The sequence below is a fragment of the Pseudophryne corroboree genome, chromosome 1 (assembly GCF_028390025.1).
Source record: "Pseudophryne corroboree isolate aPseCor3 chromosome 1, aPseCor3.hap2, whole genome shotgun sequence".
NCBI classification, from domain to species: Eukaryota; Metazoa; Chordata; class Amphibia; order Anura; family Myobatrachidae; genus Pseudophryne; species Pseudophryne corroboree.
In genome coordinates this window covers 112,310,785-112,599,142 of record NC_086444.1, presented here as the reverse complement: position 1 = coordinate 112,599,142, position 288,358 = coordinate 112,310,785, and the positions used below count along the sequence as shown (strand labels likewise).

At 44.9% G+C, this 288,358-nt stretch overlaps 1 long non-coding RNA gene and 1 pseudogene across 2 annotated transcripts; one reads left to right on the top strand and one right to left on the bottom strand.

Moving 5' to 3' along the window:
• Positions 1–460: 460 nt before the first annotated feature.
• LOC134945243 (5S ribosomal RNA) lies at positions 461–577 on the bottom strand (annotated as a pseudogene).
• Positions 578–121,831: 121,254 nt separating this feature from the next.
• On the top strand, positions 121,832–272,075 carry LOC135056608 (uncharacterized). Of its 2 annotated transcripts, none has more exons than XR_010244026.1 (6): positions 121,832–122,092; positions 189,905–189,987; positions 193,011–193,249; positions 196,802–196,856; positions 267,617–267,733; positions 270,912–272,075. It is a non-coding gene; the product is annotated as an uncharacterized LOC135056608 (long non-coding RNA). The 2 variants fall into 2 exon arrangements; XR_010244025.1 differs by having other exon boundaries at positions 196,784–196,856.
• Positions 272,076–288,358: the final 16,283 nt, after the last annotated feature.

Below are 288,358 nucleotides of genomic sequence, written 5' to 3'. Positions count from 1 at the left end.
GAAATGTAGAAAAATTCCTATGATATATGAGAAGAAATATTATAAAACATAATTTTTAATGTTTAAAGTTTAAAAACGTAATTACCCATAGAAGTGATCCATGTGAAATAAAGATATTACAGATAAAGAATTAAAATGTTCTGGTCTGTTTTTTTCACAATAAGTGATTGAAAAGGTTGTAGACACTTGATAGTCTTACCCCCATTTCCCCTGACCAGTACAGAATGTCTGTATTAATGGGACCGAGGAGTGGTCATAGCGATAATGATAGGTAAGTCCCAAAAAGGGCTGCTTACAATCGGAAATTACTGGTCACCAACATTCAAAAAACCTGACTTTGTAACATATGCCAAAATTATTGGTCGTAAGCCTTTCGTAGAAAGAAAATATGGTAAGAACCAGAATTAGTGGTGATACTGCTGTTGGCGTCGCACTTCACATAGAAAGGAAAATAATTCCTGCTCTACAACACCAGGTATTCGCAGGGGGTCTCCTCTCCCGGTACTAACCCAGCCCAACGCTGTTTGGCTTCCAAGATCGGACGAGATCGGGCATTTGCAGCGTGGTGATAGTAGAGAATTTATGTGATAAGTACACCAATGAGAGTGCACCTATATAGGAAATTAAGGAGAAGGATGGAAACAATAGAGGAGACGAAAAAGGAATGAATGAGTAAAGAGGGAAGAAATGTGTGGATCTGCTTTCCACGTTAGGCACGGCTCACAAAATCCCACATCCGTGGTATCATGCTCCGTGGATCGTGGATGAGAGTCCATGAAAAATAGTAGAACAAGAAAAAGGCACAAAATCAATGATTCCAGTACACTTATATGTTGGAAAGAGGTAAGCAAAAATGGGATATTCTGTGTCACCAAACAATTATTATTAAGCCTCTGACAGTAATTGCTGATATTGGCGCACGTTATAGTGCACCTAGGGATGAACAAGGTATAGAAATTAATTCATATTAAAGAATTTACATATCATGAGTCAAAAAAGGCTAGATCCGAGATGCAATATTATCATCAGTAAATAAAATAGCACTGGAAATCACAATGGATGAGATCATGTAGCAGTATACTGGCCTCTGCTGGTGATAAAACTAATAGTGTGAGGTATCTGCCTGGTGCTATCTTCAAGGTAATAGACATATACAAACTCAGTTTTTGGAATTAAATCAGAGTCCTAAAGCAGCAGACAATATATATACACAAAAGAGCTGGGATGTGTAATGGAATGCAAATTAAGGTATTACACAGATATTATCCTGCTGTCTGTGTGTAATTGACACAGGACAGAATTAGGCTTACGGTTACCAAAATGAAAGGTTTCAGATAGGATCAAGGCATAGTCAGGTGCAGGTGAAGGTGCCAGAAGGTCACTCCATCAGCGGTCGTCGTCCCCCCCCCCCCCCGTGGAAGACGCGTTTCGCCCGTGCGGGCTTGTTCACTTCCGGGTTTGGAGGGGTGGGTGGGGTACAGGGTTTTAATGCATCACCGCCAGCGGGTGGGCTAGGAAATCTTATCCTTTTTCTTGCAGCCCCAGTGGTGGGAGAAATTGAAGGACGAGCTGTTGACGGGTCACGTTGCGCTTGAGTTGACAATTTACTAGCCAGCAGGTCTTTGCACCTCTGCACACTTGTGTCTGCTGGAAAGAGAGATACAACGTAGGGTTTAAACCTAGGATCGATCATGGTGGCCAAAATGTACTTCTCTGATTTCAACAGATTGACCACCTTGAATCCTTGCAAAGCGAATGAAGGGCTCCATCCATAAGTCCCACATACTTTGCGGAATCGCTCCGTCTTAGCTCCTCCTTCAATTTATCCAGCTGCTTCTGCAAAAGCCTGTTGAGGGGAATGACCTGACTCAAGCTGGCAGTGTCTGAACTGACTTCATGTGTGGCAAGTTCGAAGGGTTGGAGAACCCTGCACAAGACGGAAATCATTCTCCACTGCGCTTGAGTCAGGTTCATTACCCCTCCTTTGCCTATATCGTAGGTGGATGTATAGGCTTGAATGGCCTTTTGCTTCTCCTCCATCCTCTGAAGCATATAGAGTGTTGAATTCCACCTCGTTACCACCTCTTGCTTCAGTTGATGGCAGGGCAGGATCAGGAGTGTTTGCTGGCGCTCAAGTCTTTGGCACGCAGTGGCAGAATGCCGAAAGTGGCCCACAATTTTTTGGGCCACCGACAGCATCTTCTGCAAACCCCTGTCATTTTTAAAGAAATTCTGCACCACCAAATTAAATTGTATGTGCAAAACATGGGACATGCTGGAATTTGCCCAGATGTAGTGCACGCACAATATTGGTGGCGTTGTCCGATATCACAAATCCCCAGGAGAGTCCAATTGGGCTAAGCCATTCTGCGATGATGTTCGTTAGTTTCTGTAAGAGGTTGTCAGCTGTGTGTCTCTTACGGAAAGCGGTGATACATAGCGCAGCCTGCCTAGGAACGAGTTGGCATTTGCAAGATTCTGCTACTGGTGCCACTGTTGTTGTTGCTGCGGGAGACCATACATCAACCCAGTGGGCTGTTACAGTCATATAGTCCTTAGTCTTCCCTGTTCCACTTGTACACATGTCTGTGGTTAAGTGGACACTGGATACAACCGCATTTTGTAGGACACTGGTGACTCTTTTTCTGAGGTCTGTGTACATTCTCGGTATCGCCTGTCTAGAGAAGTGGAACTTAGATGGGATTTGATACCGGGGACAGAGTACCTCAATCAATTCTCTAAGTCCCACTGAACTAATGGCGGATACCGGATGCATGTCTAACACCAACATAGCTGTCAAGGCCTCAGTTATCCGCTATGCAAAAGGATGACTGCTGTCATATTTCATCTTCCTCACAAAGGACTGTTGGACAGTCAATTGCTTACTGGAAGTAGTACAAGTGGTCTTCCAACTTCCCCTCTGGGATGACGATCGACTCCCAGCAGCAACAACAGCAGCAGCAACAGCAGGCGTACCACTCAAGGATCCTACGGAGGAATCCCGGTTAGGAGAGGACTCCTCAGTCTTGACAGTGACATGGCCTGCAGGACTACAGACGTTCCTGACTGAGGAGGAAGTTGACGTTGAGGTAGTTGGTGGTGTGGCTTGCAGGAGCTTGGGTACAGGAGGAAGAAGGGATTTAGGTGTCAGTGGACTGCTTACGCTCTTACCCAAAGTTTCACAACTTGACAATGACTTCTGATGAATGCGCTGCAGGCGACGTATAAGGGAGGATGTTCCTAGGTGGTTAACATCCTTACCCCTACTTATTACAGATTGACAGAGGCAACACACAGCTTGACACCTGTTGTCCGGATTTGTGGAGAAATAATTCCATACCGAAGAGGTGGCTTTTTTGATAGTCTGCCCAGCCATCACAATGGGCTTCTTCATCCCATGGACAACAGGTGTCTCCCCCGGTGCCTGACTTAAACAAACCACATCACCATCAGAATCCTCATCATCAACTTCCTCCTCAGTGCCAGCAACCAGAGGTGTAGCTAGGTTCCATGGAGCCCGGAGCAAGGGTATGTTTCGGCGCCCCCTCTCCTGTACTCGATTGGGTGCATGTTACATGCCTAAGACGTACAATAAAAGTATAGGGGCATGGCTTCATTGGAAAGGGGAGTGGCCACAGAATAGTACCAATTCAGATTACACCACACAGTATTGTCCATTATTCACATTACACTACACAGTAGTACCCCTTATACACGTTATGCCCTAATACACATTACACAACACAATAGAGCCATTTATACGCATTATGCCACAGTAGAGCTGTTTATACACGTCACACCACAGTAGTCGCATATATATACGTTATGCCACAGTAGAACCGCTTATACATGTTACTCTGCAGCTTCTAATGCAGAGAGAGAGGTGCTGCAGCAGCAGCTGGGGCAGGGAGAGGTGCTGCAGCATCAATGTAGAGAGAGATGCTGTAGCAGCCAGGGCAGAAAGAGGTGCTGGGGAAGAGAGGTGCTGCAGCAGTAGCTGGGACAGAAAGAGGTGCTGGAGCAGCTGGGGCAGAGAGTGGTGTAGCAGGACAGAAGTAACCCCTCTGCATAGCTACAAGCAAACAGTGAACCATATAAAGAGGACGGCAGAGCTCCGGTATGTGCTGGCTGTCCGTGTCTCCTCCTGTCGCCTCTGGCCTGCCCTGTTCCCTACCTAGTATTCGAGTTAAGTCAGTGTGCACTCCCTTGCTTCTCCTCCTCCTCCACTATGGCTGACTGTCCCTCCACCAATGGTAAAGCGGGCAGAGAGAGGGGGGGAGGCGGTGGTGCGCCCTTTAACTTTTCCGGTACCCGGAGCTCGCGCTCCACCGGAGCCACCCTCGCTACACCCCTGCCAGCAACACCAAATATCCTCATCCTGGTGTACTTCAACAGTGACATCTTCAATTTCAATATCAGGAACTGGACTGCGGGTGCTCCTTCCAGCACTTGCAGGGGGCGTGCAAATGGTGGAAGAAGCCACCTCTTCCCATCCAGTATTGGGAAGGTCAGGCATCACAACCCCCGACACTTGGACTCTCCTTGGGGATTTGTGATACCATCTTAGAACGCACAGTTCTTTTCTGTGCTCTTTCCAGATTAACTCTTTTAATTTTTCTAGCGGGAGGATGAGGGCTTCCATCGTCATGTGAATCTGAACCACTAGTCATGAACATAGGCCAGGACCTCAGCCGTTCCTTGCCACTCCGTGTCGTAAATGGCATATTGGCAAGTTTACGTTTCTCCTCAGACCATTTAAATTTCTTTTTTTGGGTCTTTTTACTGAACTTTGGCTTTTTGGACTTTGCATGCCCTCTACTATCACATTGGGCATCGGCCTTGGAAGACAACGTTGATGGCATTTCATCATCTATGTCATGAGTAGTGGCAGTAGCTTCAGCACTAGGAGAAAGTGGTTCTTGATCTTTCCCTATTTTATCCTTTAAATTTTTGTTCTCCATTATTTTTTGGGAGTTATATAAGACAATGCGAGTCATTCCGAGTTGATTGCTCGCTGACGATTTTCGCAGCGCAGCGATCAGGTGAAAAAGCTGCATTTCTGCGCATGCGTATGGGCCACAATGCGCACACGAATCGCATGGGTACAAAGCCCGTTGTGGTTGTGCACAGGTTCTAGCAAAGTTTTTCATCGCACTGACGGCCGCAAGAAGATTGACCAGAAGGGGGCATTTCTGGGTGTCAACTGACCGTTTTCAGGAGGTGTTTGCAAAAACGCAGGCGTGTCTGAAAAAACGCAGGCGTGGCTTGGTGTTCGCTGGGTGGGTGTATGACGTCAAATCCGGACACGAATAGGCTGAAGTGATCGCAAGCTCTGAGTAGGTTCAGAGCTACTCTGAAACTGCACAAACTGTTTTTGTAGAGCTCGGCTGCACAAGCGTTCGCACTTCTGCTAAGCTAAAATACACTCTCCAGTGGCCAGCGGTATAGCGTTTGCACGGCTGCTAAAACTAGCTAGCGAGCGATCAACTCGGAATGACCCCCAATATGCGTCACAGGAATGACTGCAATGACTGATGGACAGGACACTACCACTGGTCTGATGCAACACAACACAATAACACTGTAAGAGACTTGTGGTTGTTATAATTATTATAATACTGTAGCAGTGGACATTTAGGAGCAGCGTATACCTCTGTGACTGCCTGGTCACTGGAATGACTGATGGACAGGACAATACCACTTGTCTGATGCAGCACAACACAACAACACTGTAAGGGACTTGTAGTTGTTGTTATAATTATTATAATACTGTAGCAGTGGACATATAGCAGCAGCGTATACCACTGTGACTGCCTCCTCACTGGAATGACTGATGGACAGGACACTACCACTGGTCTGATGCAACACAACACAACAACACTGTAAGAGACTTGTGGTTGCTATAATTATTATAATACTGTAGCAGTGGACATATAGCAGCAGCGTATACCACTGTGACTGCCTCCTCACTGGAATGACTGATGGACAGGACACTACCACTGGTCTGATGCAGCACAACACAACAACACTGTAAGGGACTTGTGGTTGTTGTTATAATTATTATAATACTGTAGCAGTGGACATATAGCAGCAGCGTATATCGTCACTGGAATGACTGATGGACAGGACACTACCACTGGTCTGATGCAGCACAACACAACACCACTTTATACAGCTACACTGGATATATGGCAGCAGAGGACACCAACACTGTGACTGGCTGGACTGATGCAGCACAATACACTGACTAGACTGGACTGGCCAGCACAACACAGCACCACTTTATACAGCTACACTGGATATATGGCAGCAGAGGACACCAACACTGTGACTGGCTGGACTGATGCAGCACAATACACTGACTAGTGATGAGCGGGTTCGGTTCCTCGGAATCCGAACCCCCCCGAACTTCAGCCTTTTTACACGGGTCCGAGGCAGGTTCGAACCTTCCCGCCTTGCTCGGCTAACCCGAGCGCGCCCGAACGTCATCATCCCGCTGTCGGATTCTCGCGAGGCTCGAATTCTATCGCGAGACTCGGATTCTATATAAGGAGCCGCGCGTCGCCGCCATTTTCACACGTGCATTGAGATTGATAGGGAGAGGACGTGGCTGGCGTCCTCTCCGTTTATAGAGAAGAGAGTAGAGAGTTAGAGACACTATTTAGTATTTACTAATTTTGGGGAGCATATTAGGACTGGAGTACTACTACTTGCTGATAGTGTGACCATTGACCACCAGTTTAATTAATCCGTTCTCTGCCTGAAAAAAAACGATACACAGTGTGACACAGTCACATACCATATCTGTGCTCAGCCTCAGTGTGCCCTCAGTGTGCTGCATCATCTATGTAATACTGTATATCTGACTGTGCTGAGTGCTCACTGCTCACACAGCTTAATTGTGGGGGAGACTGGGGAGCAGTTAGAGCAGGAGTACATAAATAATATATTTTAAGTACAGTGCACACTTTTGCTGCCAGAGTGCCACACTGCCAGTGTGACTGACCAGTGACCACACTGACCACCAGTATATTGTGATTGTCTGCTTAGGACGGAGTACTACTTGCTGATAGTGTGACCAGTGACCAGTGACCACCACCAGTTTAATTAATCCGTTCTCTGCCTGAAAAAAAACGATACACAGTGTGACACAGTCACATACCATATCTGTGCTCAGCCCAGTGTGCTGCATCATATGTAATACTGTATATCATTATCTGACTGTGCTGAGTGCTCACTGCTCACACAGCTTAATTGTGGGGGAGACTGGGGAGCAGTTATAGCAGGAGTACATATTTTAAGTACAGTGCACACTTTTGCTGCCAGAGTGCCACTGCCAGTGTGACTGACCAGTGACCACTGACCACCAGTATATTGTGATTGTCTGCTGACCACCAGTATATTGTGATTGTCTGCCTGAAAAAGTTAAACACTCGTCGTGTGGTGTTTTTATAAACGCATTCTGCAGACAGTGTCCAGCAGGTCCGTCATTACATAATATATACCTGTCCGGCTGCAGTACTAGTGTGATATATATATATATTTTAATTTTATCTCATTATCATCCAGTCTATATTAGCAGCAGACACAGTACGGTAGTCCACGGCTGTAGCTACCTCTGTGTCGGCAGTCGCTCGTCCATCCATAATTGTATACCACCTACCCGTGGTTTTTTTTTCTATCTTCTTGATACTAGTAGCTTACTTTAGGAGTCTGCAGTGCTGACAGACAGTGTCCAGCAGGTCCGTCATTACATAATATATACCTGTCCGGCTGCAGTACTAGTGTGATATATATATATATTTTAATTTTATCTCATTATCATCCAGTCTATATTAGCAGCAGACACAGTACGGTAGTCCACGGCTGTAGCTACCTCTGTGTCGGCAGTCGCTCGTCCATCCATAATTGTATACCACCTACCCGTGGTTTTTTTTTCTATCTTCTTGATACTAGTAGCTTACTTTAGGAGTCTGCAGTGCTGACAGACAGTGTCCAGCAGGTCCGTCATTACATAATATATATACCTGTCCGGCTGCAGAACTAGTGTTATATATATATATATTTTTTATTTTTATCTCATTATCATCCAGTCTATATTAGCAGCAGACACAGTACGGTAGTCCACGGCTGTAGCTACCTCTGTGTCGGCAGTCGCTCGTCCATCCATAATTGTATACCACCTACCCGTGGTTTTTTTTTCTATCTTCTTGATACTAGTAGCTTACTTTAGGAGTCTGCAGTGCTGACAGACAGTGTCCAGCAGGTCCGTCATTACATAATATATATACCTGTCCGGCTGCAGTACTAGTGTGATATATATATATATATTTTATTTTTATCTCATTATCATCCAGTCTATATTAGCAGCAGACACAGTACGGTAGTCCACGGCTGTAGCTACCTCTGTGTCGGCAGTCGCTCGTCCATCCATAATTGTATACCACCTACCCGTGGTTTTTTTTTCTATCTTCTTGATACTAGTAGCTTACTTTAGGAGTCTGCAGTGCTGACAGACAGTGTCCAGCAGGTCCGTCATTACATAATATATATACCTGTCCGGCTGCAGTACTAGTGTGATATATATATATATTTTATTTTTATCTCATTATCATCCAGTCTATATTAGCAGCAGACACAGTACGGTAGTCCACGGCTGTAGCTACCTCTGTGTCGGCAGTCGCTCGTCCATCCATAAGTATACTAGTATCCATCCATCTCCATTGTTTACCTGAGGTGCCTTTTAGTTGTGCCTATTAAAATATGGAGAACAAAAATGTTGAGGTTCCAAAAATAGGGAAAGATCAAGATCGACTTCCACCTCGTGCTGAAGCTGCTGCCACTAGTCATGGCCGAGACGATGAAATTCCATCAACGTCGTCTGCCAAGGCCGATGCCCAATGTCATAGTACAGAGCATGTAAAATCCAAAACACCAAATATCAGTAAAAAAAGGACTCAAAAATCTAAAATAAAATTGTCGGAGGAGAAGCGTAAACTTGCCAATATGCCATTTACCACACGGAGTGGCAAGGAACGGCTGAGGCCCTGGCCTATGTTCATGGCTAGTGGTTCAGCTTCACATGAGGATGGAAGCACTCAGCCTCTCACTAGAAAAATGAAAAGACTCAAGCTGGCAAAAGCACAGCAAAGAACTGTGCGTTCTTCGAAATCCCAAATCCACAAGGAGAGTCCAATTGTGTCGGTTGCGATGCCTGACCTTCCCAACACTGGACGTGAAGAGCATGCGCCTTCCACCATTTGCACGCCCCCTGCAAGTGCTGGAAGGAGCACCCGCAGTCCAGTTCCTGATAGTCAGATTGAAGATGTCAGTGTTGAAGTACACCAGGATGAGGAGGATATGGGTGTTGCTGGCGCTGGGGAGGAAATTGACAAGGAGGATTCTGATGGTGAGGTGGTTTGTTTAAGTCAGGCACCCGGGGAGACACCTGTTGTCCGTGGGAGGAATAGGGCCATTGACATGCCTGGTGAAATTACCAAAAAAATCAGCTCTTCGGTGTGGAAGTATTTCAACATAAATGCGGACAACATTTGTCAAGCCGTGTGTTGCCTTTGTCAAGCTGTAATAAGTAGGGGTAAGGACGTTAACCACCTCGGAACATCCTCCCTTATACGTCACCTGCAGCGCATTCATAATAAGTCAGTGACAAGTTCAAAAACTTTGGGCGACAGCGGAAGCAGTCCACTGACCAGTAAATCCCTTCCTCTTGTAACCAAGCTCACGCAAACCACCCCACCAACTCCCTCAGTGTCAATTTCCTCCTTCCCCAGGAATGCCAATAGTCCTGTGTAACGCCTACTGCTGCTGGCGCTGCTGTTGTTGCTGCTGGGAGTCGATGGTCATCCCAGAGGGGAAGTCGTAAGACCACTTTTACTACTTCCACCAAGCAATTGACTGTCCAACAGTCCTTTGCGAGGAAGATGAAATATCACAGCAGTCATCCTGCTGCAAAGCGGATAACTGAGGCCTTGGCATCCTGGGTGGTGAGAAACGTGGTTCCGGTATCCATCATTACTGCAGAGCCAACTAGAGACTTGTTGGAGGTACTGTGTCCCCGGTACCAAATACCATCTAGGTTCCATTTCTCTAGGCAGGCGATACCGAAAATGTACACAGACCTCAGAAAAAGAGTCACCAGTGTCCTAAAAAATGCAGCTGTACCCAATGTCCACTTAACCACAGACATGTGGACAAGTGGAGCAGGGCAGGGTCAGGACTATATGACTGTGACAGCCCACTGGGTAGATGTATGGACTCCTGCCGCAAGAACAGCAGCGGCGGCACCAGTAGCAGCATCTCGCAAACGCCAACTCTTTCCTAGGCAGGCTACGCTTTGTATCACCGGTTTCCAGAATACGCACACAGCTGAAAACCTCTTACGGCAACTGAGGAAGATCATCGCGGAATGGCTTACCCCAATTGGACTCTCCTGTGGATTTGTGGCATCGGACAACGCCACCAATATTGTGTGTGCATTAAATATGGGCAAATTCCAGCACGTCCCATGTTTTGCACATACCTTGAATTTGGTGGTGCAGAATTATTTAAAAAACGAGAGGGGCGTGCAAGAGATGCTGTCGGTGGCCAGAAGAATTGCGGGACACTTTCGGCGTACAGGCACCACGTACAGAAGACTGGAGCACCACCAAAAACGCCTGAACCTGCCCTGTCATCATCTGAAGCAAGAAGTGGTAACGAGGTGGAATTCAACCCTATATATGCTTCAGAGGTTGGAGGAGCAGCAAAAGGCCATTCAAGCCTATAAAATTGAGCACGATATAGGAGGTGGAATGCACCTGTCTCAAGCGCAGTGGAGAATGATTTCAACGTTGTGCAAGGTTCTGCTGCCCTTTGAACTTGCCACACGTGAAGTCAGTTCAGACACTGCCAGCCTGAGTCAGGTCATTCCCCTCATCAGGCTTTTGCAGAAGAAGCTGGAGACATTGAAGGAGGAGCTAACACAGAGCGATTCCGCTAGGAATGTGGGACTTGTGGATGGAGCCCTTAATTCGCTTAACAAGGATTCACGGGTGGTCAATCTGTTGAAATCAGAGCACTACATTTTGGCCACCGTGCTCGATCCTAGATTTAAAACCTACCTTGGATCTCTCTTTCCGGCAGACACAAGTCTGCTGGGGTTCAAAGACCTGCTGGTGAGAAAATTGTCAAGTCAAGCGGAACGCGACCTGTCAACATCTCCTCCTTCACATTCTCCCGCAACTGGGGGTGCGAGGAAAAGGCTCAGAATTCCGAGCCCACCCGCTGGCGGTGATGCAGGGCAGTCTGGAGCGACTGCTGATGCTGACATCTGGTCCGGACTGAAGGACCTGCCAACGATTACGGACATGTCGTCTACTGGCACTGCATATGATTCTCTCCCCATTGAAAGAATGGTGGAGGATTATATGAGTGACCGCATCCAAGTAGGCACGTCAGACAGTCCGTACTTATACTGGCAGGAAAAAGAGGCAATTTGGAGGGCCTTGCACAAACTGGCTTTATTCTACCTAAGTTGCCCTCCCACAAGTGTGTACTCCGAAAGAGTGTTTAGTGCCGCCGCTCACCTTGTCAGCAATCGGCGTACGAGGTTACTTCCAGAAAATGTGGAGAAGATGATGTTCATTAAAATGAATTATAATCAATTCCTCCGTGGAGACATTGACCAGCAGCAATTGCCTCCACAAAGTACACAGGGAGCTGAGATGGTGGATTCCAGTGGGGACGAACTGATAATCTGTGAGGAGGGGGATGTACACGGTGATATATCGGAGGATGATGATGAGGTGGACATTTTGCCTCTGTAGAGCCAGTTTGTGCAAGGAGAGATTAATTGCTTCTTTTTTGGTGGGGGTCCAAACCAACCCGTCATTTCAGTCACAGTCGTGTGGCAGACCCTGTCACTGAAATGATGGGTTGGTTAAAGTGTGCATGTCCTGTTTATACAACATAAGGGTGGGTGGGAGGGCCCAAGGACAATTCCATCTTGCACCTCTTTTTTCTTTCAATTTTCTTTGCGTCATGTGCTGTTTGGGGAGTGTTTTTTGGAAGGGCCATCCTGCGTGACACTGCAGTGCCACTCCTAGATGGGCCAGGTGTTTGTGTCGGCCACTAGGGTCGCTTATCTTACTCACACAGCTACCTCATTGCGCCTCTTTTTTTCTTTGCGTCATGTGCTGTTTGGGGAGTGTTTTTTGGAAGGGCCATCCTGCGTGACACTGCAGTGCCACTCCTAGATGGGCCAGGTGTTTGTGTCGGCCACTAGGGTCGCTGAGCTTACTCACACAGCTACCTCATTGCGCCTCTTTTTTTCTTTGCGTCATGTGCTGTTTGGGGAGTGTTTTTTGGAAGGGCCATCCTGCGTGACACTGCAGTGCCACTCCTAGATGGGCCAGGTGTTTGTGTCGGCCACTTGGGTCGCTTAGCTTACTCACACAGCTACCTCATTGCGCCTCTTTTTTTCTTTGCGTCATGTGCTGTTTGGGGAGTGTTTTTTGGAAGGGCCATCCTGCGTGACACTGCAGTGCCACTCCTAGATGGGCCAGGTGTTTGTGTCGGCCACTTGGGTCGCTTAGCTTACTCACACAGCTACCTCATTGCGCCTCTTTTTTTCTTTGCGTCATGTGCTGTTTGGGGAGTGTTTTTTGGAAGGGCCATCCTGCGTGACACTGCAGTGCCACTCCTAGATGGGCCAGGTGTTTGTGTCGGCCACTAGGGTCGCTTAGCTTACTCACACAGCTACCTCATTGCGCCTCTTTTTTTCTTTGCGTCATGTGCTGTTTGGGGAGTGTTTTTTGGAAGGGCCATCCTGCGTGACACTGCAGTGCCACTCCTAGATGGGCCAGGTGTTTGTGTCGGCCACTTGGGTCGCTTAGCTTAGTCATCCAGCGACCTCGGTGCAAATTTTAGGACTAAAAATAATATTGTGAGGTGTGAGGTGTTCAGAATAGACTGAAAATGAGTGGAAATTATGGTTTTTGAGGTTAATAATACTTTGGGATCAAAATGACCCCCAAATTCTATGATTTAAGCTGTTTTTTAGGGTTTTTTGAAAAAAACACCCGAATCCAAAACACACCCGAATCCGACAAAAAAAATTCGGTGAGGTTTTGCCAAAACGCGGTCAAACCCAAAACACGGCCGCGGAACCGAATCCAAAACCAAAACACAAAACCCGAAAAATTTCAAGTGCACATCTCTAACACTGACTACACTGGACAGCACAACACAGCACAAGACTCGCCACACCACTTTCCCGCCCCCACACAGACACTGAACACTGAGGACACGTCCTCTCAATACACTCTCCGAGACTGGAGTGAAAATGGTCGCAACGCACGGCTCCTTATATGGTATCCAAATCCCGCGAGAATCTGACAGCAGGATGATGATGTTTTTCCGCGTTCAGGTTTCCAAGTCAGGCGGGAAAACCCGAGCCTGGCTCTGAACTGAACTCGGAAGGCAAAGTCCGGTAGGGTTTGGTTCTATGAGAACCGAACCCGCTCATCTCTAGTTTTTTATCATGTGTTTTTTTTCCTCTCTTCCACCCCACTGTGTGGTATTCCTGTAATGTGTACCTCCACTGTTTGCACACCTTGCCAGTGTGACCTACGTAGTGCACCCCAGATGGTGGTCTCGGATGGTTCCTCTGCAGGCAGGATGTTCTTCATGTGGATCTTTGAGAGTATATCATACTACTACTACCACTACTATACAAGTCTCAGTTTTCCCATGTATAATATGTGGCCCTTATATGGCTCACCTCCCACAGTGAAAGCATTGTAGTGCGCCCAACTGGCTGCCTCATCTGATATGCTTGTGGATGGGATGAAAAATGCATGGAACTGACTGTTTTGTTGGGATCCTACTCTTAGCATTAGGATGCTGAAATCACCCCCATTTTGAGTCATCTCTTCTAGGGGTAGACTATTCCACTCAGGGTAATCCTACGCAGCTCGCCCAAGACGGTTGCCTCACCTGGTACCTTGTGAGGGTGGAATACACAACCCTTGGAAGTTGTTACCCAAAATGCCTACACCAATCCTGCATTATGCTTATTGTGTGCTCAAGGTTATCTTTTTATGTCTTTGTGGCTTGTCAATTGTTGTATTACTTAAATCTTCTGTATTATGTGCATTGATTTTGATGTCTGTAAAGCACCTTGAGTCCTGTTGGAGAAAGAGCGTTATATAAATAAATTATTATTATTATTATTTCCAGGTTATATGAGACAGTGTCATACTGTAAGAAGTGTCAGACTGGGGCTTGAAGGGCCCACTGGGGGAATGCAGTGGTAGGGGACCACGCTTAGGAATGTGGCCAGCATCTATAGGGGATGTGGCTAGCTGCCACAGAGGCTTGGATGACCTTTAGAGAGTGCATGATTTGGGCCCTGTTATAAATATTTATATTGAATACTGATAGTACATGCATTATAATGTACCATATCTATAACAGCAATGAAAATATACCATAGTCCTGTGCTGTATAATGTGACATATATATAGATGGAGCCACGCTAATTGTGGCTCCATCTGTGCCTGGGCGCACCTTTCCCAGGCGCACCTATCACCGAGAGCGTCTCCATCTGGTGCGCGCGCGCTCGCATCCGTGATGGAGATGCATCCCATTCATTAGAATGGGAGAGCGTCTCTGTGCACTCCGGTGGGGCTAGGCAGACGGATCACCTAGTCACACCGGGAGTGCACCTATGCGATGGAGCAGCACTTGATGAGTACAGCTCCATCTGGATAATGTATAATTCAACTGCATAGTCTGGTACCCAATGGTGTATTTATAATAGGTGCAGTGTGTGCGGTGCACTTGGGCCCCGGAGTCCATGGGGGCCCACACCACACACTCTGCACCCATTTTTTTGAATACTCACCCCTCCGGAGTCCCACGCCGATGTCAGCAGCGCTGTTAAATCACTGTGAAAATGGTGCAGCTTCCATTTTCATGGAGTTCTGCGCATGCGCAGTAGAGAAATCACTTGAAAAATTGCTGCTGTGCCATATTCCCAGGTGATCTGTGCATGCTGGCAGAGAGGAGGAGGCTGCACACAGGCCTCCTCCTTTCCTAAAGCACATCTGCTGGTACCTGATCCCTAGAGGAGGGGGTGGGCCCTCAGGCATAGGGTCCACCGGCAGGGGCGGATTGGCCCACCAGGACACCATGACGGATTCCGATGGGCTGGTCCCATACCCCCCTCAGCCAGGCCGGTTTACACTCAGGGTGGGCTGGCTCACACTGCTTCCAGTACTTGCGGTTCATTGGAATGCAATCCGGAAGTTAGGCTACCGGGCACTTCCAGGTGCTGCTAGCTGTGAAAAGTGGTGAAGCTGGTCTACCAAAGTTAGCCAGTCCAGCAGCATCCTCTCTCTGGGGGCGGCCAAAGGTCTCTTCAACGAGTCCAGCCCAGAAGCTGCAGCATAGCGACAGTCGGAGCTAGGTTCACTACACCCGCCGCCACCCTAGCTACCGCACTCTCACTGAACTGACCAGAGCGGCAACTGAGCACTGAAGGGGACCCGGCAGAGAGGTTATTTTGAATTACATTATTTGCATTATCATGATGGTGGAAGGGTTAGGGCGTCCCCGGTCACAGTGTATGGTTTGGGGACTGGACAGGAGCAGGATGTACCTTGTACTCAGGATGCCAGCTGACCAGGCAGCACTCACAGCCAGCCCTGGGACAATCTCTAATGCAAAGTCCTTCAGCCCTATAGCTGCCCAGTGTCTGTCCATGATGATTGGCCTATTTATGTAATGCGGTGGCTATGTATCTAATGTGGTACTATTTGTGTAATGAGGTGCTATACATATAATGTGGTGCTAGTCGTATAATGCGGTGCTATACGTGTAGTGTGGTGCTATACCTAAAATGTAGTGCTATTCGTGTAATGCAGCGCTATATGTGTAATGTGGTGCTATTCGTGTAAAATTGTGCTATTCATAATGTGGTGGCTATGTATGTAATCAGGGGCGGATTGGCCACTGGGACAGATTCCGCTGTGCTGTTCCCCTGTGTCTGTTTCACTACTTGTGTGTGCTCCCTCCCTGTACTGTGTTGTATGTAGTGTGTGCTCCCTCCCTGTACTGTGCTGTATGTAGTGTGTGCTCCCTCCCTGTACTGTGCTGTATGTAGTGTGTGCTCCCTCCCTGTACTGTACTGTATGTAGTGTGTGCTCCCTCCCTGTACTGTGCTGTATGTAGTGTGTGCTCCCTCCCTGTACTGTGCTGTATGTAGTGTGTGCTCACCCTCCCTGTACTGTGCTGTATGTAGTGTGTGCTCCCTCCCTGTACTGTGCTGTATGTAGTGTGTGCTCCCTCCCTGTACTGTGCTGTATGTAGTGTGTGCTCCCTCCCTGTACTGTGCTGTATGTAGTGTGTGCTCCCCCTCCCTGTACTGTGCTGTATATAGTGTGTGCTCCCCCTCCCTGTACTGTGCTGTATGTAGTGTGTGCTCCCTCCCTGTACTGTACTGTATGTAGTGTGTGCTCCCTCCCTGTACTGTGCTGTATGTAGTGTGTGCTCCCTCCCTGTACTGTGCTGTATGTAGTGTGTGCTCACCCTCCCTGTACTGTGCTGTATGTAGTGTGTGCTCCCTCCCTGTACTGTGCTGTATGTAGTGTGTGCTCCCTCCCTGTACTGTGCTGTATTTAGTGTGTGCTCCCTCCCTGTACTGTGCTGTATGTAGTGTGTGCTCCCTCCCTGTACTGTGCTGTATGTAGTGTGTGCTCCCCCTCCCTGTACTGTGCTGTATGTAGTGTGTGCTCCCTCCCTGTACTGTGCTGTATGTAGTGTGTGCTCCCCCTCCCTGTACTGTGCTGTATGTAGTGTGTGCTCCCTCCCTGTACTGTGCTGTATGTAGTGTGTGCTCCCTCCCTGTACTGTGCTGTATGTAGTGTGTGCTCCCCCTCCCTGTACTGTGCTGTATGTAGTGTGTGCTCCCCCTCCCTGTACTGTGCTGTATGTAGTGTGCTCCCCCTCCCTGTACTGTGCTGTATGTAGTGTGTGCTCCCTCCCTGTACTGTGCTGTATGTAGTGTGTGCTCCCCCTCCCTGTACTGTGCTGTATGTAGTGTGTGCTCCCCCTCCCTGTACTGTGCTGTATGTAGTGTGTGCTCCCCCTCCCTTTACTGTACTGTATGTAGTGTGTGCTCCCCCTCCCTGTACTGTGCTGTATGTAGTGTGTGCTCCCCCTCCCTGTACTGTGCTGTATGTAGTGTGTGCTCCCTCCCTGTACTGTACTGTATGTAGTGTGTGCTCCCCCTCGATGTACTGTGCTGTATGTAGTGTGTGCTCCCTCCCTGTACTATGCTGTATGTAGTGTGTGCTCCCCCTCCCTGTACTGTGCTGTATGTAGTGTGTGCTCCCTCCCTGTACTGTGCTGTATGTAGTGTGTGCTCCCTCCCTGTACTGTGCTGTATGTAGTGTGTGTGCTCCCCCTCCCTGTACTGTGCTGTATGTAGTGTGTGCTCCCCCTCCCTGTACTGTGCTGTATGTAGTGTGCTCCCCCTCCCTGTACTGTGCTGTATGTAGTGTGTGCTCCCTCCCTGTACTGTGCTGTATGTAGTGTGTGCTCCCCCTCCCTGTACTGTGCTGTATGTAGTGTGTGCTCCCCCTCCCTGTACTGTGCTGTATGTAGTGTGTGCTCCCCCTCCCTTTACTGTACTGTATGTAGTGTGTGCTCCCCCTCCCTGTACTGTGCTGTATGTAGTGTGTGCTCCCCCTCCCTGTACTGTGCTGTATGTAGTGTGTGCTCCCTCCCTGTACTGTACTGTATGTAGTGTGTGCTCCCCCTCGATGTACTGTGCTGTATGTAGTGTGTGCTCCCTCCCTGTACTATGCTGTATGTAGTGTGTGCTCCCCCTCCCTGTACTGTGCTGTATGTAGTGTGTGCTCCCCCTCCCTGTACTGTGCTGTATGTAGTGTGTGCTCCCCCTCCCTGTACTGTACTGTATGTAGTGTGTGCTCCCTCCCTGTACTGTACTGTATGTAGTGTGTGCTCCCCCTCGATGTACTGTGCTGTATGTAGTGTGTGCTCCCTCCCTGTACTGTGCTGTATGTAGTGTGTGCTCCCCCTCCCTGTACTGTGCTGTATGTAGTGTGTGCTCCCCCTCCCTGTACTGTGCTGTATGTAGTGTGTGCTCCCCCTCCCTGTACTGTGATGTATGTAGTGTGTGCTCCCTCCCTGTACTGTGCTGTATGTAGTGTGTGCTCCCTCCCTGTACTGTGCTGTATGTAGTCTGTGCTCCCCCTCCCTGTACTGTGCTGTATGTAGTGTGTGCTCCCTCTCTGTACTGTGCTGTATATAGTGTGTACTCCCTCCCTGTACTGTGCTGTATGTAGCGTGTGCTCCCTCCCTGTACTGTGCTGTATGTAGTGTGTGCTCCCTCCCTGTACTGTGCTGTATGTAGTCTGTGCTCCCCCTCCCTGTACTGTGCTGTATGTAGTGTGTGCTCCCCCTCCCTGTACTGTGCTGTATGTAGTGTGTGCTCCCTCCCTGTACTGTGCTGTATGTAGTGTGTGCTCCCTCCCTGTACTGTGCTGTATGTAGTGTGTGCTCCCCCTCCCTGTACTGTGCTGTATGTAGTGTGTGCTCCCCCTCCCTGTACTGTGCTGTATGTAGTGTGCTCCCCCTCCCTGTACTGTGCTGTATGTAGTGTGTGCTCCCTCCCTGTACTGTGCTGTATGTAGTGTGTGCTCCCCCTCCCTGTACTGTGCTGTATGTAGTGTGTGCTCCCTCCCTGTACTGTGCTGTATGTAGTGTGTGCTCCCTCCCTATACTGTGCTGTATGTAGTGTGTGCTCCCTCCCTGTACTGTGCTGTATGTAGTGTGTGCTCTCCCTGTACTGTGCTGTATGTAGTGTGTGCTCCTCCTCCCTGTACTGTGCTGTATGTAGTGTGTGCTCCCTCTCTGTACTGTGCTGTATATAGTGTGTACTCCCTCCCTGTACTGTGCTGTATGTAGCGTGTGCTCCCTCCCTGTACTGTGCTGTATGTAGTGTGTGCTCCCTCCCTGTACTGTGCTGTATGTAGTCTGTGCTCCCCCTCCCTGTACTGTGCTGTATGTAGTGTGTGCTCCCCCTCCCTGTACTGTGCTGTATGTAGTGTGTGCTCCCTCCCTGTACTGTGCTGTATGTAGTGTGTGCTCCCTCCCTGTACTGTGCTGTATGTAGTGTGTGCTCCCTCCCTGTACTGTGCTGTATGTAGTGTGTGCTCCCCCTCCCTGTACTGTGCTGTATGTAGTGTGTGCTCCCCCTCCCTGTACTGTGCTGTATGTAGTGTGCTCCCCCTCCCTGTACTGTGCTGTATGTAGTGTGTGCTCCCTCCCTGTACTGTGCTGTATGTAGTGTGTGCTCCCCCTCCCTGTACTGTGCTGTATGTAGTGTGTGCTCCCCCTCCCTGTACTGTGCTGTATGTAGTGTGTGCTCCCCCTCCCTTTACTGTACTGTATGTAGTGTGTGCTCCCCCTCCCTGTACTGTGCTGTATGTAGTGTGTGCTCCCCCTCCCTGTACTGTGCTGTATGTAGTGTGTGCTCCCTCCCTGTACTGTACTGTATGTAGTGTGTGCTCCCCCTCGATGTACTGTGCTGTATGTAGTGTGTGCTCCCTCCCTGTACTATGCTGTATGTAGTGTGTGCTCCCCCTCCCTGTACTGTGCTGTATGTAGTGTGTGCTCCCTCCCTGTACTGTGCTGTATGTAGTGTGTGCTCCCTCCCTGTACTGTGCTGTATGTAGTGTGTGCTCCCCCTCCCTGTACTGTGCTGTATGTAGTGTGTGCTCCCCCTCCCTGTACTGTGCTGTATGTAGTGTGCTCCCCCTCCCTGTACTGTGCTGTATGTAGTGTGTGCTCCCTCCCTGTACTGTGCTGTATGTAGTGTGTGCTCCCCCTCCCTGTACTGTGCTGTATGTAGTGTGTGCTCCCCCTCCCTGTACTGTGCTGTATGTAGTGTGTGCTCCCCCTCCCTTTACTGTACTGTATGTAGTGTGTGCTCCCCCTCCCTGTACTGTGCTGTATGTAGTGTGTGCTCCCCCTCCCTGTACTGTGCTGTATGTAGTGTGTGCTCCCTCCCTGTACTGTACTGTATGTAGTGTGTGCTCCCCCTCGATGTACTGTGCTGTATGTAGTGTGTGCTCCCTCCCTGTACTATGCTGTATGTAGTGTGTGCTCCCCCTCCCTGTACTGTGCTGTATGTAGTGTGTGCTCCCCCTCCCTGTACTGTGCTGTATGTAGTGTGTGCTCCCCCTCCCTGTACTGTACTGTATGTAGTGTGTGCTCCCTCCCTGTACTGTACTGTATGTAGTGTGTGCTCCCCCTCGATGTACTGTGCTGTATGTAGTGTGTGCTCCCTCCCTGTACTGTGCTGTATGTAGTGTGTGCTCCCCCTCCCTGTACTGTGCTGTATGTAGTGTGTGCTCCCCCTCCCTGTACTGTGCTGTATGTAGTGTGCTCCCCCTCCCTGTACTGTGCTGTATGTAGTGTGTGCTCCCTCCCTGTACTGTGCTGTATGTAGTGTGTGCTCCCCCTCCCTGTACTGTGCTGTATGTAGTGTGTGCTCCCCCTCCCTGTACTGTGCTGTATGTAGTGTGTGCTCCCCCTCCCTTTACTGTACTGTATGTAGTGTGTGCTCCCCCTCCCTGTACTGTGCTGTATGTAGTGTGTGCTCCCCCTCCCTGTACTGTGCTGTATGTAGTGTGTGCTCCCTCCCTGTACTGTACTGTATGTAGTGTGTGCTCCCCCTCGATGTACTGTGCTGTATGTAGTGTGTGCTCCCTCCCTGTACTATGCTGTATGTAGTGTGTGCTCCCCCTCCCTGTACTGTGCTGTATGTAGTGTGTGCTCCCCCTCCCTGTACTGTGCTGTATGTAGTGTTTGCTCCCCCTCCCTGTACTGTACTGTATGTAGTGTGTGCTCCCTCCCTGTACTGTTCTGTATGTAGTGTGTGCTCCCCCTCGATGTACTGTGCTGTATGTAGTGTGTGCTCCCTCCCTGTACTGTGCTGTATGTAGTGTGTGCTCCCCCTCCCTGTACTGTGCTGTATGTAGTGTGTGCTCCCCCTCCCTGTACTGTGCTGTATGTAGTGTGTGCTCCCCCTCCCTGTACTGTGATGTATGTAGTGTGTGCTCCCTCCCTGTACTGTGCTGTATGTAGTGTGTGCTCCCTCCCTGTACTGTGCTGTATGTAGTCTGTGCTCCCCCTCCCTGTACTGTGCTGTATGTAGTGTGTGCTCCCTCTCTGTACTGTGCTGTATATAGTGTGTACTCCCTCCCTGTACTGTGCTGTATGTAGCGTGTGCTCCCTCCCTGTACTGTGCTGTATGTAGTGTGTGCTCCCTCCCTGTACTGTGCTGTATGTAGTCTGTGCTCCCCCTCCCTGTACTGTGCTGTATGTAGTGTGTGCTCCCCCTCCCTGTACTGTGCTGTATGTAGTGTGTGCTCCCTCTCTGTACTGTGCTGTATGTAGTGTGTGCTCCCTCCCTGTACTGTGCTGTATGTAGTGTGTGCTCCCCCTCCCTGTACTGTGCTGTATGTAGTGTGTGCTCCCCCTCCCTGTACTGTGCTGTATGTAGTGTGTGCTCCCTCCCTGTACTGTGATGTATGTAGTGTGTGCTCCCTCTCTGTACTGTGCTGTATGTAGTGTGTGCCCTCCCTGTACTGTGCTGTATGTAGTGTGTGCTCCCTCCCTATACTGTGCTGTATGTAGTGTGTGCTCCCTCCCTGTACTGTGCTGTATGTAGTGTGTGCTCTCCCTGTACTGTGCTGTATGTAGTGTGTGCTCCTCCTCCCTGTACTGTGCTGTATGTAGTGTGTGCTCCCCCTCCCTGTACTGTATGTAGTGTGTGCTCCCCCTCTCTGTACTGTACTGTATGTAGTGTGTGCTCCCTCCCTGTACTGTGCTGTATGTAGTGTGTGCTCCCCCTCCCTGTACTGTGCTGTATGTAGTGTGTGCTCCCACCCTGTACTGTGCTGTATGTAGTGTGTGCTCCCCCTCCCTGTACTGTGCTGTATGTAGTGTGTGCTCCCCCTCCCTGTACTGTACTGTATGTAGTGTGTGCTCCCTCCCTGTACTGTGCTGTATGTAGTATGTGCTCCTCCCTGTACTGTGCTGTATGTAGTGTGTGCTCCCCCTCCCTGTACTGTGCTGTATGTAGTGTGTGCTCCCCCTCCCTGTACTGTACTGTATGTAGTGTGTGCTCCCTCCCTGTACTGTACTGTATGTAGTGTGTGCTCCCCCTCGATGTACTGTGCTGTATGTAGTGTGTGCACCCTCCCTGTACTGTGCTGTATGTAGTGTGTGCTCCCCCTCCCTGTACTGTGCTGTATGTAGTGTGTGCTCCCCCTCCCTGTACTGTGCTGTATGTAGTGTGTGCACCCTCCCTGTACTGTGCTGTATGTAGTGTGTGCTCCCTCCCTGTACTGTGCTGTATGTAGTGTGTGCTCCCTCCCTGTACTGTACTGTATGTAGTATGTGCTCCCCTTCCCTATACAGTGCTGTATGTAGTGTGTGCACCCTCCCTGTACTATGCTGAATGTAGTGTGTGCTCCCTCCCTGTACTGTACTGTGCTGTATGTAGTGTGTGCTCCCTCCCTGTACTGTGCTGTATGTAGTGTGTGCTCCCTCCCTGTACTGTGCTGTATGTAGTGTGTGCTCCCCCTCCCTGTACTGTGCTGTATGTAGTGTGTGCTCCCTCCCTGTACTGTGCTGTATGTAGTGTGTGCTCCTTCCCTGTACTGTGCTGTATGTAGTGTGTGCTCCCTCCCTGTACTGTGCTGTATGTAGTGTGTGCTCCCCCTCCCTGTACTGTGCTGTATGTAGTGTGTGCTCCCTCCCTGTACTGTACTGTATGTAGTGTGTGCTCCCCTTCCCTGTACTGTGCTGTATGTAGTGTGTGCTCCCTCCCTGTACTGTGCTGTATGTAGTGTGTGCTCCCTCCCTGTACTGTGCTGTATGTAGTGTGTGCTCCCTCCCTGTACTGTACTGTATGTAGTGTGTGCTCCCTCCCTGTACTGTGCTGTATGTAGTGTGTGCTCCCTCCCTGTACTGTGCTGTATGTAGTGTGTGCTCCCTCCCTGTACTGTGCTGTATGTAGTGTGTGCTCCCTCCCTGTACTGTGCTGTATGTAGTGTGTGCTCCCTCCCTGTACTGTGCGGTATGTAGTGTGTGTGCTCCCTCCCTGTACTGTGCGGTATGTAGTGTGTGTGCTCCCTCCCTGTACTGTGCTGTATGTAGTGTGTGCTCCCTCCCTGTACTGTGCTGTATGTAGTGTGTGCTCCCTCCCTGTACTGTGCTGTATGTAGTGTGTGCTCCCCCTCCCTGTACTGTGCTGTATGTAGTGTGTGCTCCCCCTCCCTGTACTGTGATGTATGTAGTGTGTGCTCCCTCCCTGTACTGTGCTGTATGTAGTGTGTGCTCCCTCCCTGTACTGTGCTGTATGTAGTCTGTGCTCCCCCTCCCTGTACTGTGCTGTATGTAGTGTGTGCTCCCTCTCTGTACTGTGCTGTATATAGTGTGCACTCCCTCCCTGTACTGTGCTGTATGTAGCGTGTGCTCCCTCCCTGTACTGTGCTGTATGTAGTGTGTGCTCCCTCCCTGTACTGTGCTGTATGTAGTCTGTGCTCCCCCTCCCTGTACTGTGCTGTATGTAGTGTGTGCTCCCCCTCCCTGTACTGTGCTGTATGTAGTGTGTGCTCCCTCTCTGTACTGTGCTGTATGTAGTGTGTGCTCCCTCCCTGTACTGTGCTGTATGTAGTGTGTGCTCCCCCTCCCTGTACTGTGCTGTATGTAGTGTGTGCTCCCCCTCCCTGTACTGTGCTGTATGTAGTGTGTGCTCCCTCCCTGTACTGTGATGTATGTAGTGTGTGCTCCCTCTCTGTACTGTGCTGTATGTAGTGTGTGCCCTCCCTGTACTGTGCTGTATGTAGTGTGTGCTCCCTCCCTATACTGTGCTGTATGTAGTGTGTGCTCCCTCCCTGTACTGTGCTGTATGTAGTGTGTGCTCTCCCTGTACTGTGCTGTATGTAGTGTGTGCTCCTCCTCCCTGTACTGTGCTGTATGTAGTGTGTGCTCCCCCTCCCTGTACTGTATGTAGTGTGTGCTCCCCCTCTCTGTACTGTACTGTATGTAGTGTGTGCTCCCTCCCTGTACTGTGCTGTATGTAGTGTGTGCTCCCCCTCCCTGTACTGTGCTGTATGTAGTGTGTGCTCCCACCCTGTACTGTGCTGTATGTAGTGTGTGCTCCCCCTCCCTGTACTGTGCTGTATGTAGTGTGTGCTCCCCCTCCCTGTACTGTACTGTATGTAGTGTGTGCTCCCTCCCTGTACTGTGCTGTATGTAGTATGTGCTCCTCCCTGTACTGTGCTGTATGTAGTGTGTGCTCCCCCTCCCTGTACTGTGCTGTATGTAGTGTGTGCTCCCCCTCCCTGTACTGTACTGTATGTAGTGTGTGCTCCCTCCCTGTACTGTACTGTATGTAGTGTGTGCTCCCCCTCGATGTACTGTGCTGTATGTAGTGTGTGCACCCTCCCTGTACTGTGCTGTATGTAGTGTGTGCTCCCCCTCCCTGTACTGTGCTGTATGTAGTGTGTGCTCCCCCTCCCTGTACTGTGCTGTATGTAGTGTGTGCGCCCTCCCTGTACTGTGCTGTATGTAGTGTGTGCTCCCTCCCTGTACTGTGCTGTATGTAGTGTGTGCTCCCTCCCTGTACTGTACTGTATGTAGTATGTGCTCCCCTTCCCTATACAGTGCTGTATGTAGTGTGTGCACCCTCCCTGTACTATGCTGAATGCAGTGTGTGCTCCCTCCCTGTACTGTACTGTGCTGTATGTAGTGTGTGCTCCCTCCCTGTACTGTGCTGTATGTAGTGTGTGCTCCCTCCCTGTATTGTGCTGTATGTAGTGTGTGCTCCCCCTCCCTGTACTGTGCTGTATGTAGTGTGTGCTCCCTCCCTGTACTGTGCTGTATGTAGTGTGTGCTCCTTCCCTGTACTGTGCTGTATGTAGTGTGTGCTCCCTCCCTGTACTGTGCTGTATGTAGTGTGTGCTCCCCCTCCCTGTACTGTGCTGTATGTAGTGTGTGCTCCCTCCCTGTACTGTACTGTATGTAGTGTGTGCTCCCCTTCCCTGTACTGTGCTGTATGTAGTGTGTGCTCCCTCCCTGTACTGTGCTGTATGTAGTGTGTGCTCCCTCCCTGTACTGTGCTGTATGTAGTGTGTGCTCCCTCCCTGTACTGTACTGTATGTAGTGTGTGCTCCCTCCCTGTACTGTGCTGTATGTAGTGTGTGCTCCCTCCCTGTACTGTGCTGTATGTAGTGTGTGCTCCCTCCCTGTACTGTGCTGTATGTAGTGTGTGCTCCCTCCCTGTACTGTGCTGTATGTAGTGTGTGCTCCCTCCCTGTACTGTGCGGTATGTAGTGTGTGTGCTCCCTCCCTGTACTGTACTGTATGTAGTGTGTGCTCCCCCTCCCTGTACTGTACTGTATGTAGTGTGTGCTGCCTCCCTGTACTGTGCTGTATGTAGTATGTGCTCCCTCCCTGTACTGTGCTGTATGTAGTGTGTGCTCCCCCTCCCTGTACTGTGCTGTATGTAGTGTGTGCTCCCTCCCTGTACTGTGCTGTATGTAGTGTGTGCTCCCTCCCTGTACTGTGCTGTATGTAGTGTGTGCTCCCTCCCTGTACTGTGCTGTATGTAGTGTGTGCTCCCTCCCTGTACTGTGCTGTATGTAGTGTGTGCTCCCCTTCCCTGTACTGTGCTGTATGTAGTGTGTGCTCCCTCCCTGTACTGTACTGTATGTAGTGTGTGCGCCCTCCCTGTACTGTGCTGTATGTAGTGTGTGCTCCCCCTCGATGTACTTTGATACATTTAAAAAAAAAAGGAGTTTGTAGAATGAAAAATCAATAAAATCAGAAGTAGATTAAAGGCATGACAGCAGTGTCAGTAGAAACACTGAAATTGGGCAGATCAGTCCCTGTATATTCAGATGTACATCAGGGAAGGGCATTGTAGGAGCATATGCATAAAGTTGCACGTAAACATTAGCATAACGTAAAGCAAAGGAGGCCCCAACTGTGTCTGTCTCAGAATCAGGACCTCTGAGGAGTGACCCCGCCCCCTACACAGACTCCACCCCCTTTAGGGGGGCTGCTTCCATAAATTTCCCGAGCTGGTTTTCGATCCCAATCTGCCCCTGTCCACCGGGAGTTTCCCCTCTAACCCTGTGGATCAGTCCAACCCTGACTGTAAGTGCCTATGGAGTTTACTGTGCTATCTGTATCTGTAACTCCTACAGTACATACAGTAGAAATAATCTGGTGCTCTGCTGAGTTGATAGAATCAGCGCCTGCATTGCAATTGCAACATGCACCCAATTACAGGCGCAGTTATCTTAGCTTACAGAGATCGCAATATATGTAAGATCCGTCCTGCTCGGCTAGGATAGTCAGCGCAGTAGCAGGGTAAGGTTGTGCCATAGGCCTTGCCGACATTATGAAGAGGTGGCCGGGGACAGGTAACTAAGCCAGGTGTGATCTCTGGATGCACCAGTAGCTCTCAGGTAGATCTCCAGGCCAAATGCAGGAGCCAACAGGTCAGCGCTGCACCCTTGCCCATGCACTCTGGGTGGTATCACTACTTGCACATCCCTAGTTACAGCCTGGACAGTAGCACATTCACCACCTTTACTCCTGGATAACATTCAAGTACACATGCTTAATTACACATACCATCAATGTGGCCTCACATTGATAATAGTATCTTCTAAAGTTATGGTACGTAATTCATGCTCAATATAGTACATGACTAGAAAGAGTCATTACAGGTTGAGTATCCCTTATCCAAAATGCTTGGGACCAGAGGTATTTTGGATATGGGATTTTTCCGTATTTTGGAATAATTGCATACCATAATGAGATATCATGGTGATGGGACCCAAGTCTAAGCACAGAATCCATTTATGTTACATATACACCTTATACACACAGCCGGAAGGTAATTTTAGCCAATATTTTTTGTAACTTTGTGCATTGAACAAAGTGTTTCTACATTCACACAATTCATTTATGATTCATATACACCTTATACACACAGCCTGAAGGTCATTTAATACAATATTTTTAATAACTTTGTGTATTAAACAAAGTTTGTGTACATTGAGCCATCAAAAAACAAAGGTTTCACTATCTCACTCTCACTCAAAAAAGTCAGTATTTCGGAATATTCCGTATTTCGGAATATTTGGATATGGGATACTCAACCTGTAATAAATAATAAAGATACATTTACCATGTAAAAGGAAATTATAACAAGATGCAAAGACAAAACGAAAGTATTAGGTTCCAAACCATCCACACATCTGTTGCCTTCCCCTTTAAAAGATCAAATGGAACTCTGTATAATCAGTGTCGGTGAATTACTAATATCACTGTTATAATGGCAACAAATCATAGCAAGCACATTACTAGGGTATTAGCATAAATGGGAGGTATTCAGACTCATTCAGCCAATCATAAGCAGCCACTGATCATCAGTTCACTTTTTTACCACTTGTCAGTGATCCTCCTCTAAGTCTAAACAGACACATATGCCTCCTTGTCTCAGTCATTATATGATGCATTTTACATGAAAGCCCATACTGTACTTTGCCCATCCCTTACAGGCCCTTTCCACCCCCTTAGAGTAAGTCAGCTTGAGGAAGGAACATAACAATTTGGTGTGCATACACAGTTAAAATACAAATGTAATTTAGGAGGACCATCCCTGCATGAGCCTACAGTATCTTTGATGATGCAGGGATGTCACACTGCACATTCATTGGAAGACTCTAGGGATTTTTCTGAGTCTTACAGTTGCTTATAACCCATAGTATTCAGCTGTATCGCAAATCAGTTCCTGGATTCAGTTCATCCTTATCTTTACACAAAAAAACACACTTGCCTACTCTCCCGAATTGTCCGAGAGTCTCCAGAAAATTAGATGGTCCACCCAGACGCCCAAGTCTCCTGTAGTTGCCCGTGATCACTAACTTCTCAAGTCATGTGGGAGGTCCAGGCAGCTGATAATGCAATTTGTGATGAATTGTGTCATCACAGCCCACCTCCTGATTTGCAATGCCGGTAATCTCTGCACTGTATAGCGTGGGTGCGGGGTCATGATGAAATGATCATGCCACCACATTTTCCCACACCACTACTTGCCAACAACACTATCCCCACAGTGCCAACCTGGTTTCCCCCTCCCAGAGGTGGCAGCCCAAGGGTAGGAGACTATGTATACTAATACTACCTAAAATTGCTTAAGTGAAGAATTTTGGCAATGGATTAATCAGATTGTTTCATATATATTATTATTATTATTATTATTATTATTATTATTATTATTATTATTATTATTACAGAGTACATATGCACATAATCAAAACAGGAAAACAGTGACTTACAGTTGAAGACAATATAAGACAACTACAGGGTAACTAAGCATAACCACACCAGTAGATAACATAGAGATGAGTTTCAAGGTGGCCTAAAAACTGCAGGATTTGAGCTTTTGAGGATTATTAAAGTAATAAAAGGATAACCACATGAGGGAAGAGGGCCCTGCTCGTGAGAGCTTACATTCTAAAGGGGAGGGGCAGACAGACAGGGGTGACACAGATGGGGTAGACCAAGCATGGGAGACAGGGTTAGGATGAGATTTGGCTGGGTTTGGTAAAGAAGTGGGTCTTAAGAGGCCATTTGAAGTTAATAGGGAGGTGGAGAGTCTGAGGGGGGAGAGGTAAAGAATTCCAGAGAAAGGGAGCAGCTAGTGAAAAATCTTGGAGATAGGAGTCAGGGGCGTATCTACCCATTGGCCTGGATGGCACTTGCCAGGGGCGCCAGGTTAGGAGGGGGCGCCGCCTGGCGGTACCACCCGCAGCCAAAGGGTAGAAAAATAGTACTGTCAGACAGTGACTGTACCTGGTGAGAGTCTATTACCGGTGGAGCAGCAGCACCGCACTTGTAATCAGACTCAAAATAAACTACAGCTCCCAGCAGCCCTTGTTGCTAGGAGCTCCCGACAACAAGGGAGCCGCACCGGCAGTAACAGACTCTCACCAGGTACACAGCAATTGTTATATAGCACAGTGCTATAGATCTATTTGTTGTTGAAGATAATAAAAAAGTGTCAGTGTTTGGGAGAAGGGACTGTTAAAGTTAAAGTTTTTGCTTACTTACTACTTACTTACATCTAACATACATGAAAATCGTATAGTTTTCCAGGTACTACAGTCTGGAAATAGTCAGTGAGTGAATAATGGTCTTGGTGGCATCCTGGGTGAGAAAGGGTCTGATCCTGGAAATGTTTTTGAGATGAAAAAGACAGCATACTTGGGGGCTGGAGGAGATAGTCGTGCCAGCAATGGATAATGAGATTGTGGGAGGTGATGTTGTACGGGAGGGTGGGAAGATGATCAGCTCAGTCTTAGACATGTTGAGTTTAAGCATACATAAGTTTGAGCATACATTGCACTTTAATGATTAGATGTTAATTTATATATTAACAAACCCACTGTTTTAAAAAAAATGTCTTTGGTGTGTTTATTATTTCATTATCTGTTATCATTCATTCGTTTCTGCTTAGTTTTGTTATTTTATAAGACAATGGGGTTATTCAGGTTTGTTAGCAAACCAAAAAAGTTAGCAGTTGTGCAAAACCATGTTGCACTGCAGTTAGGGCAGATGTGACATGTGCAGAGAGATTTAGATTAGGGTGATCTATATTGTTTCTGTGCATGGTAAATACTGGCTGCTTAATTTTTACACTTCAATTTAAATTTCAGCTTGAACACACCGCACCCAAATCTGACTCTCTCTGCACATGTTACATTTGCACTACCTGCAGTGCAAAATGGTTTTGCCCAATTGCTGAATTTTTTGGTTTGCTAACAAACCTGAATAAGGCCCATTGGTAGAAGTAGAACCTTACATTTGGATGGGAAATACAGAAAGGGTAATAATCAAATTTGCTCCCAAAAACGACATCTTGGAGCAGATGCTTGGGCGATGCGGATTCTATATATGTCTATGATTCATGACTGTGATGACTTTACTTATAGTAGTAAGGTCTCATCTTATTACTTTACTCCTAATCTTGAAAATTTGTGAGTTAATAGCCCTAGCAGTCAACTTGGATTTTGCTTTTCAGGTGCGGCCCCCAGCCTGTATATAGCCGCTCGGCCTGTCAGAGACTACCATTTATCATTTATAGATGGGTTGCAATATCCCATATATAATAACAAACTCTCCTAGATACAAGCGTTTCCTCTTCTGCTATATAAATGATGACAAATTCAATTACTAGAACAACACATTGAAGAGTTTCCAGTTTTCCAAATTTTTGGTCATGCTGATACGATTGTTAAACAAAAGTAAAATCATATTAAATCTAAATTAAAAGCACATTACTATTCTTTCAAATAAGATTTTTTTTCCTTGGTAAGAGCCTGAACGGACAAAGTAAACAGTCACAGTATATTTATTTTCTTTCATCTTTTTATTTTTTGCCCTCTGCTCCTAGCTGTTAATTACTGAAATCTCATCCCCTTGATTTGCACCTTTAATCCTGGCCAGGGCACAAAATAGAGAGATGTTATGGATGAACTTAGGTGTCCAGTTCTCCTGAGTTGACTTGATGCTAAGAGGGAAAAGTCCAAAAGGCTGAAATAACAGACCAAACAAGCTGATTGTTTTGCCCAAGCTTATTAATCGTCAGCAGATCAGTGCTGACAAGTTATGGCTGGCAGGGTTGGCAAAAGTCAAATTACTCTTGGCTGCAAGTTTGTCACAGTTTTAAAGCTAACCAGATGTAATGCACAGAAAGGACAGGCTGGTTTTCATTTAACGCAAAGACGCACGACCTTGGAAAGGAAGTTTTCTTTCTTCCTATGTTTTGTCATTTCCAAATTCTTCAGATAAAAAACAAAACAAAACAATGTTTGGTTTACATTTTTTTATATATATTTTAAATAGTTTCCTGCAGTACAAAAAAATGTATAAAGCCATTATTTTTTTTCTATTTGTACTTAAATGCTTTATATTTTAACCACTACCTGCTCTACTTCATTTTGTCTTTTATCAATTGTGATCTCATCATTATGTGAATCTGTTTCACACCAGCTTAGTACTAGCACTATACATTTGAGTGGATTTTGTTACAAACCAATTACATACAGTTGTGAGCAGCAGGAGGTAGAAAGGGTCCTACCCAAATAAGAAAGAAGGTTCTCAAAATGAAAGTTGAAGTCACTGAAATAGATCAGATAGTTTTAAGATTCATAGTAGGTTTTGCTATCCAGGTCAAGCAAACTAAACAGGAATACTCCCCAGTAGGCCAGATAGAGGAGGTATCTTGGCAGTCATATACTACAGTATGCAGTATTGGCAAACAGGAATAGTTGGACCTAATATACCTATCTAATTTTTTTAATACATTTTGAGTTCTTGTTCTTTTTACTTAAGGCAGTCGCTAGAACACCCCCCCCCCCCCCCTCCTTTTGTTTTATACTGTATAGTCAACACAATAACATTCTTCTTTTACCACTGGAGAGCACATCCCCTCCTTTGCTCTTCTCTCTCTAGTCTGATCCTCTGTCAACCCCTCTAACCAACATACCGGCCCTCATTCCGAGTTGATCGCAAAGAGTCATCGCATCGCAAATGTCCGAAATGTAAGTATCTGCGCATGCGCAAATGCGTGATTACGCATGCGCGAAGACATACGTACGACAACTGTGCAAAATTACTTTGGACAAAAAAAGCCGTAACTGCCAAACGAAAACAAGGAGTGGCGTGGGCGTGGCGGAGGCGAGACTTCGCAATGCTCCGACATGGGCGTGAAAGTGGGCGTACTGTGTGGGAGTATGCAACTTGCAATGGGCGTGTTTTTCGCACATAAACTTTGTCGCTGTTAAAACTAACATAGGAAACCGTAGCAACATTCACGCAGCAGCAGAGTAGGTCTGCAGTTACTCTACATTTGCGAAGTACTGGTACAAGTGTGTATGCAGTAATTAGCAGTTAATTGGAGAGCACATTCATCTGATGTTCAATTACTTGTTAATTACTGAGCCCATGAAAGTTACCAACCAGCAATTGACTGAACACACATTACATGTTTATTCTACTCACATATTAATCTCACACACTGTTAAATAAGGTTGTTATTTGTGTTTAACTTGGTGTGTAAGCATTGTGCAGAAATGTTTGAATGTGTGTTAGACTACTAAATACAAACAAGTTACATTTTTATTTAAAGTTAGATAATTCTGCAACATTCTGATCAATTAACCAACACCCACATAATGCCGCATACACTATGATTTATTTTTCAAAGTCACAATAATATAGGTTTTTAACATCTGTCAATGTTTTCAATGATGTCATGTTGTCCAAAGATATTTTATCAAGTTGTCGTGTCTGTTTTATTAATATGGACATTAAAGTGTGGTGCAAAACATACCTTTTTTTTTTATTAAAAAAAAATTTGAAGGAGAATTAGCAGATTGGTCACCAAGTGTCTATATGTTGACATAATATTTTAGTAAGTAAGATTTTGCTAATGCATTACCTTCAAGAAATTGCACACATTTTGAAATTATATTTTTTATTTCAGAAATAATATGATCCAACATTTAAACATGGCTCCACATGAGTCTCACAGGCAGAGATAGACCAAGCACCAAGCAGATGGCACTGACAAATTATATTGCAGAACTCAGTACTCTGCAAATTTCTGCTTCTGACAAAAGTATCTTATAAAATCATAAATTCAACATATTTCACACCCTGCCACACAAAAATGTGACACAAACTGAGAAATAATTAGTATCCACCACACAAACACAACAATACACAGCACACTAGTGAGAGGAAGATGGCTCTGTTGTTTTTTAAAAGAAACTCACAGGCTACAATTCCTCCAAACAGAAAAAAAGACATTTCACTAAGAGGGAGTGATCCATTCTGGCCACACAAGCCAAGTCCAAAATAACATAGAGGCAACTACAAAAACATGGGTGCTGCCCATCTGGAGAGACATCACTTTCTTCTTTTTGGCCCCGCCTGAGGCTGATCTTCTTTGCTTGGTCTGCGGAGTGACCTTCGTTGGGCCTGCCCAGTGTCCTGTTCTTCCTGGGCAGGGGCAGGGGAGGGAGCCGATGTGGTTGGCTCTCTGCCACTGTGGGCAAGGGAGACAGCGATGGCCTGGAGCCCTTGCAAGATGTTAGTTGCAAGGCTTTGGTTTGAGGAGGCCAGTTGTTCTTGGGCCTGCCTGATCTCTGCCAGACTTTGGCAGAGTTGAGCAACACCTTGCTCAACACAGGTTCGGATCTCAGTGAGCCGGACAGTTATCTGGCTTACCTCCCGGATGACCCCGTCTTGAAATGTGTTTAGGCTCTCACCATACCTAGCAATTTCAAGCAGGATCTCCGGGATAGCAGAGGGTTGGGTGGGGGGGCCAGTAGGAACCTGCATAGGTGGGTTTTGTTGGCCCACACTGGCAGACCCACTAGGTCCCTCCACCTCAGCCTCAACCACATAACCGGCCTGTGACTCAAACTGTTCACCCCCCTGTGCTGTGTTTTGTGGCAAGCAAATAGAAGAATGTGTGGGGGAAAAGTTGGAGTCAAAATTAGTTTAAGATTATTAATACAGTTCAAATTTCAGACAAATACATGTGTAAACTTACCTTCCAAGTCATGTCCCGTCACAATCTCAGGCAGGTCCGTGTCCATATGAGACACCCCTTGGCCCTCCTCATAACTCACACAGGCCATCGCCATCTCCTCCAAGTCAGTATACTCCACAGCGACAGGTGGTCCCCCCCCTGTTGCCCTTGAGGCATTCCACTCCGCAGCCCTCTTTGCCTTCAGGCGGGATTTGAAGTCGGCCCACCTACATAAATATTGTGAAAGAGGGAAAAAGTTGAGTCTTCTTATTGTTCAAAGTAAATATCTAGCACACATGTTCTGCTTGTGTTTGCTAGACATAACATGACATGTAACTACATTTTTTAGGCAACTTAGCACAGAAAAAGGATTGTCAAGATGCACTTACCGTCGTCTCACTTCCTGTGATGTTCTGACGACAGAGCCAACTTCATTCACAGATTTTGTGATGTCTCTCCAGATGCGTTCTTTGGAAGCAGCCCCCATGTTTTTGGGGCCCCTATGTATTTTGGACATGGCCTGCGTGACCAAGACACGCAACTCCCTCTTAGTGAATGCAGGCTGTCTTTTTTTCCGTCTGGAGGTAGCCTGTGAGGTTTCTTCAGGTTGGTCATCTCCATCTTCCTCCTCACTAGCAGCTTCTGTCTGCTGTGTTTGTGTGGCTAAAGTCAATTCTCCCTCAGTTTGCTCACTATGTGTGTGTGGCAGGGTATCCACACTCAATTCTTGAGGTTCAGAAGCAGAAATTTGCAGAGTACTAGGTCCTGCATTAACCTCCGCAGAGGCGTATTCTAACAAGCGCCTTTGACACTCTATCCGTTGTTTCTGCAATGCCATCTGCTGCTCTGCAATGCGGTCTATCTCTGCTGCGATTTGCTCACGAGAAGCCATGTTTGTGATGACGTGTGTACGCCGAGGTGTGTGCGCTTATATACCTACGTGCGACTCGTTAATTCACACAGGTGTACACTGTTATTCTGTTGAATGATTGCACTGCTTATTTAAGGGCCTACTGTGCATGCTGTAAGTGTTGGTAGTTTGGCGTTTGAGTTGTTGGCTTGTGCGGGAAGGTGATAGTGGAATTGGCAGAGTGAGTAATTGTCAAGCATACCTTTGTCCTTTTCTTTGCGTTTTGAATATAGACAGTCATTTTTTGTGTGTATTTTCGTTTGTGAGTATTCTGTTTTTTTTATATTTTTTTTGTGTTTGCAAGTTTTTGTAATACATTTTAATGTTTTAATTTTTATAACACATATATATTTTGCAAGTCCATTTGTGAAAATATTCCCGTGCTTCTTTGTTTTGACTGTCATTAGTGTTCTCTTGTAGGAATCTACTTTTTGGTGAGCAAAACCAATTTTGACTTCATTTTTGGGTGTGGTCCACAAAAACAAGACTTTATTTCTTTAGGAGCAGGTAAGTGTCGTTGGCCTGTGTTGGAGTTTGTTTGTTGGAAGTGTCTGTATGCTGTTTTTGACTGTCATTTGTGTTCTCTTGTAGGTTTTGTTTTTTTGGTGAGAAAAACCAATTTTGTCTTTATTTTTGGGTGTGGTCCACAAAAACAAGACTTTATTTCTTTAGGAGCAGGTAAGTGTCGTTGGCCTGTGTTGGTGCTTGTTTGTGTTTTTTTTTTTTTTTTTGTGTAAAGTTTGCTAAACAAAGTGTTTGGGGTTTCCAGGATTGATCTGCAAAGTAGTGTTTGTCTTTCCTGGACTAGGTACTAAATTTCTTATTATTTTTTTTTTTTTTTTTTCAAAAGATTTTTTGCATTAATATATGTTTTTTATATCCAAATATTAAATTTAGTTTTATTTGTTTTTTTTTTTGCATTTTTGACATGAATTCAACACAGAAAAAATGTACGCTCCTGCAGTAAGTTGACACCACAATTGTAAAAACAGTTATTGTGTAAAATTTTGGAAAAATTTGTTTTTTTTTTAAATGACATTTCTTAACATTCTCTCCAAAAAGTGTGTGATGTCAATACATATTGCGGCAGAAGCCCTACCTCCCCAACCCACGCCAGCACTCCCACCCCAACCGCCAGCCCCACAACCACAGCCGGCTCCTCATCAACCAAGGCAACGGAGGCGTGCTAGGCCACCAATTTTCAGAACCCGTGTCATACTTTTTGGGATGCCAGATGATGTGGTGGTGCGTAGATACCGGCTGCCACCACATCTAATCCTAGACACTCTCTCCATAATAGAGAGTGATCTGGAGTCTGAAATTCGGTATCCTACAGCAATACCACCATTGACACAATTCCTTGCAGTGTTACATTTTTTGGCCACAGGATCATTCCAGCATGTTGTTGGAGACCTGGTTGGCATGTCGCAGGGCCAGTTCAGTAAGGTCCTGCGACGTGTCTGCCAGGCTTTCATCAAGCGTGTTAAGCAATTTATTGCTATGCCTTTGGATGTTGGTGCCCTAGATGTGGTGAAGCGGCAATTTGCGGAAGGTGGTAGTCGCTTCCCACATGTTATTGGGGTTGTGGATGGCACACATGTTGCTATTCAGCCACCAAGACATAATGAAGAAATTTATAGAAACAGGAAACTGTTTCATTCTCTGAATGTAATGGTTGTTTGTGGGCCATCCCTCCAGATCCTTTCCCTGAACGCAAAGTTTACAGGAAGTTCCCATGATGCGTATGTCATTAGACAATCAGGGATATGGCAGAGATTAAGATCAAGTCAACGACCAGACATGTGGTTATTGGGTGAGTTGTTGCTCAAATATTTTAGTTACAAACTTACAAAAATATATGAAAATTGTGAACTAAAATTTTGCTTTTATTCCAACAGGAGACCGTGGATATCCTTGCACCCCCTGGCTCATGACTCCTTACCGTAATCCCAGGCCAGGACCACAGATGGCATTTAACTCCGCGCTTACTGCCACTAGGCAGCTGGTGGAGCGCACAATTGGTGTCCTGAAAGGGCGCTTTCGTGTGCTCCACCGCACGGGTGGCGACATCATGTATTCGCCGGAGATGGCAAGTAAAATAGTGGTCCTGTGCGCAATACTCCATAATATCGCGGTAAGGAGTAGTGTCGAGCTTCCTCAGGCAGAGGAATTGCCTGATGAGGAGCCAGGGGTTGTGCCACGCTTCGGTGGGGGGAGTGTGACACGGAGGGGGAGCCAAGTGAGGGCAAGAATTGTAGCAGAACATTTCAGGTATAGTGTTTTTAACATTTATATTTGCACAAATAATACAACCCAGTATGCTTATGTATTTTTAAACATGATTGCATTTAGTATGTTCTTGTAAAGTGATTGGGTAATGCTGTTGTTGTGTTTGAATGGTTTTTTCTTTTTAAACACAAAAAACAAAAACACGTTAAGCTGACAATGTTTATGTAATAATTTAAATACTGTAATGATAATAAATAGTGTCCTTATTTATTTTATATCCTCAAATACTGATTATGTAAACAAACACACAAACAAATGATCCTCAATGTTTGACACTTTGTGACTGTCCAGCTGAATGATCACACGACCTGTGGTGAGTACACAGATATGTTTAGTAATTTTCAGTAAAGTCTGTGTCTCTGTGTGTTTATTCTAATTGTTTCTAACAAACATTTTTGCTTATGCTAATGCGAATTTCCGCTCGTGCAAAATAACACTCTGCTCTTCACAGCATTGCAAAGATCAATAAAGTTATTAGAAATGACATATTTTTGGCCAATCACATGCTAACAGACACTATAAATATATGCCCAAATAAGGAAAACGCCATTGCCATGATGCGTGCAGCACCGTTCTCCAGGCGGGAGCTCCGCGTGCTGGTAGCGGTGATGGACCGCCGCGTAGGCCGCGTTGGGCGCTTCATCCCCAATCGGGTGAAGCGCGAGGCCTACGCGGAGGTCCGCCGCCTGCTGCGGACTCGCGTCCGCAGCAGGCGGACAATCATCCAGCTCGAGAGGCGATGGAGTGATCTCCGCAGGCGGACTCCAGATTTGTTGGCGGAGATCCGCCAGCAAATCCGTGCTCTCCATACCCGAAGTAAGTTACATTACATAAGTTTTTTTGCTTAAAATGTGATAATGCTTCATCTTCCCAATTTTTAGCAAAAGGTTTTTTGTAAACCATTGTGCAAAACCATGTGCACTGCAGGGGAAGCATATGTAACATGTGCAGAGTGAGTCAGATTTGGGTGGGGTGTGTTAAAGCATCTCAATAATTTGCTGTGTTAAAATTAAACAGCCTGTATTTTCCATGGCCATAATTGAAAAAGTCCACCAAATCTAACTCTCTCTGCACATGTTATATATGCAACCCCTGCAGAGCACATGCTTTTGGACAATTGCAAACTACATTCCAGCTGTAATCCCCTTTGAATTACCTACATTTTACAGTAAGTGGTAGGCTAATTGCAACCTTCAGTCTCCTTTTTAGGAAATTAGGTCAGTGTGTGTGGTTAGGGGAAACAGTACTGACTGTAGTAAAGTGACACGAAACAAGTGCATGTTTCCAAGAAATAAGAAGCAGCCAGGAAACTGGTCCAAAATACTTGATAAGTGCTGGCTATATAATAAGGGCCCTTGAATAGTAATCTGGTGATGTTGCCTAGACAAATCACTATGACTCAATGGACTAGATTAAGGAATGAGCTTCAAAGTTAAAGTTTGGCTTCATTTTGTTTGCTATGGCCAACATGAAGAGGATCTTAACATGTTTGATTTTCTATTTTAAATTTAAAAAAAAAAAACATGTAACATAACATTTATATTTAAAAATCAATACTATGTAATTTTGCATGATTAAAAAATGTGGACAATATTTTCATTCTAGGACAACAACAACGGCACAACTCCCCACCCCCTTCCCCTTCCCACTCCCCCTCCCCTTCTCACTCCCCCTCCCCTTCTCACTCCCCCTCCCCTTCTCACTCCCCCTCCCCTTCTCACTCCCCCTCCCCTTAACACTCCCCCTCAGCTTTCCAGTCCCCCTCATCTTCACAGTCCCCCTCAGCTTCCCAGTCCCCCTCAGCTTCCCTGGCCCACTCCACTTTCCATTCCCCTTCTCACCACACCTCGCCATCTCTTTCTGGGACCCCTTCTCCTCCTTCCCATACCCCTTCTCCTTCCACTTCGACATCCCCATCTGAACCCCCCTCACCCTCTATTGCTTTAAATTTCTCTCCGCCCCCCTCGCCCTCTCAATCAGACCCCCCCTCTGAAATTGCGGCACTAATCCAGCCTCCTTCCCCCATCCAGCCTCCTGCCCCAATCCCTCCTCCTTCCCCAATCCCTCCTCCTTCCCCAATCCCTCATCCTTCCCCCATCCAGCCGCCTTCCCCCATCCAGGCAACATCCCCACCAAGTGAATGGGCAGAGGAAGCCCCTGCAGAACATTCCGGGAGTCTGGATGTTTCCGAGGAAAGTAAGTTTATTTAAATTTTATACAATAAGATTACCCACTTACACTTACAATGCCAAAACATGCAGTGTTGTACTGTTTGAATTCTTGGACCCTGGAAAAATATTTTAACATTTCATCATGGTGTACATGTTGCCTTTACATATTTGTGAGTGTCATTATATGTACAGTGTGTATGTGTGCAATGTTTTGTGTGTCCACTCTAGGTTGACACTCATTAGGTAGCCAGGGTTGGCAGGAGAACAGGGTTTATATGTGTTACTTTTTCTGGGAAACAGTTAGACCTGAGTGGAGTTTAGTATGTTTGCCTTTTACACTTGGGCCTGTGTAGTCTGAATATTTACACTTAAAAATCACATGCTTCACTTTGTTATGCAGCCTAATGACACACTGTTTTTTTGTGTGAAAGTTACATTCTCAAAATTAATAAGTGTTCGAGTCAAACATGTTTGCACTTATTTAGTAAGGGCAGCTTTCATGGAGTGTGGGAATGCTATGATATGTTGGCCTTCTGAAGATGTGGATATGCAGTGTGATGATGCAGGACCAACCCACTAAAAATAAAAAACAAATAAAACAACAAATGGGAATGAATGCCAACATGGTGTCACATTGACGAAGATGGTAGTTATCTTTAACATGGGATGTCGGACATAGCAACCAATAAGATTATACTTAAAAAATTGGGATCCACTTCTACAATATAATAATCATATTTTTGCTTGATTGCTATGGGCAACGTTCCATCTTAAATATAACTCACATAGTAGTAAATGTAACACATGGTCTGGAACACTTTAAAATCTGATAAAAAGGCTGAGCAGGCTTGTGTGTTCTGCTAATGATTGTACCATAAAACAGGCAGGATGTAGTAACTTTGACATTAAAGCAGGCCTGTCCAAACTGCGGCACTCCAACTGTTGAGAAACTACACATCCCAGCATGCCCTGACACAGCTTTGCCATTCCCTGACCACAAAACTGTGTAAAGGCATGCTGGTATATGTAGTTTCACAACAGCTGGAGTCCAGCAGTTTGGACATGCCAGCATTTAAGTGTGCTTTGCGCCTTGCTTGGCTAATAAGTAATGTAATTAAGTTATTAATGTTTGTGTTGCATCTTAATTTCAGATGTTGCAGTTGGAGATCCCACAAGTTTTTCAGGGATACTTTACACCATGCGCCAACACCTGCAAGGAATGATGGATTGCGTGGACCATTTGCAAAAATTTGCATGACTTTTATTCTTTGATTTAAAAAAAAAAAAAAATATTAACAAATACAAAAATAAAAAAGTTGATTAAAGTTAACCGGGTGTTGTGTTTATTAATGCAAAAAAGGATCAGCAGATTGGCAGGCAGAATTTGTTTTGTACAAAAAATTACACACATCTAACGTTACATTTTTACCAAAAAAAAAAGGAGATTATTGTGTTAAGAAACATGTAAACACCTTCATTCACAAACAACACCTTTAAAAATTAAAAAAGTGAAATAAAAAAAAAAAAAATTTACACTTTGACATGTTGATGGGCAATTATGGCAACAAAGTGTTAATTTTTTTTTATTCTCAGACTTAATTGTTTTGGAACATTATCAATCATTACACTAATTGGGTTCGTAATTGAAAAGGGCTTGTGGTCTTTAAAAGGAAAGGTGTCATTGCACTTAATAGGCCAAAAAAACATTTTTGTGCGTTTTACCTCAAAAGTGTGCATTTTTACTCAAAACTTTGTAAATATACTCAAACTTAGTATTTTTACGATTAAGTATGTGTTATTGCGATGATTTCGCAATGCTGCGATGGTTTCGCATTACTGCGATGTCATTTGGCGTACGCCCACTTTGTGTAATACTGCGTGCGAATTTGCAAAAATACGTTGAGGGCGGAGGTTCGCAAATTTACTAAATTAACGCAACTTTGCGAATATGTTGTGCGTCCGAAAAACTTTGCGATCAACTCGGAATGAGGGCCATACCGTCCTTTATTCCGAACATTCTTTTCTCCTGTGTCTCACTTCTGCCATTTAGCACATGGTGAGCATAAACGACCATTTCACGCACAGTAACATCAAAGTAGGCAGACTAGACCAGGAAGAGAGAATTAATATCTATAGGTTGTTCAGGGGATTGAAAGAATATATTGTTACCAGTTGCTTTTCCCCTACAAATCTGCAGCTTCAGGTTTTTAATAAAACTAGGAAGCTAAGTGCATATTTTTATGCATATGATACTGTTGAGATTCCTTGTTTCCGCAGTTAGACAAATGGATAACTTACTCAATATGTGCTGCGAGATACTTGTCTCCCTTGGAGCTTCAGAGCTGGAATCTATCAATTAACTTGGACACATGATATACAATAAGAACTATTGCAATTTTGTCTAAAGAAAAATAATTATTATTCTTATTTTTTTAGCTGAATATTCTCCCAGGGTATTTTGTTTCATAACTATTCCTCATTTTACAAAGAACAATATAAAAGCTTAATATTCTCTGACGGGGTGTGGTATATTTTGTTGACATGAGAATGCCGACCATGATCATAATGTCAACACGTGGGTCGGATGTAATGAAGTCTGAGTTGGCTGGAGGTGCGGGTTCCAGGCCGAACTCAAATGTTTTCTGGACTGGAACCCCTTACCTCCAGCCAACTTAGACTTCATTACATCTAGCCCATGGTGTGCTGGCATTAACCATGTTGTCTTTGACATAGCTGAAGGAGCCATAGGTTGCCTAGGCCTGCTGCTGACCTTCATGTATGATCCAGCTGCTTCAACCATACATACACGTTTGACCTTTAAAACTGGTAAATTTTTAAAGCTTTTATATGCAAATGGTGTAAGCTGAACATGAAATATGACATTTTAAATGCATAAAAAAATATGAAAAATGTTAATGTTTTTTTTTTAATGAAAGCAAATGGCAAGCGTACACTGTGAACCCCAGACAGGCACAGAGCAATGCAGCAAGAGTGACAAACCTCAGGCATGAATGTGACACAAGTTTGAAACTGCCAAATCATATTGAAGATTGTAGCGCAACCATTTTTTAAGGTCATCTATCCATTGAAATTCAAAGAAAATAAAGCCATGCTATCAAATATCAACCTCTCTATTGATCCTCTCAAGATACCATTGGCCGGATGTATTGGCTTGTAAGACGGCCGGAGCTCCGAGACTCTGGCCGAACTTGTACATTTTGTTTAAAGCAGCAAACGTTTGGTTTTGCCTTGTAAACGTTTGCTGCTTTATAAAAACGTACGAGTACGGCCGGAGTCTCGGAGATCCAGCTGTCTCGCAAGCCATTACATCTGGTCCCTTGGCTTAATTATAAAGTCTGGGTTTGATACAATTGGCGTGATATAGGATGTGTTTTGGGGCACAGCTAAGATCCATAATTTCAAAAATACTGTATATTAGGCATCTTTACAGAGGATCCATCATCTACATGCGATAAATGAATGCAGTTATTTCATGGGCTGACCAAATAATTCATTACGAACTAGTCACGTCACTGAGACCTTCCTACTATATGTTTGTTAGATACAATTGTTACCATCTATTGTGACTTTTAGAAAAAGTGTACAGTATTTAAGGTCCACTATTATCACAATCCATAAATATTGTAAGATAGGGATTATAGAGCTAGCAGGGCCACCAAGGCTGTATCACATGCAATTGACAGTGATATTAGCAACTACAGTATGCATTATTTGTCTCTGAGCTTAATGATGTCACTAGTGCAGGGCCGTCTTTTCGTATGGGCTCAATGGGCACTTGCCCAAGGGCCCCAAGATTATAAGGGACCTAGACTGATAGCTGAGGGTTGCCTCTTTCCAGGGGTACCAGATTTTTTAAAATCGGCCCTGGGGAACCGGAGATATTCGACTTCAAAGCAGTGGTCCCCATCCAAACCTGTTATTTGCTCTTCCTAGACAGATATCTTGGGTTCTGTCTGATTTAGAGTTTTTCTCATGGTATAATCCAAAATCTGGGACTATCCCCTTTTGGTATACACTGGCAGATTGTCTCTACTATGCCCAGAACCAGAGATATCAGCCTTCAAGCAGCTGGTCCCTGCTCCAGTTCCACATGCCTGATATGCAGTTTTATATTTCCGTTGGTGGATTGCTCTGGCTCCTGAACTCTGATCCCCAAGCTCCCAGTATCCCAGTTCCCTGAAAGGTGGGACTCTGTAGTTTTTTATCCCATTCAAAGCTAATAAATGTATTTTCAGGAACTTGAGATATCTGCAGTCAAGCAAGCTGCCCTCCCACCAGAAAATGATGAATATTAAGCCCACTCGACTATCCACCCCTCCCCTACATGTTAAACACCCCCTACCACCCTGGAAGTCATGTACCAGGGCCCCTACAATCAGCCCAATGCCCCCTTCTACAGTTAAGTGTTATCCCTCCCGCCCCATCTGTGCAGTAAAGGAGTAATTAGCAGAAATTACTGCTCCAGGTCTTAGCTGCTGAGCGGAATATAGAACACCCCCTACCACCCGCGGGACATCAAAGCTGCCGCTGTTAGCACCCCACACACCTAACGCTGTAGGATGGGTAGGGGCCCAGTGCATTGCTGTGCCCAGGGGTCTACACTGCTGTTAAGACAGCCCTGCACTAGTGAATTGATAGGCTTAACTGTAGTGAATAGGTATCCGGTAAAATGGTAGACAGTAACCATGTTGATGTTCAGAATGTCAATATGGTTCAAACTGTCGACAGCCAATAGGTTGACATCCTCAAACCTAGGGTTAGGCTGTGTGGAAGGGAGGTTAGCATTTGGCACTAAGAGGGTAGTTAGGGTTGGGGTTAGGGGGAAATATAGTCACCGGAACATGACAGCATCAGCGGTTTGCATCAGAAATGACTGTCACACCACCTGCCCGGACTTGAAAGAAGATGCTGGAGCCACCGCTGCCATCAGGAGAAGGTAAGTAGCCACTAGACCACCAGGGATGGTTTGTATAGACTTGATGAATATTGACATGGTCACTGTCAACATGGTGAGCATGCTGATGCGCTGCATGTCCAAAGTTTGACCCTCTAGAAATTCTCATGTCATCCTGATAACTGTTGATGTAGTCAATGGCGTCACCTTTGACACGCATGCTTGGAAAGGGTTGTGATTTCATGGACAGGGGGTTTAGCCTCATGGGCCCCCTGCTGATGGCACTAAAGGAGTCATGGTCTTTCTGGAAGCCGCCGACTACCTCACGGTTCCGGTATGACTATTGGTCGACATTGACATGGTCAACATGGACACATGGTCGACACATGAAAATGGTCGACACATGAAAAGGTCGACATGAGTTTTTTAACCTTTTTTTGTCGTTTTTTGCGTAAAGTGACTGGGAACCCCAATTAGTGCACCGCGTCCCCTCGCATGGCTCACTTCGCTCGCGATGCTTCGGGCATGGTGCCTTCGCTCCACTACCGATTCGCTCGGCACAGATTACCGTTCCAATCGTAGTCCACGTGGATCGTAAAGTATGGAAAAGTTCCCCAAAAGAAAAAAAAGTAAAAAACCTCATGTCGACCTTTTCATGTGTCGACCTTTCATGTGTCGACCATTTTCATGTGTCGACCATGTGTTCATGTCCACCATGTCAATGTCGACCAATAGTGGTCGACCTAATGACTGTCGACCATAACATGGTCGACCATCTGAACGGATACCATACCTCACTATGGGGGCATGCAGACTGCTCCAAAGACTCTTCCAGCACTGCCGGCTCCTTCTCAGTGACAAGAGCCAAGTGCTGCATGATAATGCTGTACTGCAGCACCCAGCTCCTGTTACCTTGCATTTTGGTGTCACCCATTTGAAGGGTGACATGCAGTATGGGTTCAGCCTGCACCCTCCTTTTGATGCCTCTGGAGATGATAACTGTCAACAAGTTTATACCCATACTCCTACTATGGGAGACTCCCAATTTTTTGAGTAGTCCCCAACACCTACAGAAGAGTGGCCAGAACATCTACGTCTCACCTGCTTCCTAGTGAAGTGAGCAGGATGAGAAGATTTTGGGTGGGATGTAATGAGGTTTGAGTTGGCTGGGGGTGCAGGTTGCAAGCCAAAATCTGACTTTTTTTAAAGCAACAATCATTTACAAGTAATGGTTTTGCCTTGTAAGAGACTGACGTTTAAAAAAAAAAAGCCCGCACCTCCGGCCAACTCGGACGGCATTACATCCCATCCCATATCTGGTCTTTGTGGCTCCATATGGAGGGGGCTGGGCTAAATGACATGAAATTGCATCATTTAGCCCCGCCACCTGCCAACGGACCCCCAATCACAGTATTTTGCCACAATGGAGCAGAGAGGAGAAATTAAAAGTAAATGTAATTATATCACACCCATGAATATTGAACAATAAACAACATTGTCATCTCCAGATGAGGGTCCACTAGATTACCTGAGAGACAATAATAACTGTGATTTGTGGATCAATCCATAACATTGTCACCTCCAGGTGAGGGTCCACTAGATTACCCGAGAAACAATAATAACTGATTTGTTGTCTATATTCCTTTTTTCCTGTCCCATGTCAGAGTTCCTCAAGATACTGTATGATCAAATTGGCATAGTATGTTCAACCTTAAGTTGGCAAAATGTAATAGCCCTTGAATGTGAAAGATGAAATTTCAAACTAAATGTTTTCTTAAATAAATACATTTGATTATATTCATTTTAATTTGAGTGTCAAGCATGAATAATGAATGTAAATGGCGATGCCAGACAGCATACCTCAGGCAGAAACAGAGAACCACAAGTGTTTCCAGTGAAACCAAGTTCTTTGAGTACAAGGCATTAAAATACATACTTAACTTCTGATAGGTTTTCAAGCAATATGTTCAATGAGCAGTGGAATCCAGGAGCCCTGTTCTTGATATGAGCTAGATAGGTCAGGATTCTGGCCAAGGGACAAGGCTACAGCTATGGTGCAGTTCCTCAGCCTATATAGCTAGAGAACAGTAGACCCAGATACCACTTACATATAAGGATATAAACGTTATCAGCAGTTTCAAACACAATCTTAACACAGGTACAGCAGCAGTGGAACAAAAACAAGTGTTTTTAGTTAAACCACAGATACTCTAGCATCATGGGATTTTCTAGTACCTTATTTGTGTCAGACAAGCAACAAACCTTTAGGCATGAATTAGCCACAAGTTTGAACAGCAAATTGTGTTATATTGAAGATTATAGGAGGTCATTCCATGTTGATCGCTAGCTGCCGTTGTTCGCAGCGCAGCGATCAGTGAAAAAAATGGCTAATCTGCACATGTGTATGCACCGCAATGCGCATGCGCGACGAACGGGTACAAAGAGCATTGTGGTTTTGCACAGGTTCTAGCGAAGCTTTCAGTCGCACGGCCGACCGCAGGAAGATTGACATGAAGTGGGCGTTTCTGAGTGGCAACTGATCGTTTTCAGGGAGTGCTTAGACAAACGCAGGCGTGTCTGGAAAACGCAGGCGTGTCTGGGCAAAAACTGTGTGTGTGTGTGACGGCAGTATCACTAGACTGGACTTATACGCCAGTACCACTGGAATTATACAGCAGGATCACTGGACTTATACGCCATTACCACTGGATTTATACGGCAGGATCACTGGATTTATACGGCAGTACCGCTGGACATATATGGCATAGTGATAGTAGAGGGCATGTAAAATCCAAAAAGCCAAAGTTCAGTAAAAAGACCCAAAAAAAGAAATTTAAATGGTCTGAGTAGAAACGTAAACTTGCCAATATGCCATTAACAACACGGAGTGGCAAGGAACGGCTAAGGCCCTGGCCTATGTTAATGACTAGTGGTTCAGCTTCACATGACGATGGAAGCTCTCATCCTCCCGTTAGAAAAATGATAAGAGTTAAGCTGGAAAAAGCATAGAAAAGAACTGTGCGTTTTAAGATGGTATCACAAATCTCCAAGGAGAGTCCAAGTGTGTCGGCGGTTGCGATGCCTGACCTTTCCAGTACTGGATGGGAAGAGGTGGCTCCTTCCACCATTTGCATGCCCCCTGCAAGTGCTGGAAGTAACACCCACAGTCCAGTTTGTGATATTCAAATTGAAGATCACTGTTGAAGTACACCAGGATGAGGATATGGGTGTTGCTGGCGCTGAGGAGGAAGTTGACGATGAGGATTCTGATGGTGATGTGGTTTGTTTAAATCAGGCACCGGGGGGGGGAGACACCTGCTGTCCGTGGGATGAAGAAGCCCATTGGGCAAAATGCCAAAAAAGCCACCTCTTCAGTGTGGAATTATTTCTCCACAAATCAGGAAAACAGGTGTCAAGCCGTGTGTTGCCTCTGTAAATCTGTAATAAGTAGGGGTAAGGATGTTAACCACCTAGGAACATCTTCCCTTATACGTCACCTGCTGTGCATTCATCAGAAGTCAGTGTCAAGTTGTGAAACTTTGAGTAAGAGCGTAAGCAGTCCACTGACACCTAAATCCCTCTTCCTCTTGTACCCAAGCTCCTGCAAGCCACATCACCAACTCCCTCAACGTCAACTTCCTCCTCAGTCAGGAACGTCAGTAGTCCTGCAGGCCATGTCACTGGCAAGACTGAGGAGTCCACTGGGTTGATGTATGGCCTCCAGCAGCAACAACAGCAGCGGCACCAGTAGCAGCATCTCGCAAACGCCAACTCATTCCTAGGCAGGCTACACTATGTATTACCGCTTTCCGTAAGAGGCACACAGCTGACAACCTCTTACAGAAATTAAGGGACATCATTGCACAATGGCTTACCCCAATTAGACTCTCCTGGGAATTTGTGATATCGGACAATGCCACCAATATTGTGCGTACATTACATCTGGGCAAATTCCAGCACGTCCCATGTTTTGCACATACAATTAATTTGGCAGTGCAGAATTTTTTAAAAAATTACAGGGGCCTGCAGGAGATGCTGTCGGTGGCCCGAAAATTTGCGGGCCATTTTGGCATTCAGCCACCGCATGCCGAAGACTGGAGCGTCATCAAACACTCCTGAACCTGCCCTGCCATCACCTGAAGCAAGAGGTGGTAACGAGGTGGAATTCAACACTATATGCTTCAGAGGATGGAGGAGCAGCAAAAGGCCATTTAAGCCTATACATCCACCTACAATATAGGCAAAGGAGGGGAAATGCACCTGACTCAAGCGCAGTGGAGAATGATTTCCGTCTTGTGCAAGGTTCTCCAACCCTTCGAACTTGCCGCACGTGAAGTCAGTTCAGACACTGCCAGCTTGAGTCAGGTCATTCCCCTCATCAGGCTTTTGCAGAAGCAGCTGGATAAATTGAAGGAGGAGCTAAGACGGAGCGATTCCGCAAAGTATTTGGGACTTGTGGATGGAGCCCTTCATTCGCTTTGCCAGGATTCAAGGAAGGTCAATCTGTTGAAATCAGAGAGCACTACATTTTGGCCACCGTACTCGATCCTACGTTTAAAGCCTACGTTGTATCTCTCTTTCCGGCAGACACAAGTCTGCAGAGGTTCAAAGACCTGCTGGTGAGAAAATTGTCAACTCAAGCGGAACGTGACCCGTCAATAGCTCCTCCTTCATTTTCTCCCGCAACTGGGGCTGCGAGGAAAAGGATAAGATTTCTTAGCCCACCCACTGGTGGTGATGCAGGGCAGTCAGGAGTGAGTGCTGACATCTGGTCCAGGCTGAAGGACCTGCCAACGATTACTGACATGTCTACTGTCACTGCATATGATTCTGTCACCATTGAAAGAATGGAGGAGGATTATATGTGACAGCATCCAAGTAGGCATGTCAGACAGTCCGTACGTATACTGGCAGGAAAAAGAGGCAATTTGGATGCCCTTGCACAAACTGGCTTTATTTAACCTAAGTTGCCGCCCCCTCCAGTGTGTACTCCGAAAGAGTGTTTAGTGCAGCCGGTAACCTTGTCAGCAATCGACATTGGAGGTTACTTCAACAAAATGTGGAGAAGATGGTGTTCATCAAAATTCATTATAAATTCCTACAGGAAGAACTAGACCAGCAATTGCCTCAAGAAAGTACACAGGGACCTGTGATGGTAGATTCCAGTGGGGACAAATTAATACTCTGTGAGGAGGAGGATGTACACAGTGAAATGGGTGAGGAATCGGAAGATGAGGATGAGGTCAACATCTTGCCTCTGTAGAGCCAGTTTGTGCAAGGAGAGATTGATTGCTTCTTTTTTGGAGGGGGCCCAAACAAACCAGTAATTTCATCCACAGTCATGTGGCAGACCCTGTCGCTGAAATTACTGGTTTGTTAAAGTGTGCATGTCCTGTTTATACAACATAAGGGTGGGTGGGAGGGCCCAATGACAATTCCATCTTGCACCTCTTTTTCTTCTTTACAACATGTGCTGTTTGGGGCCTAGTTTTTTCAAGTGCCATCCTGTCTGCCACTGCAGTGCCACTCCTAGATGGGCCAGGTGTTTGTGCCACACACTTGTGTCGCTTAGGCTACTCATATAGCTACCTCATTGCGCCTCTTTTACTTCTTTGCATGATGTGCTGTTTGGGGCCTAGTTTTTTTAAGTGCCATCCTGTCTGCCACTACAGTGCCACTCCTAGATGGGCCAGGTGTTTGTGCCGCACACTTGTGTCGCTTAGCTTAGTCATACAGCCACCTCGGTGCAACCTTTTGGCCTAAAAATAATATTGTGAAGTGTGAGGTGTTCAGAATAGACTGGACATGAGTGGAAATTAATGTTATTAATACCATAAGATCAAAATTACCCCCAAATTCTGTGATTTTAGCTGTTTATATGTTTTTTTCAAAAATCATCTGGATCCAAAACCAAAACACCAAAGGGTAGTTTTGGCAAAACCTATCCAAAACCAAAACACGAGTGGTTAATTAGAACCAAAACACAAAACACGAAAAAGTGCCCGCCGTACATGAGAATAAAAAAATCAGCCATTACAGGGCAGAAGAGGGCCATAGTAATTAAGGCATATTAAAATAATAATAATTGTGAAGTCCGATCAGCTTACTTGGAGTTCCAAAGTTGAAAAGATTTATTCACACAAAGACATACAAAGAGTACTGCCAACACAATGTGCATGCATTGTTGGCTCCAACACAATGCTTCAATCCTGAACGAACTAGCTTCCAAGGGTCAGTGTGGTATAACTTATAAACTAACATTCAAATAGTCCATGGGGACTGGAGTCATTGAGTACAGGCAGGGATCTGTGTATACTTGACGTCGGATATAGTAGGTTGGGAACTTCCCCTTTGTTTTGTGTCTGTTCTATAAGTCTTTTTAATTGCTATATGTGTGTTTAATATATGCAATAAAATGTGTGCAATTGACCATTTTAATAGGACATGTGTTTATGTATATTATTAATGGTCAATATTGACTAATTGTCCCTACAGTATATTCAGCTAACATCTCTGTGTAGGGTTGTTGCGCTTTTTTTGTCTGTATCCAATCAATTCATTAGCATTGTATGAGTAGTGAGGTGTTCGCTCCCAATTTGATACTGACACAGGCTGCCAACCCTTTGATTGCTTTAGATGTTGATAGAGCCTGAAGGTCCCGCTGAATAGTATCCCAGGCTGAATAGGTGAGGGGAGGAAGGAGTTTCAAGGGGCATAGATAGAGTAAACATTACATGGCTAAATTCCTATAAAATGTATCTAGAAACATTACATTTATAATATTACATTTATATATGTCTTAGATATGTAGTATTTACACAACACAAAACGTATAATCATATGTTGATTAAAACAAGTCTTAACTTGAGCATACAGTTATGCAAACTTATAAATATCTGATAACTACACATTGTCACAATGGTGGGATTTTGTGAACTCGCTCTGGATTCTGGGGTAACTGAAGGAGATGATACAGTATGCTGGAAACTTGCTGGCTTGATGAAGTTTCTTCACATGTAGAGGTAGAGTCTCTGGAGAGACTTACTCTCCTAAGATATAGAGAGCTGCACTGCAGAAAGTCATAAGAGATTACGAGTGGACTGAGTCCAGAGGTTTTCTGAACCAGCCTGGCCTGGAACCAGACTTAAGCTGAACTGGACTGGATCCAGATGTTCTGTACCAGGCTGGAACCGGACTTCAGCTGAATCAGAGGTATTCTGAACTTTTGTTTGCAAAATACGCCAGAGAACTGCATATACAGCAATGGTAGCTTAGTTGATTTTGTGACTTCAGAAGTTCGAAGCATCAACACTTGCTGTAAACAGATCTTGCAATATGACTGTCCCCAAGAAGCAAACTGCAAGGTAGACCAGGCAATTTGAGGGTTATGTTTCTGGAGCCAAGGGAAACTGATAACAACATCATGCAAAGCTTTAAGAATGACTAGAAAAGTTATCTCTTCAGATGGAGTGCACCAACTCAAAACTTCAGAGGCTTTGTTTGATGTATAATAATCACCCCACTAGGAATTCAACTGCCATCCACAGGAGACAGTGAAATAGTATGAGAGAGAAGCTAAGTAGGTAGTTGATATTTCTGGACATAACTGGAAGTGATGAAGTTCTCTACTGCTAACTGGACTATTCCTTGGTGGAGAATCAGTCATTACTCCCAATCTAGTTTCTCCAGGACTGGTTAGAAGCTGGAGTTTCCTGGATGATGGGTACAGAAACCGACAAGGTGGCTGCATTATCCACAATACAAGCAAAGGTTCTTATAGCGGCATCTCTGGCATTCCTCTGGTGATAGATGAAACCTATTAATTTGCATTGGTTCTTCACCTGCAGGTGATGGATTAGGATGAGTTGCTGGCTGAAAATTTGAATGTTAATTTTTGTTCTTTTCATCTAATCTTTCACTGTAGCATAGATCTACTTTGTTACATAGAGAAACAAGTTCATCCAGCTTGGTGGGCAGATCTCGGGTCACTAAATCGTCTTTAAGTCTGTCAGAGGGACTACTCCAAAAAGCGGATATTAGAGCCTCCTTATTCCACTGTAGCCTGAAATTGAACCACATATTGCCCTACAGGTCTGCTGCCTTGGATAAGATGCATGATGTCTGCCAAAGCTTAAGTATTCTTTCAGGCTCATCGAAAATATTATGGAATGTGGCCAGAAATTCAGTGTAGTTGGTGAGCAAAATCTGACCTCTCCAACAAAGATGAAACCCAGTCGAGTGCTTGACCAGTTAACAGGGACACAATGTACAGTATGCCACAAAAGTCTTAACACTAAATAAATTAGCTGGTTGTAATGTGAAATTAACCTCTCACTGGGTTAAAAATCCACGACACAATTTTGGATTCTCATCAAATTTGTTGGGTGCAGAAAGCTGAAGTCAAACAGCAGGAATGGTCATAGGAGAAGAACCTGATCAAGAGGATGACTCTTCAGAATGAAAAGAGACTCCAGGTCCTGAGAGAGTTGATTGCATAGCAACTTGTCTAACTGACATTTCTTGTAGGTATTGGGCTAACTGCCACTGTGAAGCCTCCAATCCCTTCAAGGAATTTGCAGCGCTCTGTAGTAGATTAGATCCAAGCCCCTGATCACATGCCGAATCCATGTGGTCAGTGCAAACTGTCACACTGGTAGGAGTTTGTGAACTCACTCTGGATTCTGTGGTAACTGGAGGAGATGATACTGTATGCTGGAAACTTGCTGTCTTGATGAAGTTTCTTCACATGTAGAGGTAGAGTCTCTGGAGAGACCAACTCTCCTAAGAGGTACAGAGCAGCACTGCAGAAAGTCATGAGAAGACTCACAGAACTCTTCAATGTATGAAGGTTCTAGACTTGAAAATCTTGGAAACTATATTAGTAGCTACAGTGGACAAATGTAAGAAACTTGACTTGTCCCTTAGTCCAGAAGCTAGATCAGGAAATTTCTGGATAGATTGTGAGCTGGGCATAAACTGAGCTGGAAGGGTACCAGAGATACTGTATACTGAACCGGGCTGGATCCGGACTTTAGCTGAACCAGACTGGAACTGGACTTGAGCTTAACCAGAGGTATTCTGGACTGGGCTGGAAAAGGACTTGAGCTGTACTGAACTGGATCCATAGGTATTCTGAACCAGGCTAGACCTGGACTGAGCTGAACTGGACTGATTATGGAGGTATTCTGAACTGCACTTGAGCTGAACCAGAGTTATTCTGAACTGATCTAGAACTGGCTGGACTGGAACCAGAGGTGTTCTAAACTGGACTGGAACCAGACTTGAGCTGGATTAGATAGGCACTGGACTCATGCTGAAGCAGATTGGTACTAGAACTGGAAGCACCTTCCTTGGAATTTAACTCAGAGATACAGTAAATGTCTGAAGGGCACAAGAAGTCAGGACACAGAATGGCCTGTGGAAGATGTGCTGGCAACCAGACTGTTCCTTTATAGGGACTGCTGATTTCCTATTGGTCACTGGTGCCAGGTGACCTTTTGTCTGAGACTGGCTGGAAACGGATTCCACAGAATGCCAAATTCTGCTGCTAGAACTCCGCACAGACACTTATGAGCAGGGGCATCGGAATAGGTGGGGCAAGGGGGCAGCTCGCTCCCCCCAAAACTTGAGAGAGGTGCCATCCACCTGGACCCACACACCTGTGCAGCCGCCAGCTGCAGCACTGCCCGTGCTGCTGTATTATAATGTTACCCAGCAGCAGAGGCTCTCCCCGCTCCATTGCTTGCTGCGTCTGTCACACTGCTGACAGGTTGTGGCAAGCTACAGCAGTGAAGGAGAGAGCACTTCACCGCGATCCCCTGGCTGGGTCTTCTCTCCCCCTCCCCTCAGAGGTGGACAGCACTATTTGAACTAGCGCTAGGGCTAGGTGAGGCAAGGGGGGGAGTTACTAGCATGGGGGTTGTATGCCCTTCCTCCCCCACTCTGGAGTAGCAGCCTCGCAGGGAATTTTTAGATCTCACGTCAAGCTCAACTGCCTCTCCTCCTCACTCATCTGCATGTAGCCCCACCCCCAGGTCTCCTGCTGCTCTTCCATTCTCCTCCTCCCCCTGCTTCCCCTGGCTGGACTGGATAGAACAGAGGCTCTCACAAGATTCCCAGGCGTGATTCTTTCCCCTATGTCCACATGTTAGCCTCTTTTCCCTATGTGCCTCTTTTCCTATATCCCCATGTGTGCCTTTTTCCCCTATATCCCCATGTGTGCCTCTTTCCTCTATGTCCCCATGTATGCCTCTTTCCTCTACCTCCCCATGTGTGCCTCTTTCCCCTATATCCCCATCTGTGCCTCTTTCCCCTATATCCACATGTGTGCTACTTTCCTTATATCCACATGTGTGCCTCTGTCCCCTATATCCCCATGTGTGCCTCTTTCCTCTATGTCCCCATGTGTGCCTCTTTCCTCTATCTCCCCATGTGTGCCTCTTTCCTCTATCTCCCCATGTGTGCCTCTTTCCCTATATACCCATGTGTGCCTCTTTCCCTATATCCACATATGTGCCTATTTCTCCTTTATCCCCATCTGTGCCTCTTTCCTCTATGTCCCCATATGTGCCTCTTTCCCTATATCCCCATGTCTGCCTCTTTCCCCTGTGTCTCCATGTGTACTTCTTTCCCCTGTGTCCCCATGTGTGCCTCTTTCCCCTATATCAGCTATGTTTCTGCCACCCCTCCAACTGTGCCTCTACCCCTCCCCCTTCTATGCCTCAGTCCTTTTTCCAATTAGTGCCTCTGCTCACTTTCCTATATACTGTACAGGGGTTCTACCAGACGTAATGTGTAAGGTGTAACAGGCTCTACCAGGCATAATGTGTAATGTGTAACGGGCTCCACCAGGCGTAATGTGTAATGGGATCTACCAGGCATAATGTGGAACATGTAATGGGCTCTACCAGGCGTAATGTGTATAATGGTCTCTACCAGGTATAGTGTGTACAAGCGGCTTTACCAGGTGTAAATGTGTACAAGTGGCTCAACCAGGTGTAAATGTGTACAAGCAGCTCTACCAAGCGTAATGTGTATAATGGGATCTACCTGGCATAATGTGTGTAATTGGCTCTATCTGGCATAATGTGTGAAATGGGCTCTACCTGGCATAATGTGTGAAATGAGATCTACCAGGCGTAATGTGTATAATGGGCTATATCCGGTGAAATATGTATAATGGGCTCTACCAGGCATAATGTGTACAAGCGGCTCTACCAGGCATAATGGGCTCTACCTGGCATACTGTGTGTATTTGGCTCTACCTGGCATAATGTGTGTATTGGGCTCTACCTGGCATAATGTGTATAAGGGGCTCTACCAGGTGTAATGTGTACAAGGGGCTACTCCCAGCTGCTCCATAGAGTTCCATGCAGGTGCAAGAGACCTGTCTAAGGGGGCCAGATGCTAGAGGAGCCAAACTGAGATTTTATCTTGCCCCACAACCAAAAAATGTTCTGATGCCCCTGCTTATGAGAGACTGTGCCAGCAGCTGTTTGTGAAGAGAGACTCCTGCAAGTGCCCGAGAAACCCCCAGATTAAGAGAATCTGCAGCACCGGAGATGATAAGTGCTGGGACGCCGCACCACAGCACTGGACGGTGACACACACATCATGAAAATAATCAAGATATGTTTAAGAATGTACAGAAATTGCATTTTATTCTGCTTAATTCAGTTTTAATGTTTGACTTAACAGGAGAAACAGGAGTGACAGAGGAGATAAGTGGTAACTCAGATCATGAATGAGAAAGTGTAAATATTATTAGTAGACCATGATGAAAATAGGCCCATTTTATGTTAGATTGCTCACCAGCACTTCACCTCCTGTTTAGCTCCTGCATACTCTTGTGCTACTGTATATTTCTGCATCATTAGAACACATATGACAACACTGACTACACAGCATGATGGGATCAAGTCAGGGTTCCGGCTGTCGGGTTCCCGGCAGTCAGAAAAGCTGACACTATTCGGAATGCCAACACCGGCATCCTGAATAGGTTCACCATCGCAGCATGACATAGCAATGCAGCCTAACCATGTAAGATGGTTACTTGCTACACGATGGGGTTCTTGTGCCCTGAAACTTGGAACTGTATTTAAGAAGCTGATATTTAACCTCATTACAAATGTATGAGACATATATCAGAATGCAAGGGCCTGTCCAGCTTCAGTCCCATATGTGCTAAATCTCCTTACCCCCACAGCCCAGGGTGTTAGGGAGGAGCCTCCTGGGCTCTGTGTGGGGTGGGCACTGCAGTCTCTGTGATGGCGGCACTCATGTTTTTGGTGCTTGTTTTCACAAGAGCAGTGGGACCTTCTGCTTGTGATGTCCCTGTTAAGGAAGAAACCAACTCTGTCTGTCTAGGTCTGAAACTGGTTAAGAATCTTGGTAAGCTCCCTGTTTTTATTGTGTATTTGTCTGTTATGCTCTAGTGAACAGTAAAAGTATTGGCATGCCATGAGCAGTGTAATAATAATGAGAAGCTTTAGACACACACAACACTGACACTTGTAACAAGCACACTGCCAATGTCCTCCGACACTAATGATGTATGTGGGAGAAAAAGCGAAACAGAACAGTATTTTACAACATTAAAAAGTTACCATTTCTATCCAACTTTTAGTCAGTACACTGCTTAATCATTTACTTGCCTCTCTGCACATTTGCACTTTTAGGGGTTGATGTGGAGTATGTACTATGCTGACTGCATAATAGATCTAGAATTCACACTGCATATGATTATAAAGCAAGTACACATATGTAATTACTGTATATAGACCCACACATATCAACAGGGCTGCCGAGAGTGGGCATGAGCCTGGTTACTGGGGGCGTGGTCAAATCTGGGGACTGAGGCGTGGCCACACTGCCTAAAAAATATATATACATATGTGCAGCACTGCACAGACGGACATTTGTCCTCTTCAGCTTCTCCGCAAAAGGGGACAATGTCCCACTAAACAGCTGACCCAGACGTATCAAATCTTAGGTACCAAGAAGGAAGGGGTGGTCTCACCTAAGCAAGGTTCAGAAAGGGCGTATTCACACAAATGCGGCCCATGCACATAACAAATTAAAATGTACAGCAGTGCTGGAAGAGCACCCAAATAAACTGATTCATATGAATTAATACCTACTAGCCAACTCTACTGGAAGGTCAAGGAGAGTCCTGCTATGGGGCAAATTCAGACGCAATTGCAACTTCGATGGTGTTTCAACTGATTATCAGCTGAATACACATGCGTTGCGGCTGCAGGCCATTCTGTGCAGCCATGGAGTCACTCAGGGAGTTAATGTTCCCTCTAGCTGTGTAGTGGCTGTGACAGAGCATACAGTTGCTTAGCATGTTGCGATGGCTTTGATGGATTGTTCTGTTCGTTTGTGGGCGGCTGCTTCACCTGCATTGCCTCGCAGTTCCGTCAATAAACAAGGTCGCTCCTGTGTCGGCATTGCGATTTCCACAAAATCCGGCCCCATGGTTACACGCCCTTAATTACGACCCTACACACACACACACACACACACACACACACACGCACGCACGCACGCACACACACGTGCACACGTACACACGCGTGCACACACACACACATATATATTTATATAAATATATATATTTATATTAAGTCCCTGATCCCCGGTACAGCTGCCCCTTTAAACCCCCCCATTACAGGGCCTGGTCACATCCTCTGTGATAATCTACTCATAATACCATCATTGGTGGACATGGCTTAATTATAAAGTTTGGGTGTAATGTAATTGACGGCAATGTATGATGTATTTGGGGCTCGGCTAAATGCCAAAAATACATCACATGAATGCAGCTATTTCGTGGGCTGATCAAATATACATGAGGCTGCAATATAATGATTCACTACAAATTAGTCACACCACAGACATTCCTAATTTATGCTTGTTAAATCATTACCATCTATTCCTGCACTCTAGTCTTTACAAATTAATATTTGCAGAAAGAGAGTACAGTATTTATCACAATCCACTATGATCACAATCCAAAAAAGAGCCGCTTCCAATCTCTGTAGGGGGTCCACTAAACTTCTCGAGAACAATAATAAATGTAATTTGTTGACTATATTCCTTTTTTTCTATCCCAAGTCAGATTTCATCAAGATGCTACAAGACGCCTGTAAAACATGTGTGAAGAGACAGATCACTTCCTTTCAAGAGCTCGTCTCTTCTTGGACTCACATTTGACCACCGGAAGCCCTAATTTCTCTTCTTGGAACTCCCTAGACACATGGCAGCAGATACATCTTATTATGAATAGTTTGTTATATATTGTTAGAAAGCAGAACATGTGATGTGAGAGACTATAACAAGTGACAAGAAACTGACTAGATATTATCCAACAAAAGTAACAAATTATAACTTAATTATTGGTTTCTACATTTAATGACTGAATACTTGGTTTTTCTTTTTAATTTTGAACAGGTTCTTAAAGTGGTCCCAGCTAATCCACATAGTTGCAAGTGCTGGGAAGAGCAAACTCTATTACAACACAAGTGCCCAATCTAATTTACATCTTATAAACACGCACTGTGTGGGGTTGTGTGTTTGCCTCTTTTACCCGCAGGAAACTTGCGTCATATGTTTAAAATTTACAGCAAAGACATTTCTTACTGCCAGAGATATTTAGACAAGCTCTCTTGGTTTATGTCCTTAGTTAGACAGATTATTGGTAGAGTTTTTACAATGTGTTGCATTTAAACATTTAATCAAGGACCATTATATTTTGTACTTGAAACCTGTGAAAGATAGCAAGAGTTTAAGGAAACTGGCTCTACAATAGACAGCATCAGTGAGAAGAAAGTCTTAGGTCCAGACATACGTAACTGCTGTCCAGCTTCATACACTAGGATTTACTGCTGAGACTGGGAGAGGGTGCACATCCCCTGATCAGGATAACAAATGGCACATGCATTCAGAACTGCCACAAGAACTTTTGGGTCCTTATACTAGGGAGCGTGGTCAACTGTTTAAGGCCTGATCTGGGACCAGAGTTCCCCAAACTATGAGTTCTTTACTTCTTTACTGTAAGGGTGGTTAAGCTACAGAGTTTCTCACCACATAAGGTTGTGATGACCACTACCCTACCAAATTAAAACATAGTTTGGATACATCATCCATACATTTCCAACAAACTGTCCCCTCATTGTCCCTGTTCCCACATGCCATAGCACATTCCATATAATCCACCTGCTCCAGATATTATGTCTGGCTTGGTCCAACTTTGGAGTCACCTTCATTCTGTAACATTGCCATTTAACTTTGTGCAGTACAGATGGTGAAATGGTTAGCACAACTGCCTAACAGCACTGATGTCATGGGTTCGATCCCACCATGGCCCTAACTATGTGGAGTTTGTATATTCAACCCAGTGCTTGTGTGGGTTTCCTCTGGGTCCTCTGTTTTCCTCCCACATGCCAAAAATATACTGGTAGGTTAATTGGTTCCTGACAAAAAAATTAACCCTGTGCGTGTACATGTGTTTAGGGCAGACTAGATGTGCAAGTGGTTCTTATCTACCATAAAATTCTGTTCAGTTACCTATGATCCTTATAAGGTTAATATTAGCAAGCGTTATTGCCCAATGTGGGTTCCATGTTCTACAATCATTTCCCTTTTCTCTAGTGTCGTATCTCCTTCATGTTATCCTTCTTTTTGCTCCTTCAGATCCAGGTAGACTAGTTGCATCTTTTCGTTCTCTCTCCTTTTTCAGTGATTTTTATTTTGCTATACAGTGTAAGTTCAAACACCATCACAATGGCCCTGAAGAGGCACACTATGGTTATGGGAGCTTGCAGAAGTGACAGAAGTGCAGCCGCCGGGATTCACAATGCCATCAGGGGGCGTCTAATATAAATTCCAGCAGCAGAGACATCTGCATATTTCTGTACAGCCACTGAATACACATTTGCAGCTGCAGTTGCATTAGCATACAAGCTGTAATTCTGATTACTAAATTAAAATGAAATACAACCACATTTGACCCCACTGTGAAATTTCTGACCTTATAAAACTTGCATCATATCCAGCAGTAAGACAACAGTTTTGATTCCTACCTTTGCCCAGGTCTCTCTGATAAGCAGGATATACTGTATTTTTGGATGGGAATATTCCATTTGAAGAAACCCTGGCAGCTATTAAAATACTACACTTGAAAAGGCCTTGTCAGCTGTTATTGAGATATATTTGCATATATGCCCACCTTTGGTATTCGATACTGAGAAAGGATTTGCCAAGATCTCAGGGCCCATCATGTTCAGAGTGATTTGGTGGAAGTACAACAATTGTAAGTTCCTAAACTGATTTTCAGACTTATATTATTCCCCCAAAGCAGCAGTTTTGGTGAGCAGAGTCATAACATCCCTGTTTAATATCTGTAATGGTACAAGATAGGGGTGTGTCCTATCTTCACTAATCTTGCTGTGACTAACGAACCCTTAGCTGACAAAACATGCTTGAAGCCCAATATTTGCAATTTCAGACTTGGAAAATCAGAACTCAAGACTACTCTTAATGGTGTTGATGTTCACCTTACAATAGCTGATCCATCCTCTTCTCTTGCTCACCTTCTTAAAGAAACTGATCATTTTAGCCTTCCTTCTAGTTACAAAATTAACCCCCCCAAAAAATTGAAATGATAGATCTTTGTGTGTCAGATCTGATATAGTTAACCTGAAACAGAAATTCCATTTGATAATCCTGCAGCCTCCAGACATCAAAATAACCTAGTTGCCATATTATATTAGCTGCTACATGTCAGATTGCAGTAGGGTGGAAAGGAGCACTCTGAGTCCTCGATGGAAGCATTCATTATTAGCATCTGGCACACTTACCGGATATAATACATGACAAACAGATTGTGTAACTCATCCAAGACTTTCATCAAGGAATAGTTACCCATGGACTGCATGTTTTAATGCTCACCTTGCCATCTCCTGACCCCTCACGTGTTCTATATTTCCAGACCCCACTAGCACAGATAGAGGCAATTCACTTTCATGGGACAGAAGGGTTATTTTGATTGTCTACCTTGCTCTGTCCTCTCTTTACCTTTCCAGCCTCCCTCTCTATTCAGATCACCATTCTCTATCTGTGGTTATCAGAAGTAGAGGTCAATATGGGGGTGATTGATTGTGAGTATTTATCCAGGGTTATATCGCAATGCTTTGGGTGAGTTGCAACACTGAGTGTATATCAAAGTGTTGGATAAGTCAGAACTTACCAAGAACCTTCTTGCTCACAACACCAAAGGGAGAAATGCAAAGCTGTTTCACTGGGGGCCAACAAAAAGAGCTACACATCTGATAATAGATTGTCTTTCTCCTGAGAAGATAGCTGTTTAACCTACATGCCAATGATATCAAACAAAATGGGCAAAGAAGAAGCATTGGGACTAGAACAGGTATTATTGCAGGACGCACGTTCCATGCCTTAACTCTTCCGTGTTGGAAATGTGCATACAGTTTTGTGGTTTGCCAGAGTTAATGTACACACTAGCTGAACATGAATGAAGGACCAGTCCAGTTTAGTTTAACCAGGCCAAGTGGTTCCCTGCGCAAGTGGTAGCACACCTGTACTCACTGTTACACTGGCACATGAAGCAGAGCTTGTAGCAGAGCGAAGTTCAGACAGATCACAGCCCCTGACTGTCTCTTGGATGCAGTAGTGGCCAGGTGCTGTACCAGCGGTCTATGCCAGTAATAGTGTTGTAGGTCTAAGGAGCTAAAGGGGATAAGTCCATCTCCCACTATGTCACGCATATACAGTAACAAGATGGCGCCACGCATGCGCAGTAATAGTAGTGGTGGCCATCTTAGTATGGGTATTTAGTATCATTGCTAGAGGAGCCATACTGGAGACTGCTCAGTAGCGCTCTCTCTATTATAACATTTTAGTCCCTGGCAGAATGCCACCCTCCACAGATGGTACAGACTTGAATATAATGACACGCGTTACCATGAAAACACTGCAAATTATTAAACACATAGTATTTTCCCTTGTCGTATCGACCAATTGCAAATTTCAGTGGAAACTCCTTAGGTAAAAACTTAACTAGAGCCTTACATTGCTGGTTTACCTCCAACCAACTATCCACATCTTTCATGCTGATACTGATAATATCAAGACATCATAGAGGCACCAGCCTGTACCCCTAGAATTGGAGAATATCCAATGAACATCCCTTGAACAATTGACAAAATCTCGCTATGTTCATTCGCTCCACCAGGTAAGATTCCAAGTAGCATTCCACAAAGGCTAGCCTATGAATAATAAAGTCTTATGTAGAGCGCAATAAATATACACAAGCTGCCTGTATCAGAATTTCTAAGGGTCTCTCAAATAAAACCTCTACATGGGCAAAATGGAACAGATAAATGAAATTCAATATAATGGCGTTCAGCTTTAACCATGGAGTTCTTTTTATATTGATTTCTCCAATCACAGGTCCTGAGAAAACATAAATCTGTGCCCACTCTGCCTTTTAGCTCAATGGCATTAAGGTGTAGTAAATACACAGAAGGAAAATAATAGTGCAAAACCTTTTTATGCAGAAAAAGGGTTTTAATATAATAACATCGCACTCACAATAGAAACCCTCTACATACTTCTGTAGAAGGACCCAGAGAGGGTCTGAAACATTTCAAGTGTAGTGTGAACTCGTTTGCGGCCATAAGGGTGGTGATTACTACATCTTGGAGTTCTCCAGTTGTGAGCACATTATCCTGGGTTTGTGCAATCCCCTACCATCTGTGGGAACCCAAGGGAGACTTACCTACACCTCAGATGGCCCATATGGAGTGACGTATATGCTTGTTTTTATGATTCTATTTTGAGTGCCTAGTGGGAAATCCACCACTTTGTGCCAGACCTTAGCAGAAGGTAACAGCTTCTTAAATTCCTTACTGTGTGATATTGCCAAGACTGAACCACATAAGCAAGGGGTTGGGACAGGTAAGCAGGGGACACAAGAGGGCACTGGCTTACAAAAAGAGAGAAAAATGAGGAACCAGAAGAGGGAAGAGAAAGTTAAAACCATTTTAGGTAGGGTAAGCAGAAGCAGTAAGAGGAAAAAATGCAGGAAGGAGGATTATAAATGGAAATGAAAAAAGTGAGGTAGAAAAATTGCCATAAATAAATCTTGCAGCAGGAGAGGAACTGGGGAGAGTTTGAGCCCCATGCTGCTGAATGGGTAAAGGTGTGTGGGAAGGACTGGAAGATATTGGGGGCTTTGTAGACACAAGGGAGAAGTGCAAGACATGCAAGGTTGACTGAGGAGAATATTAGGATGAGATGGACTGCATGTGAAGAGTGGAGGGTATGGAGAGCAAGATGAGAGGATGGAGCTTAGGCAGTTGATTGAGGAAGGAGTGTGGAGTAATACATGTTAACATATGGACCATCAGGTGAAGCTATTGAATGGGCATGATCAGTCAGCAGTGATGAGAGAGGCCTGACTGCCTCAGAAAGGTGGCAAAGAAAGCATTGGGCCTATGTAATAATGTCATGTTATAATGGGAGGAATAACGGATAAAAAATTTTTGGGAAAAAGTGTACATAAATGATAAATGGAAGGAAACAAATGGGAAAAAGAAAAGAAAATAGAAATAAAGAGAGCAGAGGAAAAAAATACAGAGAAGCAAAGGACAGCCAGTATTCAATTAGTCCCGTTAATTTTTCTCCTGATTTTTGACTGATAGTCATTCAGGCTCTTCAATTAAAGCCCATTTTTGAGGGGAGAAAAATGTCCTGTTATCGTGCGATTACACATGACAAGTATGCGAGCCCATGTGTTATCGCGGCTCCGAGGACTGCTGATCGGGGATTAAGCTTTGGGTGTCTGAGGCACTCGAAGGATAATCCCTGATAAGTGCTGGGTATCAGGGTTAATTGAAAGCCCCCGGTGAATCAATTAGCTGCTAACTGAAAACCCCCCAAAGAATGAAATGAAGGCTGAGAGTACAATGGAGAGAAAGATTACTGCAATACAAAATTGATCTGAAGAACAGAACAAGTAAAACAAGTTATTACATTCTCACAAATGAACAGAGTATTCAAGTATCCCAGTAAAATTCCAAACTAGACAAGAGGCTGTACTTCTTGTGTACCAAGTTCACACCACCTGTTAATTATTACCCACGGGTTCACTACGATATGCCGGCGGTCGGGCTCCTGGCGACCAGCATACCGGCGCCGGGAGCCCGACCGCCGGTTTACCAACAGTGTGGCGAGCGCAAATGAGCCCCTTGCGGGCTCGCTGCGCTTGCCACGCTACGGGCACGGTGGCGCGCTACGCGCGCCACACTATTTTATTCTCCCTCCAGGGGGGTCGTGGACCACCACGAGGGAGAATAAGTGTCGGTATGCCGGCTGTCGGTATGCCGGCTGTCGGGATCCCGGCGCCGGTATACTGTGCGCCGGGATCCCGTCAGTCGGCATACAGAAGACCACCCATTACCCACAGTCCCTACCTATCCAGAAATCTAAGGGGGCTGAACCACTGATTCAATTATTAACATTTTGTGTAAATTTGTATATTTTTAATGTCAACTTTTGTCATATTCATTTTTTAAATTTAAATAATCAAAGATAAGACAATTACCCCGTATCCCGTGATCCTGATTATAGGGATAATTTAAGGCACCAAAGTATGGATTCACTTAATCCAGCAAGGTCTTGATATATTTTGGCATCCATAAATTATTTGATTTGGAATTAACGATTAGTAAAATGAGAGAGGAGAGATCCATCAAGGAACTGATTTATCACCAGTCTTGAATATTAACTTTCTACATAGTTTAATCTTCAGTGACTCACGGAATAATTTATTACTACATCTTGTCCAAGTTCAGATTGTTTATTGGCCACTGCACCTGTTTGTGTGTTACGTATTTCTACCTATTAGGGGAATGTAGCTTTGAAGGTCGGTGCCCAGTATACACTCTCGCCCACATTTCACCATCAAAGTCAGGCATTTCATCATAGATTTCCCACAAGTTTGGCAATTCAATCTCATTGGAATCATTAGCATTCCTGCTCTTTAACAATGCATTTATTACGGGTGTTGCTAACTTTGAATATAAGAGGCTTACACAATTATTTATGCATCAAATACAAGTAAGGATATATTTAAAATGTAAAACTGTCTTTGATAACTACATATAAATACTGGAAAACTTAACTTAGAAAAATAAATTGGTGGTGATGCTCAGGTGGAATGTATTTTCCTGATCTTGGTTCCATTTTTTGTTCTTATGTTTGTGAGATATTATGTCATGTTACAGTAAAAAAGAGCGCATATCGCCAAAAATGTAGAAAGTCATCTCAAAGTACCACCTACTACCATGTAGATCGGGATGCGGTCAGGATACTGGAGGTTAGGATGTCAGCGCTCAAAATGCTGTTGACGGAATGCCGACATGCAGTCAAAATCCTGGTGCCGGAACTCCGACCGCCAACATCCCGAACCTAAGTATGCCTGGTAATCCTAGCTTTAGCCTGCAGTGGTGGGGGGAAGGGCGGGGGGCGGTTAGGGTTAGGCTGCGGGAAGGGTTGTTAGGTTTAGGCACCACCGGGGAGGATTAGGGTTAGGCTGCTGGGTGGGAAAGTTAGGGTTGGGCTGCAGAAAGGAAGGGTTAGGGCTAAGGGGAGGTTAAAACTACTCACCCGTCCCCTGTCGGGATTCTGTGCAATGGGACGCCGGTATTGGTCATATGGTCATATGATCGCCAGCATCCCATCCACCAGCATTTATAGTAATATGTATTCCTGTAGCTCCTACGGTCCTACCCAGTAATTGATTACATAGTTTTTCTCATTAATATTGCTTATTTAACCCTAATTTATGTTTTTAATAACTGAATACTATCAAGATGGGTGCACAATATAAGACGATGCCCAACAAGTAGACAGATTCAGACAAACCACAACTATTCTGAAAATGGGCGATATACGCCGTAAACACTACCCAATAATCAATTATTTCCAAACGATCCTCTCAATTCCAAATCATCTCCCCGATATAGTATGTCCGTACAATGGGCCTGAATTAGGGTTGTATGTTATGGTGATGTTCTCGCTGTTGCGCATGCATCAAGGTTCCTTAGTAATGTCACTTGCAGTGAGGATTTATTCGCGAAGTGATTGACAGTCTGGGACCATATGGGGAGGTAACAGGGAGTGGCAGCAAAACTGCAGATGGGTGGTGGCCATTTTGGGGCATGCCTGAGCATGCAACTGTGTTCCCATACTCACAAAACATTATTATTATTATTATTTTATTACCAGTTATTTATATAGCGCACACATATTCCGCAGTGCTTTAAAGAGAATATTTGGCTATTCACATCAGTCCCTGCCCCAGTGATGCTTACAATCTATGTTCCCTGCCATATGTACACACGCACACACATTCAGGCTAAGGATAAATATTATTTTTGTCGGGCACCAATTAACCAACCAGTATATTTTTGGATTGTGGGAGGAAACCAGAGCACCTGGAGGAAACACACGCAAGCATGGGGAGAATAAGCAAACTCCACAATTTTCGGGCCATATAGGGAATCAAACCCTTGACTCAGCGCTGTGAGGCAATAATGCATTGCTGACCACTGCACCGTCCGTGCTGCCAACATTGTACCTGTGTCTCAATTCCCACTGCCATTCTGCATGACAATATAGTTTCTCAAGGAGTCAATTATTGAAGGATCTGTGACTGCTGCTGTGTATTTGTACGCACTTGGGGGGTCATTCCGAGTTGTTCGCTCGGTAAATTTCTTCGCATCGCAGCGATTTTCCGCTTAATGCGCATGCGCAATGTCCGCACTGCGACTGCGCCAAGTAAATTTGCTATGCAGTTAGGAATTTTACTCACGGCTTTTTCATCGTTCTGGCGATCGTAATGTGATTGACAGGAAATGGGTGTAACTGGGCGGAAACAGGCCGTTTTATGGGCGTGTGGGAAAAAACGCTACCGTTTCCGGAAAAAACGCAGGAGTGGCCGGAGAAACGGGGGAGTGTCTGGGCGAACGCTGGGTGTGTTTGTGACGTCAAACCAGGAACGACAAGCACTGAAATGATCGCAGATGCCGAGTAAGTCTGGAGCTACTCAGAAACTGCTACGAGGTGTGTAATCGCAATATTGCGAATACATCGTTCGCAATTTTAAGATGCTAAGATTCACTCCCTGTAGGCGGCGGCTTAGCATGAGCAAATCTGCTAAAATCCGCTTGCGAGCGAACAACTCGGAATGACCCCCTTGCTTGGATCTGTGAAGCCACAAGTGGGCAATAGAAATCTATGTATCTGTGTCATTTGCATATTTTCACACATCTACTGCATATGGGATCTCAGCTGTGAATACATTAATGCACAACTCTGACTCAGGTCCTCTATATAACATATACATTGGGCTGAGGTCCATACACACTGCACTTTCTGAATGATACCAAAACAACGTGAACACCATAGTGTGTGCAGCGCTCATTGGGGGTCATTCCGAGTTGTTAGCTCGTTATTTTTTTCTCGCAACGGAGCGATTAGTCGCTAATGCGCATGCGCAATGTCCGCAGTGCGGCTGCGCCAAGTAAATTTGCTATGCAGTTAGGTTTTTTACTCACGGCATTACGAGGTTTTTTCTTCGTTCTGGTGATCGGAATGTGATTGACAGGAAGTGGGTGTTTCTGGGCGGAAACTGGCCGTTATATGGGTGTGTGTGAAAAAACGCTACCGTTTCTGGGAAAAACGCGGGAGTGGCTGGAGAAACGGAGGAGTGTCTGGGCGAACGCTGGGTGTGTTTGTGACGTCAAACCAGGAACGACAAGCACTGAACTGATCGCAGATGCCGAGTAAGTCTGGAGCTACTCAGAAACTGCTAAGAAGTGTCTATTCGCAATTCTGCTAATCTTTCGTTCGCTATTTTGATAAGCTAAGATTCACTCCCAGTAGGCGGCGGCTTAGCGTGTGCAAAGCTGCTAAAAGCAGCTTGCGAGCGAACAACTCGGAATGACCCCCATTATTTTGGACCATTTTTGACTAACATGTTGGGCACTGGTGCTGCGTACACACAAATATCGGCCCTACTGTGTCTGCTAGATATACTTAGAAACATACAAACATAGAATATGACGGCAGATAAGAACCACTTGGCCCATCTAGTCTGCCCTTTTTTTTACCATATTTTTATCTCAAACCTTATTTGATCCATCTTTCTGTGTAAGGATATCCTTATGTCTATCCCACAGGTTCTCAAACTCGGTCCTCAGGACCAGTGCCAGATTAAGGACCACATGGGCCTGGAGCTGAAATTTATGAAGGGCCTATTGTGTACCGCCGCAGGGGTTGTGACCAGCAACAGCGGGTTTGTGACTCATGCAGGGCCCGCCACACATTGGCCCTCATTACGAGTTGTTCGCTCGCTAGCAGTTTTTAGCAGCCGTGCAAATGCTAAGCCGCCGCTCTCTGGGAGTGTAACTTAGCTTAGCAGAAGTGCGAACGAAAGGATCGCAGAGCGGCAACAAAAAAAGATTGTGCAGTTTCTGAGCAGCTCCAGACCTACTCAGCGCTTGCGATCACTTCAGACTTTTTAGTTCCTGTTTTGACGTCACGAACACGTTCTGCGTATGTCCAGCCACGCCTGCATTACCCCAGGCACGCCTACGTTTGTATCTGACACGCCTGCGTTTTTCCACACACTCCCCGAAAACAGTCAGTTACCACCCAGTTACCACCCAGAAACACCCACTTCCTGTCAATCACTCTGCGGTCAGCAGTGCGACTGAAAAGCGTCGCTAGACCTTGTGTGAAACTACATCGGCTGTTGTGAAAGTACGTCGCACATGTGCATTGCGGCACTTACACATGAGCAGAAGTGCCGCTTTTTTGACTAAACGCTGCGCTGCGACCGAAAACAGCTAGCAAACAACTCGGAATGACCACCATTGTTCTTTACCTGAGTCAAAGCCATCCTGGGTCCTAGTGGTTCATTTACTAAAGGTTCTAAAAATGAAAATTGGTGATGTTGCCCATAGTAACCATTCAAATTCTGTCTATCGTTTCTCTAATGCATCCCAGATAAATGATAGTCAGAATCTGATTGGTTGCTATGGGCAACATCACCACTTTTCATTGTTAGAACCTTTAGTAAATGCCCCTAGTGTCTGCGTGCTGTAGCAGGTAAGCAGAGGCGCGGAATCACATTTGCTGATTACAGAATATGGCACGTTTTAATTTTAAAGGCAACATTTTGGTTGCGACGCATCACTGCAGCTCTGTTGTGTATAATGATTTGTGCACTAAAGTGTGGTATTGTATTTATGGGATGCAGTCAGCATGTCAACAATTCCAATGTCAGAAGTTATGATGTCAACATTTTTGAAATGTCAGCATGGACTGTGTCAGCTTCTGCAGAATATTGACATGTTCACAATGTCGGCATTAATGTTTCAGTCCCCTTCCGGACCATTTTCAAGACTGCCGATAATTAGTGCAGCCGATCTCATGCCGACAATTAATGCCGGTACTTTCTGCTTTGAGAGCGGCTTGTGTGATTGTTGGTGGTCTTGAAATTGTTCCAGAACGGCATCAAAGCATTGACACTTTAGGTGAATATATAATTCATAGCCTTCGGTATCCGGTCTGTACGTCAGCCACACTTAGGTTGACAGTAATTAGGTCGACGTGCATTCGGTCGACATGGTCACTAGGTCGACATGGATAAAGGTCGACATGAGGGTTTTTTTTTTGTTTTTTTTTAAACTTTTTCATATGTTACGATCCACGTGGACTACGACTGGGAATAGTAACCCGTGCGGTAGCGGAGCGAGGCACCTTGTCAGCCATGCGAGGGGACACGGTGCACTAACTGGGGTTCCCGGTCACTTTACGAAGAAAACGATAGCAATTTTTTAATTAAAACTCATGTCGACCTTTTTCCATGTCGACCTAATGACCGCGTCTACCTATTTCGGGTGTCGACTTAGTCGCTGTCTACTAATAGTGGTCAACCTAAGTGTGGTCGACCCTATGATCCACACCCTAGCCCATGGGTCTTCAACCTGCGGCCCTCCAGCTGCTGTGGAACTATACATCCCAGCATGCCCTGCCTCAGTTTTAGCATGCCTTAATAGCAAAACTGTGGCAGGGCATGCTGGGATGTGTAGTTTCACAGCACCCGGAGGGCCGCAGGTTGAAGACCCATGCCCTAGCCTTTACTAAAGCATGTGATGCAGGTTATACATTTTTCTGGTGGTATTACACTTCCATTCTTTCTTCTCTCTCTCTCACTCTATATCTATCTATATCTATCTATATATACACGCTGTCAGGCCTGGTGCAAGCCGCTCAGCAGGGTCTGCAAAAGCAGGGAGGCGCCGGATGGGAGAGGCGCTCTCCTTGCTCTGTTTCTGTCGGCTGCCGCTGCGCCTATCACACTATGACAAACAGCGGCGCCAGCACCTTGAAGCGTGGCATCCAACACCCGGCAAAATCAACCCCCCCCCCTCAGCGGCTGAGTGTGAGGGCAGTGACGATGAGGGGGAGTTAGAGGGAGGTTGAGGGCAGGGGCTCTGAAGGGGGACTTACAGGGAGGGTGAAGGCAGGAACGCTGAGAGAGAGTTACAAGGAGGGTGAGGGCAGGGACACTGAGGATGAGTTGGAGGGAGGGTGAGTGCAGGGACGCTGCGGGGGAGTTGGAGGGAGGGTGAGGGCAGGGACGCTGAGGGGGAGTTAGAGGGAGGCTGAGGGCAGGGGCTCTGAAGGGGGACTTACAGGGAAGGTGAGGGCAGGGACGCTGAGGGAGAGTTATAGGAAGGGTGAGGGCAGGGACGCTGAGGGGGAGTTGGAGGGAGGGTGAGGGCAGGGACGCTAAGAGGGAGGGACGCTTAGAGGGAGGGTAAATTGAAATGAAAAATTAAACAAGAACAACTATGGGTCTCACATATGCCTTGCAACAAAAGACTGTACACATTAATAACAAAACCCCATATATGTATAAACATAGTCAACATGGCACCCCACAACTGCTTACACAGTACCTAGTAAACGGCTGAGACATACCTCCAGAAGATTTACAGGATTTTCCTCCAGTTTCCCATCCCATAGCAGGAGGTGCAGAGCCGACGGCAGGTAGTAAATGTCCATCTAACGAGAGTGATCAAACAGGGGGACGGGGCCAAATGCCAAAATCTTCCCAGTGAGGAGCCTTGGCCAATCCGCACCTAGGATGTTAACTGGTCCGTGCCTATTCTCCGTCACCTTTGCTCCAGGGCAGTGGGGATTGGGAATACAGGCAGCTCCCAGGGCTGTAGTGTGCTGCTGCCGCTGTGCTGTCCGTGCGGTACGGTGCCCTGGGCCTGCTGCCCTGAGCACCGGCACTGGATGCTCATCATTTTCCGTGGGTGCTACCGGGCCCGAGCATCCACGGAATCGGCACCTATGCCCTACACACACAGCCTGTCCCCCCCCAGTCCCTACACACACACAGCCTGGCCCCCCCCCAGTCCCTACACACACACACACACACACACACAGCCTGCCCCCCCCAGTCCCTACACACACACACACATACACAGCCTGTTTCCCCCCCCATCCCTACACACACACATACACAGCCTGTCGTCCCTACACACACATACACAGCCTGTTCCTCCCAGTCCCTATACACACACAGTCCCCCCCAGTCCCTACACACACACATACACAGCCTGTTCCCCCCAGTCCATACACACACACATACACAGCCTGTTCCTCCCCCCCAGTCCCTACACACACACACACACACACACACACACATACACAGCCTGTTCCCCCCAGTCCCTATACACACACAGTCCCCCCCCAGTGCCTACACACTCACATACACAGCCTGTTCCTCCCCCCCAGTCCCTACACACACACATACACAGCCTGTTCCCCCCAGTCCCTATACACACACAGTCCCCCCCAGTCCCTACACACACACACATACACAGCCTGTTCCTCCCCCCCAGTCCCTACACACACACATACACAGCCTGTTCCCCCCAGTCCCTATACACACACAGTCCCCCCCAGTCCCTACACACTCACATACACAGCCTGTTCCTCCCCCCCAGTCCCTACACACACACATATACAGCCTGTTCCCCCAGTCCCTACACACACACACACACACACACACACACACACACACACACACACACACACACAGTCTGTTCCCCCCAGTCCCTACACACACTCGGTTCACCCCCCCCCCAGTCCCTACACATACACAGCTTGCCCCCCCCCCAGTCCCTACACACACACAGCCTGTCCCCCCCCAGTCCCTACACACACACAGCCTGCCCCCCCCCCAGTCTCTACACACACACACACACACAGCCTGTCCCCCCCCCCCAGTCCCTACACACACACACACACACACACACACACACACACACACACACAGCCTGCCTCCCCCAGTCCCTACACACACACACATACACAGCCTGTTCCCCCCCCCCATCCCTACACACACACATACACAGCCTGTCGTCCCTACACACACATACACAGCCTGTTCCTCCCAGTCCCTATACACACACAGTCCCCCCCAGTCCCTACACACACACAAACACAAACACAGCCTGTTCCCCCCCAGTCCCTATACACACACAGTCCCCCCCCCAGTGCCTACACACTCACATACACAGCCTGTTCCTCCCCCCCAGTCCCTACACACACACATACAAAGCCTGTTCCCCCCAGTCCCTATACACACACAGTCCCCCCCAGTCCCTACACACACACATACACAGCCTGTTCCTCCCCCCCAGTCCCTACACACACATACACAGCCTGTTCCCCCCAGTCCCTATACACACACAGTCCCCCCCCAGTGCCTACACACTCACATACACAGCCTGTTCCTCCCCCCCAGTCCCTACACACACACATACACAGCCTGTTCCCCCAGTCCCTACACACACACACACACACACACACACACACACACACACACACACACACACACACACACACACACAGTCTGTTCCCCCCAGTCCCTACACACACTCTGTTCACCCCCCCCAGTCCCTACACATACACAGCTTGCCCCCCCCCAGTCCCTACACACACACAGCCTGTTCCCCCCAGCACCCCCCCCCCCCATACACACAAAGCCAGCCTACCCCCTCCAGGCACCATACGTATGCACACACACTGCTCGCCCCCCACCCACCCCGTTACTGAGCGAGCGGGACACAGAAGAAGAAAGCAGGGGTGCATAAAGACAGACCAGGCACAGTCTGGGGCGTGGCCTAATCACGGGTCCGTGACCACGCCCCTTTGAGAGACAAAATCCTAACATTCAGCAAGCAGCAGGAGCCGGCCTCGGCAGAGAAAGTCACCCGACTTCCAGGCAGGCAAGTCCGCTGCTGGCTGCTGCTGTCTTGCACGCTGGCCGGCGCTTGTGCCTTATCTCAAGGGGGCGGGACATCAGATGGGTACTGAACAGGAAAACAGTAAAAAAAATGTTTTCCTGTTTCCATCTGCAGGGGATCCTGTGGGCCTATTTTGAAGAGGGGGCCTGGAGCTGCAGCTCCATCCGCCCCATTGTTAATCCGGCCCTGCTCAGGACCCCACACAGTGCATGTTTTGCAGGTCTCCTCACAGAATCACAAGTGAAATAATTATTTCCACCTGTGGACCTTTTAAAATGTGTCAGTGAGTAATTAATACACCTGTGCACCAGCTGGGTTACCTGCAAAACATGCACTGTGTGGGGTCCTGAGGACCGAGTTTGAGAACCACTGGTCTATCCCATGCATGTTTAAATTGCTCTACTGCAGGCATTCCCAACAAGGGTCCTCAAGGCACACTAACAGTGCAGGTTTTAGTGATATCCAGGCTTTAGCACAGGTGACTTAATTAGTAGCTCAGTTATTTTGATTTAACCATCTGTGCTGCAGCCTGGATATCACTAAAACCTGCAGTGTTGGTGTGCCTTGAGGACCGTGGTTGGGAATGCCTGCTCTACTGTCTTATAGGCCCTACACCAGGCCTGGCCAACCTGTGGCTCTCCAGCTGTTGTAAAACCACAAGTCCCATCATGCTTTGCCACCGTTTTGCTATTAAGGAATGCTAAAACTGTGGCAGGGCATGCTGGGATGTGTAGTTTCACAACATCTGGAGAGCCACAGGTTGGCCAGGCCTGCCCTACACACTGGCCTATTTTCTGAAAGATATGAACGAGAACGCGTTCATATCTTTCAGTGTGGAGACTCCAGCGATGAACGATGCGCGGCCCCGCGCTCGTTCATCGCTGGTCTCCCGTCGGCTGTGCATGCAGGCCAATATGGACGATCTCGTCCATATTTGCCTGCACTTCAATGCAGCCGCGTGACGGGGGGAGTGAAGAAACTTCACTCCCCCCGTCACTGCCCCCCCGCCGCCGGGTCGCTCGTCGGCCGTATCCGCCGTCGGGCAGCTCGGCGGCGGGTTGACCAGTGAGTAGGGCCCTTTAGCCTCTACCACCTCTGATGGGAGGCTATTCCACTTGTCCACTACCCTTTCTGTGAAGTAATTTTTCCTCATATTTGCCCTGAACCTCCCCCCCTCCAGTCTCAGTGCATGTCCTCGTGTCCTATTGCTTCTCTTCATTTGAAGAATGTTTCCCACCTGGACTTTGTTAAAACCCTTGATATATTTGAAAGTTCTGTCATATCCTCCCTTTCCCTTTTCTGCTCCAAACTATACATATAGAGATTGTTTAGTCTTTCTGGGTATGTTTTGTGATGTAGGCCATGCACCATTTTAGTTGCCTTTCTTTGTATAGTCTCTAATGTATTAATATAATTTTGAAGATATGGCCTCCAGCACTGAACACGGGCCCTCATTACGAGTTGATCGCTAGCTGCCGTTGTTCGCAGCGCAGCGATCAGGCTAAAAATTGGCACTTCTGCGCATGCGTATGGTGCGCACTGCGCACGCGCGACATACTTTCACAAAAGCCGATGCAGTTTCACACAAGGTCTAGTGACGCTTTTCAGTTGCACTGTTGACCGCTGAGTGATTGACAGGAATGGGGTGTTTCTGGGAGGTAACTGACCGTTTTCCGGGAGTGTGCTGAAAAGCTATTTGATTGGTAGTAAGCGCCACTGCAGCATCCCCCTCTCCTTCTGTATTGGCTGCCCGGCGCTGCTATGGATGCTGGGATGCGGTTCCTTCATCCCAGCATCCACAGCAGCACCAGGCAACCAATACGGAAGGAGAGGGGGATGCTGCAGCGGCGCTTACTACCAATCAAATAGCGCTGCTGCGGCTCCAATCCCCCTCCCTCCTCCTCCTCCTTCTCACCTCACTGCCTGCACCGAGAGGGAGATGCCAGCACGAGGAGCCTGTCAGCGGGGAGAAGGTAAGTATATCCCTCCCTCTCTCTCTCTCTCTCTCAGGGGGACACCGTCTGCCGCAATGCGTAAAAAGGGGGCCTGGCTGCCGCAATATGTAAAAAGGGGGACTGGCTGCCGCAATGTGTAAAAAGGGGGACTGGCTGCCGCAATGTGTAAAGAGGGGGCCTGGCTGCCGCAATGTGTAAAAAGGGGGACTGGCTGCCGCAATGTGTAAAAAGGGGGACTGTCTGCTGTAATGTGTAAAAAGGGGGACGCTGTCTGCTGTAATGTATAAAAGGGGCTCTACCTGGTGTAGTGGCGCTACTGTGCAGCGTAATTTGAATAATGTAGACTACTGTGCACCGTTGTATGAATTGCTATTATTTTGTGGCCACGCCCCTTCCACGTGAAGCCACGCCCATATAAATTTTTCACGCACCTACGGCGCGCACTACCCCTATCTTACATGTAGGGGGGCGCGCCACTGTCGTTTCTTGCACGCAGCGCTAAAATGCCTAGTTACGGCACTGGTTGCTGCGTCTGGTGACCCCCCCTCATACAGAAACGGGATACCAAATGGCGGGTTCCTATCAGTGCCGTTACTTGGCATCTTAGCGCTGTGTGCAAGAAACGTCATTGGCGCCCCCCCACATGCAAGATAGGGGCAGTGCATGCCGCAGGCACGCAAAAAATATATAGGGGCGTGGCTTCACGGGGAAGGGGCGTGGCCCTGAAATAATACCAATTCATACTACGGTGCACAGTAGTCTCCATTATTCAAATTACACTGCACAGTAGCGCCACTACACCAGGTAGAGCCCGTTTTACACATTACGGCAGACAGCGTCCCCTTTTTACACATTACGGCAGACAGCATACCCTTATTACACATTACAGCAGACAGCGTCCCCTTTTTACACATTACGGCAGACAGCGTCCCCTTATTACACATTACGGCAGACAGCGTCCCCCTTATTACACATTATGGCAGACAGCGTCCCCCTTATTACACATCATGGCAGACAGCGTCCCCCTTATTACACATTACGGCAGACAGCGTCCCCCTTATTACACATCATGGCAGACAGCGTCCCCCTTATTACACATTACGGTAGACAGTGTCCCCTTATTACACATTACGGCAGACAGCGTCCCCCTTATTACACATTATGGCAGACAGCGTCCCCCTTATTACACATTACGGTAGACAGTGTCCCCTTATTACACATTACGGCAGACAGCGTTCCCCTTATTACACATCATGGCAGACAGCATCCCCCTTATTACACATTACGGTAGACAGTGTCCCCTTATTACACATTACGGCAGACAGTGTCCCCCTTATTACACATTATGGCAGACAGCGTCCCCCTTATTACACATTACGGTAGACAGTGTCCCCCTTATTACACATTATGGCAGACAGCGTCCCCCTTATTACACATCATGGCAGACAGCGTCCCCCTTACAGTAGACAGTGTCCCCTTATTACACATTATTACACATTATGGCAGACAGCGTCCCCCTTATTACAGATTATGGCAGACAGCGTTCCCCTTATTACACATTACGGTAGACAGTGTCCTCCTTATTACACATTATGGTAGACAGTGTCCCCCTTATTACACATCATGGCAGACAGCGTCCCCCTTACAGTAGACAGTGTCCCCTTATTACACATTATTACACATTATGGCAGACAGCGTCCCCCTTATTACAGATTATGGCAGACAGCGTTCCCCTTATTACACATTACGGTAGACAGTGTCCTCCTTATTACACATTATGGTAGACAGTGTCCCCCTTTCACAATTGGTGATAAATAAATATACATATGTGGCACTGCAGTGCTGCTACTCACAAATCAGGGGATGGAAAACTGCAGCCTGCCGAGTGAGTTCTCCTCCTCTCAAAGTTACTGTAGGCTAGCTCCTCGCAGCGCTTGGCGGGGCGCAGGGAGACCGAGTAAGCCGGGACAGGCTCCAGAGTTGCGGGGATGGCGATCCGGCATCCAGAGCAGAGAGAGGCGGTTGACTGTGAAGGGAGAGACCCGGGAGCTGGCGGCTGCACTCCCGAGTCCTCTGCAGAGGCGGCGGTGCAGGCGGGAGACAGGCGCCGGTGGAGACCTGACAGCGTGTCGTGTGGGGGGGGGGGGAAGAAGGAGGAGGAGAGGGAGATGTGGTGCTAAGGGACCCGTTCAGAGAGGCGGCGCTGGAGGGACTCTATATCGAACGCTGCTAGTGTGGCTGCAGCCGTGCGGGCAGGAGGGGAGAGGGGGGGGTGCTGCCGATGGTGCGCCTTCAGTGCATGTGCGCTGTGGGCAAGACACCATGGGCACACACCTAGTTACAGCACTGGTTCCTATCCCTGCTGAGGAGAGTCTCGTGGCTACCCTGTGGTTCCTTGCTACTGGACAGTCATTTGAGGACCTGAAGTATGGGACCCGTATTTCTGCGCAGGCTTTGGGACACATCATACCTGAAACCTGCAAGGCTATTATCAAAGTGCTTCAGTATAAGTACTGCAAGATAAGAAAATTACACCACACATTGCTTGTCGTGTAACAAAATGTTTTATTTTGCAAACTGAGATTGCATAAAAAAAATATGTGCTTTTTATTTCAAGACATAATTGTATATGCAGCCAACATGGCTGAACTTTTTCAAACAGTATAAAGTTTTCATGATGCAGCACATCTGCATCATTACATTTTTGACATAACAAAAATGCTATATATAGCAACAAATGTGGTGCATTTTGATACTACACCATTGAGTGGCACCGCAGCCAGGGGCACAATGCACACATGCAACTTGGGGTAGGAAGATGGCTCCCCGCTTCCATCAACCTGCACCAAGTTGCATGTGTGCATTGTGCCCCTGGTAGCGGTGCCACTCAACACCGTAGTATCAAAATGCACCACATCTGTTGCTATATATGTCAAGGTCAGCATTTCCGTTTGAGAGACATAAAAAATGCCTATACCTTTTTTTTTTTAAATATGCAGCCAACATGGCTGAACTTTTTCAAACAGTATTAAAGTTTTCATGATGAAGCAAATGAAATTGCTTTGAAACAATACAGTATGTGCCTTTTATTTCAAGACATAATTGTATATGTGGCCAACATGGCTAAACATCAGCAAATAGTATAAAGTTTTCATGATGTACCACATGTGCATCATTACATGTTTAAAATGATTAAAACAAATGCTATATATAACAACTAATGTGGTGCATTTTGATACTACGGCATTGAGTGGCACCGCAGCCAGGGGCACAATGCACACATGCAAATTGGGGTAGGAAGAAGGCTCCCTGGTTCCATCTACCTGCACCAAGTTGCATGTGTGCATTGTGCCCCTGGCTGCGGTTCCACTCAGTTCCGTAGTATCAAAATGCACATCTGTTGCATATATAAGTGCAGTATGATATACGGTCCAGTATGATACAGTGCTTTTTGAGTGGCAGCGCTTTCAGGGGCACAATGCACACATGCAGGTAAGCCCGGCTTCAGGCTCCCCGGTAACATCAACCAGACCCAAGCTGCATGTGTGCATTGTCCACCTGAAAGCGGCACCACTAAAATACCGTATATCATAGTGCACCAGATCTATCGCAGTATATACCAGGGCAGCAGGAATGTTATATATACCAACAGATGTGGTGCATTCTGATACTGCAGTGTTGAGTGGCACCGCAGCCAGGGGCACAATGCACACATGCAGCTAGGGGCAGGAAGATGGGTCTCCGGTACCATCAAACTGTCCCTAGCAGCATGTGTGCATTGTCCGCCTGAAAGCGTTGACACTCACCGTAGTATCAGACTGCACCACATCTGTTGGTATGTATAACAAGGGCACCAGTAATTGAGAATCACCCTACATTTGAAAGAGACTTGTCTTCTCCTCCTCCTCCTCTTGTACCCCCTGTGACATCAAGGAGGTCAAAATTGCGGAGGAGACGGTGGATGTGTGGCTGCCTTGGGAAGGTTAGCTGGTTTGAGGAGGAGATTGGAAAGTGGGGGAAGGGTGAGTGGATGGGAGTGGGGGTTGACGAAAACGGGGAGGGTGGCTGGTTTGATGAGGAGGGGTTTGAGGAGGATGGAAAGTGGAGGAAGGGTAGTTGGATTGGGCCTGCGGTTGTGGATAACCAGAATGGTAGCTGGGATGGAGAGTAGTAGATGTAGGGTAGGTGGGCGGTGGTGAACTGAAGGTCAATGGGAGATGAGGAGCAGGTGCTTGAGGTTCTGGCCCATGAACGTTCTACTCAGGTGTCAGTTGCCCTGAGAGTGTTTGGTACAAAACTTGAGACACCAGGCGCTGGCATTCTACTTGCTGCTACGCAGAAACCTTTCGCATAGTTTTGCTCACATATGATGCAAAGTCGTCAAACTCATCCGGTTTATGTAGCAGCTGTGAACGGGCCTCCACTAGTAGAGGGTCTTCTACAAATGTTATTTTCCGTGGTTTCCTCGGTCACTGCGGAGAGGTTGGTTCCTCTGGGGAGGTGTTGATGAGGGCAGGGGTACGGCTGAGGTCTTCTTCAGGTGTCTGTAGGGTAAAGAGAAACATATTTAGTGGATAGTCAAACTTTTTTTTTTCTTTTACAGTTCCCTACAAGCGTGGCAGAATGGCAATCTATTGCAGAGGACTTTGACAGGCACTGGAATTACCCAAACAGTGGTGGTGCAATAGACGGGAAACATGTGCAAATCACCAAACCCACCAACAGCGGGTCAGACTATTTCAATTATAAAAGCTACTTTAGCATTGTTCTCATGGCGGTGATCAATGCAAACTATGAGTTTATTTTCCTGGATGTTGGGAATAATGGCCATTGCTCAGATGGTGGATCATTGAAAAATATGTGCTTCTATGATAGGCTCACCACCAACTCCATTCATCTGCCGCCTGTGGAGCAAACAAAGAATGGCCTGGGATTTGTGTTCGTGGCAGATGAGGCCTTCGCACTGCACGAACACATAAGGAAGCCCTACCCGCAAAGAGTCCTGAACTACGATAGGTGCATTTTTAACTACTACCTTTCTAGGGCCCGTAGGGTTATTAAGAATGCATTTGGCATTCTCAGCAACCGGTTCAGGATCTTCCACAAACCCATTAACATGAGGCTGGACAAAATTGACTGTGTAGTAACAGCATGTTGTATACTACACAACATGCTCTGTCGCAAGGCCACGAGGCAAATGCCTTTGCTGCCAGCAGGACCGGAAGATTCCAACCAGCCAGTGGTGACAGCGTCGATTTGCTCTGTGGGACCACCTGCAGCAACTATACGTGGCACTGCAAGGGCAAAAGAGGTCAGGGAAAAATATAATGCCTTCTTCAATGGGGAAGGAGCTGTGGCATGGCAGAAGGAATATATTAGGTAAAAACCATTTAAAAAGCAACTTACCCCTTTGGCCTCCACATCCAGACTTCCCTCCTCGAATTTGGCCATCACCACCGGGGACTCCTTAGCTGACCTTATCTCCAGGAGGAAGTTGAGATCTTTGTAGTACCACAGCTGCGGCACATACACCTTGTCTGCACCGGCCCCTGACCTCTTGGACTCCTCCACCTTGCAATTTTCTTTCACAAAGACTGTCTGTAGATTAGCGATTTTCTTTCGGACCCAGGCCGTCGAGGCAGCAGAGAAGGTGGGCTTGGAGTACTCCACCATGCTTGTTGCTGTAGTCTGGTGAGGACGTCAGCCACAGACACTTTTTCTCGCAGTACAGGCTGATGAAGCCGGAAAGAAAATCATGGTTCTCATAGGACATCTGCAGAATGCAAAAAAAGGAAAATTAAAAAACATTAAAAAAGTTCAACTATTCAACTATATTAAATAAAGTTTGTTTTCTATTTACTGGTGTGAGTTATCTGAAATATGTAGTGAGAATACATTGGTATGCAGGGCGCAGCAGCATAATGGTGGGATGTGGGTTGCAGTGGTGCAGTATAATGGCGTTTAGGGCACGGCCGCATGGGGCTTGCAGTGGCGCAGCATTTTGGGCATGGAGCCTATATAAACATGGGTAGAGCAGCATAAACGGTGGGCAGTGTTGGTAAAAAGGAATAATCATTGGTGGCCAGTGGTATAGCCTGCCTACCTTGTGCGTGTTGTCATTACAGAGTACTTTACCAGCGCAGTCAGGATCACCTCTGAGCTATCTTTGAATCATGTAGGCACACACCAGAAAGCTTTTTGTGGTATAACTTGTTTATATATTGAAACTGGAACGTATCATAATACAAACTGATAGTCAAAACAGTATATCTGTGCATGAGCTGCCATCATGCATGCTCCATCTCTCTCCTTCATGTAACCTTCAGAATACAGGAACAAACAAGTGGAAGACATACATCACAGACTGTAAAACACATAACATATATACGACAGCTCCACCTGCTATCCCTCCTGTGTAACACATCAAGTCTGAATCTATTGAATGCTATTTCTCAACATCCCTTCTCAATACGTGAGACTTGATCCACGAGACCCATCTTTCTAGATAGTCTGTGATGTCTTTCTCCAGCCAATGGCTTGGTGAGAATGTCTGCAGTCATTTCTTCTGTTGGGCAATATTCCAAGTTGAGAAGACCTTGTTCCTGTAGATCCTTCAAGAAGTGGTACTTCACATCAATGTGCTTGGTCCTTGGATTTATACGTTCTGTCAGTGCTAATGCGAGACATCCTTGATTATCTCCAAAGATTTCTGTAGGTTCTGCTTGTTGCTGTCCCAAATCAGCTAACAATTGTCTCAGCCATATTAGCTCTTGATTTGCTTGAGCTTCCGCAACATACTCTGCTTCTGTAGAAGAAAGTGTTACGCATGATTGCTTTCTACTTGTCCAACTGATTAGTCCTTCACCAAGTAGAAATAGGTAACCCCATGTGGACTTTCTGTCTTTAGAGTCTCCAGCCCAATCTGCATCTACATATCCAATCAGATTACACTTTCTGCTTGCTGGAAGTCTAAGTCCTAAACTGATGGTTCCCTTTAAGTAACGTATAACCCTTTTCACAGCATTCCAATCCATCTGACTTGGCTTGGAGACCTTTCTGCTTAGAATTGCTACTGCTGTGGTAATGTCGGGTCTGGTAATAGTGTCATTGTGCAGCAATTTTCCTATTGCCTTTCTGTACTGGTGATTGGTAATGGTGTACCTTCATTGTACATTTCCTTTATGTAGTTGGTCTCCATGGAGTACTTGCCAGTTTTGCATCTTGCATCCCAAACTTCTCAATGGCTTCCTGTATTTTTTGTCTCTGGTTTAAGGTAAAGTCGCCATTTTCTTCTCTCGCTATTTGAATACCTAAATAGTGTGTAATATTTCCTAGGTCTTTTGTTTCGAATTCCTTATTTAGAATCTTCAGTAATTCCACTTTATCCCCTTCTTGCTCGAAAGATACTACAAGGTCGTCCACATAGATTAACAGGTAGATCCACCTGTCAGCTAGTTCCTTAACATATAAGCAGGGATCTGCTTTGCTTCTCACAATGTCTTCCTGTATGAGTACTTCATTTAATTTTGTGTTCCAGGCTCTTGCTGCCTGCTTCAGTCCATATATACTCTTCTGGAGCTTGCATACCTGGTCTGGTCTTTCAGGGTCTTTGAAACCTGGTGGCTGTTCCATGTAAATATCCTCCTTTAACTCCCCGTGTAAGAACGCTTGTTATCGAAGTGTCTCACTTGCATATCCTTTGCGGCTGCTACTGAAAGTAATGTCCTTATGGTTATGTGCTTTACTACTGGAGAAAATGTCTCATCAGAGTCTTCTCCATATTTTTGCGAATATCCTTTGGCTACTAATCTGTCCTTGTATCGCTCCACTTTTCCATCTGTGTTGTATTTGACTTTGAATGTCCATTTGCTGCCTATGGTTTTCCTCCTGCTGGCAGTTCTGTTAGTGTCCATGTTTGATTGTCGCGCATAGATTTAATTTCTTCTTTTGCTGCTTCTATCCATTTTTCAGCTTCCCTTTCTGGTAAATCAGATACTTCTTCCCATGATGCGAGTTCACGTATACTGATGGTGCTAGCTTTATATGAGAGACGCACTGGTGCTTTGCCTCTGTTCTCTCTGGTCGAGTGCCTTACTTCATCTGTGGTGCACTCCTGCATACCTTTGGTATCTGGTTCGAGACTGATTTCAACCTCTTGGTCAGCATCTGTTGTGATGGTGTCACAAGAGTCAGCATTGTCTTCTTTATCCAGATCTGCTGAAATCATCATTTCATTTCTTGGTTCCTCCACGAAGGTCACACTATTGCTTATGGTTATCATATCTGTCTTTAGGTTCAGAATTCTGTATCCTTTGGAGCATTCACTGTATCCAACAAAGATTCCGTCCACTGAGCAGTTCTGCAGTTTACTGCGTCTTTCTGCTAGAATATACACAAATGCTTTACATCCAAAGGGGTAAATTTACTAAGATGGGAGTTCTATTTAAGATGGGATGTTGCCCAGAGCAACCAATCAGATTCTACTTCTTATTTATCTAGCACCTTCTAGAAGATAATACCTGGAATCTGATTGGTTGCTGTGGGCAACATCCCATCTTAAAAAGAACTCCCATCTTAGTAAATTTACCCCAAAGACTCTTATGTGTTTCACATTAGGTTTTCTGCCATGCCATAATTCATATGTGATTTTCTCCACTGTTCTTGAGAATAATCTGTTCTGTAAGTATGTGGCTGTCGTTACGGCTTCACCCCAGTATTTGTCAGGTAATCCTGTATCTTGTAACATGCATCTGATCATTTCTGTCAGAGTCCTATTCTTTCTTTCAGCTACCCCATTCTGTTCTGGTGTGTAGGGTACTGTCTTGTGGTGCTCTCTACCGAGTCGTCTCAGGAAGTGTTCTACTTTGTGACCTGTGAATTCACCTCCATTGTCGCTATGAAATACTAGTGGATTTCTTTGAAATTTATTTCTAGCCATTGTTACGTAATCATGTAACTTGTCCAGTACTTCATCCTTGCTTTTGATCAGATAAGTAACTGTATATCTGGAGTAGTCATCAGTGAAAGTCACAATATATCTGTTACCGCTTGGTGTACGTACTTGCATTGGGCCACACACGTCGCTGTGTATGAGATCTAGAGGTCTTTGGGCTCTGTTCTCACTTTGTTTTGGAACTGTCATTCTTGTGGCTTTGGCTTTTATACAGCATTCACTCCTCATGGTTTCTGAACAGTCTGATACTGTGAGGTCCTTTGTTAGGCCTCTCTTTTGTAGTTCCTTACTGCTGTGTGGGTGCCTGTCTGTTTTTCTTGTCCCATTCCTGGTTATCAACATTTGGTCTTGCTGTGTTTATAACTTCCAACAAATCATCTTTAGTCAGCAGCATTTCAACTTTAAATTTCCACAGTTGGTAGTTATCATTAGACAGCTTGGTTACTGCCAGTCTTAGATCTGTGCTGCTTGCCATCTCTTTCTGTTTGTCTGCTATTCCCCTTTAGTAATAACACTGGGTTTACTCACTGTTTAATAATACTGGGTTTACGCATAGATCTCTCAGAGATGTTTCTTGTGCCTTGATCCTTGTAATCTTTGCTTCTGGTAACTAGGATCCTCTTGTCGGGTTCAGTATGGTATGCCGGCGGTCGGGCTCCCGGCGACCAGCAACCCGGTGCCGGGAGCCCGACCGCCGGCTTACCGACAGTGTGGCAAGCGCAAATGAGCCCCTTGCGGGCTCATTGCGCTCACCACGCTACGGGCACGGTGGCGCGCATATTTTATTCTCCCTCCAGGGGGGTCGGGGTCCCCCATGAGGGAGAATAAGTGTCGGTAAGCCGGCTGTCGGGATTCCGGCGCCGGTATACTGTGCGCCGGGATCCCGTCAGTCGGCATACTGAAGACCACCCCTCTTGTCTGTGTCTGGGCCCATAACCTGTTGTCATTACAGAGTACTTTACCAGCGCAGTCAGGATTACCTCTGAGCTATCTTTGAATCATGTAGGCACACACCGGAAAGCTCTTTGTGGTATAACTTGTTTATATATTGAAACTGGAATACAAACTGCTAATCAAAACAGTATATCTGTGCATGAGCTGCCATCATGCATGCTCCATCTCTCTTCTTCATGTAACCTTCAGAATACAGGAATAAACAAGTGTAAGACATACATCACAGACTGTAAAACACATAATATATATACGACAGCTCCACCTGCTGTCCCTCCTGTGTAACACATCAAGGCCAATATTTACTAAAAACCGAGTTTGTCCGATTTGTGTTTTTTTTTCTAAGTCCCAATCCGGGAATTCACTAAGCACAAATCTCGGCAGTGTTTGGACTATTCGTAATGGTTTGAAAGACAATGTTCACAAATACGAATGAATAGACCATCGGTCAAACGCGGCTGTTATTACATAGAATATGGGAATTCACTATTCATTCGTATTTGGGTGATAGTCTCTGAGTGCTCAAATGCGGTCATATTTTTTTGCGATTCGTTAAAAAAAGCGGCAAAAAAATAGACCTGCTTTTTTCAGTCGTGTTTACATGTGTTGCAAATAAAAAAATCACTCACACCTGAATTAGGATGCCTATAAAAAGATGTTAGGCCCATTTCAATACACCTACACTCAGAAATGGCAGCAGGACTGTGGGCCAGTGATCTTTTGTGTGCTGTGGGATTCCTCAGACTCAGACATCAGCCTGTAAGTACCCAGGGCCAAGAAACTGAACATGGTCAGCAGGTTGTACAGGTTCCGCGAAGGCTGCGCAGGCCTCGTTTTTTTCGGGGGCGTTTAAACTTGAACGCATTGTCCGATGATAAGGTCATACAGATGTTCCGTCTAAATCGTAACAACATTTTCCGTCTGTATGACCTTGTCAAACTGGGCCTAGACCCTGAGACAGCACGCTCTCGCTCTGTCTCAGGCCTGCACAAACTCCTGGCTGTGTTGCACTTTCTGGCTACTGGCAGCTTTCAGGCTGTGTCTGGGGATGTCATAGGAATCTCACAGCAGGGCGCTGTATAAAAGTGACCCCCGGCTGTGGCATTATCTACCCAGCTAGTGGAGCCCGATGCTGGTGTAAAAAATACGGGGGACCCCTACACTTTTTGTCCCCCGTATTTTTTGCACCAGCACCAGGCGCAGAGCCCGGTGCTGGTTTTAAAAATACGGGGGATCCCATGTCATTTTTCCCCCCGGATTTTTAGAACCAGGACCGGCTCGAAGAGCCCGAGGCTGGTTATGCATAGGAGGGGGGACCCCACGCAATTTGTTTTTGGGTTTTTTCCCGTTTTTTCCCGTTTTTGTAACATTTTTTAAAATGTAATCAAAATCCGTCAAATCGGACGTTTTTTGATAGCGGGACTGTCGAATCCGTTTTTTATTGAATATGTTGAATTCCGGCACCCACCTGCCGGAATTCGACGGTCGAATTGTGTCGAATTAAAAAACGGGTGAAAAATTGCCGCGATTCGCTGGCAATTGCATATACCCCTGAGTGTTTCATTCAGGTTAGTGAGGGTGGCATTGAGTTCGCTTGTAGCAGCATTTTGATTGTCTACAATTCGGAATAAACTTTCATTAATCTTTTGATTGTTTTGAAAAATGTTCATATAACTTTGCTGTTGTCTGTGCTGTTCTTCCATTAGTCTGTGTTGTTCTTCCATTAGTCTGTGCTGTTCTTCCATTAGTCTGTGCTGTTCTTCCATTATGCGCTGTAAGTTGGCCATGACCTGTGTAATGTCTGTACGCATGAGTTCCATGGTATTGCCTATTCTGGTTGTTTGTTCATTTTGTCTACTCAGATTTCTTGATATTCTTCTGAGGTGAGATGGTAGGCTTGCAAACATTTGTGTCGGCCTACACAGGCAATCTTCATTAGTGGCCTGCTGTCTAGCCCAAATGGACCAAAACACCTGATCAGGGCCTTGTGTTACTGGTGTTGTTGGGCTGTGTTGTGGTGGTGGTGTGCTTTACTGTGGGGGTGTACTCACAGGTGCTGGGGGGCTCATTCCTTGCCTTAATGTCTGCATTTCTAAGATGTTTGTCTCCTCCATGTCACTGTGTTGCTGTTGTTGCGGAGGGATGCTGTTCCCAGGACTAGAAGCTGAAATGTTCAAAAAATCTCCGTTAGCTATCCATATGTTTGAGAAATGTAAACAAATCACTACACATGGAACACATGTCATTCACTGTTGCTTTCAACTATTCTGCCTAGCAACATCATCACTCATAACTTAAATACATACATATGCCTGTTTGTGGCAAATGTGTCTGGTTACTTAATTGTGAAAGCAAACACTTTTATTGTAGCTCACACATACTCCACCATAAAAACACATTGGAATCCATAATGTGTTAACTTATAGCTTTGATCAAACAAACATAGTAATGTTTTTATATGTATTTTGCAATGTTACCTCAAACACACATGTGAAATTTTGAAAAACAACCTTACTTTTTTCAATTAAAAAAACATGCTTTTTTGTTGCAGCATCTTACACACAATGTCATACTGTATGGCTCAAGTGGACATACATATCTTTACTGGATGTGGACAAGGCCATTTAGCTAGGATTCCATTTCAGATTTTACTTACTGCGGTAAGTATCTAAGTTTTTGATGTGTTTTGCCTTAATGCGGTTATGAAAAATTTTGATTACGTTCAGAAATTTTTTACATTTATTTCAGTTTGATACTCACAATCAAGATGAGGGGAGTGTGGATGACGTCTTGGAGGTGTGTCCAACATTTGGAGTGGGGGGACAGAACATACGGATGATAATCTTCGTGGCAGGGTAGCCTGCTGTGGTTGGCCCGGGACATACGACCTTGCTTTCTTTTCGGCCACAGGTTTTTTGTGGTGATGTCTTACAGAAGTGCCACTTCTGCTGCTCCATACTTCTTTTGATGGACCTTTTAATGAAAGTGCAATTTTGTTATGGCCATTCCTTTACAAACATACCCTATACTACAATGGACACTTTACGTGCTTCCGCAGCGTCATCATCATCAGATGTGATAGGAGTTACTGGCCGACGAGTAGTACTGCTTTTTTCAAACACTGTATAAAATTAAAAAAAAAAAACTGATTCATGCTATGGTGGATATATCCACCCATTATGCTTATAAACATTTATTCTTTAAGAAATGCTTGGTTTAAAAAAAAAAAAAAAAAACATAAGGACCGGAAACAAAAACAAAACAAAACAATAAACATTGTCCAATAGACATATGCACTATGGCAAAATCAACACAGAAAAACATGTACAGGACACTGACATAGGCCACAAGTAAAAAAAAAAAAAACATTACCAACCAAAAACACACACATCTTCATTTTGTATTGAAAGGATAAATATTACAGATGCAATATATAAATTGCTCTGTGATGTGGCACTCCAAACACACATTACCACTATATGAGCCAAACCAAAATGTAGCAATATTTTAAAAATTACACTGCATTGTGGTGTCACGTTACAAATACAAGCTAAACATTATCAATGAAATAGTGTTATTTTGTTTAAAAAAATTTACATTATCTAATAATGACATTACACATGTAAGTGGTTCCCAAACCACTTTCCACTACTCCAGCCTCTAACATGACAACCACTCTTTTTTAAACATTGCACAAGGATCACAAAAATATAAAACATAGTCACAATTTTTAAATAAAAAATGCACAAAAGGAAAACATTATTGCTGGACAATTCAGAGACACACCAAGTCCAAACTACACATGCAAAATATCTATCATAAAAACACATGACATACAATAAAGTAAGATGTTACATTGGCTTTGTATAAAACATTAACCAAAACAATGTATTTGCTGACACACACTTGAAGATGGGAGTAATATGCAACGTCACATGACACACATTTAACAAAAAAAAAAACATAGAATGTAAATGCAAATACACATGCTCACCATTCTTCCTGGGCCTATCTGAATCCCGGACATGGGTTGCAGAGACAACTTCAGGAGGTATTACACTCCGCATGGGCTCCTCATACTCCAGATATCTTGCAATATAGGGCTGCCCACCACCGGTTTTCCGAGCCGACTTGGCCTCCTTGGCCATTTTGGACTTGACACGTCACTTTATGTCATAGTACCGTTTGCGGCACGTGTCCTCCGTCCGCTTGACCACCCCCTCACTATTGACAGCAGCAACAACTTTCGCCCACAACACCGTCTTCCTCCATGTTGGCACCTTGGCGGACTCAGGGCCAAATAGCTGCCTCTGATACTTCATCAGCTCACGCACCAATGCCACATTTTCAGCAAAACTAAACCTTACATTCCGCCCAGTCTTAGTAGTGGTGCGTGGCTGCGGAGCACTCTGACTGTCACTATCACTTGAGGCTGCTGCAGCAACCTGTCAAAGTCAGAAAAATATCACTATGCACACTGCCATATTTGCACCTCATACATGTCCGCTCTGCGCATGCGTACGCTCTCCCGTGCGTGCGCATACACGCAGTCGCGTGCACCCGCAGGCGCACGGTATGTGCATTTACGGTAGAGTTTATGTGTTCGTAGCGTGCGACTCAATCGTTACATATTTTCACATTATAATGTATTTTATAGATCATGGTCCCTTTGATAGAATCTGAAAGTTTGGTTAATGTAGAATGTTCATGGACAGAGAGATCCCTCTTTGTTTGATACGAAGGGTCAGACAGGAGTAATACAGTGATGTTTAGTATCCATCGGAAGAGTATTTAATTAGCAATATTCCGGTGTTGGTTTGAAGCGAATTAATCGCTCGTGCGAATAGTTATGGACATAAGAAGTTTATGTCCATTTACTATTATTTGCACTTACTTATCCATGCGGCGGGAAACCTAGTTTCCCACCCACCTGAGCAGTTGGAAATTGTCACAGCCCACCTGTATGAATCAACCTATGACCTTTTGTTATAGTGCGAGGAGGAATTCCTGTGTCCAATGAACAATGAGATTGTAGGGACCATTGAATTGTATTGTGTGTGGGGCATAAATAGACAAGCCGATCACATCCAGCTCACTCTTCAACGGTTCTCATTGCTGATAATCGGGAGCTGGATGTCCAGAGGCGCATGCGATCGTTCCCCTTTGTGCGTAAGTTTTTCTCCGCAATCATATTGTCTTATTGTCATTGTGAGCCATATCTCTCTCTCTCTCTCTCTCTCTCTTCTCCTCTTACTCTCTTATTTTCCCTTAAAACGTAATTGTATTGTATTGTATTTCCTGTGTAGTTATCTGGTTAGTTAGTCTATGTTATATTGTAGTGTATAACTTGTATTGTATTAATTCTTTTGCAAGTATAACATTCATAATATATATATAAGGCGTTGGACCCTAAGCCCAGGTATCTGTGTATTTCTTATAGTGTTAAGTATTTTTCAGAGCGTCGGTGACGCTCGAACAGCTTTTAAGATAATCAGGCTACACAAGGTTGCATCTACACCCCATCTCTACACTAAGGTTTTACTGCATATTACATTGTTTATGGTTTAGATATAAAGGTTTAACATTGTGAGCGTCAGCGCCGCTGGTGATCTCCTCGTGGTCCCGAGCATCCGCTACGCTATAGCGAATCATTACGTTAGTCGGCAGCCAATAGCGTGCCTGCCTGTGATCTCTTGGCCGTGAGTGAACGTGACGCTTGAGCGTCTCGACTACGGCTAAGCGATTGTTACGCAACGTGCGTACCCTTACGGTACTTCATACGTGAATAGCGTACAGTGTTCTTAGACCTCATAAAGGGTTTTATATAAGATAAATATTTAGCTTTATCAATTGGCGGCTCGTCCTGTCCTTCACATATCTCTGCTAGGTAATTTCAGCAGACATTATCCATCAGCAAAGGGCGGGAGATCATATTCTTCGCAGTGCTGACGGGATAAGCGTCTGCTTCGCTTAGTAAAGGGTGCTGAGGGAATCCGGAACCGGAGGTAAGAACAACACGCTAGTGTCTTTTAAAACTGTTTATTTCTATCTTGCGTACGCACACACGCATATCTGCATTTCTTTTTCGTGTATTTTCATATATCACTCTCCTGTTTGCCATTTTATAAATTGATAAAACGTGCTAAGAGAGATTTGTCGCTATTTCATAGTTAAAGTGTAAAAGTAATGCATTAAGGGATAAAGTGTAAAGCACACACGCAGCTCTACCTAAAGGTACAAGGAGAGATTGGTGTGGGGTTCAGTAGAGGATCGAGGATCATCTACATTGATAAACGTGTACATTGTGTTACGGTGGACATTGGTTTTGTGTACACGTGTCTCTAACAAAGGGCTGAGACTCGCGTACGCAAAGGCCGACGCACGCAGCGTAAATTACGCAACGGAGCGTCTGGGTACGCCCACGTAACTCAAGTCACACGATAGTGTTGATTTTACAGGCGATAAATAGCGCAACAGGCGATAAATAGCGCAACAGGCGATAAATAGCGCAAGGCGATAAATAGCGCGACAGGCGATAAATAGCGCAACAGGCGATAAATAGCGCAAAACGCGATAAATAGAGCAAATCTATTTTAATATCCGAAATTTAAATTAACAGATCTTTCTCCAAATTCACAACACATCTGGTCTAAAGAAAAAAAAATTCTGCGCAGAAATAGAAATAGAAACAAAAGTGTATATGTGGTGAGTGAGTGTTTGTTTTTACAATTTTGGGGATTGAACCACAGAAATCATCGAGTTCTCGTGAAGGTACATACGTGTAAGTGACATACGTGGTGGCTAGGGAGGCATCTCTGGTTAAACATAAAATTTGAGCATTAGAGTGTAGCGGACCAGGAGGTATAGCAGACCAGGAGGTCAGACCAGGAGGTCGTGTAACAGACCAGGAGGTCTAGGTACAAAGAAGTCCGCTATAGAGACAAGGCACAACACCAAGAAGGGTTGGTGCAACACCCATATAGGCCATAAAGCTCAGGCTGAAGGAATTCGCAGCTGCTGAATGTCGATTCCACTGGTCGCTCTGTACATAAGATTAGTTGCTTATGTACTGAACGATTGTACCGCACGTAATTGTGTGCATTAGTTAGTCTGACCAGTACCATTTGTGTACGAACCCGGTCATAAACACTATTTGTACATTCTAACGTGATTTGTGTAATTTTTTATTTTTTTCAAAAAGGGAAGTTCGCTGGTCACTCAGGAATTATCCGACAACCCCACCTTTACTGGAAAAGGGTTAATGCTCTTCGGATCACACTCACATGTTCCAGTAAACGAAGGTTAATAGGGGCCCTGGGTCGAGTACGCCAGCACTATATCAGTGTGTGGGCATATTGGTCGGCATGGGCGAGTGAGTGAGATGCTCGGTAAACTTCACCGTCAACCTATCTTTGAATATTTTGGTTTTTTGTAAGGGTTCGCTGAAGACCCTGATATAAAGGTCAGAGGTAGAACAAGCAACACCTGCAAATTATGGGGGCCAGTTGTTCAGGAAGGGGGCGATCAGCCTCGGTTCGGGTTGATTCTGTAAACCGACCAGTCGGGTCGGCAAGGTATGTAATGTGTGAAAAATACGGAAGACACACAGAAATTTTATGTGATGAATGGGAGAAAATGACTGTACATGACGGGGAGAAATTCCCAAGAGTAGGCAGCTTCAGCCCAGAAGTGTTGCAAAATTTAAGGAGGAGGATATGTCTCATTAAATCAGCAAAGAGACGAAATCAAACATTATGATTATTTGCAGCTATGGCAACAGGAGGGTGAAATACAGAGAGGATTGGCTCAGGCGGCGGGATCTGGCCCTATCAGGAAACTGATAGCCACGGCCCCGCTGCCACCATACATATCAGGAGAGAAATTGGTTGCGGAGAATGACGCATCAGGGGGTAACAAACAGGCACTTAGCAACTGTATAAATGTTAAGGATAATGTTAATAAGTTAACCCATGCAAGTATTAACCCGTGCAAGTTGTACCCTGTTTTGAACTTTCCCCAGGAGTGTGATCAAGAGGACGAATCGGCAACAATATCAGCGCTCTCTCTAGCAGCCACCATATCAGAAACAACAGTAGGCACGGCCCAACCCATAAGATTAGTAACAAAGCCCCCTAGCGGAGGGACAGGTGAGGTCGTATCAACGGGTAAGTACGGCACCATACACTATGCTGAAACTATTTCACCACAGGCTGTAGAATCTACACAGAATGATGTTGTTAGAATTAATCCTGTTAAGGTAATAGTAGTGCCAAATGGGAAAACGGACACTTCAGGAGTCACTCCTGTTAGGAACATTGCCATGTACAGCCCGTTTTCCCGAATGGAATTAAGGACCATAGTGTCTGAATTCCCTGACCCCAGAAAAGACTTAGTTGCTAGCCAAAAATACATCAGAGACCTAGGAAACACTTTAGAGCCCAATAACAAAGATTGGCAGATATTGCTGAGGGCTTGTTTACCCTCCAATGTCGACGCAGCTCAATTTTTAGCTGACTGTGGACTGGATCAGGATGTACCTCTTACAGATGTGTACAACAAAGATAACGTAAAAAGAATAAGTTTACAGTTAAAAGAGTATTTTCCAGCTGTGGCCAAATGGAATAGAATTTTTTCCATTAAACAAAAAGAGACAGAAACAGCTGCTGATTATTTTCACCGGGCACTATTAGAAATGGCAAAGTACACTGGCATAGAGGACATTAGGACCAATGCAAACCATCAAGAAGTAGCAGTATCTGTGCTAATGGATGGTTTAAAAGAGGCATTAAAGACCAGGGTACAGACCACACAACCATGTTGGCGAGGTCTGTCGGTGGCTACTTTGAGAGAGGCTGCTATTGATCACGACCGGAATATCACCAGACACAGGGAGTCACAAGGTGATAAGTTAATGTCAGTAAGTATACAGGCCCTGACCACAAAACAGCCTGTGTTTATATCACCAAACCCTGTGGGTAAGTCAAATGTGGTAACATGTTATTTTTGTCATAAACAGGGACACATAGCACGAGACTGTAGAGCGAAAAATTCGCAAAGATCATACCAACCCCCTAGACAACGACATGACACACGACATTGGGATCAGGGTCCGCAGAGACGGAGTTATGAGCCACGTACAGGGGAAACAAAAAGATACCCCCCGAACAGAGACTGGCACGCCTCTGGTAGTTCCCAGCTAACTCCCTCACAAGTAGTTGCTGCCAGCGGGATTCAGGGAGGTCACCGTACCCAATAGGGGTGTGGCCATACCTGTAATCTGCAGCCAGTAAAATTGATTGCAAATCTTGGAAGCGAACCCGAGATTGCAATAAATGTAGCTGGTAAATCATTAAACTTTCTTGTAGATACGGGGGCGGCCAAATCAGTGATAAATTCGACAGTGGGCATGAGAACCACTGGTAAGACAATTCCAGCCATAGGAGTAACGGGAGTAATCCAGCACTACCCTGTTAGCAAACCAGCCGAGATTACAATAGGGCCTTTACATACCAAGCATTCCTTTTTGCTGGCTGCATCGGCACCGACTAATCTCCTGGGAAGAGATTTATTGTGTAAAATGGGGTGCGTCATTTATTGTACTCCTGAAGGTGTATTCTTGGACATACCTGAGAATCACGCTCAGGAAGTGCGAGACATATTAGACTCCCCATCAAAATTAATGTCACATACCATTATGACAAATAGGACTCCATCCCAAGTAGAAGAAATGACATCCCAGATACCAGAGTCACTTTGGACTAAAGATGGACAGGACACTGGATTAATGGCAAACGTAGCTCCGGTAGTTGTACAAGTAAAATAAGATTTTACTTACCGATAAATCTATTTCTCGTAGTCCGTAGTGGATGCTGGGGACTCCGTCAGGACCATGGGGATTAGCGGCTCCGCAGGAGACAGGGCACAAAACTAAAGCTTTAGGATCAGGTGGTGTGTACTGGCTCCTCCCCCTATGACCCTCCTCCAAGCCTCAGTTAGGATACTGTGCCCGGACGAGCGTACACAATAAGGAAGGATATTGAATCCCGGGTAAGACTCATACCAGCCACACCAATCACACCGTATAACTTGTGATCTAAACCCAGTTAACAGTATGACAAACGTAGGAGCCTCTGAACAGACGGCTCACCACAATAACAACCCGATTTTTTTGTAACAATAACTATGTACAAGTATTGCAGACAATCCGCACTTGGGATGGGCGCCCAGCATCCACTACGGACTACGAGAAATAGATTTATCGGTAAGTAAAATCTTATTTTCTCTGACGTCCTAAGTGGATGCTGGGGACTCCGTCAGGACCATGGGGATTATACCAAAGCTCCCAAACGGGCGGGAGAGTGCGGATGACTCTGCAGCACCGAGTGAGAGAACTCCAGGTCCTCCTCAGCCAGGGTGTGCCCCTGACCAAGTAGCAGCTCTGCAAAGTTGTAAAGCCGAGACCCCTCGGGCAGTCGCCCAAGATGAGCCCACCTTCCTTGTGGAATGGGCATTTATATATTTTGGCTGTGGCAGTCCTGCCACAGAATGTGCAAGCTGAATTGTACTACACATTCAACTAGCAATCGTCTGCTTAGAAGCAAGAGCACCCAGTTTTTTGGGTGCATACAGGATAACAGCAAGTCAGTTTTCCTGACTCCAGCCGTCCTGGAAATCTATATTTTCAGGGCCCTGACAACATCTAGCAACCTGGAGTCCTCCAAGTCTCTAGTAGCCGCAGGTACCACAATAAGCTGGTTCAGATGAAACGCTGACACCACCTTAGGGAGAAACTGGGGACGAGTCCGCAGCTCTGCCCTGTCCGAATGGACAATCAGATATGGACTTTTGTGAGACAAAGCCGCCAATTCTGACACTCGCCTGGCCGAGGCCAGGGCCAACATCATGGTCACTTTCCATGTGAGATATTTCAAATCCACAGATTTGAGCGGTTTAAACCCACGTGATTTGAGGAATCCCAGGACTACGTTGAGATCCCACAGTGCCACTGGAGGCACAAAAGGGGGTTGTATATGCAGTACTCCCTTGTCAAATTTCTGGACTTCAGGAACTGAAGCCAATTCTTTCTGGAAGAAAATCGACAGGGCCGAAATTTGAACCTTAATGGACCCCAATTTGAGGCCCATAGACACTCCTGTTTGCAGGAAATGCAGGAATCGACCGAGTTGAAATTTCTTCGTGGGGCCTTCCTGGCCTCACACCACGCAACATATTTTCGCCACATGTGGTGATAATGTTGTGCGGTCACCTCCTTCCTGGCTTTGACCAGGGTAGGAATGACCTCTCCCGGAATGCCTTTTTTTTTTTTTTTTTTTTTAGGATCCGGCGTTCAACCGCCATGCCGTCAAACGCACCCGCGGTAAGTCTTGGAACAGACATGGTACTTGCTGAAGCAAGTCCCTTCTTATCGGCAGAGGCCCTGAGTCCTCTGTGAGCATCTCATGAAGTTCCGGGTACCAAGTCCTTCTTGGCCCATCCGGAGCCACGAGTATAGTTCTTACTCCTCTACGTCTTATAATTCTCAGTACCTTTGGTATGAGAAGCAGAGGAGGGAACACATACACCGACTGGTACACCCATGGTGTTACCAGAACGTCCACAGCTATTGCCTGAGGGTCTCTTGACCTGGCGCAATACCTGTCCAGTTTTTTGTTCAGGCGGGACGCCATCATGTCCACCTTTGGTCTTTCCCAACGGTGCACAATCATGTGGAAAAAACTTCTCGATGAAGTCCCCACTCTCCCGGGTGGAGGTCGTGCTGAGGAAGTCTGCTTCCCAGTTGTCCACTCCCGGAATGAAAACTGCTGACAGTGCTATCACATGATTTTCCGCCCAGCGAAGAATCCTTGCAGTTTCTGCCATTGTCCTCCTGCTTCTTGTGCCGCCCTGTCTGTTTACGTGGGCGACTGCCGTGATGTTGTCCCACTGGATCAATACCGGCTGACCTTGAAGCAGAGGTCTTGCTAAGCTTAGAGCATTGTAAATTGCTCTTAGCTCCAGTATATTTATGCGGAGAGAAGTCCCCAGACTTGATCACACTCCCTGGAAATTTTTTCCCTGTGTGACTGTTCCCCAGCCTTTCAAGCTGGAATCCGTGGTCACCAGGACCCAGTCCTGAATGCATAACTGTGGCACTTTAGTAGATGAGCACTCTGCAGCCACCACAGAAGAGACACCCTTGTCCTTGGAGACAGGGTTATCCGCTGATGCATCTGAAGATGCGATCCGGACCATTTGTCCAGCAGATCCCACTGAAAAGTTCTTGCGTGAAATCTGCCGAATGGAATCGCTTCGTAAGAAGCCACCATTTTTCCCAGGACCCTTGTGCAATAATGCACTGACACTTTTCCTGGTTTTTGGAGGTTCCTGACTAGCTCGGATAACTCCCTGGCTTTCTCCTCCGGGAGAAACACCTTTTTCTGGACTGTGTCCAGAATCATCCCTAGGGACAGCCGACGTGTCGTCGGAGACAGCTGCGATTTTGGAATATTTAGAATCCACCCGTGCTGTCGTAGAACTACTTGAGATAGTGCTACTCAGACCTCCAACTGTTCTCTGGACCTTGCCCTTATCAGGAGATCGTCCAAGTAAGGGATAATTAAGACGCCTTTTCTTTGAAGAAGAATCATCATTTCGGCCATTACCTTGGTAAAGACCCGGGGTGCCGTGGACAATCCAAACGGCAGCGTCTGAAACTGATAGTGACAGTTTTGTACCACGAACCTGAGGTACCCTTTGTGAGAAGGGCAAATTTGGACATGGAGGTAAGCATCCTTGATGTCCAGGGACACCATATAGTCCCCTTCTTCCTGGTTCGCTATCACTGCTCTGAGTGACTCCATTTAGAATAGGTCTCACCGAGCCGTCTGGCTTCAGTACCACAATATAGTGTGGAATAATACCCCTTTACTTGTTGTAGGAGGGGTACTTTGATTATCACCTGCTGGGAATACAGCTTGTGAATTGTTTCCAATACTGCCTCCCTGTCGGAGGTAGACGTTGGTAAGCAAACTTCAGGAACCTGCGAGGGGGAGACGTCTCGAATCTCCAATCTGTACCCCTGGGATACTACTTGTAGGATCCAGGGGTCCACTTGCGAGTGAGCCCACTGCGTGCTGAAACTCTTGAGACGGCCCCCCACCGCACCTGTTTGTACGGCCCCAGCGTCATGCTGAGGACTTGGCAGAAGCGGTGGAAGGCTTCTGTTCCTGGGAATGGGCTGCCTGCTGCAGTCTTCTTCCCTTACCTCTATCCCTGGGCAGATATTATGGGGACGAAAGGACTGAGGCTGAAAAGACTATGTCTTTTTCTGCTGAGATGTGACTTGGGGTAAAAAAGGTGGATTTTCTAGCTGTTGCCGTGGCCACCAGGTTTGATGGACCGACCCCAAATAACTCCTCCCCTTTATACGGCAATACTTCCATGTGCCGTTTGGAATCTGCATCACCTGACCACTGTCGTGTCCATAAACATCGTCTGGCAGATATGGACATCTCACTTACTCTTGATGCCAGAGTTTCGCATATATAGAAATGCATCTTTTAAATGCTCTATAGTCAATAAAATACTGTCCCTGTCAAGGGTATCAATATTTCCAGTCAGGGAATCCGACCAAGCCACCCCAGCGCTGCCCATCCAGGCTGAGGCGATCGCTGGTCGCAGTATAACACCAGTATGTGTGTATATACTTTTTAGGATATTTTCCAACCTCCTATCAGTTGGCTCCTTGAGGGCGTCCGTATCTGGAGACGGTAACGCCACTTGTTTTTATAAGCGTGTGAGCGCCTTATCCACCCTAAGGTGTGTTTCCCAACGCGCCATAACTTCTGGCGGGAAAGGGTATACCGCCAATAATTTTCTATCGGGGGAAACCCACGCATCATCACACACTTCATTTAATTTATCTGATTCAGGAAAAACCACATGTAGTTTTTTCACACTCCACATAATACCCTTTATTGTGGTACTTGTAGTATCAGAAATATGTAACATCTCCTTCATTGCCCTTAACAAGTAACGTGTGGCCCTAAAGGAAAATACGTTTGTTTCTTCACCGTCGACACTGGAGTCAGTGTCCGTGTCTGTGTCTGTGTCGACCGACTGAGGTAAAAGGACGTTTTAACGCCCCTGACGGTGTTTTAGACGCCTGGACAGGTACTAATTGGTTTGCCGGCCGTCTCATGTCGTCAACCGACCTTGCAGCGTGTTGACATTATCACGTAATTCCTTAAATAAGCCATCCATTCCGGTGTCGACTCCCTAGAGAGTGACATCACCATTACCGGCAATTGCTCCGCCTCCTCACCAACATCGTCCTCATACATGTCGACACACAAGTACCGACACACAGCACACACACAGGGAATGCTCTGATAGAGGACAGGACCCCACTAGCCCTTTGGGGAGACAGAGGGAGAGTTTGCCAGCACACACCAAAAACGCTATATTATACAGGGACAACCTTTATATAAGTGTTTTTCCCTTATAGCATTTTAATATATATATATATACATATCGCCAAATAAGTGCCCCCCCTCTCTGTTTTAACCCTGTTTCTGTAGTGCAGTGCAGGGGAGAGCCTGGGAGCCTTCCCACCAGCCTTTCTGTGAGGGAAAATGGCGCTGTGTGCTGAGGAGAATAGGCCCCGCCCCCTTTTCGGCGGGCTTCTTCTCCCGTTTTTCTGAGACCTGGCAGGGGTTAAATACATCCATATAGCCTCCAGGGGCTATATGTGATGTATTTTTAGCCAGAATAAGGTATTATACATTGCTGCCCAGGGCGCCCCCAGCAACGCCCTGCACCCTCCGTGACCGTTGGTGTGAAGTGTGTGACAACAATGGCGCACAGCTGCAGTGCTGTGCGCTACCTTCATGAAGACTGAAAAGCCTTCTGCCGCTGGTTTCTGGACCTTCAATCTTCAGCATCTGCAAGGGGGGTCGGCGGCGCGGCTCCGGGACGAACCCTAGGGTGAGACCTGTGTTCCGACTCCCTCTGGAGCTAATGGTGTCCAGTAGCCTAAGAAGCCAATCCATCCTGCACGCAGGTGAGTTGAACTTCTCTCCCCTAAGTCCCTCGATGCAGTGAGCCTGTTGCCAGCAGGACTCACTGAAAATAAGAAACCTAAAAACTTTTTCTAAGCAGCTCCTTAAGAGAGCCACCTAGATTGCACCCTGCTCGGACGGGCACAAAAACCTAACTGAGGCTTGGAGGAGGGTCATAGGGGGAGGAGCCAGTACACACCACCTGATCCTAAAGCTTTAGTTTTGTGCCCTGTCTCCTGCGGAGCCGCTAATCCCCATGGTCCTGACGGAGTCCCCAGCATCCACTTAGGACGTCAGAGAAAAGATGGTAGGATAGCTCCAAAAATCCCACAATACCCTCTGAAGCCAGAGGTGGAGTTAGGAGTGTATCCCGTAATAGAGCGCTTGCTACAACAGGGCATTCTGGTAAGAACGTCCAGCACTGCCAATAGTCCCATCTTCCCTGTGAAAAAGAGTGGGGGGAGGGGTTACCGGCTAGTGCAGGATCTAAGGGGGATTAACAAAATAGTTGAGAGTCAGTTCCCCGTAGTGCCAAATCCAGCTGTCATCCTTATGCAAATCCCTCCCACTGCGAAATTTTTCACTGTTATTGACCTCTGCTCCGCTTTCTTTTCGGTACCTCTGCACCCTGACAGCCAATACTTGTTTGCATTCACATACAGAGGAGTCCAATACACATGGACTCGATTACCACAAGGTTTCATAGACAGTCCAAGTATATTTTCCCAGGCTTTGCATGATTGTTTACAGTCTTTCCAACCAGAGAGTGGATCAGTATTAATACAGTACGTGGATGATCTACTACTGTGTTCTGATTCAGTGGAAGCATCCCTGAAGGATACGAAACAGCTCCTGTTTCATCTTTCAGACACAGGACACAAGGTTTCCAAAGACAAGTTACAATTATGCCAAACTAAGGTAAAATATTTGGGACACTGTCTAACACAAGGACTGAGACACCTGACCGCTGATAGAATTCAAGCAATTAGAGACATGACTCTGCCACAAACCGAGCAGCAGATCAGAACATTTTTTGGAATGTGTGGGTATTGCCGTAACTGGATCCCAGGGTTTTCCATTCTAGCGTTACCTTTGCAGGAGATGGTCTCCTCAAACAAACCTGATCGGATTTCGCATACAGACGAGTCCGAGATGGCATTTGAGAGACTTAAACAGTGCCTAACGCAGGCACCAGCATTAGGTATGCCAGACTATGGGAAACCCTTTGAGCTGTACGGAATAGAAAGTGCTGGTTGCGCGGCAGGCGTCTTAACCCAAAAGCACGGTGATGCCAGCAGGCCAGTAGCATACTATAGCGCTCAGCTAGATACAGTAGCGCGATCCCTCCCCACATGCTTGCGAAGCGTTGCTGCGATAGCATTGCTAGTAACAAAAAGCGAAGATGTAGTGCTAGGTCACAACCTCACAATTCATACACCACATGCAGTGTCAGCCTTGCTAAATTCTGCCCAAACCAGGCACGTCTCATCAGCGCGGTTTACAAGATGGGAATTGGCACTAATGGCCCCCGTAAACATCACCATAAGGAGATGCAGTGCATTAAATCCTGCAACATATCTCCCAGGTGTGCCTGGACAGGCACAAAGGGTGGAGGATGAGAGTGGTGGGGAAGGAGAATTTAATACAAAGGAGGACACACATGATTGTATGGAATATTTGACCCAAAATTTTACCGCAAGGCCTGACATCAGTGACAACCCACTGGAAGATGTAGATCTAACTTTCTACACGGACGGTAGTTGTCACAGACAGTCAGACTCGGGAGACTTGTGTACTGGATACGCAGTCGTAGATGACCAAGGCACCATAGAAGCAGAACCGCTAGGCCCACCTCACTCAGCCCAGGTTGCTGAACTGGTCGCCCTAACCAGAGCATGTGAATTGGCTAAGGGCAAATCAGCCAATATCTACACCGACTCTAGATACGCATTCGGGGTAGTCCATGATTTCGGAGCCTTATGGCGCCTCAGAAATTTCATGACGGCAGCTGGTACACCGGTAGCGCATGCAGCTCACATAAAAAGGCTTCTAACAACGATACAGGAACCCGACAGAGTGGCTGTTATCAAGTGTAAAGCACACACATATAGCCAGGACCCGGTATCACTTGGTAACAGCCGAGCAGACGAAGCTGCTAAGTTAGCAGCTGGTACCCCCAGACAGACAGACACCACACAACTGATGGTATTTAATACCATCAACACACAGAAGTTGTGTGAAATGCAAAATTTGTGTTCCACACAGGAAAAGGCAGTCTGGAAGGCAAAGGGATATGGCCAGGAGTCCTCAGGACTCTGGACGGATGGACAAGGTAAACCAGTGGCCCCCAGAACATACCTTCCATGTTTGGCTGAGGCAGCTCACGGGCTGACTCATCTAGGCAATGAAGGAATGTGCAAGTTGGTAAGAGCATATTGGTGCGCCCCAGGATTCTCATCTCATGCAGGTAAGAGAGCAATGTCATGCCTTACCTGTTTGAGAAAGAACATCGGAAAGGCAATACCAACAGAACCATCTCATGTCCCACCTGCAGGCGGCCCTTTCCAGGTAATACAGATTGACTTCATTCAATTACCCCCTTGTCGAAATTTGAAATATGTACTTGTTTGTATAGATGTTTTCTCAAATTGGGTCGAAGCATTTCCTGCGGCCACAAATACCGCTATGTTTACTGCTAAGAAAATTGTGCAGGAATTTGTATGTAGATATGGTATCCCTAGAATTATCGAAAGTGATAGGGGTACCCATTTTACAGGTGATGTCTTTCAAGGAATGTGTAAGTTGATGGGAATTGATAGCAAGCTGCACACTCCATACCGTCCACAGGCGAGTGCGAAGGTGGAAAGAGTGAACAGCACTATTAAAAATAAACTGAGCAAAGTTATGGCAGAGACAGGAGTGACATGGCCAGAAGCTTTACCCATTGTACTGTACAGCATCAGAACCACTCCCAGGTCCCCTCTTAATCTGTCTCCCTTTGAAATCTTGTTTGGTCGACAACCGCATGTTATGATTAACCCTCAGGATGATTTGAAGTGTAACAATGAAGTGACTGTAAAATACCTGATTAACATGAGTAAACAGCTAAGGAATCAAAATGATAATTTGAAGTTGGTGATTCCTGATTTACCAGATAGTAATTGTCATGACATTGAACCTGGGGATTATGTAATGATACGGAATTTTCTACGCTCAGGTTGCCTTATTGACAGATGGGAAGGACCATACCAAGTCTTATTGACTAGCACTACAGCATTGAAAGTTGCCGAGAGAGAGACTTGGGTTCATTCGTCCCATTGTAAGAAGGTTGCTGATCCAGAGAGGTCCCGTGATAAGGAACAGACGGTAGAGGAAGTTGTATCACTGGAGTGTCTGTTCCAGGAGGACTGAGGCGGCACCTGAGCATTGAGAATCACAAGATCAAAAGCAGTTGTCGATCCCCTGTTCCCTTTTATTGTTTTTCTCCACTTCCCATCCCCTCTCCCTCAAATTATTTTTTTTCCCCTTCTCATTCTTCTTCGTTTCCTCCTATAAGATGGACTTGCCTCAAGAGACTGTGATCCGGATTTTCCTGTTGACCATGATGTTGACCAGAGCAGTCTGTTCCGGCGAGAGTACCATGGAGGTCGAGAGAGGTTCTGGAATGGGTTCTGATGACAAAGATGGAGGCGTAGTTTTCCAAGAACAACTTAACCAACAAGCAAAGGCGAGTATCAGAAAACGATCCGATAGCATTGACAATAGAAGGAATTGTGAAGGATTGTTAGCTGAAGAAAACTGTATCTGTAGGCTCTGTGACAACGTAGTTCAGGATGGGTGCATTAAGAAATGCCAATCCAGTTTTAATATCCACATGGACCGGCATCCATTGAGTGACTATCACTCCTTAGTGGGTAGTGTGTTAAATCAAACAGATTGTTGGGTATGCTCTCAAGTACCTCAAGGTCATAGCAAATCAGGACTAGTACCATTTCCCTTAACGATAGGGGAGGTACTTGAGCTAAAGGGTGGGAGACCGGTGGACAGGAGGTTTAATATCTCCAGTCCTCCTAGTTTGAAGCTCCACCAATATCATGTGGATAGATCCCTAATATGTTTTAACATTACCAATCCCCGAAAGCCGGGAAGTTGGAAAGTGTCATGGAGCAACCAAACCATGACCTTTTCATATAGAGCAGATAGAATGCCTACAGATACAGAGCTTATACGCCACATAGCCAGTAGAGAAAAATCTTTCCGATATAGGTATACCCTAGGAAGTAGGATTACGAGAGTTGGAGAGGTATCACCAGGATACTGCGCACATATCGTACAAACTGATACGTGTACTAGACAGATGGGAGAATTAGGGTTAGGAGATTTCACATGGAAGATGTGTAATATGGTTATGTCCTACTCCGTCCCATATGTTCTCCCCGATGATGCATATTTCATATGCGGAAGGAAGGCGTATAAGTGGCTTGCCCCAAACTCTGAAGGATTGTGTTATATTGGAAAAGTACTGCCTGAGGTAATGACTGTATCACATGCCAAAATGAAAGATATACACCGTGTTGCCCAAGCTCCTTATACTCACACCCATTACGAGCACGTAGTTAAACGGCACCTGATAGAAAGAACAGAGCATCCGGCCTCTGACATGATCCATGAATCCACCGGGATTCAGTTTCTAATCGCGTTAGATTTCACTCGCACCGCCAGAGGAGTGTTGAATTATAAATACATATCTGCCCTTGCAAATTTGTTAGATAATATCACTGAAATGTATGATGACACGTTTAGGTATACTGGAAGAGAACTTCAAGCTTATAAAACAGAACTGGTCCAGCATAGAATGGTTCTTAATTATCTCACAGCAGTGACAGGCGGATATTGCGTCACACTGGCAACGCAGTACGGCGTGAAATGCTGCACATATATAACGAATAGTACCGAGGACCCGGTCGAGGTCATAGACCAAAAGATGGACGATATTCTCCAATTGAAGTGGGAATTTCGCAGGAGACACAATCTCACTCTTGCTGCTGTAGGTAATAAGCTGACTGGTTGGGTGTCATGGTTGAACCCGCGAAATTGGTTCTCTGGTTTAGGAGAATGGGCTCAAGGAGTCATAATGGATGTTGGGAAGTTTCTTCTATGTATCTTAGGTGTTGTCATAGCCATTGGCTTGATATTTAGATGCGGTCAGGCTTTAATGAAGTGCAATCGCCGTACCAGGGTAATGAGTCTAAGGAGTGAGGAAATTATAATTCCAATGGATTTGATTTATGACCCAAATGTAGAAACAATGATGTGATGAAAATGCGATTTCTACGGTCTGTTTCTTTCACCTGTTTTCTGGTTTTTCCAAGGTAAAAAGACCCACTTTTGACGAGGAATTTGATGATCCTGTATACAGACAACTGATGGATTAAAGAAGAAGTTTTGACAACCTTATACACAGATATTTGATGAACTATGCCATAGACCCCCAGTTTCCCTAGAAATTTTAAAATTACGCTAGCCCAACACTTTTGTAAGCCTATGGACATTGACAAAGCTTTTTGCCCACACGCCTTTTGGCAAAAGCACAAAGAAGACTGCATTCAACAGACACCGAACAAGACTTCAACCGACAAAATGTTCATTAACCTGACATAGAATACCACTGCATTTACCGTAATTATGTCTTTTCTTCATCTCTACAACCTTCAGGTAATGACACACATAGTCGATAGGGAATACATGCACAGATATCAGCAATCACATATTCCCCCATTCATGTATCATCAACTAAAATGTGCTCCCCCATTTTGTTGCAACCAAAATCCGAAAAGAGCTCGGTAAAGTTTGACAGCCCATCCACAGACCCGTACCACGGGATAAGAAGGAATTCAAATGTATACTTTGCAATACCTCGAAGCTTGATTTAAAACACGTACGGCACGATGATACATGACCCCCAAACACGGATTCATACACACATGCTTCTGCTATCTCACTAGGTCATACCCTTTTTCCTACCTTCTCCTCTCCTCCCCTACCCAACCATGGAAATGTATTTACACTTGACATATATTTTTCTCTTTTTGAAATGTTTTAGGAAGTGGCAGTTATTGTTGACTGCCAAAGGGTGGACTGTCAAAGTCAGAAAAATATCACTATGCACACTGCCATATTTGCACCTCATACATGTCCGCTCTGCGCATGCGTACGCTCTCCCGTGCGTGCGCATACACGCAGTCGCGTGCACCCGCAGGCGCACGGTATGTGCATTTACGGTAGAGTTTATGTGTTCGTAGCGTGCGACTCAATCGTTACATATTTTCACTTTATAATGTATTTTATAGATCATGGTCCCTTTGATAGAATCTGAAAGTTTGGTTAATGTAGAATGTTCATGGACAGAGAGATCCCTCTTTGTTTGATACGAAGGGTCAGACAGGAGTAATACAGTGATGTTTAGTATCCATCGGAAGAGTATTTAATTAGCAATATTCCGGTGTTGGTTTGAAGCGAATTAATCGCTCGTGCGAATAGTTATGGACATAAGAAGTTTATGTCCATTTACTATTATTTGCACTTACTTATCCATGCGGCGGGAAACCTAGTTTCCCACCCACCTGAGCAGTTGGAAATTGTCACAGCCCACCTGTATGAATCAACCTATGACCTTTTGTTATAGTGCGAGGAGGAATTCCTGTGTCCAATAAACAATGAGATTGTAGGGACCATTGAATTGTATTGTGTGTGGGGCATAAATAGACAAGCCGATCACATCCAGCTCACTCTTCAACGGTTCTCATTGCTGATAATCGGGAGCTGGATGTCCAGAGGCGCATGCGATCGTTCCCCTTGTGCGTAAGTTTTTCTCCGCAATCATATTGTCTTATTGTCATTGTGAGCCATATCTCTCTCTCTCTCTCTTCTCCTCTTACTCTCTTATTTTCCCTTAAAACGTAATTGTATTGTATTGTATTTCCTGTGTAGTTATCTGGTTAGTTAGTCTATGTTATATTGTAGTGTATAACTTGTATTGTATTAATTCTTTTGCAAGTATAACATTCATAATATATATATAAGGCGTTGGACCCTAAGCCCAGGTATCTGTGTATTTCTTATAGTGTTAAGTATTTTTCAGAGCGTCGGTGACGCTCGAACAGCTTTTAAGATAATCAGGCTACACAAGGTTGCATCTACACCCCATCTCTACACTAAGGTTTTACTGCATATTACATTGTTTATGGTTTAGATATAAAGGTTTACCATTGTGAGCGTCAGCGCCGCTGGTGATCTCCTCGTGGTCCCGAGCGTCCGCTACGCTATAGCGAATCATTACGTTAGTCGGCAGCCAATAGCGTGCCTGCCTGTGATCTCTTGGCCGTGAGCGAACGTGACGCTTGAGCATCTCGACTACGGCTAAGCGATTGTTACGCAACGTGCGTACCCTTACGGTACTCCATACGTGAATAGCGTACAGTGTTCTTAGACCTCATAAAGGGTTTTATATAAGATAAATATTTAGCTTTATCAAACCTCACCCACCTCCTCCACCTCACTAACCTCACTAACACTCACCTCCTCCACCTGACCAACCTCCTCCCCCTCACTCACACCCTCCACCTCACCCACCTCTGAGTCACATGTCTAAACAGTTAACACAGAAAAAAAATGACAAACAACACACTCCTCCACTACCACTACACAACACACACCACACACACACACACACACACACACACACACACACACACACACACACACACACACACACACACAAACACTGACAAGGGACTATAAAGAAAAATCACTTGGACTAAAAATGAAACGAAACCACAAAATACAAGACAACAAGAATGACAAGACGACTTTCAAACACAATACCACACTCAGAAATCGCTACCAACACTCCTCACCAAACCACAAATTCACCTACCTCCACAGCACAACCTCCCTCCTCCTCACCACTAACTAAACCCACGAGGTGCGGACGGTTTGGGGCGTATTTATATGGTTGCGCACAGACACTCCTACCATCTGAAACACAACCAATCACGAACGGGGATGAAAATCGAAACTGAAAGTGAAAATGCGACCGCAGGAAAAAAAACCCTGCCGCGTTTAACTTAGGAAAAAAAAACAGCAAATACAACAAAAACACATACGCAAACGACAATGACGGCCGTAAATGTGCCAAAAAAAACGACTGACATCGACATCGGAAAACACGAAAACCATAAAGTCGACTGCTTCGTAACTTTGCGTATATGGATTCAAAAAGTTGCATGAAAATGCACCCGATACAAAACGAGTTTAAACACTACACAAACCGACTCAAACACGAATATTAGTAAATATTGCCCCAAGTCTGAATCTATTGAATGCTGTTTCTCAACAGTGCAGTGTGTTTGGGAGCTCAGCAGCGTGCTTGCAGCCTCCTCTCCAGTCATGTGCGCAGTAAGGGGAAGAGGAGTGGCCAGTAAGTCGGCTCCTGTCTTCACATATCGCACATCGCGGTGTGGTAAAAAACAGCATGCGATCACGCCACGATTTGATAAATATTAAGTGCAGCACATACTATCTTGAGATGCAATATTCGACCGGCGTGCCTGCGCATCGCGTCAAAAGGTACCTAAAATGTGCATACAATCCCCCGATTTCTCTCACATATCCAGTCGAAATCGAAGGCTAGTACCGATTATCTCACAAGTGTATGGGCACCATAAGAAACAAAATATTTGTGGTTGTTGTGTGACTATGATGTGCCCCCCTTCACAAACCCCTCACAGCGAGGGGATATCCACTGTCAGCTCCCACTAAAAGAAAAGTATAGGCCCACACCTGCTGGCGCTGTTGTTCGGGGACAATTCTGCTCATCTCAGCCTCCGCAGCCAGCAGCAGGTATTATTTGTACTGCTGGTTAGTGATGAGCGCCGGAAATTTTTCGGGTTTTGTGTTTTGGTTTTGGGTTCGGTTCCGCGGCCGTGTTTTGGGTTCGAACGCGTTTTGGCAAAACCTCACCGAATTTTTTTTGTCGGATTCGGGTGTGTTTTGGATTCGGGTGTTTTTTTCAAAAAACCCTCAAAAACAGCTTAAATCATAGAATTTGGGGGTCATTTTGATCCCAAAGTATTATTAACCTCAATAACCATAATTTCCACTCATTTTCAGTCTATTCTGAACACCTCACACCTCACAATATTATTTTTAGTCCTAAAATTTGCACCGAGGTCGCTGGATGGCTAAGCTAAGCGACCCTAGTGGCCGACACAAACACCTGGCCCATCTAGGAGTGGCACTGCAGTGTCACGCAGGCTGGCCCTTCAAAAAACTACTCCCCAAACAGCACATGACGCAAAGAAAAAAAGAGGCGCAATGAGGTAGCTGTGTGAGTAAGCTAAGCGACCCTAGTGGCCGACACAAACACCTGGCCCATCTAGGAGTGGCACTGCAGTGTCACGCAGGCTGGCCCTTCAAAAAACTACTCCCCAAACAGCACATGACGCAAAGAAAAAAAGAGGCGCAATGAGGTAGCTGTGTGAGTAAGCTAAGCGACCCAAGTGGCCGACACAAACACCTGGCCCATCTAGGAGTGGCACTGCAGTGTCACGCAGGCTGGCCTTTCAAAAAACTACTCCCCAAACAGCACATGACGCAAAGAAAAAAAGAGGCGCAATGAGGTAGCTGTGTGAGTAAGCTAAGCGACCCAAGTGGCCGACACAAACACCTGGCCCATCTAGGAGTGGCACTGCAGTGTCACGCAGGCTGGCCCTTCAAAAAACTACTCCCCAAACAGCACATGACGCAAAGAAAAAAAGAGGCGCAATGAGGTAGCTGTGTGAGTAAGCTAAGCGACCCTAGTGGCCGACACAAACACCTGGCCCATCTAGGAGTGGCACTGCAGTGTCACGCAGGCTAGCCCTTCAAAAAACTACTCCCCAAACAGCACATGACGCAAAGAAAAAAAGAGGCGCAATGAGGTAGCTGTGTGAGTAAGCTAAGCGACCCAAGTGGCAGACACAAACACCTGGCCCATCTAGGAGTGGCACTGCAGTGTCACGCAGGCTGGCCCTTCAAAAAACTACTCCCCAAACAGCACATGACACAAAGAAAAATTAAAGAAAAAAGAGGTGCAAGATGGAATTGTCCTTGGGCCCTCCCACCCACCCTTATGTTGTATAAACAGGACATGCACACTTTAACCAACCCATCATTTCAGTGACAGGGTCTGCCACACGACTGTGACTGAATTGACGGGTTGGTTTGGACCCCCACCAAAAAAGAAGCAATTAATCTCTCCTTGCACAAACTGGCTCTACAGAGGCAAGATGTCCACCTCATCATCATCCTCCGATATATCACCGTGTACATCCCCCTCCTCACAGATGATCAATTCGTCCCCACTGGAATCCACCATCTCAGCTCCCTGTGTACTTTGTGGAGGCAATTGCTGCTGGTCAATGTCTCCACGGAGGAATTGATTATAATTAATTTTAATGAACATCATCTTCTCCACATTTTCTGGATGTAACCTCGTACGCCGATTGCTGACAAGGTGAGCGGCGGCACTAAACACTCTTTCGGAGTACACACTTGTGGGAGGGCAACTTAGGTAGATTAAAGCCAGTTTGTGCAAGGGCCTCCAAATTGCCTCTTTTTCCTGCCAGTATAAGTACGGACTGTCTGACGTGCCTACTTGGATGTGGTCACTCATATAATCCTCCACCATTCTTTCAATGGGGAGAGAATCATATGCAGTGACAGTAGACGACATGTCCGTAATCGTTGTCAGGTCCTTCAGTCCGGACCAGATGTCAGCATCAGCAGTCGCTCCAGACTGCCCTGCATCACCGCCAGCGGGTGGGCTCGGAATTCTGAGCCTTTTCCTCGCACCCCCAGTTGCGGGAGAATGTGAAGGAGGAGATGTTGACAGGTCGCGTTCCGCTTGACTTGACAATTTTGTCACCAGCAGTTCTTTGAACCCCAGCAGACTTGTGTCTGCCGGAAAGAGAGATCCAAGGTAGGTTTTAAATCTAGGATCGAGCACGGTGGCCAAAATGTAGTGCTCTGATTTCAACAGATTGACCACCCGTGAATCCTTGTTAAGCGAATTAAGGGCTCCATCCACAAGTCCCACATGCCTAGTGGAATCGCTCTGTGTTAGCTCCTCCTTCAATGTCTCCAGCTTCTTCTGCAAAAGCCTGATAAGGGGAATGACCTAACTCAGGCTGGCAGTGTCTGAACTGACTTCACGTGTGGCAAGTTCAAAAGGTTGCAGAACCTTGCACAACGTTGAAATCATTCTCCACTGCGCCTGAGACAGGTGCATTCCACCTCCTATATCGTGGTCAGTTGTATAGGCTTGAATGGCCTTTTGCTGCTCCTCCAACCTCTGAAGCATATAGAGGGTTGAATTCCACCTCGTTACCACTTTTTGCTTCAGATGATGGCAGGGCAGGTTCAGGCGTTTTTGGTGTTGCTCCAGTCTTCTGTACGTGGTGCCTGTACGCCGAAAGTGTCCCGCAATTCTTCTGGCCACCGACAGCATCTCTTGCACGCCCCTCTCGTTTTTTAAATAATTCTGCACCACCAAATTCAAGGTATGTGCAAAACATGGGACGTGCTGGAATTTGCCCATATTTAATGCACACACAATATTGCTGGCGTTGTCCGATGCCACAAATCCACAGGAGAGTCCAATTGGGGTAAGCCATTCTGCGATGATCTTCCTCAGTTGAGAGGTTTTTAGCTGTGTGCGTATTCTGGAAAGCGGTGATACAAAGCGTAGCCTGCCTAGGAAAGAGTTGGCGTTTGCGAGATGCTGCTACTGGTGCCGCCGCTGCTGTTCTTGCGGCGGGAGTCCATACATCTACCCAGTGGGCTGTCACAGTCATATAGTCCTGAGCCTGCCCTGCTCCACTTGTCCACATGTCCGTGGTTAAGTGGACATTGGGTACAACTGCATTTTTTAGGACACTGGTGAGTCTTTTTCTGAGGTCTGTGTACATTTTCGGTATCGCCTGCCTAGAGAAATGGAACCTAGATGGTATTTGGTACCGGGGACACAGTACCTCCAATAAGTCTCTAGTTGCCTCTGCAGTAATGATGGATACCGGAACCACGTTTCTCACCGCCCAGGATGCCAAGGCCTCAGTTATCCGCTTTGCAGCAGGATGACTGCTGTGATATTTCATCTTCCTCGCAAAGGACTGTTGGACAGTCAATTGCTTGGTGGAAGTAGTAAAAGTGGTCTTACGAGTACGACTTCCCCTCTGGGATGACCATCGACTCCCAGCAGCAACAACAGCAGCGCCAGCAGCAGTAGGCGTTACACTCAAGGATGCATCGGAGGAATCCCAGGCAGGAGAGGACTCGTCAGAATTGCCAGTGACATGGCCTGCAGGACTATTGGCATTCCTGGGGAAGGAGGAAATTGACACTGAGGGAGTTGGTGGGGTGGTTTGCGTGAGCTTGGTTACAAGAGGAAGGGATTTACTGGTCAGTGGACTGCTTCTGCTGTCGCCCAAAGTTTTTGAACTTGTCACTGACTTATGATGAATGCGCTGCAGGTGACGTATAAGGGAGGATGTTCCGAGGTGGTTAACGTCCTTACCCCTACTTATTACAGCTTGACAAAGGCAACACACGTCTTGACAAATGTTGTCCGCATTTCTGTTGAAATACTTCCACACCGAAGAGCTGATTTTTTTGGTATTTTCACCAGGCATGTCAATGGCCAAATCCCTTCCACGGACAACAGGTGTCTCCCCGGGTGCCTGACTTAAACAAACCACCTCACCATCAGAATCCTCCTTGTCAATTTCCTCCCCAGCGCCAGCAACACCCATATCCTCCTCATCCTGGTGTACTTCAACACTGACATCTTCAATCTGACTATCAGGAACTGGACTGCGGGTGCTCCTTCCAGCACTTGCAGGGGGCGTGCAAATGGTGGAAGGCGCATGCTCTTCACGTCCAGTGTTGGGAAGGTCAGGCATCGCAACCGACACAATTGGACTCTCCTTGTGGATTTGGGATTTCGAAGAACGCACAGTTCTTTGCTGTGCTTTTGCCAGCTTGAGTCTTTTCATTTTTCTAGCGAGAGGCTGAGTGCTTCCATCCTCATGTGAAGCTGAACCACTAGCCATGAACATAGGCCAGGGCCTCAGCCGTTCCTTGCCACTCCGTGTGGTAAATGGCATACTGGCAAGTTTACGCTTCTCCTCCGACAATTTTATTTTAGATTTTTGAGTCCTTTTTTTACTGATATTTGGTGTTTTGGATTTTACATGCTCTGTACTATGACATTGGGCATCGGCCATGGCAGACGACGTTGATGGCATTTCATCGTCTCGGCCATGACTAGTGGTAGCAGCTTCAGCACGAGGTGGAAGTGGATCTTGATCTTTCCCTATTTTTGGAACCTCAACATTTTTGTTCTCCATATTTTAATAGGCACAACTAAAAGGCACCTCAGGTAAACAATGGAGATGGATGGATACTAGTATACTTATGGATGATGAGCGACTGCCGACACAGAGGTAGCTACAGCCGTGGACTACCGTACTGCGTCTGCTAATATAGACTGGATGATAATGAGATAAAAAAATATATATATATCACTACTGCAGCCGGACAGGTATATATTATATAATGACGGACCTGCTGGACACTGTCAGCTCAGCACTGCAGACTCCTAAAGTAAGCTACTAGTATCAAGAAGATAGAAAAAAAAAAACACCACGGGTAGGTGGTATACAATTATGGATGGACGAGCGACTGCCGACACAGAGGTAGCTACAGCCGTGGACTACCGTACTGCATCTGCTGCTAATATAGACTGGATGATAATGAGATATAAAATATATATATATCACTACTGCAGCCGGACAGGTATATATTATATAATGACGGACCTGCTGGACACTGTCAGCTCAGCACTGCAGACTCCTAAAGTAAGCTACTAGTATCAAGAAGATAGAAAAAAAAAACACCACGGGTAGGTGGTATACAATTATGGATGGACGAGCGACTGCCGACACAGAGGTAGCTACAGCCGTGGACTACCGTACTGCGTCTGCTGCTAATATAGACTGGATGATAATGAGATAAAAAATATATATATATATATCACTACTGCAGCCGGACAGGTATATATTATATAATGACGGACCTGCTGGACACTGTCAGCTCAGCACTGCAGACTCCTAAAGTAAGCTACTAGTATCAAGAAGATAGAAAAAAAAAAACCACCACGGGTAGGTGGTATACAATTATGGATGGACGAGCGACTGCCGACACAGAGGTAGCTACAGCCGTGGACTACCGTACTGCGTCTGCTGCTAATATAGACTGGATGATAATGAGATATAAAATATATATATATCACTACTGCAGCCGGACAGGTATATATTATATAATGACGGACCTGCTGGACACTGTCAGCTCAGCACTGCAGACTCCTAAAGTAAGCTACTAGTATCAAGAAGATAGAAAAAAAAAACACCACGGGTAGGTGGTATACAATTATGGATGGACGAGCGACTGCCGACACAGAGGTAGCTACAGCCGTGGACTACCGTACTGCGTCTGCTGCTAATATAGACTGGATGATAATGAGATATAAAATATATATATATATCACTACTGCAGCCGGACAGGTATATATTATATAATGACGGACCTGCTGGACACTGTCAGCTCAGCACTGCAGACTCCTAAAGTAAGCTACTAGTATCAAGAAGATAGAAAAAAAAAACACCACGGGTAGGTGGTATACAATTATGGATGGACGAGCGACTGCCGACACAAGGGGTAGCTACAGCCGTGGACTACCGTACTGCGTCTGCTGCTAATATAGACTGGATGATAATGAGATATAAAATATATATATATCACTACTGCAGCCGGACAGGTATATATTATATAATGACGGACCTGCTGGACACTGTCAGCTCAGCACTGCAGACTCCTAAAGTAAGCTACTAGTATCAAGAAGATAGAAAAAAAAAACACCACGGGTAGGTGGTATACAATTATGGATGGACGAGCGACTGCCGACACAGAGGTAGCTACAGCCGTGGACTACCGTACTGCGTCTGCTGCTAATATAGACTGGATGATAATGAGATAAAAAATATATATATATCACTACTGCAGCCGGACAGGTATATATTATATAATGACGGACCTGCTGGACACTGTCAGCTCAGCACTGCAGACTCCTAAAGTAAGCTACTAGTATCAAGAAGATAGAAAAAAAAAAACACCACGGGTAGGTGGTATACAATTATGGATGGACGAGCGACTGCCGACACAGAGGTAGCTACAGCCGTGGACTACCGTACTGCGTCTGCTGCTAATATAGACTGGATGATAATGAGATAAAAAATATATATATATCACTACTGCAGCCGGACAGGTATATATTATATAATGACGGACCTGCTGGACACTGTCAGCTCAGCACTGCAGACTCCTAAAGTAGGCTACTAGTATCAAGAAGATAGAAGAAAAAAAAACACCACTGGTAGGTGGTATACAATTATGGATGGACGAGCGACTGCCGACACAGAGGTAGCTACAGCCGTGGACTACCGTACTGCGTCTGCTGCTAATATAGACTGGATGATAATGAGATATAAAATATATATATATATCACTACTGCAGCCGGACAGGTATATATTATATAATGACGGACCTGCTGGACACTGTCAGCAGAATGCGTTTATAAAAACACCACACGAGTCGACGAGTGTTTAACTTTTTCAGGCAGACAATCACAATATACTGGTGGTCAGCAGACAATCACAATATACTGGTGGTCAGTGGTCACTGGTCAGTCTCACTGGCAGTGGCACTCTGGCAGCAAAAGTGTGCACTGTACTTAAAATATGTACTCCTGCTATAACTGCTCCCCAGTCTCCCCCACAATTAAGCTGTGTGAGCAGTGAGCACTCAGCACAGTCAGATATACAGTATTACATATGATGCAGCACACTGAGGCTGAGCACAGATATGGTATGTGACTGTGTCACACTGTGTATCGTTTTTTTTCAGGCAGAGAACGGATTAATTAAACTGGTGGTCACTGGTCACACTATCAGCAAGTAGTACTCCTAATATGCTCCCCAAAATTAGTAAATCAAGTGTCTCTAGTACTCTAGTCTAAACGGAGAGGACGCCAGCCACGTCCTCTCCCTATCAATCTCAATGCACGTGTGAAAATGGCGGCGACGCGCGGCTCCTTATATAGAATCCGAGTCTCGCGATAGAATCCGAGCCTCGCGAGAATCCGACAGCGAGATGATGACGTTCGGGCGCGCTCGGGTTAACCGAGCAAGGCGGGAAGATCCGAGTCTGCCTCGGACCCGTGTAAAAAGGCTGAAGTTCGGGGGGGTTCGGTTTCCGAGAAACCGAACCCGCTCATCACTACTGCTGGTGCTGCCACTTCATGGATGTGCGACGCAAGGAGACACAAACACAGCAGGCACATCCAGGGGCATTACTGACAGGATATAGGGCTATGGATTGTTTTAGGAAGGGAGGCCCTAAATCGGTTTCTTGCTTAGGGCCCTATGAGGTCTAAATCCGACTCTGGTCCAAGTACAGATCCCTGGGGTACTCCACTGGTAACATTTCCATCCTATGAATATATAGGGGAGATATACTAAGCAGTGATAAGAGTGGAGAAATGAGCCAGTGGAGAAGTTGCCCATGGCAACTAATCAGCTGCTCTATTTAATTTTGTAGTATGCAAATTATAAATGTTACTGCAATGCTGATTGGTTGCCATGGGCAACTTGTCCACTGGCTCACTTCTCCACTCTTTTCACTGTGTAGTACATCTCCCTCATAGTCATGGGTATCCAGCTATAGGGAATATTGGTGTTGAATTTGATTTCACAATTTTAGATTTGGGCCTTTTTTTGTTTCTATTGCTTCCACTGCTGGCAACACACCCCAGGGACTCCTCAACAGGCTTTGTCCTTTTCTCTCAATCATGCCATCATGACCCCTCCATCATGACCTCCAGATCTTTGTTTTATCCCGCCGTCGCCCCATCCCCATCCTTCTTAATTAGCACTCGCTGTGCCACTCCCATTTCAGGTACATTACACTAGTAGTACGTACACATACTTAGCATTAAATTGTTATAAGTCATATTGTCTTTGCAGTCCTATGTTATGCATTGACTTAAATATCGATGCACTGGTATTTTCCATGGCAGACATTGTTGCTTCAAAATTAAAAATAAAGAGATGTATAAAAAAATAATAATACTGATTTAAACACGTGTGCAAAATAAAAAAATAATAATATGGACAAATTGTAATATGTTTTGCTGCTAAAAGACCTCACTTGGGGGTGGGGGTGGGGGATTTATCAAAACCTGGAGAGACATAAAGTGGAGAGAAATAAAGCACTAAGCAATCAGCTCATAACTGTCAGTTTTAAACACAACCTGTAACATGAGTGTTAACAGCTGATTGGTTAGTACTTTATCTCTCTCCAATTTATGCTTTGATAAATACCCCCTTATAGTTAAATGTGGCTAGAAGATGCAATATTGCACCTTGGCATAAGCATGGTGTTTTTTTGGGAGGGACCATTTTGAAATGCGCAAACAGATTTTGGGCTAGATGCATCATCGCTTGGAAAGTGATAAAATGGAGAGTGAAAAAGTACCAGCCAATCAGCTCCTAACTGCCATGTCACAGGCTGTGTTTGAAAAATGGCAGTTAGGAGCTGATTGGCTGGTACTTTTTCACTCTCCATTTTATCACTTTCCAAGCGATGATGCATCTAGCCCTTACAGTTGGGAAGGGAATGCATTTTTAGCTTAACTCTAAATCACAATGTTAAAATTAAAAAGGCTCAGTTTTGTGTGCTAAAAAAAAATCTTCAATGGGCCACTATGACCGAGGAAATTACCGCACACATGTGCGATCTAGCAAACAATGTGCCAAATGTAATAAGGTCAGAGTTTGTAAAATGTGCGAGTTTAGCACTGGACTTGCCCTTTTTAAAAACTCGACCAATGTAATAGTATCCAGGTTAGAGATGTGCACCGGAAATTTTTCGGGTTTTGTGTTTTGGTTTTGGATTCGGTTTTGCGGCCGTGTTTTGGATTCGGACGCGTTTTGCCAAAACCTCCCTGAAATTTTTTTGTCGCATTCGGGTGTGTTTTGGACTCTTGGAATTTGGGGGTCATTTTGATCCCATAGTATTATTAACCTCAATGACCATAATTTACACTCATTTTCAGTCTATTCTGAACACCTCACACCTCACAATATTATTTTTAGTCCTAAAATTTGCACCGAGGTCGCTGGATGGCTAAGCTAAGCGACACAAGTGGCCGACACAAACACCTGGCCCATCTAGGAGTGGCACTGCAGTGTCAGGCAGGATGGCACTACAAAAAAATGGTCCCCAAACAGCACATGATGCAAAGAAAAAAAGAGGCGCACCAAGGTCGCTGTGTGACTAAGCTAAGCGACACAAGTGGCCGACACAAACACCTGGCCCATATAGGAGTGGCACTGCAGTGTCAGACAGGATGGCACTTCAAAAAAATAGTCCCCAAACAGCACATGATGCAGAGAAAAAAAGAGGTGCAATGAGGTAGCTGTGTGACTAAGCTAAGCGACCCAAGTGGCCGACATAAACACCTGGCCCATCTAGGAGTGGCACTGCAGTTTTCTAACGAGAGGATGAGTGCTTCCATCCTCATGTGAAGCTAAACCACTAGCCATGAACATAGGCCAGGGCCTCAGCCGTTCCTTGCCACTCCGTGTCGTAAATGGCATATTGGCAAGTTTACGCTTCTCATCAGACGCTTTCAATTTTGATTTTTGGGTCATTTTACTGAACTTTTGTTTTTTGGATTTTACATGCTCTCTACTATGACATTGGGCATCGGCCTTGGCAGACGACGTTGATGGCATTTCATCGTCTCGGCCATGACTAGTGGCAGCAGCTTCAGCACGAGGTGGAAGTGGATCTTGATCTTTCCCTATTTTAACCTCCACATTTTTGTTCTCCATTTTATAATGTGTGGAATTATATGCCAGTATCAATAGCAATGGCCTACTACTATATATACTGCGCACAACTGAAATGCACCACAGGTATGGATGGATAGTATACTTGACGACACAGAGGTAGGTAGAGCAGTGGCCTTCCGTACCGTACTGCTATATATACTGGTGGTCACTGTCAGCAAACTGCAAAACTAAAATGCACCACAGGTATAGACTCTAGATGGATAGTATACTTGATGACACAGAGGTAGGTAGAGCAGTGGCCTTCTGTACCGTACTGCTATATATACTGGTGGTCACTGTCAGCAAACTGCAAAACTAAAATGCACCACAGGTATAGAATCTAGATGGATAGTATACTTGACGACACAGAGGTAGGTAGAGCAGTGGCCTTCCGTACCGTACTGCTATATATACTGGTGGTCACTGTCAGCAAACTGCAAAACTAAAATGCACCACAGGTATAGAATCTAGATGGATAGTAAACTTGACGACACAGAGGTAGGTAGAGCAGTGGCCTTCCGTACCGTACTGCTATATATACTGGTGGTCACTGTCAGCAAACTGCAAAACTAAAATGCACCACAGGTATAGAATCTAGATGGATAGTATACTTGACGACACAGAGGTAGGTAGAGCAGTGGCCTTCCGTACCGTACTGCTATATATACTGGTGGTCACTGTCAGCAAACTGCAAAACTAAAATGCACCACGGGTATAGAATCTAGATGGATAGTATACTTGACGACACAGAGGTAGGTAGAGCAGTGGCCTTCCGTACCGTACTGCTATATATACTGGTGGTCACTGTCAGCAAACTGCAAAACTAAAATGCACCACAGGTATAGAATCTAGATGGATAGTATACTTGACGACACAGAGGTAGGTAGAGCAGTGGCCTTCCGTACCGTACTGCTATATATACTGGTGGTCACTGTCAGCAAACTGCAAAACTAAAATGCACCACAGGTATAGAATCTAGATGGATAGTATACTTGATGACACAGAGGTAGGTAGAGCAGTGGCCTTCCGTATCGTACTGCTATATATACTGGTGGTCACTGTCAGCAAACTGCAAAACTAAAATGCACTACAGGTGTAGAATCTAGATGGATAGTATACTTGACGACACAGAGGTAGGTAGAGCAGTGGCCTTCCGTACCGTACTGCTACATATACTGGTGGTCACTGGTCAGCAAAACTCTGCACTGTACTCCTCCTATATAATATACTGGTGGTCCCCAGTACCCACAATAAAGCAGTGTGAGCACAGATATATGCAGCACATTGAGCACAGATATGGAGCGTTTTTCAGGCAGACAACGTATACTGGTGGTCACTGGTCAGCAAAACTCTGCACTGAACTCCTCCTATATAATATACTGGTGGTCCCCAGTGCCCACAGTGTGAGCACAGATATATGCAGCACACTGAGAACAGATATGGAGCGTTTTTCAGGCAGACAACGTATACTGGTGGTCACTGGTCAGCAAAACTCTGCACTGTACTCCTCCTATAAAATACTGCTGGTCCCCAGTCCCCACAATAAAGCAGTGTGAGCACAGATATATGCAGCACACTGAGCACAGATATGGAGCGTTTTTCAGGCAGAGAACGGATAAACTGGTGGTCACTGATCAGCAAAACTCTGCACTGTACTCCTCCTATATTATACAGCTGCTCCCCAGTCCCCACAATTAAGCAATAAGCACAAACGGAGAGGACGCCAGCCACGTCCTCTCCCTAACATTTCCAATGCACGAGTGAAAATGGCGGCGACGCGCGGCTCCTTATATAGAATCCGAATCTCGCGAGAATCCGACAGCGGGATGATGACGTTCGGGCTCGCTCGGATTAACCGAGCCATACGGGAGAATCCGAGTATGCCTCGGACCCGTGTAAAATGGGTGAAGTTCGGGGGGGTTCGGTTTCCAAGGAACCGAACCCGCTCATCACTAATCCAGGTACGTGCAAACTCGCATGATTTTTGGTCTAAAAAATATCTCACAATTTTAACTCTCATTCAGATGTTTTCCCATTTTGGACATATAACTCGCTCAATGTAATAGGGTGAGCATTTGAATCTCTCACATGCTGTAAAACATGTCTAAAAACTCTCCAAAAAATAAAGGTGTTTTTTTATTCCGGTGAGTTTTATATGTCAAAGTATGAAAACAATTAGAAGTACACATTTAAAACACATTTACAATAAATAAACAAAAAAAATATTTCTAACTTAAAAAAAAAAACAACTATAATATTTTTACCTAAAAATAGTCTAAGTACAGCAGACTTGGCTCCCGATTTTTCAATGAGCCTCCCGCTGCCCCGCAACCCTTGTCTGCCCTCCCGTTTTTTTAATTAGAACCCTGTAAATCCAGACTGTGCATGCACGAGTCCGGAAATGCGGGGGGCGGGGCCTGCACGTAAGAGGTCAGAGCCGTGGTCGCCGTCCTGCCTCCTGCTGTGCACACAGAGCCGGTATCCTGAGCGGAGGCAGGAGAATGATCAGCAGAGCAGCTGGTCTACTGACAGCCAGTGCTCTGCTTCACTGCTGCTGGCCCCGCCCACCTCACTCACAGGGCTGCGTGTAATACACAGCCCGTCTGACCTCTTCCTGCCCAGTGCTGCTGCCTCCCCCACCACACTGTCCCGGCCCCGGATGCTGCTCTTCACAGGACGTAGCAGCAATAGCCAGGTGGGTGCTGTATGTGCTGGGGGTTTTATGAGAAAGGGGGGATGTGTATAAAGTGGTCAGGGGAGGGGTGTGTGTACTGTGCATTATGTAATGTTATATGATACTTTCTGTAATAAGGGGGAGGGGGACTGTGTGATATGTAACGTGCTACCAGGTGTAATATGGGGGGGGGGGGGGGGGGGGGATTGTGCTGTATATAATATAATGTAATATGGTGCTGGCTGTGTACTATCTGTGATATGGGGGAGGAGGGCTGTGTGAAATGTAATGTGCTACTCGGTGTAATATTGTGGGGACTGTGTAGGCTGTATATAATTTTATGTAATATGGGTCCGGGTGTACTGGCTGTAATATGAGGGACTGGGGCTATGTATAATGTAATGTAATATGGTACTTGTGTACTGGCTGTAATATGAGGGACTGGGGCTATGTATAATGTAATGTAATATGGTACTCAGTGGCGTGCGGTGAGGTCAGTAGCTGGTGAGGCACTGCAGCCATAATGTTTGCAGAGTCCCGCCGATGACCCATACAGCTGCCGTGCTGATGCCCGCTGCCACCCCTGTGCAGATGCCCGCTACCACCCCGAAGCCATTGCCAGTTACTGCCGCCATCACTGATGCGGCAGCTTGTGCAGGTGAGGGATCCTTTCAGATCCCTCCCGCTGTCTCCCACCGTTTTCACAGCTCTGTGACTGTCCAATAATATCGTGCCTAGGGGCGGCCTGACCCTTAAATTCGCCCCTGAAGGTCCCGTCAGCCGGGCAGACTCAGCATGGGTCACTGTGGCTGCAGACATGTCCCGCCACCCCCTCACCTCACTGACGGCGTTTCTCACGCTGCCAGGCACAGGGGCAATATATAAATATCTATCTTATCTATAGTATATACACATATTATATATCAGATGCACATGGCAGCACTCAGTGATCTATATAGCAAAGAATCACGTGACCCCAAGTCCTTCTTTGCTCAAAGTTTTGGTGTTTCCACCTTTATCAAGAATTCTCGTGAGTTGTGTAATTCTTTACTAATATATGAACATTGAGTGCCGCCATTTGCATCTGGTATAATATGGGCATGTTTCCTGGGAGGGCACCATGGAAATTTTGCTATATTATTGGTGTGCCAGCCTTTTTCTTGTACTATATACTGTATACAAAAAAAAAATACTCATACAAAAATAATAATATAAAATATATATATATATATATATATATATATATATATATATATATATATATAATCACATGCTTTATAATGGCACTCACTGTCATGTGACAACCACCGGGGTGCCCTCCTCCACTACTGATATACCAACGACGGCTCTCTGGGGTGGATTACAACTCCTCTCCCCTCTGCTTTAAGAACCAGGCGGCACTCCTCGGATTTATTCAGCCATGCAAGGCGTGTATTAAATCACATCAAAAACAAAATAACAGTGACAGGCATAGTGAAACACCAACGTTTCAACGCCTCACAGGCATTTTTTTTCAAGGTGCTATGCTGTGAAAAATAGTGAAAAACAGCAACCAAACTCACATAAGCAAGTCTTACCTTTTTAAAGTATGTGGATAAGACCACCCTCTCTTCCCTGCTGGCGTCTTCCTGGGGCGGGAGCCGCGGGCTGCGGTGTTTCCGGGGGGTGCGGTCTACGTGACTACGTCACGCTCTGCATCCTCTCCCATTCGCCCCGCTGCCGCCAGCCGTCCGTTGCCTAGGACACCGTTGCTAAGGACACGGAAGGCCGGAAAATAGAATGAATGAAAAGTGACACATAGTACAAACACCAGGGGCTATTACGCTCCGTGAATGATGAACATGGGTGAAATACAGACATAAAGTGACTGTAGCGCAGTGCTAATATAAAAAACATACATAATAAAAACATTGCTGGGAAACGCTGCCAGAGAGAATGCACTACTGGCTGATACACATTCTGTTGGGTGTCCCTACACGAGATTGATTTAGGCATGCTGGCATACCATACAGACACTAGGCCTGAATACTATACTTTATCATCCCACTTTGTACAGGACTAAGGCATGCTGGCTTAAACTTACTGTATATATTTATATTTTTATATTTATATTGTTGTGTTAGTATTTTGTGGTAATATATACAGGGCCTCTGAGGCCCGGGTACTACCCGTGCATGCAGGACTATGAGGCCCCCTATTCTAGGGGGGGCTGGACCTATATGTATGGTCCCACCATTTACTGGGGGGCTAAGTGCCGTTCTACTTAGAAAAGAGAAAGGAAAGGGGGGGGGGGGGGGGGGGGGAGTGAAGGCCATAGGAATGAGGAGCAAGGAAAAAGGAAAATCCGAGGAGTGCGCCTGTTCTTAAAGCAGAGGGGAGAGGAGTCTTAATCCACCCCAGAGAGCCGTCGTTGGTATATATATATATATATATATATATATATATATATATATATATATATATATATATATATATATATATATATATATATATATTACACACAAAAATATATATTTATAGGGCATACATACACACAAAGTACACACACACACACACACGTTATAAAAACAGACAGGGCAATACACACGCATCCCCCTGCCCCCTTCCTTTCCCCCATACTTCACATGCAGTTTGCTGCTGCAGGTCAGGATCTCCTCCATGACTGGGGGGTTGGCGGCGCAGAACCTCCTCCTCTTCCTCACATTTAGGGCTGTCATAGTGTGCTCGCGGTGCTGCCCGGCCACTGGCGCTTCAGCTGCCTGCGCTCCGCGTTAGGTGGTATGGATATGAAGGCGATCTGTCGCGGATGCGCTAACAGCTCAACCGCCGGGCAGCAGCAATGGGACGTGGTGTGCGCAGCTGGTATAGAGACGGAGACGAGGTTGTCTCCGTCTCTGAAAAAAAAAAATAGCCTGCGTGGACACACGGGGGGGGGGGGGGGGGGGCTGGGCAACGGCGGCAGCAGGGGACTGTGTGCGCTGGAAGTGGGGACACCATGTGGAAGGAGAACACACAGGCTCCGGCAGCGTGGTACAAGGAGACACCAGGGGGAACACAGGGGTCTGTGCGCGCCGTCTTCTGCGGGGACACCAATAGACACTCACCGTGGCAGGGTATGTCGGGCAGCGCTGCAGCACCCCTCCTAAATGTGGTGCACCTTAGCCTCATACCAGGTCCAGGGTTAAAGATAGGGCCGGCCCTCCAGCTGCCCAATCCTATCTTCAGTGACAGGGGCGTGCTATCATATGAGCTGAAAGCACGCCCCCTGTCAAAGCGGCACTGCTAGTAGGTGCCGCTTATAGGTCTTTTTTTCAATGGGCTTTCACTGCCCGGTGCTTGCCCCCCCCCCCCGCTTTCGGACCTTTCTCAGTGATGGCGGGAGGCACCGAGAACGGTGCCTCCCGAAACACATTTAAAAACAGTTTGTATTAGGGTAAAATGAGTACCTGCCTCCCCTGACTGCACGTCCCTGATGGTACTTGTGTACTGGCTGTAATATGAGGGACTGGGGCTTTGTATAATGTAATATGGGTCTGTCTGTACTGGCTGTAATATGGGGAACTGGGGCCAGGGCCGTAACAAGGTGTGTGCCACTGGAGGCACAGGACCACCGGCAACACCCACCTGGCCGCTCCGTCGCACTGTGGGGTCCGGCCCTCCTCCCCCCGCCATCACCGCTACTCTCACCTAGGTAGCCAGGCAGTGCTGCAGCTCCTCCTCCACTCCCTTCCTATGTGCCGGGAGAGATTGACGTCTCTCCCAGCCCACCCCCAATGCCCTGTGCTGTGAAGAGTGCAGCGTATGGGCGGGAAGAGGAGAGGCATGCCGGCTTGTCAAAGGTGAGTCTCTCTCTCTCTCTCTCTCTCTCTCTCTCTCTCTCTCTCTCTCTCTCTCTCTCTCTTCTCTCCTCTCTCTCTCTCTCTCTCTCATCTCTCTCCTCTCTCTCTCTCTCTCTCTCTCTCATCTCTCTCTCTCTCTCCTTTCCCGCCTGCCGTAATGTGTAAATAAGGTGGCCTGCCTACCATAATGTGTAAAAAAAAAAAAAAAAAAGGGGGGGACTGGCCTGCCACACTGTAAAAAAAGGGGACTTTGCCTGTGTAATGTGTAAAATGGAGTTCTGCCTGCCGTAATCTGCAAAAGGGAGCTCTGTGGCCACGCCATTCCCCATGAAGCCACGCCCCTAAACTTTTGGCGCGCACGCGCCTACGGCACACACTTGCCCAGTTTTTTATAGGGGGGCACCGATGCTGTTTCTTGCACACAGTGCTAAAAAAATGTCTAGTTAAGGCACTGACTGGGGCTGTGTATAATGTAATGTTAAGTGGTACTGGGTACAATATGGGGAGGGGGGCTGTGTATAATATAATGTATTATATGCTGGGTGTAATGTGTAATATACTGTCCGTTTCTTCTCAGAAATGTACACGGTATCATAATTTAGTGCACCTGTATTATAACTCTAGTGTACCTATAGTATTAGTATTACCCTTTTTTCTCTAACGTCCTAGTGGATGCTGGGGACTCCGTCAGGACCATGGGGATTAGCGGGCTCCGCAGGAGACAGGGCACATCTAAAAAAGCTTTTAGGTCACATGGTGCGTACTGGCTCCTCCCCCTATGACCCTCCTCCAAGCCTCAGTTAGGTTTCTCTAACGTCCTAGTGGATGCTGGGAACTCCGTAAGGACCATGGGGAATAGCGGGCTCCGAAGGAGGCTGGGCACTCTAGAAAGATCTCAGACTACCTGGTGTGCACTGGCTCCTCCCACTATGACCCTCCTCCAAGCCTCAGTTAGATTTCGTGCCCGGCCGAGGTTGGATGCACACTAGGGGCTCTCCTGAGCTCTTAGAAAGTTATAGTCTTAGAATTTGTTATTTTCAGTGAGACCTGCTGGCAACAGGCTCACTGCAGCGAGGGACTAAGGGGAGAAGAAGCGAACTCGCCTGCTTGCAGCCGGATTGGGCTTCTTAGGCTACTGGACACCATTAGCTCCAGAGGGATCGACCGCAGGCCCAGCCTTGATGTTCGGTCCCGGAGCCGCGCCGCCGTCCCCCTTACAGAGCCAGAAGCAAGAAGATGGTCCGGAAAATCGGCGGCATGAAGACTCTGTCTTCACCAAGGTAGCGCACAGCACTGCAGCTGTGCGCCATTGCTCCTCTCACACACTTCACACTCCGGTCACTGAGGGTGCAGGGCGCTGGGGGGGGGGCGCCCTGAGGCAGCAATAAAAACACCTTGGCTGGCTAAAATACCTCAATATATGGCCCCAGGGGCTATATATGAGGTAAATACCCCTGCCAGAATTCCATAAAAAACGGGAGAATAGGCCGCGAAAAAGGGGCGGAGCCTATCTCCTCAGCACACTGGCGCCATTTTTCCCTCACAGCTCGGCTGGAGGGAAGCTCCCTGGCTCTTCCCTGCAATTCTACAGTACAGTAAGAGGGAAAAGAGAGGGGGGGCATTAAAATTGGCACTGTATACAGTATATTATATAAAAGCTATTAGGGACATAACTCAGTTAGTCCCTGTATATATATAGCGCTCTGGTGTGTGCTGGCATACTCTTACTCTGTCCCCCCAAAGGGCTTTTGTGGGTCCTGTCCTCGTTTAGAGCATTCCCTGTGTGTCTGCGGTGTGTCGGTACGGCTGTGTCGACATGTTGAATGAGGAGGCTTATATGGTGACAGAACAGAGGCCGATATATGTGATGTCGCCCCCTGTGGGGCCGACACCAGAGTGGATGGATAGGTGAAAGGTATTAACCGACAGTGTCAACTCCTTACATAAAAGGGTGGATGACGTAGCAGCTGTGGGACAGCCGGCTTCGCAGCCCGCGCTTGCCCAGGCGTCTCAAAGGCCATCAGGGGCTCAAAAACGCCCGCTCTCTCAGATGGCAGACACAGATGTCGACACGGAGTCTGACTCCAGTGTCGACAAGGTGGAGACATATACACAATCCACTAGGAACATCCGTGACGTGATCCCGGCAATAAAAAATGTGTTATACATTTCTGACTTTAACCCAAGCACCTCTAAAAATGGGTTTTAGGTTTGGGGAGAAAAAACAGGCAGTGTTTTGTTCCCCCATCAGATGAATAAATGAAGTGTGTGAAAGCGTGGGTTCCCCCGTTAAGAAACTGGTAATTTATAAAAAGTTACTGATGGCGTACCCTTTCCCGCCAGGTGGATAAGTTACGCTGGGAGATATCCCCTAGGGTGGATAAGGCGCTCACACGTTTGTCAAAAAAGGTGGCACTGCCGTCTTAGGATACGGCCACTTTAATAGGTACCTGTTGATAAAAAACAGGAGGCTATCCTGAAGTCTGTATTTACACACTCAGGTACTAGACTGAGACCTGCAGATAGTGCTGCTGCAGCGTGGTCGGTGACCCTGTCAAACAGGGATACTAGTTGGAAAACATAAAAACATATTAAAGACGTCGTCTTATATATGGGGGATGCACAGAGGGATATTTTGCCGGCTGGCATCCAAAATAAATGTAATGTCCTTTCTGTCAGGAGGGTATTAGAGACCTGTCACTGGACAGGTGATGCTGACTTAAAAAGCGCATAGAGAGCCTTATAAGGGTGAGGAATTATTTGGGGATGGTCTCTGGGACCTCGTATCCACAGCAACTGCTGGGAAGAAATAATTTTACCTCAGGTTTCCTCACAGACAAAGGTACAGTCCTTTCGGCTTCAGAAAAGCAAGCGGGTCAAATGGCGCTTCCTTTCTGTACAGAGACAAGGGTAGAGGGAAAAAAGCTGCACCAGTCAGCCTGTTCCCAGAATCAAGATTCTTCCCCCGCCTCCTGTGAGGCCACACCATGACGCGGGTGCTCCACAGGTGTAGCCAGGTACGGTGGGGGGCCGTCTCAAAAATTTCAGCAATTAGTGGGCTCGCTCACAGGTGGATCCCTGTTTCTTTCAAGTAGTATTTCAGGGGTACAAGCTGAAATTCGAGATGTCTCCCCCCAGCCGTTTCCTAAAATATGCCTTGCTGACAACTCCCTCAGGCAGGGAGGCTGTGCTAGAGGCAATTAATAAGCGGTATTCCCAGCAGGTAATACTCAAGGTGCCCCTACTTCAACAAGGACGGGGTTACTATTCCACACGGGTTGGGGTACCGAAACCGCATGGTTCGGTGTGACCCATTTTATATTTAAAATCCTTGAACACAAAAATTCAAGTTCAAGATGGAATCGCTCAGGGCGGTTATTCCAAGCCTGGATGAGGGGGATTACATGGTATCCTGGGACATCAAGGATGCTTACCTGCATGTCCCCATTTACCATCCTCGCCAGGAGTACCTCAGATTTGTGGTACAGGATTACCATTACCAAGTCCAGACACTGCCGTTTGGACTGTACATGGCACCGAGGGTGTTTTATCAAGGTAATGGCCGAAATGTTGATACTCCTTCAAAAAAAGGGAGTTGTAATTATCCCGTACTTGGACAATCTCGTGATAAGGGCGAGGTCCAAGGAGCAGTTGGTAGTCGGGGTAGCACTATTTTGGAAAGTGCTACAACAGCATGGTTGGATTCTAAACAGTCCAAAGTCACAGCTGGTTCCTATGACACGTCTACTGTTCCTGGGGATGGTTCTGGACATAAACCAGAAATAGTGTTTCTCCCGGAGGAGAAAGCCAAGGAGTTGTCATCTCTAGTCAGAGACCTCCTGAAGCCAAAATAGGTAGCGGTGCATCATTGCACGCGAGTCCTGGGAAAAATGGTAGCTTCCTACGAAGCAATCCCATTAGGCAGGTTCCATACAAGAACTTTTCAGAGGGACCTGTTGGACAAGTGGTCCGGATCGCATCTTCCGATGCATAGGCTGATAACCCTGTCTCCAAGGACCAGGGTATCCCTACTGTGGTGGCTGCAGAGTGCCCATCTTCAAGAGGGCCGCAGGTTCGGCATACAGGACTAGGTCCTAGTGACCATGGATTCCAGCCTTTGAGGCTGGGAGGCAGTCACACAGGGAAGAAATTTCCAGGGACTTTGGTCAAGTCAGGTTATTTCCCTACACATAAATATTCTGGACCTGAGGGCCATTTACAATGCCCTGAGGCCGGCAAGGCCTCTGCTTCAAAACCAGCCGGTACTGATCCAATCAGACAACATCACGGCAGTCGCCCATGTAAACCAACAGGGCGGCACAAGAAGCAGGATGGCGATGGCAGAAGCCACAAGGATTCTCCGATAGGCGGAAAATCATGTGTTAGCACTGTCAGCAGTGTTCATTCCCGGAGTGGACAACTGGGAAGCAGATCTTCTCAACAGACACGACCTCCACCCGGGAGAATGGGGACTTCCTCCAGAAGTCTTCCAATAGGATTGTACACCATTGGGAAAGGCCACAGGTGGACATGATGGCGTCCCGCCTCAACAAAAAGCTATAAAAGATATTGCACCGGGTCAAGGGACCCTCAGGCGATAGCTATGGACGCTCTGGTAACACCGTGGGTGTACCAGTCGGTTTATGTGTTCTCCCCTCTGCCTCTCATACCAAAGGTACTGAGAATAATAAGAAGGCGAGGAGTAAGAACGATACTCGTGGATGGCCAAGAAGAGCTTGGTACCCAGAACTTCAAGAATTTATATCAGAGGATCCATGGCCTCTGCCACTCAGACAGGACCTGCGGCAGCAGGGGCCCTGTCTGTTCCAAGACTTACCGCGGCTGCGTTTGTCGGCATGGCGGTTGAACGCCGGATCCTGAAGGAAAAGGGCATTCCGGAGGAAGTCATTCCTACGCTTACTAAAGCCAGGAAAGAGGTTACAGCAACTCATTATCACCGCATATGGCGAAAATATGTTGCATGGTGTGAGGCCGAAAGGGCCCCAACAGAGGAATTTCAACTAGGTCGATATCTGCATTTCCTGCAAGCAGGAGTGACTATGGGCCTTAAATTGGGTTCCATTAAGGTACAGATCTCGGCTCTGTCGATTTTCTTTCAAAAAGAACTAGCTTCAGTACCTGAAGTTCAGACATTTATAAAAGGAGTGCTGCAGAGTCAGCCCCCGTTTGTGCCTCCTGTGGCACCTTGGGATCTCAACGTGGTGTTGAGTTTCTTAAAATCACATTGGTTTGAACCACTAAAAACCGTGGATCTGAAATATCTCACGTGGAAGGTGGTTATGTTATTGGCCTTGGCTTCTGCCAGGCGAGTATCAAAGTTGGCGGCTTTGTCTTGTAAAAGCCCTTATTTGATTTTCCATATGGATAGGGCAGAATTGAGGACTCGTCCCCAGTTTCTCCCAAAGGTGGTGTCAGCGTTTCACCTGAACCAGCCTATTGTGGTGCCTAGGCTACTAGGGACTTGGAGGACTCCAAGTTGCTAGACGTTGTCAGGGCACTGAAAATATATGTTTCCAGAACGGCTAGAGTCAGAAAATCTGACTCGCTGTTTATCCTATATGCACCTAACAAGCTGGGTGTTCCTGCTTCTAAGCAGACTATTGCTCGTTGGATTTGTAGTACAATTCAGCTTGCACATACTGTGGCAGGCCTGCCACAGCCAAAATCTGTCAATGCCCATTCCACAAGGAAGGTGGGCTCATCTTGGGCGGCTGCCCGAGAGGTCTCGGCTTTACAATTTTGCCGAGCAGCTACTTGGTCAGGGGCAAACACGTTTGCAAAAATTCTACAAATTTGATACCCTGGCTGAGGAGGACCTGGAGTTCTCTCATTCAGTGCTGCAGAGTCATCCGCACTCTCCCGCCCGTTTGGGAGCTTTGGTATAATCCCCATGGTCCTTACGGAGTTCCCAGCATCCACTAGGACGTTAGAGAAAATAAGAATTTACTCACCGGTAATTCTATTTCTCGTAGTCCGTAGTGGATGCTGGGCGCCCATCCCAAGTGCGGTTTATCTGCAATACTTGTACATAGTTATGGTTAACTAAATCGGGTTATTGTTGAGCCATCTGTTGAGAGGCTCTATTGTTTCATACTGTTAACTGTGTTTCATATCACGAGTTGTACGGTGTGATTGGTGTGGCTGGTATGAGTCTTACCCGGGATTCAAAATCCTTCCTTATTGTGTACGCTCGTCCGGGCACAGTACCTAACTGAGGCTTGGAGGAGGGTCATAGTGGGAGGAGCCAGTGCACACCAGGTAGTCTGAGATCTTTCTAGAGTGCCCAGCCTCCTTCGGAGCCCGCTATTCCCCATGGTCCTTACGGAGTTCCCAGCATCCACTACGGACTACGAGAAATAGAATTACCGGTGAGTAAATTCTTATTTTTTGTGCCCGTCCGAGAAGGGTGCAATCTGGATGGCTCTCTTAAAGAGCTGTTTAGAAAAGTTTTTTTAGGTTTTTCACTCAGTGATTCCTGCTGGCAACAGGATCACTGCAACGAGGGACTTAGGGGAGAGATCTCCAACTCACCTGCGTGCAGGATGGATTGGGATCTTAGGCTACTGGACACTGAGCTCCAGAGGGAGTCGGAACACAGGTCAGCCTGGGGTTCGTCCCGGAGCCGCGCCGCCGATCCCCCTTACAGAAGCTGAAGATTGACGGCAGAACGGAGGTCCGGAAACAGGCGGCAGAAGACTTCACAGTCTTCATAAAGGTAGCGCACAGCACTGCAGCTGTGCGCCATTGTTGTCACACGGCTCACTGACATGGTCACGGAGGGTGCAGGGCGCTGCTGGGGGCGCCCTGGGCAGCAATATAAATACCTATTTGGCAAAATAAATACATCACATATAGCCATTAAGGCTATATGTATGTATTTTAACCCAGGCCAGTTGTTAAAAAAACGGGAGGAAAAGCCCGCCGATAAAGGGGCGGAGCTTATTCTCCTCAGCACACAGCGCCATTTTCCCTCACAGAAAGGCTGAGGGGAAGGCTCCCATGCTCTCCCCTGCACTGCACTACAGAAACAGGGTTAAAACAGAGAGGGGGGGCACTGATTTGGCGATATAAATATATATTAAATGCTATAAGGGAGGAACACTTATATAAAGGTTGTCCCTGTATAATTATAGCATTTTGGTGTGTGCTGGCAAACTCTCCCTCTGTCTCCCCAAAGGGCTAGTGGGTCCTGTCCTCTATCAGAGCATTCCCTGTGTGTGTGCTGTATGTCGGTACGTGTGTGTCGACATGTATGAGGAAAATGTTGGTGAGGAGGCGGAGCAAATTGCCTGTAATGGTGATGTCACTCTCTAGGGAGTCGACACCGGAATGGATGGCTTACTTGTGGAAGTACGTGATCATGTCAACACGCTGCAAGCCGGTTGACGACATGAGACGATTGGCAAACAAATTAGTACCTGTCCAGGCGTCTCAGACACCGTCAGGGGCTTGTAAAAACGCCCATTTACCTCACGGACACTGACTCCAGTGTCGACGGTGAAGAAACAAACGTATTTTCCTTTAGGGCCACACGTTACATGTTAAGGGCATGAAGGAGGTGTTACATATTTCTGATACTACAAGTACCACAAATAAGGGTATTTTGTAGGGTGTGAATAAACTACTTGTAGTTTTGCCTGAATCAGATAAATTAAATGAAGTGTGTGATGATACGTGGGTTTCCTCCGATAGAAAGTTATGGGCGGTATACCCTTTCCCGCCAGAAGTAAGGGCGAGTTGGGAAACACACCTTAGGGTGGATAAGGCGCTCACACGCTTATAAAAACAAGTGGAGTTACCGTCTCCAGATACGGCCGCCCTCAAGGAGCCAGCTGATAGGAAGCTGGAAAAATAGCCTAAGAAGTATATACACACATACTGGTGTTATACTACGACCAGCAATCGCCTCAGACTGGATGTGCAGCGCTGAGGGGGCTTGGTCGGATTTCCTGACTGAAAATTTTGATACCCTTGACAGGGACAAGATTTTATTGTCTATAGAGCATTTTAAGGATGCATTTCTATATATGCGTGATGCGCAGAGGGATATTTGCATTCTGGCATCAAGAGTAAATGTGATGTCCATATCTGCCAGACGAAGACACGACAGTGGTCAGGTGAGGCAGATTCCAGACGGCACATGGAAGTATTGCCGTATAAAGGGGCGGTCCATCGGACCTGGTGGCCATGGCAACAGCTGAAAAATCCACCTTTTGTTACCCCGAGTCACATCTCAGCAGAAAAGGACACAGTCTTTTCAGTCTCAGTCCTTTCGTCCCCATACGGGCAGGCGGGCAAAGGCCAGTCATATCTGCCCAGGGGTAAAGGAAAGGGAAGAAGACTGCAGCAAGCAGCCCATTCCCAGTAACAGAAGCCCTTCACAGCTTCTGCCAAGTCCGCAGCATGACGCTGGGGCAGTACAAGCGGACTCAGGTGCGGTAGGGGGTCATCTCAAGAGTTTCAGCACGCAGTGGGCTCACTCGCAAGGGGACTCCTGGATCCTACATGTAGTATCCCAGGTGTACATTGGAAATTCGAGACGTCTCCTCCTCACAAGTTCCGGAAGTCTGTTTTACCAACGTCTACCTCCGACAGGGAGGCAGTATTGGAAACAATTCACAGGCTGTATTCCCAGCAGGTGATAATCAAAGTACCCCTCCTACAACAAGGGAGGGGGTATTATTCCACACTATATTGTGGTACTGAAGCCAAACGGCTCGGTGAGATCTGAAATATTTGAACACTTACATACAAGCGTTCAAATCAAGATGGAGTCACTCAGAGCAGTGATAGCGAACCAGGAAGAAGGGGACGATATGGTGTCACTGGATATCAGGGACACTTACCTACATGTCCAAATTTGCCCTTCTCACCAAGGGTACCTCAGGTTCGCGGTACAGAACTGTCACTATCAGTTCAGACGCTGCCGTTTGGATTGTCCACGGCGCCCCGGGTCTTTACCAAGGTAATGGCCGAAATGATGATTCTGCTTAAAAGAAACTTGGACGCTTTCCTGATAAGGGCAAGGTCCAGAGAACAGTTGGAGGTCGGAGTAGCACTATCTTTAATAGTTCTACGACAGCACGAGTGGATTCTAAATATTCCAAAATCGCAGCTTTTCCGAGGACACGTCTACTGTTCCTAGGGATGATTCTGGACACAGTCCAGAAAAAGGTGTTTCTCCCAGAGGAGAAAGCCAGGGAGTTATCCGAGCTAATCGGGATCCTCCTAAAACCAGGAAAAGTGTCAGTGCATCATTGCACAAGAGTCCTGGTAAAAATGATGGCTTATTACGAAGCAATTCCATTCGGCAGATTTCACGCAAGAACTCTTCAGTGGGATCTGCTGGACAAATGGTCCGGATCGCATCTTCAGATGCATCAGCGGATAACCCTATATCCAAGGACAAGGGTGTCTCTCCTGTGGTGATTACAGAGTGCTCATCTTCTAGAGGGCCACAGATTCAGCATTCAGGATTGGATGCTGGTGACCACGGAGGCCAGCCTGAGAGGCTGGGGAGCAGTCACACAGGGAAAAAATTTCCAGGAAAGTGTGATCAAGTCTGGAGAATTCTCTCCACATAGATGGAGCTAAGAGCAAAATTATAATGCTCTAAACTTAGCAAGACCTCTGCTTCAAGGTCAGCCGGTATTGATCCAGTGGGATAACATCACGGCAGTCGCCCACGTAAACAGAAAGGGCGGCACAAGAAGCTGGAGGGCAGTGAAAAAACTGCAAGGATTTTTCGCTAGGCGGAAAATCATGTGATAGCACTGTCAGCAGTGTTCTCTCCGGGAGTGGACGACTGGGAAGCAGACTTCCTCAGCAGGCATGACCTCCACCCGGGAGAGTGGGAACTTCATAGGGAAGTTTTTCCGCATGATTGTGAACCATTGGCAAAGACCAAAGGTGGAAATGATGGCGTCCCGCCCGAACAAAAAACGGGACAGGTATTGCGCCAGGTCATGAGACCTTCAGGCGATAGCTGTGGATGTCCTGGTAACACCGTGGGTGTAACAGTCGGTGTATGTGTTCCCTCCTCTGCTTCTCATAACCAAGGTATTGAGAATTATAAGACATAGAGGAGTATGAACTATACTCGTGACTCCGGATTGGCCAAGAGGGACTTGGTACCCGGAACTTCAAGAGATGCTCACAGAGGACTAAGGGCCTGGGGAGCTAAGAAGGGACTTGCTTCAGCAGGTACCATGTCTATTCCAAGACTTACCGCGGCTGCGTTTGACGGCATGGCGGTTGAATGCCGGATCCTGAAGGAAAAAAAGGCATTCCATAAGAGGTCATACCTACCCTGGTCAAAGCCAGGAAGGAGGTGACCGCACAACGTCATCACCACATGTGGTGAAAATATGTTGCGTGGGTGAGGCCAGGAAGGCCCCACGAAGAAAATTCAACTAGGTCGATTTCTACACTTCCTGAAAACAGGAGTGTTTTGAGCCTAAAATTGGGGTTCTTTAAGGTTTTAACTTTCGGCCCTGTAGAATTTCTTCCGGAAAGAATTGACTTCAGTTCCTGAAGTCCAGATTGTCAAGGGAGTATTGCATATACACCCCTTTTTGTGCCTCTAGTGGCACCGTGGGATCTCAACATAGTGTTGGGATTCCTTAAAATCATATTGGTTTGAACCGCTCAAATCTGTGGATTTGAAATATCTCACATGGAAAGTGAACATGCTGTTGACCAATATCTCACATGGACAGTGACCATGCTGTTGGTCCTGGCCTCGGCCAGGCGATTGTCAGAATGGGCGGCTTTGTCTTACAAAAGCCATATTTAATTTTCCATTCGGACAGGGCAGAACTGGGACTCGTCTCCAGTTTTTCTTCCTAAGGGGGTGTCAGGTTTTCACCTGAAGCAACCTATTATGGTGCCTGCGGCTACTAGGGACTTGGAGGACTCCAAGTTACTAGACGTTGTCAGGACCCTAAAAATATATATATATATATATATATATATATATATATATATATATATATATATATATATATATATATATATATATATATATATATATATATATAGTTTAGGACGGCTGGAGTCAGAAAGTCTGACTTGCTGTTTATATTGTATGCACCCAACAAGATGGGTGCTCCTGCGTCTAAACAGACGATTGCACGTTGGATCTGTAGCACAATCCAACTTGCACATTCTGTGGCAGGTCTGCCACAGCCTAAATCTGTAAAGGCCCACTCCACTAGGAAAGTGGGCGCATCTTGGGCGGCTGCCCGAGGGGTCTCGGCATTACAACTTTGCCGAGCAATTACGTGGTCAGGGGAGAACACGTTTGTAAAATTTTACAAATTTGATACTCTGGCTAAGGAGGACCTGGAGTTCTCTCATTCGGTGCTGCAGAGTCATCCGCACTCTCCCGCCCGTTTGGGAGCTTTGGTATAATCCCCATGGTCCTGACGGAGTCCCCAGCATCCACTAGGACGTTAGAGAAAATAAGAATTTACTTACCGATAATTCTATTTCTCGTAGTCCGTAGTGGATGCTGGGCGCCCATCCCAAGTGCGGATTGTCTGCAATGCTTGTACATAGTTATTGTTACAAAAATCGGGTTATTACTATTGTTGTGAGCCATCTTTTCAGAGGCTACTTCGTTTTGTTATCATGCTGTTAACTGGGTTCAGATCACAGGTTGTACGGTGTGATTGGTGTGGCTGGTATGAGTCTTACCCGGGATTCAAGATCCTTCCTTATTGTGTACGCTCGTCCGGGCACAGTACCTAACTGAGGCTTGGAGGAGGGTCATAGGGGGAGGAGCCAGTACGCACCATGTGACCTAAAAGCTTTTTTAGATGTGCCCTGTCTCCTGCGGAGCCCGCTAATCCCCATGGTCCTGACGGAGTCCCCAGCATCCACTACGGACTACGAGAAATAGAATTATCGGTAAGTAAATTCTTATTTTTTTTTTTTGTGCTGCTTTTAGTACTAATTTTCACCCGCCATTGCAGGACACACCCCTGAATGGCAATAAATACGCCTATAGGTAGTCCTCAACACGCACATTGGGCGAAGCATGACACCCCCCTTCAACGGCGCGCCACGCTTTGTGTGGCGTATTCTGCTGACGCCTGGAATCTCCCTCAAACTAGTTTCTCCCTGAAACTAGTTTTCAAAAGTAGGCAAGTATGAAGTACATATATGTGTAAAAACACATTACGCTAACCCATATTAGCTAAAATGTATCCCCCTAAATAGTTTTACTACAGGACGGAGTTAGTTTTCCCGAACAAAATTAATGCCGAAATACCAATGCAGGAATCCCAACAGCAGGGAAAATGCTGGTGGTTGAAATCCTGACAGCAGCCTAGTATTCCCTGTAGGGTGGTGGTCCACGCCACCTCCTGAGGGGGAATGTAATAGTGTGGCCACTGATCCTGAAGTGTGGTGAGAGCAGTGAGCCCGCGAGGGGACACACTGTGCCCGAGGTCAGGATTTCTACTTTCGGGATTCTGACGTCTGTATATTGACCTCCAGGATCCCGACAGTCGGGATTTCATACTGAATCCGTTGCTTCATGTAAGTGTTTTAAAACCCACAGTAATAACCTTTTCTCTAACGTCCTAAGTGGATGCTGGGGACTCCGTAAGGTCCATGGGGAATAGCGGCTCCGCAGGAGACTGGGCACATCTAAAGAAAGCTTTAGGACTATCTGGTGTGCACTGGCTCCTCCCCCTATGACCCTCCTCCAAGCCTCAGTTAGATCTCTGTGCCCGAACGAGAAGGGTGCACACTAGGGGCTCTCCTGAGCTTCTTAGTGAAAGTTTTAGTTTAGGTTTATTTTCAGTGAGACCTGCTGGCAACAGGCTCACTGCATCGAGGGACTAAGGGGAGAAGAAGCGAACTCACCTGCGTGCAGAGTGGATTGGGCTTCTTAGGCTACTGGACATTAGCTCCAGAGGGACGATCACAGGCCCAGCTTGGATGGGTCCCAGAGCCGCGCCGCCGGCCCCCTTACAGAGCCAGAAGGCAGAAGAGGTCCGGAAAATCGGCGGCAGAAGACGTCCTGTCTTCAACAAGGTAGCGCACAGCACTGCAGCTGTGCGCCATTGCTCTCAGCACACTTCACACTCCGGTCACTGAGGGTGCAGGGCGCTGGGGGGGGGGCGCCCTGAGACGCAATAATAAACACCTTGGATGGCAAAAAATGCATCACATATAGCTCCTGGGCTATATGGATGCATTTAACCCCTGCCAAAATACATTAAAAAACGGGTGATAGGCTCCGCCCCCTTATCGGCGGCCTTATCTCCTCAGCACACTGGCACCATTTTCCCTCACAGCTCCGTTGGAGGGAAGCTCCCTGGCTCTCCCCTGCAGTCACTACACTACAGAAAGGGTTAAAAAAGAGAGGGGGGCACAAATTAGGCGCAGTATTAACTATACAGCAGCTATAAGGGGAAAAACACTTATATAAGGTTATCCCTGTATATATATAGCGCTCTGGTGTGTGCTGGCAAACTCTCCCTCTGTCTCCCCAAAGGGCTAGTGGGGTCCTGTCCTCTATCAGAGCATTCCCTGTGTGTGTGCTGTATGTCGGTACTTTTGTGTCGACATGTATGAGGAGAAAAATTATGTGGCGACGGAGCAGATTGCCTGTAATAGTGATGTCACCCCCTAGGGGGTCGACACCTGAGTGGATGAACTGTTGGAAGAAATTACGTGACAGTGTCAGCTCTGTATAAAAGACAGTGGTTGACATGAGACAGCCGGCTACTCAGCTTGTGCCTGTCCAGACGTCTCATAGGCCGTCAGGGGTTCTAAAGCGCCCGTTACCTCAGATGGCAGATATAGACGCCGACACGGATACTGACTCCAGTGTCGACGGTGAAGAGACAAATGTGACTTCCAGTAGGGCCACACGTTACATGATTGAGGCAATGAAAAATGTTTTACACATTTCTGATAATACGAGTACCACCAAAAAGGGGTATTATGTTCGGTGAGGAAAAACTACCTGTAGTTTTCCTGAATCTGAGAAATTAAATGAGGTGTGTGATGATGCGTGGGTTTCCCCCGATAACAACTGATAATTTCTAAAATGTTATTGGCATTATATCCTTTCCCGCCAGAGGTTAGGGTGCGTTGGGAAACACCCCCTAGGGTGGATAAAGCGCTCACACGCTTGTAAGGGTTCTATCCTCTCCTGAGATGGCCGCCCTTAAGGATCCTGCTGATAGAAAGCAGGAGGGTATCCTAAAATGTATTTACACACATACTGGTGTTATACTGCGACCAGCAATCGCCTCAGCCTGGATGTGCAGTGCTGGGTTGGCGTGGTCGGATTCCCTGACTGAAAATATTGATACCCTAGATAGGGACAGTATATTTTTGCCTATAGAGCATTTGAAAGATGCATTTCTATATATGCGTGATGCACAGCGGAATATTTGCCGACTGGCATCAAGTCTAAGTGCGTTGTCCATTTCTACCAGTAGAGGGTTATGGACACATCAGTGGTCAGGTGATGCGTATTCCAAACGGCATTTGGAAGTATTGCCTTATTAAGGGGAGGAGTTATTTGGGGTCGGTTTTTCAGACCTGGTGGCCACGGCAACAGCTGGGAAATCCACGTTTGTACCCCAGGTCGCCTCTCAACATGAGAAGACGCCGTATTATCAGGCGCAGTCTTTTCATGGATAAGCGGGCAAAAGGTTCCTCATTTCTGCCCCGTGACAGAGGGAGAGGAAAAAGGCTGCAGAAATCAGCCAGTTCCCAGGAACAGAAACCCTCTCCCGCCTCTGCCAAGCCCTCAGTATACGCTGGGGCTTTACAAGCAGAATCAGGCACGGTGGGGGGCCCGTCTCAATGAATTTCAGCGCGCAGTGGGCTCACTCGCAAGTAGACCCCTGGATCCTTCAGGTGATATCTCAGGGGTACAAATTAGAATTCGAGACGTCTCCCCCTCGCCGTTTCCTAAAGTCGGCTTTACCGATGTCTCCTTCTGACAGGGAGACAGTTTTGGAAGCCATTCACAAGCTGTATTCCCAGCAGGTGATAATCAAGATACCCCTCCTGCAACAGGGAACGGGGTATTATTCCACACTGTTGTGGTACCGAAGCCGGACGGCTCGGTGAGACCGATTCAAAATCTAAAATCTTTGAACACTTACATACAGAGGTTCAAATTCAAGATTGAGTCACTCAGAGCAGTGATTGCGAACCTGGAAGAAGGGGACTACATGATGTCTCGGGACATCAAGGATGCTTACCTTCATGTCAAAATTTACCCTTCTCACCAAGGGTACCTCAGGTTTATGGTACAGAACTGTCACTATCGGTTCAGACGCTGCCGTATGGATGGTCCACGGCACCCCGGGTCTTTACCAAGGTAATGTCCGAAATGATGATATTCCTTCAAAGGAAGGGAATTTTAGTTATCCCTTACTTGGACGATTCCCTGATAAGGGTAAGATCCAGGGAACAGTTGGAGGTCGGTGTAGCACTATCTCAGGTAGTGTTGCTGCAGCACGGTTGGATTCTCAATATTCCAAAATCGCAGCTGGTTCCGACGACTTGTCTTCTGTTCCTAGGGATGATCCTGGACACAGTCCAGAAAAAGGTGTTTCTCCCGGAGGAGAAAGCCAGGGAGTTATCCGAGCTAGTCAGGAACCTCCTAAAACCGAGCCAAGTCTCAGTGCATCAATGCACAAGGGTTCTGGGTAAAATGGTGGCTTCCTACGAAGCAATCCCATTCGGCAGATTCCACGCAAGAACTTTCCAGTGGGACCTGCTGGACAAATGGTCCGGGTCGCATCTTCAGATGCATCAGCGGATAACCCTGTCACCAAGGACAAGGGTGTCCCTCCTGTGGTGGTTGCAGAGTGCTCATCTTCTAGAGGGCCGCAGATTCTGCATTCAGGACTGGGTCCTGGTAACCACGGATGCCAGCCTGCGAGGCTGGGGAGCAGTCACACAGGGAAGGAATATCCAGGACTTATGGTCAAGCCTGGAGACATCACTTCACATAAATATCCTGAAGCTAAGGGACATTTACAATGCTCTAAGCTTAGCAAGACCTCTGCTTCAAGGTCAGCCGGTGTTGATCCAGTCGGACAACATCACGGCAGTCACCCACGTAAACAGACAGGGTGGCACAAGAAGCAGGAGGGCAATGGCAGAAGCTGCAAGGATTCTTCGCTGGGCGGAAAATCATGTGATAGCACTGTCAGCAGTATTCATTCCGGGAGTGGACAACTGGGAAGCAGACTTCCTCAGCACGACCTCCACCCGGGAGAGTGGGGACTTCACCCAGAAGTCTTCCACATGATTATAAACCGTTGGGAAAAACTCGACAGGTATTGCGCCAGGTCCAGGGACCCTCAGGCAATAGCTGTAGACGCTCTGGTAACACCGTGGGTGTACCAGTCAGGGTATGTGTTCCCTCCTCTGCCTCTCATACCCAAGGTACTGAGATTGATAAGATGGAGAGGAGTAAGCACTATATTCGTGGCTCCGGATTGGCCAAGAAGGATTTGGTAACCGGAACTTCAAGAGATGCTCACGGAGGATCCGTGGCCTCTACCTCTAAGAAGGGACCTGCTCCAGCAAGGACCCTGTCTGTTCCAAGACTTACCGCGGCTGCGTTTGACGGCATGGCGGTTGAACGCCGGATCCTGAAGGAAAAAAGGCATTCCGGATGAAGTCATCCCTATCCTGATCAAAGCAAGGAAGGATGTAACCGCAAAAACATTATCACCGCAATTGGCGAAAATATGTTGCGTGGTGCGAGGCCAGTAAGGCCCGACGGTGGAAATTCAACTGGGTCGATTCCTACATTTCCTGCAAACAGGAGTGTCTATGGGCCTGAAATTGGGGTCCATTAAGGTTCAAATTTCGGTCCTGTCAATTTTCTTCCAAAAAGAACTAGCTTCAGTCCCTGAAGTTCAGACGTTTGTAAAAGGGGTACTGCATATACAGCCTCCTTTTGTGCCTCCAGTGGCACTTTGGGATCTCAATGTAGTTTTGGGTTCCAAAAGTCACATTGGTTTGAACCACTTAAATCTGTGGAGTTAAAATATCTCACATGGAAAGTGGTCATGCTGTTGGCCCTGGCCTGGGCCAGGCGCGTGTCAGAATTGGCGGCTTTATCCTGAAAAAGCCCTTATCTGATGTTCCATTCGGACAGGGCGGAATTGAGGACTCGTCCTCAGTTTCTCCCTAAGGTGGTTTCAGCGTTTCACCTGAACCAACCTATTTGTGGTGCCTGCGGCTACTAGGGACTTGGAGGACTCCAAGTTGCTAGACGTTGTCAGGGCCCTGAAAATATGTTTCCAGGAGGGCTGGAGTCAGGAAATCTGACTCGCTGTTTATCCTGTATGCACCCAATAAGCTGGGTGCTCCTGCTTCTAAGCAGACTATTGCTCGTTGGATTTGTAGTACAATTCAGCTTGCACATTCTGTGGCAGGCCTGCCACAGCCAAAATCTGTAAATGCCCACTCCACAAGGAAGGTGGGCTCATCTTGGGCGGCTGCCCGAGGGGTCTTGGCTTTACAACTTTGCCGAGCAGCTACTTGGTCAGGAGCAAATGCGTTTGTAAAATTATACAAAATTGATATCCTGGCTGAGGAGGACCTGGAGTTCTCTCATTTGGTGCTGCAGAGTCATCCGCACTCTCCCGCCCGTTTGGGAGCTTTGGTATAATCCCCATGGTCCTTACGGAGTCCCCAGCATCCACTTAGGACGTTAAAGAAAATAAGAATTTACTTACCGATAATTCTATTTCTCATAGTCCGTAGTGGATGCTGGGCGCCCATCCCAAGTGCGGATTGTCTGCAATACTTGTACATAGTTATTGTTACAAAAATCGGGTTATTATTGTTGTGAGCCTTCTTTCAGAGGCTCCTCTGTTATCATGCTGTTAACTGGGTTCAGATCACAGGTTATACGGTGTGATTGGTGTGGCTGGTATGAGTCTTACCCGGGATTCAAAATCCTTCCTTATTGTGTACGCTCGTCCGGGCACAGTATCCTAACTGAGGCTTGGAGGAGGGTCATAGGGGGAGGAGCCAGTGCACACCAGATAGTCCTAAAGCTTTCTTTAGATGTGCCCAGTCTCCTGCGGAGCCGCTATTCCCCATGGTCCTTACGGAGTCCCCAGCATCCACTACGGACTATGAGAAATAGAATTATCGGTAAGTAAATTCTTATTATTGTACTCCCTAAATGGGGGTATGGTTTTGAAGGTCGACAGTGTCTAGGTCGACCACTATTGTTCTACAGTAACTAGGTTGACATGGATTATAGGTCGACAGGGTCTCTAGGTCGACATGGTCTAGGTCGACAGGTCAAAAGGTCGACCTGAGTTTTTCAATCTTTTTTTGAGTCATTTTCACCGTACAGTGACCGGGAACCCCAATTAGTGCACCGCTTCGCTCGCCATGCTTCGGGCAAGGTGCCTCGCTCCGCTGCCACTGCGCTCGGCACAAGATACCATTCCCAATCGTAGTCCACGTAGATCGTAAAGTATGAAAAAGTTCAACAAAAAAAATGTGAAAAACTCATGTCGACGTTTTGACCTGTTGACCTAGAACATGTCGACCTAGAGACCCTGTCGACCTAGAATCCCTGTGGACCTAGTTACTGTCGACCAGTAGTGGTCGACCAAGACACTGTCGCCCTAAGTCTTGTCGACCTAGAGACCGGATACCCCTAAATAGTGTAACTACTGTACTCATACATGCAATTACATAAAAAAGCACTTAAGCTATTTTGACAGTATCTTATATGGGCTAGACATGTGCGGTTCCCCAGAAATCTGAATCCACCTTAATTTTGTGGTTCCAAAATGAACCAAAACCCGGTCAAGATCCCCCAAGGAGATTTGATCCAAACTGAGTTTCCAGTTCAAACCTTCCTGCGGTTCGGAATTTGGATTTAACTTTTTTGGGGGCTTTGAATTGTAAAAATTACATGATTTTTTAGTGGGGAAAACACCCTGAACCCTCCAAAAGTGGAAAACAACATTGGATAAACAGTATAGAAGGATATTACAGGTAGTAACTAATAAGCAAAGTATTTGGAGCTCTTAAAATGTGTGAAATGGCTTATTTTTACCTTTTTAATTAGCAGTGATGTCATGTGATTTTCAATTGTTTTTAAGAAAGGTTCAAAATGATTTGGATAAAACACTTGTATCTCTAAACTACAAGTTCAAAAAGCACTGTCCCATTAAAACATCACCCTAAAATACGTGTCTCACATAAAACTAGAGATGAGCGGGTTGGTTTTACTCGGATTTACCCGAATCTCCTTATTGGCTCACGGACGTCACGTGTTTTGGTTAGCCAATAAGAAAAATCCAGAAAAAAAGAACTTGCAATAGTTCTGGCGTTAAGAACCGAGCAAAATCCAAACCCGCTCATCTCTACATGAAACCCATTTTGTGCTTTTTACAGAAAATCATCTGTAAAATGACATACCATTATTGGCCAAATTATGCTATTTAAGGGGTCTATTCATGAAGCAGTGAAATGTGTGCAGAAATGATCTAGAAGAGAAGTTGCCCATGGCAACCAATCAGCTGCTCTGTATAATGTTATAGTATGCCAATCATAAATGTTACTTTAGTGCTGATTGGTTGCCATGGGCAACTTCTCCATTGCCTCACATTTCACTGCTTCATGAATAGACCCTTGAATGACTCCAAGTGCATGACTATCCATCTGGACAGGGGTGTGAGATGTTCTGCACTTGGGGCCTAATCCAAGGTTGATTGCAAAATAACATTTCTCTAATGGGCAAAACCATGTGCAGTGCAGAAGGGCAGGGTCGTATCTACCCATTGGCCCGGATGGCATGCGCCAGGGGCGCCAGCTGAGCAGGGGTCGCCGCGCGACAGTGCCACCCTCAGCCAATGGGTGGAATCCCTTAAGCCGTAGTGTCTGGCAACACCTGGTGTGCCAAGCTGCCTGTGCATTGCCTGGGATGGAGGGCGGAGGATCGCTCAGCAGGCAGGATCTGGCACCGGTGTCCAGCACCGCAATGCACTACAGGGAAGAAACTGAAAATAAACTACAACTCCCAGCAACCCTTGCTGTCGAGAGCTCCTGTCGGCAAGGGCTGCTGGGAGCTGTAGTTTATTTTCCATTTCTTCACGTAGTTTGGTGCGGTGTCGGACACTGGCACCAGCTCCTGCCTGCAAAGCGATCCTCTGCCCTCCGTCACAGATAGCTATGTTCTAAGGGCGGACTACAGCTATGTGTTGGGAGGAGGATGGGGACTATGGCTATGTGCTTGGGGAGGTGAGGGGCTATGTGAAGGGAGGAGGACTATGGCTGTCTATGCTGGCATGGAAATATTGTGATGGGAGGGGGTGGGGACTACTGTATACTGTGTTGGGAGAGGCGGAGACTACGACTATGTGATGGAGGGAACTACGGCTATGTGATGGGGAGGTGGAAGCTATGGCTATTCACTGGGAGGGGACTACGGCTATGTGCTGGGAGGGGGATGGGGACTATGACTGTGCTGGGAGGGGGGAAATAAGTACGTGCTTTCTTCTGGTGGGGGCTATGGCTATGTGCTGAGGGGGGACTACAGCTATGTACATTTAAATAGGAGAGTTAGGTAGTGCACTGCACTGCACTTCTTTGCACTACTATTTGATTATACTACAGATGGAGCCAGTGTTATGCTGGCTGAGGCGCAGGCATGCACTCCCGGTGTGATTAGGCGATCCGTCTGCCTAGTCATGGTGGGAGTGGATTGGGACTCTTCACATCGTAAGCCCTGACGGGGACGCTGTCCATTCAAGTGAATTGGAAGCGTCTCCGTCCAGGCGCACGCGCCCGTCCAGACAGAGATGCTCACAGTGACTAGGCGCACCCAGGCGGGCGCGCCTGGTCACAGTGGGAGCAACGATAAAGGAGGCTACATCTGTACCTGGCCTTGGGTGGCATTGCCTCAGCCAGGCCAGGGACTGCTGATGTCTCCTCAGTGTTATAAGAATTACTGTGTTGGCATAATGTGTATAGGGAACTGCTACGGTGTGGGCATGATGTGTATAAGGGGTGCTACTGTGTAGCGTAATGAATTGGGGGAACTATTGTATGGTCATGTCCCTTTACCACAAGATCATGTCCCTTTTTTGCACATGCACCTTCCCTTTTTCAAATATGGGGGGCGCTAGTCCCTTACTTTGCCAGGGGCGCCCGGACCCCTAGATACACCCCTGCAGATGGGGCAGATGTTACATGTGCAGAGAGAGTTAGATTTGGGTGGGGTTTGTTCAAACGGAAATCTAGAATGCAGTGTAAAAATAAAGCAGCCAGTTTTTACCCTGCACAGAAACAACTATAACCCACCCAAATCTAACTCACTCTGCACATGTTATATCTGTCCCACCTGCAGTGCACATGGTTTTGCCCATTAGAGGAAAATTTTATTTTGCAATCAACCTTGAATTAGTCCCAGAGTCCCAACATTTTTACCTTAAAATATCGATTTTCCTTACTTTTACTCGGTCAGGGGCTGCAAACTAAAAGCTGCATTAATTCCCACTGAGAACTGCATTAATTTAAAAGGATTTTGTAATCACTTTCTCTATAGCTTCAGCTTCTGAACACTAATCTATTAACATTATAGTTTTTTCACTGGTGTGCTGCCCTGGACTGTCTGGCTTATGCTGATTTTTGGGGTGCCACGCCCTGCACCTAGATATAGCGCAAGGGACCCCCAATATATACAGAGAGGCCTTAACGCGGCTTGGGGGCTTACACATACTGTACATTGGCACAGATATAGGTAACCAAGATCTCTGAATTCAAAGATATTGTATGGGATTTAAATCTGGTTACTGCTATTATTCAGGGTGCTGGGGGAAACAAAATGTGTATTTTTCCTGCTTAGAAAAACCCCTCCCTTTCAAGCACCTGAATGATATCACTAAGCTAATTGAGCATCTGCCACTATATAGGTTTTATGTTCAAACACATACAAATATATGAAACATAAAATTATATATAACCCAAAAAATATATTAATATGAAAAATAAAGGACTGAATAAATAATGTATACGGTATACAGTCTACTGAGCTATAGATAACTTGTGAATTAATATGTTAAGATATATAAGATGCAAACTATAATATTGGAATTAGAGTTTGCATATGATGCATTATTATTATTTGTTTTGGTAATCATGAAAATATAAAAAGAAATTGTGCCTTTTGTGTATATAAAATATAACAATCTATATACAGTAACAAACATGCACAGGTTTCTATGAAAAGAGAAAAGGCAAATCAAAATAAAATGTTTTGACTTAGAAAATATGTAGAACAAGGTAACTAAGGGGGACATTTACTAAGCAGTGATAAGAGCGGAGAAGTGAGCCAGTGGAGCAGTGCCCATGGCAACCAATGAGCACTGAAGTAACATCTATAATTTGCATACTATAAAATTATACAGAGCTGCTGATTGGTTGATGGGGCAACTTCTCCACTGGCTCACTTCTCCGCTCTTATCATTGCTTAGTAAATGTCCCTTAAATCACATAATTTCTATGCAAATGTACAGAAGCAAATGATATACAGCTGAGCATAACAAAAATTTAGAAACATAACTACTTAATAAAAAAATCAAAATAAACACACTCACCCACCAAAAAATACAGATTATACTCTGAAGCAGGGAAGTGACAATGATTTATTTTCTAACATGTAAGTTGGAAAACAAGTGGTTTAAAAATTATTGGTTTAAAAATTATTGGTTTAAAAATTATTGGTTTAAACAAACATCAATTACAGATCATAGAACTCATAGGAAAATATAAGGTGATGTCACAAGGAAACTTATAGGTTAAAATGAATGTCATCTAAGGGGCATATAGACCCTCCTATAGGAAGAGGCTATAGTAACTCCACTGAGTGCATATTAGGGATGCGGTCAAGATGCCGGCGGTCGAAATACCGACGCCGGAATCCCGACCGCCACAATCCCGACATATTCTCCCTCCGTGGGTGTCCACGACACCCATAGAGGGAGAATATAATAGTGTGCCGAGCGTGGCGAGCGAAGCGAGCCCGCAAGGGGCTGCGTTCCGCTCGCCACCCCTGTCGGGATTGTGTGGTCGGGATTCCGGTGTCGGGATTTCGACCGCCGGGATTCCGGCCGGCGGCATTTAGTACTGATCCCGCATATTATACCCTATTGGAATTTAAATTCAAACTTTGCACTGAATGAAAAAATATCACATATAGATTGTCTTGCATCTCATTAAGGAATGTATCCCAAACAGCTGTCATTAGATCTCACCAATGGGATTTGAGAACTGAAACAATGGGGTATATTTACTAAAAATCGTATTTTCCCGTTTGAGGTCAACGTTCAATCACGAATGACATCGAAAGTGTAAATTTGCAACTTTTTGAATTTAGTACGACTAATTTACTAAGCTGCCGTATTCTGCATTTTCGGTTTTACCGATGTCGATGTCATTCGTTTTTTTAGGCAGTGTTTTACGTGAGTGACTTGTAAAACACTGCCGACTTTAATACAATGAATCTCGACCGGATCTGAGAGATCCGTGCTGGCCTTCATTGTGCACCTTGTAAAAAAAAAAAAACTGTGTTAAAATAAAAAATAAAAATTGCGTGGGGTCCCCCCTCCTAAGCAAAACCAGCCTCGGGCTCTTTGAGCCAGTCCTGGTTGCAAAAATATGGGGGGAAAAATGATAGAGATTCCCCCATATTTAAACAACCAGCACCGGCCTCTGCGCCTGGTCCTGGTTCCAAAAATACGGGGGACAAAAAGCGTAGGGGTCCCCCGTATTTCTGAAACCAGCACCGGGCTCCACTAGCCAGATACATAATGCCACAGCCGGGGGACACTTTTATATAGGTCCCGGCGGCCCTGGCATTACATAACCAACTAGTCACCCCTGGCCGGGGTACCCTGGAGGAGTGGGGACCCCTTCAATCAAGGGGTCCCCCCCCTCTAGCCACCCAAGGACCAGGGGTGAAGCCCGAGGCTGTCCCCCCCCATCCAAGGGCTGCGGATGGGAGGCTGATAGCCGTTTTGTAAAAAAAATATTGTTTTTAGTAGCAGTACTACAAGTCCCAGCAAGCCTCCCCCGCAAGCTGGTACTTGGAGAACCATAAGTACCAGCATGCGGAGGAACACCGGGCCCGCTGGTACCTGTAGTACTACTACTAAAAAAATACCCCAATAAAAACATAACACACACACCTTGAAAGTATAACTTTAATGCATACATCCACACCTCCATATACACATACTTACCTTATGTTCACATGAGGGTCGGTCCTCTTCTCCATGTAGAATCCATGGTGCACCTGTTGAAAAAATTATACTCACAAAATCCAGTGTAGAAGGCTCCTCTTCTTGTAATCCATTTGTAATCCAGGTACTTGTCAAAATAAAAAAAATGGACACCCGACCTCGCACTGAAAGGGGCCCCATGTTTTCACATGGGACCCCTTTCCCCGAATGCCAGGAACCCCCTCTGACTTATGTCTAAGACGGTTCTATCAGCCAATCAGGGAGCGCCACGTTGTGGCACCCTCCTGATTGGCTGTGTGCTCCTGTACTGTATGACAGGCAGCACACGGCAGTGTTACAATGTAGCGCCTATGCGCTCCATTATAACCAATGGTGGGAACTTTGTGGTCAGCGGTTGACCGAAAGTAACCTCACCGCTGACCACAAAGTTCCCACCATTGGTTACAATGGAGCGCTTAGGCGCTACATTGTAACATTGCCGTGTGCTGCCTGTCATACAGTACAGGAGCACACAGCCAATCAGGAGGGTGCCACAATGTGGCGCTCCCTGATTGGCTGATGGAACCGTCTTAGACATAAGTCAGAGGGGGTTCCTGGCATTCGGGGAAAGGAGTCCCATGTGAAAACATGGGGCCCCTTTCAGTGCGAGGTCGGGTGTCCGTTTTTTTATTTTGACAAGTACCTGGATTACAAATGGATTACAAGAAGAGGAGCCTTCTACACTGGATTTTGTGAGGTATAATTTTTTCAACAGGTACACCATGGATTCTACATGGAGAAGAGGACCGACCCTCGTGTGAACATAAGGTAAGTATGTGTATATGGAGGTGTGGATGTATGCATTAAAGTTATACTTTCAAGGTGTGTGTGTTATGTTTTTATTGGGGTATTTTTTTAGTAGTAGTACTACAGGTACCAGCGGGCCCGGTTTTCCTCCGCATGCTGGTACTTGTGGTTCTCCAAGTACCAGCTTGCGGGGGAGGCTTGCTGGGACTTGTTGTACTGCTACTAAAAACAATATTCATTTTTTTACAAAACGGCTATCAGCCTCCCATCCGCAGCCCTTGGATGGGGGGGACAGCCTCGGGCTTCACCCCTGGTCCTTGGGTGGCTGGAGGGGAAGGGACCCCTTGATTGAAGGGGACCCCACTCCTCCAGGGTACCCCGGCCAGGGGTGACTAGTTGGTTATGTAATGCCAGGGCCGCCGGGACCTATATAAAAGTGTCCCCCGGCTGTGGCATTATGTATCTGGCTAGTGGAGCCCGGTGCTGGTTTCAGAAATACGGGGCACCCCTACGCTTTTTGTCCCCCAAATTTTTGGAACCAGGCGCAGAGCCCGGTGCTGGTTGTTTAAATATGGGGGAACCTCTATCATTTTTTTACCCATATTTTTGCAACCAGGACCGGCTCAAAGAGCCCGAGGCTGGTTTTGCTTAGGAGGGGGGACCCCACGCAATTTTTTTTCAAAAAATAAACACTTTCCCATCCCCTTCACACTGATAAACATGCACGGATCTCATGGATCCCTGCATGCCTATCCAAACACGGGATAAAAAAGCAGGTCTGTTTTTTTTAGCACTTTTTCACGATTTGTATTTCAGCACGGCAGTGTTTGGCTATTGTCGGCAGTGTTTGTGTTTTGTACTTTTTAGTAAATTACCGATTTCTACCAAATTGCAGGCGTATTTGACTGATGGTGTATTGATTCGTGATTTTTTCCTAGGACTTCCAAAATATTACGAATGCCCTCATCACTGCCGAGATTTTTGCTTAGTAAATTCCCGACATGACACTTTGAAGAAAAAACGGCATCTCGGTCAAAATCGGGACCTTAGTAAATATACCCCATTGATGCTAAACATCCCAATTGGCTAGGCTACTTTTATTGATTTTGATTCTGCCGATTCGGCTTATGAACCTGGTAAAATTGACACAGCTGTGACCACAATAAATAAAGACAGATAATTTGGTAGAGTTGTTTATTAAATAAAATGTTATCTTAAACTTATGTGTGCCCTTATTTTATTTATTCTCATAGTTTATGGTCAATGGGTTGATTTAATTTAAATGTATATAAAGATACCAACAGCAATTTATTTGTGGGATTTTTTTGTCAATTTTTATTTATGTAGCTTGCTTGCAAATAGTTAACATGTGAGTGCCTGATGATTGGTTCTCCCATCCTTTCTGTAATTCTGAATATCTGCAAAACTAGTTTATGAACAGATAAAACGATGTATGTGCAAATCTTATTCCGACCTGGCAATTCAGTGCTTTCTGTTAGCCTTGCTTTTGAACTTGCAATCCTTTGTCTCTGCAAACCTTACCCCTGATTTGGCAATACTGTGCATTTGTTAATTGTCCATTTGACTGTCAATTTTGTGTATCATCAAACCTTAGTTTTGACCAGGCAAACTTGTTTATCTGCAAACCTTTATTCTGAACTGGCAATACTATGTATCAGCAAACTTTAGTCCTGACCAGCTGAGATGACTACCATGCTTGAGGTCAGCTGAGATGACTGCTTTGGCCAATATCTCTGAGATGGCTCTGCTGCTGGTCTTTACGATGACTGCCTTGCTTGAGGTCTCCCAGACAACTGTCCTGCTTGCATTCTCTAATATAACTGTCTGGCCAAAGGTGTCTGAGATGAGGCTCTTACGACTCTGAGATGACTGCTTTTTGATGAGGTCACTAGCCAGGGACTCTGAATATGACTGCCCTGACTGAGGTCTCTGGGACAAGTGTCCTGCCCAAGATTTTCTATATAATTGCCTGTCTGAGGTGTCTAAAATGGTTGCACTGATGAAGATCTCTAAATCAACTGGCCTACCCAAAGGCTCTGAGATGACTGCCCTCCTTTGGTCTTTGAGATAAATGTATTGCTTGAGGCTTTGTGGCAACTTCCTTTCCTGGGTCTCTAAGATTTTTAAGATGACTGAGGTCTCAGAGTAGTGTCCTGTGAAAGGTGTCTGAGAGAATTGTATTGCACAATGTTTCTGAAATTAAAGCTGTCTAAGGTCTTTGAGGCAAGTTCATACATTTTGGATGGTTGCCCTGCTAAAAGTCTATGAGACACTTACCTATCCTAGGGTCTCTGAGATGCCCACCTTGCCCAACCTCTGATATGACTGCCCAGACCAGTTTCTAATATGACCAGTCTTTCCAATGATCTGAAATGACTGCTCTGAGATCTCTCAGTTGACTGCCCTTTATTAGATCTCTAAGGCCACTGTCCCATCTGAGACCCCTGAGATGTCTGTCCTGTCTGCCAGAAGACTCTGATATGACTGACTTGCTAGAGGTATCTGTGATGACTGCCATGTCTAGGGTCAATAAGATATCTGGCTTGACTGAGGCATCTGAGATGATTGGTCTGCCACACTAATATATCTTCCCTCCTTGAGGACTCTGACTCTTAGGTTTCAGAGATGACTACCTTGCTTGATGCCTTTTGAGATACTGCCCTTTCTATGGTATTTGGGATGATTGCTCTCCCAAGGTCTTTGGGATACTTACATTGTCTAAAGTCTCCCAACTGACTGCCTTGCCTGAGGTCTCCAAAATGAGTGTTTTGGCTTGAATTAGGGCTTGGAGATGACTGTCTTGCCTTGTCTGAAGTCTGTGAGATGACTGCATTGCCTGAAGTCTCAGGGATGACTACCCTACCTGAGGTCCATGAGACAACTGCCTTTCCCAAGGTGTCAGGGAGGACTACATTGATTGAGGTTTCAGATATGACTGTCTTGCCAGAAGTCTACAAAATTACTACCTTGCCCAAAACCTGACAGAAGTCTAAGTGACTGAGGTCTCCAAGATGATGTTTGCTTGAGGCCTACAAGACAACTGCATTGTCTGATGTCTATAAGACAACTGTCTTGCCGGAGTCATCCGATGATTGCCATACCTGATGTCACTGAGAGGAATACCTTGTCTGGGATTCCTCACTGTACTTCCTTGTCTGATGTCTTAAAGTTAACTGCTTTGTCTGAAGTGTCTGAGAAAAATGCCATGCCTGAGGTCTCTGAGATGACTGTCTCATCAAGGTCTACAATATAACTTTGTGAGGATACAGGGTTCTTTTAATCACTCAGACATAGAGCCGATGAAACCATAGTGATGGTTTATTTCTCATCACACATAGGAGTAGATAATTCACAGGAAACAAGTAAATATACTGTAGCCCCAAAACAATATGCAGGTAGCAGCCCAGATAGTCAGTCCCAGTAGAGGATTTAGGTCCACAGCAATTCCACACAGAAGTTACAGATAAACGGGTCCACACAGCAAAACTTTCACTGAGTTCGCCCAGCAATAGTAGATAGCAGATTAGTCCATGCAGTAGTAAATACATATAAGTCCTCACAGCACTGGTGATGCGTTCCACAAGATACCCTGGCAGAGAATCACCACTTAGGCAAAGTCCTCTCACTAACAGGAGGAGCTGACCTGCACAACCTCTTTTATAACCTACCAAATGCCCATCATGCCATGCTCACCTTGGGAGGATGCACAGGTTCCTGATTGGTGGGATCAAATTTCAGGTATCTCCCTCCTCCCTCCCACAGCTGGCCTTCTCCTGCTGACCACATGCTGGTTCAGGCTCTGAGATGTCTGTCAGAGCCCAGGGTTTAACAAAGGAAAGTTAACAGAACGAACAATGGGGGTCATTCCGACTTGATCGCATGCTAGCTATTTTTTGCAGTGCATCGATAATGTCAAAACTCGACAAAACTGCGTATGCACCGCAATTCTCAGGCGCGTCGTACGGGTACAAAGCGGTCGATGCTGGGCAATGGATTTAACGAAGAATCCATTCACACAGCTTATCACAAGAAGATTGACAGGAGAAGGCATTTATGGGTGTCAACTGACCGTTTTCAGGGTGTGGTTGGAAAAATGCATGTGTGTCCAAGCGTTTGCAGGGCGGGTGTCGGACATCAATTCCGGGACCGGACAGGCTGAAGTGATCGCAGCGGCTGAGTAAGTTCAGACCTACTCAGAAACTGCACAAATTTGTTTTTGTACCGCTCGGCTGAACAAGCGTTCGCACACTTGCAAAGTGAAAATACACTCTCCCATAGGCGGCGACTATCTGATTGCAGCGCTGCAAAAAATAGCTAGCAAGCGATCAACTCGAAATGACCTCCCAATGACAGGGAAATTGGTTTAAGTCCTGATTGTCCCCTATGGAGGCGCAACCTCAGAGAGCGATTACCTGGCCCTCATGTTTACCTCCTGTGCGACCGTATAAGGATAATAGATGGACTCAAAAGGCTTATCAATGATAACTTGTAACCTCATACACAGAATGGCATCCTCCTAAAATAACATAACATGACAGCACTATGTGCCAGGTCACAGCACACCTGTATTTACGTGAGTAAGATTATAGTTCAGAATATATAGGCTAACAAGTGAACACACACATGGGGTAATTTTGACACAAGCCAGATAGATAATGTAACAAAAGGAATAAAAAGTACATTAAACGCTATAAAGATTGAAACGCCATAAATACAGTTTTAGCCTCTGCCTCATATCTTTACAAACTTGCTCACCCTAGGTCTCCAAAATAACTGCAACACCTGAAGACAAGTCTACTACCCTGCCTTTTGGCTTATATGCCTAAGGGCAAACTGTTGCCCTGGACTCCGGCACTGAGGCACTTAATGGGCCAGATGCATCATCGCTTGGAAAGTGATCAAATGGAGAGTGAAAAAGTACCAGCCAATCAGCTCCTAACTGCCTTGTCACAGGCTGTGTTTGAAAAATGTCAGTTAGGAGGTGACTGGCTGGTACTTTTTCACTCTCCATTTTATCACTTTCCAAGCGATGATGCATCTAGCCCTTTGTCTTTTATCTATTCTTTCTGTGTCCACAGTACTAAGTATGGTGGTACTCGGAATTCATCAGGACATGAGGAGGGTACTGGTAGAATGTGAAATGCTGGCCTTTGTGGACTATTGACCCCGTGGATTGCAGTAACACACTTTCACACCAGAGGCGCTACATTATTTGGATTTCTGTTCTTCAGCCACAGCAGTTACTCAAAACTTCTGCAGATCTCGACCATTAAAAAGCTGCACTTATACTTGCCTTAAACTCTGGTGGTCCTAGGTCATACCTAGAACATTGATCCCGTTTGCTGTGTATCTGCAAATATTGTTCCTAACCTGTTAATTCCGGGTATCTGCAAATTATATTTCTGACCAGGCAATGCTGAGTATCTGCAAACCTGTTTTTTGACCTATTGTGCAACCTTCACATACTCTTTGCTACCAGTGTGCAATCCATTGCCAGATTTAGGGGGGATGCAGAGCATACTGTACCCTGGGCCCCCCTCTGTCAGATGGCCCCCCCCCCCCTGGTTAGAGCACACTGACATCACTAGCTTTCCCTCTTATGCAGCAGCAGAACCAGACAACCAGAATGCGAGCAGAACAGTATGCAGTGCAGGCAGAGACACAGGAGTATCATATTTCATGAACTATCGATGGAGCTTCCCAACCAGAGGAGAGATAGAAGGGCGGAGAGAGATGTAAAAGTGACACAGGGTGGGATCCCTGTGTCACTTACAGCACTCTCCACACCTGGTTGTCTGAGTCCTGTGTAACTTGTTATCTAATGAGGGTCTAGAGAGAGAGACACACACACACACACACACACACACACACACACACACACACACACACACACACACACACACACTCAGAGTCCCCCTGAGTCCTGTCCCAGTGTGTAAGTAGCATAGAGGCTGCTGCTATTTTTGAATGTGACAAGATAAATTATAGATTTTTTTTTTTCTATGTGTATTTTAATGTTGTTTAAGTTTTCTTTATTCCACTACAAGAACATTTTATAAAATAGTTGTCTTTCAATTAGATGTTTAGTTTAAATCTAATATACACCATTGGGCTAAATTTAATATACACAATCCATACATCCCAACATGGCCCATTCCAGGAGGGACAAAATGCTCTCTACCTGGACTTCCTTCTTAAGTTATGATTGCAATCACCTGCGTTGAAACTAGAGATGAGCGGATTCGGTTTTACTCGGTTCTCAAAACCGAATCTTATTGGCTCACGGATGTCACGTGTTTTGGATAGCCAATAAGATTCGGTTTTGAGAACCGAGTAAAACCGAGTAAAACCGAATCCGCTCATCACTAGTTGAAACACCTTTCTTATCAATTAAATAGTTCAATACAGGTGACTATAATCATATATTAAGAGTGAAGTCCGTGTAAAGAGCATTTTGTCCCTCCTGGAATGGGTTGCAGCAAAGCAGGTGGAAACGCGTTGGTTACTGAGGGATCAGCAGTGGACTTTACAGCTCCTGTGATTGCATCTGGACTGCCAAATTATTCCCAGGAAAGGATTCCAGTCAGCTTTTTCCGGAGAGGCGTTTGGTAACCTTTAAAGAACTTGTCTGAGAACCTTTTAGCACCGGTTCTCAGACCTTCTGGTAATTATTTTGACTTTCCATCACACAGGACCGTGCCAGTCCTCATATCGTCTGTTTTTGTGTATTTTATATCATGTCAGAATTAAAATTGTCATTACTGTACTACACATGATATTCCTCTTTCCTTTTTTCTCATATGTGAATCTGTGAATGGATTATTGAACTTTATATAACTCCAACCTTAAGAACAATCATTGTTTATTCCTTCCTATATCAATGCAAAAAATATTGCCACATTTTCACACTCTTTGACTAGTGACCTAATTCTTCACACATTCCTGACACATGGAATATATGGGAGAGAAATGTATGTTATGAAAATGTACCTAAATTGTTCATGTATGTAGGGCATCCTTAATTTTAAGTGAGAATAAATGTACCCCCTACACAAGACTCAGGGAAAATGGTTAATTATATCCCTATATTATAACATATAAGAAACTATGAAGAGAATTATGAACACAGACAGTTCCTGATATTCAAATATTTCTATTAAGAATAAGTAACACATTATATATAGTACAGATCACACCACACAGTCTTCAATTTCACACATTCGTTAATAAACATTATACATTTTAACCAATTATTTCCCCAGAGAGTGCACCATAACAAAAAAAAAAAATGTGTATTGATACTGCAGTAGTTTTGTTATGGTTTTCGTAGTGACTGCTCCCTAGTAAATTAATGAAAAATAATATTTTTCAAAATAATGAAATGAATAGGGAGATCCACTGTATATTAATAAAACACCCTGATTCAGTGGCATTTTTTTCCTTGACAAAAATTTCCTAATTTCCCATGCATTTCCTAAAATAAGGTAATCAATATCTTACAATTATGGGTACATCAAAAACAGGTTCTAGGACTCCACATAAGGTCCTGGCAGGTGGCATAGCTCTCTGCTATCATATCCTTATGCTAAACCATCAATTCTGTAGTTATTTTTAAAGCTCTTTAAATAGCAAGTGAACTGCATTTTAAACATCATTTTTCCTAACTGTTCTCCTACAAATCCCTGTTTCTTTTCAAAAATCTGTCATGAGGCCGTTTTTAGAAATTTGACACCATTTGAGAAGATTTGCTATCACTCTCCTCTCCACAAGGGCATTATCTCTATCTTATACTCTATGCTATGTCTAGCGGGCCCTGACCCCATTCTTCCCCATGAAAGTCGCTGGGAGAGAGACCTTGGCCCCCCCACTAAACAAGGAAGCAGGGCAGACCATTAGAAATAATGTAGCTCACTCCTCCATTTTCTCAAAGAATATTCATACAAATTCTATAAGAGATGGTACCTAGTCCCCTCCAGGCTCAATAAAATCTATCCAACTTCCTCACCATGCTGCTGGTGTGACTGCAGTTCAAAGGGAGATTTTTGCCATATTTGGTAGAACTGCCCCAAGATCCGACCCTATTGGACTGGAATTGACTCTCTTTTAAGTGAGATGTTCCACTTTACAATTGCCCTAAAACCATGGTCTGTGTTGTTGGGGTACCCAATAGAGGGTTTTAACCTTCCCTCAAATAAATTAGCTCTTTATATTCTACATGCTGCTAGGGTCGCCCTGGCCTCTAGCTGGAAACAACCCTCTCCCCCTCCAATGCAAATGGTGCTATCTAAGACATGGTTTATACATTATACTACATGATAATTTTGATAAGATTTGGTCCCCGTGGTTCGCCCACTTTGCCAACCCACCTCCTGGGACATGAGGAGTTTGGTATAGAAAGACCAAGAATTATTTCTATAATAGCAGACTTTTCCACAGACCCAACTCTGATTCAGGTATATTTTCGCTCGGTGGTCCCTTTCTCTCTCTCTCTCTCTCTTCCTTTCCCTTTTTCTTCTTCTCTTCTCTGTTCTCATTTCTGTTTCCAGTTCCTTTCTTTAATCTCTTCTCTTCTTCCTTATTTTGCCAAATGGCTCTTTATTTTGCGATGTTTTTATTATATGATAAAACTGAATTGCTTCTTTCATTGTTCAGGTTGTATGTTTTATTTTGCTATTGGATTTCTATGTACTATACTACATATTCTGTATGGTTTTAAATGAAGCTCTGCAATAAAATCTGCTTTAAAAAAAAAATCTGTCATGAGGTCTGACAAGTATGACTGTCAGTCTCACACACACCGTATAACAATTCCCAGCATGTCATGTGATGGCAGAGGGAGGATATTACATTTAGCAGATTAAGCACAGATGGGTATTCCAAAGACTATCTGCTCAATACATCATGTGTCATGTGACTATGATTGCCATGACAGTGCAGAATTCTAAATTACTAAACTGCTAAAACAGTATGATAAAACCCTGCCACAGTAATTTATTTAAAAAAAACTCTCCTTTTCTTCAATGGAATTGCTTCTCTAAGACTTATATTACAGTATATTACCAAATTTTAGTTAGTGACGTGCAGTCAGTGTAGTCAGGAGAGGCCGAGCCTCACCTGCCATACTCCAGTACGGGTGTGGTTCATCAAATCGACAGTGTCTAGGTCGACAATGTTTAGGTCGACAGTCACTAGGTCGACATGGATGGAAGGTCGACAGGGTTTCTAGGTCGACATGTGCTAGGTCGACAGGTCTAAAGGTCGACATGAGGATTTATTTATTTTTGTGTGTCGTTTTCTTCGTAGAGTGACCGGGATCCCAAATTAGTGCACCGCGTCCCCTCGCATGGCTCGCTTCGCTCGCCATGCTTCGGGCATGGTGCCTTCGCTCCGCTACTGCTTCGCTCGGCACACTTTACCGTTCCAATCGTAGTCCACGTGGATCGTTAAGTATGAAAAAATCCCCCCCCCCCAAAAAAATGTGAAAAACTCATGTCGACCTTTAGACCTGTCGACCTAGCACATGTCGACCTAGAAACCCTGTCGACCTTCCATCCATGTCGACCTAGTGACTGTCGACCTATAGTGGTCGACCTAAACATTGTCGACCTAGACACTGTCGATCTTCAGACCGGATCCCCTCCAGTACACTAGAGTTTTGAGTACAAAAAATATTATAATAATACAAAGAAGATATTTATAACTTATAAATATCATATTTGCATTATTTCTATCATCTTTGTGTTATTTGTAATAATTTTTATAGACCAAATTCACCACCAAATCATATGTGTGCGTGTGTGTGTGTGTGTGTGTGTGTAGATCAGGCTCTGATGCCAGTGCCTCACCAGACAATGACCTTACCGCACCTCATTGGCTATCATTGTTCAGCACTGTCCATTACTGCTGCAGATACTGCTCCTGTCATAAAAGTAAGATGTGCGTAAAACGTTTGACATAACTCAAGGCTTTTGGCTTCTTTAGAACATTTTAACACACAATAATATGTTATTAAAGAGATACTGGAATGACTACCTTCTTAACATTTACGCACAATAAAATTCTTACTTTTTTTGGTTCATGATAGATGTTTTGTTTTTTATTATGCTTTAATATTATATTTTCATTTAACGATGTTAAAAGATTAAAATACAGAATATTTATCTATTTATACTGGGTGTTACTTGCAATGTTCCAGCTTTCAGAATTTCATCACATTCCATATTTTATCACCGTGATATTTTGACTGCTTATTAGACTTAAGAAGTGGGCAAGATTGGCAGAAGTATATATATAATATGCTCCAAAATGTGGTTAAGCAATGCTTTTCTCTTTGAGTCTTAAATTGGGAACATAAGCACCTTTTTCAAACCTTAGTATTCAGAAGTGATTTTATTGTTATTAATGCAAATATCTACTTCATATAGAACAATAAGTACTGAAATACTATAGCTTATAATAAGGTGATCTTCAAATAATATAATTTTTTCTTCTCTTTCATGGTTGATAACATTCAAATCTAGCAGCTTACCAATGACACTAGTATTTAAGCTTTTTTGCAGATAGTTACAACACTGTTTATAGGCAAACCTGGGAGGATGGGGGGGGGAGTTCAGTAACCTGGAAACCCCCCTCCTCTTGACCAGCAGCTCAAAATATGTCCACAATAGCAACAGTATATAAAATGATTATATGAGCTGCCACCCCAACATGCAGTTTATGGGACAGAGCTGAGCTGCTGCACATGCCCAGTGGTTCTACCATGTGTGAAGATCTGAGTACTTAATCACTGCACTGGACCAGACAGTAGCTGCTAGGAAGAAGAGACAGGAGCCTTACCATGAGGTGGGAGAATGTGTGCTTATAATGTGCAGTTCTGTCTCCTGCAGGTTCTATTATTTATGTGTATTTATATATTATGGGATGTTTAACCTTTTCCTGAACACTTATGTTATTTATAGTAAATATGTTTGATACAGCCTATACTATAGATCATCTACAATATATATTAAGTGTATAAAAAGACCAATGTGTACATATATGTCCAGGGTCGGTACTAGGTTTGTCAACCACTTCCCCAGTCTCCCGCACTTGCTCCAGTGTTCTGGAGTGTGGGAGATTGTGGAATGCATTTGGAAACCCCTTTCTAGAACACTTTACTTGCTCCTGCTGTTTCAACAAAATGTACAGCTAGACTGGAGATTGTCTGAGAAGCTCAGGCTACCATTATTTTAAATAACATTTATTATTTTAAATAACATTTATTATTTAAGTGGGCACTGAGATAGCTCAGATGTGCTTATTCCAACTCTGTCCTCCATTGCATATCTCCTGTACACAGAGTACAAGAAATGGCAGATACCCTGAAAGAGCCATTGTGCACCACCACTAGTTGTACTAAATACTTCACTTCCACCACTGTGTATTAACACAGGTTTGTACCTCACTATACAGCTACCATCTGTATTAACCCCCACATGACCCTTGCTGGATCTGTTGAACCTTCTACATAAAGTAAATTGTATGCCTGCTACATTAACTCTGTGTTATTCTGCAACCCAGTCTGCCTGGTTAATAAACCAATCCCTGGTTAAGTTATTCATCATGTGTACTAACCTCCATCACACACTGCTGCCACCTATATCAACACCTATATGTTCTGCCACTAGGTCATGGGCCCTGGTTACCAGCATATACAGAAAATCAACACAAAAAAAAGTGGCTGCAGCAACACTTAATAATGAGATCTGAGTGAGCACCAAAAAATCTATTATTCATACTGAGGGTGAAAATGTACAGTGCAGGAGCAAGCATGGGCATCACCAAGTTACCAGGCTCAGGGTGCAATGCTACATGGAAAACCACCATGCAGATACAGTTAAAACAGGCAAAGTTGTGGAAGGCCACTAGTGATCCTGGGGATTGCCCAAATACAGATTATGTGGATAGAGCCATGGGGAACATAGGCTTAGCTTTAGAGCATCACGTTTTCATTCACGGGAAAGTGATAACACAGAAAATGTGGGTAGTATTGCAGACATCTTAAAAAGACAAAGGCTTAATGAGATGAATCAACCTGAGGCACACTCTGTATAACACTAAGCTAGGTGCGTGAAAGACAATGAGTGAATATATAGATAGACAGAATTCTATCTCTCACCAACGCGTCCAAGTAGATGATGAAGAGGTTATAATGGTGATGCCGCAAAATGGAGATTGTATGGGCCATGCTACTACATATCTGTTGAGACCAATGTAGAGAATTCTATTTTACTGTCAAGGTGCACAAAACCCTAGAAGCACAAGTGCAGGTGTTTCAAGTGTCACAAGATGGGACATAAGGACTCAGAATGTAGAGCAAGTGAACCAAGTGGTACTTTATCATGCAAGCATGATTGAAATAATGACTCAACATTGATTGTTGAAAAACAATAAATATGAATGTAAAATGTAACTTTTACTAATAATCAACATATGATGAAATAGACTCATTAAAAACACTATATACTGTAGATATAAATCCAAAGTGCTAGTGTGGGGGTAGGAGGGGAGGGGGGACATGAGATAGGCTCTCCTTTATTCCAAGGGTGTGGCAAAATATTGAAAAAACTTTTACATACAGTATTTAAAACACATACATAAATACACACACATACATACTGTACATGCATGCAGATAATACATAGATTTAAAAGGAATACATACTAAATCCCAGAGGATAGGATGCCGATGGTCACATGACTGAGTGCATCATCTCAATATTGAAGATCCTGGGATCTGAGGGGGTAAGACTTTCTACCCCCCGACACCCCCATTCCCTACCCCAACCTTCAGGGGGTGGTGGCAAGGGGTAACTCTCCATGGATGGTGGTTATGGCTAACCCTGGGGGGGTGGCTAGGAATGACCAACCCCCTAGTGCCTGACCCTAACCCCCATAGTTCCTATCTCTCCCCCTGGGCCATAACCCTAACCCTGAACCTTGATACTAACCTTCGGGTTGTCGGCAGTCTGTGATCTGACGCTGGTCTCCTAAGTGGTGTCAGGATTCTTGGACAGCTGGGATGCTAAAGGGCCACCAAAAAAAGAGAGCTCTGCATATATAAGAATACTCCTATTGTATTCTGTTGTAGCTGTATAATAATACAATAGAGTATTCTTTGTGGTGAATAAAATATATATTTGTAAACTTCAGTAAAATTTGAAGGTAATAAGGATAAGAAGATCTGTTTTTCTAGATTCTGCTTCTCATCATTTGATTAAATGTAGTGAATGGTGAGTGAGAGATCCATTAATCACAGTTTATCCTTAAAAACAGCATGCTTATCAGCAAATATAATTAGCCATTTGTCTCTGTTTTTGGCTGTATTACCTTAAGCATTGAACAGTCAATGAGAGAATAATTAGGCTGGCGTTGTGATTGATAGGAAAGAAAAACTTGGCAAAATACAAATTCAATGTATCACTGTAAGCTAACATGTAGCAATGTTTATAATCCAAATGTATAGCAAGTACAGTATCTTGTATTGTCAGAAATACATGCATCACAAACTACCCCAAGTGGTAAAAGTATTTTCCATTTAGCCACACATCAGATCAAGGAACCATAAGCCATGCCATAGCACAGTCAACATACCTGTCCCAGCCACAAGTCATTAGGATAGAAATAGAAAACATTAAGCATAGCAGTTGTAGAGGGATAAAAAAAAAAAAGACAGCGATTATGTATCTACAGGTATCAAAGATACGCAAGAAGAATATTGCTGGATAATATACTGTAGAAATAAAAATAGACAGTTTATTCATCAATACAGTATATACTTCAGCCAAACCCTTCCAGATCAACATATTGGATGCAATACTTGAGGACATGATTACAATATTCAAACTTGCAAAAATAATAATAACGTTAAACCATTAAAAAAATCTATGAAACTAACAAAAACTTTACCACTATCAAATGACCCAAAAATTGCAGCCTAGAAAAATTATTATAACACCATGCTAAAATAATCAAAGGCAAAACAAAAGTTTTTTTAATATAAAGTAAAAAAAAATCATTAAACAATTTAAATTATGAAATTTTCTGACAACAGCTATTGGTACAAACCACTAAAAAAGTCATATCTTAATTTAAAAAAAGATGAATACATTTTTGAGTTTGCAGCATACCTTCCCCTCACCAGCTCAAAACCCCTGAATTGAGCAATATGGGATGAGGCATTTCCATGATGAAGTCCCTCTTTAATTTTCTTATCAGGGCCTTTTAACACTTTCCAACACATCATCCAGACTTGTCTGGCATCTGGCAGCCTCATCATCTAAGTTCCTGCGTCTCTTCTTTTTTTTCTGACTTTATGACACTTAATAGATACTTGTGAATCGCCAAGCAGTTGCTTGATGGGGTTTTTAATAATTGCAACAATTTTATCCTCTCTAACACATTCCAGATTAAGGGGTATATGCAATAGCGGGCGAATTGGCAAAATAGGCGAATTCCGGGCCGTTTTCGCCTCCAAAAATCAATTCGCCTATGCAGTGCAGTCATTTTTCGCAAAAAAACGGCCCGTCAAAATTCGCCTTTTCTCAATTCGCCTTTTTCCGAATTCGCCTTTTCTGCAATGGTACAGATGCTGCAATTCGCCTCCAGCATATTCAATTCAAGTTTGGAAATTCGCCTGCAGTGCTTTTAGACAGCAAATTCGCGATTTTCACTCCGCCACACTTTGGAGGGTGAAAACAAATAAAAAATTTTTAAACATGTTTTTTTTTTGTGTTTTTTTTTTTTAGGAATAGCAGATCTATTTATATTAGAAGGGATTAGGTTTTTTTTTTTTTTTGGGGGAGGCACAAATATTATTTATATATTTTTTAAAATAATATTTTTATTTATTTATTTTTTTTATTGCTGGAACGGTAAAATCCGGTGAAAAAATGGCGTGGGGTCCCCCCTCCAAAGCATAACCAGCCTCGGGCTCATTGAGCTGGTCCTGGTTCTAAAAATGCGGGGGAAAAATTGACAGGGGATCCCCCGTATTTTTAAAACCAGCACCGGGCTCTGCGCCTGATGCTGGTGCCAAAAATACGGGGGACAAAACGAGTAGGGGTCCCCCGTATTTTTAACACCAGCATCGGGCTCCACTAGCTGGACAGATAATGCCACAGCCGGGGGTCACTTTTATACAGTGCCCTGCGGCCGTGGCATCAAATATCCAACTAGTCACCCCTGGCCGGGGAACCCTGGGGGAATGGGGACCCCTTCAATCAAGGGGTCCCCCCCCCCCAGCCACCCAAGGGCCAGGGGTGAAGCCCGAGGCTGTCCCCCCCCCCATCCAATGGGCTGCGGATGGGGGGGCTGATAGCCTTTGTGTTCAAAAAAAAAGATATTGTTTTTTCCATTAGTACTACAAGTCCCAGCAAGCCTCCCCTGCAAGCTGGTACTTGGAGAACCACAAGTACCAGCATGCGGGAGAAAAACGGGCCCGCTGGTACCTGTAGTTCTAATGGAAAAAAAATACCCAAATAAAAACAGGACACAGACACCGTCGACAGTAAAACTTTATTACACACTGCCGACACACACATACTTACCTATGTTCACACGCCGACATCGGTCCTCTTCTCCATGTAGAATCCCGGGGTACCTGAAAATAAAAGATCAATTATACTCACCTCAACAGGCTCCAGAGATAAATCCACGGACTTGGCAAAAAAAGAAAGCGCATTTACCCGCACCAAAAACGGACTGAAAGGTGTCCCATGCTGACACATGGGACACCTATCCACGATTAAGATCTGTCAGTGACAGTTGTCACTGACAGGTCTCTAAGCCTATCAGGAAGCGCAACTTCGTTGCGCTAACCTGATTGGCTGATCGCTGTGACAGCGCATCGCACAGCTCCCTCCATTATATTCAATGGTGGGAACTTAGCGGCTAGCGGTGAGGTCACCCGCCGGTCAGCGGTGACCGGCGGGTGACCCCACCGCTAGCCGCTAAGTTCCCACCATTGAAAGTAATGGAGGGAGCTGTGCGAGGCGCTGTCAGAGTACAGACGGCGTCCAGCCAATCAGATGAGCGCCACGGCAGTAGCGCTTCCTGATTGGCTGAAGGGACATCAGTGACAGGAGTCACGTGATGTCCCGGCATTCGGGGAGAGGGGTCCCATGTGTCAGCATGGGACCCCTTTCGGTCCGCAGGTCCGGTTGTTCGTTTTCTTTTTTTGCCAAGTCCGTGGATTTATCTCTGGAGCCTGTTGAGGTGAGTATAATTGATCTTTTATTTTCAGGTACCCCGGGATTCTACATGGAGAAGAGGACCGATGTCGGCGTGTGAACATAGGTAAGTATGTGTGTGTCGGCAGTGTGTAATAAAGTTTTACTGTCGACGGTGTCTGTGTCCTGTTTTTATTTGGGTATTTTTTTTCCATTAGAACTACAGGTACCAGCGGGCCCGTTTTTCTCCCGCATGCTGGTACTTGTGGTTCTCCAAGTACCAGCTTGCAGGGGAGGCTTGCTGGGACTTGTAGTACTAATGGAAAAAACAATATCTTTTTTTTTGAACACAAAGGCTATCAGCCCCCCCATCCGCAGCCCATTGGATGGGGGGGGACAGCCTCGGGCTTCACCCCTGGCCCTTGGGTGGCTGGGGGGGGGGGACCCCTTGATTGAAGGGGTCCCCATTCCCCCAGGGTTCCCCGGCCAGGGGTGACTAGTTGGATATTTGATGCCACGGCCGCAGGGCACTGTATAAAAGTGACCCCCGGCTGTGGCATTATCTGTCCAGCTAGTGGAGCCCGATGCTGGTGTTAAAAATACGGGGGACCCCTACTCGTTTTGTCCCCCGTATTTTTGGCACCAGCATCAGGCGCAGAGCCCGGTGCTGGTTTTAAAAATACGGGGGATCCCCTGTCAATTTTTTCCCCGCATTTTTAGAACCAGGACCAGCTCAATGAGCCCGAGGCTGGTTATGCTTTGGAGGGGGGACCCCACGCCATTTTTTTTTCGGGTTTTTCCCCGTTTTTTCCCGTTTTTTAAAATCGCGGTAAAATCCGCAAAATCGGCCGATTTTCGCCCGCGACTCTGGCGAATCCGTTTTTCATTGCATATGGTGAATTCCGGAAGCCACCTTCCGGAATTCACCTGGCGAATTTGGTCGAATTGAAAAAACGGCGATAATTGCCGCGATTTCGCCCGCTATTGCATATACCCCTAAGCCTTTTATGCTTCTTCCTCCATTTCCAAACTATTCTTTGAACTTCTTGCCCAACAGTCTGCATAACTGCATCCATTTCTTTTTGGCTGTATTTAAGAATGTCACAAACTTTGCCTATATCAGATCGCAAGAGGTGATAATCTTCATATTTAACTCTTTCAAGGATGACTGCAATTACCGAACCAACATAAGAGACTGTAAACATCTCCTGGAGGTTTAGACATTCCAGTTTCTCTTCATTTCTGACACATTGATCAGTTGAGCAACTCCACAAGCTTTGAACAGCTTTTTCTTGGTTTCTTCTTATCAGAATAAAGGTTTCTCTTGCTTAAACCTCTTGCAGGCACATCTATTGGCCAACTTCTGCTTGAAACATCTCTAATCTTAAGCCTTGAAGCACTGTATTGGCTATGGGGATACTTCACTGGCAACTGATTCTTTTAAAGAGCCACTATGGTCACATGACATGACCAAGGCCCAAGGTACCTCAAACAGCTTCTGACCCCATACTGCCCCACTCGATTACTGCGATCTGTAGATGAAGGACTTTTAGCAGTACCTAGAATCTCCCGTAATTCATCTGGGGGTCGAGCTTTTAGTCATGCGGCTCCGACTCTATGGAACTCACTTCCCCGCACAGTGCGAGAGGCCCCAACTATAGAATCCTTCAAAAGTAGACTCAAGACTTTTCTGTTTACTCAAGCATTCCCATAATTGTCCCTTTTAGTATCTTCATGCTTCTGTATTTTATGAAAATGTACTTCATTATTTACTGTACTATATTATGCTATGTATCTGTTAAGCGCCTTGAGTCCTATGGGAGAAAGAGCGCTATATAAATAAAATTATTATTATTATTATTATTATAATTATTACTATCAACCTGAGTGCCACCAGCATCATAATCTTCAGACATTGGCTATGTCATGTCCAGCCTCCATATCTGGATTCTCTTGTCCACATAACACACTCAAATGTTTATTCCACTGATCTACAAACTTAATTTCATCATTTTGATGACTAACAGCCACTTCAATAATGCTGATATTTCTTGGATCTTCTTGGACATCCCCTTGTTGAGCATTGGAAATACTGTATAATGAACAACTTCAACATGTTCCATAATCACAGATTGAGATTTACTCTCCACAGAGGTTTTTAACTTCAGACTCTGTTCAGCTGGTTTACTTGCTTCAAGCTTTGAAGTGCAAGACAAATTCACTTCCTCACAAACAAATTCAGCTGCAAGTTCTATCCTGTTTGCAAAAAGGTACTGTTTCCACATACAGGGGTACTCTTCACAAGACTGTCATTGTTAACTTTCTGTAAGGTTCTGCTTTTCACTGCAAAATTGTGTGACCTGGTCACATTCATACCACTCTTATCAATGGCACCATCAGAGTATCATCCTGGGAACCCATCAATATTTCTGTAGGCTTCTGTATATCTTCTGCCTTTGCCACACAGGTAATATGGTCACCATCTGAATTTGTCAGTTCTTTATCACCGATTTTAGATACAGGATAATGAATAACCAGTGCTGGCTGTGTGAAAATCAAAAAATTATATGTATAAACGGCTTGTTATAATAAAAACATTTATTAAAAAGAAAAAATTGAAATATACAAAATATATATCACATACCGGTAGTGTGAACATATAAATTAAAAGAATATATACCACTCAGGAGCTCCCAGGATTTTAACTGGCTGAGGTTTGTAGATTTTGGTACGTTGCACTCAGTAAGGAATTAGAGATGTGCACCGGAAATTTTTCGGGTTTTGTGTTTTGGTTTTGGATTCGGTTCCGCGGCCGTGTTTTTTGGATACGGACGCGTTTTGGCAAAACCTAACTGAAATTTTTTTGTCGGATTCGGGTGTGTTTTGGATTCCAGTGTTTTTTTTTTACAAAAAAAACCCTCAAATACAGCTTAAATCATAGAATTTGGGGGTAATTTTGATCCCATAGTATTATTAACCTCAATAACCACAATTTCCACTCAATTCCAGTCTATTCTGAACACCTCACAATATTATTTTTAGTCCTAAAATTTGCACCAAGGTCGCTGGATGACTAAGCTAAGTGACCCAAGTGGCCGGCACAAACACCTGGCCCATCTAGGAGTGGCACTGCAGTGTCAGACAGGATGGCACTTAAAAAAATTAGCCCCAAATATCACATGATGCAAATAATAAATGAAAAAAGAGGTGCAAGATGGAATTGTCCTTGGGCCCTCCCACCCACCCTTATGTTGTATAAACAGGACATGCACACTTTAACAAACCCATCATTTCAGCGACAGGGTCTGCCACATGACTGTGGCTGAAATGACTGGTTGGTTTGGGCCCCCACCAAAAAAGAAGCAATCAATCTCTCCTTGCACAAACTGGCTCTACAGAGGCAAGATGTCCACCTCCTCCTCATCCTCCGATTCATCACCCTTTTCACTGTGTACATCCTCCTCCTCACAGAGTATTAATTCGTCCCCACTGGAATCCACCATCTCAGGTCCCTGTGTACTTTCTGGAGGCAATTGCTGGTGAATGTCTCCATGGAGGAATTGATTATAATTCATTTTGATGAACATCATCTTCTCCACATTTAGAGGAAGTAACCTCCTACGCCGGTCGCTGACAAGGTTACCGGCTGCACTAAACACTCTTTCGGAGTACACACTGGAGGGGGGGCAACTTAGGTAAAATAAAGCCAGTTTGTGCAAGGGCCTCCAAATTACCTCTTTTTCCTGCCAGTATACGTACGGACTGTCTGACGTGCCTACTTGGATGCTGTCACTCATATAATCCTCCACCATTCTTTCAATGGTGACAGAATCATATGCAGTGACAGCAGACGACATGTCAGTAATCGTTGGCAGGTCCTTCAGTCCGGACCAGATGTCAGCACTTGCTCCTGACTGCCCTGCATCACCGCCAGCGGGTGGTTTTGGAAAGCTGATCCTTTTCCTGGCAGCTCCAGTGGCGGGAGAAAATGAAAGAGGAGCTGATGGCGGGTCACGTTCCGCTTGACTTGACAAGTGTCTCACCAGCAGGTCTTTGAACATCTGCAGACTTGTGTCTGCCGGAAAGAGAGATACAACGTAGGCTTTAAACCTAGGATCGAGCACGGTGGCCAAAATGTAGTGCTCTGATTTCAACAGATTGACCACCCGTGAATCCTGGTTAAGCGAATGAAGGGCTCCATCCACAAGTCCCACATGTCTAGTGGAATCGCTCCATTTTAGCTCCTCCTTCAATCTCTCCAGCTGCTTCTGCAAAAGCCTGATGAGGGGAATGACCTGACTCAGGCTGGCAGTGTCTGAACTGACTTCACGTGTGGCAAGTTCAAAGGGTTGCAGAACCTTGCACAATGTTGAAATCATTCTCCACTGCGCTTGAGTCAGGTGCATTCCCCCTCCTTTGCCTATATCGTAGGCAGATGTATAGGCTTGAATGGCCTTTTGCTGCTCCTCCATCCTCTGAAGCAAATAGAGGGTTGAATTCCACCTCGTTACCACCTCTTGCCTCAGCTGTTGGCGGGGCAGGTTCAGGAGTGTTTGCTGCTGCTCCAGTCTTCGGCACGCGGTGGCTGAATGCCGAAAGTGGCCCGCAATTCTTCTGCCCACCGATAGGATCTCTTGCACGCCCCTGTCGTTTTTTAAATAATTCTGCACCACCAAATTCAATGTATGTGCAAAACATGGGACGTGCTGGAATTTGCCCAATTGTAATGCACGCACAATATTAGTGGCGTTGTCCGATGTCACAAATCCCCAGGAGAGTCCAATTGGGCTAAGCCAATCTGCGATGATGTTCCTCAGTTTCTGTAAGAGGTTGTCAGCTGTGTGCCTCTTATGGAAAGCAGTGATACAAAGCGTAGCCTGCCTAGGAACGAGTTGGCGTTTGCGAGATGCTGCTACTGGTGCCGCTGCTGCTGTTCTTGCTGCGGGAGGCAATACATCTACCCAGTGGGCTGTCACAGTCATATAGTCCTGAGGCTGCCCTGCTCCACTTGTCCACATGTCAGTGGTTAAGTGGACACTGGGTACAACTGCATTTTTTAGGACACTGGTGAGTCTTTTTCTGACATCCGTGTACATTCTCGGTATCGCCTGCCTAGAGAAGTGGATGGTATACTTGACAACACAGCTGCAAGGTAGAGCAATGGACTACTGTACCATATATATATATATATATATATATAGATATAGATATAGATATAGATATAGATAGATATATATAGATATATATATAGATATAGATGGTCAGCAAAATTCTGCACTGTCCTCCTACTATATACTGCGCACAACTACAATGCAGCACAGATATGGATAGTATACTTGACGACACAGAGCTGCAAGGTAGAGCAATGGACTACTGTACCCTATATATATATATATATATATATATATATATATATATATATATATATATACTGGTGGTCAGCAAAATTCTGCACTGTCCTACTATATACTGCGCACAACTACAATGCAGCACAGATATGGATAGTATACTTGACGACACAGAGCTGCAAGGTAGAGCAATGGACTACTGTACCGTACTGCTATATATATATATATATATATATATATATACTGGTGGTCAGCAAAATTCTGCACTGACCTCTTACTATATGCTGCACACAACTACAATGCAGCACAGATATGGATAGTATACTTGACGACACAGAGCTGCAAGGTAGAGCAATGGACTACTGTACCGTACTGCTATATATATATATATATATATATATATATATATATATATATATATATATATATATATATATATACATATACATACTGGTGGTCAGCAAAATTCTGCACTGTCCTCCTACTATATACTGCACACAACTACAATGCAGCACAGATATGGATAGCATACTTGACGACACAGAGCTGCAAGGTAGAGCAATGGACTACTGTACCGTACTGCTATATATATATATATATATATATATATATATATATATATATATATATATATATATATATATATATATATACTGGTGGTCAGCAAAATTCTGCACTGTCCTCCTACAATATACTGCGCACAACTACAAAGCAGCACATATATGGAGTGTTTTGAGGCAGAGAACGTAGATATTTGCTGCACACTGAGCACAGATATTTGCAGCACACTGAGCACAGATATTTATTTATTTATTACCAGTTATTTATATAGCGCACACATATTCCGCAGCGCTTTACAGAGAATATTCGGTCATTCACATCAGTCCCTGCCCCAGTGGAGCTTACAATCTATATTCCCTATCACATGTACACGCATATTTGCAGCACACTGAGCACAGAAACAGAGAGAACGCAGCCACGTCCTCTCGCTATCATCTCCAATGCACGAGTGAAAATGGCGGCGACGCGCGGCTCTTTATATGCAATACCAATCTCGCGAGAATACGACAGCGGGATGATGACGTTCGGCCTCGTTCGGGTAAACCGAGCAACGCGGGAAGATCTGAGGCTGGTTCGGACCCGTGTAAACCACGTGAAGTTCGGGGGGGTTCGGATCTCGAGGAACCGAACCTGCTCATCTCTAGTAAGGATAATGATAACCATTTGATGGTACGTTCTGTATAAGTCCCATTGGTAGAAAACTATTAATTAAAGATGAAGGTTCCCCATAAAAGGTCATTTAGCTGTGAGTCCTTTAAATGCAGAAGGGGTGGTTCAATCATAGATGGGTAGACGGTCTTTCCTAGTGCAGCCATCTTCCGGCACCCTATGGCAGATGGCTGCAAAATGAAAGACCGGCTACCTATCTATGATTTTACCACCCCTTCTGCATTTAAAGGACACACAGCTAAATTACCTTTTATGGGGAACCTTCATCTTTAATCAATAGTTTTCAACCAATGGGACTAATACAGAACGTACCATCAAATGGTTATCATTATCCTTACTGAGTGCAACGTACCAAAATCTATAAACCTCAGCCCGTTAAAATCCAGGGGGCTCCTGAGTGGTATATATTCTTTTAATTTATATATTCACACTTCCGGTATGTGTTATATATTTTGTATATTTACATTTTTTCTTTTTAATAAATGTGTTTATTATAACAAGCCGTTTATATATATATATATATTTTTTTATTTTCACTCAGCCAGTGCTGGTTATTCATTATCTTGTTTGTTACTATATTTTGGGACATAACCATCCCTACACCAGCTGCTGCTGACAGCCCACTTGTAAATTCCTTTTATCTTTGGTAGATTTTAGATACAGCTTTGTTATCTGGGACTGAAACTCTTTCGGAAGACTTCACTCTTTTAAACACACTGTAATGGGAAGTTGAATGTCACTGGAAGGTATCTCATCTGCTTTGCAACACAGTCTTTTAGGGAGATTTCCAACACCAGTCCCTTCTTACACATAGAGACATTTAATGGGAACCTCTCCATTGTCCATTTGCTGCTGATATCCAATTGGATATTCCAGGGCCGCCATCATGACAGAGTGGAGGGCCAGGGCTGCACACACAGCGGCTATTCCCAGCGGCGACCGCCGCCGGTGACACTGACCGCGGCGCGGCTTTTGCCCCTTCGTGTCCCGCCGCCGATCACAGCAAGCTGTAGCTTGCTGTTCGGCTAAATAAAGTTTATTTTATTCAAATGCGATGCAGCGTGATGTCAAGACGTTACGCCGCGTCGGGTGAAGAGGAGCCGCGGAGCTAGGGACAGGAGGCGGCCGGCAGCAGCTGATAGCGTGGGAGAGACAGAGAGAACAGAGAGGACGGATTTGTAGGTAAGTATTTCTTTACACAGGTAAGTATGTATGAAAAGGGGTCCTGGAGCTTTGAGGACATGTGTACCTGGCACTGGGGTCTGGGGGTATATCTGGCACTGGGGAGTGGGACATATCTGGCACTGGGGGGCATATCTGGCACTAGGGGCATATCTGGCACTGGGGGCATATCTGGCAGGCACAGTGGGGGCATTTCTGTATCTGGCACTGGGGGCATATCTGGCACGGGGGGCATTTCTGTATTTGGCACTGTGGGTTATTTCTGTATCTGGCACTGTGGGTATATCTGGCACTGGGGGCATATATGTATCTGACACTGGGGGCATATCTGGCACTTGGGGCATATATGTGTCTGGCACTGGGGGCAAATCTGGCACTGGGGGCATATATGTATCTGGCACTGGGGGCATTTCTGTATCTGGCACTCGGTGCATATCTGGCAGGCACAGTGGGGGCATTTCTGTATCTTGCACTGTGGGCATATCTGGCAGGCACAGTGGGGGCATTTCTGTATCTGGTACTGGGGGCATATCTGGCACTGGCATAGAAAAAAAAATTTTTTGAATATATTTTTATTTTACTTTTTTTTTTTTGGGGGGGGGGGGGGGGGCCTTCCTATTTTGTCAGTCCCAGGCCCCACAATTTCTGGTGGCAGCCCTGGGATATTCTATTCTGGAACATCTTACTTTGTTCCAAAAATGTGCCATTTGACTGCTGTTCCTTATACAGGTCACTTTGCATCTCTAGAATATCACTCTTCATGTCAGCTTTTTCAGGATCAACCTGTAGTAACTGCCACTTGAGTTTGTGTATTTCTGTCAGACTAGGTTCAGTGACATTGGACACCATTGTGGGTACAGAATCCAATTTCAGTTTGTTATCCAACTTCTTTTCCGCCTCTGCTTTTCCCCCCTCCACATGGAACTTTTTCTGAGTTGCAGAGCGCTGCTCTTTCAGCTGGGTAATTTTTCCCATTGCACTTTCCAAAGTTGTCTCAGTCTGCAAAGATTTTTCTCAAAATCTTTAAATTCAACAAGTCTTGACTTTTGTACAGTTATTTCAGATTCTGACACTCTTAATTTATACTGAAGCTCCAGTTCTTCAACATTACTTTCTATTAAGATTTTGTGTACTTAACAGACTTTTTCAAGGTTCTCATTGTCTCCTTGACATTTTTCAACAAAACCATCTGTGTAGTTAAGTTCTTCCTCCAAATTCCATTTTGTGCTAATGCTGTACAGAGACTTTCCTCCAGAAACACATTTCTTTCAGCCACATACTTTGAATTTATCTGGCGGTAGCTAAATTTTATTGTAGTGTCTGTATTTGCTCCTTATAACTTGCTTCAAGATGGACAACCTCCATGTCTTTTGCCTCACGGCCTTTCTCCCACTGAACTTGACTGTGCAGATTCTGCAGATTTCTCTTCCTTTCTCCAGAGCATTCACAGAGCTTACCAGCCAGAGAATCCCTCTCTAATTCACACTCTTCAAGATCTCCTTGTGTTTACACAATTAAAGAGTTTTCATTTTAACAACAAAGCAAAATCTGCCATTATTTTTTACTTTTGGGCACTCTGCATCACTGTTATGCCCGTTTACACATTCTTTTGACTCTATATATTCAAATTGAAGTTCCAAACACCACTGGTGCAGTTTAACAATGTATTGCTCTTGCTTTGCAAAAGTATTTCATTCTCATTTTAACAACCTTTCATTCTTTGCAAGAAGTATATTATTTTCACATTTAGTATTATGTGTTAATGCATCAGCATTTTCAAAGCATTCAGACATAACTGCCAGTTCAATTCTGTCTCTTAAGAGCTTGAAACCCTAACTCTCTACTTTCATCCTTTTGTCTAAAGGACATCTTTAAAGAGAACTGTGCAACTTTTCCTCAGCTTCTTATGTACAAATCTCTTTTCAGCTGATTTTGTCTTTAAGTCCCTAATCTGCTCATAATAATATGACCATCTCCTATGCATAACTGTATTCATATGGTCAAATTATTCTACGCTGACATAATCTTCATAATTTCCTGACAACTCTGAAACCATGGTTTTATTACACTGACAATACCCATTGCCAGCTTCAAGCTGCTTTGTCATTGTAAATGTCTATATCTCTCTCTTTCATGCACCTGATAAGTGCTGCCAGAGTGATTAAGCAGCTTCCACTGTGTTTGCAGTTATGAGAGCATTGTATGGGATCAGCATTTGGAAGGCATGCTGGTTTCTGTAGTGCTGCTTGGAGATCCCAGGGGTGGCTCCTAGGTAAGCTTGCCCTTAATTTTGGTGTATTTCTGTTAGAGATGAGTGGGTCCGGTTCTCCAAGAACCGGACCCACCCGAACTTTGGAATCCAAGGCGGGCTCCGAGTCCGGCTCATGACTTCCAGCCTTAATTGGATCTCAAATTGAGGCCGGACATCGTCATATCACTGTTGGATTCTTGCGGGTTTTGGATTTGGATTCTATAAAGGTCCCCAGTGATCGGCTCCATCTTCACTCCGGCTGTGGAAAGTATACTGGACTGATGTGTTCGTTTCAGTAATGTGTTGTCTGGTGTGGGGCGGGTGCTATGTCTGCTGTATCAGTCCAGGGGTGATCTGTCTGCTGTATCAGTCCAGGGGTGCTCTGTCTGCTGTATCTGAAAGGGGTGCTCTGTGCATCCATCCAGGGGCTCCACCCCAGTGTAAAATTAAAATAATAAAAGTTAAAAACAAAAAGCGTAAAAATATAATTATAAAAAATATCTAATTTTTTGTGCTCTACCCCAGTGTACTATAAAATGTTTATTTTATTTTCATAATTACTGTGACACTGCCGGTCAGACCACAGTATATTATTATTTGCTACTCATACACATATTGTGCGACACTGTTGGTGAAGTCAACTGCAGTGTTTAATTACTATTTCTGATGTACATACGTATTGTGTGACACTGTGGGTGAAGTTTGTACCACAGTAATATATTTTCTTTTCTACTCATAAAGGTATTGTGTGAGACTGTTGGTGAAGGTCAACCGCACTGTTTAAATACTATTTCTGATGCACACATGTATTGTGTGACACTGTGGGTGAAGGTGGTACCACAATAATATATATTATTTCTTACTCATACACGTATTGTGTGACACTGTTGGTGAAGGTCAACTGCAGTGTTCAATTTCTATTTCTGATGCACACATGGATTGTGTGACACTGTGGATGAAGGTGGTACCACAATAATATATATTATTTCCTACACATGCACATCTTGTGCGACACAGTTGGTGAAGGTCTACCGCAGTGTTCGATTACTATTTCTGATGCACACATGTATTGTGTGATGCTGTGGATGAAGGTGGTACGACAGTAATATATTTTATTTACTACTCATACACATATTGTGCAACACTGTTGGTGAAGGTCATCTGCAGTGTTTGATTACTATTTCTGATGCACACATGGATTGTGTGACGCTGTGGGTGAAGATGGTACCACAATAATATATTTTATTTCCTACTCATACACATATTTTGCGACACTGTTGGTGAAATTAAACCACAGTGTTTGCTTACTATTTATGACTCATACTTGTATTGTGTAACAATGAAGGTGGTACTTTTTTTGTACAAATTGTGGTGTGTGCTCTACCCCACTTCATTCATATTTGTGGATAGATATGGAGGACAAACAATTGAGAGAAGATGCAGGTGCTGCCACCAGTCATGACGATACAAGTCCGTCAGCGTCATCTACTAAGGCAGATACCCAGGGGCATAGAGGGTTTAAGTCAGGGCATGTCAAATAATTACATTTTACAGTAGTAAAAAAAAACATCAAAAGGAAAGTTAGCTGCAGAGGCACTGTGAATTCAGAATCAGAACCATCAGACATTCTTGAGGAACGTTTAGGGGTGTCCACGTCAGCTATGTGTGAGTCTGACATTTCTCACTCTGTCCTCATAAAAAAGCCTCTTTCACCTCCTTCCACGATTTCTGACCCATCTGCACATGTGGGGAGCAGTACAAGTAAAGATGGTGATGATGAGGAGGACATAATAGAAATTGAGGGTTCATGTGTGGAAGTGAAACAGGGTGAGGGGTATATGTGTGTACTACTATCTGGCACTGAGGATGTTGATGATGTTGTTTGTGTAAGTTAGCCACTGGTGGCTGCAGTTGTTGATTGTGATAAAAAAGAAAGCCATTGCGATACCTGGGCATAAGACCAAAAAAGCCAACTCTTTGGTGTGGGATTATTTTTACCCCAATCCTGACAATATTTGTGAAAGCATATGCTCTATTTGTGAGGCCAAAGTTAGTAGAGGTAGGATTGTTAGCCATCTAGGCACCTCCTCCAGGTTACGTCATTTGCCGCGGATACATTAAATTTATTGTACAAGATTATAATGTAATTAACACTTTATCATCAACATTCTCAGCGTCATTACTTATCGAAGGTAAATTGTTTTGTGGGGGCCTAAACAAACCAATCATTTTAGCCACAAGTGACAGTCCTTGTCCCTGAAATGATTGGTTTATTAAACTGTGCATGTCCTGTTTAATATATTTGGAGCATTGCTGACTGTGATGGCAATCATTTGTATAGTTTATTAAACTGCCACCCTGTATGCCACTGCAGTGCCATTCTGTTTCCTATATGTTGGAAGTTGAAGTGCCACATGTTTGTGCCACCCACTGCTGTCACATAGCTTAGTCATCCAGCTACCTCGGTGCAACCTTTTGGCCTAAACAATATTATGAGCTGTGAGGTGGTTACCGATCAGGTCTGAATTAGCCCCTATGACCCTCACTGCCTCAAGAAGGCATTACCCTATAGTAGCCTATGGGCTAGTATATCCGGCTCCCTCTCTTTCTCAGCTCCTGGTGATGCATGCGTCAGCCAATTGCCAAGCATAGGCATTGGCTGCTGGGGACCCAAACCAGGAAGGAGTGTGATAGCATTACGTTATCACGTTCTTCCAGTTCTTCGACAGGATGGGATCTTATCAGAGCCCATTTCCTGGCAAGAACATTTTTGCAAATTCACATGAAAAAATTATTTCACTTTGCGAATCTACGTGAAAAATATTTATCACATCTGCATTAAAAATTCTTATTGTGAAAACTATGCCCCTTGATCACACCCTTCAGTCTCCATTACCTTTGATAAAATTGTACTGTATTCTCTCAAGTCCGAAAAGTCCACTTTCTTGGTGGCATCCTTGGCTCAGCCCTCAGTTTCACTTCACCCATGCAGTCCTTCTAATTTGAATCACTGCCACATTTCTCACTTAGGGGGAGATGTGTCAAATATTCTAAAGAGAAATAGTAGAGATGTTGCCCATAGCAACCAATCAGCTTGTAGATATCATTTATGTAGCACCTTCTATAAAATGACAGATGCCTATTGGTTGCTATGGCAACTTCTTTATTTTTACTCTTTATCAGATTTGTTACATCTCCCCCTAGGATGCTACCAAAAGCATTATTCATTCCTGCGGTGATTAGTGCAACCTCCTGCTACAGCACTTGGGAGTCTATTTACTAAGCTTTGGATAGAGATAAACTGGACGGAGATAAAGTACCAGCCAATCAGCTCCTAACTGAAAGGTCACTGGCTGGGTTTGAAAAATCACAGATAAGAGCTGGTTGGCTGGTACTTTATCTCCACCCACTTTATCTCTATCCAAGGCTTAGTAAATAGACCCCTGAGTCTTCTCACCTGTCCCAACTCCAATATACTGCAACCTATGACACTGGCTTCAAAGTCATCCCACACACACACACTCTTCGTACCCTTAAATATTTGACATTGTCTTTTTGTCTTTCATCGATATCCTTTGACCTACACGTAACCTTGTCTGTAATTACCCCATGTCAATCCCACACATCCACTTCTCCCACGCTACTCACTCTAGATTATAAATGCTCACAAAATGGTCCTTCTTTAGTCTCATGTTTGAATTGTATCCTTGTCTATGTACTGTTTTTATGCATGATTTGTTCCGCTGTTTATTTGGCATTGCAGAGTTTTGTGGCGTCTTATAAATAAACAATTATGATATAGTCTGGCCAAGACTAGTGTTTTTTCTTTTAACTGTCTTTTTAAAGGAAATAGTTTTTGGTCAGGAGCAATTCCAGGTCCCTGTATTCGCTTCTTAAGCTTGCCAGAATAAGGCTCAGAGGAGCAATGTGTACAGAACTCCCAATTTATGTTGATAAATCCAAATTTTCCGGAAGTAAGTTCCCCATACAGAATTAATTATATCCATATTTTACCAAAATATTTATAGAACAAAATATTTAAAAATGAACCAATTTTATAAAAATAGATATATTATATATTAGATTAAATTATACATATCCTTTTAAAAAAAAACTAACACATAAACAAGTGCTGATTTTATATAATGTTTTTTGCCGTTTTAATTATTAAGATTTTTTTTTAAATTATTTTAATTGGCTAATATTGTTGTATATTAGTTGTATATTAGACTCCTTTGAAGCCAGCCAATGGGAGTCTATGGGTGGGCTTATTGAAGTTAGACAGGCTGCGCACTCTGAGCCTGTGTCCCGTGTGTGCTTAGGCTGCTGATCCCGGGGTAAGGAAGTCGGGTGCCCTGCAGTCTTTGGCTGGAGCTGCAGCCCAGTTATGGGTAACTTGATGATACATCAGTACAGTTGGTTTTCCAAGGAAAATCATATGACTTATAGGTTAGACGGATAAATCGCCTCCGGTGTAAAATATTATGTTTCTTTATAATAAATGTTATTGCAATTATATATATATATATATATATATATATATATATATATATATATATATATATGTGTGATTGTAAAATAATATAGCAATATTATTATGGCTGATAGTTTTAAGTAAATAGGAGGAAGACAAATATGAAAAATGCAAAGGACGCAATTGGTAAATTAGTGATTGATGATTATGGGCAAAGTGCAGTTATTATTTATTTATTTATTTATTTAACAGTTTCTTATATAGCACAGCAAATTCCATTGGGCTTTACAAATTGGAAATAACAATGATATAACAAAACTGGGAAATGACAAACAGTCCTAGAGGTAGGAAGGCCCTGCTCGCAAGCTTACAGTCTACAGGGAAATAGGAATGGATACACAAGGATAGGTGCTATCTAATACATAGTTGTCCACCAGATTGCAAAGGTTCCTGGTGGGCTGTATGATATGGACACACAGCAATGATGAACCAGGGTCGGGAGGAGGGAAAGTGAAGAATGAGAAGACATGTGAGGATATGTGTGGACTGTGCAGAGTGGATGCAATTTGATAGGAAAGTTTATGAAACTTATGTGGGCGGTTCTGGAATTTGATATGCTTGCCTGAAGAGGTGAGTTTTCAGGGAACGCTTGAAGGTTTGGAGACTAGAGGATGGTAGGGCATTCCATAGAGCGGGTGCAGCCCGAAGAAAATCCTGCAAACATGAGTGGGAGCGAGTAATGAGTGTGGATGAGAGACGCAGATCTTGTGAAGAGCGAAGAGGTCGGGTTGGGAGATATTTTGAGATAAGCGAAGTGATGTACGTTGGTGTAGTTTGGTTAATGGCCTTGTGTGTGAGTAAAGTATTTTATATTGAATACGGTAGAATACAGGTAACCAATGGACTGATAGAGTGGATCTGCAGATGATGAAAGTCTAGCGAGGAAGATTAGCCTCTCAGCTGCATTCAGAATGGATTGTAGTGGTTAGAGTCTCATTTTGGGAAGACCAGTTAGGAGACTATTGCAATAATCAATGCGGGAGATAACGAGTACATGGATTAGAGTTTTAGCAATGTCTTGTGTAAGATATGGTCGTTTTTTGGATATGTTTTTTAGATGCATGTAACATGATTTTGAGACAGATTGAATGTGGGGAACAAAGGACAGATCAGTGTCAAGGATGACACCTAGGCAGCGAGCTTGTGGGGTAGGGTTGATTGTTTAGTTTTCAACAGTGATAGAGATATCAGGTTGGCAACTACTATTGGCCGGTGGAAATACAATTAACTCTGTTTTTGAAATATTAAGTTTGAGGTTGTGAGATGTCATCCAAGATGAAATGGCAGAAAGGCATTCAGTGACACAGCCCAATACAGATGGTGACAAATCTGGGGAGGATAGGTAGATTTGAGTATCATCTGTTTATAGAATTTAGAGATGTGCGGCGGGCACTTTCGTGTTTTGTGTTTTGGTTCTGGTTCCATGCTCGTGTTTTGGATCTGGATTGGTTTTGCCAAAACCACCCTTTCGTGTTTTGGTTTTGGATCTGGATGATTTTTGAAAAAACATAAAAACAACTAAAATCACATAATTTGGGGGTAATTTGATCCTACGGTATTATTAACCTCAATAACATTCATTTCCACTTATTTCCAGTCTATTCTGAACACCTCACACCTCACAGTATTGTTTTTAGGCCAAAAGGTTGCACCAAGGTGGCTGGATGACTAAGCTAAGTGTGCGGCACAAACACCTGGCCCATCTGGGAGTGGCACTGCAGTGTCAGACAGGATGGCAGATTTAAAAAATAGGCCCCAAACAGAACATGATGCAAAGAAGGAAAAAGAGGTGCAATTAGGTAGCTGGATGGCTAAGCTAAGCGACACAAGTGTGCGGCACAAACACCTGGCCCATCTAGGAGTGGCACTGCAGTTGCAGACAGGATGGCACTTAAAAAAACTAGGCCCCAAACAGCACATCATGCAAAGAAGAAAAAGAGGAGCAATGAGGTAGCTGTATGACTAAGCTAAGCGACACAAGTGTGTGGCACAAACACCTGGCCTATCTAGGAGTGGCACTGCAGTGTCAGACAGGATGGCAGATTTAAAAAATGGCCCCAAACAGAACATGATGCAAAGAAGAAAAAGAGGTGTAATTAGGTAGCTGTATGACTAAGCTAAGCGACACCAGTGTGTGGCACAAACACCTGGCCTATCTAGGAGTGGCACTGCAATTGCAGACAGGATGGCACTTAAAAAAACTAGGCCCCAAACAGCACATCATGCAAAGAAGAAAAAGAGGAGCAATGAGGTAGCTGTATGACTAAGCTAAGCGACACAAGTGTGTGGCACAAACACCTGGCCTATCTAGGAGTGGCACTGCAGTGTCAGACAGGATGGCAGATTTAAAAAATGGCCCCAAACAGAACATGATGCAAAGAAGAAAAAGAGGTGTAATTAGGTAGCTGTATGACTAAGCTAAGCGACACCAGTGTGTGGCACAAACACCTGGCCTATCTAGGAGTGGCACTGCAATTGCAGACAGGATGGCACTTAAAAAAACTAGGCCCCAAACAGCACATCATGCAAAGAAGAAAAAGAGGAGCAATGAGGTAGCTGTATGACTAAGCTAAGCGACACAAGTGGGCGGCACAAACAATATGGGACGTGCTGGAATTTTCCCAGATGTAATACACGCGCAATATTGGTGGCACAGGAGAGCGTACCCCTAAACCACACACACACACACACACACGGCAAAGCCTGCAAAATTAATTTGGATAATAACCCTTTTATTTGGAGCTATTATAATATTATGCAGCACAGGCGAGCGTACCCCTACACAACACAGGGAAAACCCTGTCAAAATTATTTGGATAATTATATACAGTAAGTAATGTATATAACCCAGAGGTTCCCAAACTGTGTGCCGTGGCTCCCTGGGGTGCCTCGGGACACTTGCAGGGGTGCCCTGGGTTTGTGGTCCAGGACCAATTCAAATTATTAATGGTCAATATAATAGGCAAAACCAGTGCTGGTGGCTGCCAGTCATAAAATATGTGGCCAAATTGAAGCAAATCTTGTCCCTCACCACACCACTGACCCTAAGGATGACATATAAATGCGATCTACTTAATGTAATATTTCTTTCTAAATTTCTCAATAAGACATTTTTGGCCTTGGGGTGCCGTGCAAAAAATTATTATATTCTAGGGCGCCGTGATTCAAAAAAGTTTGTAAACCACTGATATAACCCTTTTATTTGGAGTACATAATTTACAGCACAGGACACCACCACTGGACTTATGGCAGCACAAGACACCACCACTGGACTGATGCAGCACAAGACAGCACCACTGGACTGAACTTATACGGCAGTACATCTGGACTTATACGGCAGTACCACTGGACTGGATTTATACAGCAGGATCACTGTACTTATACGCCAGTACCACTGGAATTATACGGCAGTATCACTGGAATTATATGGTAGTACCACTGGACTTATACGGCAGTACCACTGGACTGGATTTATATGGCAGTATCACTGGAATTATACGGCAGTACCACTGGACTTATATGGCAGTATCACTGGACTGGATTTATATGACAGTATCACTGGACTTATACGCCAGTACCACTGGAATTATACGGCAGTATCACTGGAATTATATGGCAGTATCACTGGACTTATACGGCAGTACCACTGGACTGGATTTATATGGCAGTATCACTGGATTTATATGCCAGTACCACTGGATTTATATGGCAGTATCACTGGAATTATACAGCAGTATCAGTAGAATTATACGGCAGTACCACTGGACATATACGTCAATACCACTGGACTGGATTTATACGGCGTATCACTGGACTTATACGCCAGTACTACTGGAATTATACGGCAGTATCACTGGAATTATACAGCAGTATCGCTGGAACTATACGGCAGTACCACTGGACTTATATGGCAGTACCGCTGGACTAGATTTATACTGCAGTATCACTGGATTTATATGCCAGTACCACTGGATTTATATGGCAGTATCACTGGAATTATACAGCAGTATCAGTGGAATTATACGGCAGTACCACTGGATTTATACGGCAGTACCACTGGACTGGATTTATACGGCGGTATTACTGGACTTATACGCCAGTAATACTGGAATTATACGGCAGTATCACTGGAATTATACAGCAGTATCGCTGGAATTATATGGCAGTATCACTGGACTTATACGGCAGTACCGCTGGACTGGATTTATACGGCAGTATCACTGGATTTATACGCCAGTACCACTGGAATTACAGTGTACGGCAGTATCACTGGAATTATACAGCAGTATCACTGGAATTATAAGGCAGTACCACTGGACTTATACAGCAGTACCACTGGACTGGATTTATACGGCAGTATCACTGGACTTATATGCCAGAACCACTGGAATTATACAGCAGTGTCACTGGAATTATACGGCAGTATCACTGGAATTATACACCAGTACCACTGGATTTATACGGCAGTACCACTGGACATATACGGCAGTATCACTGGATTTTTACAGCAGTACCACTGGACATATACGGCAGTATCACTGGAATTATATGGCAGTACCGCTGGACATATACTGCAGTATCACTGGAATTATATGGCATTACCACTGGGCATATACGGCAGTATCAATGGATTTATATGGCAGTACCACTGGACATATACGGCAGTATCACTGGACATATACAGCAATATCACTGGATGTATACGGCAGTACCACTGGAGATATACAGCAGCTCAGGGACACCACCACTGGACTGATGCAGGACAACACAGCACCACTGCAATGGACTGGACTTATACAGCAGCATTGGTCATATGTTAGCAGAGGACACCTCCACTGTAACTGGACTGATGCAGCACAAGACACTACTACTGTACTGATACAGGACAACACAGCACCACTGCAATAGGCTGGACTTAGACAGCAGCACTGGACATATGGCAACAGAGGACACCACCACTGTGACTGGACTGATGCAGCACAATAAACCACCACTGAATTGATGCAGCACAACACAGCACCACTGCAATAGACTGGATTTATACAGCAGCACTGGACATATGGCAGCAGAGGACACCACCACTGTGACTGGACTGATGCAGCACAATACAGCACCACTGAACTGATGCAGCACAACACAGCACCACTGGACTGGACTTATACAGCAGCACTGGACATATGGCAGCAAAGGACACCACCACTGTGACTGGACTGATGCAGCACAAGACACTACCACTGTACTGATGCAGGACACTGAAGGACACTGAGGACGGAGACACGTCCTCTCGCTACACTCTCCAATGCCGGAGTGAAAATGGCAAATGGGATCCAAACCCCGCGAGAATCCAAAAGCGGGATGATGACATTTTGCCTTGTTCTGGTTTCCGAGTCAGGCGGAAAAACCCGAGCCTGACTCGGATCTGGGCTTGGGTAGTGAAGTTAGGGGGGGTTCGGTTCTCAGAGAACTGAACCCGCTTATCTCTATTACTGATGATACTGAAATCTAAAAGAGCTGATTAGTTTACCAAGAGATGAGGTATAGATTGAGAAAAGCAGAGGACCTAAGACTGAGCTTTGCGGTACTACAACTGAAAGAGGTAGCGAAGAGGAGGTAGATTCAGAGAAGCGAACACAGTTAAGTCAAAAGCCCCATAAAATGCTCTGATTTGCATTCAAGGGAATCAATATACTGTATATCTCATTCTTTAGTGCTCAGTGAGGCATATTACCTTATTTTCAATTTTGGAAACCATTTAATGAATATTGGATTCTCCACTATGATTTAGTTTGTATTTTTTTGCCAATATATGAATTTGAGGTTAATACATACATACATGGATGTAATGAAAAACCCATGTGGATAGATTTGAGCTAACATTTTCAACATGTAATCCCAGGGTTACCTTGGATAGGGTTAAGGAGTACTTTAGTCTGTTGCATAAAGTTCAAAATAATATTACCTTTATTAGTAAAGCAAAAATTACAGGGTCGGACTAACACACAGGGGTATAGGGGAAACCCCTGGTGGGTCCCACTGCTTGAGGGCTCACCCCTCCTCTAAGGATCAGGTTCAAGTCTGGGCACTTCAATTATACATTATACGTATGTTACATTATACTGCACAGGACTATGGTGAATTGCTGTCCTTAATCAGGTACACCCCATAAGTATGGGCCCTTACCACTGCAACCCTCTGGTTGGCCCTTCATACTGCAGTCCGACACTGATAAAGTATAACAAAAGCATAAATCAGGGCTTGCTGTAAATGTAATAATATGAGTGAGGTGTTTTGGACGCACAAACAGATACTGTATTTTCTTGGTACTGTACTGTACTGTACTTGGTCAACATTTACCACAATTTTTGGTACAATACAAATGGATTGAGAGACCCTAGGTCAGAGGAACCATCTGGGTCAGAGGGACCATTTGGTTCTCTACCCACTTATGTTCTATGTGATGCCTCATACATCCACTATTTATCAGTATATTATAAAGCTATTGCTTTCTAAATTGTTACTTTTTTTTTTACATGTGTGGTACTCCGGTCCCTGGGTGTACCGACTCATGTTGGTGCAATGTAACTGTATATACTGTATATAAGTATTTACTTGTATAAAAGGTATGCTTGTTTATTATTTTCATAAGTGTAAATATTTTCTATCTTTATACATGTTATACAAGTTAACTTTTGTAAATACCTGGGAAACGAAATACAAAACAATACAGATGTGTCTATTTATATCTTTTCCGCAATGCGCATGTGACTTATGAGTTTCCAGGGGCATGCGTATGCATATCTTTGCATGTGCAAGTGTATGCAGCATGGCCCGGCATAGCATTATCGCGATGCATGCACCTATGCGTATGCATCGCGGCAACATTATATGTTGACACATCTGTACGTGCACCAACGAATTTAAAATGCCTGTCCATTAGGTTGAACTCCTTGTAGGGAAGTAATATTGTATGGTATTAATCTTCAGGAGGAATAAATGAGTAGTGTAATAGGATAGATATATATATATATATATATATATATATACATAGCAATATATACTTTATATAGACATCATTAGTAATAATGAAAAGTTTAATGCTCTAACAAAGACTTATTTTGTAAATATTGTTATATTTCACTGTCTCTTATAGCAGTTGCAAAGGAATTATATGTTGTTTGCATAAGTGTAAATTCTAGCCAATTTGCAGTCCAGATTTCCTGTTGAATAAATATTTATTTATACTTGAAAAGTGTGTGTGATACATACATTTTATTATGAACACTTATCTGTGCAACTATCGGAATTGGCGAAACTATTGATTTACCTATTATATAATATTTCCTTGAATAAAGAAATTCTTAAGTGTATTTTTCATGTCTGGGACAATCCTCTTTACTTTTGTTGTGGAAGAACTAGACAAAGGAAACCAAGACAGTGCAGAATGATCCGTCCTTATCCGGTGAGGTATAAGAACACCATAAACTTAACATTGCTTTAGATAACCAAGTGGGGTATCACACATGTTTCTTGACAAGCAATGTATGATCAAAATCACTAGAATAGTCTTGAATTGATTTTCTAACCTGTAAAACAGAGATTGTCTTGCAAAATCAAGCTAGGTGTGGTGATTGTGTTTGATTTTGAGCAATAAAAAAAAATCCTCTATACATCAGAGCTTTTTCCATATTTTTTCAATGTCCCATTCATTTCAGTGGGGTTTTTAGTGACAAGTACAAACCTTTTTTTGTAGTAATGTAAATGGGCTTGGTGAAATTAATGGAACTCAAGTGCACTATAAATAGTTTTTTTCCCCTTAGAGTGAAGGTAGTAATAAGGATATTACAGGCATAAATTCATGATATGGGGATTAATTAATGATAATGGAGTTAATGCATAAAAAGGTGTTTACTTAGAATCGTTTCTGCAAACGAGCCATGAATAAAGCAAACATGGGTGTAAATGGTGCAAATTCGGTACAAAATAGAAGTTTCAAATACACCATTTTTTGCCCAGCATGTTAGACATGTGTGTCTACTTAAGCATTACTGAGTACTCAAATCTAATGCTTTTAAAAGGGAACTAAGCACCTGCATCAAGTTTTCTGATGGTAGAATGGCTGAGCATTTGTTGTTTGTTACATTCAAGGTGCTGTGAAATTCCTGAGAATCTACCATCAGGCTGGAAGGACCCAGGCTCATGAAACTGAAAAGAATCAGCATGTTGTGGAGGTACTGCTGAGGCAGTGCAGGCCTCATTTTTTTTTAGAGGGTGTTTGAACCTGGACACATTCGTCAATAGTGAGTTCATAGAGATGTTCTTGCTAAATCATTACAACATATTCCATGTAAAAAGAAACATTTGTGATGATCCGCAACAAGATACCCCCTTGTTCATAAATGGATAACGAAATTCCAAACAGAACAAACATACAAGGGGTAATTCTACAGTGAAAACCAAATGCCTATAATTACTGTAGTAGATTCACCATAGATACAGGGTTGGTGTTGCTCCCCAGAGTCAGAAGGATAAATAGAACTAGAAGGAGAAAAGAAGACTCTATTTTGGGGGCACTCTTCAAAATACAGACAGGGCCAAATATATCCACAAGTATCATTAAAATATAACCTTTAATTGTTCCTTAAAATGGGGAAAAGAGAAAGGAGAAAAAAACACATATATACCTTAGGATCAAATATTAATCACAGAGGTGTTCAGAGAACACTGATATGCTCACTATGGAGCGTATTATTTAAACCAAATAAGGTGCCTCACTGTTGGAACAACCAAAACCATATATAGGTAGTGTATTCACCTATCGTCTGCTACTACATTTCAAAACACTTATATTATTATTTAGCAACCTTGTATATGTAGGTTCACCAAATACCCAAATGATAATTGTAAAGTGTTGATAATGCAGAAATGCCCATCACAGATACCTAGGGTGGGATGTACTAATGTAAGTAGCTGTACTGCTATCCACGTTAGAGCGGTTGCGGCGCCTTGATATCAAAGGACATTGATGCCAGAGAGTGCAGCGATGTGAGCTAGCCTACAGGTGAAACGCGTTATTAGCACGGCTGGAATCAGCATGGCAATGTCGCCTTGTTAATATGGAATCACTGGTTCTACAACCGACATATACTGCTTTGCCCGAGATCACCTCTGCTACCTAGTACGGTAATCTCTCTTGTTTTCGGCTAGCTCTCATCCACGGATTGCGGTGCAGCGTCCTTGCTATGTCCTTTGATATCAAGGCGCCGCAACCGCTCTAACGTGGATAGCAGTACAGCTACTTATCTCTCTTTCTGTCAGCAATACCCCAACCGCTGCTGCCTTCTTATTTACCGTCCGCTGTATCGGTCCTAGTGACCAGAGTGCATGACGGAGAAACGATCTCAGCGGCAGGACTGGGGTTGCTGTTAAACTCTCCCTATTCTAGCCGGGTTTGCTGTTAAATTCTCTTCATTCTAGCCCCAACACACACTGCTCAGTGGCTTCGTTTTTATACTTTAGCCCACAGTTGAAAAAGTAACTGATTGTGTAAGGATGAGCTTAATGATTATCAACATGCTGACAATGTAACACCTGGAATATATCTATTAAAGGGAAAGTACACTGCCAATTGATAATGTAAAGAACGGACTTGTGGTGAAAATTATTAAGATGAGAATGTGCAGGGCATTAGTTTAATGTGGAATCTCCTTATGCCGCTTCTCTGCCGTCACTTATTACCCATTAGGCAGTAATTGCTTAAAAATTCGGCTAACACTCATCCCCGGATTGTGGTACAGTATCCTGCAATGTCCTATGATATCAGGACATCTCATCCGCTCTAACAGGGAAAGCAGTACGGCCATCTATCTTCCTTCTGGTCAGAATCTTCCAGGTCGCTGCCCTCTCATCCGCCGGCTGCTGTGTCAGTAACTTGGTTTGAGCTCATGACGGCGAGACAGCAGAAGTAGCGTTCCATGGCATACTGACCTACTTTTCCATCCTCTCCTTTCTCTGTTATGATTACCAAATTGTTTATATTTGGGTTATGATTGAGCAGCAATATTTAAATATACTGTTATGTAAACTTGTTTTCATTCACCCATGAAAATATTGTAAGGGTGGTGTTGGCCATTTCTTTAGCCTGGGTTTCAAACAAAACAATTTGGTTGCTATTTCCAGAATTTACTGAATGGCTAACGAGAGAGAATTAATAATAAAAATAAAAAAAGCAAACATTAATCAACTGATAAACAAGAGGTACTAGGTATCTGTGATGGGCATTTCTGCATTTTCAACACTTTACAATTATCATTTGGGTATTTGGTGAACCTACATATACAAGGTTGCTAAATAATAATATAAGTGTTTTGAAATGTAGTAGCAGACGATAGGTGAATACACTACCTATATATGGTTTTGGTTGTTCCAACAGTGAGGCACCTTATTTGGTTTAAATAATACGCTCCATAGTGAGCATATCCGTGTTCTCTGAACACCTCTGTGATTAATATTTGATCCTAAAGTATATATGTGTTTTTTTCTCCTTTCTCTTTTCCCCATTTTAAGGAACAATTAAAGGTTATATTTTAATGATACTTGTGGATATATTTGGCCCTGTCTGTATTTTGAAGAGTGCCCCCAAAATAGAGTCTTCTTTTCTCCTTCTAGTTCAACATATTCCATGTGTAAGACATAGTCAGACTGGACCTAAACCCTGAGACAGCATGCTCATGCTCTGTCTCAGGCCTGGATAAAATCCTGGCTGTGTTGCACTTTCTGAGTACTGGGAGTTATCAGTATGTGACTGGCAGAGTTATTGTGGGTCTCACAGGCCACCCTATCCAGATACTTCACCCAGGTGCTGGATCCTTTTCAGCACCACATAGATGCCTCTATCTGCTTCCCTAGCCAGGAGTCACAGTGGCATACAGTCAAGGTAGCTTTTTATTGCATTACGGCTTGCCCAATGTTCTAGGTGCGATTGACTGCACACACATTGGGCTGAGACCACCTAGAGGCAGTCAGCAGATCTGCCTGAATCATGCACTCTCTACTAATGTGCTGGTGGTTTGTAATGCAAGCATGAAAATCATGAGTGTTGTGGAGAGTTACACTGACACATGTCATGACAAATACCAGGGGGTTGGCTGCTGGGTATGTTATAATATCAATGTCTTATTAATGATATCACACAAACCACTATGGTACTTACTGTAATTACTAATATTCACACTCCATTATCTTTATGTTTCAGGCGTTTCATGGTTTGGCTGTTTCTCCTGGCTTCTGACTCCATATTAGCTTCCTAATTCCCTTGCTGAACACAAATATAATCATGCACATAAAGCCACTTGATCTGTTTGCAACAACATCTGCCACATGATTATGTAGAAGACAATGAACAAGTATTGGAGTTAGTTCCATCTGGTGACAACTTTAGCACAGAATCAGGGAGACAGGCAAGGCAACAGATGATTGAGGAGTACTTCAACAGTAAGTATATGGCTCTCATGAATTTTTTAATAAACGTTTCAAAATCTACTAGTATACTACTGCAGGGCCGCAACTGGGGAGAAGGAAGGTTGGGAACATTACCCTGGAACAGGATCAGAAGGGCCACCAAGACAGCCCCCCTAACAACGCCTCTGAAGCAGAGGCCACTTAGGGACCAATGAAGCTGCCACCTGACAAGAAGCTGCAGGGGCAAACACAGGATTTACTCAGGGGGGTTTCCGTCTGGGTGTGCATGTATAATATATACAGTATGTATTATAAAAGAAAGAAAAAAATAAAGAAAAGGAAATAAATAAATATATATATATATAAAACTAATGGTGTGTCACTCCAAAGAAAAAATTCTCACTGCGGCTCCAGCTATATAATCAGCGTTAAAACGTTGAGGGCACCCAGCATTTTACTTTTTTATGTGACTGTGCAGGTCTGCAGGGCATATGCATGTATGTATAACACATTTATGTATTTTTCTTTTCTTTTCACACAGCACACACACCTTCATACAGTACATACATACACACGCACTCACAAGCAAACACATACACAAGCACGCACACAAACATACATACATAAACATACACACACAAACGTCAACCTTACATTTTATACATACCAGGTTGGGGCTTAAAGAGCAGGCGGGCGGCACTATGAGGATGGAGGGAGCTGCTGTGGTCGAGCATGCGCAGCCAGCAGCTCCCTCCAGACTTTCTTTGTGCAGAGAGCTACGGAGCTCTCTGATACTGCAGCTCCGCGATCGCGATTGCGAATGCGGTCGCGGCTTTTATTGAGATGGAGACACAGCTGTCTCCGTCCCTAAAATTAAATGTTCGGCTCAGGGGGGGTTTCCAGGTACTTGGAAACCCCCCTGCGTGCGCCACTGAGCTGAGTGCACTGCAATGAAGAAACTGAAAATAAACTACAGTTCCCAGCAGCCCTTGCATGTATGTATGGGTTATTATTTCATTTTTTCTTTATCTCTAGCCAAAATTAATGAAAAGTATAAAGGTGATTAGCCAACCCCTCTTCAAGAAGCTTTACAGTAGCTATGAGCCCTTTGCAAAACCATGCCTCATAAGTGATTGCCCCTTTAAAAAAATGTCAGAGAAAATTGTATTGAGGTCTAAATGATGGTATCTACAGACCAAACAATAATGTTCTTTGTATCAGAAACACACCCTTATGGTTTACTTGTTCACAAATTATTATTTTTTAAGCCTTTGTTTTTTGTTTGTTAAAAACATGTGGCTTGTACTCCATAGAGAACCCTCTTATTTATGTGGTATGTATGTGTTCTACAAACATGATGTTCTCAATTAGCAATGTGCTGCACATTGGGGGTCATTCCGAGCTGATCGCTCGCTAGCTACTTTTAGCAGCCGTGCAAACGCATTGTCGCCGCCCACCAGGGAGTGTATTTTCGCTTTGCAGAAGTGCGAACGCTTGTCTAGCAGAGCACCTGCAAAATCATTTTGTGCAAAACAAGACCAGCCCTGTAGGTTCTCTTCGTGTGCGTTGATTCTAAAGACGGAGGGACGGCTTTTGACATCACACACCCGCCAGCGTTCTCCCAGCCACGCCTGCGTTTTTCCCAACACGCCTGCCTTTTTCTAAGCACTCCCTGAAAACGGTCAGTTGCCACCCAGAAACGCCAAGTTCATGTCAATCTTCCTGCATTCGGCCATGCGACTGAAAGCTTCGCTAGAACCTGTGCAAAACCACGATGCTCTTTGTACCCGTACGTCGCATGTGCGCATTGTGGTGCATACGCATGTGCAGATTAGCCATTTGTTTCACTGAATGCTGCGCTGCGAACAACGGCAGCTAGCAATCAACTCAGAATGACCCCCATTGTTTAAAGTGTACATTGTTATTTGTTAAGATGTTGCCCATAGCAACCAATATATTTTTTTATTTTTTTTATCAATAAGTAGACATAACAGTTTTGTTAAATCTGTTAAATCTGCTTGCCTGAGTTTGTTTGTTTTGTACAACTTCTCAACAATTCTAAGCCCATACTGTTTTAAGTGTAGGCAACATGTGTGTATTTCTGGACAGAATAACATCTTACAAAAAAGGTTCAACAATTACTCCAGTTTAAAATAAAAACATTAAGGGGCCGATTGAGCATGACACACTGAAGTGCGGAAATTGCTAATCGGTGATTTCCTCGCTTCTGGACATGCACGCACGCCACTGCGGAGGATTTAAACTGTGACTGCAGTCTAAATGACGGCGACGGGTGGTGATGGTGTGGCATCGCGTAACTTTCTGGGCAGCGTTTTGGTGTGAGGGGGCGCGATCCGGACAATGGAGGAGTGTCCAGACTGTTTGTGGGTGACATGCAGCGATGGTGTGACATCACATTCAGCCGCTGCGGCCCAAAACATGGCGGCCTGGCGACTGCCAGGGGGCTACCCTAAAGATTGCGAGCACTTTGCTGTTTAGCAAAGTGCTCGTATTTTAGTGGGGGGAAGGACCCAGCATGCTGGACGGCCCCCGGCATGCTAGTGGAAGGAGTTGTAGTTTCGCGGTTTGTCACAAACTACAACTCATGCTAAATTAGGCCCTAATTATCTTTAAGTATACTGTATATTCTCCATTTCTCAGATTACAGATGACCTCTAGGTGTGAAGCTTCTGCACTGTAGCCCACGCCCCCACCACATTAGCACAGTGAATACATTTACAAACTTCCCAGAGGAGTAGATAGTGTGGATTTACACCATGAGATGAATGAATTTGGGTCAGGTAAAATGATAAACAGTTGTGGGTGTAACTGGTCAATGGGCAAACTTAAGTAACGTCAGAAAGCAATTTCCAATTATATGCGCCCAATGCCAGCTTCTCATGTTTATGGTACATTATTGTCTACCCTGGTGACCCATGTAGGTGGACAGCCCTCTGGGTTGTAAAGCAGTTGTTTCACATGTGCACAATGAATGCATTTCTGGAGTTGCCATAGGCATGCTTTGTGGGGTGGTGCCTCCTGAAGTGCTGGTGTTTGACTCTTGAAGGTGTACTACCAGTTGTGTGCCCAAATTACTAATGGTACCATTTAAGTCCCTTATAGTAATGTTCTGTGAGTCCATTAATCATATCACAGTTTCTTGATCTGCAATGTTGGAATCTAGCAGGTGTAAGTAAATTTGGTGGGACTTTTGATTGTCCTCCATTAGTCGAAGAAAGGAATCGTGGAAGTGGTTAACGTCACGCCTCATTTGTTCCAGGGTTTTAGCGACTCTGGTGACCTCTGTGGTTAAATGAGTGACATTTCTGTTTATTCGTTGGGTGTTTTTTGCCTAGGTTTCCATTTGTTGTACTTGTATTTTTAGATAGTCCAGTTGGTGGGTTTGTTGAGTTGCCCAGGTAGACCAAAACAATTGCTCTGGATTGGGTGGTGGTGATGTTAGGCTCATCTGTGCAGCTGGTGATGCCAACATTGGTGGTGTTGGGGGTGGTTGTGATATAGAAGGGATTTTTGTCAGATTCAGTGTGTATGTTTGCTCCGTTTCAGGTGCACCCTCTTTTGCAGGCTGCTGCTTCAGTTGGGTATCTTCCTCTGAATCTACAGTAAAGAAGAGATACGTGTAAGTATAGTTTAAAATAATAAGTGTATTGTTCTTGATAAGTTTTTTTTAATTACTACATTTTATTTTGTTTGCTTTTCAAACACTACTGTACAGTAGTTGTATTATGTGTGAACAAAATTGCGTGTGATGTAATGGTTTGAATCTGGAGTCATGTGGAGTCATGTGTTGAGGGGACTGCAAGATGGTGCTTGGTGGCTTAGGTGACAATTTATCTGTTTTTTTTGTTATCTATTCTTTTAGTTTTGTTTTTTATCTGCTTTTTTTGTCATGTAAATTACCAACTAACTCTTCATCCTCAACATGACGCTGAGTAGACGCAAGTCTCTGGGCAGACTTCTTCTGGACTGTAATTGTAATAGATTCTCATGTCATTTAAAAGTGTATATTCTCATGTTTTTAAAAACTTTGATTTAATACATATCTGTTGGCTTACATTTGGTTACACTTGTAATTACAATTAGCTCAAGAACGTAAATGATGCATGATGTTTTCATAAGAATGCAACCAAACCACAAATCTCAATTAAAATATTATTGCTCAACAAAAGTTAAATAAACATCAATTCACACTATTGGACCACAAAATCCTGGATGCTGTTGCATTGAATGTTTATTTCCACATTACAACAAATGTCAATTTGTAATGTTTGATTATAATGAATTACCAAATACACTGTTTTAGATATTTATTTTTTGTAATACAGGTTGAGTATCCCATATCCAAATATTCCGAAATACGGAATATTCCGAAATACGGACTTTTTTGAGTGAGAGTGACATAGTGAAACCTTTGTTTTTTGATGGCTCAATGTACACAAACTTTGTTTAATACACAAAGTTATTAATAATATTGTATTAAATGACCTTCAGGCTGTGTGTATAAGGTGTATATGAAACATAAATGATTTGTGTGAATGTATACACACTTTGTTTAATGCACAAAGTTATAAAAAATATTGGCTAAAATGACATTCAGGCTGTGTGTATAAGGTGTAAATGTAACATAAATGCATTCTGTGCTTAAACTTAGGTCCCATCACCATGATATCTCATTATGGTATGCAATTATTCCAAAATACGGAAAAATCCGATATCCAAAATACCTCTGGTCCCAAGCATTTTGGATAATGGATACTCAACCTGTAAAATACCTTTTGGTAGCTATCACAGCTGAGATTTGAAAACAATGCATGATTGTAGTACGTATGCCTGTGGTTTCCCAGATGTTGTGAAACTACAAGTACCAGCATGGCCACCAATAATATGGGAATGATAAAACTGTTTCTAGACATGCTGGAATTTGTAGTCTCACAACAGCTAAATCATAAGTGGGCAGGGCCTGTACTATACAATGTCTTCTCATATTACTATAAATCTAAACCTCTCTGCACATGTTACATCTACCCCACCTGCAATGCAGCATAGGTTTGCCCAATTGCTTACTTTTTTGGTTTGCGAACAAACCTGAATAATCCCCAATGTGTAGCTCCCAACACATATATAGCTTAAATATATATTATGCAGCAATGATTTCTAGCACTTACAAGAAATACAGTCAGTACCCCTTAAAGATGACATGCTGTCTAAGTTGCAAAAACTAACATTACATTCAGAGGCCTAACTGTTGGAGGCAATGGAGTGCCGCTGGGCTCCTGCTCTGTAGAGGGGGGGGGCACCTCTCCTCCTGCGTTCAGCGACACCATTCAATTAAGTTAATTGACAGCCAGTGCTATCTTTTCTGTGTCCGACTCCCCCACAAGTCCCTGCACCTTACAAGTTACACCCTCTTAATTATAGATGCACATTTTAAAAGAGTCACACCCAGGATTAGAACCCACAACCTATTACACTGGAAGCAGCCACCTTACTAATGGAGCTGATTGCTCCTGTACAGAAAGCATACACAGAAACGCAGAAACACTGACAATAACTTCAAAGATAAAGAACAAGACAGAAAAATGAGACAAACTATTAATAAACAATACAACATAGATCACAAGACAACTAAATATACCACCCATGTACTTAAAACTACCGCAGCTGTTCATTTTTATTTATTTTTTTAATTTGGAAGTTTAAAACAGTTGATTCCAAGGGGACTTTTTCCTGCGCAAGATTTGTCGATTTGAAAATTGACATGTAAAGCATAAAAAAAAAAATGAAATGAAAGCACTATTTATAAAATTCATGTTTAGTAGATTTTCTCCTTGTAAGTTTAATTACATAATCATAGAGAGTTTTACACAACCCATAGCCCACACATAACAAATGAAACCAGAAGTTGCTTAACCCACTTGCCTTTACTATATTAGTGCCCCCTCCTGCAGAGTAGAAATTATGTACATGGCATCAATGTAGAGGAGACCACAACTTGAAAGTAGAAGATATAAATCAGACTGATGAGGCTTGTACAAGTGATAGTGTTATTTGTTCTAAATTGCAAACAGATACCTCAACCATGTTCCAGTTGGGATTCATTTTACTGTGCTCATAAACATCTCCTGACTATGTTTCACAGCAATGTTCAGATGTTCTGGGCACAACATGCATTAACTCCTAAACCGAACTGGATGTTTGTGAGCAGTTATGGAATGGAACTGCATATTAAGGTTCATTTCCAAGACTTCATGTTAGAGTATAATAAGCAGGTGTACTAAGAAAGAAAATCAATACAGCCTTATCGCTTCCTTTATTCTAGATTGCACTAGCATCTTTCTTATTAAGATTGGATTTCTATGATGTTCTATTTCCCAACCTGATTTCCCATGGTGCATTATGATTGTAGAACAGTACAAGAGAAAACTCTCATTTCGGGAAAAGCTTCACAACCATGTGCAGTGTACACTCCTAGATACAGACAGTGCACAGCGTATAACAGTGACGTCATGACAGCACTTAAGTGGTACTTGCATAGTATTTCCAAGTTGTTCCCTCATTTTATATCAGTTTGGGATACCAGTTGATTAGCAGTAATGGACAGTGACTGTTAACTCAGCAGAGCTGCGTTGTGAATAGTAAAAAGATATATATATATATATATATATAAATATATATATATATATATATATATATATATATATATATATATACAGTCAGGTCCATAAATATTGGGACATTGACACAATTCTCATATTTTGGCCTCTATACACCACCACAATGGATTTGAAATTAAACAAACAAGATGTGCTTTAACGGCAGACTTTCCCCTTTCATTTGATGGTATTTACATCTAAATCAGGTGAACGGTGTAGGAATTACAACGGTTTCTATATGTGCCTTCCAATTTTTAAGGGACCAAAAGTAATGGGACAAACTAAATAATCCTAAATCAAACTTTCACTTTTTAATACTTTGTTGCAAATCCTTTGCAGTCAATTACAGCCTGAAGTCTGGAACACATAGACATCACCAGACGCTGGGTTTCATCCCTGGTGATGCTCTGCCAGGCCTCTACTGCAAATGTCTTCAGTTCCTGCTTGTTCTTGGGGCATTTTCCCTTCAGTTTTGTCTTCATTAAGTGAAATGCATGCTCAATCGGATTCAGGTAAGGTGATTGACTTGGCCATTGCATAACATCCCACTTATTTGCCTTAAAAAACTTTTTGGTTGCTTTCGCAGTATGCTTCGGGTCATTGTCCATCTGCACTGTGAAGCACCGTCCAATGAGTTCTGAAGCATTTGTCTGAATATGAGCAGATAATATTGCCCGAAACACTTCAGAATTCAACCTGCTGCTTTTGTCAGCAGTCACATTATCAATAAATACAAGGGAACCAGTTCCATTGGCAGCGATACATGCCCACGCCATGACACTACCACCACCATGCTTCACTGATGAGGTGGTATGTTTTGGATCATGAGCAGTTCCTTTCCTTCTCCATACTCTTCTCTTCCCATCACTCTGGTACAAGTTGATCTTTGTCTCATCTGTCCATAGGATGTTCCAGAACTGTAAAGGCTTTTTTAGATGTTGTTTGGCAAACTCTAATCTGCTCTTCCTGTTTTTGCGGCTCACCAATGGTTTACATCTTGTGGTGAATCCTCTATATTCACTCTTGTGAAGCCTTCTCTTGATTGTTGAGTTTGACACCTATACATCTACCTCCTGGAGAGTGTTCTCGATCTGGGCAACTGTTGTGAAGGGGTTTTTCTTCACCAGGGAAATAATTCTTCTGTCATCCACCACAGTTGTTTTCCGTGGTCTTCCAGGTCTTTTGGTGTTGCTGAGCTCGCCGGTGCGTTCTTTATTTTTAAGACTGTTCCAAACAGTTGATTTCGCCACACCTAATGTTTTTGCTATCTCTCTAATGGATTTGTTTTGATTTTTCAGCCTAATGATGGCTTGCTTCACTGAGAGTGGCAGCTCTTTGGATCTCATATTGAGAGCCGACAGCAACAGATTCCAAATGCAAATGTCACACCTGGAATCTACTCCAGTCCTTTTACATGCTTAATTACTGATGAAATAACGAGGGAATAGCCCACTCCTGTCCATGAAAAAGCTTTCGAGTTGATTGTCCCGTTACTTTTGGTCCCTTAAAATGTGGGAAGCACATATAGAAACCGTTGTTTCCTACACCGTTCACCTGATTTTGGATGTAAATACCCTCAAATTAAAGCGGAAAGTCTGCAGTTAAAGCACATCTTGTTTGTTTCATTTCAAATCCATTGTGGTGGTGTATAGAGGCCAAAATGTGAGAATTGTGTTGACGTCCCAATATTTATGGACCTGACTGTATATATACCCTGCAAAGAAGAAACTACAATGTATAATTTAAAAAAATTGTTAAATTTTAAGTTCCATTCAAACTGAAATCGTATTAAATTCACATTCTTTTTCATTCATCAAATCCCACATTTACTAAGGTTTGATTTTGAAATCAATTTTAAAATCGAATTCGACGTTGTTCAATTTTGAATAGTGATTTTGTGATCGGTTTAGGATATACATTTCAAAATTAAACATAAAATCACCTATAAAATCGAATATATGTTCACCGATAAAATTAAATGTAAAATAGAATAAAATAAACACTTCCCTATGTATTTATATTTGACAAAACATATCACATGCAAGATGCTGTTGTGGTTCCTCTAATTTTGGTTTGCATACATCTCTGATGGTCGGGCACCTTCGCATGCACAGGACCAGTTCTGTGCATGTTCAGAACAGGAAACAAAAACCAAGTATCCCCCAGGACTCGGGATGATATCAGCAACAGGATTTGAAAACTACATGGTGGTAGATAATTCAGATCTCAAGAGAAAATGCCAGGCGCTATGATTTAAACAAGTGCGTAAGCAGCTCTCTCAGGGGCAATTAGTATTTCGCCCCTAATAAGGAAACAGAAAAAACGAAAAAATGAGAAAGCGCTATTCACATTTGATGTGGATTTTATTTTTCCTTAATAATCAATTTTTGCTAAAAGCACATTCAAATGCCGGCCGGCAATGCACAAACAATAATGATAAAAAATATATATATATTACAATCAACTTAAGTAATAATCACACTGATTATGGATAAAATCTTTCACCTATATATTATAAGCACAATGATTCTAAATTCTAATCTGTTTTATATTAAGACAGAAATTTACATGCATACAATTAATCCACCTGTTTGTCTTCTCATGTAAATATCTTATTGCTGTTTGGTCTGACACTTTATAGACATGTGTCTCTATAGCAAAATTAGACCACACTTATGTCCATGGATCCCGGGTTAATAAAGTGCATATATTCCCAATGGATACGACCAATCCTATGGTGGACTGATTCGGAGATATTAAGTGTGGTTCATGGATAAAGTTAATGCATGTATGATGAATATGTCACTGTGTATATGATAATTGAAAGTACCGTGAAATAGCCTCTGTTTAGGCACAAAGATGGTATTGCTCCTCCTGGCTGATGCTCCACAAAAGCCTTTTCGTTAGGGTTAAGCGGCTTTTATCCGCAGTGTGCTCCGTTCTCCTCCCGGCCGGTGAGCACTAACCTCGGCCTTATCCGGAGTCCATGAACGGGTGATGTTGAAGGATTTTTTCCCCCTTTCCAAAGGAACTGTGCTCCGTTTTCCTCCCGGCCGGTACGCACTCCCCTCGGCCTTGTCAGGAGTCCGTGAGCAGGTAAAGGTGAAAGGTTTCTCCTCTCCACAGAGACTGTGCTGAGCTGGCTGGCTGGTGGGCTCGGTCTACAATACAATGTGACCGGAGATGCTGACATACGCGTTTCTCCGCCTACTTGCAGGTATCGGCGGCTTCCTCAGTGTCATTATTGTTTGTGCATTGCCGGCCGGCATTTGAATGTGCTTTTAGCAAAAATTGATTATTAAGGAAAAATAAAATCCACATCAAATGTGAATAGCGCTTTCTCATTTTTTCGTTTTTTCCAATTCAGATCTCAGTTGCATATATTTGCAAAGATATGGTAAGCCCCAGGCCAACTTCAAGGCGTCTCTGAGTACTGGGGGTTCCTAATACTAAGTCTAAGTCCGGGGCAATGTTCCCCACAAACTGGCAAGGGCCAGCTACCGCAGGGCACCACACCAGTGAGAGGCTAAAGTTAGTGAATGTTAATAAGAAGGAAGCAAAAGCTATGTATAAAAGGTGATACACAAGTGAAAAGTGTAATCAAAAAGCTTAAAGCAGTAGTATTATTAGAAAATTATATAAAACTGTTACAAAAGGTGCTTAATGAAATATTACAGTGTGTTACCCCAAAGCAGCCCAGCCCACCAGTCCAGGGAGCACCGCAAACCAATCCCCAAATTAATAACAGCATATAATTGCTTAATAAAGGGCCACATGGTAATGGCGCATACCACAGGCGCTGTTAGGTTTAGCCTCTGTAGGAAATTTTCTTTAATCCTTGTAAAACATTTCCCCAACTCAGTGAGATGCATTCCTCAAAAGTTATCTTTCATTCTCAACCAGTCATCATACCAGAACCCAAAGAATTCCCTTTAGAGCAACACTTATCGATTAGTAGAGATGAGCGCCTGAAATTTTTCGGGTTTTGTGTTTTGGTTTTGGGTTCGGTTCCGCGGCCGTGTTTTGGGTTCGACCGCGTTTTGGCAAAACCTCACCGAATTTTTTTTGTCGGATTCGGGTGTGTTTTGGATTCGGGTGGTTTTTTCAAAAAACCCTAAAAAACATCTTAAAACATTGAATTTGGGGGTCATTTTGATCCCATAGTATTATTAACCTCAATAACCATAATTAACACTCATTTTCAGTCTATTCTGAACACCTTACACCTCACAATATTATTTTTAGTCCTAAAATTTGCACCGAGGTCGCTGGATGACTAAGCTCAGCGACCCTAGTGGCCGACACAAACACCGGGCCCATCTAGGAGTGGCACTGCAGTGTCACGCAGGATGTCCCTTCCAAAAAACCCTCCCCAAACAGCACATGACGCAAAGAAAAAAAGAGGCGCAATGAGGTAGCTGTGTGAGTAAGATTAGTGACCCTAGTGGCCGACACAAACACCTGGCCCATCTAGGAGTGGCACTGCAGTGTCACGCAGGATGTCCCTTCCAAAAAACCCTCCCCAAACAGCACATGACGCAAAGAAAAAAAGAGGCGCAATGAGGTAGCTGACTGTGTGAGAAAGATAAGCGACCCTAGTGGCCGACACAAACACCGGGCCCATCTAGGAGTGGCACTGCAGTGTCACGCAGGATGTCCCTTCCAAAAAACCCTCCCCAAACAGCACATGACGCAAAGAAAAAAAGAGGCGCAATGAGGTAGCTGTGTGAGTAAGATTAGCGACCCTAGTGGCCGACACAAACACCTGGCCCATCTAGGAGTGGCACTGCAGTGTCACGCAGGATGTCCCTTCCAAAAAACCCTCCCCAAACAGCACATGACGCAAAGAAAAATAAAAGAAAAAAGAGGTGCAAGATGGAATTGTCCTTGGGCCCTTCCCACCCACCCTTATGTTGTATAAACAAAACAGGACATGCACACTTTAACCAACCCATCATTTCAGTGACAGGGTCTGCCACACGACTGTGACTGAAATGACGGGTTGGTTTGGACCCCCACCAAAAAAGAAGCAATTAATCTCTCCTTGCACAAACTGGCTCTACAGAGGCAAGATGTCCACCTCATCATCATCCTCCGATATATCACCGTGTACATCCCCCTCCTCACAGATTATCAATTCGTCCCCACTGGAATCCACCATGTCAGCTCCCTGTGTACTTTGTGGAGGCAATTGCTGCTGGTCAATGTCTCCGCGGAGGAATTGATTATAATTCATTTTAATGAACATCATCTTCTCCACATTTTCTGGATGTAACCTCGTACGCCGATTGCTGACAAGGTGAGCGGCGGCACTAAACACTCTTTCGGAGTACACACTTGTGGGAGGGCAACTTAGGTAGAATAAAGCCAGTTTGTGCAAGGGCCTCCAAATTGCCTCTTTTTCCTGCCAGTATAAGTACGGACTGTGTGACGTGCCTACTTGGATGCGGTCACTCATATAATCCTCCACCATTCTATCAATGGTGAGAGAATCATATGCAGTGACAGTAGACGACATGTCCGTAATGGTTGTCAGGTCCTTCAGTCCGGACCAGATGTCAGCATCAGCAGTCGCTCCAGACTGCCCTGCATCACCGCCAGCGGGTGGGCTCGGAATTCGGATTTGGGATTTCGAAGAATGCACAGTTCTTTGCTGTGCTGCTTTTGCCAGCTTGAGTCTTTTCATTTTTCTAGCGAGAGGCTGAGTGCTTCCATCCTCATGTGAAGCTGAACCACTAGCCATGAACATAGGCCAGGGCCTCAGCCGTTCCTTGCCACTCCGTGTGGTAAATGGCATATTGGCAAGTTTACGCTTCTCCTCCGACAATTTTATTTTAGGTTTTGGAGTCCTTTTTTTTCTGATATTTGGTGTTTTGGATTTGACATGCTCTGTACTATGACATTGGGCATCGGCCTTGGCAGACGACGTTGCTGGCATTTCATCGTCTCGGCCATGACTAGTGGCAGCAGCTTCAGCACGAGGTGGAAGTGGATCTTGATCTTTCCCTAATTTTGGAACCTCAACTTTTTTGTTCTCCATATTTTATAGGCAGAACTAAAAGGCACCTCAGGTAAACAATGGAGATGGATGGATTGGATACTAGTATACAATTATGGACGGACTGCCACGGTTAGGTGGTATAAAAAAACCACGGTTAGGTGGTATATAATACAATTATGGATGGACGGACTGCCTGCCGAGTTCCGACACAGAGGTAGCCACAGCCGTGAACTACCGCACTGTACACTGGTTGATAAAGAGATAGTAGTATACTCGTAACAACTAGTATGACACTATGACGACGGTATAAAGAAAGAAAAAAAAATACCACAGTTAGGTGGTATATATTATAATAATAATACAATTATGGATGGACGGACTGCCTGCCGACTGCCGACACAGAGGTAGCCACAGCCGTGAACTACCGCACTGTACACTGGTTGATAAAGAGATAGTAGTATACTCGTAACAACTAGTATGACACTATGACGACGGTATAAAGAATGAAAAAAAAACCACGGTTAGGTGGTATATATTATAATAATAATACAATTATGGATGGACGGACTGCCTGCCGACTGCCGACACAGAGGTAGCCACAGCCGTGAACTACCGCACTGTACACTGGTTGATAAAGAGATAGTAGTATACTCGTAACAACTAGTATGACACTATGACGACGGTATAAAGAAAGAAAAAAAAATACCACGGTTAGGTGGTATATATTGTAATACAATTATGGATGGACGGACTGCCTGCCGAGTTCCGACTGCCGACACAGAGGTAGCCACAGCCGTGAACTACCGCACTGTACTGTGTCTGCTGCTAATATAGACTGGTTGATAAAGAGATAGTATACAATACATACAACAATATACTACTATACTGGTGGTCAGGCACTGGTCACCACTAGTCACACTGGCAGTGGCACTCCTGCAGCAAAAGTGTGCACTGTTTAATTTTAAATTAATATAATATTATGTACTCCTGGGGGCTCCTGCTATAACAACCTGCAGTGCTCCCCAGTCTCCCCCACAATTATTATAAGCTTTGCCTTTTATACATTGATGTGCAGCACACTGGGCTGAGCTGAGTGCACACAGACTGAGTCACACTGTGTGACTGGCTGCTGCTGTGTATCGGTTTTTTTCAGGCAGAGAACGGATATAGCAGAGAACGGATATATTATATTAAAATAAATAAAAGTTAACTAACAACAACTGCACTGGTCACTGTGGTAAACTCTGTCTGACTCTGCACAATCTCTCTCTCTCTTCTAATCTAATTTCTAATGGAGAGGACGCCAGCCACGTCCTCTCCCTATCAATCTCAATGCACGTGTGAAAATGGCGGCGACGCGCGGCTCCTTATATAGAATCCGAGTCTCGCGAGAATCCGACAGCGTCATGATGACGTTCGGGCGCGCTCGGGTTAACCGAGCAAGGCGGGAGGATCCGAGTCTGCTCGGACCCGTGAAAAAAACATGAAGTTCGTGCGGGTTCGGTTTCAGAGAAACCGAACCCGCTCATCTCTATCGATTAGTAGATCTTCACTATCACCCCACAGGTGGATTTTGGAGCTATTTCCTCCCAATGATCAGTATGTCGGAAAACAGCTGTAAATTTTTTTTCCCACACGAACATTTATCCATACATAATGATATCTACAGCAGATGAAAAACAGTCTTTCTGTATAAAAAAAACCCCATAAAAAAAACAATTTATAAAAATGTTTTTTTACACTCTACTCCAAAGGGAACCATGAACATATTACTCTCACCATTTATTTCTGGGGAAAACAAAATGGGAGATAGAAAGTTTTCAGGTAGCTATATTACCAATAGTAATAGAAACCAAAACCTAGGGGTTCTCAATCACCAACACGTTTCGGAATATGTTTCCTTCCTCAGAATGTAGTGAACAAACAAAAATGGAATATGTTCATGGTTCACTTTAGAGAAGAATAGAACAAACCTTTTTTTATGAATTGCTTTTTATGTTTTTTTTTTTTTAATAAAGAAAGACTGTTTTTTTATCTGCTGTGGATATCATTATGTATGAATAAATGTATGTATGGAGATGAACTTTCAAGCTGTTTTCTGACTTACTGATCTATCACATTGGGAGGAAATAGCTCCAAAAACCACCTGTGGGTGATGGTGCACCGAAAGATACTTTTTGATGAACATAGGGATCGACTAATAGGTGAATGTTGCCCTAAAGGGAATTCTTTGGGTTCTGGTATGATGACTGGGTGAAAGTTAAAGCTAATGTTTGAGGAACGCATCTCACTGAGTTGGGGAAATCTTTTACAGAAGAATCAAGAAAACTTCCTACAGAGGCTAAACCTAACAGCGCTTGTGGACTGATCTTAAATGTTTTTGTTTATTAGTATGTGGGTGGAGGGTAACCCCTCAGATGATTATGCACTGGACTGAAAAATATTCAAAGCTGATAATACAATAAACCAACCAGTTTGTGACTTATTTATACATGCAATTGTCGTGTGTCAGAATGCTGGAGGTGCACCAGAAAGCGAGATACAGTATATTTGCTTGGATTGAGTGAGCTATTAGAGAGCTCATTCAAGAAAGGTTTTCTTTTTGGTGTACTCTTTTTTAATCAATTTGTTAGGTAATTAAAACATAACTTTTATTTTAATTTGTTTAAAAATTAGTGACAATAGTTGTTAAAAACATGTGTAATCGACAATATAACATTAATAAGAAGTGACTGTTTATTGTCATGCCACAAATGACAACAGTAATTATATATTAGATTACTTACACTAATCTAATATATAATTAGAATGTTTTAATTAACTAACAAATTGATTAAAAAAGAGTGCACCAAAAAAAAAAAAAAAGCCTTCCTTGAATGAGCTCTCTAATACAGATGGAGCATCCGTTATCTTTGCTGGCAGAGGCGCAGGCGTGATTCCCGCCATGACTAGGCGATCCGTCTGCCTAGTCACGCCAGGAGTGCACACATCTACTTCCCATTGTAAGCATCTCAGTCGGGCACACAAGCCCGCCCGGAGACGCTCCCCATTCAAGTGAATGGGGAGCGTCTCCATCCAGGCGCGCACGCTCGTCCAGACGGAGATGCTCAGAGTGACTAGGTGAGCCCAGGTTGGCGTGCCTAGTCACAGACGAAGCAAAGATAACAGAGACTCCATCTGTAGCTCACTCGCTTCAAGCAAATGTTGAGGATTGGTGTTCCCGTAAGTTGGTACTGAGCTGCAGTTGGGAGGCGCGAGTTGCACTGTAATATATTGTTTAATATTACCTGGAGACTCCTCTAGGTTCTTCTATGGCGCTATACAGGATCCAGGATGCCCTCCAAATGCTGGTCCCATCCATGCCTCTCAGAACAGCAACAAGAAATTTGGTGGAAACAGCAACACTCTTAGTGGAAAGGGGAAGATTTCCCAGCGTTGTGTGATCTTAGAATTCTAAGACCACACAACTCTGGGAAGTCTTCCCCTTCCCACCTTGAGTGCTTAGGACCTATCCAGAGATGTAATCTGGAGTACAGTAGGTAAGAGTTCTTCTACGTACCTATTGTTGGGGGTGCCAACACTCCTCCCTGGTGTTACATAAGCTGTTGTGGACAGTAGTTTTATAAAATATGTGTGTACAGGCGTGAGGATGTAGCAGAGTTTCTGTATACCCCAGCAGATGCCTTACTGCTACAAACAGCCCAGTTACTTAACCAGTGAAGTTATTGAAGATAAAGCAGGTACAACACTACTCACTGTCATACACACTTTTAGAGGTAGTGGAGGGAGGTGTCATACAGCTCACAAGAGAGTGAGTGTATGTAGGTACCAGGTTGCAGTACAGGATGCTGGAAAACATTGTGGATCACTAATTAATGCAGATCTCACTGTAGCTAAATGGAAGTTTCAAGATGGCTTCACGTATGTTCAGTAAGAACCTCAGTGGCCATCTTGGTACAGGGAATGAAGCTTCCCTGGAGGAGCAGCAACATGAAGTCTGTGCAGTAGTGCATTACACTACAAGTAAAACCATCAGCCAGCTTAGTACTGGTTTTCCTAACCACCACTCTGTAGTGCCAAGCAGTGCAGAGGGGTGCCAGCCCTATAATTAGCTATTTCATTTTGCAATATTGCAGTCACATGGTCAGCAAACCAGCAGCAAGGGGTATAGGCGCAGTGTACTAAGAGGCCAGCTAATAGGTTTTCGGTTATCATACAGTACATCCAGAATGCTTTTGGTTTTCTGCTGCCATACAGAACACCTTTGGTTTAAACTTTAAGGGAAATGACAATTACTATTAAGTAATGATATAGTGAACACTGGGAGGTGTACCAAGCCTTGGAGTGAGATAAAGTGGAGCAGTTGCCCAATTGAAACAATCCGTTTATATTGTAATTGTCATTTCAAAGACTATGCTAGATAAATGACAGTTAGAAACTGGTGGTTGCTTCGGACACTACTCTTCTTTGGGGTCTATTTACTAAGCAGTGGATGGAGATAAAGTGGACAGAGATAAATTATCAGCCAATCAGCTCCTAACTGCCATGTTACAGGCTGTGTTTGAAAAATAACAGTTAGTAGCTGATTGGCTGGTACTTTATCTCCGTCCACTTTATCTCCAGCCAATGCTTAGTACATAGGCCTATTTTATCTTTATTCAAGGCTTGATACATTTTTCACAACACAAGTTTTGGACCTGTATAACATACAGTGCGCTTAAAAGGAAGAAAGCTAATACATCCCTTTTTAGGAGGTGGTTCAGAGAATTTCTCGTATTTCCAGTTCTTCTTCAGGTGATGTATGTCCGGAATGGGTGCCCCAGAAAAGATTATAACAAAAGAGATACAATGTGTCGTACGTTCTTAAAAAAGTAACAGAATGGGAATACAGATTTTTAAAAGCTGCTCAAGGGCGTACCCCACTCGCACAAAAGATAGAGGGAGTATACACATCAAGGTATCTTTTAACTGAGTAGTGCCCTGATCCCTTTAAAAGTCCCGTCTGGTGTCTTTCATTCTCTAAGGTGCAAACCGATCAGGTGATGTTACCCGAAAGTAATTAGCTTACAATAATTAGAAGGCGTACCCCAACACTCTATCTTTTGTGTGAGTGGGGTACGCCCTTGAGCAGCTTTTAAAAATCTGTATTCCCATTTTGTTACTTTTTTAAGAACGTACTACACATTGTATCTCTTTTGTTATAATCTTTTCTGGGGCACCCATTCCGGACATACATTACCTGAAGAAGAACTGGAAATACGAGAAATTCTCTGCACCTCTCCTAAAAAGGGATGTATTAGCTTTCTTCCTATTAAGCGCACTGTATGTTATACAGGTCTAAAACTTGTGTTGTGTGAAATTGTGTTTTAAATGTGGTGACCTTTATTATTTGGACCTGAACAAACTGAGCTGCTTTGCGCCACATTGACGCACCTTCCCCCCAAAAAACTTCTTTTTGATACATTTTTCCCCTTTTTACCTTCCCCTTTATCTTAAATTACAACAATCAAAGCTAATACAGGTTGAGTATCCCTTATCCAAAATTCAAAATCACACATTTTTGGTTCCTCTACTGAGATAATGATATATATGTATATTATATTATATATACTGAGATAATGATATATATGTATATTATATTATATATTTATAGAATATATCTATATATACACATAATATATAATATATATGTCATTATCTCAGTAGGGGACCCAAAAATGTGCAATTTGGGATTTTGGATAAGGGATACTCAACCTGTATATGACTTGATGCTATATGTGTTGGCAAACACTTAGTTATTCCTTAAAGTAGATTCATTTGACCACAATCAGTAAATCACATCGAACTACTTTTAAATGCAGTTTACTAGGTTACAGTTTGGCTGCATGGTTTTAATATATTTTTATGTATGTGCGATTTAAATTTCCTCATCTGTAAAAGACAAAAATGTGTTGAAAGAATCCATTAGTGATTTATGACCCTTGATAAATAAATGAGTAATTTTGACAGACTGTAAAGCATTTAAAAAAACAGTTGGGGTTATTCATGAAAGCTGTTCCACCAGTAGAGCTGGTGCCCAGGCCCCATAGTAAGTGACCCGTTTCCAAAAATAATCTTTGTAGCACAGTTTAGAAAAATAAGGCAAATATCTGATTTTGGGAACATCTACTCTTCTTCTGCACAAAGAAGAGTAATGTAATTTTTTAGGTTTCAGTTCTCATTGTAATCTCTCACAATTTTTTCAAGACTCATAATGCCACTATCATCATGACACTATCAGAAAATTATCACTTTCGAAAAACTGTGCTTTTTGAGAAGATGGTTTTTCCTCTGAAGCCGTAGCACTCCCTGCTGTTTCTGTCTCCCGGCTGCGGTTTCACACTGTCTCTGTCTCCCAGCCGCTACTCTGCCACCCCCCTCCTCCCATTGGCACCTTTCTCCCGGCTGTCCCTCTGTCTCCCGGCCGCGGCTGCCTCCTCCGCTGGCACCTATCCGGCAGCAGCAGCGTCCCCTAGCAGCATCGGCTGCAGATGGGATCCCTGCACCGCTGCACAAGTGCCGGGCAGTCTGGCTGGAAGTGTCCAGCAGCCGCGGACACAAAAGCTCCCCTGCCCATCCCCCGCATCATATTGCTGGTGAAGCAGTGGCACCCCCCCCCCCCACACACACACACACACACCAGAAGTCAATGCATCCACGGTGCTCCCCCCCCCCTGCCCACCCTCCTCTGCATAGGCTGCCGTGTAAACGGCAGCTTGTGCTGAGATACGGAAGCTGTGGATGGCAAACAGTTTCACGATCAAACCATCTCAGGATGGCAAACTGTTTCACGATCAAACGAACCCCAGACAAAATGCTCTATCCGGAGCTTGATGAATGTCACAATTTCTACATCCCCTCCGGAGTGTTGAAATTGTGACATTTAAAGGATAATGAATATGCCCCTAAAACTGCCCCCACTATGTTTTTTAATTGTTGCAAATGATTTTGGTTTAAAGGAGATCACAGCTAAATACACCACTCCACAATTAAGCAGAACACAAGAATGACTTGTTGCATCGTACGTTCTATGGTCAGAAACATAAAATATCAAAGATGTACGCACAAAAAATGACAACAGGGAAAACTATACATAAAAAAGTGAATGAATTCCTAAGCTAGGTTTATATGTTTGATTTTCTCTGTATGGCCACCTTCCAATGGACCACCCGGGCAGTAAGCTATTCAAACCTGGAGTATTTAAACTGTGAGACCTCAACGTTCATATTAGAATTCACAGAGAACTCATCAGAGATGAATCAAACACGTCACATGTTCTGCCACAGAAATATATTATGACTGTACTATGGTAAATCTTACAAAGTTTAATCCTTTTGTGAATCTTTTTTATATCTGGAAACATAAGTGCCCAAATCCTACTTTTACAATGTGCCACCTTAAAATATTTTTGGCATGTGAGACTGCTGTTTAATCTTTATTTTACCATACTTTCTGTTTGTAAGGGTGAACAAATACGTATAATGTTCACACATAAATATCTTAGTTCTGACTTTATTTGTTTATTTATCTGAAACACAATTGTGTATGTTCCGTATAGTGTGTGTGTGTGTGTGTGTGTGTGTTTGTGTGAGAGAGAGAGAGAGAGAGAAACAATCACACTTTCTCTGCGCTAATGTTGATATAAGTACAAAGAAATCATACAAATTCAAACACAGTGGGGGAGATTCAAATGTTTGAAAAGTCAGTTAGGAGTGTTTTTTCCTATCTAATAGATAGGGGAAAAACAGACTCCCAATTGACTTTTCAAACATTTGAATCTCCCCCAGTATGTCTGGAAGGTACTCAATAGGTGTTGAATTGATAGTTCATGGAATAAGTATGGATAACGTGTAGAAAGTTTCTGGATTTAAAACCAGAAAAATAAATAAATTGTGGTTACATAAGTAGACACGATTGTCTATCACACATATTACCATTACTATGACTAAGCAGGGGTGTAAGTTCATCCCAGTCGCATGGAGGCAAGTTGGAGATGGTGCTCCCCCCCCCCTCTAAAAAACAAAAAGTGAAAACAAATATGGTGTGTTAGTGTGTGTGTGTATATAAAAACACACGACTTACAGTGAATTGGCAGGACTCCAGCTACACTGTGTGACAATGGCCGGTGAGACAGGGTCAGACTCACATGCAGAATCAAAGTTCACCAGTGGGTCTCATGTCACAGTTTAGCAGCAGCAATGGGTGCACATCACTTGCCGCAGCGCAGAATGAGAATGAGCGGTACCAGGTAGGGACATCCTGTCCCCTATTACAGGTGTTAGCAGGGCTCCTGAGACAGCCGGTGCACCACAGAGCTCTATTGGAAGAGCAGCAGTTTCACTTGGATCCCACTATGAACCACACAGGTACTGCTGTACATACAGTATAGGTGCCCCTTCAGGGCTTGGAGACCGGATGCAGGCGTCTCCATTGTCTCTGGGAGTTACACCCCTGTGACTAAGTATGTGTTATTGTGAGATATGTTGGAAACTATTTGTTGAGCAGTTACTTTTTCTGATTACAAAGCACGCTAAGCTGTGAACACTGAATTTGTTTATTATCTGTATAAGACACCCATTGTTTTGCTTGTTCCTTTTTTAAGCCATACCCCTGATGAAATCATATAGACGAAATGCGTATGGTTATAAAGTGCTGAAAAAACAACCACTTGGTGAAGCTTCTGTCATGAGCTCACACCCTCCAGTAGGGTGAAACAGAAAGCCTATTGTCATCACACCGCACGTTTGGTTCATTTAATTTTATGAACAACATGTAAGCTTTTTATATATATATTTTATTTAAAAAATATTTTATAATAAACTAAACTTGGATACTGTATACAAAGAGGGCTATGGCTATTTATTTGGCTGTTACTGGTATAAGGGTTTCAAACCAGGAATAGTTGCATCCAGAGACTTTAAACACAAACTTTGTGAATTGAAGATTTTATCCCATCCTTATTCTGTCAGAACGAGAAGATCCCTAGATATGGGAATCTGCAACGTTCCCTGAAAAACATGGTCAACTATAAAGTGATAATTACACATTATCCATATTGATTCCATGAACTATCAATTCTACACTTTTTGAGCACATTCCTAACATATTTATATACATATAAATTTAAGAGAATAATTCATATTGAAACTAAACACCTACAGCCCCCCTTCGCAAAAATAATGCTTTTCCATTGTTTAGCAATTAGTTCAATCATGTGCACCCTTCCAGTATCCTTTTAGGGTAAATTTTTCAACTAGAAAACTTATTAAGAGGAGCAGTCATTTGTTAATTTCTCTAAAAATTGGCACAGGATAATTGTATTTTAAAGGTATGCACCAGCCCCTGTGTTTTTGGTTTTTGCTTTGGCTCTGTATTAACTTCATTTGGTTTTGTTTTTGTTAAAACCACCCTCTTATGTTTTTGTTTTGGATTTGTGTTTTTTTTATAAAATTGTTAAAAACAGCTAAAATCACAGTTTGGGTCTTTTTTGTTTCTACGGTATTATTAACCTCAATACCATTAACTTACAATAATTTCCAGTCAATTTTGACGACCTCACAGCTCACGTTATTGTTTTCACCAGTTTAGGCCAAAAGTTTGCACCGAGCTAGCTGGCTGACTAAACTTAGCTACAGCAGTGGGTGGCACAAACACATCGCAGTTCAACTTTAAATATGGCACATCTAGGAAACAGAGTGGCACTACAGTGGCAGACAAGATGGCAGTTTAATAAACTGTATGACCCCATAGAAAGTAACCAACAATGTTTTAATTAATCAAGAACTGGCTTAGACACCCGAGGGAAATACAGAGAAATGGAGGTAAAGTATATAGTGGAAGGCAGGTAAAAGAATGATTATTAAAAAGAATTAAGATTGAGACGTGGACTTTATCAACCTTCTGTTTTGCAGCAAGTCAGGGGAGAAAAGGCCATTAAATAATACAAGAATGATTGATTGATTGATTGATTGATTATAAAAAATAAAAAAAAGAGACGTGGACTATAGCGACTTTCTGTTTTGCAAGTTAGGAGAGAAAATACCACCATAAAAGAATACAAGAATGAGCAATTGATCCGAGTTGATCGCTCGCTAACAGTTTTTAGCAGCCGTGCAAACGCATTGTCGCCGCCCACTGGGGAGTGTATTTTCGCTTTGCAGAAGTGCGAACGCTTGTGCAGCAGAGCGCCTGCAAAATCTTTTTGTGCAAAACAAGACCAGCCCTGTAGTTACTCTTCGTGTGCGTTGATTCTAACGACGGAGGGAAGACTTTTGACGTCACACACCCGCCCAGCAAACGCCCAGCCACGCCTGCGTTTTTTCAGACACGCCTGTGTTTTGCCAAACACTCCCTGGAAACAGTCAGTTGCCACCCAGAAACGCCCACTTCATGTCAATCTTCCTGCGTTCGGCTGTGCAACAGGAATGTTCGTTAGACTCTGTGAAAACCTACGATGCTCATTGTACCTGAATGATGCGCCTGCGCATTGTGGTGCATACGCATGCACAGATATGCCGATCTTTAGCCTGATCGCTGCGCTGCGAACAACTGCAGCTAGTGATCAACTCGGAATGACCAGCGATAGCTTGTTAAAAATGTGTTGCAAATTAGTAATGCAAATCCCGTTCCCAAAACCTCCTCAAAAAAACCCAGCCCATTATGAAAAGTGTTGTAAGATGGAATTGTCTTTATGCCCTCCCACCCACTTTTATGAAGGACATGCAGTTTAACAAACCCAGGACTTCAGTGACAGGGACTGTTTGGGCCCACACAAAACAAGTTTTTGGAAGGACTACCACTAATCAGTAATGAGAAAGTTGATGATGAGGGTGTTAATTACAACAAATTATTATTATAAATTTCCCTAACTCGCTGCAAATGACGTAACATGAAGGAGGTGCTAAGATGGTTAACATCACTACCTTTACTAACTTTGGCTGAGCAAAGAGAGTAGATGCCTTCACAAATGTCAGGATTTGGGTAAAAATATTTCCAGACCCAAATGGTGGCTCTTTTGTTTTTATGACCAGGCATCACAATGGCTTTCTTTTTATCATGGGCAAGAACTGCTGCCATTGGTGGCTGACTTAAACAACATAATCAACGTCATCATTCTCAGTAGTGTCAGATACTACAGAGATATATCCCTCATCCTGTTCCACTTCCACAGTAGCATCCTCAATTTCTACTATGTCGTCGTCATCATCATCATCATCACCACCACCATTTTTACTTGTACTGCTCATCCCCCTATTTGCAGATGGTGGAAGGAGGTGAAGGTGGCTTCTTTATGAGTACAGTCTGAGAAATGTCAGACTCACACATTACTAATGTGGACACCCCTAGACTCGCCTCAGAAATTTATGAAAACACAGTTTCTTCTTCGGCCTATGGAGGGTAATTCAGGCCTGATCGCACTCTAGATTTTTTTCGCTGCACAGTGATCAGGTCAGAACTGCGCATGCATGTGCACCACAATGCGCCCGCATGTCGTACGGGTACAAAGCAGATCATTGCTGTGCAGTGGATTTAACGAAGAATCCATTTGCACAGCCGAATGCAAGGAGATTGACTGGAAGAAGGCATTTGTATGTGGCAACTGACCATTTTCTGGGAGTGGTTGGAAAAATGCAGACATGTCCAAGGGTTTGCAGGGCGGGTATCTGACGTCAATTCCGGCCCCGGACAGGCTGAAGTGATCGCAGCGGCTGAGTAAGTCCTGAACTACTCAGAAACTGCACAAACTCTTTTTGTCGGCTGCACATGCGATCGCACACTTGCAAAGCTAAAATACACTACCCTGTAGGCGGCGACTATCTGATCGCAGCGCTGCAAAAAATAGCTAGCAAGCGATCAGGTCTGAATTAGGCCCTTAGCGTTCTCTTTTTGTGCATTGATTTGTTGGTTTTTAATGTGACACCTCTACATTTTTTTTAACAGTGTGAAAGATTTTTATTTCAGGTGCCCTTTCCTAAACTTTCTGCCCCCTGAACCACCTTTACTAGATATTGTAGTACTATCATAATTGCTGCTCCTGCTCCTCTATTGACTGATCGTGATTCATATTGAACCTGTGCTTATATGTGATGTGAATGCAGTGTGGTACAGCACACACAAGTTGTACAAAAAAAACAACTATAATATTTATTTGAACTTTTTTCACAAATGACAACTCACATTGTGGGGAGTCCCACTGCTTATAGGGGGTAATTCAGGGTTGATCGCAGCAGCAAATTTGTTAGCAGTTGGGCAAAACCATGGGGATCATTGCGACGTGATCGCTCACTGCAGTTGTTCACAGCGCAGCGATCGGGTTGGAACTGTGCATGCTCCGGCGCTGCAGTGCGCCGGCGCATGCTGGGCGGCCGAAGGCCATCGTTCCCTAGCGATCGCCTCTGCATGATTGACAGGCAGAGGCGGTTGCTGGGCGGGAGGGCACGGCGGCGTTTGGCTGCCTTTATAGGGGCTTGGTCCGGCATGGCCGGACCGTGCGGGGGGCAGGCCGCAGCAATAAGCAACTCCCGGTCAGCGCTGGCCGGGAGTTACTCAACAAGTACAAAAGCATCGCAGCTGTGCGATGCTTTTGTACTTGTGCGGGGGGAAGGGCGGACAGACATGCGGGGTGGGCAAGCCCTGGGCTGGGCGTCCCCCCGCATGTCTGGGAACATGATCGTAGCTGTGCTAAATTTAGCACAGCTACGATCAACTCGGAATGACCCCCCATGTGCACTGCAGGTGTGGCAGATATAACATTTGCAAAGAGAGTTAGAGTTGGGTGGGTCATTTTGTTTCTGTGCAGGGTAAATACTGTCTGCTTTATTTTTAAACTGCAATTTAGATTTCAGTTTGAACACACCCCACCCAAATCTAAATCTCTATGCACATGTTATATCCACCCCCCCTGCAGTGCACATGGTTTTGTTCAACTGCTAACAAATTTGCTGCTGCGATCAACTCTGAATTAGGTCCATAGGGGGTCATTCCGAGTTGATCGCTCGCTAGCTAGTTTTAGCAGCCATGCAGCCGAGCTCTGCAAAACCAGTTTGTTCAGTTTCAGAGTAGCTCTGAACCTACTCAGCGCTTGCGATCACTTCAGCCTATTCATGTCCGGATTTGATGTCATACACCCGCCCAGCGAACACCCAGCCACGCCTGCATTTTTTCAGACATGCCTGCGTTTTTCCAAACACTCCCTGAAAACGGTCAGTTGACACCCAGAAACGCCCCCTTCCTGTCAATCTTCTTGCGGCTGTCAGTGCAAAGAAAAACTTCACTAGAACCTGAGCACAACCACAAAGGGCTTTGTACCCGTACGTCACATTACGTGCGCATTGCGGGGCATACGCTTGTGCATAAATGCTGTTTTTTCACCTGATCGCTGCGCTGCGAAAATCGGCAGCGAGCGAACAACTCAGAATGACCCCCATAGTTATGTGAAGTCACAGTGAGCTACAGCCCACACAGTTTGTACAAACAAAATAAAAAATTTTGTTCTTTTTTGCAAATGTCAGCTCACACTGCAGGGAGCCACACTGCTTATATTTATGTGAACAAAGTTACAGTGGGGTACCATGCACAAAGGGTGTACAAATAAAATAACATTTTTATAAAAACTTTTTTTGAAAATGACAACTTACACTGTGGGCAGTCACACCGCTTATGTGTGTGTGAACAAAGTCACAGTGGGATACAGTGCACACAAGTTGTAAAAAAAAAAAAAAAATTTTTTTACTTTTCTCTTTTCTAAACTTTTTTCCTTTTAATGCTAATGACAACTCACACCAGAGTCAGATTAAGGGGGTGGGGGGGGGGGGGGGGGAGCCAGGGGGTATGTACCCGGGCCCCATAGTTTTAGGGGGCCCCCCAGCTGGAGCAGCTCTGTCCCTGCTCTGAAGCTCTCCCCGTCCTGCCAGCAACAGTAGTAGCATTGTGCTACAGTCAGCACACGCTGCTGCATGTTGGCAGGTCTGTGGTGTTGCAGGGAAGCTGCTGCCGCTTAGCAGCAGCAGTTTCTTCTGCCTGTGTGGGTGTGTAGGGGGGAGCGATCACACTGATTACTCCCCCCTCTGGATTTACCGCTAGCTGTGGGGCCAAAATGTCATAAGAAATACAGATTCCCGGAATTTTCATAAATGGGTGTGGCCACGTGTCCCGTGATTAGGCCACGCCCCTGAACCCACAGCAGGCACAGCAATGAGATAGGGCCCCCCTGTCTCAAGTACCCCGGGCCCCCCGAACTCATAATCCAGCCCTGACTCACACTGCTTATATTTATGTGAATGCAGTGGGGTACAGCCAGGGGCGGATTGGGATGGAAAACCAGCCCGTGAAAATTCTGGAAGCAACCTTTATGCAGGCGGGGTTTGTTAAGGAGGTGGGGTCTTTCAAGGAGTGTGGTTCATAGGTCGACAGTGTCTAGGTCAACCATGTTTGGGTCGACAACTAGGTCGACAGGATCTCTAGGTCGACATGAGTTTTTAATGTTTTTTTTGTGTAGTTTTCTCTGTACAGTGACCGGGAGACCCCAATTAGTGCACCGTGTCCCTCGCATGGCTCGCTCACCACGCTTTGCACAGGTTACTATTCCCAATCGTAGTCCACGTGGATCGTTAAGTATGAAAAAGTTCAAAAAAATAAACATTTTTAAATACTCATGTCGACCTTTTGACCTAGAACATGTCGACCTAGAGACCCTGTCGACCTTGACACCCTGTCAACCTAGTTACTGTCGACCAATAGTGGTCAACCTAAACATTGTCGACCTAGTTACTGTCGATTTGGAGACTGGATCCCCTTTCAAGGGGGTGGGGTCTGTCGAGGTAAAACTGACGTGGCCTTCTTTGCATCTTTTGCTGCAATTTGGTCTGCCACTTCATGCTAATGTCACTATAAAGCTGTCACCATTGGTTACACCTTCTGCTAGGTGCAGATCATCCATCTGAGTATGGCCTCCAATGTTAGCGATTCAGCGTCTCTGCACCAAGCTACTTTCAGCAACAAGGCCCAAAATTCCCATACTGCGCTACACCTGCATCTGATTAGCCAACACCCTGTAACAACACAGGAATGGCCAACACATTTTCAAAGCACTTCTTTGTGGCTGTTAATCTGTACTATACCTCTGTACGAACACCATCAGATTTACAGTATCTGCCGTGCAACTCCGACAGAAAACATATCTACTGCATCCAACATCGTTCAACGATAACGTTCAGTGACATCATCGCCGGCATTCCCGAACATGCAGCTCAGCCAGACATTGGTGGTCATTCCGAGTTGTTCGCTCATTGCCGTTTTTCACAACGCAGCGATTAGGTGGAAAATGTGCATGCGCTAAGTTATTTAACACAAAACTTAGTAGATTTGGTGGTGTTCGTGCGGCGCTTTTCAGTCGCACTGCTGATCGGTGAGTGATTGACAGGAAAGGGGCGTTTCTGGGAGGTAACTGAGCGTTTCCGGGAGTGTGCTAAAAAACGCAGGCATGCCAGGGAAAAACGCAGGAGTGGCTGGAGAAACGGGGGAGTGGCTGGCTGAACGCAGGGCGTGTTTGTGACGTCAAACCAGGAACTAAACGGACTGAGGTGATCGCAATCTAGGAGTAGGTCTGGAGCTACTCAGAAACTGCATGAAAATTTGTAGTAGCAATTCTGCTAATCTTTCGTTCGCTATTACACACTCCCAGAGGGCGGCGGCCTAGCGTTTGCAATGCTGCTAAAAGCAGCTAGCGAGCGATCAACTCGGAATGAGGGCCATTGACAGGTTGAGCTGCATGTCAGCTCAATATTGGTGAATGTCAAAAGACGTGCGGGAGCGCGCATAGTTCATTGTTCACCAATATCACCCTCTCCTCTCCTGCTTGGCGCCTACCTGCTTTGCATCCCTTTGCTGAGCGGGTAGCGCCGGGCCTGCCTCCAAATGGAAAGGAAATATCCAGTCATTAGAGATTGCCCTGAACAGGATGGGAAGCTGTTTCTTTAACTCTCCACTGATTTCGTGGGAAAAAACTATTTCTTATATGTATTCACCAGACTTACTTTGAGTGCTGGGCATTGCTGCTAATACTGTATATATTACAATGCTCCAACGATACCATTCAAATACAGATCTTATTTTATGGATACATACAATAAAGGGCCCCAGCTGTGCACATAACAATCCCCCAAACAACTTGGGTTGAAAGCTACTTTATTAGTTCTGTTACATTATATTGTATCCTGTACTTCATCTATTTAAAGAGAACTTTCATTGAACCAAACCATATTAAAAGTATATATGCATATATGTGACTATACCTTTCCATGCCGAGTAACCAAGTATAATTGTGAACTACTGTACTAAGAAGATTTTCATCTGAACTGCTAATTAGATATTGTTATGAACTAATATGTATTTATGTATTTGATAACAGTTTCTTCTATAGCGCAGGGAAATAGGCATTGATACACAAGGATAGGTGCTATCTATTGCATAGTTGTCCACCAGATTGCAAAGGGTCTAGGTGGGCTGCATGATATCACATCACAGTAATTATGAACCTGGGTCAAAAGGAAGGGAAAATGAAGAAAGAGAATATATGTGGAGGATATGTTTGGACATTAGCTTATGAAGGTTGAGTGAGAAGTTCTGGAATTGTCAGGTCCGGGTGTTTTTGTGAATCCGTTAACCCGGAACCAACCACAGGTGTAGGTGCTGGGGTATGAAGAAAGCAGGGAGGACGAAGGAAGTTCCGTTTCATATATTTATTAAGATAACAATTCAGTAAGGAGTTAAATGACTAGTTGTTAATCATCATTTTATACTGAAGTATTGCAGGAATGGCAGAAATAATATGCTAGAGAAAACTCACAAATAAATAAAAGAAATGTTCATGGAAACATATGCAAAAACAAGCTGATGAATAAATGTTGAATTGTCCAAATATAAACAAGCTTGATGCTGAACTGCAGAATGTGTTTAACTGGTTAATGCAGACATGAAGAAATAACTGTAAGGATTTGCAATGGAGTTTTGAGAGTTAACTGAGAAACTGTGAAGAATTATCCTTGTTATGACAACATAGAGAATATAAAGTACTGAATTGGGTTACTTGCGAGTTCCGGAGATCACTGTGAAACTGTAGTAGATGACAAGGTGATGAATGGGTTAAATGCAGAGTTGAACAAACGAACAGCTGAGGGAAATGGAATCCTCCAAACTTTGAATGGTAGGCCACAAGGTAACCTCATGCAAGACTCAGGGAATTCAACTGTTTCCAGTAGGAGAGCAATTAACTGACAGCACAGCGGAGAGCCGGTGGATCTTTCAGCAGTGAAGGCTGCAGACGAACCTCTGGGAACGGAGGCGATATCTGGACCACGGGAATCACACAGGAATGCACGAAGAGAGCTCAGAGCTAGAGCACAGCGTTGATACAACAAAGCACTGGCCCAGAGTAACATGATCCCAGCCTACTTAAAGGCAGCACACGCACGGGATTGGCTTACACCTGCCCACAGGTGTTTTCACAAATGCTCTGTATTACCTATTTGGTCTCCAACATGGCCACCTCCAATAGAGCAGACACACCGCAGTGCCTTAGGCCATTTGGTCCCCGCACTCCCAGTTCCCAGACTCTGCATTACCTGTGCCACTGATCACGCCGCATCCCCACACGGGCGCACAGCACCGCGAGCAACCGCACTGGCAACGGATGAACCCCAGAACCCGCAGAGGTGAGAGTCCGGTTCGCGACAGTACCCCCTCTTCTAAGGGTGGTCTCCGAACACCTTTGAACCTTATCAGGATTTTTGGAGAAGTATTTCTGTACCAGTCTTGGAGCATGAACATCTTCAGAGAAAACCCAGGATCTTTCCTCCGGACCGTAACCCTTCCAGTCGACCAGAAACTGTAAACGTCCATATCGGGAACGTGAGTCCACAATCTCTTTAACTTCAAATTCCTCATTCTGCAAAGAGTGAACTTTAGGAGATTTGGACTGGGTAGTACGGAACTTATTGAGAATCAAAGGCTTCAGTAAAGATGTATGAAAGGCGTTAGGAATTCTCAAACACGGTGGCAACTTGACTTTGTATGACACAGGGTTGAGTACTTTTACAATGGGAAATGGACCAATAAACCTGGGAGCAAATTTCTTAGAAGGAACTCTGAACCTGAGATTGCGTGTAGAAATCCAAACCTGGTCTCCCACCTTATAATTCGGTACAGCTTTACGTTTTCTATCTGCAAAAGATTTATAACGAGCGGAAGTTTTGACCAACGACTTACGCACACAACTCCAGATTCTAGATAGACATTGAAGCTCTTGATCTGCTGCTGGAACCTCTAGGGCTGGCAATGGATGGAACTCTGGCACACGAGGATGAAAGCCGAAGTTAATATAAAAGGGCGTAGATTCAGAAGACGAATGGAAGAGATTATTATGAGCAAATTCTGCCAATGGAAGGTAGTCAACCCAGTCATCCTGTGAGGACGATATATATAGCCGGAGAAATGTTTCAAGGTCTTGGTTTACTCTCTGTTTGTCCATCTGTCTGAGGATGATATGCAGAAGAAAAGTTCAACTTGACATTTAAAGACGAACAAAGCGACCTCCAAAACTTGGCCACAAACTGTGTTCCCCGATCAGAGATGATCTCTCGAGGAAGGCCATGCAACTTGAAGATTTCAGAGATGAACAATCTGGCTAATAAAGGGGCTGATGGTAACCCAGTTAATGGAATAAAATGTGCCATTTTCGAAAATCGATCCACTATCACCCAAATGGTATTTCGCCCTTTTGATGGAGGTAGATCGGTCACGAAATCCATTGAGATATGAGTCCATGGTTGTTTGGGTATGGATAATGGATGTAATAAACCTGGTGGAGAACTTCTTGGACTCTTATGTTGGGCACATTTAGGACATGCTGCTATAAACTCTTGGACATCGGCTTTGAGACGTGGCCACCAATAAGACTGTTGAATAAATTTGAGAGTCTTTAGAACCCCAGGGTGACCCATGAAAGTGGAGGAGTGAGCCCAGGTAAGCAGCCGTTTTCGAAGACTTGTGGCGACAAAGGTCTTGCCAGGCGGAGGAACTGGAGAGGTTCGAGTCATTAAAAAGGACGTAGGATTCACAATGGCTTGATTCGTGGTAGCATCATTTGATTCAGAAGAAGCAAAGGACCGAGAAAGGGCATCTGCCTTTTTGTTCTGAGACCCTGGACGATAGGTGAGCTTGAAATTAAATCGTGTGAAGAAAAGCGCCCATCGAGCTTGTCGTGGATTCAAGCACTGAGCTGACTGCAGATATAGAAGATTCTTATGATCAGTATATACTGTAATGCGATGTTGTGCTCCTTCTAGAAGGTATCTCCACTCTTCAAATGCCAACTTGATGGCAAGTAATTCTTGCTCACCGATTGCATAATTACGCTCGGCCGGGAGGAACTTACGGGAGAAATATCCGCAGGGATGGACTTTTTTATCTTCAAAGACTTGGGATAACACAGCTCCTACTGCTTCTGTAGATGCATCCACCTCTAGTAGAAAGGGACGATTCAAATCAGGCTGTCGAAGAATGGGGGCTGACACAAAGGCTTGCTTTAAATCAGAGAAGGCTTTGATTGCTTCAGAAGACCAGTTCGTAGGATTTGCTCCCTTGCGAGTTAGGGCTGTGATGGGAGCAGCTAACGTAGAATAATTCTTAATGAATCTCCTATAGAAATTAGCAAAGCCAAGAAATCGCTGAATCCCCTTGAGAGTTGTAGGAGTGGACCAATCTCGGATAGCTTGTACCTTACCGGGATCCATACATAGCTCTGATCCCGAAATGATGTAACCAAGGAACGGTATGGAAGATACTTCAAAAGTGCACTTTTCTAACTTACAATAAAGTTGATTTTTCCTCAGACGTGTCAGTACCTCTTTAACTTGGTGACGGTGAGACTTTAGATCCTTAGAGAATATTAGGATATCATCCAGGTACACTACTAGACACTTGTAGAGAAGGTCACGAAAAAGTTCATTCACATAGCTTTGAAAAACTGCAGGTGCATTACAAAGACCAAAAGGCATTACAAGGTATTTGTAATGCCCATCCCGGGTATTAAAAGCAGTCTTCCACTCGTCCCCTGCCCGGATGCGTATTAAATTGTAGGCCCCTCGGAGATCCAGTTTTGTAAACACAGTAGCTCCCTTTACCCGGTCAAATAACTCTGGAATTAAGGGTAATGGATACTTGTTTTTCACAGTGATCTCATTGAGTCCGCGGTAATCTATGCAAGGTCGTAACCCACCGTCCTTCTTCTTAACGAAAAAGAATCCGGCTCCTGCAGGTGAAGAAGATGGTCTGATAAATCCTTTGGTTAGATTTTCCTGTATATAATCAGACATAGCTTGCGTCTCTGGGATGGATAGCGGATAAATTCGTCCCCTAGGAGGGGTTTTGCCCGGAACCAGGACGATTGGGCAGTCCCATTCGCGATGAGGAGGTAGAGAGTCTGCTGCTTGTTTACTGAAAACATCCGCAAAGGGTTGATACACCGGAGGTAGATCGGGAAGGCTAATTGACCGGAGAGGTACAATTGAGGCTAAACAGTCCTTGGTACAAGATTTACCCCACGAAAGGACTTCCATGGTTTGCCAATTGAGTTGAGGATTATGTTTCTGCAGCCAAGGTAAACCAAGTATCACATCTTGAGAGGCTTTGGGAATCACGTAGAAGGAGAGGTATTCGGAATGGAGCACACCAACTTTCATCTTGAGACATACGGTTCGAGGAGTAATTATACCATCTGGAATTCGACTGCCATCCACTGCTGTAACAGCAACTGCTGCTTCCAGAGGTATGGTTTGAACTTTAGACCGCATGACAAAGGCTGAGGAGATGAAGTTCTCGGCTGCCCCGGAATCTAGGAGAGCTGAAACTTTCACTGTAGAACTTGGAACTTCTAATTGAATAGACAAGGTCGGCTCTTTCCCAGAACGTGATTCTAGAGTAACTCCTAGCTTAACCTCTCTTGAATAAGCTAGGAGCGAGAGTTTCCCGGTCGGAGTTTGCAGAATTTAACTAAGTGTTCGGAGGACCCACAGTACATGCAGAGGTTACCCTGTCGACGACGAAGTCGTTCCTCTTCTGTGAGGCGAGAGCGTCCAATCTGCATAGGTTCTTCTGTCGTTACCGGAGACTGTGATGAAGAATCTTGTCGAGGCCTAGGATGATAACGTGGACTGGATCGCTCTGCCCTGGATTTCTCTAAACATCGCTCCCTGTAGCGTAGGTCAAGTTTGTTACAGAGAGAAATCAATTCATCCAGTTTAGTTGGCACATCCCGGATAGTTAAATCATCCTTGATTCTCTCTGAAAGTCCATTCCAAAACGCGGCGATCAGGGCCTCCTCATTCCAGTTTAACTCTGAAGACAACGTGCGAAACTGAATAATATATTGACTGACAGGACGTAAACCTTGACGTAGACGGAGAATCTCCAAGGATGCTGAGGTGGTCCTGCCTGGTTCGTCAAAGATTCTCTGGAAGGAAGATACGAACTCTTTGTAATTAGAGAGGATAGGATCACCTCTCTCCCATAATGGTGATGCCCACTCCAGAGCCTGACCGGAGAGGAGGGCAATAATATATGCAACCTTAGAACGAGCAGATGGGAAACTGGCGGACATCAGTTCGAACTGGATCTCGCATTGATTCAGGAATCCTCTGCAAAGTTTTGGAGTTCCGTCAAAATTACTCGGAGAGGGTAACTGCAAGCGGGACGTAGGCAGCATCACAGGAGAAGCTGTAGTGGTAACTGGGACAACCGGAGTTGGAATCTGGACTTGAGACGTTTTAATAGCTGTATGAAGAGTCTCTAAACGGTCTGCCATAGTTTGCATAAACTGCACTATTTGTGTCTGTATAGACTCCTGGTTTTCCAGACGGGAAAGGATATCTGACGTAGCACCGCCTCCTGCGAATTGGTCACTTGACGGATCCATGTGGCCAGTGCTTACTGTCAGGTCCGGGTGTTTTTGTGAATCCGTTAACCCGGAACCAACCACAGGTGTAGGTGCTGGGGTATGAAGAAAGCAGGGAGGACGAAGGAAGTTCCGTTTCATATATTTATTAAGATAACAATTCAGTAAGGAGTTAAATGACTAGTTGTTAATCATCATTTTATACTGAAGTATTGCAGGAATGGCAGAAATAATATGCTAGAGAAAACTCACAAATAAATAAAAGAAATGTTCATGGAAACATATGCAAAAACAAGCTGATGAATAAATGTTGAATTGTCCAAATATAAACAAGCTTGATGCTGAACTGCAGAATGTGTTTAACTGGTTAATGCAGACATGAAGAAATAACTGTAAGGATTTGCAATGGAGTTTTGAGAGTTAACTGAGAAACTGTGAAGAATTATCCTTGTTATGACAACATAGAAAATATAAAGTACTGAATTGGGTTACTTGCGAGTTCCGGAGATCACTGTGAAACTGTAGTAGATGACAAGGTGATGAATGGGTTAAATGCAGAGTTGAACAAACGAACAGCTGAGGGAAATGGAATCCTCCAAACTTTGAATGGTAGGCCACAAGGTAACCTCATGCAAGACTCAGGGAATTCAACTGTTTCCAGTAGGTGAGCAATTAACTGACAGCACAGCGGAGAGCCGGTGGATCTTTCAGCAGTGAAGGCTGCAGACGAACCTCTGGGAACGGAGGCGATATCTGGACCACGGGAATCACACAGGAATGCACGAAGAGAGCTGAGAGCTCAGAGCTAGAGCACAGCGTTGATACAACAAAGCACTGGCCCAGAGTAACATGATCCCAGCCTACTTAAAGGCAGCACACGCACGGGATTGGCTTACACCTGCCCACAGGTGTTTTCACAAATGCTCTGTATTACCTATTTGGTCTCCAACATGGCCACCTCCAATACAGCAGACACACCGCAGTGCCTTAGGCCATTTGGTCCCCGCACTCCCAGTTCCCAGACTCTGCATTACCTGTGCCACTGATCACGCCGCATCCCTACACGGGCGCACAGCACCGCGAGCAACCGCACTGGCAACGGATGAACCCCAGAACCCGCAGAGGTGAGAGTCCGGTTCGTGACAGGAATGTGATAAGCTAGCCTGAAGAGGTGTGTTTTCAGGGAACTCTTGAAGGTTTGGAGACTAGGGGAGAGTCTTATTGTGCATGGTAGGGCACTTCACAGAGTGGGTGCAGCCCGAAGAAAGTCCTGCAGTCGTGCATAGGAGCAAGTAATGAGTGTGGATGAGAGACGTAGATCTTGTGAAGAGCGGAGAGGTCGGGTTGGGAGATATTTTGAGATAAGCGAAGAGATGTACATTGGTGTAATTTGGTTAATGACCTTGTGTGTGAGTATAAGTATTTTATATTGAATATGGTAGAATTCAGGTAACCAATAGAGGGACTGTGAACATCTGGCGAGGAAGATTAGCCTCACAGCTGCATTCAGAATGGATTGTAGTGGTGAGAGTCTCTTTTTGGTAAGACCAGTAAGAAGACTATCAAATAATCAATGTGGGAGATAATGAGAGCATGGATTAGAGTTTTTGCAGTGTCTTGAGTAAGGTATGGTTGTATTTTGGATATGTTTTTTTATATGCATGTAACATGATTTTGAGACAGATTGCAAGTGAGGAGCAAAGGACAGTTCTGAGTCAAGTATGACACCTGGGGTAGGATTGATTGTTGAGTTCTCAAGAGTGATAGAGATATCAGGTAGGTAACTACTATTGGCCAGTGGAAATATAATTAACTCTGTTTTGGAAATATTAAGTTTGAGGTGGCGAGATGACATTCAAAATGAAACAGCAGAAAGGCATTCAGTGACACACACCAATATAGATGGTGACAAATCTGGGGAGTATAGGTAGATTTGAGTATCATCTGCGTACAGATGATACTGAAATCCAAAAGAGCTGATTAGTTTACCAAGAGATGAGGTATAGATTGAGAAAAGCAAACAACCTAAGATCGAGTCTTGTGGTACTCCAACTGGAAGAGGAGGTGGATTCAGAGAAGCAAACACTGAAGGAGCGATTAGATAGGTAGGCTAGGAAAAAAGAGAGGGCTGTGTCTTGAAGACCTAGGGGTTGTAGTGTTTGCATGAGAAGAGAATGGTCAACAGTGTCAAAAGCAGCAGAGAGATCTAGAAGAATAACAAGTGAGTAATGGTCTTTGGACTTCGCAATGATCACTACTTTAGTCAGTGCTGTCTCTACGAGTGTTGGAAACAAAAGTCTGACTGAAGTGGGTATAATAAATTGTGTGAATTAAGAAAGTGTATGAGGCGAGTGTAGTCAAGTCTCTCAAGTAGCTTGGAAAGGCATAGGAGCTGAGAGATGGGATGGTTGTTTGAGAGAGAGTTAGGGTCAGAATTTTGTTTTTCAGAATAGGAGTAATCACTGCATGCTTGAACAATGAAGGAAAAATATCAGTAGAGAGAGAGGGAGATTACAGATGTTAGTTAAGTTTGGGATGAGTACAGGAGACAGAGATTTACTTACTTGTGAGTATAGGCTTCTGAGTATAGGCTCAAGAGGAGAGGTAGTAGAGTAGCAGGATGAGAAGAGTGCTGAGACTTCATCTTCATTTGTGGGAGGAAGAGCATACCATTTCATCTCAGATCTTATCAATCTTGTTCTTGAAGTTGGTAGAAAGATCTTGGGCCTTGATAGTGCCTGGGGGGGTTGGGTGAGGGAGGGTTCAGAAGTGATTTAAATGTATCAAAAAGTAATTTGGGGTTAGAGGCTTGTGTAGATATGAGACTTTGGAAATATGTTTGTTTGGCAGTGTCCAGGGCATTACGATAAGAGTTGTAGACAGTCTTATATGTGAGGACGTTGCCTGGAATATAAGATTTACGCCACTGATGCTCAACTTTCCATGAGAGTTTTTGTAGGTGTCTTGTTAATTTAGAGTGCCACAGTTGACATCTAGGCCTACGTGGAGTGTGATGGTTAGTTGTAGCCACTTGGTCAAGGGCTATTTCTAGAGTCTGGTTCAGGTGTGATACTGCAGTCCTAGGAGAAGTAAATGCAGAAATAGGTGAAAGCAGTTGTTGCAGAGAGGTGGATAGTTCTTGAAAATTAATTGGGTTAATATTTCTGTGGGTTTGAGAAGGATTGGAGGACTTCAATAACTCTGAGTTTGAAGTAATGGTGGAGAGCATGCAGGTGATAAGGTTGTGATCTGTGAGAGGGGAAGGAGTGTTAGTGAATTCAGAAACTGAGCATAGTCTGGTGAATACTATATTAAGGCAGTGGCCCTCCTGATAAGTAGAGGAGTCAGTCCATTGGGAGAGGACAAGAGAGGAGGTTAGAGGAAGTAATTTGGAGGCATGAGCAGCAGATATTTGACTGTCAATAGCAATATTGAAATCACCTATTATGATGGTGGAGATGTCAAAGAATAGGAAGTGAGGGAGCCAGGCACAGAAATTGTTTGGGTTGCCCAGGTGGGTGATAGCTGCAACACGAAGAGAGAGTGTAAATCCTGATGGAATGTACTTCAAATGATGTGAATGTGAGTGATGGAACCTGTGGTAGAACTGTGTATGCGGAAGCTTTTGCTGGTGTGTTAGCGCCGGGAGGCGCGCGTCCTGGCCATTGCTTAGGAGCCGGGACACCACGCCTCCTGCTGACACCCGCCCGGCGCCTAGCAACATGTGGATGCTGGGTGCACAGCCTTCCGGTCCCTGCCCGCCGCCTATCAATAGGCTGCCGCCGGGCGTTGGGAGCCGCTGGACTCCTAGCAACGGGGACGCCAGAGGAAGACAGTGTTCCCCATTGCTGGGTAATTAGTAACTCAGCTGTATCTCTACATATGTGCAGCAGAGCAGCTCCATAGAGTTTATTACTTAAGACTCCCGCGTTCTATTGGTGCAGCACCATTTATATTCCCTTCCTGGCCTCTCCCAAATCACTTGGGATAGTTCCTGCTCTGGTGAGAACCTGTCAGCTCCTGTGAGAACCTGTCAAGCCTATGATTCTGAGACCCTGCCTGAATGACTTCCTGATCTGACCCTGCTAGCCTAGTATTCAAGTTTTGGTGTGGAGTTCCCACACAGGCACTGCCTTGCCTGCATTTCTCAGTAAAATCAGGCCTGTGATAATTCAAAACACCTTAACATCTACTCTAAATTTATTTGAGGTACCACAGTAGAAAAGTCATAAGTTTCTCCCACAGAGTCTGACTACATACATCTCCCCTATATGAAGGTAATTGGAGCAGGTGTTCTGCTTTTCCTGTTTGCAAGGTCTCATTAGAGCCTCACTTTGGGACTTGCGACTTGCTAGATGGGATCTGCTGAACAAACTCAGCAAGAAACACAACAAATAAGCCTTTGTATAGATATAATAGTCTAAAATGGTAGTAGTAGTAGTAGTAGTAGTAGTAGTAGTAGTAATAATAATTTATTATATACAGTAGGTATCAGTAATCAAAAAACATATTAAAAATACATGTTTAGATATACAGTATATGCCCTTATTTATCAATGAGTGATAAATTTCACTGTGAGTGAAAAATTGCACCAGCCAATCAGCTCCTAACTGCCATGTTACAGACTGTGGCCCAGATTTATCAAGCCTTGGAGAGTGATAAATAGCACAGTAACAAATGACCAGCCAACCAGCTCCTAACTGTCCTTTTTCAAACACAGCCTGTGACATGGAAGTTAGGAGCTGATTGGTTGGTACTTTATCACCGTGCTATTTATCACTCTCCAAGGCTTGATAAAAAATGGCCTGTGTTTGAAAAATAACAGTTAGGAGCGGATTGGCTGGTGCAATTTATCACTTACAGTGAAATGTATCACTCATTGATAAATAAGGGCAATAGTGTATTAAAGTTAACAGTATCAGAATAGTGAAACTTTCAATCACAGCACTCATCTGAGAGCCACAGAAACAGTTGAACCTCTATCTCTACCCATATTCTAATAACTTTTCTTCTGTTTAATTCATGGATTCCACACATGATATAACAGGAAGATACTACAAGTGAAAAAATAATATAATAGGATTTTAATACCTACCGGTAAATCCTTTTCTCTTAGTCCGTAGAGGATGCTGGGGTAACCATAAGAACCATGGGGTATAGACGGGATCCGCAGGAGACATGGGCACTTTAAGACTTTGAATGGGTGTGAACTGGCTCCTCCCTTTATGCCCCTCCTCCAAACTCCAGTTATAGGAACTGTGCCCAGGGAGACGGACATTTCGAGGAAAGGAATTATTGTTAAACTAAAGTGAGATACATACCAGCTCACACCTCAACCACGCCGCACAACATGGCATTCAACAGAACTCCAGCCAACGGCATGAACAATGTCAGCAACAGACTGACTATAACATAACACAACCTGTGTATATCCAGAACTAATAACTGCAGATACAGTACGCACTGTGACGGGCGCCCAGCATCCTCTACGGACTAAGAGAAAAGGATTTACCGGTAGGTATTAAAATCCTATTTTCTCATACGTCCTAGAGGATGCTGGGGTAACCATAAGAACCATGGGGTTATACCAAAGCTCTAGAACGGGCGGGAGAGTGCGGACGACTCTGTAGCACTGATTGACCAAACATGAGGTCCTCCTCGGCCAGTGTATCGAACTTGTAAAACTTTGCAAAAGTGTTTGAACCCGACCAAGTAGCTGCTCGGCATAGTTGTAAGGCCGAGACCCCCCGGGCAGCTGCCCAGGACGCGCCCACCTTCCTGGTAGAATGGGCCTTCACCATTTTCGGTAACGGCAATTCAGCCATAGAATGAGCCTGCTGAATCGTAGAACAGATCCAGCGTGCAATAGTCTGCTTGGAAGCAGGAGCCCCAATCTTGTTGGGATCATACAGGACAAACAGAGCCTCCGTTTTCCTAATCCGTGCTGTCCTGGCGACATAAATTTTCAAAGCTCTGACCACATTGAGAGACTTCGCCTCCATTAAGGCGTCAGTAGCCACTGGCACCATAATAGGTTGGTTCATGTGGAACGACGAAACCACCTTCGGCAGAAATTGCTGACGAGTCCTCAACTCTGCTCTATCTTCATGGAAGATCAAATAAGGGCTCTTGTGAGACAAAGCCGCTAACTCCGATACCCGCCTTGCGGATGCCAAGGCCAACAGCATGACCACTTTCCAAGTGACGAATTTCAATTCCACCTTTTGTAAAGGTTCAAACCAATGTGATTGAAGGAACTGTAACACCACATTAAGATCCCATGGTGCCACTGGGGGCACAAATGGAGGTTGGATGTGCAACACGCCCTTCACAAAAGTCTGAACCTCTGGAAGGGAGGCCAATTGTTTTTGAAAGAAAACCGATAAGGCTGAAATTTGTACTTTAATTGAGCCCAACTTCAAGCCCGCATCCACACCTGACTGTAGAAAATGGAGAAAACGTCCTAACTGAAATTCTTTCGTAGGAGCCTTCTTGGATTCACACCAAGACACATATTTTCTCCAAATACGGTGATAATGTTTGGACGTTACTCCCTTTCTAGCCTGAAGAAGTGTGGGAATGACTTCACTGGGAATACCCTTTCAGGTTAGGATCTGGCGTTCAACCACCAAGCCGTCAAACGCAGCCGCGGTAAGTCTTGATACACGCACGGTCCCCGTTGTAACAGATCCTCTCGTAGAGGAAGAGGCCAGGGATCTCCTAGGAGTAATTCCTGAAGATCCAGATACCAAGCTCTCCTTGGCCAGTCTGGAACAATGAGGATCGCCCGAACCTTTGTTCTTCTTAAGATCTTTAGCACTTTTGGAATGAGCGGAAGCGGAGGGAATACATACACCGACTGAAACACCCACGGCATCACCAGGGCATCCACTGCTATTGCTTGAGGATCCCTCGACCTGGAACAATATCTCTGAAGCTTCTTGTTGAGACGAGATGCCATCATGTCTACTTGAGGAATTCCCCAAAGACTTGTTACTTCTGCGAAGACCTCTTGATGAAGACCCCACTCTCCTGGATGGAGATCGTGTCTGCTGAGGAAGTCTGCTTCCCAGTTGTCCACTCCCGGAATGAAGACCGCTGACAGTGCGCTTGTATGTCTTTCCACCCAGCGGAGAACCCTTGTGGCCTCTGCCATTGCCGCTCTGCTTTTTGTTCCGCCTTGGCGGTTTATGTACGCTACTGCTGTTATATTGTCCGACTGGCTCAGTACTGGGAGATTGCGAAGCAGATGTTCCGCTTGAAGAAGGCCGTTGTAAATGGCTCTTAACTCCAGAACGTTTATGCGTAGACAAGTTTCCAGGCTTGACCATCTTCCCTGGAAGTTTTCCCCCTGTGTGACTGCCCCCCAGCCTCGGAGACTTGCATCCGTGGTTACTAGGATCCAGTCCTGGATCCCGATCCTGCATCCCTCTAGGAGGTGAGAGCTGTGCAGCCACCACAGGAATGAGATTCTGGTCTTGGAAGACAGAATTATTTTCCGGTGCATGTGCAGGTGGGATCCGGACCACTTGTCCAATAGGTCCCACTGAAACACCCTGGCATGGAATCTGCCAAACTGAATGGCCTCGTAGGCTGCCACCATCTTCCTCAGTAAACAAGTGCATTGATGGACTGACACTCTTGCTTGTTTCAGAATCTGTCTGACCAGGTTCTGAATCTCCAGAGCCTTTTCCACTGGAAGAAAAACTCTCTGTAATTCTGTGTCCAGAATCATTCCCAAAAACGACAGCCGCGTCTTCGGAATCAACTGTGATTTTGTCAAATTTAGGAGACAACCGTGTCGTTGCAGAACTGCCAGGGCAAGTGAAATGTACTGCACCAGTTGGTCCCTGGATCCTGCCTTTATCAGGAGATCATCCAAGTACGGGATAATCGTGACTTCTTGTTTGCGAAGGAGAACCATTATTTCCGCCATCACTTTGGTGAAAATCCTCGGAGCCGTGGACAGACCAAACGGCAACGTCTGAAATTGGTAATGACAATTCTGAATTGCAAACCTCAGGTAAGCCTGATGTGGTGGATAAATGGGAACATGTAAGTAGGCATCCTTTATGTCTAACGACACCATAAAATCCCCTTCCTCCAGACTGGAGATCACTTTGGTAGAGATTGAGGTATTTTAGGTTCAGGATTGGTCTGACCGAGCCGTCCGGCTTCGGGACCACGAACAGGCTCGAATAAAAGCCTTCTCCCTGTTGTGACGGGGGAACCTTGATAATGACCTGATTTTGACACAACCTTTGTATTGCGTCGCATACTACCTAACTGTCCGGAAGAGAAGCTGGTAAGGCCGATTTGAAAAATCGGCGAGGGGGAACGTCCTGAAACTCTAGTTTGTACCCCTGGGACACTATTTCTAAAACCCATGGGTCCAGGTCCGAACGAACCCAGACCTGACTGAAGAATTTGAGACGTGCCCCCACCGGGGCGGACTCCCGTAGAGGAGCCCCAGCGTCATGGCAGAAGCCGGGGAGGACTTCTGCTCCTGGGAACCTGCCAAGGCCGGTGATCTTTTACCCCTTCTCCTTCCTCTAGTAGCAAGGAAGGAAGAACCTCGGCCCTTCCTGTATTTACTGGACCGAAAGGACTGCATCTGATAGTGGTGTGTTTTCTTTTGTTGTGAAGGAACGTAAGGCAAAAATGATGACTTACCAGCGATAACTGTAGATACCAAATTAGCGAGACCGTCACCAAACAAGACACCACCTTTATATGGCAGAGATTCCATATTTTTCCTGGAGTCAGCATCAGCATTCCATTGATGGATCCACAATGCTCGCCTAGCAGAGACAACCATGGCATTGGCTTTTGATCCCAAAAGGCCAATATCTCTTGCCGTTTCCTTTAGGTAGGCCGCTGCGTCCCTGATATGACCCAGTGTCAAAAGGACGCTATCCCTATCTAGGGTATCTATCTCAGATGACAAGTTATCTGCCCATTTTTCGATAGCACTACTCACCCACGCAGACGCTATGGCTGGTCTGAGCAGCGTGCTAATGGTGGCATAAATGGATTTTAATGTATTTTCCTGCTTGCGATCCGCAGGGTCCTTAAGGGCTGCCGTATCAGGAGATGGGAGAGCCACCTTTTTAGATAAGCGGGATACGGCCTTGTCCACAATGGGGGGTGACTCCCACTTTTACCTAAAAACGGATACGCCACCTGAATCCTTTTAGGAATCTGAAACTTTTTGCCAGGGCTTTCCCAAACCTTTTCAAAAAGAGTGTTCAGTTCATGAGAGGGAGGAAACGTTACCACAGGTTTCTTTTCTTTATACATACAAACCCTTGTATCAGGAACAGCAGGGTCCTCGGAAATATGTAACACGTCTTTTACCGCCACAATCATGTACTGAATACTCTTTGCTAATTTAGGATCCAATCTGAAATCACTAAAGTCGACACTGGAGTCAGTGTCTGTGTCGGTATCTGTGTCTGCCAACTGGGCAAACGAACGTTTTTGTGACCCCGAAGAGGTCTGTACCTGTAATAACACATCCTCCACAGATTTCTTCCATGCCTGGTTCTGAGATTCAGATTTATCTAATCTCTTACTAATACGAGCCACATTAGCATTCAAGGCATTCAACACATTTACCCAAACAGGATTCGGCGGTGCCAACAGGGTCACTCCCACAGCCATTTGTGTCCCTGACTCCCTAATACAGCCTCCTCCTGGGAAGATTACTCAGCCTCAGACATGCCGACACACGTGTCCCAAACACCCACAGACACACAGGCATATAGGGGACAGACCCACAGCAAAGCCTGTCAGAGAGACACAGAGGGAGTTTTGCCAGCTCAGCACCCAGCACCTAATCACCGGTTCTGGAACACTAAAAAATGCCCCAGACCTGCAGCGCTTTTATAATAAATATAACTTTCACCAATATTCCTGTGGCCCAGCCCCCCCCCCCCCCTCCCCCATTTTGCACCCTGATACTTAGTCAGAAGTGGGAGGATGGACCAGCGTCTCTGCAGTCTTGTGGAGAGGAAAATGGCGCTGAGCTCTGTGAACTGTGAGGACGAAGCTCCGGCCCCTTAATGGCGCGCTTCAGTCGCGCTTTTTTAAATATATATTTATACTGGCGGGGGTTAGGACAGTGCCTAGGCACTTATGTCCCCTCTTGCCAGCCCCTTTTTGAGGTTTAACTGCTGCCCAGGGTGCCCCCCCGCGCGCCCTGCACCCTGTAGTGCCGCTGTGTGTGGGAGCATGGCGCGCAACGCGAACGCTGTGCGGTACCTCAGAAAGCCGTCACTGAAGTCTTCTGTTCTGCTTCTACTCACCTGTCTTCTGACTTCTGGCTCTGTAAGGGGGGTGATGGCCAGCTCTGGGAACGAGCATCTAGGCGTACCTAGCGATCAGACCCTCAGGAGCTAATGGTGTCCTGTAGCCAAGAAGCAGAGCCTTTAACTCACTGGAAGTGGGTCATACTTCTCTCCCCTTAGTCCCATGAAGCAGGGAGACTGTTGCCTGCAGTTTCCCGGAAAATAAAAAACCTAACAAAAGTCTTTTCCTGAGAAACTCTGTAGAGCCCCTCAGTGTGCATCCAGTCTGCCTGGGCACAATTCTAAAACTGGAGTCTGGAGGAGAGGCATAGAGGGAGGAGCCAGTTCACAACCATTCAAAGTCTTAAAGTGCCCATGTCTCCTGCGGATCCCGTCTATACCCCATGGTTCTTATGGTTACCCCAGCATCCTCTAGTATGAGAAAGTAGAATGAGTCATAGATTGTTCTTTTGTTTATCTCACAGCTGTGTTGAATAGCTGTAATCAGGGCTGGACTGCCCATCTGGCACTTCTGACAAATGCACAGTCTCCTTGAGCTCTGCTTTGTTGCCAGGCATAGAGAGACAGGGGCATGCTTTGAGGCCAGGCTCCCTAGACTCAGTACACACCCCTGTGAGTTGTGGCCACGCCTTCTTTTCATGCGGCATGTTTTAGCGCACAGTGAAATGCCAGGGCTGTCATACAACCCCAGTCCATCCCTGGCTGTAATGTAGTGGTCTGTACATATTGCTGTTGGCTGTAGTGGATCCAGCCATCTTACTAACCAGCAACTATCCCATTTGAAGCCTTCATTAAATCCCAGTGTACAGTAGATTAGAACGGTGATTTCTCCAGTTGCAGTATAGAGTATACCAGCTGATGGGGAGGTAGTGCAATAACACAGTGGGGGGGGGGGGGCTGCTTGCTGTAAACTACATGTAAAGGTCCGACCATAAGCTTAACTAATTTCTGTATCTAGTTGGCATCATCCTCAGAAGCATATTGGAGTCTTTATGTGGCCCGTTTCATCGATGGTTTTATTTACAAACATGGGTACCACCATGGGAACCAGTTTCGCATAGAGCTTCACTAACCTCTATCTGGGCCTTCTTGAAGAGTGGGATTTGGGGTGGTGAGATTGCTGTGAGCCTTGTCTTCTATGTCGGATTTATTGATGACCTTTTTTACATTCGGTAGAGAGATGAGGAATCAGCTACTCCTTTGGTTTATTATCTTAACACCAATTACTTTCAGTAGGATTATTAATAATACCTCTATCAATTTTATGGATATCATCCTCAGTGAACAATATTAGAGAAACCACTACATATCAGAAGTGGATTCTAATCATTATTTTAAATGTAAAAGTAATCACCATAGCAAATGGTTACAGGGTATTCTATATGGCCAAACGCCCCATATTTATTGAAAGTGTACCAACAGAGCCCACTTTCACTAATAAGTAAATACATTTATGTATACATGAAGCTGAAAAGGAATGAAGGCGCACTCAGTGAATCAATGTATCAATAAAGTTTACTTTAACAAGCTCACATACATCAAAAGTTTAAAATCACCAGCTCGTGGAAGCAATAATCGCTGTCTCCGGAGTAGGTTACAGCGGTCCGTCTCTCACAGTGCTGGCAAGCAGAAGAAATCATTTAGCGTCTCAGCTTACGGATCCAGTGTTCCTGAATGTAACGAACACGTCCTTCTCGAGGCCACTCCCAACACGTTTCGTCACTGTATGACTTCAGTTATGTATACATTTAGAGACAAAGAATTCCCATAATTGCTATTTGGTATTGTGGATGTTGATTTTGGTCTATAGGCATCATACTGTAAGACACAATAGGGATCCCCCTGAGTGTCATTATATCTGTTTATGTCTTTGTCTAAATCCCATTTTATTAGTAACCTTTCTATTCTCAATTATATGTAATTTAAAGATATATCTATCTATCTATAACCACTTATTCCGCTTGAATATTAGTAGACCCCCTATGGATTATATATTCGAGTTTTGATGTGCAGTGTTCATAATTTTTCTTAGTTTTCAGCTCACGCAGGTATTAGCAATATTTTGAACATAGGTGAGTTAAGTATTACTTTACTAATATTTTGTACATTAGCTTGTTACTGACAGTGTATAATGCAAACTTTTAAAGTTTTAAACTATTAAACTGCTAATAAGATATCACATGCGACTGCGGGAGCACACAAATCGCAGATACACACTGTACGTTCTGGCCGATATGTCACTCCAGTTTGACCAGAAATGACATCACTTCAACAAAAATGCAGGTTAGTAAATATCTAGCCCTTAGTGGTTATCATTTTCCATTTATCTTATCCCTGTCAATGGCTTCACTTATCTCTGTCAAGAAAGTAGGAGTTAATTCCTTTTTAAGCTACCGCACTTTAGTGAAAAACTCTTGAGGTATTATTGTTTTCTGTTTTCGTCTGAAAATATGTATTATCTAATTATGCTAGTAAATAAATTCCCATAATGGCTCTAATTCTGAGTCACATGTAATGCCTATGGATGGTTTTTCTGCTACTGTGCATGCACGAACATCCCTAAAAACTTCTATGGCTCATGCGTCCAACAGTGTGTACACACAAAGGCGCTGTTGTTATTGAGAAGCACAGTATCAGAAATAGCTAGGAAAGTGCTGGTTGTTCCTGGGCAGAGAGAGTGACTGGGAGGCAGCTAGACAGATGGAGATGGTTTGCATTATGGATGTGTTGCAGGCGTGCTAATAATGTGTTTGCACACACATTCACTTTGAAGTTCATACTCAGACAAAAAAATCTGTCAGTTATGTGGTGAGGGACAGGATCACTTTGGTTTGTCTATATAGTTTATTATTGGAAGCCACAATCACCGGTTTTGTCTAGTACACTGACCATAAATAATTTGAATTGGTCTGAACCACCAATCCAGAGCACCCGTGCAAGTGCCCCGAGGCACCTCAGGGTGATACCAACACAGTGCCCTAGACCCAAAAACAACTTAATCATATCATTGGACCGTTACATGTAGTTTATAGCAAGGGTCTCCTGTTTGTTACTGTACCACCTCCCCAAAAGCCATTATGCTGCCTGTATACGGCAATCAAGGAAATCACCGTTCTAATCTTTACACACTGGAAATTAAGTAATAAGGCAGTTGCAATGGCATTACCATAGATGGACATCAAAGGGATACAGTTTCCAAGTGAGCATAACACGCCTGGGGGCAGATGTATTAACCTGGAAAAGGCATACGGAAGTGATAAACCAGTGATAAGTGCAAGGTGATAAATGCACCAGCCAATAATCTCCAATATGTAAATTAACAGTTAGGAGCTTATTGGCTGTTGTGTTTATCACCTTGCACTTATCACTGGTTTATCACTTCCTTATGCCTTCTCCAGGTTAATACATCTGCCCCCTGGTTTGTAACATCTGACTGCTATACAGTATGTATGGCACACTACATTACTGCTATTCCACGCAGAGGTGAGATCAAATAATGGCAATTTATTGCATACTGTCCCCCCTCATCCTATTTCTACTACAGTATATTACATTTTCACTGGAAGTATCTTTACTGTTATACACTGATTCTGTTTTAATACACTAACTATAATTTATCTAAACATTTGTTTTCTGATCACTAATAACTAAGTAATACATCATCATTATTATTATTATTATTATTATTATTATTATTATTACTATTATTATTATATGTTATATTTAACCATTTGAGACTATTCTATGTATACTTATTGCACTGTCCCCTATTTATTGCTCTCTAGTGCATTATCCAGTTACATAGTGAAATGTTGTGATTCTGCTTCATCAATTGTATCTCAGCGCCGGCTCAGTGTGAGGCTGCAACAGGCGAGAGGATTTTTCTTTTCCCTCACAGCGTTCTTGGAGCGTCTCACTTATCACTATTTTGTAACACATTGTTCACATTCCTTATGTTTTATGGACGGATAATCTTTCTCTAATTTACACTCCACACTCTAATGTGTTAGGACTGCAAAGAGGGTGATGTATCACGCCTTGGAGAGAGATAAAGTACCAATCAATCAGCTCCTGTCATTTTTCAAACACAAGCCCAGATTTATCAAGCCTTGGAGAGTGATAAATTACATGATGATAAAGTACCAACCAATCAGCTCCCAACTGTAATTTTTAAAACGCAGCCTGTAACATGGCAGTTATGAGCTGATTGGCTGGTACTTTATCACTGTGCAATTTATCGCTTTGCAAGGCATGATAAATCTGGGCCATAGCCTGTAATATAGCATTCAGAAGCTGAATGGTTGGTACTTTATTTCTCACCGCTTTATCTCTCTCCAAGGTTTTACACAGATGTTAGTCTTTTTTAACATTAGAGCTTGATGGGCTGCTTGCACCTCTGCGTGCCCTGTTTTGCTGTGCTGTGCATTTAGACATTTCTACAAAGTTTGCATTTCATGCTGAATGTCCACAAGTTTTTATCCATGACACCAATTTCTTTTTCTTTCTGCAATAATACTACCTTTGTGCTCATGATTCAGGACAGTCACTCACTGATTCCCATTCCTCAGGGCTCAGCCATAACCAAAAAGGGGCAGCATGGAGAGGGGTTACACAATATCCAGGTGTCTCTAGCAGTGTCGGACTGGAGCATGAAGGGCTCACCTGGGTAATGCAGTGGTAGGGGCCCATGATTGGAGGTGTGGCCAGCCTCCAATGGGGGTGTGGCCAGCCACCACAGAGGTTTGGCTAAACATTATAGAGTACCTGGTCTGGACTCCTTGATAATTTATATAGTAAAGTAATTAATGCTAGTGCATGCATGATAATGTGCCAGATTAGACAGCAATGTACTGTAGTGAATACATCATAATCCTGTGCAGTATAAGGTAACATATGTATAATATATAATTCAAGTGCACAGTCTAGAACCTTATCCCTAGAGGAGGAGGGGCCCCCAGGCAGTGGTGCCTACCGGTGGTTTCCCTGTACCCCTGTGGACCAGTCCGAGCCTGGTCTCTAGTTCTACGGAGTGCAGAGGATGTCTGATCATGCCCACAAGATACTACAGCCACATCCTTTAGCTTTGTGGTAGCGCACAGATTCCGCACAGACCTTGTGAATGTGCTTAGTCTTGCCCCACGTGTGGCCATACTCCCCCAGTGACAGGACCAGCCTGTTTCCTTGATGGTCTTAATAACTGCCAGTTGTATGTCGAGATGAGCGGGCCCGGTTCACAGAAAACTTATTTTCCATCTTATTCACATCGCAGAAGCAGTGAAATACCACTCACAAAGTACTGGAGATGCTGGGATGAGAAACTGTTGTGGCCGTTGCATCATAGGACTTTGTATACAGATTCAGACTCAGTCACACACAAATGTGCACGTGTCGTACATCAGATTGATCAGTGTAATCTAGCAAAGTAGTTTTGTTGTGCTCAGTTTTATTGATGTGAGTAAAATGCATATTTTGGGCTATAGTTACTAAAATGCAAATGCAGATGTTGGCCATAGCAACCAATCAGATTCTACTTATCATTTGTCTATCACCTTCTAAAATCTAATAGCTAGAATCTGATTGGTTGCTATGGGCAACATATCCACTTCTTAAAATCCGCACTTTAGTAAATATACCCCTTTGAGTGAGAAAAACCCTTGGGGTGACCAAATCACCTGAGACCTGGTGCGCCGAGAGGGGCTTTTTGGCACAGGGGATAATGTACTAAGCAGTGATAAAAGTGGAGACGTGAGCCAGGGGAGAAGTTGCCCATGGCAACCAATCAGCATTGACTTAACATTTAGAATTTGCATACTGTAAAACTGTATACTCCGCTGGCTCACTTCTCCACTTTTATCACTGCTTAGTACATCTCCCCTATAGTGTATGACGACACAACTGTAGGCTGTAAACTCAAGGCTACAACTATTCATCAATGAGTTATTAATTTCACTGTGAGTGATAAATTGCACCAGCCAATCAGCTCCTAACTTCCATGTCACAGGCTGTGTTTGAAAAATGACAGTTAGGAGCTGGTTGGCTGGTGCAATTTATCACTCACAGTGACATTTATCACTCATTGATAAATAAGGGCATAGACAGAAGTCTAGATAATAGGTGATCAGTTTGCATGAACTGATGTTTGAATTTAATTATCCTGTTACTTTGTGATAAACATTTCCTTCTAATAATCAAGGACATATGAAAGCAAAAACATCACCACAAGGCAAACCGCACTATTATTCAAACGGAACAATTGCAAAAACCGTAACCATATGTGTACAAGTCTCATGATTTGTTGGATTGAGGCTCAGTCTGGTATTAGGTTCAGTATTTGCCTGAGAATACATGAAGGTTATTATATTGTGACAAGTTTTTCTCCTTCTTCAAGGAAATGTTTTTGGGGTATTTTCATATGTGAACAATAACTGCTATAAGGCAAATACTTATTACTATTTGCTAACATATGCTATCCTCGTGTGCTTTCATCTTTGCAGTGATAATCATGCCATTATAGATTCTTTTTTTGTTTGCATTACAAGCAATATTAATTGAGCAGTTATTTGATTCTCCTATTTCCATTCTAATTACATGCCACTCAGTGTATCCATAATAATAATGTTTTTTCTCTAACGTCCTAAGTGGATGCTGGGGACTCCGTAAGGACCATGGGGAATAGCGGCTCCGCAGGAGACTGGGCACAAAAGTAAAGCTTTAGGACTACCTGGTGTGCACTGGCTCCTCCCCCTATGACCCTCCTCCAAGCCCCAGTTAGATTTTTGTGCCCGAACGAGAAGGGTGCACACTAGGTGGCTCTCCTGAGCTGCTTAGTGAAAAGTTTAGTTTAAGGTTTTTTATTTTCAGTGAGTCCTGCTGGCAACAGGCTCACTGCATCGTGGGACTAAGGGGAGAAGAAGCGAACTCACCTGCGTGCAGAGTGGATTGGGCTTCTTAGGCTACTGGACATTAGCTCCAGAGGGACGATCACAGGCCCAGCCATGGATGGGTCCCAGAGCCGCGCCGCCGGCCCCCTTACAGAGCCAGAAGACAGAAGAGGTCCGGAAAATCGGCGCCAGAAGACGTCCTGTCTTCAACAAGGTAGCGCACAGCACTGCAGCTGTGCGCCATTGCTCTCAGCACACTTCACACTCCGATCACTGAGGGTGCAGGGCGCTGGGGGGGGGGGCGCCCTGAGACGCAATAAAAACACCTTGGATGGCAAAAAATGCATCACATATAGCTCCTGGGCTATATGGATGAATTTAACCCCTGCCAGAATACATAGAAAAACGCGAGATAAGGCCGCCGATAAGGGGGCGGAGCCTATCTCCTCAGCACACTGGCGCCATTTTCCCTCACAGCTCCGTTGGAGGGAAGCTCCCTGGCTCTCCCCTGCAGTCACTACACTACAGAAAGGGTTAAAAAAGAGAAGGGGGGCACTAATTACGCGCAGTATTAAAGATACAGCAGCTATAAGGGGAAAAACACTTATATAAGGTTATCCCTGTATATATATAGCGCTCTGGTGTGTGCTGGCAAACTCTCCCTCTGTCTCCCCAAAGGGCTAGTGGGGTCCTGTCCTCTATCAGAGCATTCCCTGTGTGTGTGCTGTATGTCGGTACGTTTATGTCGACATGTATGAGGAGAAAAATGATGTGGAGACGGAGCAGATTGCCTGTAATAGTGATGTCACCCCCTAGGGGGTCGACACCTGAGTGGATGAACTGTTGGAAGGAATTACGTAACAGTGTCAGCTCTGTATAAAAGACAGTGGTTGACATGAGACAGCCGGCTACTCAGCTTGTGCCTGTCCAGACGTCTCATAAGGCCGTCAGGGGCTCTAAAGCGCCCGTTACCTCAGATGGCAGATATAGACGCCGACACGGATACTGACTCCAGTGTCGACGGTGAAGAGACAAATGTGACTTCCAGTAGAGCCACACGTTACATGATTGAGGCAATGAAAAATGTTTTACACATTTCTGATAATACGAATACCACCAAAAAGGGGTATTATGTTCGGTGAGGAAAAACTACCTGTAGTTTTCCTGAATCTGAGAAATTAAATGAGGTGTGTGATGATGCGTGGGTTTCCCCCGATAACAACTGATAATTTCTAAAATGTTATTGGCATTATATCCTTTCCCGCCAGAGGTTAGGGTGCGTTGGGAAACACCCCCTAGGGTGGATAAAGCGCTCACACGCTTGTAAGAACAAGGGCTCTACCCTCTCCTGAGATGGCCGCCCTTAAGGATCCTGCTGATAGAAAGCAGGAGGGCATCCTAAAAGGTATTTACACACATACTGGTGTTATACTGCGACCAGCAATCGCCTCAGCCTGGATGTGCAGTGCTGGGTTGGCGTGGTCGGATTCCCTGACTGAAAATATTGATACCCTAGATAGGGACAGTATATTATTGCCTATAGAGCATTTAAAAGATGCATTTCTATATATGCGTGATGCACAGCGGAATATTTGCCGACTGGCATCAAGTCTAAGTGCGTTGTCCATTTCTACCAGTAGAGGGTTATGGACACGACAGTGGTCAGGTGATGCGGATTCCAAACGGCATTTGGAAGTATTGCCTTATTAAGGGGAGGAGTTATTTGGGGTCGGTCTTTTAGACCTGGTGGCCACGGCAACAGCTGGGAAATCCACGTTTGTACCCCAGGTCGCCTCTCAACATGAGAAGACGCCGTATTATCAGGCGCAGTCTTTTCGTGGGCAAGCGGGCAAAAGGTTCCTCATTTCTGCCCCGTGACAGAGGGAGAGGAAAAAGGCTGCAGAAATCAGCCAGTTCCCAAGAACAGAAACCCTCTCCCGCCTCTGCCAAGCCCTCAGTATGACGCTGGGGCTTTACAAGCAGAATCAGGCACGGTGGGGGCCCGTCTCAATGAATTTCAGCGCGCAGTGGGCTCACTCGCAAGTAGACCCCTGGATCCTTCAGGTGATATCTCAGGGGTACAAATTGGAATTCGAGACGTCTCCCCCTCGCCGTTTCCTAAAGTCGGCTTTACCGATGTCTCCTTCTGACAGGGAGACAGTTTTGGAAGCCATTCACAAGCTGTATTCCCAGCAGGTGATAATCAAGGTACCCCTCCTGCAACAGGGAACGGGGTATTATTCCACACTGTTGTGGTACCGAAGCCGGACGGCTCGGTGAGACCGATTCTAAATCTAAAATCTTTGAACACTTACATACAGAGGTTCAAATTCAAGATTGAGTCACTCAGAGCAGTGATTGCGAACCTGGAAGAAGAGGACTACATGATGTCTCGGTGCATCAAGGATGCTTACCTTCATGTCCCAATTTACCCTTCTCACCAAGGGTACCTCAGGTTTATGGTACAGAACTGTCACTATCAGTTTCAGACGCTGCCGTATGGATGGTCCACGGCACCCCGGGTCTTTACCAAGGTAATGGCCGAAATGATGATACTCCTTCAAAGGAAGGGAATTTTAGTTATCCCTTACTTGGACGATTCCCTGATAAGGGTAAGATCCAGGGAACAGTTGGAGGTCGGTGTAGCACTATCTCAGGTAGTGTTGCGGCAGCACGATTGGATTCTCAATATTCCAAAATCGCAGCTGATTCCGACGACTCGTCTTCTGTTCTTAGGGATGATCCTGGACACAGTTCAGAAAAAGGTGTTTCTCCCGGAGGAGAAAGTCAGGGAGTTATCCGAGCTAGTCGGGAACCTCCTATAACCGAGCCAAGTCTCAGTACATCAATGAGATGGTTCTGGAAAAAATGGTGGCTTCCTATGAAGCAATCCCATGCGGCAGATTCCACGCAAGAACTTTCCAGTGGGACCTGCTGGACAAATGGTCTGGGCCGCATCTTCAGATTCATCAGCGGATAACCCTGTCACCAAGCACAAGGGTGTCTCTCCTGTGGTGGTTGCAGAGTGCTCATCTTCTAGAGGGCCGCACATTCAGGACTGGGTCCTGGTGACCACGGATGCCAGCCTGCGAGGCTGGGGAGCAGTCACACAGGGAAGGAATTTCCAGAGCTTATGGTCAAGCCTGGAGACATCACTTCACATAAATATCCTGAAGCTAAGGGCCATTTACAATGCTCTAAGCTCAGCAAGACCTCTGCTTCAAGGTCACCCGGAGTTGATCCATTCGGACAACATCACGGCAGTCACCCACGTAAACAGACAGGGTGACACAAGAAGCAGAAGGGCAATGGCAGAAGCTGCAAGGATTCTTCGCTCGGCGGAAAATCATGTGATAGCACTGTCAGCAGTATTCATTCCGGGAGTGGACAACTGGGAAGCAGACTTCCTCAGCAGACACGACCTCCACCCGGGAGAGTGGGGACTTCACCCAGAAGTCTTCCACATGTTTATAAAACTCGACAAGTATTGCGCCAGGTCAAGGGACCCTCAGGCAATAGCTGTAGATGCTCTGGTAACACAGTGGGTGTACCAGTCAGTGTATGTGTTCCCTCCTCTGCCTCTCATAACCAAGGTACTGAGAATTATAAGATGGAGAGGAGTAAGCACTATATTCGTGGCTCCGGATTGGCCAAGAAGGACTTGGTAACCGGAACTTCAAGAGATGCTCACGGAGGATCCGTGGCCTCTACCTCTAAGAAGGGACCTGCTCCAGCAAGGACCCTGTCTGTTCCAAGACTTACCGCGGCTGCGTTTAACGGCAGGGCGGTTGAACGCCGGATCCTGAAGGAAAAAGGCATTCCGGATGAAGTCATCCCTATCCTGATCAAAGCCAGGAAAGATATAACCGCAAAACATTATCACCGCATTTGGCGAAAATATGTTGCGTGGTGCTAGGCCAGTAAGGCCCCGACGGAGGAATTTTCAACTAGGTCGATTCCTACATTTCCTGCAAACAGGAGTGTCTATGGGCCTGAAATGGAGGTCCATTAAGGTTCAAATTTCGGCCCTGTCAATTTTCTTCCAAAAAAGAACTAGCTTCAGTCCCTGAAGTTCAGACGTTTGTGAAAGGGGTACTGTATATACAGCCTCCTTTTGTGCCTCCAGTGGCACCTTGGGATCTAAATGTAGTTTTTGGGTTCCAAAAGTCACATTGGTTTGAACCACTTAAATATGTGGAGTTAAAATATCTCACATGGAAAGTGGTCATGCTGTTGGCCCTGGCCTGGGCCAGGTGCGTGTCAGAATTGGCGGCTTTATCCTGTAAAAGCCCTCATCTGATTTTCCATTCGGACAGGGCGGAATTGAGGACTTGTCCTCAGTTTCTCCCTAAGGTGGTTTTCAGCGTTTCACCTGAATCAACCTATTGTGGTGCCTGCGGCTACTAGGAACTTGGAGGACTCCAAGTTGCTGGACGTTGTCAGAGCCCTGGAAATATAGGTTTCCAGGACGGCTGGAGTCAGAAAATCTGACTCGTTGTTTATTCTGTATGCACCCAACAAGCTGGGTGCTCCTGCTTCTAAGCAGACTATTGCTCGTTGGATTTGTAGTACAATTCAGCTTGCACATTCTGTGGCAGGCCTGCCACAGCCAAAATCTGTAAAAGCCCATTCCACAAGGAAGGTGGGCTCATCTTGGGCGGCTGCCCGAGGGGTCTCGGCTTTACAACTTTGCCGAGCAGCTACTTGGTCAGGAGCAAATACGTTTGTAAAATTCTACAAATTTGATACCCTGGCTGAGGAGGACATGGAGTTCTCTCATTTGGTGCTGCAGAGTCATCCGCACTCTCCCGCCCGTTTGGGAGCTTTGGTATAATCCCCATGGTCCTTACGGAGTCCCCAGCATCCACTTAGGACGTTAGAGAAAATAAGAATTTACTTACCGATAATTCTATTTCTCGTAGTCCGTAGTGGATGCTGGGCGCCCATCCCAAGTGCGGATTGTCTGCAATACTGGTACATAATTATTGTTACCAAAAAATCGGGTTATTGCTGTAGTGAGCCATCTTTTCTAGAGGCTCCTCTGTTATCATGCTGTTAACTGGGTTTAGATCACAAGTTATATGGTGTGATTGGTGTGGCTGGTATGAGTCTTACCCGGGATTCAAAATCCTTCCTTATTGTGTACGCTCGTCCGGGCACAGTATCCTAACTGAGGCTTGGAGGAGGGTCATAGGGGGAGGAGCCAGTGCACACCAGGTAGTTCTAAAGCTTTACTTTTGTGCCCAGTCTCCTGCGGAGCCGCTATTCCCCATGGTCCTTACGGAGTCCCCAGCATCCACTACGGACTACGAGAAATAGAATTATCGGTAAGTAAATTCTTATTATTTTCTTATTTTTAGATGGTACCTTTTCCCACTTCCAGTATGTCGTAATAGGCAGGGCCTTAGAGAGCAGAGCTGGGCTTCGGTACTACATGGGGGCGTCCTCTAAATAAGGGGTGTGTCCATGTTAACTATAAAAAAGATACATACAAAAAAAAATGCGCCATTTAGATGGGGATGGGGTATGTTGGGGAGGAGGCATCTTACCTTGCCTTATCCAGGAAGTGGGTCCCTCCTCCTCGGCCGGCACCATTTTCCCAGTGATAATCAAGAAGATGGCACATGTGCACTAGAGAGCAAAGACTCTGGCACAGTGCTGGAGTCTTTGCTTTAAGTCACCCATATGTTTTATTTATTACACAAACTAGAACCAATAAACCTAGAAATAATGACACAGACAACTGTATAAATTGGAAAAAATGGAGGTCACAGCCAGATTTATTAAATTCTAATCAGAATTGAAAATATTATTCACCGGTGGCGAAAAAGCAGTGTCAACTCGGCCATGGCTTAAAACTTTAATTTTTAAACAAATGGGGCGGAGTTTCCGCCCCTTGCGCAATCCGTCCTGGGTAGAACCATCTCCCCTTAATTAGCACAGTGCTGGTCCCTCCATAAGATGGTGACCTGGTCCTCCCCTGAGGTAGTGACCGACTCGCCTTTTCTCAAAGGGGAAATGCTAGCCAAGCTCTGCTGCGCTAAATTAAGCCGCCGAATAGCACTGCTTTCTGCCCGCTGCGCCTCGCACTTGCTGGAATAATAATAACTCATTATTCCAACGTAAAGTTTCAAAAAAGAAAACCAAAACTTTTAATTTTTATACCGAAGTTAAAATTGCCGGGTGGGTGGGTGGGATCACAAAAATGGCAAGAGGAATCAGATTACCTCAGCCCTCACTTAAATAAACTAATAGAATCCGGATTGGAATAATGGACAGTATATCCGAAATGTCTCATTTATGATCCAGTCTTTGTTTTACCTTTGACCAATTAACTTTTAATATTGATTTAAGTAGTTTTAATTTGTTGCTAAGAAGGACTTTTAGTAAATATAATTCTGCTTGTTATAGGAGTATGTTAGATATGTGGATGAAACCTTAGGATTTAGGCGATGTTATAGGTTTATGGACCCGAATATTGTGATTGGCCAAGGAGGCTGGGAGTGGCGAACAGGAGGTATAAATGCCTGACTGTTTGGCTCCAGGAGACACCTTGAGGAAGGATCTTGAATCCGAAACGCGTCGGTGTGATATCTGTGTACCCCAGGTCGTATGGGCTCCTCCATTTACCTTTTTATCGTTAATAAGGACCAACACTCGTTGTTAATTTAAAACTGTTTGGACAACTTTGTAGTGTTTGGTACTTGGAGGTAAAAGTATTTCCCGATTGACCAAAGGCACCAGTTATTTATTATCTTTTATTTTTTTTGTGTTATTTTTAAGTTTATATTGCCTATTTTTAATGTTAATGGATATATCTTTTTAAGATACAATAAATTTGTATATTTTTTGGATATCCACTGCTTTTTATCCACATATCTGATCTATACTGGTGGTTACCAGTGAAAATCCAGGCCTCCACCAGCAGCAAAAGAAACCTTTCAAGGAACATAGGGCACTGTTGGAAGGTGAGTGCCTGTTTTGAGGGACGGGGTTGTGGTGATCTCGTTACTGAGGAATAAGGGTGTATGAAGAGAACATCCAAAGAAACCTTTTGATGTACATATCCCACTCGAAGGAGGTTAGTCAAAAGGTGCGAACCTTGGAAAAACCGTGGAGTGGAAAAGATTGAGGAATTTTTGGTGATCCAAGAAATTTGAACAGAATTACCAAGACTGGGATCAATCTATATTGGTTGACTAATAACCTGTAGCGCTTGTGAACCACCCCACATTTTGTATTGTATATTATCTCAAGGAGTAGTGCTCTTGGGGGTTGGTACCGAGCTGCAGCAGGGGCGCGAGTTATTCTTTTCTGTTTGTTTGTAATAGAACCCGCCTACCTAAACCCTTCTCATTGGATAACTTATTTGATTGACAAACTTCAATGACCTATCAACTAATATCAACACAAAAACCAGATCTATCTAGCTTAGTTACATAAACAAACAGGGTGCTTATATTCACTCTATCCTATGCAGTCTTTCGTTCCTTTTAAGTCACCCATATGTTTTATTTATTACACAAACTAGAACCAATAAACCTAGAAATAATGACACAGACAACTGTATAAATTGGAAAAAATGGAGGTCACAGCCAGATTTATTAAATTCTAATCAGAATTGCTGGTCCCTCCATAAGATGGTGACCTGGTCCTCCCCTGAGGTAGTGACCGACTCGCCTTTTCTCAAAGGGGAAATGCTAGCCAAGCTCTGCTGCGCTAAATTAAGCCGCCGAATAGCACTGCTTTCCGCCAAATTCGGAGGCTCTAGACTACGAAAACCGCCACCACAACCTAAAACCTCAAACCTCCTTTCAACACCTCAATAAGGCTGTGACAAATAACTCCAAACCACTCTCAGATAAATGTACTCCATCCAACCTATATAAATATTCCTACTCGTAACGCAAATCTGGGTGTTTAACAACTTTTCCACCTAAACTAATGACATATCTGGAGGTTGGGCACTGAGTTTCCTTCTTACTTTATCTAAAGCCGCTCCCCCTTGGGTGCCCCTCCAAAATCTACACTGTACCACTTCTGACCATACCACCTTAACCAAAGGCCAATGCTCTGTGATTATCTGAAAATCCTTTTTTATGGCGTTAATAAGTTCTATACCTTTAAATGTACCCAGATCATTGCCACCCAGTGGCGTAACTACTGCCCCCGCAGTCCTCGCGGTGGCTTGGGGGCGAGGGGCTGCGGGGGCGCCACTGATTTAGAACAGATTGACATGCGGACGAGCGTCCGCATGTCAATCTGCGGTCTCCTCTCCCTCCCTGCTGTGTTGGAGGGACACGGAACGCACATCGCGCGTCTCTCCTGTGTCCCTCCCTGGCTCTCCCCCGGCCGGTCTAAGGAAGTGCCGTTCGTGAGCTCTGATTGGCTCACGAACCGGCACTTCCTTTATTAGACCAGCGGGGGAGAGCCAGGAGGGACACAGGAGAGACGCGCGATGCGCTCCGTGTCCCTCCAACACATGGGGGGGGGGCCGGGGGAGCAGGCACTTGGGGCATATACCTGGCACTGTGGGGGGGGGGGAAGATCTGGCACTGGGGGCATATACCTGGCACTGTGGGGGCAGATCTGGCACTGGGGGCATATACCTGGCACTGTGGGGGGAAGATCTGGCACTGGGGGCATATACCTGGCACTGTGGGGGCAGATCTGGCACTGGGGGCATATACCTGGCACTGTGGGGGCAGATCTGGCACTGGGGGCATATACCTGGCACTGTGGGGGGAAGATCTGGCACTGGGGGCATAAACCTGGCACTGTGGGGGCATATCAGGCACTGGGGGCATATACCTGGCACTGTGGGGGGGGGAGATCTGGCACTGGGGGCATATACCTGGCACTGTGGGGGCAGATCTGGCACTGGGGGCATATACCTGGCACTGTGGGGGGAAGATCTGGCACTGGGGGCATATACCTGGCACTGTGGGGGGGGAAAGATCTGGCACTGGGGGGCATATACCTGGCACTGTGGGGGCAGATCTGGCACTGGGGGCATATACCTGGCACTGTGGGGGGGAGATCTGGCACTGGGGGCATATACCTGGCACTGTGGGGGGCAGATCTGGCACTGGGGGGCATATACCTGGCACTGTGGGGGCAGATCTGGCACTGGGGGGCATATACCTGGCACTGTGGGGGCAGATCTGGCACTGGGGGCATATACCTGGCACTGTGGGGGCAGATCTGGCACTGGGGGGCATATACCTGGCACTGTGGGGGCAGATCTGGCACTGGGGGCATATACCTGGCACTGTGAGGGGAAGATCTGGCACTGGGGGCATATACCTGGCACTGTGGGGGGGGGGAAAAGATCTGGCACTGGGGGGCATATGCCTGGCACTGTGGGGGCAGATCTGGCACTGGGGGCATATACCTGGCACTGTGGGGGGAAGATCTGGCACTGGGGGCATATACCTGGCACTGTGGGGGCATATCAGGCACTGGGGGCATATACCTGGCACTGTGGGGGGGGGGAGATCTGGCACTGGGGGCATATACCTGGCACTGTGGGGGCAGATCTGGCACTGGGTGCATATACCTGGCACTGTGGGGGGAAGATCTGGCACTGGGGGGCATATACCTGGCACTGTGGGGGGGGGAAAGATCTGGCACTGGGGGCATATACCTGGCACTGTGGGGGCAGATCTGACACTGGGTGCATATACCTGGCACTGTGGGGGGAAGATCTGGCACTGTGGGCATATACCTGGCACTGTGGGGGCAGATCTGGCACTGGGGGCATATACCTGGCACTGTGGGGGCAGATCTGGCGCTGGGGGCATATACCTGGCACTGTGGGGGGCAGATCTGGCACTGGGGCATATACCTGGCACTGTGGGGGCAGATCTGGCACTGGGGGCATATACCTGGCACTGTGGGGGCAGATCTGGCACTGGGGGCATATACCTGGCACTGTGGGGGCAGATCTGGCACTGGGGGCATATACCTGGCACTGTGGGGGCAGATCTGGCACTGGGGGCATATACCTGGCACTGTGGGGGCAGATCTGGCACTGGGGGCATATACCTGGCACTGTGGGGGGGAAGATCTGGCACTGTGGGGGGGGAAAGATCTGGCACTGGGGGCATATACCTGGCACTGTGGGGGGTAGATCTGGCACTGGGGGGCATATACCTGGCACTGTGGGGGGAAGATCTGGCACTGGGGGCATATACCTGGCACTGTGGGGGCAGATCAGGCACTGGGGGCATATACCTGGCACTGTGGGGGGGGGAGATCTGGCACTGGGGGCATATACCTGGCACTGTGGGGGCAGATCTGGCACTGGGGGCATATACCTGGCACTGTGGGGGGAAGATCTGGCACTGGGGGCATATACCTGGCACTGTGGGGGGGGGAAAGATCTGGCACTGGGGGCATATACCTGGCACTGTGGTGGCAGATCTGGCACTGGGGGCATATACCTGGCACTGTGGGGGGAAGATCTGGCACTGGGGGCATATACCTGGCACTGTGGGGGCAGATCTGGCACTGGGGGCATATACCTGGCACTGTGGGGGGAAGATCTGGCACTGGGGGCATATACCTGGCACTGTGGGGGCATATCAGGCACTGGGGGCATATACCTGGCACTGTGGGGGGGGGAAAGATCTGGCACTGGGGGCATATACCTGGCACTGTGGGGGCAGATCTGGCACTGGGGGCATATACCTAGCACTGTGGGGGAAGATCTGGCACTGGGGGCATATACCTGGCACTGTGGGGGGGGGAAAGATCTGGCACTGGGGGCATATACCTGGCACTGTGGGGGCAGATCTGGCACTGGGTGCATATACTTGGCACTGTGGGGGGAAGATCTGGCACTGGGGGCATATACCTGGCACTGTGGGGGCAGATCTGGCACTGGGGGCATATACCTGGCACTGTGGGGGCAGATCTGGCACTGGGGGCATATACCTGGCACTGTGGGGGCAGATCTGGCACTGGGGCATATACCTGGCACTGTGGGGGCAGATCTGGCACTGGGGGCATATACCTGGCACTGTGGGGGCTGATCTGGCACTGGGGGCATATACCTGGCACTGTGGGGGCAGATCTGGCACTGGGGGCATATACCTGGCACTGTGGGGGCAGATCTGGCACTGGGGGCATATACCTGGCACTGTGGGGGCAGATCTGGCACTGGGGGCATATACCTGGCACTGTGGGGGGAAGATCTGGCACTGGGGGCATATACCTGGCACTGTGGGGGGGGAAAGATCTGGCACTGGGGGCATATACCTGGCACTGTGGGGGGGAAAAGATCTGGCACTGGGGGGCATATACCTGGCACTGTGGGGGGAAGATCTGGCACTGGGGGCATATACCTGGCACTGTGGGGGCAGATCAGGCACTGGGGGCATATACCTGGCACTGTGGGGGGGGGGGGAGATCTGGCACTCGGGGCATATACCTGGCACTGTGGGGGCAGATCTGGCACTGGGGGCATATACCTGGCACTGTGGGGGGAAGATCTGGCACTGGGGGCATATACCTGGCACTGTGGGGGGGGGAAAGATCTGGCACTGGGGGCATATACCTGGCACTGTGGTGGCAGATCTGGCACTGGGGGCATATACCTGGCACTGTGGGGGGAAGATCTGGCACTGGGGGCATATACCTGGCACTGTGGGGGCAGATCTGGCACTGGGGGCATATACCTGGCACTGTGGGGGCAGATCTGGCACTGGGGGCATATACCTGGCACTGTGGGGGGAATATCTGGCACTGGGGGCATATACCTGGCACTGTGGGGGAATATTTGGCACTGGGGGGAGCAGGCACTGAGGGGGCATATGTGGCACTGTGGGGGAATATTTGGCACTGGGGGGAGCAGGCACTGAGGGGGCATATGTGGCACTGGGGGGGGGGGGTATATGTGGCACCGGGGGCATGTACCTGGCACTGTGGGGGAATATCTGGCACTAGGGCATATACCTGGCACTGTGGGGGAATATCTGGCACTGGGGGCATATGTGGCACTGGGAGCATGGCCCTAGCAACAAGCACTGCCCCCTAGCAACGAGCATGACACCCAGTGCATGAAACCCCTGGCAACGAGCATGACACCCTGAGCATGAAAACCCCTGGCACCGTGCATGGAACCAAGAGCATGAAACCCCTGGCAACGAGCAGGTAATTTAAAAGTAATTAGAAGCCTTACTGTAGAACTTAATGTGTAATGGGCATTATGGTGTGTGGCATAATGTATCACGGACATTGCGGTGTGTGTCATAATGTATCAGGCATTACGGTGTGTTGTATACTATATCACGGGCATTGTGGTATGTGGTATAATGTCTCAGGATCATTGTGGTGTGTGTCATACTGTGTCACAGACATTGTATGTGCTATAATGTATCAGGGGCATTGCAGTGTGTAGCATAATGTATAACGGGCATTGCGATTCCTGTCATAATGTGTCACAGGCATTACGGTGTGTGGCATAATGTGTCTGGGGCATTACAGTGTGTGCATATTGTGTCATGTGCATTATTGTGTGTGGAATAATGTCTAAGGGCCATTGCAGTATGTGGAATAATGTATACTGGGCATTACTATAAGGAGGAAAAATGACAAATAATGTAAGGAGCATGAATCAGGATTTTTTTTCTTTCCTGTGGTGGCCAACGTCTGGGCGTGCAGGTTGCAAAACTGGGGTATAAGGTAGTCTTTTCCTGCAATGCCACGCCCTCCACGCAAAGCCACGCCCATTTCGACAAAGCCACACACCCTTTTTGCCGGCGCGCGCCTGCGACGCGCGCATTTTTCTACCTTTGCTAGTGCCAATTACGGGGGGTATGGGGGGGGGGGGCGCCGAAGGATTTTTTGGCTTGGGGGAGAAAAATTTCTAGTTACGCCACTGTTGCCACCTAAATGTATCACCAAACAATCAGGGGCACCCCATTTTTCTTCGAAGTTCCAGAGCACACTTAATAGGTTGTTCCATCTCATTCCCCTTAAACCTATCCACCTCACTTCAAAAGGGAACAACTTGTACATCCTGTGCCTACTGGCCCAATAAATATATGAGTAACACACAATCCACACCCGGCTTGATAAAGTCAAACAAAAACCTGTAGAAAAAACAACAAAACAAAGAACATTTTATTCAATATTACTATAATCTTTAACGAAACTGCTAAAGAGAAACAGGGAAGGATAAAAACTTAGTTGTTTAGGCGACCCAGATGGAGGTGAACAACACCAAACCTCAAAAATGTTGTGAGGAAAAAGGTGAAAAGAACTCCAATCCCCCTTTTAACGGCGGGTGGCTTATGGCCCTGGGATTCCGAAACAACAAACTCGCAGGACGCCTACCACTAATGCAACTTATCACTCCTAATATATCCCTTATAAACATCCGACTTCCAGCGCCCTAACCTTTTAATATCCTCGCTGGAAGAACCTGTCAATGCTGCGCAAGTTGCTGCACCTATCCTAAAAGAATAGGTCCCATAACTCTCCAGCGGAAGGTCCAACGCTATCAAACACATATTGAAGACACTTGTGCATTGAAATTTGGATAAAGGATTAAGATCCTTATGACCCAACCATTGCTCCCCCCTTTTGGACGAAACTGACCATAAGCCTCTGCTAATCTTACTGGGCAAATGCTCGGCTCCTTATGCATAGGAAAAGAAATCCATTTACCTCTCCCTAGTTGATCCGTTTTGGAATGGTGTATTTTAATAAGCAGCTTATTATCCTTCAATACTACATTATTTAACAACATGCCTAAATCCACTGAACTTTTGCTTTTTGCCGCTATCTCACCAAATCTAACAGCGCCGCAAAAAAGCTATAGCAAATGCTAAACTAAAAAAGGGCGACCACAAATTCCCCTAATGCAATACCAGAAACCGTGATAATTAACTCTTTCAATAACTCAATGTCGATTGGTCTACGTGCGCCACTTACTCCTGCTTGCTCCTTAGCCCTACCCCTCAAAGCCTTTGATAAAATAAAAGATTTAGTTGGGTCTGACAACCCTTCCAAACGCAAAAAATATGAAATTCCTGCTAAAGCACCCAACATCGCTGCTTTATAACGACCCCTCTCATGCCATAACCATACAAATTCTAATATAGCATCGTGGATACTCTTACCCCTACCTCCAGAATTCAAATACGCCTGCCAATCCTCCCAAGCTGCAGAATACGGTCTCAAAGTTCCCGGGGCCAACGCCTTCAATGCTAAAGCTTTCATGCCGGTTTGATGATCTGCCATACAAATTCGGGACATGATAAACCTTCCATTTTTGCTGCTGGGGCTAATGCTCTAGATCTATCCCATTGAAAACGAGATAAAGCATCCGCTATCCCGTTCTCAACCCCAGGGACATGCCTAGCATTCAAATCTATATTCAACTGTAAAAACCTAACGGTCAAATGCCGTAGCAACCTCAAAGCGTGTGAACACGAAGATTTTTGAATATTAATCGCTTGAACCACCCTTAAATTATCACACCAGAATAAAATCCTCTGATTCCTAAGCCTAAAACCCCATATCTCAATTGCGACAATTATTGGAAAAAGCTCAAGCAAAAGCATACTGTCAGTAAACTTCCTTGTGCGCCATTCCTCAGGCCAAACTTCGGCGCACCATTCCCCTTCAAAATAAGCACCGAAACCTAACGACTCTGATGCATCTGTGAAAAACTGCAGCTCACGATTACTCATTTCTTCATGCAACCAAATGCGTACACCATTGAACTCACTCAAAAATTTTACTGCAATAAAATTTTCTAACAAGATCCTTAAATTATTCACTTTCTCCGCTGGCAATCTACAAAGGCCTGCCTCAGTATCAATTTCTATGCCCAGATAAGATAAACAGGTCACAGGCCCCTCTGTTTTATCTTTAGCTATCGGTACACCCATAACCGAAAAAAGCGCTTGAACTAAAAAAAAAATAATTCCTGGCGCACTGAGCTACCCGCAGGACCTGCCAACAAGAAGCCATCCAAATAATGGGTGACTCCCAACTGACCGGTGCCTGCCCGCACACACCACTGTAGAAATGAACTAAAACCTTCAAAATAAGAAACACGAAACTGAACAGCCCATAGGCAACACCTATCTACATAAAATTGACCATCCATCTTGAAACCCATAAACTTAAACGAATCAGGGTGCAGCGGTAACAGTCTAAAGGCTGATTCTATACCCACTATTGCTAACAACGTTCCCGAACTAAAACCTTTAACCATAGCCACAGCTTCTTCAAAAAGACTGATATTTTACGCTATACAAAGAGGGGTCAAGAGCCTCGTTTATTGAGCCCCCTTCCGGGTAGGAAAGGTACTCAATTATCCTACATCTTCCTGGCTCTTTCTTTGGATCTACCCCCAATGGAGAAACGCAAAATTCAGCTAGAGGTGGACTTTCAAAAGGGCCACACATACGCCCTAAAACAACTTCAGCTGCAATCTTCATTCTTACTATCCCTGGAAAATCTGTAGCTGACTTGAGGTTTCTCTGGCCAAAACTATAACCGGCCTAACTACAGGTAGATTGAAACTGAATTTAAAACCTTGCAATAAAAATGCTGCCTCCTCCCTAAGAGGATAGCAGCCTAACCATCGTTCTAAAACTTCTAAATTCACTGGTGACTCCGCTTTATCTAGGACCGGTTCTCTGCTCACCCCTACCTGCTGACTGAACTGCGGGTCTGTTGCAGTCCTTTGCTGGGTGATTCCCTCCACACAGCATACAGACGTGCCTATATCGACACAATGTTCCCCTATTACATTGTGCGTTATTAAACGCGTAACTTTTTCCTCCTCCTGCCGTGTTAAAACCTGGTCTGACCTGAAAGGGCTGCCTTCTACCCGTCTGTTCCATAGGAAGCCTATTGCTTTGAGTCACTTCTAACCATACCTCCACATCCTTAAACCCCAAACTTAAAATCTTTTGGCCATCCTGCTTTTTCCTAAATAACTCATCATACTGCCTCCAAACATTTTGCTTCGCCGTAAGATACATATTATGTACCAGGTGAAAATACTTCAGAATATTCATGATTTCTGATGGACGAGACTCCATATAGCAAGCCCAAATATATAAATCCCCGCAAGCCAGTTAGGATAATTCCTTCTAGCTTCTTCAGCAGCCCCCCCAGCCATTGCTGTGCCCAACGCTCTTTTAGCGTCATGCGTAATCGCAAACATATCTACAAATCGGCCTTTCTTTATTCTTTCCCTAACCTTAGACCTAACTCCTCTTAGAATTGCCATATTCGCGCAATGTACGCTATCACCTGTTGCATCAGGAGCCGAGCTGCTCGCTACGCTACACCCTCCCTTTGAACTTTTACGCTTCCCTCTAAGATGCTGAATGAATGTCCACATAAATTTGCGCGGATTCTCCAGTAAACTAGACGTATCAGATGATTCGTCGGAATGAGAAAAAAAATTTGCGCTAAGCTGAACTATTTAATTTTTCTCACCAGTTCCAGAAGTAGAAGGACCCGCGTCTGCGTCTCCTGCGTCCAGTGGAATCTTGCCTGCTGCTGATGTGTGCAATGAAGCTGTATGAGATGCTAAAACCTGCGGACTCAATAAAACAGCATTACTTCCTGCTTGACCGGCCCCTTCTGACCAGCCGGTCACTACCGACGCCGCTCGTACTTGAGATTGCGCACGTGCAATATTCACCTCCAACTGCCGTGGTGATGAGGGTCCGGCCGGTGGAGGAATTTGGGGCAGGGTCGGCAAACCTATCTGATGAGCGCTCATGAATTGATTAGGTGCAGGCTGCAACCACTGTGCATATTGATTGCCTGCCTGCTGGGGGGGGGGGGAAATTGCACAACTTGAAGTATGGCACAGGGTTGGTAAAACTGACTTAAATGAGGCATTTGAGTATTAAACAAATGCTGCTGCCCTGCCACATGCAGATGCATTATATTCTGTGGAGCCCCTTGGCTGAAATATGGGGACCATGAAACCTGCGGGGGCTGAAAAACCCCCACCCGCCTGCATTTGTAATTGAGAGGAAGGAGGGGGAGGGAGGGGGATTCTAAGCAATCCCCTTGCCAAATCTGAGCCTGCCACTGCAGGCCCTGGAGAATTGAAATTCTCCCTTATTATATTTTCCTGCCTAACATTCTGGGCTCCTGATATGGGAGAGGATAATATACTGCCTCTCCCCTGGAGCCCTGCTGGATAAATAATGATGCCCCCTGCAGCCGTGCTCCCCCCCCAGCTCCTGAAGCTGTGGGAGGAGGCTGATGGCCGCCATGTTATTTGACATGGCGATGGGGGCGGGGCTTTTAGCAGCAGGGGCCGATGCACCTAACCCGCTGCTTGCTATTAATGGAGGCCAGGGTGTGTGCTCGTGGGGCTGGCCGTCATGCCTGACAGCCAGGCCCGCAGCACAGAGGGAGAGAGAGGCGGGTGAGCGCTCACCGCTGCCTCTGGCCGAGCAGCGCGGGCGCTGGGGACTGCCCGCCTGGCTCCCCTCACAGCGTAATGCCGTGCTCCTCTCAGCGCCGGAGAGGCAGCGGCTGCAGTGAGAGGCTTAGATGCCTCAACCAGCCAGCCAGGAGGGGGCGCACTGCGGCGGGGCGAGGTATACTAAGTAAATAGAAGCTAACAAAGTTACCTCAGTACAGGACAAGAAAATTAACAGCCTTGACTAAATTAAACACTTATGAAATTAACTAAATAAAAACCAGCTAAACCACAATAATAACTTATTTAAAGATGAATAACAAAAACCTTAGCTATAATAACAACCTAAGCTATAATAACAACCTAAATAATATTGATAACCCTGCAGAGTGATACCAGTTACATTACCAGTCCTGGGATCACAAAAATGGCAAAAGGAATCAGATTACCTCAGCCCTCACTTAAATAAACTAATAGAACCCACCTACCTAAACCCTTCTCATTGGATAACTTATTTGATTGACAAACTTCAATGACCTATCAACTAATATCAACACAAAAACCAGATCTATCTAGCTTAGTTACATAAACAAACAGGGTGCTTATATTCACTCTATCCTATGCAGTCTTTCGTTCCTTTTTACTCACACACAACCTGAAGTTGTCACTGGGAAAATGGCGCTGCGGAGTTGGAAGGATGCGCTGCGCTCCCTGTATCAAGGTAAGTATACTCAGGAGGGAAGAATGGGGTGGCAGACCTGGGACACCACTAGGCCCTTGCCGGGCCCCTCCAGCAAGCCCGGACCCGGGTAATTAGTAGTAATTAATAACCTATTCAGTATATCATTAATGAGATATAATCTTATTTCAGAGAAAATAACTTTGGTATACAGTATCCCTATAGTGGAATTAATCTAGATATGGCGGGATGTGCGACATTGGCATTACGGCCAATCATGGATGTTTTTTTTAAGGGGCAATCATTTACAAGGCAAAACCATGCCTTGCAAATGATTGCCGCTTTAAATAAAGTCCAAGATCGGACACAATCCCACACATCCAGCAATCTCGGACTCCATTACATCCTGCCCTTGTTATTAGTATAGTATATTGTTGTTATACATTAGTAGCTGTAGCACCCGACGTTGCACAGGCAAGTTTGTGACCTAATGTCATTAGAATGTAAGTGTAAAAGGATCTTGTATGGGGACATCTGAGTGATGTTTAGAGTAATATTCAGAAGAACAAAACAATAGCAGTGACGTCCATCCTTTTACTGTGAAGATTAGGTTATGCCTAACCTAGCATGCATCATCACTGCACGCTCGCGGGTGAATGGCCGCGCAACTGTCAGCACTACAGATCTTCTCATTATATGCTCTGGTGTGAGCTGCGCGTGCACATTGGAGTTGGCACACCAGTACCTCCACAAGTGAATGTGAACAGCGAGCCTGGCTGGCAGAATAGTGTTTTCCTGCAGCTGCAAATAATCTTCCAGATGGAAGTGTTAAGAAGCTCAAAGTACCAGGAATGTGTCAATGTTTAAAAAACAAAAACAAAAAAAACAGATCCGAACATTTCCTAAAGCTTTTGTCCATTTTCTGGATTTTGGGAGCAAATGGTTGATTTTCATTTGCTCCTAGACATTACAAGATGTTAATTCCATCCAGTCAGATTGCACAGATAATCTTATAGTGTGTATCCAGTTTAAGGATTTCCTTGTATGGTTATCTGAATTGTGTTGTCGAAGTCAAAAATATTACATACACACAACATACAAACTCCAAACAGAGAGGTCTCTGTTCATGCGGATACACGCAGCGTGCACAGGATATACGGTAGCATACGCATTCACACAGACAAGCCACAAAGATATATTCAACACGTTTCATAAAACACATAAATTACACATAGACAAAACATGTCAAGCACCAGACATTATAATGTATTTATATAATAGAGTGTTACATCAGATATATATATATTATTGGAACAGAACAAGTTAATTATATCATGCTCAGTGTCAAAAAGATCAGGAGAATGTGTGGATCAATTTGATAGCTATGGGTAAATTGTAGCACATTGCAACAATTAGTTATGATTAAATGTCTGAAATCTAAAGTCACTCTTATTAGAAGAAAGCATGTATGCAGAAAACCAGTGGCTTACCCCTATAACTGCATCTTGAAACTGGATGTTGCTTGCATATGAACTGACCAATAACACATCATGAATGAGAGACCTCCCTCCCCTGGACCAATAGCAGAAGACTCAGCCCCAGACATGTACCTCCCCAATACACAGTATATAGGTATTTCCCCTCACCTAGGAAGCTCTGTTGGTGCAGATTCTAAAATGGAGATGACTGTTCACTGAGCATGGGGTGACGTATGTATATTGGCTGTAACTGATTCTTATGTACCTGTAACTGCTTCTTGTGTAATTGTAACTCTGTAACCATATATATATATACATGTTATACTTAATGATATACTGTACATATGTTATTTTGTATGCATACCCCTTTTAATATCAAATATATATACCTCTGAGCGTTGAACCTCAGTATACAAATGTGTGCGACTGCTTGCTTTCTCTTAAGGGACATAGTGTTGCGACGTTCAGCACACTTTTATCGTATATAGTAATAAGATGCGCCTTGCATCTGCAGTATATATTAACGCTGGCATTGAAATGTTTATTTAAAATAATTGAAAATTCACAGTTGGGGGCTATGTCCACGATATCACATACTTAATGATGCGCTGTACAGACGCACTGTGGTCTACCAGCTAAGGATTGACGTATCTAGATGCTGTTGAACCGCATACTTTTTTTTGCATTATCAGTAAGGCGCTGATATGAATCAAGGGACAATAGATATCTTTGTTGCGTGTGACAAAAACGCACATTATTGGAAATGCTACAGTGTACTTTTTATTGTTGCTAAACGAGGTTCAATAAGTCATATTGTGTTTGATTCAGATTGGATTGTTTATCTATTAAGTAAATTTAAAGAGCATTTAAAGTTGGTGCATTGTATGGATATAGCTGTGTTAGCATGCTGCGTCCTATTTGCATACTGCTAACATAGGCCTGAAGTAACAAAGCTTTGTTCACGCTGAAAAAGCAGCGTGTGGAAATTTATGTTACCATGCAGTGGGAATTGTCTATTAGGGTGACTTCCGATGCTTGTATAATTTGTGATTTATTTGTGACCATTTAAAAGCTACCAATGAATTTTAACTAACCCATGCCATAGTCAATTATAAATAGTGTTTCAATTAGATCTAGTAAGAGTAATAGTAGTATAAATACTTGATGTAAGAAAATACACACAGATGACAAAGTTTTTGTTTTTTTCCCAGGATTTGTTTTAGACTTGGAAAATACTGAGTCTGTAAAATAGCCCTCTGCTTGTTACAAGATAGACAATTGAAATGTTAATGAACCTGTTCAACCACTCTGGAACAGCAAGCATGTAAACATCTGTTGAGATGCAAATTAGAGGCTCTGTGGAAACTACATTCATTCAGTATGTGTGTATAAATACATGTGCTGTGTGGGGGTTTCATGAGAGTCAAATAATATAGTATACTTTATACTGCTGTCAGTGTGCAAATCATTGGAGTGCTGCACCACCTCTATGCTATTCATCCCCTTTCCATGAGGGCACCCAGTGTAATATTTGATTATGTGGCTGTGCCGGACCTCTACTTCTAGAGGTCCGGCATATATATATATATATATATATGTCGTATTACTATTAGTATATGGGTATATGTATATTTATCTTATATCAGTGTATGTTATGCAAGATAGCTATCCAATCTGCATCATAGCATTTAAATTATAGTCAATAGCCATAATGAATTGAAGTGTAATACCTCTGGGGGATGTTATCAATCACTGGTAAATTACTTTTTTTTCTGTACAGAAAATCTAAAAGTGTGGGTTGTTGAAAAGTAAGTGTGAGTGGATTGAACCACAAAAAGCGGGATCTCGTCAGTGAGGCACTGAGTAAGCAGAAGCTTGGTGGCGTGAAGGCTAGCGACCTCACGTATTGGTATTGAGGCACGTAGCGTGTGTGTTTTAAAAGTAAAACGTGTGGAGAAGCGTGATTTTGGTGTTACGCTCTGGCTGTGGAGCGCAGCTTGTGAATTCGACTCCCGTGATCGTAGGGTGTATAGATAACAAGTATCTATAAGCTGTGCGATTGACAGCACACGTGTGTGTATGTGATAAGTGGCGCAATGTGATACCATTTGCGTTAGTTTGCGCAATTGCGTCATCATACGCACTGTGTTAGCATGCGCAGACGTGATTTGTGTAAAGAGAAGGAATTTTTGCTGACTCTCAGGAAATATTCCTAGGTGTACATTCATTGGAAAGGGTGATCGATAAGTTGTTTCTCACCCAAGAAAAATCCAGTGGATAGAAACCAAAAAAGAGCAGGCCTGTATCCTCCACTGAAAAAGACGGGGTATTGATTTATTGCTGTTAATACGTCATACTTCGAGTGCTGAGGGGTCTGGTAGGGATCCTCACTGGGTACGCGGCAGTCACTACAGGAGTGGACCGTGGTACTTTCCAGTGAAGAAGGAGTTGGTGAAAGAACTCGGAGACTTTCATCGTTTGCTTGCATTGTCCATTCGGTGTTTGTGTTTAAAAAGTCCAACAATGGGAGCCAAATGCACAAGCGAGAAACGTTCGCCAGCCAGGGTTCAGGCTGAAGGACAGGGGCCGAAAGGGTCCGCTGGTTAAATAATGTGTAGGAAATATGGTCCATACATAGAGGATTTTTGTGATGAATGGGTACGAACTAGTGTTGATGATAGAGCATCATTTTCTGTGATTGGTGGTTTTGATCCTGGGGTATTGCAGATAGTATGAAAACAAATATGTTTAACCAAAGTCATATAAGACAAGAACGAAAACATAATAACTGTTTGAACTCATAGCAACAATGGGGAGAAGTAAAAAAAAGGGGGAAAGCAAGTACACCACCATATGTAGATGTGGAAGCAGTTACAGCCACTATACAAACTATAGAAAATAACAAAAAAAAAATATATGAAAATTATGAATGTAACCTATATATGTACTAATGAATGTCAACGTTTTATTTAGGAAGAGATGGTGACTCGACTGGTTTCAGCCATTTCTCATGCACTCAGAGGAGTAATATCCAACCGGTAAAAGAGGAGCTATAGCCTGCAGGGGCAGTGGCTTAGACCAGTGGAAGTGGTAAGTATGGAGCCATTCAAGTACATATATAGTTAGAAAGATCACAGATAAATACTAATTCGGCAAATACTAATTTGGCAAATACTAATTCAGCAAATGGGAGTAACGAGAGAAGTGCAACATTACCCTTTGAGAAAACCTGCAGAGGTTACGATTGGACCTCTATGATGCTAAACCCTTTTCTTTTCTCCTAGAAGCAGTGGCCCCTGACTAACTTATTCGACAGAGATTTTGTTATGTCAATTGAAATGTGAAATACATATGTTGTACTACCGCTCAGGAAGTACAAGGTATGTTAGATACTCCTCAAAGACTAATGTTGCATTCCACTGTTCTATATTCATGTCCATCACAGGTAGAGGAAATTGTCTCACAGATACTGGGTTCCCTATGAACTTAGGATGGACAGAACACTGGATTGATGGCTGGAGTAGTCCCAGTAGTGATACAGCAAGCACAAAATTTAAGGGGGGTAGACTAAGTATTTAAGAATGAATTCCCCTTAGTGCCCAATCCAGCTGTCATTTTAATAAAAATCCTCTCCACCGCTACAAACTTTACTGTCACCAACTTCTATTCTGTTTTTCTTCACAGTTTCCTCTTCATCTCTGCGTTCACAAAGGGGGTACAATACATGGACCTGATTCTCCCAAAGTTTCATTGACAGTCTGAGTATTTTCTCCCAAGCCCTACATGAACGTTTACAGTCCTTTTAGCCTGAGAATGGGTCCGTGCTGATACAATATATTGATGACTTTTTGTTATGCGCTGATTCATTCGAGTCATCCCTGGCAGATACGAAACAGTTTCTGTTTCGTCTCTTCCAGACAGGACACAAAGTATCATGGGATAAACTGCAGTTGTGTAGGACAAGGGTCAAGTACTTAGGACGCAGTACTGGTACATGATTTGACAGTTCATACACCACATGCCGTATTGGTCCTTCAAAGTTCTGCCCGAACCCGGTATGTCTCATCAGCACGATGGCACCAGTATATTACTGCATGTGCCTTGTAATGCACAAAGGGTGGAGGATGAGAATACTAGTCAAGAGAAATTTTGTACAGACACTGATATGCATGATGGTGTGGAATATCTGAATCAGACCTTTACTACGAGACTAGACATAAGTGACAGCCCGTTGGTGAACGCAGACCTGATATTTTTTTTCTCCTCTAGAAATGTTTTTACTCTACATTGCAAACACACAACAATTAAATTGAGATGCAAATTTGTGTTCCCTACAGGAAAAGGAGGTCTGGAAGGCGAAGGGGTATGGTCAGGAGTCCTCAGGACTCTGGAGAAATGGGCAATATAAGCCAGTGGCCCCCAGGACGTATCTCCCAGGCCTAGCTGAGGCGGCACATGGTCTGACTCACCTAGGGTAAGGAAGGTATGTGCAAATTGGTAAGAGCTTAATGGCGTGCACCAGGTTTCTCTTCTCAGGCAAGCAGGAAAGCAATGACCTGTCTTACTTGCATGAGGAAGAACATTTGGTAAGGTAGCACCAACAAAACCATCCCATACTCCTCCTGCAGATGGACCTTTTCAGGTAATACAAATTGACTTCGTACAGTTAACATCCTGTAGGATGTAGATTTGTTGGTGTGCACTGATGTTTTCTCAAACTGGGTAGAGGCATTTCCTGCCGCCACAAATACTGCTGTGTATACCGCAACGAAAATTGTGCAGAAATGTGCGTGTAGATATGGTATCCTTAGGAGTAGGAGCAAAGTGATAGCTGAAACTGGACTATTGAGGTCATAGACACTGCCACTAGTGTTATGTAGCATTGGAACCACTCCCAGATCCCCACTTAATGGATCACCCTCTTTGAAATTTTTGTTTTGTTTTGTTGGAAGACAACCTCATGTCATGATCGATCTACACCATGATCAGAAATACACCAATGAGGTGACAGTACAGTACCTTATCGAGATGAGCCAGCATTTGAGAACTTAACAAAAGAACTTGAAACTGTTGATTCCTGATATGCCAGCTACTAACTGTCTTGATTATGAACAAAGAGACTGTGTGATTATTCTTACGCTCAGGTTGCCTAATAGACAGGTGGGAAGGACCGTACCAAGTTTTGTTGACAGCACGATTCCAGTGAAAGTAGCCGAGAGAGAGACTTGAGTCCACGATTCCCATCACAAGAAAGTCGGTAGTCCGGAAGGAACTCGTAAAGGGAGTGAAATTGCAGAAATATCACCCGAGAATCTGTTCCGTGAAGACTGAGAGGCGGCACTGTTGAACACTACCCGAGCGTACTAAAGGATTACAAAAAGACCAGTCGTAGTAATGGATTTGCTATAAGCAAGATTTGTTTCGTTCTAGATTTTTTTCCTGTTGACAAACATTTTTTTCAGGACATTCTATTTTTGCGAGGTTTCAAGAGGAGTCGAGTGTGGGACTGGAACTGGTTCTGGAGAAAGAAATAATGTCTTTATAGGATCCCAGGATCAGCCTGTCACTTTGTTTAAAGCCAGAGAAAATCAAAGGTCTAGTAGTTACGGAGTTCGGAGTTAACGTGATAGGCTATTGTCTGAGGATTACTGTATTTTGTAGTTATTGTGACTCTATAACTGAAGATGAGTGTATCCAGAGATGTCAGTTAAGCAATAATGTTGAATTTAAGAGACATCCTGTGAGTGATTACCACTCACTAATGGATAAGGTCTTAAACCAAACGGAATGTTGGATGTGCTCACAGGTACCTCTAAGACAAAATAATGCAGGATTGGTGCCATATCCTTTAGAGTTAGCTGAGGTACTTGAATTACATGGAGGGGGGGGGACCGGTGGACAAGGAATATAATATAACTAGACCCCCTAGTCTTAAGATCCACCATTACCATAGATAAATCCCTGGTGTGTTTAAATCTCACCAATTTCAGGAAATCAAGAAATTGGGAGGTAATCAGGAACAATCAGACAATGGCCTATTCACACATAGCAGATAAAGAGCTAATTATGAGTGGCTCTCCCCGAACTCCAAAGGTTTATGTTATCTAGGAAGGATACTACCTGAAATAATAACCCTTGTCCAATGATGAAACAGACCTAGCATACGATCCAGTAATGTAAACAATGTTCAGGGAGTGATAGGAATATATACCATGAAAATTTTATATGTCTCTTTCACAATTTGTTTGTGTTTTCTCCCTCTACCCAGCAAAACCTCTATCGAATCCGAACATCAGTGTGCAAAGATGTAGGTACATGTATGTATGCAACTTTCGTTAAAATCAGACATCATAGGCCATAGCACTGTCCAAGCATACTCTATAGGTTGAATGTCGTCCCACACCCAACCAGTGGTCCCGTGACCGCCGAGCGCATATAGAGGATGTCCCGTCCTCCTCCCTGTCTTCCCCAACTATAGTCAATGTCTGATTTGCTAAATGAATGCATATACGTGTGTCTAGGTCACCAATTATTGTTTGAAATATTTTTTTGTCATTATGTTTAAAGTGACAGTTATGACAGTTATTGTCTACTGTCAAAGGGTGGACTGTCGAAGTCAAAAATATTACATACACACAACATACAAACTCCAAACAGAGAGGTCTCTGTTCGTGCGCATACACGCAGTGTGCACAGGATATACAGTAGCATACGCATTCACACAGACAAGCCACAAAGATATATTCAACACATATTTCATACAACACATAAGTTACACATAGACAAAACATGTCAAGCACCAGACATTATAATGTATTTATATAATAGAGTGTAACATCAGATATATATGTATTATTGGAACGGAACAAGTTAATTATATCATGCTCAGTGTCAAAATGATCAGGAGAATGGGTGGATCAATTTGATAGCTATGGGTAAATTGTAGCACATTGCAACGATTAGTTATGATTAAATGTATGAAATCTAAAGTCACTCTTATTAGAACAAAGAAAGCATGTATGCAGAAAACCAGTGGCTAACCCCTATAACTGCATCTTGAAACTGGATGTTGCTTGCATATGAACTGACCAATAACACATCATGAATGAGAGACCTCCCTCCCCTGGACCAATAGCAGAAGACTCAGCCCCAGACATGTACCTCCCAATAGACAGTATAAAGGTATTTCCCCTCACCTAGGAAGCTCTGTTGGTGCAGATTCTAAAATGGAGACGACTGTTCACTGAGAATGGGGTGACATATGTATATTGGCTGTAACTGATTCTTATGTAACTGTAACTGCTTCTTGTGTAATTGTAACTCTGTAACCATATATATACATGTTATACTTAATGATATACTGTACATATGTTATTTTGTATGCATACCCCTTTTAATATCAAATATATATACCTCTGAGCATTGGACCTCAGTATACAAATGTGTGCAACTGCTTGCTTTCTCTTAAGGGACAAAGTGTTGCGACGTTCAGTGCACTTTTATCGTATATGGTAATATGATGCGCCTTGCGTCTGCAGTATATATTAACGCTGGCATTGAAATGTTTATTTAAAATAATTGAAAATTCACAGTTATGAATAGTGGTGTTGGACTGGATCTTGCCGTTAATTTATGGCTGCAGACCATTTATAATTAACAGCAGTCATTGGACATGAAATGTTTATTATAGCAGACACATTCTGACTGAAGACACTGATATACTATAAGCTACAAACATTGTGGCTTTTACTGCGTCTAGCTACTCCATTCCAAAGTTCCTTGGTAAGTAATTTCAGATTTACTGCTGTGCAGCACATTACCTGAAACCTGTGTATTTGTTTTGTATATATCTTTTACTTGAGCTTAGTATCTCTCTGATACTTTTACTTGACCTTATAACTCTGTGATGCAAACTAACTGCACTACAGATCTCCCTACTATGTGTTGTACGTTGCAGGTTCCGAGCCACATACAGTATGTGCATTGGAGTTGGTTTGCCAGTCCCTAAAAAATGTGTGTGGGAGCTATGGGAAACACATAGCTGTGTTCTAACCTGGCCTCTAAACTATTGTTATCCCAATTGTCTAGTCAGTCGATTCAAAGGTTTGTCTGTGATTAAGCAACAAACATACAATGTTTCATTTTTATATATCAGCAGGGATTGATAAGGGTTTGATAAAGTACTGTACTATATTTTTGCCTATATACCTCTCATATCATCCAAAATGGATACTGTAATTAATTAACTGTGGATACCTAGGGGGAAATTTACTATAGTATATTGGGTGGTCTAAAGTGATTTGTGTCGATTTAAAGAAAACAAAAACATTCCAAAACCTTAAATCATAATATGCAGGAGAACCAGTAATATATAGGAAGTCTATTTCATGATTATTACATTAAAATCAATACACTGCAATTGTACATTTACTAATGATTCTAACTAATATAATAAATTCAACAGCTATATGAGAGTGTATGCAAGCTGGAATTACTCACAGTTTTGATATTCCTAATTGGGATGTCTGGTTGGCAAAATCAGTTATCTCAATCTGACACTCTGAGTTAGTCTGTCCTGTTGTTTCCTTCCTTTCTTATCCCACAGCAGAGAGGCAGGTGGTCCCCACCCCGACACAGTAAACAAAATTGCTAAAACATTGTATTTTTCTTGAAATGGCTAGTGAACATTTCTCATACCAGTGCCAATGATTTCCAATATCTATACTACTTTTTTAAAGATGAATGTAACACAATTTTCAACAATTGAAATATACCACACTACATCCAACTAATATAAAAAATTATATAATGAATAATATAAAGCTGATTTTAAACAAGGCTGGTCCAGTGGAGTCAGAAGGTGGTAGCGGGGAGTGCAGCCCGCACCCAGGTGTCACCCTCGGAGTGGGTGACACCAAAATGCCTTCTGCTCACACTCACAAGAGCCGGGTGCTGCAGTGTGACAGTTGCTTGCAGCACTTGGCTCCTGTGATCCAGGTGCTGACACTGCACATCTACTGTTCAAAGGGGGCAGCCCAGCTTCTTCGGATGATGCTAGGCTGCCCCCGGAGTGAAAAAGCTGCCGGTTGAGTGCAGCGAAACCGGTCAGGTGCATGTGTTACCCAGCTACAAGTGCACTGGAGAAAGGACCCGGACCAACCCCTGGACATTACAATCCACCGCATCTCAAGAGGAGCTCAGCAACAATTTGTGTTAGGAGGACTCAGACCGTAATGCATGAGGAGCTCATCATCAAGGGACACTTGGAGTGAATTAACCTCTAACGGTCCAATTGCTGTTTCCCTCCACTGGACTCCCACCCAAGTTGGGCACTTTTGCAGTGGACTTATTATCTGCTACAGGGGTAATAATAGGAATGGACTATTTCAGCACAAATCCTATGCTCCAGACGCACATGGATGGTAACATTCTAGCAACGTAATATATGAATTTACATTTTTTTATCTAATGTGACATGAATGTTTTTATAAACTGTTATTAATTGTGTAATAAATAGTTTTAATAGAGAAATTTATTTGCTCTCTCATATTGTACAATACATTAATTACTATCCAGCGCAGCCCCCCTTTTGTTGTTGGTTTTCTATATAATTGTGGGAGGGACTTCCCCTGTGTCTTGAGGCAGCTGCCTAGTAAGGCACCTCACGTCTATAGCGCCCTACTATACCTTGGTATACTTTCCTTACATGCCCCCGGAGTGATGTTACCTGGTTCCCCCGTGAGGCCACGCCCACCCAACTTAGTCCACGCCCCCTTTTGCCCGCAAGAGCGCTTCCTCGCGCAAGAGGGTGCAGAATGCGCACTGGGTGTCACCAGACCCGGTGACGCCTCTGGGCTGGTCTGCAGTTGACTCTATCTTAACTATTACTTTCTTACCCCACAGCAGAGAGGCAGGTGGTCCTCACCCCGACACAGTAAATAAAATTGCTAAAACATTGTATTTTTCTTGAAATGGCTAGTGAACATTTCTTATACCAGTGCCAATGATTTCCAATATCTTTACTACTTTTTTAAAGATGAATGTAACACAATTTTTAACAATCGAAATATACCACACTATATCCAACTAATATAAACATTATATCATTAATAATATAAATCTGATTTTAAACAAGGCTGGTCTACAGTTTACTCTATCTTAATTATCACTAGCTAAAATCTTATTGTCCCTATATTACAGACCATTACATTAAGAATATAATAGCATTATCACAAAAGTAAGTATATTTACAAAACTATATCAACGTGAGATGGTGTACTGTATTCACTAAGCAGGGTAGTGCTATAGGTGCAGCTGAGTAAGTCACTGTAATTTTTGAATGAACACAGGTTTGTATGACCTTTCAGGCTGAAGCATCTCAATCTTTCTGTACAACATTTTATTACCGATCCTTTAACCAATTCCTAATATGGTGCCTTCAATACTTAAATTCTCAATTTAGGATGATAGTATAGTAGGAGAATACTATATGCAGTCACTTGAGATATCTTCCTGTGGATTGAGTAGCAATGTCATTAGCCAAGAGGGAATAATTATTCAGTGTTCCAGTTCAAAACAATTAAGTAGTTAGTAAAGTAGGTACCGTATTTGCCGGCGTATAAGACGACTGGGCGTATAAGACGACCCCCAACATTTCCACTCAAAATATAGAGTTTGTTATATACTCTCCGTATAAGACTACCCCCTCTTCCGCACACCTTCCACACACCAAATAAACGTAAAAGAACATCAGATTGTAAAATGTATAAAAGTATACCCCTGTGTGCATTTATTGTTACCGGTTTCACATGAGTGCCATTAGTATTAGTATTAGTGCCATTACAGTACCTGTCATTGTCACCATTGTACGGCCACAACGCGACCGCAGCGCCTCCGGCCAGTCCCTGCATCTCCCTGTAATTGGCACTAGTGCGCAAGTCCGCATGTGCGAGCTCTGCGTAGACCAGGGGCGGGCCACGCTGATGACCCGCCGCGGCCGCACTGGATACCGCGCGATACTGGATGGTATGTAGAATGAGGTGGGCGGGCATCGGGAGGCCACTATGGGCACCGCGGGCGAGTATCGGAAGGCCACTATGGCAGCTATGTCTATCCCAACTGAAGTGCACCCGGCGTATAAGACGACCCCCCCACTTGGAGGCATGTTTTTCAGGGCAAAAAAGTCATCTTATACGCCGGCAAATACGGTAAGTAGATTGGTAACCTAATCTTTTTCTATCCCCTAGGCTGGCAATACAAATTGCTTTATCATAACCTTTTTTATTCAGCAGATACTGTGGATGTGCAAAATTGAATGCTGCTAGAGGTAATATGTCTCTTTTGAGAGCAACTTTCTTAGGGTCAGTAAATTATCTCAGTCGCTGGGTCTCTTCGTAAATATAGTATTGAAGGAAGGACAATTAACAAGAGATATAGGTGAAGTGATATCATGCTACTGTAACTAAGTGTAAAGCTGGGGACAAACTATTCAAAATATCCTGCGATATTGGTACTTTAGATCAATCTGCACGATAATCATTCATTGAATTGTCCCACTGGATGTGTTGCGCATCCAATAGGATAACTCCATGGCTGAAACGGTGTTGTTACATGAAGCATGTCACGATGCATTGCTCTGTCGTACAGCGGATCGTGTAGTAAATATGGCAGTACAATGTATCTTTACATCGAATTCCCGCATTGCATCATTGGAAAGTGTATACCCAGCTTTAGATTCACTCTAATGATGAAGGCAGTTGATGTGAATGTATGAGGAATTACAGACCTCTATGCTCCTTGTGCAGTACCTGTCTCCATTGTAACAAATTGCAAGGGGCGGATGGACTTCAGACAGCGGAAAAGGAGTGAATGAGATGCTCAGTAGTATATAAAGCAAGCCAATTCTTCCTGCTGTATCTTCTTAGCTGACTAGCTACAGAGAGAGACATTCACTGGAGTATGTAGTAGACAGTAGTAGTAGTAAATTACAGCGGCAGCAGGGTAGCATGTGAGTCACAGAGACTGTATACAGTCACTTTGACTGGCTGTCTCAGTGACCGTAACATTCCCAGTAATTTAAAATATGAGCACTATGTAATGTAAAGCAAATAAAGGAATAAAGATAAGTTAAAACATATAGTATTGTCAAAAGCAACATTGTAAAAAATAGGCAAGTCATTCCAAACATAATATAGAGGAAAATCACTAACAAGTGACATTTATTACAAAATACAACAGCAATTATAGAGAGAAAAAATATTACAGAATCACTAGCACGTGTTCAACCTTGATGAAGCCATCAAAATACAAGTATTGGCAAAATCAGAAGTCATTCACGGAAGAGGCACAAATCCAAAACAAGAACTTACAAGAAGATATATCAAGAAAGAATACATTTTGACAAGTGTAACAAAAGGTTTTAGTAGTATATATTGGACCACAAGGAAATACTGCCCCATCCTTGAAAAAGCACCACTTGTTAGGACTAACAGAGAACAGCCAGAACATCTTACTCTAGACATCAAAAGGCCGGTGATGTCATCATGTTGCGCCACGGGTGAGCACACCGCACAGACCTAGTGCTTACTGGCTTGTAACTAGGAGGAAAAGAAGACAGCACAGACTGTAGGGTAAGGTAGGTACAGAACGCAATGCCGTCTGAACACTGTACCACCACTACTACACTGTGACAGTCCACTAATTACTGCTGACACTCCTAACCATCTATTCAAAGAAGAGTTGTAAATAATTGCCTATTTTTTATAATATTGGGCCTTTTTTAGACCTGACCGCTCCTCTGCAATTTTGCAGAGGGCTGCGATCAGATAGCCGCCACCCATAGCAAGTGAAAACCCGCCCCGTGCAAGAGTGTGAATACACGTGTACGCCGTGCGCAAAATTCGCCAGGCAGCGGACATCTGCAAATCCGTTTGCAACTTACTCACAATCTAATGATTTTTCCAGTCTGCGCAGTCTGCCCAAGACTTACTCCTACAGTGCGATGAGAACAGGCTGATCGGGGCCGGAGCTGACGTCAGACACCCTCCCTGAAAACGCTTGGGAACGCCTGCGTTTTTCCTGAATGGCCAGTTACCACCCACAAACGTCCGCTTCCTGTCAATCACCTTACGTACGCCTACCAATCTAAGTTTTCGCATGATTCTTTCGCAGTTTGGCCTCACGCGTGTGCATTGCGATCCATACGCATGCGCAGTCATTCTTTATTGGCTGCTGTGCAATTTCACACTACAGTATCAGGTCTGAATTAGGCCCAATGCTTTTTACAATACTGTATGTTTTAAGCGGTCTTTTTTCTTTACTTGCTTTACATTACATACTGCTTGTATTTTACATTACTGCAGTCTAATCTCCTTCTATACTGTGCAGCTGTACATTAACTATAGAGCAGGATGCTCTCTACAGATGGCAAGTATCCTGTTAATACAGTACAAGGGATTTGGTGCACTTGCAAATTGCCCGGGATCTGCACTAGATATAGGGCCTAATTCAGACCTGATTGCTAGGGTGCGTTTTTTGCATTCCTGTGATCAAGTAGTTGCTACAGGGGGAGGGGGGAATCGCTGTGCAGGGTGCGATCGCATGTGCAGGAGAGCTGCACAAATAGAAGTTTGTGCAGTCTCTGCACAGCCCAGGACTTATTCTTCCAGTGCGATGATCGGGGCCGAAGCTGACGTCCGAAACCCTTTAAACGCCTGGTCCCGCCTGCGTTTCTCTGGACACTCCTTAAAAACGGTCAGTGGCCACCCACAAACGGCCTCTTCCTGTCAGTCACCTTGCGATCGCCCGTGCGATTGCTTTTCTCGTACCATCCGTTGCTGCCCGGTGCTCCCCGCCGCTGCGGACTGACATGCATGCGCGTTGCGGTGCATACGCATTCGCAGTTCAGACCTGATCGCAGGCTGTACGAAAACGCAGCCTAGCGATCAGGTCTGAATTAGGCCCATAGGACATTGCAGAAACTTAGGATTATTGTAGGCTGGATTTGTTTTGTTGACATGAGAATGTCAACATGGTCATAATGTAAAATGCTTAGCACGTCAACATTCGTCATGTCAGCATTGATGAACTGTAGGTCAGTCAGCTCATGTGGAGCCTCACCCTCTTCTCCTGCAGCCCATCCCTGATGTTGGCATTGTGCAGAAAGTCAACACTTCACATGTCAACACTGTGAACATGTCGACATTCTGCAGTTGATGATATAACTGTTGACACGGTGACTGCATCCCATGATGATTAACAGTTCAGATATCCAGGGAAAATTAAGAAAGGCCGGTTTATGTACACTCATTTATATTTAACTATTATTTTCTGAACAAAACAGGCTAGAGCAATGTTACCCCCAGTGCCGTAACTAGACATTTTGGCGCTGTGTGAAAAAAATGGCATCGGCGCCCCCCTCCCCCTTAAGTAACATAAGGGCAGTGCGCGCTGCAGGCGCGCAGAAAATATATAGGGATGTGGCTTCATGGGGAAGGGGTGTGACCACAAAATAATACCAATTCATATTATGATGCACAGTAGTCTCCATTTATCAAATTACACCACGCAGTAGCGACACTACACCATGTAGAGCCCCTTTTACGCATAACAGCGGACAGATTCCCCTTTTTACACATTACGGCAGACAGAGTCCCCTTTTTACACATTAAGGCAGAGTCCCCCTTTTACACATTACGGCAGACAGAGTCCCGCTTTTTACACATTACAGCAGACAGGGTCCCCTTTTTACACATTACGGCACACAGGGTCCCCTTTTTACACATTATGGCAGACAGTGCCCCCGTTTTACACATTACGGCAGACAGTTCCCGTTTTTACACATTACGGCAGACAGCGTCCCCTTTTTACACATTACGGCAGACAGCGTCCCCTTTTTACACATTACGGCAGACAGCGTCACCTTTTTACACATTACGGCAGACAGCGTCCCCTTTTTACACATTACGGCAGACAGCGTCCCTTTATTACACATTACAGCAGACAGCGTCCTCTTTTTACACATTACGGCAGACAGCGTCCCCTTTTTTGAACATTACGGCAGACAGCGTCCCTTTATTACACATTACAGCAGACAGCGTCCTCTTTTTACACATTACGGCAGACAGCGTCCCCTTTTTTGAACATTACGGCAGACAGCGTCCCTTTATTACACATTACGGCAGACAGAGTCCCTCTTTTACACATTACGGCAGGCAGATTCCCCCTTTTTACACATTACGGCAGACAGCGTCCCTTTATTACACATTACGGTAGACAGCGTCCCCTTTTTACACATTACGGCAGACAGTGTCCCCTTTTTACACATTACGGCAGACAGCGTCCCTTTATTACACATTACGGCAGACAGCGTCCTCTTTTTACACATTACGGCAGACAGCGTCCCCTTTTTACACATTACGGCAGACAGCGTCCCTTTATAACACATTACGGCAGACAGCGTCCCTTTATTACACATTACGGCAGACAGCATCCCCTTTTTATACAATACGGCAGACAGCGTCCCCTTTTTGCACATTACGGCAGACAGCGTCCCTTTATTACACATTACAGCAGCAAGTCCCTCTTTTACACATTAGGTAGATGGGAGAGAGAGAGAGAGAATAGATGATACTTATCATCTCTTCACTGGCTCAGGTAGTCAGGCTCCTAGGTGCTGGCAGCTCCGGGGGCAGGGGGGAGGGGGATGAGGGAGCCGCAGCAGCACTATCTAATTGGTGGCGGCGCTGCTGCAGCTGTCCCTCTCCTTCCACATTGGCTGGCTGCCGCCACTGTGAATGCTGGTATGTGCTTTCCTCCTTCTCCCCTGCCCTACCTCCAGTGCTGCTGCTCCTCTCCTGTCAGGCGGCTTGTTATGAGTCAGTGTGACTCATTACAATGCCGCTGATGACTTTGCGGGCAGTTGCACCCTCAGGGCAACTGCGCTGTGTGCCAGGCACACCTGGCACATAAGTACCGTATATACTCGAGTATAAGCCGACTTTTTCAGCACATTTTTCTAAGCTGAAAAAGCCCCCCTCGGCTTATACTCGAGTCATCTCACGGCTGCAGCAGACGCTGTGGGCTGTGTGGGCGTCCGCTGCAGCCCGCTCAAGGGACAGACACTAGAGGTCATTATTGACCTCTAGTGTCTATGCGGTGCTGCTATGGGAGAGACGTCATGACGTCTCTCCCATAGAGAGGAGCGGGCAGGCGAGTGGCCAGATGGACGGACGGAGCAGCAGCAGAAGAAGTGGTCGGGAAGCAGGTGCGGGGCAGTGATAAGTATTGTTTTTATTATTTTGTGTGTGTGTGTTTGTAAGCGGCGATGGGGGCACAGCGACAGGGGGCAAAGAAAGAGGGGGCACAACTACTGGGGGCAAAGAAAGAGGGGGCACAACTACTGGGGGCAAAGAAAGAGGGGGCACAACTATTGGGGGCAAAGCAACAGGGGGGCATGTTTTTATCTGGCACTGTGGGGGGATATCTGTCACTGGGGGTATATGTGGCACTGGGGACACAGCCCTAGCAACAAGCATTACCCCCTGGCAACAAGCATAACACCTACCGCATGAAACCCCTGGCAACGAGCATGACACCCTGAGCATGAAAACCCCTGGCACCGTGCATTTCCCACCCTAGGCTTATACTCGAGTCAGTAATTTTTCCCAGTTTTTTGTGGTAAATTAGGTGCCTCGGCTTATAATCGGGTCGACTTATACTCGAGTATATACGGTAGTTGCGGCTCTGGTTACCCCCTTCCCATATCAGCTATTCATGCTACATAATTGTCCGGCCATAGTAACTATGAAACAAAACTACATTGTGTACAGCAGACAGATGTGATAATCACTCTGGATTCAGCAAAGTAGCGCAAGTACACTCCATCTGTAGGTGTGCATTTTGTCAAAGTCTGTTATTTATCCCATTTTGCAATGTTATTACACACAGTAACCGAGCTCAGTTGCAAGTATGAAATGGGCTCTGGAAATGAACAGGAATTTGGAAATGTTTTTACTTAGAAGACTGAAAACTGCTTGTGTATATTAAATTGATTATTTAAAACATATGGATAGATGGGTCAGGGAAAAGTAATAGGTGTTTTTCTCATGGCAAAACATACCAGCAAAAGTTAAAAAAAACTTCCCCTACCTCACTGCTCAGGGAGAGATTTCTGTCGGAATAAGTTATTACTTGTCTGCCCTCTAGTCACATCTTAGATATTCCCCGCTGAGTTCCAGTTCTGATTTCAAGTCTATACCCCGGGGAGCCTCATGGTGTAAGTGTTACTATTGTATTATGAAATCACTGATATTAAGAACATGGAAGAAGTGATGATGAGAAGGGAATTTTTTTTTTAAAGTACATTTTATTTTATTCACGCTGTAGTAGAATATGTGCTATCTGATCCCTGGGCTGCTGGGAGCTGATATGGTCTCGGGCACAGGGGGGGCGCCGCTGGCTGCAGAGATTTGCCTCACCTGACATGAAGTTCCAGAGGTCGTTGTTACCAGAGAATTACCATTATGTGTGGTCCAACTTCATACAGTATTTAGGCAGGGTTGGGGCTGTAATACCGGCGGCCAGGATTCTGGAGGTCAGCATCCCGACCACAGGATCCCGGCCGTTAGATTGCTGGCGCAGGGGAGAGTGAGCGCATCGGAGCCCAGTGGCTAGCTGCACTCACCACAGGTTCTATTCCCAATCTATGGGTGTTGTGGACACCCACGAGTGGGAATAGCCCGTTTGGCGGCATTCCGGCATTCGGTATTGTAAGTGGTCGGGATTCCAGCGTCGGTATCCTGACCACGGGGATCCCGACCGCCGGTAAAGCAACTACATCCCTCTAGGCATCATGCTCGTGTGAAAGAAAGCCACTTGAGGGAAGTGTATTATCAAAGCCACTTGCTAGAGCAAAGAGTGTTCAGGACTAAAGCGGGAAATGCACTTCAGCCCCACCTCTGGACCCACCAATAGTAATTAATCAGATTCTAGATAGGATTTATTAAGTACATTCTATATAATTACAGGTAGAAGCTGGTTGGTTGGTTGGTTGGTTGGATGGTATGGGTAGCTTTTCCACTCATTAAAAGGTTTGATTTATCTCCACACAAGAGAGATACTTTGTGATAACTAAGCACCTTACCACCAAAGGATTTCAATATCTTACTCTCAACCTTCTTCAGAACCCATTTTAATCTACCAGCTACAGAAATTGTACCCAATATGGTGACTCGAGAGTAGGGCTGTTACTGTGCGAGCAGTGTGAGAGACACTCCAGGCATGCACTCTGCATTCTGTGGATTAGGCAGCCCCCCGACGACTAGGTGTGATGTCTTGACATAATGGGATTAGGGGTCGGGTCTGACACTGGACATGGTGGTATGGCCCTGCTTGAGTACCACGTGATGCTAATTGAGAGGGAAAGGCAGTGGCATATCTATAGTGGGTGTCGTGTGTGGTCCAGGGGGGCCCACACCGCACACGCTGTACCCATTTCTTCAATACTTACCTCTCCAGAGTCATGCTTCAGCAGCAGCGTTGCAAAATCATTGCAGCCATTTTACCAGAATTTTGCACATGTGCAGTAGGGAATTTACCAGGAAAATGTCTGCCATGCCATTTCCCCGGAGACCTGCACATAAGCACTAGACTATGGTACAGCCAGGGGCATCACTAAAAGTGGTGACACATGGTGCAATGTATTAAATGTACGTGTATGTGCCGGTAAAAAGAGGGCATGGCCTCACAGCCCGAACCCCTGTTTTATCGCTCTCGGAGATGCAGACTGCCCCCAGAGAACAGTGTGAGTGCAGAGCCAACTCCTATACAGTGACAGGCCCCCTCCTCTTGCATACCTCCCAACTTTCAGGAGGACTGAAGAGAGACTCCGGCGCAGCATCGCCGTGCCCAGAAAAAGGGTGTGTGGCCTCAGCAAAGGGGCATGGCTTCGCGGTAATGCCGCAATTGCGAACCACACCCCCATTTTCCATCACTACGGGGGCATAGCCAGCGCTCTGTGAGCTGCTGGCATGTACCCAGTCCCTCTTGTCTTCGTAAAGAGACACTGTGCGCATGCGCACAGTGTCTAACCACCACTGCTCTGCTAGGCAAAGCAGCGAGTGACAAAAGGCCTCCCAAATGCCCACACACCACCGCGGGACACTGCGGTCCACTGGTGGGACAGCGGGACAGTCTCAAAAAAAGTGTCTGTTTTGCGAAAATCGGGACAGTTGGGAGGTATGCTCTTTTAATACGACGCTCATTTCCCGTGTCTACTTAGGGAGAGAAGAATCATGGAAGATCTCCGCACTTGCATAATAGATACAGTATGTGTAACATTACATAAAGCAGTAGTACATTTTCCTCTTTGTGGGTCTATTTACTATTAAATAACAAAAGGGCTGGTTTTTTATCGCTGCATTAGAGAATTTCCTAAAGCTGTGACTTGCAAGAAACTATCACCGGTGCAGATAGATTGGGTGTGGACTATTAGATCTACACTAAAAAGGTCTACAGTCAATAGATCTACCACTAATTCTAGATATGCATTAGGTTGACAGGGTGAAAATGTCGACATGGAAATGGTCGACACAAAAAAAGGTAGACACAAAAATTTTTGTTTGTTTTGGGTGTTTTGTCACTTTTCTGCCACAAACAAGCCCCATTATTGTACCTCTTCGCTCACCATGCTTCGGGGAGGTTACTATTCCCAATCGTAGTCCACGTGAATGGTAAAGTATGAAAAAGTTGAGAAAAATAATTTTAAAAATCTTGTGTCGACCATTGTCATGTTGACATTTTGACCCTTTTGACCTAATGCATGTCTACCGTTAGCGGTCGACCTATTGACTGTAGACCTTTTTAGTGTAGATTTATAGCCCTAATATTGTTAAATGATACTCAGCTATCCTGCAGTAACAGCTGGCAACGGTGAGAACTCTTACCACTTTGCAAGTTCATGCACGCACAGTGGAACTTCACTTGCAGAAATAAATCATATTTGAAAAAATATATATCTCATGCTATGACGATAACAAACCTTGTAAAATAGGGCAGCTTTCATCGGGAGAAGAACAGCGGAACTCTTCTCCGGCGCGCGTCCAGCAATACCATGGCTGTAACCTTTGATAGGTAGTGTGAAGCCTTATAACGGCGAATGCACCCATTTACACATTAGACAAATCTTATTACCTCTTAATAAATAGACCCATGTGAGTGAGGTGTGCTTCCTTCACTCTACTGAGATCCATTAGGCACTCCAAACCCTCTACATACAGTTGCTGGTGATCTCGGTTGGTTGGCTAGGTGTGCGGGTCCCCACTGCTGCAAATTACTAGCTGCTAATAGAACAGTTCATACACTTAATCCAAGTGCCTTGGGATGTGTGACATCCTAGGTCAGTGGCGGGTGTGGTATGAAAGGTCGACCAAACTTATGTCGACAGTGTCTAGGTTGACCACTATTGGTCGACAGGGCTTCTAGGTCAACAGGGTCTCTAGGTCGACATGAGTTTTTTAATTTATATTTTTGTGTCTTTTGTCCGTACAGTGACCGTGAAGCCCAATTAGTGCACCGTGCCCCCTCGCATGGTGATCCACTACCGCTGCGCTCGGCACAGGTTACTATTCCCAATCGTAGTCCACATGGATCGTTAAGTAAGAAAAAGTTCAAGAAAAGAAAAAAATTGTGAAAAACTCATATCGACCTTTTGACCTGTTGACCTAGAACATGTCGACCTAGAGACCCTGTTGACCTAGAAACCCTGTCGACCAATAGTGGTTGACCTAAGTGTGGTTAACCTAGAGACCGGATACCGTCAGTGGCATGGCAGCATCCAGCACTGTGACAGTAATCCAGCATTTTCTGACACTCAATAAAAGGGAAAGAAAGAGATGGAATTCCTGTAAATGTGAAAGAAGATGATTAAGCGTTTACCACTCCAAGAATCCACATAACACAAAGATCAGCAGTGGCTCTGTGCAATCTGTAATGATGTCAGCCCCTAGAAATGATGCATAATTATAGAGACATAGCTATGGACTAGTAAATAGGGACAATAGACGGCCTTATTATTTACTGTAGGACCCCATGACAGGAAAGGGCATGTTCATGTTATCCCCACTATACTGTAATGTCAACACTCTTGCAGTCAATGAATTCCTTACTTTGCAGCTATAAAAACACAAACTGTGCTCAGTGCACCAAGATGAGTTGGCCGTGACTTCTTCCCAGCTGTTCTACTTCAGGAGGAACACAATATGCTGGATCACCTAGAAGACTTGGGCATTTTACGGGAAGTGGCACTGGCAATAGGAGAACAGATGTGTTAGTGAGAGCAAATACCCCTGGAAATCGTCTTACAACACTTCTTTGACAGTTAAATTAAATATCTCATAAAAGTGTATTCTCACTCAGCTTTTCTTATCCCTGTCTCTTGGTAATGTTTGGCCAAGATTGAGCATTTGTCATTGTGTGTAATGGTTATAAAGAACTCTGGCACCAATCACTGAGGCTCTTTTACTGACTATATAAGGTCAGCACACCTGTGCCTAGAGCACCTAAGCCTCTGTATTTTCAGGGAGAAAAAGGGGTGTTCTATGAAGGGGTCACTTAATGGGGGCCTCCTTTGGCAACACTTATTTTTACAGATAAGGCTGCAAAGAGTGAAGGACAGAGCTTTCTTATTATTATTTTTATTATTTATTTAATCACATAGCCCATCATACCCATGTAAATTCTCCAGAAGGATACAACTGCCCCCCCTCCCCTCCCCCTCCATGGCCCTCTGTTTTGTTTCTTTGCCTTGTTTTTTCCAGTTTCCTATGCTCATTCCCGGCCAGGGACGTAGCCTTGGTGAAGCAAGTGGAGTTTATGTTCTGACATCAGGGTTGGTTGGAGTCATCATTCAGGGTGTATTTTTTGTTAACAGACCGCCTGGGAAGGGAACTAGTCTTAGTAGTTCCTGCTACAGTCACTTGGTACACACGATGTATGGATGTGTCTGCTGTTCCAAGTCCTGTCTAGCTGACAATGCTGGAAATAATAAGATGAGTAAAAGTGTGCATTGCAATTCAATAATTGCAGTTGAACGATTATACATTACTTCAAATGTTTAGCAAAATGAAACCTATCATACTATATACAGAGCCTAAGCTAAGGCAATGTGATATGTTACATCACCAAAGGTGACTACTAAAATGGACTGGGTGGTGGTGGTGGTGGTGCTGGTGCTGGTGGTGGGGGTTAGGGGTTCTAGCATGCACTTGCTCCAGGTGCCATGGCTCCACACTACATCTCTGCTCCTGGCTACTCCTTCTCCTATACTCTTACAGATTTAGAGGGAGCCACTCATTACAGTTACCCCAGTTTTGTATGTCATCTTGATGCCTATAATCAGTTGTGTCAGACATGAGATATGGGAGCTGGAAATATGTCCCCAGCATGTTACATAAGCAAAACTGCAACTGATGCTGAATGAGTAGTAGTTGGCAAAGTGAAATCAATCAGACTAAAACAAGGAGGTTAAAAAGTACCAACCCTCTAGGTAGCGGCAGGTCAACAGCAGATGATGAGTCACCAGGAACAAGTTATTCATACAGTTCTATAAGTAGACCAAATTTTGAACCCAGAAACCTCAAACGAGGTGCAGCAGAAAATGCCAGAGGAGGTTATTGGGTTTTTTTTTTTTTTGCAGTCTAAGAGAAAACACAGAATTATGCAAAACGACATAAGGAAGATACACGACAAAAAAAGACCCATGCAGCTGAAAGTTTGGTACACAATAGTTCAGATTAACTAAAATGATTCTCACGTAGTTGTGACAAATTACTGTACATATGTTTTCTACAATAAGATTTAAGCATAATGAAGAAGAAGAGTGAAGACAAGGGAAAAGATGGTGGGAATCCAATGGGACATAAGCAAGTCTTCTAATAAAATATGAATACAAATAGGCCAAGAGGGGAGATACCTGCCAATTATAAGGTAGCAGTAGAGCCCTGGTACATAGAGGTCTATTTACTAAGCCTTGGAGAGAGATAATGTAGATAAAGTACCAACCAACCAGCTCATGTAATTTTTCTAACACAGCCTGTGACATGGCAGTTAGGAGCTGATTTGCTGGTACTTTATCTCTCACCAAGGCTTAGGGGGTCATTCCGACCCGATCGCACGCTGCACTTCATCGCAGCCACGCGATCTGGTCGGAACTGCGCATGCACTGCGGCTGCATTGCACAGGCGCATCATTGCCCAGCGATGACCGGCACCATGCAGCGATGCCGCTAGCGAAGGAAGCGGTCGCAGCAGCGACCGCAAGAAAATTGACAGGAAAAAGGCGTTCCAGGGGGTCAACTGACCGTTTTCTGGGAGTGGGGCAGCAAACGCAGGCGTGTCCAGGTATTTGGAGGGTGGATGTCTGACGTCAATTCCGGTACCATCAATGCTGGATTCATCGCACAGGGTAAGTAACTCATACCCTGGTCTTGTTCTGCACAAAACTTTTTTTGCATAGAGAAGCTGCACAAGCGATCACAGCCTTGCTATGCAAAAAAAACACTCCCCCCATAGGCGGCATCTAGTTGATTGCACAGGCTGCAAAAAGTTGCAGCATGCGATCAACTCGGAATGACCCCCTTAGTCCTCAGACCCCATAATGTGGTATAGTTCTCAGTTTAGCCATCTGAACCAAATAGTGCTATATTCATCTAATGTGTCT